Genomic DNA, 260,721 nt, shown 5'->3' on the forward strand with positions numbered 1-260,721 from the left:
GCATCTCAAATCTATGCTGTGCGTCGGCCACTGTTTGTCTCTATACACTTTGCTAGCTGTCCGCTGTGTTAGGACTCAGTTCTCTGTCCATATTCCCCTCCCGCTCTTCCTTTTTTTTTTTCCTCCCCTTTTTTCCTTTTTTCTTTTCTCCCCGCGACCGCATACGTGGGTGGCGGGCGACGACATTTACCCTCCCCACCCCCTGTCCCATTTGTGTATTTTTTGTTAATTTTTTTTTTTTTTTTCTCTTCCCTGAGCCGTTCTTCCATCTGCAGCGTCGGCTTGTTTTGGCTCAGGTGTCGAACACGTGTACAGATGGAGACCCTTTAAGAAGAGAAGCAAGAACCATGTAACCTCAGTCTTGAAAAAGGACAGGCTCTGTCCGAAACGTCGACTCCCAATAAACGAAGCGTTTCTCAATTTCGCATCTTATTTTAAACTAGCAACCAAGTACGTTTACCTTATTGTGCTATATATATATATATATATATATATATATATATATAAACGTAATTCGGTTGACACACGGTAGAAAAACAACAACTTTATTCTAACGTTTCGACCAGGGTCTGGCCTGACGAAGGCCAGACCCTGGTCGAAACGTTAAAATAAAGTTGTTGTTTTTCTACCGTGTGTCAACCGAATTACGTTTATGTTCTACCGGATCCATCCGATCTTCACCGCTTCTTATATATATATATATAAGAAGAGGGGTCTTATATATATATATGTATATATATATATATATATATATATATATATATATATATATATAGAACCGGTTCTGGCAGCCTTGACACCATAGGAGGCATAAGAGGGTTCTCACACAGCTTCCACCCTCGCCGTTCGATGGCGTTCTACGTCACACCAGCGGTAACTCAGGACGTTCCACGTCCGCCGCTTACGAACGTGGGTGGCGCTGATGAACACTCTAAAGGTTAGGTTATTTGTAAACATAAATACCCCCGAAAGCAGAAGGTTTGACAGCCGTCGCCGTAGCTCAGAGGTAGAGCACCGGACGCGTAATTCGGAGGTCGTGGGTTCGGATCCCACCGGCGGCATGTGGTTGTTTTTTCTTCTGCTTTTCTAGTCAATTAGCTTTAAGTGACAACATATTCAGTAATATTCTTACTTGATCAACACCACAAAAAAAATAAATTAATTAAAAAAAATCCCCTGTGCTCTTTGGTTTCTGTGGCTGTTGGCTTCTCTCATATATATATATATATATAGAGAGAGAGAGAGGGAGACTAAGCTAGAGTTCAAGTGACATGCACACCAAGGTATTTGTACGAATGTGCCAACTCCAACAAATGGTTATTTAAGAAATTAGCGGGGATACTACTGCAAGCTCTCGGTACGAGAAGAGATTGACGTTTGTTGGTGTTTAGTTCCATTAGTCATGCTTTACACTCGGAGGAAATAGCGTTCAGATCTGGTTGAAGGTTGGCTACGAGGTCGCTCTTTATGATTTGCCGAAAGGTCACTGAATCGTCCGCAGAAAAATTGATGGGCGTGGAAACAGAAGCAAGAATATAGTATAGTATAGTATAGTATAGTATAGTATAGTATAGTATAGTATAGTATACTATAGTATAGTATAGTATAGTATAGTATAGTATAGTATAGTATAGTATAGTATAGTATAGTATAGTATAGTATAGTATAGTATAGTATAGTATCAAGAGGAAGAAATGGGCTCGGGCAGGGCATGTAATGCGAAGGCAAGATAACCGCTGGTCCTTAAGGGTAACGGAGTGGATTCCAAGAGAATGCTAACGTAGCAGGGGACGGCAGAAAGTTAGGTGGGCGGATGAGATTAATAAGTTTGCGGGGATACAGAGGCGGCAACTGACAAAGGACAGGGTTAATTGGAGAGACATGGGAGAGGCCTTTGCCCTGCAGTGGGTGTAGTCAGGCTGATGATGATGATGATGATGATGAATGAGAGTCTAAGTTATTAGCTAACGGTTGGTAAGAAAATATTCAATCCAACCAAAATGTTTGCTGTCCATGTTAGTCAGATGTCTGTACAGCAACAGTTACGACATATTTTGTCGATCCCTTTGAAATAATCTAGGAAGAAGCATTAGAGGCACACCGTACTCCTCTGGCCTATTTGTTGTTCTCTGGAGCGGTATTTTTTTCGTGTGTCCTTGCACAAAAATAGAAAATTTGTGAGGCCAGCTTGCATTAATGATTTTTGAAGAATTTTTTCACCGCGATTCTCACTAAATTTTGAGTCAGTTCGCCTGCACTTCAGCGCTTTATCGCACTGATGAAAGAAAATGTAAACTACGAACCTCTACGAAACTACTCAATTCATAGCTAACCTGCAGGGATAAGCACTCTACAATAGTTCATGTTTGCAACAACACCGAATCAAACATACGTGATTAGCGGACTCCTCTACTCTTCTATTCTTCTAAGCCCTAAATTCTTGTGAGTGATTGACCGCCAGTCCAGAAAAAAAGGTGGTTTTGGTCGGCAAGCACAAGAACGACCGGCTTCATAATCAAGCCGGCTGTAAATGCTCAATTTCGGCACGTAAATCATGTTAATATGGCGGCTTACTATACTTGTGCTCATAACAACAATACATGCATGAAGGTTGGTTCTGCACTAAATTTTTTGAGGATGCAAAACGGCATTTCTCCAGCAAATACTGCATCGTACAATTCTGGCACAGAAGCAAAGAAAAGTGATACTGTCGTTATTTCTCGCACAACGACGCCATCTCCGGTCTTTTGTATCCGCTCTGGTGCCCATTTATTTTCCTGATATTACACCACCGTGATGCACCATCGCAAAAACCAGGCACAAAAAATCACAAGCACCCTCCATAACTAGCGTCGGTACAAAAACGAGGAGCTAAATACAGAACAAGCAAAATAGTTTTACGGTAAAAGCATCGGCATCAATCTTCGGCCGAAGTTTTATTTCATCGGATGATAGCGTGTTTCAGCAATACATAACATATGTTTCTCGTCGAATATAAAACAGTTAATCATCCCAAGATAACGCGCAATGCGTTTGTCGTTTTGTTCGCGCTGTTCCCTCCCACGATGTATCAGTACAAACTCGCCCAGTTATCCATCCTTCTTCAATGTATTTCCATTGCACAGGGCCCTTTTCAACAGCGCTCGTCTTTGTGTCCTCTTGCTTCGTTTGTCGTTTTGTTCGCGCTGTTCCCTCCCACGATGTTTTACATCGAGCTATCCCAGAAATGGCCACGTGTAGCCGCTGATGTGAGTTCCTGTTCATCGCAGATCGTCGCTAGTCATCGTCATGGCTACAAACGTCGTCTTCGTGGGCATGTTGGCTACAGTCACCTTAGCCGCTGCCTCACCGCCCAGCTTATGGCCGAGAACTCACCTGGGTCCCACCAGCGCGCTGGCGACGGCACGGACACTTGCTGACCTTAAGAGTGAGCTATCTCCCTCACACGCTGGATCTCGTACCTGGAGATCAGAACGTGTATTCGGAGTGAATACTGGAACAAGCATGACCCAGCAATTGCTCTGCAACCAAATAGGCTGAAATTTTGGCTTGGAGTTTAATTTGTAGCTCAATACTGCTGTTAACGCTAGTTACTCACCGGCGCGTAAGCTTTTGCTTTCTTAAAAACTCTTACACTTGTCTGCTTTCTGGCCTACGTAATATTTATCACCATGATACGCTCAGTACGTCTGGTGCAAAATTATTCACCTTACTTATTTCAGCGTTTATTCAATTTATTCATGTCATTAATTTTTTTTGTGCATTCTGTTTATGTTCTTTTATACATTTGCTTCGTCCATTCTTACTTATTCGCCTCTTGTCCCCGATCATTTAGCCTCATGATGGCTTCCTTTTTTTTGTATGGAAAACTTCGATTATTTCATGGCATTTTTGAGACCGCAGGAATTGTATATCTTAGACGATTTCATGTTCTTACTCTCCGAAGTCCTTTATTAGGTACTGGGAAACAAAGTGCGATACACAAAAGTTGAAAAAGTACCACACGGTAAAGACAGAGCGTCTGAGTACGACATCGAGCAGTTTCCGGCGCAAAAAACTGACCTTTTGCAGCACGTAGTCTTTGATTGTGCACACGCCCTTTCATAATTTTTCGTGAAGCGTCTAGGACTGTTGTTCCGACGAAGTCAGTAGTGCCCAATACATCTTATATTCCTGCTGGACAGAGGAGTCGAGCGATTTTCCATCTATAAATAAAGTGATTGCTTTTCAAAACCAAGGGACAAAGATGGACACCCCAAAATTCTATGGTGCGCCGCGGAAGTTCTCTCTAGTGCTGAAATTTTTTGTTTTCTCCCGCGGTAAACTATTTTATTAAAGCGCATTCTTGGTGAGTTTTCGTTATGGCAACAGCTTGGGATGGTAAACAAAACGATAACTTGGACACGAATGCGATATTTTGAAGAATAGGGTTAAATTGTGTGAGCGTAGAATGGTTCAGTCGGACTTCTTGAAGTTTTTGGGCCATTCGTGTTGTTTTTGTGAAGCAAATGGCTTCAATTATATGCGCACAAATTTTCGGATTTTTCTCAATGGCAGAACATAATGCGCGTCTGAAAGGGCAAAGAAAAAAGTCAGATTAAAGTTGCAAGTATGTGGGCGGAATGTTTAAGTGTTACCTGTGGTGCTAAAGCAAGAAACCTTAATAATATTGTGGCCTAAGCTACTGTGCACCGCTCCTACGTCGAGTCCATGCACTGCAACACGCCTCGCCTTGTGCACCTGGCCCCCTCCGCACGGTCGCAGCGGTTTTCTTGTCATACCATGACGCAGGCGGCTGCAGCAGTATATTGGCCGATGCACTGCCAAGTTCATCGAGTAAGCCAGCGCCGCCGGCGTTCCGACAAAAACTACGAGGCTGCTTAGGTCGCCATCAGACTCATTAATTTGACATTTTTGCAGCTTCTGCTGCAACTTATCTGCGTGTTTGCGACAGTTTTTTTGCAATCTTTGGCCCATCAATCACCATATTCGGACACCTAGGTTCAGTTGCAGATGACGGTGCCTGCTCTGACGGTGCCGATGTGTGTATATGTCACAGTTTTTACTGGTTTTCGATTTAGATTTCGATTCTCTAACTTGGTACTACCCGGTGGATAAGTTGTGATGACGTCACGAAGTCACGTGACATCTTTCGACCAGTCATTATTTAACTTCCACCTGCAACCATAGGCAGGTTGCCTACAATGCGGTGGTAGCTTGCCATTTGCCATGGACGACAGATTGTGATGACGTCACTATGTCATTTGCCCTCTCTCGACCAACCATTTAATTTCGTCTTAGACATCGGCGTGGTTTTGGTGTGACGACAACTCTAATGCTGGCGCAATAAAACAAACACGCCGTTCAGTTACTCGCGCAACATCTTGGGCGATGACAAAGTCTGCGCTTCAAACGGCGTCGAGGCCGACAGCGTTGGAACTAATAAACGAGCTACGAAAAGCTGACTTACGGTTAGTGAAGGCCAAGAAGCACACGGAGCAGCTAAGGCGGACAGAGCAGGAACCATCAATGAGTGCCAACAGCTCAAGTAGGAGACAAGCGCGCAGGCTGTTGTTGTTGTTGTTGTCCTCTAGATAATGGCGCATAGGCGATCAGCGATGACGAAGAAGCCTGGTATGCGTTTCGATTTCATCGTCTTCGCTACAATATCCGCTAAGAGCGCACGCTCACGAACTACGACCTACCACTCTAAAAAAGGCGAAATACGGCTATGGGCTGAGGGCAGATCTCTGCGTTGTCTAAGAATTTAGAATATCTTTGGCGAAACTCTCGTGCGACTGCACCATTCTGATACTTCTACGTTGATTCCAGTGACGAAAACTCTGCGACAACTTATTATATGAGCGGTTTTGTTTTCGCTTATACCAAGCGCTCAGCGGAAGCTCAAGAACAGGAATATATTCCGGGCGCCCACGCTTTAAAGGAAGCCAGGATCTGCAAGAAAGCCGTGCAAGGCATTCATGAGGACCGAGAACTGAAACTACAGTGAGGGGTTAAGTAAGATACGTGAACTTGATACAGCTTTTATTTTCCTCTTCTATAGTTCAAACTATATTTAAGGGTAACAGAGTGGTAAGAGAAGGCAAGCGTAGCAAGGGGCGGCAGAAAGTTAGGTGAGCGGATGAGATTAAGAACTTTGCTGGTATACGGTGGCCGCAGCTGGAAAAAGGACAGGGTTAATTGGAGAGATATGGGAGCGGCATTTGCTCTGCAGTGGTCATAGTCATGCTGATGATGGTGATGATGATATTGCTCAGCACACACCTATGTAGTGTGCGGCACAACACACACCTATGTAGTACGTGAGGTGACAGTGGTAGTAGTATATGAGCAATATCATCATCACCATCATCAGCCTGACTACGCCCACTGCAGAGCAAATGCCGCTCCCATATCTCTCCAATTAACCCTGTTTTTTTGCCAGCTGCGGCCACCGTATACCAGCAAAGTTCTTAATCTCATCCGCTCACCTAACTTTCTGCCGCCCCTTGCTACACTTGCCTTCTCTTACCACTGTCACACTCTGTAGTGTAGTTATTTGGGAAGGAACGAAGGTAAGAGCATGAAACTGCGAATTCTTATGTTTTGTAGCGAGTAGATGCTTCGTGGTGTAGGATAATTAAGTGAACATGAATAAACATGTCCCATCGGGATAATTATATGATCTCCTTACGTACGTCTCTTTTATTCAGATTTAATATCTCCCCGCCATTGCGGCGACCTCTTGCGGGCCGGCCAGAGCATTAGCGGAGTGTACAACGTGTTCCACAAGGCGGCTGGTCGTTCTGGCCAGAAAGTGTACTGCGACATGGACACCGACGGTGGAGGCTGGACGGTGAGTGCGTTAAGCATCTCATTCGCGTCATACAGCCTCTCGTACCAGTCCCCTTTCTCTAACGATAGAGGCTCAGTGAGACGGTGAGCCCGTGCCCTCCTGAAAATAGGAATCATAGTCTATGCTTTGTGCATAACGGCGATCGCCTATTCCTGTGGGGCGAATGGTAGATTGACGTCAATCGACGTTCGTTTAAGGCGCAGCTCTCAAGAGCCCCGTCCTGAGTCGAGCGCAGTGCCTCGGCCGCACCGTGTGAACGAGGAGCAGAGCGGAGGATGCAAAAGAGCGAACGCGGAGCGCAGCGAAGGATAAATGACTGCGATAGTGAAGATAGCGCGAGGAGGAAGCACAGGAGGAGTGCTCGGTGTCAGCAGGTGGCCGTCTTAGAGGTGTTTGGAAAGTAACAATGATGACAGGGCGTACCTTCGGGAATGCGGTTTTGTGCCTAACGGCAGAAGTTCAGTCGAGAGTATAAATAAATCAGAGCGCTGCTCGGAGATTACCTCTAAAAGCCAACAGCAAAACCACAAACGAGGCAGTATATCGTTCGAAGCACGGGAAGCTCAGAGTAAAATATCCTCAGGCGTTTCTACGAAGAAATCGGACGATAAAAGGTGGGCTGCTAAGTATTTAAACACTTATACACGAAGTGCGTTGACTCGTAGGGACGAAAAAGGAATAGTAAACTAGCCAGGAAGTATGCCAGGCACAGCGACAGTTAAATATAGAGCTTTAAACGTGAGGTAAAAAACGCGGAATGTAAAAATGGGATTAATTCAATGGAAAACAAGCACAGTATACAACTATATCGACACTGGAAAAAGCAGATCAAGAAGGAATCGTTCCATGATAACTCAAGAGGCAGTGCCCCAGTCTTTGAATCTAGACGAGGGTGTCGCAGAACGCGCAGCAACAAAGAGAAATTTTACCAAGAAGATGACACATGTGCAGTGTGTGGAGGATCTGTACAAACAATTGAACATCTTATGCTCGAATGTAGTGGTATCCATCCAGATGTCGATAAAGGCAATGTCACTCTCCTTCAGGCCCGAGGGTTTAGAGACAACAATAGTGAGGTGAATGAACCTGAAGTGGAAGTTAGTAAAAACCGACTAGAAGGTTAGGTGGCTCAAAGGCAGAGAGTTGACATAGCAGTAGAAATGGAGTAGTAAAAATTCATTTTTAAAATGGCGTATTTATACAGAGATTTATTGCGGGTTCATGAAATATAACGGAACAAAAAATGATTGCGTTGAGGTAAAACCGCCTCAAAGGAAATCCCCAGCCGGCATGGTCAGCCACGCGCGGGGCGGGGAGTGCCGGTTTCGCTCGCTCACGGAGCAGCTGCTGAAGCCCTCCGCCGCTGGCACTCCGTCAAAAATTACGAGGAAGTGACGTCCCACCGTTCCCGTGGCTATATCGACGTCCGCGCTATTTCGACGCAATTTCGAGCTTTTTCCCATTAACCAACTAATCACTCTACAGTCATCAAACATGGCTTCTAGGCTAATTTTTTCCTCCTCTATCTGAAGCAACCATTGGTTTTCTTCTATCATTTTTAGTTCCTGAGTTAAGTGCGTGTGACACGCTTTGTTAACGGACGGACGACAGTATGCGCCATTAAAGGCTTTCGCCTTAAAATTGAGGTAGGGTTTGAGGTAGGGAAACAGGGGTATGTGCGAAGCCTTAACCCTAGTTGAGGTTTCGCACACACCCCTGCTTTTTGTTTTTGTTTTGCTAGTTAAGTAGACCATTTCGCAACTAAAAAAAAACGTCCAGTCATGATGGCAACCACCGCCACCCTGTATCAAAGGACGCTCCTATATTCCGTCCATCTAATCCGCGACCACGACCCGCTGAGATATGGCGCCTGTTAGCGCGTACCGCCGTCATTTCGCCCGAGACGAGGCTCAGCCGCGGCGGATCGCCGTGTGCACTCACAAGCCGAAACCAAGAGCCGCCTGTGTTCGACACTGCGTATTCAGTACGTGGTCGCTTACGGCTTAAATGACGTATAAAAAAGTCGGATTGGCGCTAACAGTAAAATATTGATGGTGATCGATTATGGACCTCGAATATGACTGACCTCTGTAATATTCGTGCGAATTGTTATTGACCGCGATTTGTCTACAGTCTGCTAAACTACGGGCCGACTTTTTGTGGTGATTGTACTGTCAGACTGAACTTAAAATTAATTCAGTATTGCGTTCATTGGTGTCTACAGCCGCATACGCTTTGAGTAAAAGCAAAGATACAGGTGTCTTAAGCAGCTCTCTTTGCCGACCTTTTGTTTCGTGGCTGTCGCAGCTACTGCAGTTAAACACCCTTTAAATAAGAATCACAAAATACGGTACACTCGGTAACCACAATACAGTATAAAGATTGTGCTGCACTGTTTCTGTCACCGGCCGCATGTAGCGTCGCCTGAAGGAATATGCTTTTATGCACAAGTCATCGTAGATGTCAAAGTTGTTGGAGACGCTTGAGCACGGGATTGCCACGATTTTGTGCTCTTGAGTGATACGGTGATGCTTCTCGATGGCATGTTTCTCTTTGCTAGTGCGTCAACATTCGGGATGTCACTTTCCTCTTCTGCAAACCCGCCGGGGCACATTCGATTACCGGCAGCAGCAGGCAGAACAGCGTCCCCGTTGTATATTCTGAGCGTTAGCGGCGAGTTTCACTTGCTTTCACGCTACGACGGCCTGCACGATACGAATGATATCGCTCACGTCTGACTGCGTCTTGTAGACGCGGGGTGGTCCCGAGGGTCGAAAGAAATATCCACGGTGTCCTGCTGTAGTTTCGTGCCCTTTACAGCAATCTGTGCTTTTCAGAGACCCTGGGCAAGGGGAACAACCACCCATTTTTGTCCGTTCTCCAGCTTAGCTTAGGCAAGCTTAGCATGAAACGGCAGAATGTTAGATGTGCAGATGAGTTTAGAAAGCTTGAGGAAATAAGGTGGCCATAGCGGGCACATGACAGTATTACTTTGAGAGATATGGGAGAGAGCTTTGTCTCCAGTACAAGTTAACAGGCTGATAGATTGGTGTACCATACTTTAGTGGTATGATGTGCGACCCATCTGAGAAGGTGCACGCGTTTTGGTGAAAGCGGAGGCAGCGCTTTACTGTCGGCTTCTCATGTCCAGGTAACGAGAGAAAGAGGGAGGATAAACGGTCGGCTGCCCTGCGATGTGAAAAAAGCAGGAGGATATGCTGAAAGGAAAGATAAAAGGTTAGGTGAGGTGCACGCATGTCTAAGGGCATGCGCGCTGCCAAACCCCACTCGTTCACACCGCACGAGAACTTCAGGAATCGAAACAGTGCTTTCTATGCTTTCAATTCATCTGGTCAATCTGGCTACAGCCGACGGATGTTACACTCGGCCTGGGGGCGAGTATGAAGGCTGCCGAGTGCAGAGCTCAGAGTTTCCCCTTAGGCGCCGAGCATTCAAACACGAAATCTTCTGTTGTCTCTTCACGGCCGCATGTGTGGCAGTTGCAGGGCTGCCGGCCATGCTAATGCGGAAGCAATTGCAAATGCCACTTTTACAAACCATAATACTCTGCGCCAGTGTCTTCATCAAAGTATTTGCTCACCAAAAATTGTTTGGTCCAAGTTATATACTCCTTTGCAGGTCATTGTAAAGCGCGGCCAGTTTGGCAACAACGTGTTCTACTTCAATCGAAGCTGGGAGGAGTACGCAAGAGGTTTTGGTGACCCGGCTAAAGAGTACTGGATTGGTAAGCTGTTCCCAACTCGCGTCTTCCCAACGAAAGTTTTGGAAGTACAAAACACGTATAAAAGCAAAAGTTCGACCTCCAAGGCACTACCTGAAAAATATCACCAGCAGCTTACAGCTAAGTGCCTTCATGGCACTTTCTTCCTGGTTATTTACCTGCGGCCCTCAAGGTACACAGTGCTGACACGCAAGAAAGATCAGAAAGAAAAAGAAAGAACGTTCTCTTCGGCTTGCACATTCTCACACCTGCAATGCAAAACTGGGATCGCTGTGAGCCCCCTCCCCGTTAGGTATTTAGCATATTTACGTATGCTTTCTCCTGCCCTGTTATGCAATATCTGTAAACTGCTAATGTTCGGACTAAGTAAATTGTTTTTATTTATAATTTATATCTGTGCTGTCCCGGCTGTCCCACATAACTTATGAGTAGGTTTAAACCTATGGCTTTGCCATGCTAGCGAGTGCATGTTAACTCTGGTCCCTAGACGCTCGGTAGAGAAAAATTTCGTTTTAGAACGAGTTGGCTTCATAAAAATATTTTTTTTTCTGTATAGAAACCCCCTTTCGCCTTCATCAAATAACTCCCGGCGAGAAGAGCGTACAATTACGTCGACTTTTTCCTGTAATCCTTTAATGTATCACCACTTTATCTGCCACTTTGAGGCAAAAAGAATCTCGAAAATTTTCTTTTTTCGCTGCTCCCGTTCTCAGGTCCTATTACAGTACCGCCGATAGCCAGCTTTATACGAACACTCTAATGCGTGTCTTCCAGTGACATTAGCGCCGCTGGTCTTTGGCAGCTGGGTCTGAGACCATATTAGTGTGGAAGTAGGGCACCAACTGCCTCCAACCACCGCAAACACGCTTTATCGTGCACCATGGCCTCGAACCCAGCGCCCAGCTTTAAACGACTCCAATGTCAGTGCAGGACGCGTAATCGACCGTTCGTTTTAAGCGTGCTGCTGACGGTACTTAAAGCAGTTGTCTCTGTCCAGTGGTCCGTAGAAACAATGCCGGTTATCTACGCTTTTTTGCTCTGCCTTGGTTCTGCGGTAACCTGAATCCTCTGGCATTGACCGGGATGCAACACGCAGGAAACCGTGCGTTGCACGCGCTGACTTCGAGCGGCGAGACCATGTCTCTCCGCGTGGTACTGATGAACACGACAGAAGACAAAGCTTCGGTCGCCTACGCAAGCGTGCGGGTTGACAGCGAGGCTGATCGGTTCAAGCTGCACACTGGCACGTTTCTGGGACCTGAAGGTGAGACATAACACTACGGACACTTGGGTGTCTGTCACCTGCGCATCGTTCCGCCATGCTGCATGTTGCAGCTAACTTTATCCGACCTTTAATAACCTTTCAACCTACTACGGGGGTGCGGTAGGTGCGGTCCGCACAGGGTGCAAATCTCTGTCGGTTAGAGTTTATAACAAAGTTTAAGCGCAAAAAAAAAAAACACGAAGGACCGTGCGCCAAGACACACGCACCGCAGGCGCAAACTTCCAGCTGATTAATTCCGAAGACAATCATAGCCAACGCGACACGTAAAGACTATCGGGCGCTTGCGTCAGGGCCACCGAAAAATGAAAAGAAAATGATAGAAGAACACTGGTAAAAGTCGTATATCGCCAGGCATCACTTATAACTGTGCTTAAGTTTTCTTTTCCAAAGAAATATTGTTTGCTGACGCATTTTTTCTTGAAAAACGTTGACCTGCGCGACTTCCACAATTTCGCGAGTTAGCTGACCTTGCTTGTGGCCTTGATTAAGCATTAATCAAGGAACTGCACGCAAAGACCTTACAGTCCAAAGCAGAATTACATCCACTTTATGTTTTGATGTTTTTGCGTTATCGAAACGTTCCATTTTGGGCGCCTCTCGGATTGACCTAGATATTGCTTACCACAAGAAAGCGGGGTGTTGTAAACTAATACCCTCTGTACATTTCACGAACTTTGCTGCGCGGTCCGTGGTACTCCTTCGCTCCTGATGAAGCATCCGGCCACAAAGACGAGCTGACAGAACCCCGTTTACAGTGCCATGTCAGTGCCTGTTAAAGAACCTCCGGCGGTATAAATAATATGGAACATTCAACTACTGCGTCTTTCATAGCCTGAGTCCTTGTCATGGATCCCTCGAGAACACTCGGGCCAAAAGAAGGAACTAGGCGACAGGTGTACCTAGACAGACGTACATTTAATACACCCTACGCTACACAAACACCACCAAACAGCACTAACAAAACTAGCACAAAACATAGACTACCAATACACACGGCCCGGAAACACCCAGTCTGCTAGCGTTCGGCGTTCGTGCTCGCGGTTCACTCTAGATGAAGCGTTGCATGGGTACAGTCAGAGGCATCCAGGTAGCAGGCGTCGAGGTGGCGTCCGAAGTACTCAGCCTGGCGTCGCTGGCGACGTCCTTGCCTGCGTCGTACAAGCTCCCGGTCCGAGTGCCCGTGGAAGCGATGCTGGTGATGTTGGCGTGGAGGGCACCACCCGGACGGGTGGAAACAGCGCTGGAGGCACCCCTGGCCGTAGCAGGTGGTTGCGTCAGCCGCTGACTCATCGGAACGGGCTCAGGAACGGCAGGAAATGTACGGTCCGACGCCGTACAACTCGAGATCACCGGAGTAGTAGCCGGCGTTGCTCTCTTGCAGCCGAGGTGTTCCTGACCCGCCGGAAACTCCGTTTCTCTGTTCTTCATCCCCGTGCCACGCTATCCCTCGCGCTTTTATAGTCTTGTCGTTGGTACACGGCATAGAGTTTCTTACTACTACCTAGAGGGAAAGCTGGCGGCGCTGCACTTCAGCCAACATGGACGCTCAAAGCATCATGGGGCGGTGAGCTACTTGTTGCGGCACAGTCGTAGTTTTTCGGGAACACAGAGTGGCAGTACTAAGGCGTTTCATTCCGAAAACGTAGTTCGTGTGTGCGCAGACGACTTTCGCGCGAACGCAGTGTGCAAAAGCCATAGTAGTGAAGACGCGACGACACACGACGCCAATAAAAGGTTTTACTCTTCCGAAATGCCATTAAAAAACCTCTTAAAGTATCTAAACAACAAAATTTTTTCTTAAAACATATTTACTTTTAAAAGTGCGCCTGTTAATTACGAAATATTAGTTTTTTTAGTGTTCATCACTTGGCCAATAGGAAAGCTAGTCATGTCTTATTTTAGGCAAACTTTGCACTTAAATGCTTTTCTGCTCGTTTGTTGCAATCATTAGACAAGATATTGAATGGTAGGACGTTTGTAGCTGTCAAACAGCTTTATTTTTTTTATTAATTTTTGGCCAAAAGTTACAGTTCCGCAACAAGTAGCTCACCGCCCCATGATGCTTTGAGCGCCCATGGTGGCTGAGGTGGTCACGTGGGGTCTCCATGCAAACTCCCATAGACGGCTTGCCAGCTTTCCCTCTAGGTAATAGTAAGAAACTCTATGGTACACGGCACCCTTGTCCTTGTCGTCATCATCTTCTCCTCTCTATCAGTCATCTCTTCCCACCTCACCAAATACTTCTTCTTCATCTTCTTTATTCTTGGATTAATACACGCCATGCTTATCGTCATCCTCGTCTCCTCCAAAGTTCTCTAATTCGTACTTCTATTTCCAATTTCTTATTATATGTGACAGTCCTTTTGGGACGTTAAACTTCATAAGCCAAACCAAACCTGCTCCCTACCTGCCGCGGTGCTCAATGGTTATGGCGCTTGGCTCCTGTCCCAAAATGCGTGGGTTCGATTCCGGCCGGGGCGGTCGAATTTCGATGGAGGCGAAATTCCAGAGGCCCGTGTACTATGCGATGCCAGTGCACGTTAAAGAATCCCAGGTGGTGAAATTTCCGGAGCCCTTCACTACGGCGTCTGTCATAGCCTGAGTCGTTTTGGGACGTTAACCCCACATAAACAATAAACCTGCTCCTGATATATCTTCCTTTTAGCGCTGGCCATTTGTGCTCGCCTATTTCTTTTTCGGCATCCCTGGCGCATGCGCCTGATATTCCCCATGCGTCGCGTTTGCCACGGTTCTCTTGAAAATAAATCATTTGGATGTTAATGCCTGCCATGTTTTTATCAGTTCTTCATTCTTTGTTCGTTTCTCACTACAATTTTATGCCACTGGGGTCGCCAGGCACGTCGCCCGTGACCGATGAGATGGGTTCCCCGAATAAACAGCTTGTTTTTCAAGCAACCTATGTCCTTGTTTCGAAGTCAGCGCTACTGAAAAAAAAAAGTGTATGATGCAATAACCTCATACGCACGTTGTCATGCAAATGGCATACAATTGGATTGATATTTTAGGACAGTTGACATCTGCAAGATAATTGTGGAGTATATACATGGTGCCCAGGCTAACTTTAGCCAAGAGTTAAAAAACAAGATATTTGAGGTAGGCCAGGGAAACCACTTACATAGAACCAATCGGCTAGCAGCCGCCTTGCGCATGATTGGCAATTTTCTGTTTTGCAAATAATTCATTCGAAATTTACATCATTTTCCTAAATGAGGAAATATTGACTTTAGACAGCAGATGTGAATAGCAAAGTTGGCGGATATATCGACGGTGGTTGCAGCGCCCGCGCGAGCCAGTCTGCAAGCATGACTGTGCAACTTGCATCGTCGCGCTTGCAGACTGGCCGCATTTGTTTTTCCAGTCCCGGACTACTTGCTGACAGGTCTCGGCTTCCGCTCTGACAGGAAACAGCGTCATGGTCACATGACCTACTTTCCATTGGCTGCTTACGAACTCGCCGCCAGAGCCGGGCTCCCCCTCTGTTACCGTACCTGGAAGCTGTCATCTGCTAGCAGACGACGCAAGCCACGGCCACCACGACGCTGAAGCAACGCCGTGCGCTCGATCATGATACTGAGTCGATTTGAAGACTGTACTGTCAGCTATGCGTAGGTACATTACAGAACTCAGCTTCGGAGGTATGCTAGCCGTTACTGCTTGCGCCGAAGTTCGCACAAAGTAGCCCAACTCGTTGTGGATAGGCAGATAGACAAAAGCTTTCGCAAAAATGTTGACAACAAGCGCTATAGCTGCTCCAGTATACGAGTGGTTCACCTGCGATGCTTTCAGGTAAGCGCGCAGACATCGTGTCGCAAAACAAGCGAACAAGAACCTCTTGGCGCCACGAGCAAACGATACGCGCTCGCAGCTCCGAACGCGCGTCCGTGTGCGGTGGATTTCAAAAACATAAACAAAGATACAAGAACAAAAAGTCTTACGATCGCTCAGAGAGCAGCTACGGAGCTCATGTGAAGGTTTAACGCACGATATTATGCCCCAGGAACACGAAAAGTACGCAAAATGCACACGTAGTCGGCTGCCAGCGCGGCGCGCAGCTGTCGTCTGCTGCCTTTCCCGCAGCCCCAAGTAGCCCGCGGACTGCCATTGGCGAAAAACGAACGCGTTGCTATGGCGATGCAGACAGGTGGGCGGAGCTTTCGGGCTGCCCGAGAAAAACAAATACCGGACTCGAGTCCGCAAGTAGTCCCGGACAGTCCGGGACTGAAAAACAAATGCGCCCACTGGCTCCAGCTGGCGCCGCAACCGCCGTCGACATATCGGCCTGCCGGAGCAATGAGGTCGTTGCGCCTTGCCAGCAGTTCATTTCGTTCACTCAAGCCACGGTTGAAAGCAGCACAATCGTGGCACGCGAATGCGCTAGTCCTGTGATTTTTTTGTATTTCGCGGGCTTTCTTTGGAGCTCGGAAAAAAGATACACGTGAGGGCTTCTTTTTTGGAAATAAATGGAATTGGGGTCTCTGAAGGTGTTCTTCAACTTTGCAAGTGACATCTGCTGTCTAAAGTCAATATTTACGCATTTAGAAAAGTTATCTTAACTGCGAAGTAATTGCAAAACAAAAAATTGCCTGTGATGCGCAAGTCGATTGGTAGCTGTATGTAAGTGGTTCCCTGCCCTACCTCAAATATCTTATTTTTTAACCGTTGGCTAAAGTAAGCCTGGACAACCTGTATATGACAATCAGATTCGAGGTTATTGAACCATATACCTTTTTTCACTAAAGTGGCCTCACATTTACTCTTTCTGCCGCCGTGTAGGTGTCCTTCAGCTTGTTAAAGGCAAGAGCCAATCTCTCGGACAGCTCTCCAGAGCACCGCCGACCATGCTAAGCTGCGTTTAGATCTCTGCAAAGGTCACAGCAGCGCTCGCAAGTGCGTAGTAGCTCGCACTTCAAGGCTTTGTGATAAAATTAGCGCTTCTTAATCGAGTGCACAGCTTATTCGCGAATGACACGTTTTCTTCGTTACGATATCAAAAAAACTGCTTTTTGAAGTGATGTTTCCTTTCTAAACCCGTGTACAGAAATCAAACTCTCTTAGTAATCGGCGGTCGTCCGTCCTTACTGCCGTCATCATCATCATTAGCCTGGCTACACCAACTGCAGTGTAAAGACATCTTTCATATCTCTCCAATTAACCCTGTCCTGTGCCAGCTGCGGCCATCGTATCCCGGCAAACTTCCTGATCGATATCAGGGAGCTGCGCTCGCCACTGTCTACTTCGGAGGTGAAAAAAGGTCCTATTTGGCTTTAGACACGGCTTTAGACTGACGGCGGTCGAACACGCAGCGTACCTTTATTTATTTAGTCGGGTATAAGGAGCCATTTCAAATTTAAGGCTTGTGCCAAGGTAACATTTAGAGTGAAGCCTCTCGAGTACGCACATGGATTGCTCGGTATTATTCAGTCACCTGAGGTTGTTTAACGTGCACTGGTGTTCTACCGCATACGGGCGTCTTTAGCGTTTATCCTCCATCCAAATTGGGCCACCGCGGCATAGGAGCTTGGCATCAAATCCACCAAGCCAAATTAGTCCAGCAGGAATGTTCGGTTGGATGAAAAGCACAGAACCTACAAGAGGCGAAATAACTAACTGCTTGTCCCACGCATTCTCTGACACTGAGGAGTAGGATGATTGTGAGCGCTATTATAATAAGAGCCCAGCCCTCCTCGCATAGCGATGCACGTTTCGAAGAGTGGTTCTTGCCTATGACGAGTGTAGGTAGCGCTTACTTTGATGAGGATGTTTTTCCATGGATTTTTTTTAACATGCAGCACCTGCAGATGAAAGAGGACAGAGATTGGACACAGCTGGTCTAAACATTTAACTTTATAGTTCAGGGCCGTTGTGTCCATTTTTCTGTCGTAGCTCGTCCGCCAGAGGTGCTTGTTTCAAAAATGTTCGCAAAGCAACTCGCCTGCAACACACTTTGCTTTTTCCGGGCCGTTTCAATACTTTTTCTTTAAAGGAAGAGGGATCAGCCGGTGTCTTTGTCTTTGAGACAATCTCCATATTTTTTCTAGGCATGGCATTAAAATGCCAGAGGTGTTTCCGGCATTTTTTTTTTATTTCCCCTGCCATTTTTTCCAGGTTGGGACAGTTTAAGCCTGCATGATGGCAGGATGTTCTCTACCTTCGACAAGGACAACGACGGATATGAAGAAGGCAACTGTGCGAACGCGTATCGTGGCGGCTGGTGGTACGCAAGGTGTTACCATTCCAATCTGAATGGTCTCAATCTCAACGGCCACTATGACTACAAAATCGGTGGCATCGACTGGTTCCATCGCGGAGGCTCCTCCGGGCTCTCACACTCTTATCCGAGCTCCCTAATGCTAATACGGCCGGTGGATTAATTCTGATTTTTTGGAAATAAATAAACCTATGCAGGCATTACTTACAGCAATTGCTGCAGACCAAAAAAGAAAAGGTTGAAACCAATCCTTGTATCTTGAAAAAGAAGCAAAAATTATGTGAAGACGTCCACTTCTCTAGTGTTCGTGTTTCACCTGCTACATGCAGAATCGGGACTCTGTACTCAGATCGAAGATTCGATAATAAAAATTTACCTGTCCCTGAAAAAAACTACTACAAGACATGTCTAGCCCCTTATGGTATCTTTGGAACGAGAGCAAACTGAGCTTTTGGAATGGTAAAAAAAAAAACTAATTTTGGGAACGGCATTAGAAAAGTTCAGGTCTCTCTTACCCCTGAAGTGCAGATCTTTTCGTTATGCTCAGAAACACGCAAGACTGCACTTGCAATCAGAGTGCACCACATTCACCTAAGGTCAATTTTGTCATCCTGAAAAGCTTGATAAAAATGCTTTCGAAATCGCTTTTCTTGGCCTCTACCTTTTTCCAGTTACCTACGCTTTATTCTCTTTAGGGAGTTTCGCCCTCATCGGCAATGGGATTGTCACTACTCCGTCTACAAGAAATCGTTAAAGCTTTCTATCATGTATGACCCGCGATTCTGATCTCTCCAAAAGTTAGTATGCGCTGGCTGACTAGCAAGCTTGACAGTTTATTCCATATCTACAGCGCGATAAACAAGCAAGATGTAAAGATGCATGTAAAGACAAACACAGCGCTGCCTTTAAATGTGTCTTGTTTACATGTGTCTTTACATGTGTCTTCTCATCGTGTCCTGTTTATGCGCTGTAGATATGAAACATCGTCACCAACTCGCCCAGCAACTCACCTTGGTGACATCTTAAATGGACAAGTAACTTGTACAATAGGCGCGGCGTTTTAAATATAATTCTTCGACACTGTGGCTTTAATTGTAATCGTCAAAACTATTTAGAACTGCCATCCCTGTTCGAGCTTTTAGACTGGACAGCATGTGGGGTGCCCTGTACTGCTGTGGAAGCAATACAGCATTATCAAAAATATTGTACAGAATCGCCATTCAGAAGACATGATCCTGTAGTGTCCCTTAATAACATATGTTTAGCACAGTCTGAAAAGCCACTTTACAACTGCGTGTATGATGATTTTACCAAGATGCGCTATGGTGAGCACGTACAGTCTTGGTGACAAGTCCTAAGAACAAAGGCTTTTCGCTTCAGCCCCATAATAGAGCCATTACGGCACTATTAAAGATGGAAGAACCTTGAAATGCTAGCAGAAGGTTTCTTCTAGATGTGGGAAAGTTTCCTGCTTAACTCGTGTTTTTACTGATCCGCTACGCGGAGCGTTCTAAAGACATTCATTTCGCTGATGCTGAATGCTATGGCCTTAGGACTTTTGATCAATACTGTACGTTAACCACGCCGTCCGCGTCCCACAGGACTGATCAATGACTTCAGAAGTGATAGTACAGACAGTGAAAAATCCACGAATCCCATCGTCACGATGTAAAGCCACCAACACCAGCAAGCACTCCAAATGAGGAAGTACGGAATATCCGATATACTTCCGACGTATCTGCATTTCTACTTCCCATCAGGGGATGCTACCTCAGCTTTCAAATGGCGAGATTTAACGTAAATGATTCAGAATCTTCTCCTAGCATGCAACATCACTGTTGCCGCTTGAGGAAGGACTTTCCTTCTTCAACGTGAGACAGGTAGCCTACAACATTTCCTTAACACTAACCGAAAATTCCTCTTAGCAATGTCTCGCACTAGCACCAGTCAAGGCACATGAAGAGCAATGACGCCCAAGTACAACGCAACAAAAACAACTTGTTAATTAAATGATTAAGAGCTGGCCACCTTATCAAGCTGAGGTACCACGAATAGGGCGACAACCTCTTCCTATCAAAGGCAGGGAGATCACTTTGAATTCGGGGTTTCGTTTCCGAGTGCCAAGAAGGGAGAGGGAGTCATTAATGATTCTTCAAGATGCCTTTTCAGAAGATCATGAATCCTAACTAATGAAATATTAGTGAACGATGTTCCTCTATTATGCGCAGCGTGTTTTTTGCACTTTGCCGGTATTCGAATCGGCTATACCAAGCAGCGTAGAGACAGACATTGAGCCTCCGTGGAAGTTCACGCTGGAAGTTTGTTTTCACAATGGCAGAATAACTCTAATCTGGCTACAAGGCAGTGTCCAGCCAAAACTCCTCATGCGTTCAAATCCGTACGCATTCGCACGTAGCATGCCTATATCGACCAGTCCATGACATATAGACATAAGTAGCATTACATATCGAGACCAGTGGGCCTGAAATTAAATTTTGAAAACGGCAACTTCATGCACTCCTGATGTCCTGTTGCTAACTGAAAAAAGAGCAACTTTCAAGACATACAAGGTGTTGTTCGGATACCTATCAAATTCCCTCCAGCAACGTACTCTGACGAATCCTGAAAATAGTGCATTTAAAAAATGAAGTGAGTTCATCGCAAAACGAGAGAAAGCAAAGACGCCAGGTTGCCAAAACGATACGTGGTAGGCCACCGCACTTAAATGTAGGCCACGCAGTGCTCTGCTACCTCAGGGCCTTCAATTTGCTTTTTAATGTTCTCGGTGCCTCAGCATTTTATGCTGTATTTTACGCACATATTTTACAAGCTCGAATTCGGACGGAAACACGGAAAGTAGAAAATTGGATTGTTTTCAGCGAGAAAGTTGGGAAATGAAACTACTATTAAAAGAACGAACGCGGGATCTTTTTCGAGACCACTCTCAGGCACGTTTTACAAAATAGACAGATACTAAATAAGGGTGCGTTAACAGCCGTGGGCCTCGAAGGCTCTGTCCATAGCGAAGAATTACCAAACATGCGGGCGCCTCTTTGAGGACTCTGCCTCAGAGGTGATGCATACCTACCGGCCAGTTGATGTCTAGCCGCAAATCTTCAATACTACAGAAGACTGCAAGGTGCTCGCATATTACCAATCTGTGAGAGAGGTGACGTTGAACACATGCAAAATTACAAATTCACAACCTGTAAGATACTAAGGGGAATGGTAACACTACCACAGCAACTTTGCTGGCACACTCAACACGACGAGAAATAACATTTTTCGGAAGTGAACCGCAGGACATGTAATAACCTTACCGTAGACCTACTTACTGAAAATTATGTGAAATACAGATACCTGCCATACATCTAGAGTTAATAGATTACGAAGAAGCATTGCGCATGCCGTGGTACATCACATTTAATGTCGCAAGAAGACACAGCTGGCTATAAGAGACGCCATAGTGGATCGTTCGGATTCACTTCCAGGACCTGGACTTCCTCAGCGTTCACTGACAGCGTAAAACACACGGGTGTTTTTGTGTTTCGCAATATCCGAATGTATCCACCAAAGTTGGGATTCAATACCGCGACCTTTATGCTTGGCATCCGAATTCCATAGCCACAAGGCACCGCAGCAAGTGCAAAATCATTTGGTTTAGTTGAAACACCAGCAGCCGTGACGGTGTTGCGAAACCAGGAAACCAAGGCAGCACATGCCGATGTACTGCACATTATCTAGAGTGTGTCGCAGGTAGCCTCACCCGAGGGATAATAATGAACCAGGGGTATTAGGTGAGCGAAACCGGTTTCATGCTGTTTACATCCATTCCTCACGTTGTTTTTAAAATAAAATAAGTTACACGACCTCAACAAACAAAATTATAGCACTTGCACATTCTTAGTAAGCTAATTACAAGCAATGGATGGTTTCTCAAGCTGCTTTCGCCATCAAGAATTTCGCTGTTCATGATTTTGTATAAACCGCGATTTCACTGGCGCGTCTTTCACGGGTAGCTTGTACCTCCCGGCTGAAAACACGTGCATCCTGGCGTCTTTGAAGCGAAGCTTCTTCTTGGCGAGCCTTTAGGTAGTGTGCCGCCTTTAACGGGCACCTTGGAACGTCCCAGCGCCTTGACGGGTTGACCGCACCGCACCATCAATTTTAACCACAAGGCTTCAAAAGCGGCGACAGCCAGGAATGAACACGGCGTTAGCGTCGCAAAAACTACTTCAAACTAAAGCAACAAGGCACAAAACAACCTCACAACATCGCGCAGTGTGAGTGTGTACGCTGTCACTTTTTTTCATTTCCACGCATCTAGCTAATAGATCACATGACGAAATTTATTGTTGTGACAGAGCCTGCGTCAGGAAGAAATCATCAAGACCTATCCGCTAAGAATTGATTGAGAGCCCTCAAAACTTCTGCAAAGTTGTATAATTTTTAGACAGTTAAAAAGTACACTTCATTGTTTGCAGCGTTTTCTGCTGCAGTCATCATGTTCTTCAACGCGCCAAACATGAAGTTTACTCGGGCGTGCCACAAGGCTCCGTGCTCGGACCCCTTTTATTTCTTATTTACATCAACGACCTCCCTTCCATTGTATCATCTAACATTCTTTTGTTTGCTGACGACTGTGTTGTTTTCCGCGAAATAAAATCCCCCGACGATGCTAACCTTCTTCAGCGTGATCTCTCTAACATTTCTCTTTGGTGTAATGAATGGCTTATGGAACTTAACACTAATAAGTGCAAAATTATGCGAATATCAAGAAGTACCAACGCTCCGCCTGTGTACTACCTAAATAACGTTCCCTTAGAAGCGGCTACTTCATATAAACACCTGGGTGTTCATATTTCTGCTCACCTTAACTGGAAGCGCCATATTGAGTACATTGCTAACAAAGCTAACCGCATGTTGGGCTATGTCCGCCGTAACTTTTCCAAAACTCCGTCTTCCTTAAAATTATTGCTTTATAAAACACTAATACGTCCTAATCTGGAATACGCCGCCGCCATATGGGATCCCCATCATGATAAACTGATAACTTTGCTTCAGCTAGTTCAAAATAACGCTGCTCGTTTTATCCTGTCCAACTTTAACCGTACCGCAAGTGTAACAAGCATGAAAGCTAATCTTTCTTTGCCTCTTTTAGCATCCCGCCGGCAGACAATTCGTTTGAGCTTCTTTCATAAACTATACCATCATCCCATGCTACATGATGCCCTCATTTCCTCCCCCAGATACGTGTCAAACCGCATTGATCATCGTCACAAAGTTGGCATTGAAACGTGTAACACTGTAACTTCATTTCAGTCTTTCTTGCCTCGTACATCACGCGAATGGAATCGCCTTCCCGCAGATATCGTCGACATAAGTGATAACCAGCATTTTCGTTCTGCACTAGCTAACATTGTATAACAGGAATATAATCTTTGTTTTGTATCATGCATTGCATCTGTTCATGTATCTTCATGTTTTGTAACCACTCCCCTCTTTAATGCCTTTGGCCTTGAGGGTTCAATAAATGAAATGAAATGAATATACATTTCACCACAGAAAGCTCCTGTTTTGTGGTCCTCCACTGGAGTATTAAATGCTAAATTAGCGGACGGAGAGCTGCGCGCCGAATGCGCCTGTAGGAGCTTTTGTCTTCCACGATTATCGCACGGGCAGCTTCATGGGTCGGCTACCTCGACAAGGACGACTGTGATTTGAGAAATGCTGAAAACTCTGGGCAAAACTGCGACCCCATTCTAGACTTTGTAAAAAAAAATTGCAGCGGACACCCAAGCTCCGCCTTATAGGTATGACGCGATAGCGTCCGACGACACATCGTTCTCGACAAACCCGATGTCACGAACGCCAGCATAGCTTCTGCGCCGAACGAACAGGGAGCACGCCGCAAGCTTCGTGGTGACCGCACCTTGGACGCGCGCTTCGTTGTTCGCCGCTCACCGCATGATACCTGAGTCCCCCGCCCGGCCCCACTGCGCCCGAACGAGACGAGCCGAAGCCGCTGCCGTCGCGCTCTATGTGTCGGGCAGAGGCATACATTGCGAGGAGGAGGAGGAGAAAGTGGTTTTAGTGGACGCCGCCTGATGGCGCTACGTGCACGCCAAGCGAAGAGGAAAAGTACCTGAAAGGTACATTGCTACTCGCTTAACTGCGACTTCTGTAATTTACATGCTTATAATTACTAATATACACCACACTACATGTCTCTAAGGCACCCTTCGACGACAATGCCGTATTCACTAGACGCGCCTTTGTTCATTCCAAACCATCGAGCTGGCATGGAGCAGTATCACAAACGTGCCCGAATTTACTTTCGGCAAAGAATGGACTGGTTTCTTGCCATCCAGAAAGCCGCTGCCGAGCCTCCCGACTGGTTCTCAAGACTAGAGCCGTTGTGTATGTTGGAGGAATTTTAATCTGCAGAAGCCAGACCCGTGCTAGCTGACCACGACAGTGTCGTATGTACGTATCGTTTTGTGTGCATTTGTTGTGTTTTTGGCTTAATGTTATGTGCCAAAGCGAGGCAATAAATAAATAAAAAAGGCTGGCGCGGCGGAGTGGTTAGCGTGCTCTTCTCGCACTCCGGAAGCCCTGGTTCGATTCCCTAACTCGACCAATTTCCTACTTGGTTTTATCTATTAATGCTTCTGGGATTTTTCCCTCACCGCCAACGCCGCCGACGACGACACCGGCTTTTCTGCGACACGGGGCCCTTAACGCTATCACGTTAAAATTCCAAGCAGTCACTTGGTTCAAGTGAGGGTCTATTTACAGCTTGCACAAAGACGTGCGCATCTTCATACGCTAAATTAGGAATTGGAGCGCTTTGCTTTATCACACGTCCCCCTCCGAATTTTTTTTAAATCCTTTTGATACATGCAATGGTTTTCACCTCAGACTATTTATTTTCCTACCGCAAATTAAGTGCTCCAACCGGTAAAATACTTATTAGTGACCTCCCGCAATGCTGTAACTTTCAATGTGTGTGTGTGTGTGTGTGTGTGTGTGTGTGTGTGTGTGTGTGTGTGTGTGTGTGTGTGTGTGTGTGTGTGTGTGTGCGTGTGTGTGTGTGTCTGTGTGTGTGTGTGTGTGTGTGTGCGCGCGCGTTCGTGCGTGTGCGTATAGGTACCTCAAATAACAACTTTGACACGTTAATCTTTCAACTGCGCAATGATCCTCAAAGCGAGTGCGAGTGCTTTGCATGAGGTCATCTAAATTGAAATTGATGGTAATTTCTTCTTTGCCAAACTAATTGCAAATCAGCAAACTTTGTTTCGATTTAATGTTCTTTTCCATTCATTGTGCACACAGTATCTCTTCAGGTCAAACTTCACTGATATTTCGAACTACACGCGCACATTGCATCCTGAAGAAAAGTGAACCTAATTTTCATTCAAATGCTAACCAATAGCAGCTTTATTTTTATCTGCACGCCTTACTTTCACTAAGTAGAGCATCTGTAAATAGTTATGTGAGTTGTTTCACTAATACTTCCAACTACACACGAACATTTGCAGCTTCAAAAAAAGGCACCTAAATTTCCTTGGAATGCTAACCAATAGCAAGTTTATTTTATTCTGCAAGCCGTGCATGTGCTTTTCTAAATAGCTGTGTGAGTTGTTTCAACGTGTCGAAGGGAAATATCTGCTAGAGTTTCAGAACATAAAACTTGCAGCAATTTTCTCCTTGCTTCCGAATCATTTTTTGGGACCTCAGACTGTAGTCATTTTTCCATGGGAATCCTTATTTATGAAGGTAGCGCTCACAGTCATGAGCAACAGGCAGTTACTTTAGTAATTTCACGCTCTTTGCGCTACACTGTGTATATATGCCAATTTTGTTCGGCCCCAAACATCGTGCATATGGTGCTTCGTTTTGTGGCACACTCTGTGGGATAAGATGCCGTCTCATGAACAACACTCATCCTGCACAAGTTCAAGAAAAACAATGGGGGCACTTTGGCAGCCTAAAGTGCGGAAGGCGAAAGCCTTTGACCTGGCGCGGAATCGCTGCACCGCTTGGGAGCCGTCCTCCTCCACTAGCTGCCGCACGCCGACTGACGACGGAGCAGCGCTCGACGCCGCCGCGCCGACAACTCCACCTGTCGACGAAGATGACGTCACCTTTTGGCAGCTGCGCTCGTCGATGAGTCACCCGAGGCGCTGGATGTAACGCCGGACGGACGGACGGGAGAATGAGCCATTAAAGGCTTTCGCCTTAAAGCCCGTCCTTTTTTTCCTCCGTTCCCTATTTGCCTGCATAAATTATTTGGACACCGTGAACTATGTCCGCCTAGCACTCGGGGAATTTTATTTGACCGGCGCACCAGGGAATTTGTGCGCACCCGCACGCGCGCAGCCGACACCTTCCTGCAGACAAGGTCTTATCATAAGGCATGGATTTTCTGTATCTTTATGCGTAAAAAAGGGGTGTAGCTAAACACAATTTCATCTCTAGGCTCCATTCCTCTTTGAAGTGGGTGGATACGTTGGTAGCTGTCTGAACTACCATAAAATTCTAGTTCGTAGTGTACTGTAAATATCTTAAGTTGGTTATTCGAACATGTATACGTATTATTTGCGTCCAGGGACGTTCTTATACATCTCTGAAAATTTACAGAAGTTAACTACATGTCGAAGGCAGTGGTCGCGTACATCGCGTTAGGCCCATTTGTTTATTGGCCGCCGCGGTGGCTCAGTGGTTATGGTGATCGGCTGCTGACCCGAAAGACGCGGGTTCGATCCCGGCCGCGGCGGTTGAATTTCTTTGGAGGAGGAATTCTAGAGGCCCGTGTACTGTGCGATGTCAGTGCACGTTAAAGAACCCCAGGCGGTCGGCATTTCCGGAGCCCTCCACTACGGCGTCTCTCATAGCCTTAGTCGCTTTGGGACGTTAAACCCCTTAAACCAAACCAAACCAAAGCATTTGTTTATTTATTTGCCAATACTGTTGGCCTTGGGGCTGTTACAGTGGTGGGGCGTGACATTTGAAGAGTAATATGTTTCCTTTTGATTATACAAAAATTAAACTTCATCTTCATCTATACAATGATATTTCTTGCAGCGTAATGTTTCTCTTTTTTTACCGAAGCAGTGGTAATGGATATTCATTTTAAAAACTGTTATTTCACGAAGTAAAGAAAAAAACAGAAACAGAACAAAAACATTTCTACATTCCCGGCCTTCACCTTAGGCGAGTTGTAATCGCCAAGTGATTAGGCGTATGGTACTGGAAACAACTTTTTAGTGCGAAATGAAGATAGCTTTTTCGAAAGTTGTTAATGTACTGTACTGTCAGAGAGCTGCTGGTAAATCATTCCATTCTGATATCGTCCTCGGAAAGTAAGAATTAGCATACACATTAATGCGTGGGTTCGGGGTTTGGTAACAGTATTCGTTGCTTGCTCTGGGATGTGTAAGTTCTTTTCGGACCAAATAATGGGAACTAATAATATTGAAGGAATTTCTTGAAAGGTAAAATAAAAATTTTGTTCTGGTCATTTGGCGACGTTCGGCTAGAGGTGGCAGATTGAGAAGACACAGCATCTCTGTTACAGAATCAGTGCGCGCATATCTGGACATTATAAATCGAGCTGCTCTTCTTTGCACAATTTCAAGTTTTTTTGTTAAGCCACTTTCTATACGATCTCATATAATGCAGGCGCATTCTAATGTTGGTCGTACATAAGTTAAATAGGCAGCTAATTTGGAAGACTGTGAGGCCAGTTTCAATCTTCGTCGCATAGAACCAGAGTTTCTTTTCACCAGCTGAACAGATTTTTAGTACATGATTTTTAGTACAGGTGATGCTGGTCAGAAAGCGAGCATCTTTTCTCGCCGCAGGGGTGACGTGATCGCCGTAGCAACAATTATAAAATTGAGACATTGGGACATCCGCCTCGCATTCGGGAGGTGCTGGGTTCGATCCCCAGTGCCGCCGGGTACCCACCGGTTTCTTTAATGGGTACAAGATTTCCCCTGGCCTGGTGCTCGGCTCTTCTAGGGTGAAATGCTTGGGAAAAGGGTCTTAGACCAAACAGTTGCCTTGACGGATGAGTGATAAGTTCCCCCGCCAAGCAACCATAAGTCCGCCTCGTGCGGCATAAGCCCAATTTGTGGCCCTTTTTTTTTTCGCTTTGTCAACACGACTCTCTGCCCACAGTGACGGGATTTGAAGGCGCAGGCTCCTTTCCCAAGCAATGCAGCCCTAGGCAGCCGAGCACCAGGCCGGGCCATAGCTTGTACCCATTTTGAGAAAACCGGTGGGTACCCGGCCGGTGGCGGGAGTCGAACCCATCACCTCCCGAAGCCGAGGCGGGCGCTCTGCCACGAGGCCACGGCTGCGGTAATACAAGGGCACACAGTCGTTGCCCGTGCACAAAAAGATCTAGACTCACGCGTACTGCGTCGGTGTTTAGTGACAGCGCAATCAATAGGTGTTCCGGTTGTGGGGTTTAAAATGTGGGAGGTAAATACGTTCTCCCTGTTTAAGCGCGGCTGACACAGTTCAAAGCCGCGCGGACGCCACCCCGTGGTCGCGTACGCTACCGAGCGCACGCCGACCACGGCGGGCCTTGCTCTGCGGGATCAAAGGAACGACACACTGGCTGACACAAACAAGGCATTTATTGCTATAACAATAATAACGCCAGCTAGCAACAAAATACACTGAGAAATCGAGGATGTCCGACTCACCAGCACGGTTACGAGCGAACGTTCGCCCACGGTAGGGCAAAGGGATAAACACCGAGGCCGAGCGGGACGGGCTCGGCGGGAGCAAGTTCCGACCAAGAGGCGCCCGTCGACGAAGAGCGGAGCTGCGAGCGAAACGTCCGGTCGCTTCCCGATCCCAGGGAGAAGAGAGCCAGCTATCCCCCGCGCGCGCGCAGCAAAACGCCATCCGTGGCGCTGGTGTCGCTGCGACGCGAGCGCCCTCCCGTGTCAGTTAAAGTAACCAAACTGAGAAGAGCGCGTTTCGGGGCACAGCTGGGGTACATTGCGGGAAAGTGAACGCAGGGGACGAAGGCGTCCCCACATCCCCCCAACCTTAAATAGACCCACGCGCCTGCAAGTTACATGCTATGGAGGAGTCTCCTTGTCTTCATGCACTTGAGGCAGGTCTTGCAGCGGAGGTCACGCCGACAGTGTGCACGCAGTCTTCCGCGGTATTCCGAAGGCGGCGTGAAGGTCTCCGCTGGGACGACTCGCATGGCCCGCGGGCTACGTGTCCGAAGGCCCGCGAAAAGGACGGCCGGTTGACCACTGCAGGCCAGGATTCTGCAGTAGTCTCCAGGGTAACAGCAGCCAGAAGTGGCTGCTGTCTGGTCTCGCCACGGCTGCCCCGGATGGATGCGGCGAACAGGATACAAGCCGCTCCGTCGCAGCAGGCGGCAGCGAGACGATGTGCACACGACAGCAAGCCGGAGTGGCTCCACTGGATCTGCAAAATTTCCGAAACACACTCCGCACGCCTTTAAAGGGTCCCAGAAAGGGGTGTCTGAGGTTGGCAAAAAAATACTTGCATTACGTAGAGCATAGGCCACTCAACGTTCATGCCGCGTACAATACATCAAAAGCGAGTAGATAATTTATAGTACATTTTCAAAAACTGCTGCTCCCGAGCCTCGCGGCGACCAGCGGCGGTGAACTTCGGCCCGAATCTGTACTCATTACGTCACTTTAGTACTCTTTACGTCACCAGCGCAGGGCTATCATTGGTTCGCGGTGCCAACGTGAAATCGCACATTTAACAAACTAAAAGCTCTAGATACTTCACATTCTTACTCTTTGCGGAACCATTTCGCATTTCAACAAGGAGAGTTGTTTATATGCATGTTTACGCGGTTATTGCGTGTTGGGTGTCAGAAATTAGTACTGCACTTCCGGTTTGCAATGTTTTCGTCTGCTCGTACCGCTTGTGTCACTCCGCCGGTGCCGCCGTCGAACCGAATCGAGAATCGAGGTGCGATTTGGAGTCACCGCACTACTGATTTCTGTCGCGACCTCCGTCGCATGCGGAATCAAAATGGACCGGCCGTGCTGTGTCGTTGGTTGCAAAGCCAAGATGTTGCCCTTTGGCACTGTCTGCCGAAAGATGGAAGTGAGCGAGCTGTCCTCGTCGTCAGGATTCAGCGCCGGATTTCTGAACGGCGTGTCCTGAAAAACGTGGCCGACGCGCCGCACCGATCGTCGCTTGTGAACTGCCGCCCCACTACAAGCAGGGACACACGGAGCGGTGAGCATCGCTGCGCCGCTCTACCCAAGCTCCGCTCACAACCGGTGTCGCACTTCGCCGCCGTGCAGCAATGCCTGAGCGCTGCTTGGGATGGTGTACAAATATCACAAGGCAAGATCGCCTTGTTATCAGAAATACTGCTCGAGCAGCGACAAAGCATGCCTGCTTATGTTTCGAGCTTTCAGCAACGGCACCGCTCGCGGGCGCTCCGGGCGACGAGCTCTGCTGCTGCCTGGCTGCCGTGGTCGTTGCTAGGCCTATTGCCTCTTTGGATCGAAGCCGCAGCAGCCGGCGCTTCGGAAGTCGCATGAGCTATAATAAAAGGCTTACTCTACACATCGCTTTGCAGTCAAAAGCATCATCTCACAATAAAATAATAGTATGGTCACTTTCCGCGACTCCTTCAGCAGTCACTTTCCGCGACTCCTTCAGCAGCGCAGCGAGCGGGCGCCAGGCGAGCCGGACCCAACGTCGGGCCAGCGGCAGCTGCGAGACGGTTGTGGCAAGAAATTTGCTCGTATCACAGTGGTTACCTTTACCAGCAGCTCAGTATTGGTCAGCGATCCTCAAAAATGACACATTTTTCACATTTCTTATCCCAGTGTTTATTATATATGTCAATAACACACTTTAGCTCGTTTTTATGACGCCGGCAGACGGGATCCAAGCTTGCCGGCCGGCCGGCATGCTCGGCGTACCTCACGTTCGCACAAGAAAATACAAAACAGCCATGATACCAGACAGGATGCTTCCTAGATTCAAGCAATGACAATACGCCTGTGCAAAAGTGGATCTTTCGGCAACAACACCGCCTGCGGCAACGCCGCGCGACGAACTGCGCGCTGGTCCCAGGCTGCCCTAGTCGTCGCTAGGCCTAGCTGGTTTCGGATCGAAGCCACAGCTGACGGCGCTTCGGAAGTCGCCTACGCTATAATAAAAGGCCTACTCTTCACATCGCTTTACTGCGAACTCGTCCCATTATAAAAAGATATGTTCGCTTTCCACGACGCCTTCAGCAACGGAACTAGAAGACGGCAAGCGAACTGCACCTATAGTAGCAGCAGCAGGAAGGGCTGTGGAATGAAATTTGCTTGTATCGCAGTCATCACTTTTACCAGCAACTCGATATTGGTCAACCATAGTCAGAAATTATGCATTTTTGACATGCATCTATCCAAGGGCTTGCTATGGACGAGAACAAACAATACTAGCGCGTTTTTCAGTCGCCGGCGGCCGGCATCAAGGCTGGCAGGCTGGCCTGGCGTGGCGTGGCTCGGCCCCAAGCGCCATAAGGAGCGTGCTGTACGGCATCATGACGCTGCCGCTCTCCGCGCTCGTATTGGCTCCCACTTCCCGTCGTTGCGTTTTCCACGCGCGGCTCGTCGTTGACATCCAGCAGGTCGGACGCAGGCGACGAGCTGCGATCGGTCGTTACGACGTCGTTCACAACGGCGCGCCGCAGCGAATCGCACACACTTTTCGCACATATGTCCCCGCCTTAAGGCTGAAATCTCATTTCGGCACTCATCCGCAAAAGTCGTTCCTTCAGCTCGGGGTCCACAGTACGACAGAAGCCGCAGCGACGTTTGCGAGACACAGGTGAGCAGACAGCGGGAAAGCGATCGAGCGAGCGCGTCAACCGGAAGTAAACAAACCGATCTCGTCGATGACGTATTTGTGGGCGGAGCATGGTCCCGGTCTGTAATCTTTATTTTTTTATGGTTCGCTCCGGTGTACGAGTTGAGAGGGAAAAGGCTGGTGGTCATTTTTAATAGCCATTATCTCTGGTTCCACACAAGGTAGATCAAAAAATTTTGCGGTAGGATGATGGATCGTTCAGTGTCTATCAATACTTCGACTTCTCTTTGCCTACATGGACACCGTTTCAGGGACCCTTTAACGTAGGTGACGGGAGGGGAAACTTCGTACACAAGGGCCTGGTGGCTCAATGCTCAACTCGCTTGCAAAACGTGTCGGGCGGCTGTGCAACGCAAAGTTCGAGTGAACAAAGCCCTTTCTTGAGTTGAACGAGAATGCTCAGTTCATGCGAGGTTAAAAAAAACGGGCGGCCAGCAAAGTGCGCCCCCTCTCAACACCACGATCCGGTGGTCATGTCACTTTTGACAAGGTGCAGGCAGCTATGAATAGCCTTAGGCCTCACTACCATAGTGACGGTCGACGACCTGCAACAAAAGAAAGACCCGAAACGGGTTTCGTGCGCGCAGCCGCGAGGAGACATCAGCGTTGTGGGATGGTCCTCCCCGCTCACTGCACAAAGCAGCTTCTGAGCGATCGGCGCCCACCGTATCGGACGGTGTCGGAACGCCCGGTGCCGAGCTGCAATACCAGCGAGCTCGTAGCGGCACCCGTGGCGCCAGGCCACCCGGCTCCCGGAGCCGCGACTCCCAGAGTCGAAAAAGAGACAGCGAGAAAATATATACAGAAAACTCGGACGACTCACGCGGCTTCCGTACTCACTCGCTTCGGGCTCGGCAACTCCGCGGGCGCTAGGCCTCGCGCTCTCTCGATGCGGACCAAGTGGCTCTTGCGAAGAAACTCCAGGAAAAACTTGACAAAAAACACATGCTGAGCATGTCGAAAAGTTCAAACATGCTGCAGCGCAATACACCTCGCACTCAAGAAAGCATGCCGCAGGTCCTAGCGATCAAAATTCACACTAGGCCTACCACTTGTCAAGTACGGACAAAGAGCGTTCCTCGAACCGAACTGACAGTCGTCCAATGTTCCAAGAGCAGGCCCCACGTTGGGCTGCCAAATATGGGGTTAAAAATGGGGGAGATAAACACGTTCTCCCCGTTTAACCGCGGCTGACTCAGTTCAAAACCGCGCGAACCCCACCCCGTGGTCGCGTACGCTACCGAGCGCACGCCGACCACGGCGGGCCTTGCTCTGCGGGAACAAAGGAACGACACACTGGCTGACACAAACAAGGCATTTATTGCTATAACAACAATAACGCCAGCTAGCAACAAAATACACTGAGGAATCGAGGATGTCCGACTCACCAGCACGGTTACGAGCGAACGTTCGCCCACGGTAGGGCAAAGGGATAAACTCCGAGGCCGAGCGGGACGGGTTCGGCGGGAGCAAGTTCCGACCAAGAGGTGCCCGTCGACGAAGAGCGGAGCTGCGAGCGAAACGTCCGGTCGCTTCCCGATCCCAGGGAGAAGAGAGCCAGCTATCCCCCGCGCGCGCGCAGCAAAACGCCATCCGTGGCGCTGGTGTCGCTGAGACGCGAGCGCCCTTACCTGTTAGTTGAAAGTAACCGAACCGAGAGGAGTGCGCTCGCGGAGGAGCTAACTACAGTAGGGGGTGCAATGCGGGAAAGTGAACGCAGGGAACGAAGGCGTCCCCACACGGTTCTGATATATTTCAAAATTGAAAAGTCGCTACGTCGAAAAAGGGTTTGCAGTTTGCAATGAATATTTGTTTCTTTTTATTAATATAGGTAGTCCATAAAGTGCATATATCATGTGAACTTTGCACACAGCAGAAATGAATCCAGTTTTGTAAGCAGCTGGGCTCTTGCGACCTTCCCTGTGGCTGTCTTGGGAACTTCATTCACGAAGAAAATCCCGCCGCTGAGTTGCGCCGAAGGCTTCACTCGTTCTGCGAAGCAAAGCATTATTAAATGAACCGATGAATATAGGTAAACACTTCCAGAAAACATGTTTACTTCGGCACGAGGTGCCAACCCTAAGGAATACTATTCTAATTTAGTAAAGAAACAGTTTTATCTGTGTATTTCTCAATGCGCGCACAAATTTTTCCCTCCTGAGAGGGGGAGTACGCGCTCTAAAATTCTAATTACAGGCTGTAGCCTATTAGCTGCTCGCACTCGTGTACTTTCCAGAAAGCAAAATTACTGGGAAAGAGGCGCTTGTATGCAACAAATAAATCGTTTCGCGCTGATTAGTGAGCAGTGTTCATAAGTTCCTGCGTACGCCCGCTGGTGATACTTGGCATCAGACCCTGCAACCTAGTCAAATCCTTGCTAGGGGCACCAGCCATTCAAACACTACCGTTTGGTGATAGCTATGACTGACGACATCATTGTGAGGTAATCACAAAGAAGCTCAGACTCGTTTCTAGCGCCAAAACATATACAGCCTACATTTGCAGCTGCATTTGTGATTTATTTGTACCTGAATTAACAAGTTTCTGTGTCAGGGAAACTAACTAGCTTATATATGTCAATGCCTCCTGTATTACGAATGCCTGTCCGCTCAACTGCTTTCCAACGCCAGCCCTGCGTGGTCATCGCGTTATGCCGGCCACACGGAATGTGACGCTCTGGCATTCAGGCAGCGGAGCTGCGCTGCCTTTCCTATTGTCCCCCATGAGGCCGAGTTGTCCAGCGAGCGTTTGTCGCATGATCTATTTAACAGTGGAAACAGATCGGGCACCTCGTTCACGATATGCAGCGCTCTAGCTAAAGCTCCTCACTGCATTTCCGGGGCGCAGAGGCACGAGCGCTTACTAAAGTCTATCACGGCCCCCTTCTTCGCGACCCTGCGTGACCAGCCTCAGCTGGGTAGATAGGCACATTTGCGAACAGGGAAGATCAAGAGATTGAGGTACTAGAGGTCTTGATTCGCCATTTTTAGCTATGGCAAGCAAAGAAAATTAGCCATATTATCACTAGAGAGCGATCAGCTTAGTGTCTATTCGTTGCAAGGTACTTCTAAAGCTGATCAGTAACAGAATTTCAGCAAACGCGCACTTAAGTCCGCTGAAAGACTCGCAAATACACCATGTTAACACGACCATTCAGGTGCTAGGAAAATAGGTAGAAATTAATGAAATTCTATACACAAAGTGACGGTGCACCACACATTTCCTGAGGGCAGCTATCTCCGGCGGCATCTTCCCTTTGTGGGACCCCGGAGGCGCTTGAGCAAGAGAGTGTGTGACACATGCTATCTTCGGGTGTCGGGGGCCAAGGCGCGTTAGGGGTCCGAAGGTGGACAGCCTGGCCGTCAGCTTTATTCACACGCCGACAAGCACTGAGCTGGTCAAGCACACCCTGAAACAGTGACAGGGGCGCCGGCCGGAGGAGAAAAGACCCAAGCTGGTGGGGGGTCCTGCGGAAGACGGGAAATGCGGCAGGTGCCGGCGCTCAGTGGAGAGCGAGGGAAACGGTCGTGCCTGGAAAGAACGGTCGCCCTAACGCATGGGGAAAGAACTAAGAACGCTAGTCAGTAAGGAGACGAAGAAGGCCCGACGCGACACCGCTGGCAGTCAATCCTGCGGCGCCCGAAGCGCTCAGGCCATCGGGGAGAAGCTGAGCCTCAGTGAATGAACAAGGTCCACTCCACGGTGGAAGAAACAGACTGTGGTCGCTACTTTCAAATTATCGGGGGGCTTTAGCTGCTGGTAGAGTAACTCTAGTTCTCTAGCTGCTAGTACTGCTGGGGCTGACTGGGCGTTCCCTGCGTCGGCGCTCCCGCCGCTGCACGAGAGTAAACTCCCCATCGCCCTGGGGGTTCGTGGGCGCGCTCTCCTCGGCCGCGACCAGCTCCGCTGCAGGTTGTTCAGCGGGCGCCTCGTCCTGCTGGCTGCCCTCGGGAGCTGTGGGGCCACTGGAGGCCTCCAGCTGGGTGTCGGTGGCAGGGTCCCGGTCTTTCTCTGGTGCGATGAGAACCTGCGACGCAGCTGCGGCAGCCACTTCGCGACGGCGTGGTTGCCGCCAGACTAGGGGCACGCTCCTCGCACGTGGCTTGGCCGAGCACACCGCAGCGCGAGCACAAAGGCACGCCGCACGCCGCCCGCACGTGGTCGCGAGAACCACAGCGCTCTCATACTCTCACTGCTCGGTCAACTCGGCCACCTGCAGGAAGTTGGGCAGCGCTGACTTCATCCGCACGCGCCTGGTCCCGCTCGGCATGCCGTCGAATACAGGCACCTACTCGGCGACGATGGTGTCGACTGGTCCGTACTGCTCCAGGGCTCCTTTCAGCTCTGCCAAGTCAATGTCAACCGGAAAACCAAAACACGAACCACGGTGCTCAGCGTTCCGCACTATGCAAAACCGCTTGGCGCGGAATCACTGGGCTGCTTCGGAGCCATGCGTCTCACTCACTCGACTGCAACGAGACGTCTGGCGGAGAAGCGGCGGTGCAGCTGCCACCGCCGACGCGCGCGCGCTCGTTCTACCGCTACTGTGTGACGTCACGGTTGCTATGCACAGCTGTGCCCCCCACTGGGGCGCCGCTTGCTAAGGAGGGGAGGAGGTTGCAGCTTTAATTTCTCCTTTCCCCGCTCCCGCTCCATTGCTTTCGCAGCTTAATGTGTGTCCACTGCTGGCTACAACGGCGATGGTAACGCCGCCAAACGCAGAAACGGGGCCCTAAGAGCAGCGCTCTAAAATATTAACTGAGCTTGTTGAGAAATGCCCTCAAGGGGTGCACCACTTTACCCAAGGCCACAATTGCCGTAGGTTTTGAACACCCTTTGTGTTTCCAGAACTAGAAACATGCAACGGGCACTAACGAAAAAGTCTACGCATGCGTCACGGATAGCCGGTTTCGTCGGATTGATGTCTATACGAAGGTACTTGGACGCGATGCCGCTGAGGCATCGGGTTCCATTAGGTCCAGGTTGAAGTCGCCGGTAAACAGGATTGCAGAAGTGTGATTGAACGCGTTGAGGATGACCGTGGTGATTTCGAGGGTTAGCTTCTGTTAAGCATTGGCACTCATGCACTGCAGCCCGAACGATGCTGATTTAGAGCTTGGCTGGGCACAATACTTACGCACTTACGCACGAGATCGAGATGGCAACAACCAAGAAATTGTTCACCGGGTGTTTTACAGCACAGCTCTTAGGTGCCCGTTTCTGCGTTTCGCGGCGTCGCCGTTCTCCGTGGTAACCAGCAGAATACACCCTTTAAGCTCCGAAAACAATGGAGCGGGAGCTTGGAAAGGAGAAAGTAAAATCGCAACTTCCTCCCATTCTTAGCAACCGGCAGGCCGGTGGGGGGCGTAGTTGTGCATAGCAACCGTGACGTCACACAGTACAGGTAGAACTAGGTGGTGGCAGCTGCACCACCGCTCCTTCACCAGACGCCTCGTTGCAGTCGAATGAGTGAGACCGATTGCTCCGAAGTGGCCCAGTAATTCCGTGCGAAGCGGTTCGGGGATGATGATGATGAAAAGCCTTTATTTAATAAAAGAGGTGAGGCTTTCTTAAAGAGCCCCGCAATGGGTGGAGTCCCTATTCCGGGACCCCATTGGTCGAAGCCGCCAGCTTAGCCCTCTTGACCAAAGCCTTTTGGGCCTGAAGGTCCGAGCAGCCAAGCAGGGCCGCCTCCCATTCCTCTCTGGTAGGGTTGGGGTGGGGGGAGAGAGCTGAGTTGCGCTGGCAAGCCCAAACCATGTGGTAGGTGTCAGCCACCTCGCCACAGTGTTTGCACCTGCCAGTGAACGCGGGATCGAAGTGTTTTAATACTGCCGGGCACAGCATTGTATTAGTGAATAGTCTAAGTAGAACGCGTTCGTTTGCTTTACCCAGTCCCTTTGCAGGGGCTGGGTACACGCGGTGCCTATCCTTATAATAAGATGAAGCGGCAGTGGGTTCACCACAAGGTTTTCGCCAAGCACACCTTAATTTCCAAAGTGTAAGTGTGTTCGGTATTTTTTTTTTTGAGGAAAGGAAATGCGCAGTATCTGTCTCCCACAGATGCGAAACCTATAAGCAGGGGCTTGGACAGCAGAGGACAAAATTTGCAAACTGGTTTTTAGCGAAAGGAAATGCGCAGTATCTGTCTCATACATCTCGGTGGACACCTGAGTTGGAGGGAAGGCGCATAACTGACCTCTTGGAACAGTGGACATCTCAATCGTGTTTTAAGCTATGTGCCGGTAGTGACAGATGTGCGCCCCAACCCCACCTGAGAGGTGTTATGTTTCTACCCCCCCCCCCCTTAACTCTCTTTGTGTGTTCCCGTCACACCTGTGTCCACTCGGACCACGTGGGCCCGATCATGCAGCTACCGTGAACAATCACCAAGGTCGACAACCTCGCGACGACCATGGGAAGTGAGATGCTTGGAATGCCCCTCCGAGCCTCAGCGGATTGGTGTAGCAGGAATGTCAAAGGCCATTGTCAGCAAAACCCCAGCGAAATTCCTTGAACGGAGTGCAGCGGCGACGAAGGCAGGCGAGGCCCAGGAGCTATTGTCCGAGCAACCACCGTGAATGCGGAGGCGACCTGGCGGCGCCGTCACGCTGGCGGATAATTGAAGAATTCTGTGTCCCCGACTCGCGTTCTGGGCAATCGGCGGGGAGGCAAGTTCATTCCCCTGCTGAAAGACTTCAGGAGATTCCTTTCCCGCGGGGCTGGATGAGTCAGCAATCTCCCCCTCTCTTCGACCCAGCTGCGACAGAGTGGACAAGCTCGCACCTGCCCAGCCGTGGGCGGTAACAAGAAGGTCCCCTTCGGTCCATCCGATTGGACAGTGCTCGTCGACCATTATTCCCCAGCCAGGGATCTGGGGAAACCGAACGATATTTAACTCGGCCGTGAGTGTGGCCGAGAGAGAAGCCTGCTAGCTCCAGTCGACTACGGTTGACGAAGACGTTCCTCTTCCACTGAGAGCCATTCTCAGTCCCGCTCTATGTAAATAATCATGTAAAAATGTAAATACAGTTTTTCCTTCACTTCCCCTACTCCCCGTCTCCGGCCCACGTTTCCTTCCTCCTTCGGCATTGCGACGGTGCTCCTGGACCCGATGCCTGGTGGGACACGCTTCTAGCATCGACAATGCTGTTGTAACCGTACTTCGGACCACGTGGGCCCGATCAAGCCGCTACCGTGAACATTCATCGAGGCCTGCTGTTGTAACCGTAATTCGGACCACGTGGGCCCGATCAAGCCGCTATCGTGAACATTCATCGAGGCCTGCTGTTGTAGCCGTACTTCGGACCACGTGGCCCGATCAAACAGCTACCGTGAACAATCACCAAGGTCGACAACCCCGCGACGACCATGGGAAGTGGGATGTTTGGAATGCCCCTCCGAGCCTCAGCGGATTAGTGTAGCAAGAATGTCGAGGGCCATTGTCAGCAGAAACCCCAGCGACCACAGCGGAGATGACCACTATAGCGGCGACGAAGGCAGGCGAGGCCCAGGAGCTTTTGTCCGAGCAACCACCGTGAATGCGGAGGCGACTTGGCGGCGCCGGTCACGCTGGCGGATAATTGAAGAATTCTGTGTCCCCGACTCGCGTTCTGGGAAATCGGCGGGGAGGCAAGTTCATTCCCCTGCTGGAAGACTTCGGGAGGTTCCTTTCCCGCTGGGCGGGATGAGTCAGCAATCTCCCCCTCTCTTCGACCCAGCTGCGACAGAGTGGACAAGCTCGCACCTGCCCAGCCGTGGGCGGTAACAAGAAGGTCCCCTTCGGTCCATCCGATTGGACAGTGCTCGTCGACCATTTTTCCCCAGCCAGGGATCTGGGGAAACCGGACGATATTTAACTCGGCCGTGAGTGTGGCCGAGAGAAGCCTGCTAGCTCCAGTCGACTACGGTTGACGAAGACGTTGCCCTTCCACTGAGAGCCATTCTCAGTCCCGCTCTATGTAAATAATGTAAATATGTGAATACAGTTTTTCCTTCACTTCCCCTACTCCCCGTCTCCGGCCCACGTTTCCTTCCTCCTTCGGCATTGCGGCGGTGCTCCTGGACCCGATGCCTGGTGGGACGCGCTTCTAGCATCGACAAATATATCAGAGGAGAGAGAGAGAGAGAGAGAAAACTTTATTTACAAAGGAATTCGGGGCACGCCCCAGGGTCCCCGCACGACCCCACTGCACTCAAGTGTTTATGTTCCTGAGGTCCATAACACTGGCAGCACGGCCGGTGGCGATGGTCTGCACGGCCGGGTCCTCCGAGTGCAGCAGGGTCTCCCAGTCCTCCCAGGTCTTGAGGTTCTCTAGGTCCCGCGGGGGAGGGTCCGCCGGGCAGAGGGAAAGGATGTGGAGGGAAGAAGCGAAGGGTTTTGGGCATAGGGCGCAAGCAGGAGTGGGGAAGGAGGGATGATAGTGGGTTAGGGTAAGGGGCGAGGGGAGAGTATGTGTTTGTAATCTGCGCCAGAGTGTTGCGTGTCTGTTATCTAGGGAGGGGTGGGGCGGGGGGTAGAGCTGGCGAGAGGCTCTGTATGCCTGGGTCAGCTCACTGAATGAGTGCATGCGATCCTTCGTGAATCCCCGATCCGAGGCGACCTGAGCCCGGTTTAAAGAACCTCGGGCTAAAAGGTTGGCGGCCTCGTTTCCGGGATTCCCGGAGTGCGCAGGCACCCATATCAGCTCCACTTGGCGGGGCGGGGGTGCATCGGGCAAGTCCAGTATGCCAAAAGCAGGGACATGAACTCGGCCTCGAGCAAAATTTAGAATCGCAGTTTTAGAGTCAGTTAAAATATACCGGGCTTCCGTGCGGGTTATAGCAAGTGCAATGGCGGCTTCCTCTGCAGCCTCTGGGGACGTATCTGGAGGGAGAGGTAGTGTGAAGAGGGTGGATGAAGAGGAGTCCACCGCAGCTGCTGTCGCTTCATCACCCGTGCAGGCAGCGTCCACCCATACGGCGTCCGGCTGGGGGCCGTACGCTCGATGGAGTGCCTTCGCACGGGCTCTGCGGCGCTGCTCATGGTGGGACGGGTGCATATTCCTCGGGAGCGGCCTGATGAGAAGCTCTCGGTGAAGGGATCGTGGGATGGCGAGAAGGGTTGGGTCGTTGGCCGGTATTTTGATTCCCAGGGAGTCCAGGATATACCGACCTGTGGAAGTTTTTGTGAGCCTGATGTATTGGGCCTGTCGGTGGGCCTCCACCAGTTCCCCGATCGTGTTGTGGAGGCCCAGGCCTAGTAATCTGTCTGTGGGTGTGTTGAGGGGAAGATGAAGTGCTACCTTGAATGCCTTGCGAATCAAAGCATTTAAAGCGTTTATGTCATGTTTGGATAGTTGTAAGTATGGGGTAGTGTACAGTACACGGCTGAGGACAAAGGCATGAATGAGGCGACATAGGTCGCGCTCCTTCATGCCTCTATGATGTCCCGAAACCCTGTGGATGAGGTGCGATATCGCGCCTGCAACCTGCTTGAGTTTCTTGAGGGTAGTGGTGTTTTTGCCATCGTTCTGGATGTGCAAGCCCAATACACGGAGGGTGCCAACCTCAGGTACCGGGTAACCATTCAATTCAATGGCAATGGGGGAGCGGGGACAGCGGTGGTTCTTAGGCCGGATGAGGAGCAGTTCGGACTTCTCTGGGGAGCAAGACAGTCCGATGGTCCGTGCGTAATTTTGGGTGAGGGTGGCTGCTTCCTGTAAGGTGTTCTCTATGTCGCCGTCACTGCCGTGGGTGGTCCACAGGGTGATATCGTCGGCATAAAGAGTGTGCTTGAGGTGGGGAATAGTTGCCAATTTCTGGGCGAGGGGTATGAGGGTTATGTTAAAGAGAAAGGGGGAAAGGACGGACCCTTGAGGGGTGCCGATACTCTGAAGTGTGTAGGAGGTGGAAGACAGAGGCCCGAAGTGTATCTCAGCCGTGCGGTCAGTCAGGAATGCTTGAATGTAGGCATACGTGCGCACACCCACATTCAATGGGGATAGAGCAGTCATGATCGCCTGATACTCAATGCGATCAAAAGCTTTGGAGAGATTCAAAGCTAAGACTGCCTTGGTGTCAAAAAGCGGGTCAAAAAGGTCGTGTGTGAGTTGCAGCATGGCATCCTGTGCGGATAGATGTGGGCGGAATCCCACCATGCTATGCGGGTAGAGATTGTTGTCCGCCATGTGACTTGTGAGTCTCGCTAACACAACATGCTCGAGGAGCTTCCCGAGGCATGAGGTTAGCGAAATCGGGCGAAGGTTTTGAGTGGTGAGTGGTTTGTTGGGTTTTGGTATAAATATTACCTTCGCGTGGCGCCAGGACTGCGGGAGGTTACCCTCCCTCCAGCACTGGTTGAAGTATTTCGTAATGTGGGTGATCGATTGGTCATCCAGATTACGGAGCATGGAGTTTGTGATTTGGTCTGCACCAGGTGCGGAGTTGGCGCGGAAAGTCAGGAGGGCCGCTCTGACTTCCGTCTCCGTGATGTCGGTGTCGAGTGTTGGATTTGCTTGTCCTGTGTAGTGCGGTAGAGGTATGGGGCCGCCTGGAGATGTGTACATGGTTTGAAGTGTGTCTAGAAGGGTGTCGGGATCGTCAACGTGTTCATGTGTGAGGCGTGTCACGTGGTGCTGTGCTGCTGATTTGGTGCGTGTGGGGTCAATGAGGTGTCGGAGGAGTTGCCATGCACGTTTGCTGGACAGGTTTCCGGCGATGCCGTCACATATCTGTCCCCAGTTGGATCGACAGAGCTCCTCAGAGTGCTGTTGGATTTGTGTCTGCAGCGCGGCCAGCCGCTTTTTAAGCGTTCTGTTGTGTTTGTTGCCTTTCCAGCGTTCCAGGATGCTGTGATAAGCCTCCCAGAGGTGGGCTAGGCGTGTGTCAAGGGTCGGTGTTTCGGTTGTAGTTTCAATGTGTCGTGTGTTGTGGTGAACGTCATGCTTGAGTGATTGCACCCATGCATCGATGTCTGCGATGGGAGTGGGAGGCGGCCCTGCTCGGCTGTCACGACCTACAGCCCCGAAAGGCCGTGGTTCGACGGATGCGGATATTGTGAGGGGAAAGGGCCAACAGGGTCCTACCCTAATCACCTTTCTATAAAAATGTAATAGACGATTAATGTTTTCCACCACCACCGGCAAGGTTTGGCAATGGCAACGTTGTGCCAGAAACGCTGCCACCTGCCAGGGTGGCAGTGTGGGCGGGGACTTTAATGTAGACATAAGGTCAAACGGGACTTTCTTACAACTTATGCGGGATAACATCCCGTTCCTCTCGCTCGTAACGGCTCCCACAGCTGTGGCAACCTCGCGAAATACTTGTGCAAACTTCGTCTTTGAGAACCAGGCATTGGTGCAGAAAGTCGAGCATAAATCCATTTATTTCTCCGTCTACAAAGCTTCCTTCATGATAATCAAGAACTGTTAGTGGAGTGTTTCTTGAAGAAGGAATATGTGTGAAAAATAACAAGTCTGTAATTGTACATACTTGTCTTCCTCGAATTCCTTTCCTCAATCTATCGAAAAGCTTCAACAGCTGATGAGCTGTGCTCAAATCTCGTATTAGGAGTTAACGTAATCGTCAACTTTTTTTTTCAGCGTGTGAACTTCACTGAAGATAAATGTTGTAGTAGTTTTACCAAGCTTCCCTGTGTCACGCTAAGGTCTTGTTGAAGTTTTTTACTTCGACTGTTGGATATACTTTCATACCCAACAACCCGTGCTTCTTGGCTGAAAAACGTGGCATCTTACAATAAAGGCCAGGCTTACTCTGTGCACAATACTGCTAACACATGTCATCAGGTCATATAAAGGCAGTGCAATCTGGTTTTACCTGGTTACATACATACCTAGTTACTACATACGTAGTTATCTAGTTCCATACATTTGGTTTTTGCCTGGTTATATCTTCCCTGCTTATTAGCTACCTCCATTCTTTAGAGCATGCTCGATTTTCTCCAGGCTAAAATTCACTATGTCTGCTACCTTGCGCTTATTTATCAACTTCAATAGTTCTGCTAGTTCTATTCTTTCTATGGAGTGAGACGACCTCATGCTTTAAATTTTCCTAATCAGATCTTCAGTCTCCTGAGATAGATTGCCGGTATCCTGTCGAACCATCCTACCTCGTACTTCTGCGGCACACTCAGTAACGATAGCTGTGAGTTTATCGTTCATTGTTTCAAAATTACGTTCTTCTTCAGTAGAAGCAGAAAATCTGTTCTACAGCGAAAACCTGAATTCCTCTACTTTCCCTCTTAACGCTAACTCGTTAATAGCCTTCCGTTTCACTCGTTTTCTCCGTTCCCTCTTTCAATCTAAGGTAATACAAGACCTCACCATTCTGTGATCGCTAGAACGGACCTTTCCGAGGACCTCCACATCCTCTACGATGCCAGGGTGAGCGCACAGTATGAAGTCTATTTCATTTTTAGTCCCACCATTGGAGCTCTTCCACGTACACTTCCTGTTTGCTCATTTGCTCAGAAGATGTTCATGATCCGTAAATTATTTGTATCGGCGAACTTTGCTAATAACTCTCCCCTACTGTTCCTAGAACCTATCCCATAGTCGCCTACCGCCTGGTCTCCAGCATTCTTCTTGCCTACCTTCGCATTGAAGTTGCCCATCAGTACAGTGTACTGTGATTTTACTTTGGTCATTGTCTATTCCACATCTTCATAGAAGCATTCTAGCACCTGGTCATCATGGCTTGATGTAGGCGCGTAGGCCTGCACCACCTTCAGCTTGTACCTCTTATTAAGGCTAATTACTATAGCTGCCACCCTCACGTTAATACCAGAAAACTCCTCTATGCGGATATCTATATCCTGATTGATAATAAATCCCGCATCTAGTTCTCGTCTGTCTGCTAATCCACGATAACACAGATAACACAGACATAAGACATACTCAGTGCAATAACTGAAGTTAATTATGAAGAATCAAACTATATTTTAATAAAACTGGCAGACACAATTGTCGTATATACAGCGTGTCTAACTCTCCTACAGCGACAGCGTTAATAGCATTAAGCGTTTATCATCACGCTGCCACTTCATAGGCACGGCCTTTAAACTCAGAATACCATAATTTACTGAACGCAGTAGTTTAGTAAAAAAAATCCACGGTGTAATGAAGATCGAAAGTTTGATTTTGGGCTCTAAATACTGGCGCTTTCGTCTTTGAGAGCTGTCTATTCGCCCACTCAGGTGCCCACGCCTCGTGTACAGAACCCAGCCGACGCCGGTTTTTCCCGAGAGTTGTGTACACATGCGTGCGATGGCGCTTCCGTGTGTGTGCGTGCTGGGAGATTTCCTTCACAGAAAATTTCGTGCTGCCCACGTATCCTGTCAGAATCCGCTCAGCATTTTCTCCTGCCATTGCACATTTACGGATAGCGGCGCCCGTTCGCAGAGTTCAGATTACATCTCCAGGAATTTCTCCCCCACTCTAATATTACTAGGCCCGCAATCTCAAAAGCTTGTTCGGCCCTCGCATCGAACAGAACCCTGAGGTGGGCATCCAGGTGTGTGCACCAGCAGTGCGTCACGTGCTATGTCCCTCTAATGAAGGGTCTCGTTGGAGAGAGGTGAAGGCGACGAGGTCGCCAGCCTAGATGGCGCCCTAACTCTATTTCACAAAATAAAAGTTTTCACCACCACCACCCGATCGTTGCATTGCTACAACAAAGGGGCGGTAGAAGCCCTATGCTTCGCCTTTCCCCTCTTGGGCTTATTCCGCCTTTGTCAGACGCATGAACTGTCGTTTCAACTGAAAAACTCCGTAAGCCTTCAGCAGCGATCGCTTTGCGCATCGAGAACCGCGGACTTCTAGATTCATGTGCAATTTGAAACTAAGCCACATGAATGACCCCGAGGAGCCGCTTTTTCATTTGCAAAGGCAAGTTCCGCAAGAGGGCTGCCGAGCGTTTTAAGTATCTGCAGATTTCGAGCAGCAGAGAGGCAGCAACCGTCCTGTTACTTCCAGGGACCTCTGCTCCGGAGATGTCGAGCACGCCTTAGTATGGCTGCTTGTATCTTTTGACCCAGTGGTGTACAGGGTCAATCACACTTAGAGAAAACATGGCTCCGCGTGGCCACGTACCTGCGAAGTGCCATTGCATCTAACCCGTTCATGAATCAGTGCAGAGTGGCGCACGAGAAAAGGGACCTCGATGTGGTTCTTAGTGCTGTCATTACTCAGCTTGCGACTCGCGATGATCACGGTGGCGGCAGCAGTAGCGGCAATTTCAACAGGTCGCTTGAATCCACGGTGAACCCAGCAAAAAAAAATCAGGACTGGCTGGGAAGTAGACTGTGGAGTTCTTCCCACGCTCGGCTCGGTGCGAACGACCTTCCCTTTGGTTCCCCGCAAGAAGCGACCGACGATGGACAGACGACAGGGGAAGAAGAGATTAACAGCGTCTGAGAGGAGCCGGCTCGAATCGGAGAGAGCCAGCAGCAGTGGCGGCCCGCGGCGCCAACGCGCCTCACATGCGCGCCTCACCGCGCCTCACGCATGTTGCACCACAGTGCGAAAAAATTACGAGGAACTTTAGCGGCTGAAGTGGTGAAAGGCGAAAGCCTGAGTGCTGCGTTCTGCTACGCTATTGTTCACTTCCCATTCTGTTGGTGCATTAATTAACTGCCAATTAATGACGCTTAAGCTTCGCCTTTAGGAGTGGAACGCGACAGCGTGTTGTAGCGCTGCCAGGCGGTCCACGGAACGCCACCACCCGTTTGGCGCGATGCCTTGCCCTTTGAACGCAACGCTTTTTAAGGAAAGGTTCCTTGCTCGTCGGTAAATTGGTTTTTGAGGAAAGGAAATATATCTGTCTCGCATATCTCGGTGGACACCTAAACCTCGCCGTAACGGGAAGGGAGGAAGATGGGAGTGAACGAAGACACCGTATTCACTACACGCGCCTTTGTTCATTCCAAACCGTCGAGCTGGCATGGCGGTTAAAGAAAAAAAAAGCTGGCATGGCGGAGTGGTAGCGTCCTCGTCTCGCACTCCGGAGACCGGGGTTCGATTCCCGAGCTCGGCCAATTTCCTACTTGGTTTTATTTATTTATCTGGTCTGACTAGAAAGGTTAGTTAGGCTAATTGGTTAAGTAAGTCCCACTAACTTGGAGCATCAGTATACGATTCCTCTAATTGGTTGCATGGTTAGTAGCCAAAGTACAATTGGCCCCGTTTGAAATTCGCGCACTGTGACGTCACGACCATTTCGACCAATTGAAAAGCGTGACATTGCTGTCGACAACTTCTGCTTACAACGATGAGGCATTAAAGGCTTCCGCCTTAAAAGCTGCGTACTTGCGTTTCCTCCTCGCCAGTTCCCCCACGTGGACTCTGCAACGAGTGCCACCGCTTGCTGTGCTGTGCCGAACTGTCCCGTCGTGTTGAATTGGCCACCGCCTGGTGAAGGGGCAGAGCCTTGGGGTATTTAACCAGCGCCCTAAGTGAGAACGAATGCTCTGGGTCTTGTCGAAAAGGCTCATCCAGTCGCACGACGTTATGAACTCTTAAATTTTGACTATTTGTTCTTCTGCATTTCAGAAGGTAAATAAGTTTTTTAATAGTGCCATTAAACCCGCTTGTTTTTCGTTTCCCAAACTCCGAAGCTTCAGACTTTCCTCAGCCCAACGACTCAACACGCTACCAAACGGAGCCCGGGTTCGAGTTATCCTGTGCGCCACAACCACTGGTGGCAGCGGTGGGATGCTGCTACACGACTTATGATAGTGCCATCTGCCCCTTTGCACGGGTTTTCTACCGGCTTGGTCGCAATGGTGCTCCGCGCGTGCGCAGCCACGCGGAGCCGTGTTCCCTCTAAGTGTGCCTGACCTTGTTGTACACAACGTTTCGTTCTGCCCTACGGTAATAGACTAAATTCCAAAAAGGAATGCTGTGACCATTATGAAGGCATGGCCACTTTAACCCCGCTACAGCCGCTAAACCCCATACTGGTCAAATTTTAAGGCGAAAGCCTTTAATGTCTCATCGTTGTAAGCAGCAGTTGTGGACACAGAATGTCACGCTTTTCAGTTGGTCGAAACGGTCGTGACGTCACAGTGCGCCAATTTCAAACGGGGCCAATTGTACTTTGGCTAGTAACCATGCAACCAATTGAAGGGACCATATAGTGATGCTCCAAGTAAGTGGGACTGAGCTTAGTTAATTGCTTAATTACCCAATTAGCCTAATTCACTTGTCTAGTCAGGTCATATAAATAAATAAAACCTAGTAAGAAATTGGTCGAGCTCGCGGGAATCGAACCCCGGTCTTCGGAGTGCGAGACGAGCATGCTATCCACTCCGCCATGCCAGCTCGATGGTTTGGAATGAACAAAGGCACGTCTAGTGAATACGGTGTCTTCGCTCACTGCCATCCTCCTCCCTTCCCTTCCGGCGAGATGACAGAGATTTACTGCGCCATTTCCTTTCCTCAAAAACCGTTGAGTTGAAAAGGCAAGGCATCGCGCCGAACGGGTGGTGGCGTTCCGTGGACTCCCTGGCAGCGCTACACCACGCTGTCGCGTTCCACTCCTAAAGGCGAAGCTTAAGCTTAATTAGCAGTTAATTAGTATTCAGGCATTAATCAGTAATTAACCATTGATTAGTGATTTGTCATCACTTAGTAATTAGTACTCAATTACATGTGACGCCACCAGTGCCACAGAAGCACTGAAAGTGGTGCGGAAAACGCTTTCGCCTCTACGCACTTTAGACAGTCAAAGTGCCCCCTGAATTTTTGTTTCTGAAGTGTTACTAAAATGTTCATTTATTACTCGTGCTCTCATCGGGGGGCCGCTATGGCGGTGCTCCGTGGAGGCACAGAGACCGACCTTGAGCCGTTGCCTAGCAACCGCCGCAGCTGGCGGACGCCACGCGCTCGCCGCGCCATCTGGCATCACGTCACACCGCGCGCCTCGCCGCGGAGCCGGGACAGCCGTTTGGTATGACGTCACACCACTGGTATCGTCGTTGCGCTCACCTCCGCTCGTTCGCCAGCTGTGTCGCATGCTTGGTAACATGTCGGTGGATTGAAAAGGAGAGCTCGCGTGCGACGCAACCACAGTTGAGGCGGCAGTAGAGATGGCGACAAGTCTGCTAAACAAATGAAGGCCTGGAGTCGGCATCGGAACGAGATGAAGACGGAACGATTCGCCAGCGAAACAGAGGGACAGCGCGCCGAACGACTGGCTGCATCCCGTGAATATGCCGCAGCGAGACAGGCGCTTTTAACGTCCGATGTCTCGACCGCTAGCAGCAGCGACAGCAGCCGGAGGAGACACCTGAGTACTGCTTCAATGAAGATGGCCCGTGATGAACAATAGAATGCGACCAAGAGACATCAGATTAACAAAGGCTAACCAAGCTATGCCTTAGCTTTCGCTACATATATCCTGTCATTTTTTATGTATATTATTTGGTAGTGTTGATCAACGGAGAATATTGCTGAATATTTTATCGCATAGAGATAATTGATTAGAAAGCCAGAAGAAAAAACAACCAACTGCCGGCGGTGGGAACTGAGTCCACTGATGAACACTGTTGAACACTCTTATGTTTAGGTCACTTGTAACACATAAATACCCCTGAAAGAAGAAGATGTGACCGCCGTCGCCGTAGTTCAGTTGGTAGAGCACCGGACGCGTAATTCAGAGGTCGCGGGTTCGGTGCTTTTCGGTGCATTTTGGTCAAAATTTCTTCGTCCATAATTGCTCGGTATGCTTTCTTACTGGAATTTCAGTTCTTACTTCAAGGAGGACTACAGTAGCTGTACACCTTGGCCGCAATGCCTGCATTAGTGCTGAAATATAGACGGCCAAATCCTTTCTCATAATCTATAAAGGCTACATAGAAGAGTTGGTTACATTCTGCGCATTTGTCTATCAGCTGATTGATAACGCAAATAAGGTCTATTGTCGAGTACTCTTAACGAAAGCCTGGCTGATCATTTGGTTGTTTGAAGCCTAACATTGTCCTTACTCCAATAGCGATCACCTTCCTAAATACCGTATAGGCTACGGCAGTAAGTTGATCGGTCTTTAATTTTAAAGTCCTTGACGCTCCCTTTCTTGCGCATTAAGATGATTCTAGCGTTCTTTCAAGCTTCCAAGACCAGCTGGCTGGTGCTGGAAAGGCAACAAAGAATATGGCAGAGCCATAAAAAAAAGCAAAGCCTAGGAATACAAAGGTAGAGCTTGATACACTGTTGTTCTTCGGAGCGTTTTCTTTATTCAAAAAAGTCATAGAGGCGTACAAGTGAACCACTGAGTAAACATCATAACAACGAAAATTGCCTTGTCTTATGGCGATCGCTGTGCAAGGAACCTTGCAGGTCGTATTAGCATCAGGGCGCTCGGATAAGAGTGTGTGTAAACGCCTGGGCCTCCCTTATTAGCCCATAAGATGCAACCAAGGCGACCACTCTTGGGGCCATTTAGGTTAAGACCATTCATATTGGCACTGTAACAGTTCTTGTGCCACCAGCCGCTATGCCACACGCGCGCGCAGCTGCCGTTGACATTTCTGTCATTGTCCTGGTCGAAGGTGCTGAACATCATGCCGTCACTCATTCTTAGACTGTCCCATCCTGCAAAAAAGTGCAAGGAATAATTGAGCATATATACGTTGAAAGTGATTTTTGCTGACATCACTACTATGGCCAAGAAAAAATAATATGAGACTAACCAATGCAGCTCGAATTTTATTTACGTAAAACGAAAAACTACACAATCACGCGGCATTGATATGGTTATAGCATGCAGGGGCACGAAACACTTTGAAGAAGCCATCTGTTGGACTAGTCTTGCCCACAGAGAAAGGAAAGAAGCTCGGAGACGGCGATAGGGGCAAGTAGAAAGGCCTTTTATCGCAATATTTGTCTAAAATATCTATTATAGCAAAGTCCGGAAACCTTATTTCAGAGAGGAGTTTATAGTCAATGTCTTAGCTAAAAGCTAGCTTTTCGGATTGATTCCAGAGTAGTTATTTATCAACAATTGGCTTGGGTTTTGTACAAAGAACCGTGCAACGTTGCCAAAATTGTTTCTAAGTAACGCTACCCTCGTATTCCTAGGCATTTTTCTTTTTGGTGTGTCGCTGTCATGTTGTTTCTTGCCAATGCCAAAGAACCACGGTCCTGCGCATGCTTTATTACAGCGATATAAACCTTATTTTTTCGTATGTTTACATTTATCTCAGTTATTGTTGCTGTATTTGTCTTCACTGACATCATTGTACACAGCCTGATACTCTCACTTCTATCTCACTGTACCTCCTTTTCCATAAAGGCTTATATGTTACAGTTGTTTTAGTTGAGAACCTGGTCTACATAATCTTTATCGATTTTATGTAACAACTTTTCCGCGCCCTGCGTTAGCCTGAAACACCCAACGATGCAATCACTCCTTTTACTTCCCCTTTGCCCTTTCGTCGTCTTTCTTTTACCTCACGCTAAGTCCTCGCAAGCCTATCAACGTGCATAAGTACCTGGCGGCCGTTTCACGAGCGAAGCCACTCACGGCTTCTTCTCCCACCAATGACGTGTCCCGTTAGCCTGGCGCTTTCGAAAGCAGTGATTTTCTGTTCATGGCTAAGATCTGTTTACCTCACATGGTCGAGGTCGGTGGTTATGACCGCCGCTCAGCTCGCCCTCTTTCCAACGCCGCACAGCTTGCCTGCGGTTTTGTTCCTTGCGACCCTCTCGTTTGCATACCTCAGTCCCAACTGCGGGGATTTTTTGGCGACCGGTTGGCAGTTTCTTCCGCTCCTTCAATACTTTTTCTTCTGGTTTTTAGAACAACACCGAATTCCAGTTTATGCTGGTGTTTTTGCGATTTCCTCCTGCACTACTCGGCCGGTGGATCTCTTTTAACACGTAAAAAGTACTGGAGAAATTTTCCGAACAGGTGGCATGTGAAGCTTCGACAACAGAAGCCCGCAGAGCAGCGGAACGAAAAAGCGAGGATAAAATCAAATTGAAGCAAGTAATGGGAAAGTGTTTAATGTAAAAAGGAAAGGTAAAACCACTGCATCTAATACTGATTCGCCTAATCACACCGCATGATCGCCCGCAAGTTCTTACTGCGACGCCAGTATGAGTACCAGTCGCGGCATTAGAGTGTAACAGGAAAGGTTGAAGAGCACAGGAGTGAAGCTTCCGCGTTCAAGAAGCACCATCACCCAACCACCCACCAAAAGTAGAGGAGAGGTGCCCCTCACACACCTTATTCGTTCGGAACGCCTCCACGCACGAGGAGGACATGAGAAGAGCTCATCACCCACCCACAGGCCCCCACCAGAAGGCCTGCACCATCAAATCCCCAGAGAGGAGCCCACTACGCAAGCACCCAACTCTACTCTCCAGCCTCCTTCGCCCTGCAGGGGCCTCCATCATCTCCACAATACGGAAGCTGCCGCCTACCAGAATAACATGAGAACAGCCTACAACCCGCCCACATGCCCACCTCTATTACCCACCCGCAGCCTCCTTCCAGAAGGCTTGCATGCTTCTGCACCCTCAAAAAAGAGCACCCAATCTCTCACCCTCAGACGCCCCCACCCACCAGTGCAAAGACTACACTCCACCACCTCCGCCCTTTAGAAGCTCTACCCAGCATACACTTCCTCTCTTTAAAAGACTCCCCCCACCAAAATACACATGAGAAAAGACCCTAACCCCTCCCCCACAGACGTCTGTCCACTCGCCACGCACTTTCATTCTTGAGAAGATGGACCCAATTTTGCAACCTTCAGAAGGCTCCACCCACCAGGCCGAAAGCTTCACTCACCAGCCTGCCCCATTTAGAAGCTGCCACCAATAAGAAGGCCAGCAGAGGTGGCCGCTACCCGTCCATACACCAAGCTCACCCACTATCCGCACACCAGAAGCCCATGACACAAGTCATCTAGCCTTCAAAACAACAGCACGCCTACCCAGAAATACTCCTCCCATCTGCTGCCTCTAGAAGCCTCCTCTCATCAGAAGCCTACGCAGCAGGAGAAAAAAAACCCGCCTCCCCCCACAAGTAACCCACGAGTGGAAACTGTTTCACACTCATCTCTGCACTCCACCCAACTTTAGCCACCTGAAGACTTTCTCAAATCTCCCACACTGCAGTTCTTCACTCACTCACTCGATCACTCACTCCGACGCTCCCGAATCCACCATTAAGCACAAGCCCCCAAAGCAGCGGTACGCAAAAGCAACGATAAAATCAAATTCAAGGACGCATTGAGAAGGCGACGAATCTAAAGCGAATGGCAAAAGCACCTACAGTCACAGCTTAGCCGCCACGGTTCTTATGACTTTTTCAAGATTTTCTCTTCTCTTCTTATGATTTTTGTTCTTTTTCCGCCTCGTTTTGTTTTAGCCTTCCTTCCTTAGGTTTTAAAATTGATTGCCTTTCTGACGATATTCTTTATTTCACATTTGATTTCAAGAAGCATGCGTACATAGCATCTTTTCTTTCCTTTCAGCAGTTGAAGAGTGCCTTCATGCTGAGTCTACATGTCTCTTAAAGAGAAATAGTAATAAATCTTGTATGTTTCATTACAGTGGCTTTGTAGTGTACTGATATCAGTGAATATAACGACAAACCTTGCATTGATAAGCATGTTAATAAGCTATTTCGTGATATTTAAAAGATTCACAACGCTTCGAAACAAAACAAGAAGTGCGAATAGGAACTAAAATAGTTACAACTTACTGACACGCTGCTGAACCTTAGTTTTAAACAGCACAGTATATTTATGTAGCCACAATGCACAGTTTTTTCCATGTCAGCCTGTTTACCCCAATGATTATGAGCAGCTTTTTTTGAAGAATGAAAATAACGATGTTTGGTTTAGTTTATTGGGTATAACGTCCCAAAGCGACTTAAGCTATGAGAAACGCCGTGTTGGAGGGCTCCGGAAATTTCGACCACCTGGGGTTCTTTAACGTGCACTCACATCGCACACTACACGGGCCTCTAGAATTTCTCCTCCAAAGAAATTCAGCCGCCGCGGCCGGGATCGAACCCGCGTCTTTTGGGTCAGCAGCCGAGCACCATAACCACTGAGCCACCGCGGCGGCGGCAAAAAAACACAAATAACGATGTAAATGCTCACCGCTTCTACAATCGCTTTCGTCATTTTTTTTTAGTTTTCTTGTGTCTATCCCGCAAACCTTCACAAAATAATGGCTCCCGCTTCGTACCTTAAATAAGGAGCCCCGGATAACATGCAGTTAATTATGTAGGCTAAATATGTGGAGAACAGCGCTGTTCTTGTTTTCTCCCCCCTGTTACAAACTTCAGACCATCCACAGCTTTTAAACTGCACGTGATATGGCATATTAAGAGGAAGGAAACAGACCCCTGTAACCAGTCATTAATAAATTCAGTTTCCTATTACAGGAGTATAAGCCGCCGCAACGGCTCAATGTGGTTACCGTGCTTGGCTGTTAACCCGAAAAAAGAGGGTTCGATCTCTGCTACGGAGGTCGCATTTCAATAAAGGCAGCACTCTAGAGGCCCGTTTGCTGTGTGATGTCAGTGCATGCTAAAAGATCCCAGATGGTCGAAACTACCGGAGCGCTCCACTACTGCGTCCCTCATAACCTCAGTCTCTTTTAGGCGCTACACAACACAAAACTAGAACCTATGCCAAGAGTAAAATTTGTTAACCATTAATAATTTCCAGGCCTGGGTTTGTTAAACTTTATTGCCAAATATAAACAGGCAGGCAGCCTAAAACGTTTTTTCCTGATTCATTGTTTTTTTTTTCTTGCGACCTTTTAACGCCAGTTACCAAACCATATATATCCTAAATTATAATCCCCAGAAGTAGAAGGTCCTGCTCTAAGTTGAAGCGCTAGCTATCCAACAAATATGAATCTAAACAACTGAGGGACACTTCATATTACAACTCAATGTTAAACCCCTTAACTAATCCTTTATGCTCGATCCTTTTTATTTCATATCTAATTTTCCAAATTGTACAGCAGATAAAAAGGACATTCAAGCGTTTACTTCCCATGACAGTGCTCACCTGTTATCACCTGTGAGTTTTCAAAAGCTATCATATTCTCGCGATTAGCTACTCAGTAACGCTACAAGAACAAAGCTCACGGTTTTTCGTGTTCGCGAAAAGGCACATAAATGCATAACAACCGAAATGTCGATACGCGCTGTTTTTTCTACCTGTTGGTCCAAGGAAGCTTCCAATGTGCAACTTGAACTTCTCGTCTTCACTGTCAACTCGAATGCTGGAGTAGTCTATTGAGATGCTGTCCTCTGTCGAGTTGCTCAAGACCACGCGCAGCGTCATGGTCTCGTCACCCGAGGTGAGCGCGTGCAGGGCACGGTTCCCTGCGTATTACATTCCTGTCAGTGCTAAACAATAAATTTCCCTCAGAAGAGATCAGTACAAGCTCCTGCTGGTTTTTATGCAGTTTCAATGGATTGACGTCTGCTTCAAGCGCTGCACGCACCGAGGGCGTAGCGGTTATAACAAGGCATTGTGTGCATCGCACTGCCAAGCGAGGTCATCAGCGAGGTCATCACTTCATCTGAAAAAGTACCATTTACAGGTTATGTTTTTAGATTGCTGTACTTTATTAAATATATTTTTTCAGCATTTGCTGTTTCTTGGAATGTTTAAAAAGGTCAGTAGTTTTAGAAGATCATACTGGGAACAGCGCTAACAGCGGACGGAGCGAGAACACAACACAGGCGCTGCTCTTTGTGAAGAAGGCGTCGAGGCAGAGTTTTTCGCCGTTCTTTATCGACGTTGCTAGTCTTGTTAGGTTGAAGTCTTCACACTTTCCCCAAGGCTTCGGCCTTTGCCTTCCCCGGACGCACCTTGACCTGATGAAAGTTGCTAAGCATAAGCATATCTTTCGCCTTGTAGCTGTAGTCCTCCGAACTCAAAACCGCAAATCCACCTTCCTTATCAGACCGCAAAAGCTTTATGCCTGCAGCTTTTAGGGAAGCCGCTGTCCCCGGAATGTCAATGAACGGTCCACACGTAGAACGGAAGGGTAGAGATTCCGCACCTTCCAGAATGCATCGGTCACCTTCAGGCTTCGTACTCGCCTTTGAGGCAGTACATCGCACCAGGGCGAGCATTTCTGGCTTATCGACCTTTGGTTGGGTGCAGAATTTCGGTCCTCGCTCGAGTGCGTTCAGGACATCCAAGGGCAATGTGACGCCACCTATCTTGGTTTGGTTTGGTTTATGGGGTTTAACGTCCCAAAGCAAGTCAGGCTATGAGAGACGCCGTAGTGGAGGGCTCCAAAAATTTCGACCACCTGGGCTTCTTTAACGTCCACTGACATCGCACAGTACACGGGCCTCTAGAATTTCTCCTCCAAAGAAATTCCAGCCGCCGCGGCCGGGATCGAACCCGCGTCTTTCGGGTCAGCAGCCGAGCACCATAACCGCTGAGCCACCGCGGCGGCACGCCACCTATCTGGTGAACCTCTTGGTGGGCGGGCGGTGCTGCACGCTTTCTTGGTAGCGAAAGGAGCAACCTTTGCCAAGTAAACTCGGTAGAGCGGTCGGCGATTTGAAGTTCTTGGTGCAACCTATGGTGGCATCCTGCCGGCTGGCAGACTTCGTTGCAGGTGATGAACAGGCTTGCTTTGAAAAGCCGTACCTGTCGCCGAGCCTCCGACCGCAGAATGCGCCTGTGTTGTGTTCTCGCTCCGTCCTGTGTTAGCGCTATTCCCAAATAATCGTAAGCCAACAAGCCCAACTTTCCACTCTTCTGAGTTTGAGAAGAGTTTTTTTCGCGAGCTTTGATTTATAGAAAAAGGAAGAAAATGGACCACTTAAACAAAAAAGTTAATCGCAGGAAGAGCTTCCATTGTCTCTCTGAAGTTAACAGCTCTGAACGTAGAGCGGGGCGGAGGGTAAAGGCATAACAAACGCAGGGTTTCCGCAACATTTATTTGAAAGATGCAGAGGTTTTGTGATGCCTTCTGCAGGAAGGCGTAACAAGTGTTACAGACAGCTCAAAGCAAAGCCTGTGATGTGATAAAGAATGTCGTATAAATTCATGAAAGTCAAACTCCGTTTGACTGATTAAGTCCTTTTTTTTGTTAGCGACAGAGACAGCGTGCTAACATACTGGTCAAGCTAACATGCTGCTAACGTACATACTGCTAACATAGTGTTAATATACTGGTCAAGCTAACATACTGCTGACGTACATACTGCTAACATAGTGCTAATATATTGGTCAAGATAGCATACTGCTAACGTACCTACTGCTAACATAGTGCTAACATACTGGTCAAGCTAACATACTGCTAACGTACATACTGCTAACAGAGTGCTAACATACTGGTCAAGCTAACATACTGCTAACGTACATACTGCTAACATAGTGCTAATATACTGGTCAAGGAGGGGGCTAACGCCTCGTCAGGCTTCCAAGCGTTTAGGCTTATGCCACCCGCAGGGTCTCATCTGTATTGTTTCCTGCAAATAAAAAGCCAATTCAATTCAATTCAAAAAGCAGCCTAGGCGTTTCTGCTACCTCAATAATCTCACGGACGCATTACTCACTACGCTATCAAACACTCTGCACGGTCAAAATTGTGACGCACAAGGTTAGGAGCGTCAATCTGTGCAGCTAGCTCCGAAATTACTGTAATCGTGAACAATGTCATTTTTGTGTCTTTCACTCTTCATTGCCGACTCTTCCTGTCTGTCCTCGTGCTCTTTTTCTCGTGTCATTTGTTTAATATACACAAAGGCTCCCGCACATCCAGCGAAGCGGTTGTAGTGATTTATTGTGCACTTATATTTCTTATTCGACTGGTATGTGTAAAGATGCCAACAGAGACATTTCAACCTGTCTGGAACGGTAAGCTCCAAACTCAATTCTGCTCAGCGATGAGGTACTTCGTGTACGTACGCACGCTAGTCCCACTGCTTCCATTGTTATTTTCTTTTACCACTATCGCTACCTTTTGAACTGCTTGGCAACCGACACTACCAAGTTCTAGGTATGCCCTTAACAAGTAAGGCGGTATTCATGATGACGAAAGCTAGCTGCCATTGAGATCGCTTTTTTTGACATAGCATTGTCAGCTGTGTAATACGACATAATGTAGCTAGGATTGGCTAACTAACGAGATGGCTAACTAGTAATGAATAGTTAGCTTTTTACCTATTACTATTAGACTCCTTAATTATTCAAATGCATGTAGCCCGCCGAAAGTAATATCCGCATCGGTTTTTAGAATTAAAAAAATATATACTGTTTCCCTAGGTGCAGTGGCTCAAAAAATGCTGGCTATTTCGACGAGTTACGTGCACTGGAGAGCTTGCTTTGCCTGCAAACTTCCCGAAAGCGCATGTATTTTGACGCAGAGTACACAAAACGTTTTGGGCCACAGCGCCAAGGGTTAACGCGTTTTCGAAATTCTAAAAACTGATATGAATATTACTTACGATCGGCTACACGCCTCTGAATAATTAAGGACCTTAACAGTAATAGTTAAAAAGTTAACTATTAAATAATAGCTAAATAGCCTGACAGAAAATCTTAGCTGTAGTCTCACGTACTACACCGCCGACAATTCAGTTCCGAAAAAGCGCTCTTCTAACTCAAAAAGCCTCTTTTTAAAAACTGTGTAGACTTTGGTTGAACACCTTGTATATTTGTGCGCTTTGCCCCCCCCCCCCCCCCCCCCTCCCCCAATAAAGCCATTCTGAGTGAGCTGTGTCCCGTCTAAGTTCTTTGTTTCTGTGTGCGTTTCGCGCCTATAACAAAAGATGACCACCATGGAATTACAGAACGACGCTAGAAAGAAGAAGCATGTTTAGTAGCTTGTAAAATGTTCGAAGCAAACAGTGAGGTGACACCTGGACCGCCTCAAGATTTCACATTATAGTTCTCAGAGCTAAAGCACTTAGCACTTTGGAAATTTCTTACGCATTGCAAGGGGAACATGGGGAATCTACATGGGAAAGCTACTTACATCAATTGTACATAGTATTGAAAAAATGTATATCTCGCCGTAAACCGAAGAAGTATAGACTTCCTTGATGCTTCTCGCGCGATTTGAGGCATTACTTTAAGAAAAAACAGAAGTATCACAAACTCTACGTGAAATCATAAAGTGAATATTGGTACCAAAGACATTATTTTTGCAGACAAATTGTGAAAAAACTGATTGCACGTGATGAAGCCGAGTACCACAAACGTCTTGAACACAACATTAAAAAGTAACTAAACAGTTTTTGGGATTTTGAGCGCAAGAAAAGAAATGATAAGGATAGCGTTGCTGTGACAAAGACGCGCGATGGTATCTGTTTTAAACCTCAAGATGTGTGCCAAGCTTTTGCTAATCACTTCAGCTCTTGTTTTGTGCGCCATGACAACACAACTGCTAGTATCACTTTTGAAGACAGCACTGACTTTTTAGCTTAAGATATACCGAGCATGAGGTTCTTTCGGCGATTCAGAAACCTAAGCCAAAACTTTCAACAGGAGTTGAGGAAATTTTCGCGTGCCTGAATTTTCGCGTGCCGCATGCAAAAGCCGCAAAATGTTTCGAGACATTTTATCCCGATTTGCACGCCATCTGTCCAATAACTCGTTTACAAATCCTCTTTAACAAAACGTTTATTGACACGGACATAATTGCCTAATTGTTGTTTCCAGGCCTGGTTTTAAATGTTTTTAAGTGATCATTTTCATGTATTTTACCTAGTGTGCGCTCGTTTAGCCTACTTGGCTGTTGAAGCACATTCAAATAAACATATCTATCCATCTGCCTGCCCGCCAGCCCGCCAGCCTGCGCGCCCGACCTAGATCTAAAGCGGCGAAACAGCAGGTGAGTGCTCTACAATTAAGGCATCGCTGTTGTCCAGTAGTAAAACAACGTATGTACCTGTATTCCACAAATATTGATGGAGGCTCTTTTTGCAGAAAGTACCATTTCAAAAAGTACACCTTGAGAGGAACAACCTTAACAGTCCGCCATGACACAATAAGAGCTATAATACTAGTCAAAAACATAAGCAACCGGTTGCCGTGCAATGTGGAAATTTTTAGTCCCCTCGCGTAATTCTCAAAATCCATTTATTGAGCCTCACACTCGCATAGCTGTCACCAAGAGCGTATTTTAAGGCTTTAGCAGAGCAACAAACTGCCAACTATAGATTTCAAGAATATACGGCCCAGACATGGGTATATTGGAACAGAAAAAAGATACTGGACTAGCTCTGACCTTTTGAAGAATGCTTTCGGGGCCCATCGCCCACATTGCGTTAAAAGTTGGAATCTTCAACGAACTTGAAATGTAAGCTCATTTGTAAATCACTATTTAATGAACAAGTTAAACTTACAGCCAGTGATTACTTAACGCGATCTGAGACTGCAAGAGGCACCTTTTGCACGGACAAATTCTGAGAGCAAAATGAATGAGAGCGATTTATGAAATGTCCTTGTCACGCTGCAAAATCCCAGGTCATTAACTGCGATATTAATTTCTGTTACTGCTGTTACAATATACCCTGCTGCCAGTCATTTCTCTGCGTAGCTTACCAATCCAGTATTCTTTTTCTGGATCACCAAAGCCTCTTGCATACTCTGTCCAGTTTCGGTTGAAGTAGAACACGTTGTTTCCAAACTGTCCGCGCCTTACAATAACCTGTAAAGAAAGACGTAAATTCAATTGTAGTCGAATGCATTTCACGAAAAAAATCGGCTTTTCTCCGTCGAAGGAGTTCCTTCCATTCAATACCTTCGGCCCATTTTTATGAGCCTGCTAGCGTGACAATGCACGTAGGGTACTATCCCCGACCATTGAGGAAAGAACAACCCGCTTTCATCTGCCACTCCCTGCATTTTCACGCTAGCAGGCTCATGAGAGTCGGCTGACGTAATCGACTGGAAGGGGGTTATTTGATTAAAGCTGCGATTTGGGCGAGTTGGTAACGATTCATGGTGAAACGCCGTGGTAATACGGAAGACCGGAACGAAAGACACGTACACACGAAATGGTGTATTTATGAATAGCTAGTATCGGTTTTTCTTGTTCTTTATGTTTGGTGTTTAATGTGTTCTCTCGATTAGTAGCTCTTCGCGCAAAAATCCTGTTACAGGAACTCAAAAAAGCCATGAGAGGGATGAATATATTTTTCGTCAGCCTGTGGAGCCGGTGTGTGTGGTCTTGAGAACGTGCTGGGTGTAAGCGGCGCGGTAGAAGATTACATGAAGACCACAACATGTTTTGCGCTATTAAAATTAACTATCATTTAAAAACAATACCAGAATACAAGCAATGGTTTCCCATGATGTTTTAAAACATACTCAGATATTGGCTTCCCTTGTTTTCATCTCGCAAATACTTAATTATTGGCGCATTTTATTCCCATTCAAGCGTAAACTTCCGTGATAAAAAGGCTCACGCTGTAAAAAAAAACTTTTTTCAGGGCTACGAATAGTTTTATAGCAAACTATATTGCAACCTTGTTATTCTCTAAGTCCAGTTAGAAAATGCAAACCTGCTTAGTCAATAGTTAAAAAAAGAATTACACTTGTCTTCGTCGAAATTACCTCAAGAATTGTATTACGTGGTAACTTGAAAAACACGACATTGCAAGCATTAGACCAAGAAAACCATGACCATAAGACACGCATGTGCAGAGCAGGATGCGATCCACAGAAGAAGCAAAATGATGCGATAAAAATGTAAATAAAGCCACGCTATACGGCCATGTGATTTCAGGTGATTACTTTCAAAAGCCGGATATATGTTTCGCCGGGAGAAGAGGTATGACTGTAGGCCGCCCTCCCTGAAACGAAAACTTTTTTGGGGGATAAAGCGTATGGCCCCAATTGCTTTCGTTATTTTCGACAAAAAATCTAATAGACGTGCCGTGTAAATAGGGTATCCCACCGCCGAACCGCTCTCTCTAACTGTTGCCCACAAAAACCGGAGGTAATAATTGGAAAGACCGTAAAAAGAAGCGTATTATTACCTTTATTTTTGATTTGGTGGCATTAGAACCCTTCCGTCGGAAGAATACGTACATCCGTCCGAATCCTCGCTTGGCGGGTACAAAATTTGACACAAGAAAATTCCCCTTTACACTTACAGGGGAGGCGGGGGTATGGAAACAAGGAGAGAAGAGACTAAAAGAAGGTAAAATGCTGGGGTCGCGATGGGTGAGCGGAGAACGGTATGGCGTGGCACACGCTCACCGACAGACTGCATCACACCACCGGCTCTCACGGTCTGAACCCGGCAGAGGCTCCTCTTTCAGGGGGAACACTAACGCAAACACATAGTCTTCCACATCAATCGCATTGAACGTCTGTAATTTTTTTAAGCCGACACCATAATATGGCCCATCGGCAATGAGCCCAATGTCTTGAAAAAAAGTGGCGCCACAAAAACGTTTGACCCGCAAAGCAAAATAAAATTTCTTGAAAAAGTGTAGAGAATCGAACCCACGGCTTTCAGAATGTGAGGAGAGCCCGCAATTCATAGGAATCAAAACCACGTTGCTTCTCGGCGAATAAAGCTGAATCTAGTGTATGCGTTGCATTACGGCTGTTTGCTGGCAGCAGATGTCATTGAAAGGAAGGAAAGAATTAAATGTAAACTTTATATATAAAAGAAATAAAAATTAAAAAGCGATGCTTCGCCTTCAAAGCAATTAAGTGTTTTAAGTGGGTCACGTAATTTCTTTATTGATAATATTGCTGCTTGCAACATTCTCTTTTAAGTGAAGAATTCTGTCCTGCATAGTCGAAAGTTTATGTATTGTTGTTTCATGCGTAGTACGCCTGTAATCATCATGTAGCTTGCCTCATGCTTACTTTCATGCTGCAAAAGTGTAGTCGGTAGCATTTTTCCAGGCCTCCAACAAGGTGTCGTGTAGAGCTAACTTTGCTTACTTTCATGTTGTGCTACAGAGGCACCCGTCATTTTCCTCTCCTCAACCGCCAAAATTTTCTTCAAATTTACCGCTGTTAACCAGATGTGGACTCAAGCGTTGTTTAGGGATGTTTCGTTAAGTGTTCCACGCTGAATGAGTAATTCAGCTCAATCCACTGAGACGTGAACACAAGCGCTTGTAAGTTTGCGTGAAGTAATAAACAGAGGTGAATGCCATAGCAAGATCAAAGTCGCCCATTCTGTACGGTTACCCACGTCACAGGTACCACATTGGCTAACACGAGATTTAAGGCGGTAGAAACAGTACTTTTATCGTATTGGAAGGCGTAATGGCTTGTATGATGTTTCGCCCTTAGTCAACCTGTCTCTAAGATGCACTCTTAGGCCGTGAGTGGCGATCGCCTTCATACTGTGCGTTGTGCACAAGAAAGAAGCCTTCCACCATGTTTGCTCGAGGCAACTTGCGCATCACCACGCGGAATCGAAAGTTACTAAGCCTAGTTTCTGTGATCACAAAAAAGAGAACATCCACGGCAGCCTGCAGGCGCTGCTAAGACCATTCAACGCACTGACCGTCCAGCCTCCCCCGTCGGTTTCCATGTCGCAGTACACTTTCTGAGCGGCAGGGTTGGCTGCATTATGGTACACGTTGTAAACTCTGCTCGTAGTCTGGCCGGCTCTACGGAGATCGCCGCAGTGTCGAGGGGTTATCAAATCTGAAAAAAAGTATAACACAACATACGTTCATGAATTTTTCTATGATCCACATCGAAATTCTACATAATGAAGTTAGTTCCGAAACTTGGTTGACAAAGTCCCTCACGACAAAAAAGAAATCACTAAGTAACCCAACCTAACTGCAATTCTCGTGTTCGTGCCTTCACTTCTGAGCTGCCGGCTACTGCACAGCTCTCACAGTGTATGGTAGACGCCATTTAAAGCATACAGGGTATTTCCCCTGAGACTGCAATATTTTTAAAAATAGGCGTTTTGAATTTGAGTAATTCTTTTCCGGTCTAGCAATGTCAGCGCTTTGCTGCATCGAAATAGAGCTAAGACGTGCTAGCTAGCAGGCTGATTAACTAATAACAGATAACTTTTTAACTCTTACTAATAAGCTCGTTATTTATTAATAGGTGTGTAGCGCATCGTAATTAATATAATGATCCATTTCTAGAATTTCGAAAAGGCCATTAAAGCAAATTTTGGTTAAATCGCGTTAAAATTTATGCGCTTTCGAGAAGCTTGCAAGAAAAGAACCTCTCCAGTGTGCGTAACTCGTCGAAATTAATAGCCAAAATTTGTTGTGACACAGCGCGGGGGGTAACAGCGTTTTCGAAATTCTAAAAAGTGATATGGATAATAATTGCTAGGGTACCCTCGTCTCAATATTTGAGGAGTCTTACAGTCATAGTTAAAAGTTAACTATTCAATACTGGTTAACCAGCCTGCCATTTAAAATATCTTTGCTGTATTCTGATTTACTGCACTGCTGACGACGTCCAGCCGAAAAAAGCTCTTTTGACTCCAAAAGCCTTCTCTAAAAACCTAGAAGTTTGCAAGAGAATAACAATGCGATACCATTATATATGTCGTCGTCCCAAAACCCCGCGGATGTCCGAGACTTTAGTTCTCTGATTTGTCGAGAGAGGTCACGTTATTTTGTGAAGCAAACCCAACCTACCCACCGTGACAGGTGGCAACCTTATCAGGGCAATAAAAGAGGCTAACTGCTATTGCAGTGCGTTGTTGCTTGACTGCGCTCAGTGGCGACAAGTATGAAACGAGCTGACGCTACGTCCACTCGTCTCGTTTCGTACTTGTCGCCATTGAACGCAGTCAAGCAACTAAAGTTGGCAACTTAGCCGTCCAGATGTGAGCAATGAGGTGACCTTTGCAGGTAGCAGTTAAATTAAGTATTGGTCGAGAGGTGTACGTAACATTCTGACGTCATCAGGACCTTCGCATCTGGTTGTGGGTCACCTAATAGAGAATCTAAATAAAAAGTTTGAAAAAAGTGGTACGTGCTAGAGCACCTAGCAGTCCGTGAATGGTGATTGATGGACCGAAAATTGCAAAAAAAAATCTAACTCAAAGAGAAGTTGATGTTGCAAAGGTGCTGCGACAAAAGTGAAATGTAATGTTGTCGCAAACTGATCTTAAGCTGACTTATGCTACCCCATGGTTTTGTTGGTTTTTTGAACTTCATACGACTTCACAAAACCATCTTCCCATCTCGGCCATGAGGCTGATACAAGTTCGGCATTTTTATTCTGTGTGGGGGGGTAAAATACGCAACTTCCCTCAAAGCGCGAGCCCCATTGATGTGACCCGTTCCTTGGAACTTAGTCCGTGCTCTAAAACAAATATTCAATGAAGTCTTGGGCCATTTAAGCACTATGGTGGGCATGCATTTAAGTCCAACATTATTGGTCCGTGTGGTACCATTAATTTACCCAGTATATAAGGAAAGACTAACGTTAAGCGCTTGATGAATCTTTGAAAAATATAATGCAAGCGTGATCTCAGTGATGATTAAAGCACCAAAATTTCGCATAGAAGTGCAGCGCAGAACTGATGAACAGAAAAGAATGAAAGATTGTAGGGTACTAATGGACGACGAGAGCCAAACTAAACAGGAATGTCACTGCACTACACATCGATCTACCAATTGAGAGCTGTAAGAGAATGGACCACCTATAGAAGTACCATAAGCAAATGTATGCGTTTGAAACGGGGAGATGGGATTATTGATGTAGTATAGCAGTAATCTCTTAAGGGCTGAAGAAAGAAAGTGAATCTGTGAATGTGCCGGACAAAAGAGATAAGACGAAGGATCTTTCAATTGAATTATTTATTTTTCCAGAACAAGAAGGCGCATCCTGGAGAGGTTCATGGGCTAAGAACTGTTAGCAACAACCTAACAGGGACCCATCATCTTTCACTCCGATGTTCAGCATGAAAATAACATTCAGACACCATTATCATGGTCTGCTTGGCTCTGTCCACTGTCGAGAAAATTATTCTCGCAATCATCTCCAATTCCAGTAGTTCTGCGCCAGCTGCGGCCGCTCTATGCCCACAAACTCACCAATCTTACTCACCTACCACACTTTGCAGTCCCCTGTTGCATTTTCATTGCTTGGAATCCTCTTTACTACCTTAAGGAACCAGTGGTTTTCTTGCCTCCGTATTACACCTCCAGTCCATGTCCATTTCCTGTTCTTGATTAAAGCAACGCTACCATTTAATCGTGTTTGTTTCCTCACCTTCTCTGCTTTTTTATTCACTCCTAACGCAACGACTATCTTTTTTTCACTAACTTCAAGCGCTTTTCGGTATGAAATCAGTAGTCTTTCCGTTAACTCCAAGTTTTTCCGCAGAGGTAGAAAGTGAAATTGAAAACCATCCCATGCTTTTTTCTTTAGGCATATTAGTAAGCAGCTGTTAATGACATGAGTTTACATACAAAATACCGTCTATAGAATGCAGAATAATATTGAGTATACGTCATGTTATTCTGCGAGCTGTTTCCCTCACTTGGTCTGTATATGCGCTCACAAGGTCCTCTATTTGTATGTAATCTCTTAGTATTTCTATGGGCTCGGTGCTGACGCAAAATGTTTTTAGTGCTTCAGCGCTGATCCGATGGGCACCAACCTCGAGCGAAATCCTCCGTTGTCTGTTTGTTTGTCTGTTCAATCCCGGCCGCAGCGGTCGAATTTCGATGGAGGCGAAATTCCAGCGGCCCCTGTTCTGTGCGGCGTCAGTGCACATTAAAGAGCCCCAGGTGGTCGGGACTCTGTCCGCTCATTCCCGTCTTCTAAGCAGCGCTGATTCGAATGTAGCAAACATCATTTAAGCGTTACTTTTTTCTTCTAATGTTTGACTACGCCGTTCAGGCTTCACAACTTCGGTCCTGACTTACGCCGTCGTATTCCTCCTCAGAATTACATTATCAGACAAAGAATTACTAAGATGCAGAGGCCCAGTTTCTGTCACTCTGAACTCAGAGCGTCTGTCTTGTGCTTCTCCTTCCAGTATTTGGGGTCAAGAAAGCTGTTTATCATAAGAGAATACTTCAGGACTGGAAGAGGTTACTCACTCATGAGCTCGGCGAGCGTCTGCGTCGTCTCCAGAGCACTTGTAGTACCCAGCCGCAACGGTGGCCACGATATGTGCCTCGCGAGAGCTGCGACGATCGCTGAGGCGAGTATGCACACGAAGGCGACGCGGGACAACATGATGACCACTAATGGTGACCTACGGTAAACAAGTGGATTACACGCCAGCCTCTACCTGAGGAAGCTGCTCAAGGTACATACTGCTTTCGAGAGCTGATCTGCTTACCTTGTGATGACCCAATTTTAAAAAAAAACTCGTAGACCCGGCTATCAACCAATAAGATTCATTCATTCAGTCGGTCATTCTTGTCTCCTTAGTTATTTCATTGGCAACAATGCCAGCGACAAGTTGTGCTTAATGTGCAGGCGTCTGTGCCATCACACGACACTTAACAGTGAAGATGGACGAGAACCGGCGTATCGAGCATGGAGGAGCAAGAAACCTATATGGGGGAGGAGTCACTACAAATCACAGTACGAAGAGGGTTTAATAAAGAACGATCGCGTCTCGTAACTGCAATGATGGATGCCTTCCACTGGTCGGTGTAGTCATTCATGTTCGCGCTCATTCCCCACCACTCATACTAACGCTGTGATTGTGCCTGTAATTCTAATAGTGAACAAGCCCCGTTTGAATGCTACTGAGGAAGTATGGAGCAAGTTTATTGCTTTGGTTAGTGCGCATTCTTCTCAGCCCTACATTTATACAACGCCACGTTTCCAATAGACTAAACTCCCGGAAATGCGCACCACAAAGCCTCTCACAACAGGAGCTCCTCTATGATGCGTGTTTTTCTTCTGTTGTCGCTCTGAAGAATGTTGCATTCACGTGATTGTGAATGGAAGTCGACGTAGTGTGACTATGTATTGGTGCAGTACCCCTGTCAAGCGGGGAAGAGCGCTTATGGCGAGCGTCACTCGCTGTAAGTGGGTTCTGCCGAAGTGAAACGCCGCAAGCAGTGTCACGGGGTGCAGCCTCGCCAATAGTGAATTCGACGGACAGAATTTTGCACATCAAGAAAGTGCTCCCCTGTGTATATTACTTGTTGTAACACTGTCTTGAAAATTTATTTCTCTTAGGTCGCAGCTCTTAGCCGCCCGTTCCTGCGTTCCGCGTCGTAGTAAGTGTCGGCGTGACAAACCACTTGACAGGTGGCGTGTTACGGCGTGTGACAGGTGGCTTGGAGGCAGATAGTAGAACGGCGAAGCGCCACTTGCCATGGCGAGAGCGGAGAAATGAATAACATTGAGGTGGATGCCACAGAAAGATCCCGGAAGATGACGAGCAGCGGTCATACGCAAGAGGTCAACGCAAATCCTCGGCCCATAACCATGTTGCTGATTGTCAGAATTGTGGATAGGCTGGGAGCTCTTCTTCGCTAGTCTTGCCTTTTCTTCTTTTTCTATCATTTTGTCGTTCTTAAAATTTTTTTAACCGGTTTTATTTCCTGCACTGGGAAAAGCAATCAATTGCCAGAAGTTTGTTGAAGCGCTTGATTGAACATGACATCTGAGTAACAAATTCGATATTATCCGAAATTATTTCACATAATCAGTAAGCATGCCAAACAGTCATTCACTGCGCATGTTCAACAGACAGCCCCTCACGCGGTGGCACTAGTTTGCGCAGCTAGACACTGAGGACGCCACAAATCTGTTGCTCACGCAGTAATTTGTGCAACTGAGTAAAGAGGGTGGCAATAGTCAGTGCGCTGACGAAATCCGAGCACACAAGCTAAAGCAGTCGCCGCCACATCAGTAGCATTGATCAACCGTTAATTATTTTCAGGGCTTTTCGTTACCCTCTACTTTAAGCACTATAGATGAGTACTTGCTGGAGACAACTCGTAATATTTTCGGACAGCTGCTAGCTATCGCTGCTAGGCCTTGCAGCCCAAGCTGCTTTGACAGAAGTCACAATTTCTTTTATAGTAAGCCCTAGCGACGAGTGACTAGTTTTTTCCACAGGGTATAAGTTGTAAGTGGAGCATACCAACCCCGTAACACTGATATCCTACGCAAGAATGAACCATAATACTGCGAATGATTCAATAACTTCAGTTGCATCACAGGGTGTTATCGCCTATGTATTTTTGGGACATCCATGATCTCTGAATTCGACCATTTTAATTTGGTTAGCTTTACTAAACCATATAAAGAATCCCAAAGCGCTGAATGAATGCGCTCAATAACACGAAGCTGCATGTGGGCTTTGAAAGAGGTCGTTGTGGAGAGGTCTGGATAACTTCAGGTAGCAGCGTGCCTTCAGCTCTGTGCGGGACATGCCGCCAGCCCTTTACGTGGTTCGGAAGCAAGGGAACTTCCATCGAAGGATGCTCTGAACCTTGATTTCGTGCTCAACTGGCACCTGAGCGGGACTATTGCTCCGTAATTCAAGGCCACCGTATCGACAGCGAATATCACCAATGTGCCTGGATAAGAGTGGCTGGCGGGAAGCTGAAGCTTTCAGTGGGCGTCGGTGCAGGATCGTTGTGCGGCTCGCTATAACAACATGCGTTTGTTCGTCCAGATCAGTAACATTCAATCTCTGCATACAAAAAAAAATCGGACAACGTGTGCCTATTGCTGTTCCCACACCAAGGGAGTGCTGTTGTCGTCGTTTTCTCAGTGCTTTGATGTGGTCAGTCATTTGCTTTTGCTGTGCGCAGATGTCGTGGTTAACCCCGGTTCTACGAATACGTGGTCTCAAGAACCGGATGGTGCCAGTGGAACTTTGCAAACAAAGCTCAATGAGATGTTTTCACTGTTAGAAGGCGTCAACTCGCAAATTAAGAAGATGGAAATGGAACAGCCTCAACTGATCAGCTCTATTAATGCTATTAGGAAAAGTCAGGAGGCAATACAGACTAACATCGCAGATATTGAGAAAAGGCTGTCTGCCGTAGAAACTAAAACATTTGGTACTGATGTCGCAGATCAAGAATTGCCGAACCTTCGTGAGCATGCAACTCGAGTAATGGAAGAAAATTCAGCCTTACGTGCACAGCAGGCACAGCTGGAGGATAGGCTGTGTCGTGACAATCATATTTTACGGCTGCTTGATAGTTATACGGAGACATGGGACGAGACAGAGGAAAAGGTGCGGAATGCAGTCTGAACTTCCTTGAGTTTGGACATTACAAGCGATTCAATCGAGCGAGCTCACAGAATCGGCGTTTTTTCAGATAACAAATGTAGGCCAGTCATTGTGAAGTTCTTGTCTTTCAAGACAAAACAACAAATTTCACTCCCATGCCCAAAGTTTAAAGGCAGGAGTTTAAAGGAGGCCGCAAGCAGTGTCACGGAGTGCAGCCTTTCACGTGGTTCGGAAGCAAGGGAACTTCAATCGAAGGATGTTCTGAACCCTGACTTCGCGCTCAACTGGCACCTGAGCGGGACTATTGTTCCGTTATTCAAGACCACCGCATCGACAGCGAATATCACCAATGTGATATTCGCACATTCGTGCCTCCAAGAACCATGACGACTAATAAGCAATCACCTTGGTTTACTCAGTCAATAAAAAGACTTTCTAACAACAAAAAGCCTCTATTTCGTTCTTCAAAGCGATACAATTTAAAGAATCGACAAGAGGCGTATCTTATGGCAGCGGCGGTATACAGAACAGCCCTAAAAATTCCAAGGACTTATTACCCTTGTTACTGAGGACTAATGTAAAGCAATTTTGGAACATAGTGCACAGTAAAGATGCGACTGCTCTCCTCCGCAGATCTACGGACGGTGCAGCTCTTCCTGTGGATAAATGTGCCTCTGCATTAAATTCTCTATTTTAATTGTCTTTCTCGGTCAGTACAGTCACTACCATTTTACGCGATTATCCGACCACAGATTTCCCTTTGATAGACCCCATCATTTTTGACACAATAGGAATATTACGTATAATTGACAGGTTTAAGGTGTCCTCATCTTGTGGAATTGACATCAATTCGAAATTTTTGTTAAATACAAAGGCGTACTCGTCCATCATCCTGTCTAACCTTTTTGAGCAGTCGCTTGTTACAGGCTACGTGCCCGATGACTGAAAGGTTGGAAAAGTAATTCCTGTGCATAAGTCTGGCGATAAGAACTGTCCCAATAACTATCGTCCCATATCGCTACCCAGCATTCCATGCAAGATCATGGAACACGTCATCTTCTCTCGTCTTGCTAAATTTTTAGAAACTAATTTTTTCTTCAGTAATTTTCAGCATGGTTTTTGAAAAACATTCTCCTGTGAGACCCAGCTTTTATGTTTCACTCATGACCTCCATTGCATTGTTGACGATGGGTCGTTGGCAGACTGCATATTCCTAGACTTTTGTGAAGCTTTTGATAGTCTCACATGTATTACTTCTCTTTAAACTAAGCAGATTGAACTTAGATGCTAACGTGCTTTCATGGCTACACTCTTTTCTTACTAATCGATCTCAGTTCGTAACAGCAAATAATACTGACTCTAAGTTTTCCCCAGCTAATTCTGGTGTGCCCCGAGGTTCAGTCTTAAGACCCCTGCTTTTCCTCATATACATAAATGACTTGCCGGCTAACCTTACTTAATCAATTTGTCTCTTTGCGGATGATAGTGTTATCTATTGTAAAGTTAACAATGAATGTGACATCTCTATATTACAATTCGATATTAACAGCTTTTGTGAATGGTGTCAGCGTTCGAGTCCGAAGCTGAACATTAACAAGTGTAAACATATGCGTGTCACTCGCGTCATCACAACAGCTCTTTCGTACTACCTCAACACTGCTCCTCTTGAATCTGACTCTTCATACAACTATTTAGGTGTTCACATAACTAATAACTTGTCATGGAAATTCCATGTTCATCACGTAGTTAATTATGCTAACCAAACGCTTGGCTACCTCAGAATAAACTTTTCGCACTCTCCTAGCGCACTAAAACTTCTCATTTACAAAACTTTTGTTCACTCAAAACTGGAGTATGCAGCTTTTGTCTGGGACCCAGGCGTCGTTTCACTCATTACTGAGCTAGAAAGTGTGCAGAATCGCGCTTCTCGCTTTATTTTGTCTAACTATCATCCCACTTCTAGCGTGACTGCCATGAAATCTTCCCTGTGATTGCCTCTTCTAACGGAACGCAGCAATGTATTTCGTCTATGTTTGTTTCCTAAGATTTTTCACCATAATACATATCTCGGACAGAAACTTCTAACACAACCATCCTACACTTCATCACGCATTGATCACCGTCACAAGGTAGGACTTCTATTGTCCCGCACAAAGTACTGCCATGACTCCTTCATTCCAAGCCCTTCTAACAGTGGAATCGCCTTCCTCGTGCAATTCCCGAAATTACAGATGCGATTGCTTTTCGTACATATGTTGCTAACCTTTTTTGCTCCAATGTTTAACATACATTTGCTGTCGTTTTTCGGTGCTGTTGTTTTTTGACAACTACCGCTTGGCTGTGTTGATGCCTAATTTGACTTTGTGTTTTATATCTTGTTGAGCAGTCGTCTATATTTATTGTATAATGACCATTTAGTTTTGTGTTATCTTTTTGCTGTATTGTGTTGTATTTTCTTTTGTTTAACCCCCACTCTCCTCTGTAATGCCCTTGGGCCCTGGGGGTAAATAAATAAATTCAGAGAAGCCGGCGTTCTCCACTGTCCGTTGCGCACATCACGTCGGGGTCATTGCATTACACCTCCATGAAAATGCGCCCGTCACGAAGAGGATTCGACAGCGCCTCTGGCTCAGCTACCAAGTGACAAAGACACTAAGCTACGTGGGCAGGTTAATGGACGAACTTGTCGCTGAATTAGGGCTCACCAGCAATGTGCTCTGATAACACCATCGCTATGTTTATTGAACGCAGTCTTCGGAAGCAATCAATTTCAGAATCCAAGCGAAATATTCAAGTTGAAATTTATTCAGTATTAAGATCGCAAGCAAAATAAGTGTACGAAATTAGATTTGTATGTCGTCCCAAGGTAAACAAACCGTCAGGGGGACCTCCTAATGCAAAGTTGCCAGATTTAAACGAATAGAAAGGCTTTGGTCGCTAATTGCTGTCACGTGAAGATACACGGGTCTTAATAATAACAATGTGGTTAGTTAAAAAATATAAAATACCATTCGCACAAAGCACGGCATAGAGCTTGAGTGGAGTACAGCAGTAGCAGAGAATAAAAAAATATAACATCATGGTACTTAAAAGTTAAATAATGATCACCAAGGCTCAATATTATTTCAATACAGTTAAAAATGCAGCAGTTAGGCAATGAATTAATTTCTAGTGGTAAGGAATTCCATGCCGTATACCGGCGAATACTGCGGAGAATTTCCCGTAATTAGTACGCACTATCGGGGACAAAAGTGGTATACTCCCCGCAACGGAGCAACGGGAAGCTGCGTTGCAACGCCATCGACAGGCGGCATCTGGGATCGAGACCACCAGTGCTTCACTCTTATTATCAGCAGGCATGTTGCTTGGCTCGTTTCAATATTTCGTGCTTTAGCTCGCCAAAATGCCGCAGTTTTCCGTTGCTCCAGCTCCCGCCGCGTGGAGAATACCCCTTTTGTGCCCGATGGTACATTTGAAAGGACCACATTTATCCACTCAGGCAAACTCGTTTCATTAGTTTTGTTAAAATGATGGTTGGGAAAAACGGATGGTGTTTGATCCTCACTGGAAACGTTGGACGGAGCGGATGTGTGTCTCGCGCGCTCACTCAAGTTGTGCCAGCGCGCCTGCTTCGCATTTGATTAAAGATTAAAATCAGCTGTAATTTTTTTTACACGTGGGGAAGGCTCGCCGACACGCTTATCAAAGAAATTTGAAATTGCATGAGGTTCTATTCCCTTCCTTGTGGTCGTGTTCCAGGATCTGCGCAAACCGACAGGTGTGCAGCTCTTGTGTGTACACGCTACAGTGTAGGCTGTCAATGCAGATACTAAGCACACAGATGCGTTTAATTCTTTGCTTTCTTTGTGTTGTCGCGAGCTTGCTGCATATATAAGCCAATTCGAGGCAATAAACTTCCTCAGCGCCTGTCTTGCGTCCATTTCTTGCTTCTTCTGAGTGTGATTGCTGCAGCCCTGAGTACTCTCAACCAACTAGCCGGCGATAGCGTAATAAACATACCATAGCCAGAAAGGGTCAGAGAATCGATTTTTACTGAGAAAAAATAATTGGACAAAGCTGTCCTAAGTGGCTCATTAAAGGTGCACTGAAGAGGAATCTGAACTCGTCTTTTTGCCGCGGGAACTCGATCAACACGTTCCCAGCATTCTTAGGAACTTCAAATTAAATCCCTGTGCGGTCATTTTCCCTAATTAAATGAATTAACGTCCGGATCCCGCCTTTTTTTAATTCCCCGCATACGGCGGGAGGAGTCGACCAACGCATAGAGTGCCTTTCAGGCAGTCGCGTGGTGACTTTGCTTTCGCTTTTATTTTGTTTCTTCTAGGTTTCCGTGAACAAATAGGTCTAGTCAGAGACTACATAGCTGCAAATTAGGCCCACCGAAATAAAAATACGCGTGTAGTCTTTCCTTTCGGCGATCACTACGTATCACTCCGCCTATAGCAGAGCGGCAAATCGCCACAGGACTGGGTGAAAGGTTGGTCGACTCCTCCCATCGTTTGCGGGGAATTAAAAAAAAAATGCGGGAACCCAACTTTAATCCGATTTAAATTAAAGAAATCGGCCGCACAGGGCAATAATTCGAAGTTTCCAAGAACGCTCGGAACGTGTAGATCGAGTTCAAGCGGTAAAAATACAAGTTCAGATTCCTCTTCAGTCCACCTTTAATGTTGAGCTCAAAGAGATTCAAACGATCGTGACTGATCTGCATCTTATATTGCATAGCCTAATCACATTGGCGAAAAATTATTAATCCCAGATCATATCAAGCCCAGATTTCCACATTATGAAAACCCTAATGGGCGTAGAGGAGTTCTTGATTTTTTTTTTATCCTACATGAAGTGGTACACAATTTATTGATGCTGTCCAAAGTAATCCCCATGTCACGACACGTAAACACTGACGGGCTGCAAAAACCTACGCTATGCCTTGCAAAACAGGAGTCTAAAGTTGTGCAACGCGGCACCGAGATCAGTATGCGAGTCCAAAAGCATATATTGACTGCTATGGAAGCCCTCATGAACAAAATGTTGTCAATTCTTTCTGTACGTTCCACATCTTTCATTTACCATATAATAGGCGCATTTCGTTACACGTGGTGTTTTCGACCTCTCATTTTCGAAGGAATAACACCAAGCATGCTGATTGACAAGCCGGCACTGTCCAGTGCGATCATGAAGTTGGGTCATGCGGCGTTAAAAAGTAAACTTTTTTCGATACCGTCAGACTCACAAAATACACTGCGCTGAAGATCACACACTGACAATCACATTCACGCCCGCCGTGGTGGCTCAGTGGTTACGGCGCTTGGCTGCTGACCCGAAAGACACGGGTTCGATCCCGGCCGCGGCGGCTGAATTTCTATGGAGGCGAAATTCTAGAGGCCCGTGTACTGTGCGATGTCAGTGCACGTTAAAGAACCCCAGGTGGTCGAAATTTCCGGAGCCCTTCACTACGGCGTCTCTCATAGCCTTTGTCGCTTTGGGACGTTAAACCCCATAAACCAAACCAAACCGAAGATCACTCGAAACCATTAACTGGAGAGGAGATAATAATGAATCAGAGGTCATGGCGCTTACCCTTTTATCCGTGGTTGACCGTATTGATTTTCTGAGCGGCAGTTTTTCTACCGCCAGCTCTCCTGAACACGAAATGACATAGAGGGGCCGTTTAAATAGACCGCGCTTGGTAACCCGAGCCGCGCGGCCGGCATGGCACTGGCGCCTGCGCTACGGCACCAAAGCGGAACTTCAACGAGCACCACTCGAGTTACAGCGCTTGCCACACTCTGCCTGATATGATATCAATGCCTGTCGTAGCAAGAAACCAAACGCCGGTTGTGTATTTCAAGCACACGATGCCTCTCATCATTGCGCTTGCTTCAAACAGGAACTTTTTCCAGGTATACACTTTGAGCCAAAATATGATATCTAGTCTTACCGGCTTAGAACAGCAGCCGAGATGTGTGCAGCGGCAGGACCGTTTAGTCGTTTCACAGGCCACTGCCCGGTTTGCAGAATCGCAGGCCCTCTTCGCCGCCTGTACTATCACCTGCATGCTCGGCCTTTTTTCGCTTGATATTTACGGTTCGATCCTGCTCCCGACGCAATTCGTGGAATCCAAACCCCGCTTGCACGAAGCAGTCTAATCTAGTTCTCCGCGTCGCTTAATCGCAGGCTAAACCCTCCGTTAGTTCTGAGGCAAGGAGGGGTGCACGACTGGCTCACTGTGTCCGTGGACACTTCAATCGCGCTTTGAGGCACGGGGCTGTGGCAACCACCTAAGAGTCACACGTAACGCATTACACAGTTGCCGCTGTACCCCACAAATAGCTTCTACTAAATCAGCTGTAGAAAGCTATAACAGCTTTTGTTGTAAAAATTAAAAAGAAATTGATAGTCCCTGATAGCAGAATGCTTCGTGCACTTTTTCGCGCTTGTTTCTTAAACTGCGTTCGGTCACGCTGCACTAACTTGCAACAACTGATGCATCATAAGAAGGAACATTGGAAAAGAATATCGAAACAGAATATGGATCATAAAAGAAATATTTTTCATTTCTCTGACATAGGAGTCAATCGTAGAGCGTTAAGCTCTTCTGCACGAATGAATTCGTCACACGTTTTAAGGCTCCAATCATATCTTCAGTGGATTTTCTCAATCATTACGATAACACTGTTTAGTAATTTCCGATTAAATTTAGTTCTCAGAATTAATGTTCTATGCTGAACCCGAAAATTCCCTCAGTTAGACAAGAAATTCCCGACTTCAGGCCTTTTGGCATGCAGCAACTGGAAAACTCTGGAAGTCTTGGAAAAAGCAAGTCAAATTCCATTCATAAAATTTAATGGACCTTAGTGCATATTGCCTTTTCGTCAAATCTTATGCCTTACGTTTTCTGAAGGGCAGAAAACGTCCTGAATCGAACATCATGGTTCAGAAGTTGACCACATTGGGTTCTTGAAGCTAGTTTGGTTTGGTTTGGTTTATTGGGGTTTAACGTCCCAAAGCAACTCAGGCTATGAGGGACGCCGTAGTGAAGGGCTCCGGAAATTTCGACCACCTGGGGTTCTTTAACGTGCACTGACATCGCACAGCACACGGGCCTCTAGAATTTCGCCTTCATCGAAATTAGGCCGCCGCGGCCGGGATCGAACCCGCGTCTTTCGGGTCAGCAGCCGAGCGCCGTAACCACTGAGCCACCGCGGCGACTTGAAGCTAGTGTTTCGTGAATTACACGGTACACTCTAGCCAAATTCGTCTAAAAAACTGCGCAGAGCATGCAGACAGAGCTTCGAAATAATAAGGCAGTATTTTGATTATAGCTTGCATGACTTAACATGACAGTGGGAAAAATCACCCAAGAACTTTTTCTATAAAAATGACCCGACCTAAAAAATCAAATCTGCAAACTGCCTATATACGAGGATATACGGCGGGCTGACTGAAAGAGTGAAGTAGTGTGCGTAATCAGAAGGAACTATTGTTTCTTGCAAGACAAGCATTAACTGTTGTTGTATAATAGGTCATTACAATCTGCTGGTAACATGCAGCGTCACGGCTTGCCGCGTCCGCACAAATGCTGCTTAGACCAGCTGGTGTATACGAAGTCACAGCCGCCCTTCAATGAAAGCGAAATGCAAATACACTAGTGTGCTGTGCAATATTACGGGATCTCTTCCCTCGCTGCATCATAGACTTGCATGAAATAAAAAAAATATAATGTGCCTTTACATAATATGTTATTCCCTCGCCGCATTCTCCAAGAATGAATAAAGCAATACGCAGGACTATAAAAATAATATCACAACAATGATTATATTTACTGCAGACAAGAAAGCTGAGCGCCGCGTCATGCACAGCTAACTCATTCCGGCTTTTAGGCACATATAAAGGTTACAATTATAACGAAACTACAACCCGTAATCATAATGGTAAAAGTAAAACAGTGTCTGTTTTTAGTGATTAAATACAAACCACAGTACTTTGGAATTTGAAACTATCCTAAGTAGCTCTTTCAAATATTTGTGCAGCACAAAAGCGCCTTCAGATTCCATAACCGATTGACATCTACAGCCAGCTCACTGCTATATCATAAGCACCACCATCACCCGGATTGCGCCTACTGAAGGTTTGAAAGTATTGCATAAAGATCACTGTGGTGCCGTCTATGCACCACAGTTTATGCGTCAAGCAGTTGTGCTTGGCGGTTTGAAAGTATTTATTTTTTGGCCAAATGATGCCTTGGAAGACGCGTAAGCCATGACGACATGTAACAAATTCTTTAAAAATAAACCTACAATGCGCGCTGGACTGCAATTGCGCTAGGTAAGGAGAAACACCAAGTAGGAGCCCCACTGGCCTATTCGGCCTAGCAAAGTAAAAGGCGAAAGAGCGATGCGCTGAAATTGGGAGAGGCCGAAGATGAGAGGCAACGAACAAAAAGACAAGTGAAGATAGCCGAGTGGTACGAGGCAGTGATTATTTATATATTTATTACCATACCCAGAGCTCCATTTTCTGGCATTACACTGGGGGGGGGGGGGGGGGTTGAAAAGAAAAAGTATACAAATACCACCTCGTGCAGATGGTTACAAAATGATAACAATTATATCGAAAGAACACGGAATTATTGTACATAACTGTCGCAGCATGTAAAAAAAATGAATCATTTTCTAATATGGACACTACTTCCTCGGGCAGCTTGTTTAATTTCAAAAGTTGTTCTGGGGCAAAAAGACATTTTAAAAAGGTCAATCCGGCATCTGTACTCATTAGGTGGGTGATCTATCCGTAAAGACAAATAATCAGGGTTAACTACATTCCAAGTTCTGGAAGAACTACATTATTAAATAATTTTAAACGCAAAACTCTCCTCTGTTTTTGAAGTATGTCCCATTCCAAAGCTCTTTTAGGGCTCGTTACGCTAAAATATCGCCTTTAGTTATTAAAAGCAAAACGAACGGCCAAATTCTGAACTCTTTCTAGCTTTTGAATGTCAAGCAAGGATTTCGGGTCCCAGTCTGTGCAAGCATACTCAAGTGTGCTTCCAACATTTATTTTACGAAGCAGTTATTTTGTTTTTAAAGGGAAAAGTTTTGCGTTACTTCGCAAGAAGCCCAATACGCAGCACGCTTTGGTAATAAGAAAATCTACGTGACGGCGCCATACATAAATATTTAATTATAACATAGAAAGCTGTCTACTATTATTAATGTTATAAGTGAAATTGTGGGGAACCTTCCTTTTAGTGAAGCATATATGTACAAATTTTTGTAAATTATAATGCATTCCCCAATTCTCACACCACTGGGCCACTTTACACAAATCCAATTTTAACGCATCGCAGTCACTTTAATCTTCAATAATTATATTCAATATACAATGCAAAAGCACGCGTGCATGAAGAAATACCCGAAAAGATTTCATTCATGTAAATTATGAAGTGTAAAGGGCCAAAGACGGTTCCCTCAGGCACCCCTGATGTTACAGCAACCTCATGCGACTGCTTACCGCTGACAAAACATTGACGCCTAATGCTCAAATGTTCCTTTATACACCGAATAACGCCCTCATTTATGTTTTACGAGGATAATTTTTCTATTAATAAGGAATATGACGCAACTTCGAAGCTTTTCCCAAAATCTAGAAATGTACAGTTGAAAGAAGTTCCCTTATCCAATGCACTTGACAGGTAATGTACAAAGACGCCCGAGTAACCCCTGCAAAAGCTATGCTGGTGGGTATCTACTGAGTGTTTAGACGACAAAAATGATCTGTAATATTAGTAAAAAAACATGTGTTCTAAATTTATCCAAACCGCACTGGTCACAGATGCTGGCCTATAATTTGAAACAATATTCTCAGGTCCCGTTTTATGTATAGGCACAACATTTGCAAGCTTCCATTCTTCAGGCAAAGAGCCGCCCTGTGATGACATAGTGAAAAGAACGTGCAGCTACCTTGACAAAGAAAGAGAGCAAGAAGATAGTAGGACCGTGGATAAGCTGTCCGGCGGTACTGTTTTCTTTTAAAGGGACACTGAGGAGAAATTGAAGTTGGCTTGTATCGACAGAACACCAGCTCCTGATTACGAAAACGCCACTCATACTGACAACAATTTAAAGCTCTTGTAACGTAGAAAAGAGCAAGAACCAAAATACAGGTATCGCCGCCACAGACCAAACTCGCAGGTACAAGCGTGATGACGTCATAGGACAAAACAGTGTTACTAGAACCATTGGTGCTAGCAAAACTAAGATACGAGAAGCCACGAATCACTGAGGCGCAGCCAATGCATGCGCAAATCTCCTTGACGTCGCCAGATGCCGCCACGTACCGGCAGCTACGCGCGCGCCTGCAGCATCGAGACCAATCAGTGCCTGCTCACCGGCGGTAGGCGGGCTCCCTGTATTCCGCTAACGGTAACAAGGTACACGGTATGCTAAAGGTGTCTATTTGCGAGAACTTCGTTGACGGCTTCGACAGCAGGATCCATCGTAACGCTGGCAAAACGCCGGTGCAAACGTAAACGAAGCGACGGTAGTGACAGCCGCAATAGCCGATAGATGCCTTCAACGTGCGGCCGGCGGTAGCTTTCTTTTCGGCTGCTGCTAGGCCTCACTGATGGCAGCCAGAAATCACGGAGTCTTCGTTATGTCATGTGCACGTCGTGTTTCACGTCACTTAGTCCTGTGTCGTCATAAGAGAATCCCAAGTTTGAATCAGAGCGGCGGGAAAAACTTTTTCAACTTCGAATCCAAATTTCTTAGAAATAAATGCATCTTTCGCTGCCGGCCAAGTGGCAACAAAGCCATGAAATGCCGAACTATCGGATTTTGCTTTAAAAAAAATATTCATAGACCTCTCCTCACTGTCCCTTTAAGCTTTCTAAAAGCGACACAATTCGTAGCTGGTTAAACTGAACCTTCACCAAAGGTTCGGTACTGATAAAGTCTGGACGAAAATTGTCATCGATGAGTTGCGACTTCGAGTCGCAATGAAACTGCGTGTGTTTTACATTCGTGAGTTTTCTCGCGACGAGAACAGACACAGAAAAGTGGCGAAAACTTTGCCGATTTGATGGGGGAAAATATAGATGAAGAGAATTTCAGAAAGACCAAAACGGTATTGCGAAGTACTTTGAATTGATCAAAATTAACTAAACCCAGATGAACTTGTATTGTATTCAATTGCGCGTTTAAAATATATCCACGATTCGACTCAATAACGTTCAATGTTTTATACTTTCAACGAAACAAAAGTACAGATTAGACACGCATAGAATTCATGAATGAATCCTGGATGCCCGAGAACGCAGTTTAAAAATAAACTTCACTAAATGAGCATTAGGTGCCTCCATCATGACCATTGCCTACATGTATAGCTTCTTCCTGCCAATCGAAGAGGGCAACTAGCTATTGTTGGGCGATTAAGAGACATTCATTTTGCATGTACGCAGCACAAGACCTGCTTCTAGCAGCAGTTTTAACCTTCCATTCTACAAGTATAGCAACACATAGAGTGACAGATTAATTTAATTCATTGGGAAGGAGGTGTGAAATACATTTCGCAAAGAAATAACGCTTGCCGGAACTTTTAGTTGCACTGAGAACTTGCTTTTCTCGTACAGCCAAGTAAGGATTTGAGTTTGCTATTTTATGTGGTTCTTAGCATTTTGATTGAATTTGTTGCGTGTATTCTGTTAAAATGTTGGTTTTTGCACTTTCAATATGCAGTTTCCCGAACGCCTCCTTTTGTATTCAATCGGACACCAGATAATTTGGCTGCCTTACTTCGTTGTTTGCATTTTGTCAAAATCTTAGTTTAAATATTTGTTATGGGGTTGTCCAAATCTCTGGTTCTGTATTGGACCGGAATGATAGCCATGTAGGCTATCGGCCTAAATATGTTGTACAAATTTCCTTGAAGAGCAAACAAAGCTTCCTTTGAATGACTGAAATACATGCACCACCCACGGCTCTGTAATTCGTACTTGGTGCGCAGGTCGATGCGAGGAAGTTCCGCACAAGTGAGTCGAGAAATTAGGGAAACGTTGCACTCGAAACCGCAAGCGCAGACAACACCTGATAGCGTGTTTGCCTTACTGGCCTTCTTCTTTACCACTGCGTAACTCAAGAGCATGAAAAACTTCCTCCTTGTACAAAGTGCAACCATTGCAGGCATCATGCATATCATATGCAGCGTCAACGCTACTTTGCACTGACAGCAGGGCGCTCTGGCAGACGTCGCACCCAGGAGGGCCAAGATATGACTCTAAGGCAGAGCGTGCGCGGTAGTCTCGCAACGCAGCCTTCAAGGTCTTGTCGCTGACGTAGGGCGTGTTTCAAAGCGCGGGCTATTTAAACCGACCCTCCTCGTCACTTTCTGCTCAGAGAAGCTGGTGGTCTTGAACTTTGAAAAGACGATCGCTGTAAAGCGGAACACAGACGATTGATTCATTTATTTGTCAGCGTTAAACGGTGAGTGTCACTACTTTTGATTCATTCTTCGGTGCTTATCAGCTGCTTGCGAAAATACGCGCTCTATATAAGGTAGGCGGTTCAAAGTAAACGCAATTTGACGTCCTCTGTCTGTATTCGAGCTGCATCAGGCCTACGAAACGTTTCTAGGGAAAGACTACAATATTGATGAAAACGTAGGTTGCGCAAAAAAGGCATTTTCAAATGAGGACCAGACGGGACAAGCGCAAACTTACAACTGAAGTTTACTCCCAGAATAAGCAAGTTTACGTATTCATGTCAGCGCACGCACAGAAAGGCATTCAAAGCAGATCTGGGAAAAGAGGCATTCACGACATTTTGCCTTAGAAGAAACGCACATCACTACCATGAAGTCTGATCGGCGTGTCACTGATCCAGCCTATAGCTCTTTTCTTGATAAATTATGCTTCGAGAAGTTCTCGCGCTTTTTTCTTTGCACTCTGCAAAAATAAGTAAATAGCTTTAACACCGATAAGCATAATAGTACTGCAATACCGTGGGTTATGAACAGTACGCTGCTATTTGGGCTATTTTAGATTTTCCACCTTTGGCCCTTTTTTCTGCGCGGCCTCTGTCGCAAGGAATCGTACTTTAAATGTGGCGGTCAACTTCCGGCTCACAGAGCTCTTAAGACCCCACGGCGGATGCATGCGGAGGTATCCAGACCTTGGAGATCGTGTTATATAAGAGCCTAAAGGGATATACGTCGTGCAACCCTTGTATATGAACGCCCTCTAAACGCGTAAGTGAAGCTTTCAACTTTGATGTAACAAAGTAATAAGCAATGGCAGGCGAGGTCCACTATACACCTACAGACTGCGTCTAGAGTCGGATCACAACGCATGCCACTTGAAGCAAGATCAAACGGAAAGAGTTTTTGATGACCGCTAGTAATCCGGCATTTCGTCATCAATGAAAACTCTTCTGTAGACGCTGCCCAAAAAGTGAAAAAAAAAACTGATTTAGAGAAAGCTGGCATTGTGAATTGAAAATTGCGAGTTTTATGTTCCGAAGCGAAGCAAGGGCTATAAGCGACGGTGAAGTGGAGAGCCACGGATTAATTTAGACCGTCTGGGATTTCTTCAGAATTCACTGACATCACACAGCACAAAGGTATTTTCGCATTTTGCTTCCATCAAAATGTGGCTGATGGAGCCGCGATTCCTTCCCCGTGTCTTTGGGATCAATAGTCAAAAGCCAAAGCCACTGAGCCGTAGCAGCGGGGGTTGTAAAAATTGAGCTGTGAAAGGCTCAGCGAGACCATGGAATTGAGAAACAGTGTCCATGTGCAATCATACGGAGCCTGAATGAACGGGTAGAAAAAATAAGGTGGATAAACATTGCCCAGCCGCCAGTCTTGAATTAACAAGAAGGCATGTGTCCAAGTTTGTTTATTTACATAATGAACCTTCACCGCCATGTGTAAGAGAGGGAGGAGTGTTTACAAGCATAAAATGAAAAAGCAGCAAAAGAGGAATAGAGCGACTGATAGCAAAGCAGTTACAGATGTGTCAACTCATAAAATGTTAGCTAACGTTTTCTTGAAATGCTGGTAACTTTTCATGGTTTCAGTACGCAGTACGCGAAAAAAAGACTACAATATTCCGGGAAAATTTAAAAAATGGAGCACCGACTTTGTAGGTAAGATTTATTCCCGATCAGAGGTTATGCAAGGGAGGAATCAAAACACTATGCAAATGAGGATGATGAAATATTTGATGGAACTGAAAGGTACGAGATATCTTCCGACCTGAAGCTAGGCATTGCACATTAGGCTTTATTTCATTAAAGCCATGCTAGCGGTCCTGTTATATTTAAAAAGGTTAAAGCGGAGTGAATTATGTGGGACTATATGTAGTAAAATAATTAGGTTTTCATGATGGCTGTCTAAGATAGATGCAGTGCATTCTAGCTTTGGACGTATGCACATTTTGTACAGCAACAGCCTAACGGAGGAATAGGCTTTAGCAAAGTTAGTGTGGATGTATTCGATTAGCATTGTTAACTCTATATATATATATATATAATAATTTAGACTCAACTCATTACCAACAAACGCCAACCTCTTCTCGTATCGAGAGCTTGCAGTAGTATCGCCGCTAATTTCTCAAATCATCTTTTGTTGGAGTTAGTACATTCGCACAAATACCTTGACGTGCATGTCGCTTCAACTATGGCTTGGTATATATATATAGCACTCTGAATAAATAGCGTCGGTACAAAAACAACGAGCTAAATACAGAACAAGCAAAATAATTTATATCTATATATATATATATATATATATATATATATATATATATATATATATATATATATATATATAGCACTCTCCATAAATAGCGTCGGTACAAAAACAACGAGCTCAATACAGAACAAGCAAAATAATTTTGCGGTAAAAACATCGGCATTAAACCTCGGCCGAAGTTTTATTTTAGCAGATGATGGCGGATTTTCGCAATACCTAACATAAGTTTCTTGTCGAATATCAAACAGCTAATCAACCCAAGATTACGCGCTGTGCGTTTTATATGGAACTATCCCAGAAATGACCACGTGTAGGCCCTTATGTGAGTTCCTCTTCATCGTAGGTCGTCGCTAGTCGTCGTCATGGCTGCAAACGTCGTTTTCGTGGGCATGTTGGCTACAGTCACCATGGCCGCTGCCTCAACGCTCAGCTTGTCGCCAAGAATTCAACTGGGTCCCACCGGCGCGCTGGCGACGGCACGGACACTAGCTGACCTCAAGAGTGAGTTGTCTCTCTCGCACGCTTGACCTCCTACCCGGAGAGAAGCACGTGTAATCGGCGTGAATACTGAAACAAGCCTGACCAAGCAATTGCTCTGGAACCAAATAGGCTGAAATTTCGACTTGTCTTTTAATTTGTAGTTCAATATCTCTGTTAACACTAGTTACTCTCCGTCGCGCGCAAGCTATTGATTTCTTAAAAACTCGTACACTTGTCGGCTATCTCGCCTAATTAAAATTTGCCCCCATGATCCGCTCAGTACGTCTGGTTCAAAATTATTCGCCTGACTTATTTTAGCGGTTATTCAATTTTTGGATGTATTTAAATGAATAATTTTACTGCATTCTGTTTATTTTCTTTTATACCTTTCCCACGTCCATTCTTATTTTTTCGCCTCTTGTCCCCGATCATTTAACCTCATCATGCCTACCTCATTTTTTGTAAGGATAACTTTGATCATTTCATGGTATTTTGGAGACCACAGGAACTGTATATTTTCGACAACTTCCAGTCTTTATTCTTAGAAATCTTTTATTAAGTACTTGGAAAGAAAATGTAATACCTAAAATTAAAAAAAATGCCGCATGGTAAAGCGTCTGAGTACGGCATCGAGCTATTGCCGCTGCAATAAAACTAACATTCTGCAGCACGGCGTCTTGAATTATGCACCGCGGCTTTTCATAATTTTTCGCGAAGCGTCTAGGTCTGTTTCCACGAAGTCAGTAGTGCCGAATAGAATTGAGATTCCTGCTGGACGGAATAGTAGAGCCATCTCGAACCTAGAAAAACGGATTGCTTTTCAAAAACAAGGAAGAAAGATGGACACACCGAAATTCTATGGTGCGCCAAGGAAGTGCTGCCTGGTGCTAAAACTTTTGTATTCTCTCCAACGGTGAAATATTTTATTACAGGGCACTATAGGTGAGTTTTCATGACAACAGCTTCGGATGACAAAGAAATCAATAACTTGGGCATAAAGGTGATATTTCGAAGAATATGGTTGAATTATATGAACGTGGAAGAATGCGGTGTGAATTCTTGAAGTTTTTGAGCCATTCATGGTGTTTTTGTGAAATAGATGGTGTAGTTAGAAGTTGCGCCGAACCCGTAGACGTAAAAGAAGACGAGGACTGTAGCCACCCGGCAGATTACGAGGAGATTCCTCTGCTAGAATGTGAATTCACTACTTTTTTTTTCATTTATTTACCCTAAAGGCCCACCTGGGCATTACATAGGGGTGGTATTACATTACATAGGGGTATATTACATTACATAGCGGGTATTTTTTGTTTTGTACAAATTCTAGCTCTATGTCCCAAAATTATCAACATACTCCATTCCTTGTACATCTGTGCTTTTGTATCCCCTATTCACCCTAGTGAAACCACCGACGTGGGTATGTGCCATTGAGCCTGAGGACATCATCACCATCATCTACGAGGCAAGAAGTACGAGCTTCGAAACCAGAACATCGGTGCTGCGTTTCTGAGGCTACCAGTGCGTTAGATCCCGCCGCACACTTGGTGAAGGTCGCGGGTTTCGACCTTCTCTTTCCACCCTGACGCTCCGCAGCCGTCGGCTCCCCACCTCGATGACGGCCTACGGCAGCATCAGCTCTGGCCCAGCTTCTCCGGTCCCTTCTGTTGCTTCCTCCGGAATGGTTCGCCACCGGCACCCGCCAGTCCTCAGTGGCACTGACGATCAAGACGTCGAAGATTGGCTTTCATCTTACGAATGCGTCAGCACACACAATAAGTGGAATGACATTTTTAAACACACAACGTCCTCTTTTACCTCACGCAAGTCGCAAAACTCTGGTACACTAATCATGAAGCCGACATCACGGCTTGGGCCACCTTCAAAGCCCGCTTTGCGGGTGTCTTTGGACGCCCTGCAGTCCGCAAGCTTCGCGCCGAACATCGTTTGCGCGGCCGGACGCAGCAGTCAGGGGAAACATTCACCAGCTACATCGAGGATGTTTTAGACCTGTGCCATCGCGTCAACTCCTCGATGCTCGAAAGCGACAAGGTTAGGCATATCTTAAAAGGCCTCCGTGAATGCCCTTTACAGATGTTACTGGTAAAAGAGCCCCGCACAGTTGCTGATGTCATCACCCTGTGCCAAAGTTACGAACGAGCTTCACCAGCAACGTGTCGTCACTCGACAAACCGACGAAACGGTCGCAGCCATCTCCGATGTCACTGACGACTCTGCGTTCTTTCGCGGGCCCGCCATACTTGACTCTTACGGGGTCGCTGATAGGTTGGCGGAGGGGTGTAGCGAGGAGGACCCTGCGGCTCCATTCCTGGAGCTGCGGTGTTGATACTGTGGTCCTGCGTGGGAGCCCTACGTAGGACGGACGCGTAGGTGGGTCTCGCGTCGAGCTGGTAGGAAACGTCAGGAACTCGCTCAGCTGCCATACGCACCTCGTACCGGACGACTTCAGCTAGTGATGGAAAGGACGGCGTGTTGTAAGGCATCGGGAGTGCTTGCAGTTCTTCTCGCACGACAGAACGGACGAGGTTGCGTAGTGCATCCATATCGCCACCGCCCTGCATAGGTAGTGCGTCGGACCCAATGATGTTCACGTCGCGATTGTATTGACGAGCCCGGTGTTGCAGCGTCGTCTCCATGGTGGTAGCCTCACTGAGGAACTCCGCAACAGTGCGCGGTGGGCTGCGCACTAGTCCTGCGAAAAGTTCTTGCTTCACACCCCGCATCAGGTGGCGCAGCTTCTTGTCTTCTGGCGTCTGTGGGTCTGCGCGCTTGAAAAGGCGCGTCATGTCCTCATAAAACATGCGCACGCTCTCGTTTTGGCGCTGGTTGCGCGAGTTCAGCGCAGCTTCTGCTCGCTCCCGGCGGTCGGCGCTTGGAAAAGTGGCCTTCAAGTCACGACAGAAGGCTTCCCAGGATGGAAAGGAAGCCTCATGGTTTTCAAACCATGTCCGCGCCGACTCTTCAAGAGCAAAGTAGACGTTGTGGAGCTTACGCTCATCGTCCACCCGTTATAACGTGCCACACGCTCGAAGGCCTCAAGCCAGTCCTCGGCGTCCTCGAACACGTCTCCATGAAAAGACGGTGGTGTTCGCGGCTGATGGCAGAGGATGTTTGCCGGAAGCCTACTCTCAGATGTCATTGCCGCAGATGTTACAGGGGCCCGAGGCTGCGTCGTCCTGGTAGCGGCCGAAAGGGGTCCAAATTCCGGGGGCTCTCCACGTAGGCGGCGGCCGAGGCGCTGATGTACCGGAGTAAGCTCCGTAGTGAGAGGTAGATTATGCGCTGGAAGCGTACCCAGCACTTCCACCAGATTTGTAACGTAACGTTACAAAGAAGTCTCCTGCGCCGAGGAACACCGGCAGCCAGTCAGGTCAGCACGAGACGGAGCAGAGTCACTTCGTCTTTCTCCAATGGCCCGTTGCGGTCTTCCTCATCTTCTAAGGAAGGCATGTGTCAATATTAAGGACTTCGTCCGGGAAGAAGTTTCTCGACAGTTATCACTGCTGCCCAGCACTCAGGAATCTACCTCGCAGCTGCCGCCCGGAGTTCGCCATGTTATTCGCGAACAAGTTGCCGACGCGCCGCTCACAGCTCCTCTCACCTATTCCAAAGCTCTCTCGTCCCCACGAACATAGTTTCCTGCTCCCCTCTCTTATGCCGAAGCCGTGGCACGGCCACCACCACCGCACGTTTTTCTTCCTACGCCGCACCCCCGCGTTCATTTCACTCCCAGCGCCGTGTATCACCTCCTGCGAACCCTTGGCGCACCTCTGACAACCGGCCCATTTGCTTCCCATGTGGCCTCCCAGGCCACGTTGCACGTCTGTATCGCCATCGCACGCCTCCGGACGTATCCGACCAGAGCCCGGCAGCCTATGTCCAGCCACCGTCCCCTCCCCGTGCACTGCTTCAGCACTCGTCGCATTTTGACCGCCCGTACTCGCCTGCGCACCCCTCGCCCTTTCCGCGTCGTCGCTCGCCCTCGCCGATGCGACACCGACCTACCTCTCCACCGCCGGAAAACCACTAGCCGCTGTTCCGCAGGCAAGAACTGCGTTTTCGTCGATCTCCGAAAGTCATCTTCGTCCCTGGACGTGGATGCAGTCTCTCCTCTTCTCCACTCCTCCCCCACTGGGTTTCGCCGGCGCGCTTCGCCGCCGGCAGCTGCTCCGCATCACGTGGCTTACCACGGCGCTGCCACGCTGAAGGCTCGAAATGCTAGCGTAATGTAGGCGCGCGGCCCGCACACCAGCTGTGTGCTCTGACGTCAGTCCGCGCATGCGCACAACTGACGAGGCGTGCGGCGTCTGCTCCGCCATCGGCGCCGCGGTGGGGCGCGCGGCGTACACAGAAGTTAAAGACACTGGAACTCTGAAAGTACCGCAACCACGGGCGGCGCGCAGGCAACATTGGGGTGTTGTTGCCAGAGGTGGTCCAGCGCGGCGAGCGCGTCGTCTGCTAGGCGAAGAAAGTCTCCCTTGCGGCCGCCTTGTTTATCGGTTTTGCGCAAAAATTAATCAATGAAAGTGTTCATGATTGAGAGCTTCGATGAGGTGAAGGTTTACAAAAATCTTGAAAGCGTTGCACGACAGCTGCGCAGCCCCTCGTATTCTTGAGCCCACGGGTGTGTGCTGACAACGCAAGAAGCGGGCTTGTCTTGTCGCTTCCGTGAGAGGTTCGCAAATGCATGTTTTCGGGATCCGGAAAACTTTAAAGCCAGCAGGCTGCGTACATACCAGCGGGATATAACAAAACGTTTAGTAAATCGGTTCACTTGGAAGTTTGCTATGTATGAAACGTTCGCTTACATTTTCCTGCCGCCTGTTCTTCCCTCTGTGTGGTCAGTCGCCGGTCAGAGGCTTGTGTGTGGTGGTGGTGGTGGTGTGACACTTTTTATTAACAGCCTTTATGTTAGGCGTTCAATAGGTCCTGGGCCAAGGTGACGAGGGCGCGTTGCAGGTTCAGGCCCCAGGAGGCAAGCCAGGTGGGCCACGGTGGGGGTGGCGGGAAAGGATAGGCGGGGGACTGGAAGGCTACGTAGCATTGTGTAAGGCAGTGTTCTATGTCTGGATATGTGTGTGGACAGTTTGGGCACTGAGGTGTGGAAGTGTGCCGGTACAGATAAAGTTTGGCTGGTGTACGTAAGAGATTAAACTGTATTCGGCGTAGAATGCGAGCTTCACGGATCGATAAGGATGGGTGTGGTGGTGGTAATTCAGCTAAGTCTAATTTTTGCCGGGTGTAGCATTCGTCGACAGTGTGTCTGTAACCGCCTGCTCCGTTGGTGGGCTCGTCCATGGGATCCCCGGCGCCCGGTGTACAGATTCGCAGGCCAGCTGGTGAGCCAGCTCAGGAGGTAGTTGGGCGACCCCAAGGTCGACGAGGGGGCCAACGCTCTAACTGTGCAGACAGATAGCCAGATAGCATGCGGACGCGCTGTTGCTGTATTTCGATGGAGGCAAAATACAAAAACTCCCGTGCGTAGTGCGATGTAAGAACGCGTTAAATAACTCCAGGTGGCATAAATTCCCCCACTGCGCTCCACTTCGGCACACCTCATAGCTAACGTGTCACTTCGGGACGTTAAACTCCGCAGTTTATCATTTTTGATTTAAGCCTCATTAGCCAATATCGATGACCAGCAGGGAAAAAAAATCTCGTAAAGCAACGTCTCCGAAGACATTTATAGCTGTCGCACTCACACAAACGCAGACACACGACGCACAGAGACACGCACACACACGCACACAGACAGAGACACACGCATACACAGACGCACGCACGCACACCGACGCGCGCGCACGCAGCACACATGCGCGCACACAGAGACAGGCGAGCGCACAGACACACACACGCGCGCACAGAGACACGCACATGCACGCAGACATACGCTCAGATAGAGGCACAGACACACGCGCGCACACGCGTGCAGACAGACACACACGCACACAGACGCGATACTGAACGTGCTACTTCGTAAAACACGCCGTCCAACCACCTCAGAAGCACTGCGCCCCGTCGGCTCCTAGAGCGAGTGGACCATCTATGGAGGCGTCTAATCACGTGATCGCAACTGTCCAATAGGCGGCGCGGCGGCGAAGAGAAAACAGCTGCGGTACTTTCAGAGTTCCAGTGACTTTAACACCAGTTGTGGACTCTGACGTCGCTCCACGCATGCGCACAGCTGGCGGAGTGGTGGTGCCAAGGCTCAGCGCGCAGCCACGCTGACCTCGAGAAGCGGCTGGCGTAGTGTAGCTGTCGCTACAAATCTACGAGGCCGCTTATGTCATCGTCAGACTCATTAATTTCACATTTTCGCAGCTTCTGTCGCAACTTGTCTGCGTGTTTGCAACAGTTTTTTTTTGCAATTTTTGGCCCATCAATCACCATATTTGGCCAGCTAGGTGCAGTTGAAGGTACCCGCTCTGCTTTGATGGTGCCGACGTTTCTATATATCACAATTTCTTCTGATTTTTTATTTCAATTCTCTATCTGCGTTGCTACATCCCGGCAGGTAAGTTGTGATGACGTCATGAAGTCAGGTGACATCTCTAGACCAATCATTATTCGATTTCCACCTGCCACGGTGGGCACGTTGCTCAAATTGCGGTTATAGCTTGCCACTTGCCATGAATGGCAGATTGTGATGACGTCACTGCGTCACTTGAATTCTCTCCACCAACCAGCTAATTTCGCCTTAGACATCGGCGGGGTTAAGGTGTGACGACAACTCTAATGCTAGCGCAATAAAGCATAAAAACGCCGTTCAGTTACTCGCGCAACATCTTGGCGCTATGACGACGTCTGCTCTTCGAACGGAGTCGACGCCTACAGTGCTGGAACTAAGGAACGATCTAAGAAAAGCTAAGGCACTGCAAATATTAATCTGTATGAAGAGAGGAGCACACCGATTAGCTCAGGCGGACAGGGCAGGAACCATCAATGAGTGCCAACAGCTCAAACAAGAGACATGTGCGCAGGCGATCAGTGATGACGTAGAAGCGTGGCAGGCGTATTGCTTTTATCGTTTTCAATGCAATATGCGCTAGGAGCGCACGCTCACGAACTAGGAGCTAATGCTCTAGAAGATGGAGATTACGGCTATGGGCTGACGGCAGATGTCTGCGTTGTCTAAGAATTTGGAATATCTTTGGCGAAACTCTCATGCGCCTGCGCAACTCTGTCGCTTCTACGCCGATCCCCTTGACGAAAACTCTGAAACAACGTATTATAACAGCGATTTTTTTCTCTCCCACGCTTTAAAGGAAGCCAGGCTCTGCAAGAAAACTGAGCAAGGCATTCATAAGGACCGATGAACTATAACTACAGGGAGGGTTTAAGTAAGATACGTGAACTTGATACAGCTTTCATTTCCCTTTTCAGTAGTTCAGGCTATATTTAATGGTAATGCAGTGGATTCCAAGAGAAGGCAAGCATAGCAGAGGGCGGCAGAAAGTTAGGTGAGCGGATGATATTAAGAAGCTTGTGCGGATACGGTGGCCAAAGCTGGCAAAGGACAGGGTTAAATGGAAAGATATGGGAGAGGCACTAGCTCTGCAGTGGGTGTAGTCAGGCTGATGATGGTGATGACGATTTTTCAGCGTTGCTCATACTACTACCACTGGCACCTCACGTACACAGACGTGTGTTGCGCCGAACCCTATTGTGTAGTTATTTGGGAAGAAACGCTGGAAAGGGTTTGAAACTTGGAATTCGTATGTTATGTCGTGACTAGACGCTTCGTTATGTAGGATACAGTCAAACCCGTTTATAACGAATAGCATGATTCAACGCGAATAGTTCGTTATATGAAGTATTTCGTTATAACCGAACCCGCTTTTAACGAACCTTTAACAAACCTCAGTACCAAATTCGTTATACACGAGTTCGTAAGCCGGATTGCGAAGACGACAGCCGTCAGCGTTTGGGTGCTCCTGCGCATTTCCTCTGATGGCCGACTTGTTTTTCAAGATGGTGCTTAACGTGCTCCTCGGAATCTTGAAGTGCGCGGCAACGTCAGCCTTTAATCATCTCAAGTTTGTAGGAAAGCGGCACGGCACGCCGCTGCTTCGTCGTCATCATGCAGGATGTAGCGGCGGAATGTGTCGGCAGCAAAGTAGGGACGTCCGGAAGCGAGCAGCACGACTTGCAAACGCGAGCAAAGAAAGCTGAGAAGACGCGGGAAAGCGTCGCGGGGCCGCGCATGCGCAGTGGAGGGAGCCCTAAGCTACTGCAGAAAGAGCCTCCCGGGCCGATTGCCCTGCATTTCACGAAAGCGCGGCGCGGGGGCAGGCAGCGGGGCGTCGCGACATGGAACCGGCGCAGTACCGCGTTGGCGGTCCTTTGACGACCGATTGCACGCGATAGCGGCGATCGCGGCGATTGCGGCACCGATTGCGGCACCGATTGCGGCCCGGAAATGGCTGCCTAGAGATACTGGATGCGGGCACAAAGGCGCGTTGGCGGGCGTTTGGTGAGCGATCGCGCGCGCTGAGAGTTCGCTGTATCCAATGTGTAATTCGTTATAAAAAATACATTTCATATGGATAACGATATCACAACTTCGAGTGTTCGTTATAAGGAATAATTCGCTCTATCTGAGTTCGTTATATTCGGGTTTGACTGTACTTCAGTGAACATGAATAAGCAGGTCCAAGCAGGATAAATAGATCATCGTCTTATGTACGTCTCTTTTATTCAGATTTAATTTTCCCCCGCCATTGCGGCGACCTCCTGAGAGCCGGCCAGAACATTACCGGAGTGTACAACGTGTTCCACAAGGCGGCTGGAAGTTCTGGCCAGAAAGTGTACTGCGACATGGACACCGACGGCGGAGGCTGGACGGTGAGTGCGTTAAGCATCTCATTCGCGTCATACAGCCTCTCGTACCAGTCCCCTTTCTCTAACGACAGAGGCTCAGTGAGACGTTGCGCTCGTGGCCCCCTGAAAACACGAATCAGCGTCTATGCTTTGTGCACAACTATGATCGCCTATTCCTGTCGGGCGAATGGTAGACTGACGTCAGTCGAAGTACGTTTAAAGCGCAGCTCTAAAGAACGCCGTCCTGAGTCGAGCGCAGTCTGACGGCCGCACCGTGTGAACGTGGAGCAGAGCGGAGGATGCAAAAGAGCGAACGCGGAGCGCAGCGAAGGATAAATGACTGTGATAGTGAAGATAGCGCGAGGATGAAGCAGAGGGGAAGTGCTCGGTGTCAGTAGGTGGCAGTCTTAGAGGTGTTTGGAAAGTGAAAACGATGGCAGGGCGTACCTTCGGGAATGCGGTTTTGTGCCTAACGGCAGAAGTTCAGTCGAGAGTAGAAATAAATCAGAGCGCTGCACGGAGATTACCTCTAAACGCTAACGGCAAAACCACAAACGAGGCAGTACATTGTTCGAAGCACGGAAATCACGGGAAGAGCCGCCTGCGCTCGACACTGCGTATTCCGTACATGGTCGCCTCCGGTTTAAATAACGTATAAAAAAGTCGAAATGGCACAAACACTATGATGTTGGTGGTGATCGTCTCGAATATGTGTGGCCTCTGTAATATTCGTGCGAATTCTTATTGACCATGATTTTGCCTACAGTCTCTTAAACTACGGGCTGACTTTTTATGGTCATCGTACTGCCAGACTGAACCTAAAAATTAATTCAGTAATGCGTTCATTACTGTCTACAGCGGCATTCGATTTGACTCAGATCAAAGCAAGGATACAGGTGGCTTAAGCAGATCATTTTGCCGACCTCTAGTTCCGTGGTTGTCGAAGCTACTGCAATTAAACACAGCCTGAATAAGAATCACAAATGAAGTCTAGGGTTCGACGGAATCCCGTCTGGCGAGGAAAATTCATACTGATTTGTCGAAGAAAACATACACTCGCCAAGGTTCAAAGAAAATAAAAAGAATTGACGTTTCGGCGCCCGTACGGGTGCCTTGATCACAAAGAAGCGAAGGACGGGTAGGTGAGCTATATATGGGCGGTTTTTCGAAGGGTGCGCAGGTATATCTCTGGGAGATTACCACGGTTCCGGTTAATCGTGTTTGGCGCGGATTGAATGCACAATGATTCTATGAGAAGTCGTTTTGGTAATGAATTTTCTTTCCAATTACACGTGCGGCGTCCCAGTCGATGGTATGGCCAGTTTCCTGATGATGTTGGGATAAAGCGTTTGAGTTAGATTTTCCTTTGGCGACGTCATTTTGGTGCTGTTTGAGCCTGGTCTTGAATTTTCCGGTTTCTCCGATATAGGAAGCGTCACAATCACGGCAGGGGATCTTGTAGACCACACCTGCAAAGATGTTTGCACGAAGGAACATGGGCCACATGAACGTCATAATCTGAAAAGATGCGACCAAGGTTCTCACTCACGCCGTGGGCATACGGAATCGGCATCCGCGTCTTTGCGCATGCCTCACTCCGTATAGTCGGAGCAGAGGTGCGTCGTTCCTGTGATCGTAGTATTTGGGCTGGATAACCGTTCCGTATCAAGTTTTGCCGGACCTGTTTTACTTCTGCGGCTCTGTGCTTAGGACTTGAGCATATCCTAAGTGCGCGGTAGAACAGAGACGCAGCGACTGAGCGCTTGTGCCTGATGGGATCAGATGACCGAAAGTTTAGGTACCTTCCGGTGTGAGTGGGCTTACGATAGACGGTGGTTTCCAGAGAATGGAGTGAGCGTTCCACGAAGACATCGAGGAAAGCGATGTGGTCATCCACCTCCTTCTCTAGGGTGAACTGAATGTTTTGCTGGAACGTGTTGAGGTCCGCTAGAAACCTGTGTACGTCTGGCTGGCTGATGACACACAAGCAGTCATCGACATAGCGTACAAAAAACTGCGGTGGGGGGTCGAATGAGGCAAGTGCTACGGATTCTATTGATTATAAGGGAAGGTTAGCAATTACTACAGAAACTGAGGCACCCATGGCTGTTCCGAAAGTCTTTCTGTAGAAGCTCTTGTTGAAGGTGAAGTAAGTATTGGAGAGGCAGAGTTTTAGGAGTCGGCAGAGGTCGTCGGCTTCAATCGGGGTTCGTTCAGGCAAAGTCGCGTCTTCGTTCATGGCTTTCTTGCAACACTCCACCACAAAATCGACAGGCACAGATGTGAACAGAGGCTTCACAGCGAAAGAAGCCATTACTTGGGTGTCGTCAATGGGCACATTCTTCAGCTTCTCGACGAAGTCGCTTCCATCCCGGACGTGCGTAGCGGTTTTTCCCGCTAAAGGGGCCAGCACCCGATGAAGGTAGCCAGAGAGCTTGTTCAATGGGGACCATGTAAAGTCCACAATTGGACGGAGCGGTGCGCCCTCCTTGTGCACTTTTGGCACGCCATAGATGGCAGCAGCGGCGCCATTGTGACACAGAAGCCGAAATGTCAATTCTTTTTATTTTCTTTGAACCTTGGCGAGTGTATGTTTTCTTCGACAAATCAAGAATCACAAAATACGCTATACTCGGTGACCACAATACAGTATAAAAATTTTACTGTATTGTTTCTGTCACCGGCCGCATGTAACGGCAGCTGAAGGAATATCCTTCTATGCACAAGTCATCGTATACATATCAGAGCTGTTGGAGACGCTTGAGCACGGGATTGCCACGATTTTGTGCTCTTGCGGGCTACAGTGATGGATATCGACGGCATTTTCTTCATTGCTGGTGCGTCAACATTCCGGATATCAATTTCGTCTTCTGCAAACCCGCGGGAAACATTCGATTACAGGCCGCAGCCGGCAGAACAGCGTCCCCGTCGTATATTCTGAGCTTTAGCAACGAGTTTCACTTGCCTTCACGCTACGACAACCTGCGCGATACGAATGATATCGCTCACCTCTGAGTGTTTCTTGTAGACGCGGTCGTCCGGAGCGTGGAAAGAAATATCCACGATGTCCAGCCATGGTTTCGTGCCCTTTACAGCAATCTGTGCTTTTGACAGACCCTCGGCAAGGGGAAGAACCACACGTTTTCTCCCGTTCTCCGGCTTAGCTTAGGCAAGCTTAGCACGGAACGGCAGAATGTTAGGTGCCCAGATGAGTTTAGAAAGCTTGGGTACATGACAGTGTACATTGAGAGGTGTGGGGGAAATATTTGTTCTCCAGTACAAGTGAATAGGCTGATAGGTTGGTATACCATATTTTAGTGGCACGATGTGCGGCCCTACTGAGAAGGTGGACGCGTTTTGGGTAAAACGAAGACAGCGCCTTAAAGGTCAACTGAAACGGTTTTAGAATTTGATGAATTTAAGGCTGCCAAATGTGCGAAAGGAGCTGGTAAAGCCTGCGAAATCGTTTTGCTCTAGCATTCGAAACGGTGGCGTAATCGCCGAATAAAGGCATCGTCGGCGTTGAGCTTCCCTGAAGTGCACAGCGACGGGCAGAGGCCCCGATAATGACGTCACGTATGACGACACTACGTTTCCAGCGAAGAAACGGTTATTCCGTGGAAGAAAACTGACGCCACCGAAGGTGAAGCGCACGATGCACTGTTTGGCGCCCCATGACGTCCCACAGTGGCATGCAGGCGTAAGCTGCGAACATGTGAAATTTCGGCAACAATGACGTCACTGACGAGTTTCCTCGCACTCCTCCAACGTAGTGAGGAGAAGCCTAAACATCGTCGCAGTTTAAATCGACGATTATGTCACCTATTTAAATGCTAGTGCAAAAATACTTTGCATGCTTTATCTAGAAGCTTGATAGATTCGAATTATTGAATAACCTCGAATGCTCAAAAAACCGTTTCAGCTTCCCTTTAATGTCGGCTTCTCCTTTACAAGTAACGAAAGAAAGAGGGAGGATAAACGGTCGGCTGCCCTGCGATATGAAAAATGCAGGAGGATGTGCTACAAGGAAAGAGAAAAGGTTATGTGATGTGCGCGCATGTCTAAGGGCATGCGCGCTGCCAAACCCCACTCGTTTGCGCCGCACGAGAACTTCAGGAATCAAAACAGTGCTTTCTATGCTTTCAGTTCTGCTGGTCGCTCTGGCTACAGCCAACGGATGTTGCACTCTGTCTGGGGGCGAGTATGAAGGCTGTCTATAGTGCACAGCTCACATATTCTCCTTAGGCGCCGAGCATTCAGACACGAGATCTTCTGTTGTCTCTTCACAACCACATGTGTCGTCGCAGCTGCAGGGCTGCCGGCCATGCTAATGCGGAAGCAATTGCAAATGCCACTTTTACAAAACATACTACTGTGCGCCAGTGTGTTCACAAAGGTATTTGCTCACCAAAAATTGTTTGGTCCAGGTTATATCTTCCTTTGCAGGCCATTGTAAAGCGCGGCCAGTTTGGCAACAACGTGTTCTACTTCAACCGAAGCTGGGAAGAGTACGCAAGTGGTTTTGGTGACCCGGCTAAAGAGTACTGGATTGGTAAGATACTCCCAACTCGCGTCTTTCCAACGAATGATTTGTAAGTACGAAACCACTATAAAAGCAGCAATGCGACCTTCAAGTCACTACCCGGAAAACATCACCAGCGGCTCACAGTCAACATAAGTGCCCTCATGGCGCTTTCTTCTTGGTTATTTAACTGCAGCCCTCAAGGTACGCAGTGCTGACACGCAAGAAAGATCAGAAAGAAAAAGAAAGAACTTTCTCTTCGGCTGGCACTTTCTCAAACCTGCAATGCAAAACTGGGATCGCTGTGAGCCCCCGTTTCTTGGGTATTTAGCATAATTACGGATGCTTTCTCACGCCCTGTTAAACATAATCTGTTAAGGGGACAGGGTAAGCCCCATCTTTCCCATGTATTTTGGGGCATATTGTGGTACACTTTTCTCACCAACTAATAAATATAGCAGCAAGATATATATGTCATTTTGTTCAGCATTTCACCTTCTAGCCGCTGTACCAAAAGTATTTTAGTATACGAGAAATTACATTATTAGTCATTTTTTTACTTTCTACACCCTAATTTTGAACAAATTTTGTTAATATTTTTATTTTAAAACAAACAATATTATTTGCACGCTGATAATTTTGGTACAGTAAATTTCCACATATATGTACTGCATACACAGAAAAAATCAGCTTGATATCTTTTGTCATTTAGAAAATAATGGTACCGACGTAACAAAAAATCTTGTTTTGAGAAAACTGTGTTTAAAGTAAACAAACCCTCAATCCCAAGATTCCGACTTAGCAAACTCATTTTGACCAATTTATTCAGTAGGCACCAGCTGCATAGTTATCATCTAGGTCAGCTTGGTGCTTCTTTTCCTGCCGTTTAGCTTCTCGTGCCTGTTTTGTCACTTGCTGCGTAGCTCGATCAGCAAAGTGAACTCGACGCCGATCGACTTGCTTCAGCCAGCGGACAGTCTTGCTGCCCGGACATAGTCCACATGCCTCAAGAACTTTAGTTCTTGCGATGGCGCCATCATTGAAGGTCAGAACAGCATCTAATGTAGCAATCTTCATTGTCTGTAGCCCCGCAAAGACATTTTCTGAGCACACTCCCATACGAAGTTGTTGAAGGACTCGTTTGGGTTCTGGATGGTTTCCAGAGAACTTGAATGGTAGCCAAAGAGCTTGGATTGTTTCCAGAGAGCTTTCTCTTGCAGCTAAATTCTGTAACATTTCGAGTTTTTTTTTTTGTTTTTAGTAAAAACGGAAAGCACACCTCGGTAGTCAAGGGGTGTGTCGCTGACCGCTTTGCTTTCAGATAGCTTTTTCGGGTTGATATAAATTGCCCAGGATGAAGTGTGATACATCAAACGATGCAGAGAAGAATGTAATTTCATATTTTGCAAAAAACTAAAAATTGATATTTTTCAGATTTTTCAGAGAACTGGTAATGTTCGGACTAAGTAAATTGTTTTTAAGCATGAAATGCTTTTAGCTCCCGTTGTCGGCAGTGTGGTGACGTCACACCGAGACCGAGAGCCATCATCCGGGCACTGAAATCCAGTCATCCGGGCTCTGAAACGAGAACATCCGGGCACCGTACGAGACAACGAGATTTAACGAGACTCTCTAAGCCCTCCTACGCGACCGGCTTGCAAGCAACGGTTGGTCTCCAAACGAGACAAAAAATAACTGCTGCCAGTGCCTTCTCAATGTTTATCAAGATATCAGTGGAGCTGTGGGTTTGATAATGCACGGAATTATAATTTCCGATTTCTAATAACGCGTGCAAAAAGCACATAAATGCCACGTTACACTTCGTTGTCATACGTGATCTCTTAGGGGCTTCGCGCATCGAAGCAAAGCCGCGCAGGCGCACAGGGGCCCGGGGGAGAAGCGCTGCGTTCAAAGGGCAAGGCATCGCGCCGAACGGGTGGTGGCGCTCCTCCATTCCTTTACGTAGAGTTACTGTATATGCTACCAAAGGTAGCATATACTACCTTTGGTAGCATATACAGTAACTCTACCTTTACGGTGCGGTTCGGGTGTCCACCGAGATGGCAGAGAATTACTGCGCCATTTCCTTTCCTCAAAAAACCTTGCGTTCAAATGGCAAGGCATCGCGCTGAACGGGTGGTGGCGTTCCTCCCTTCCTGTACGGTGCGGTTCGGGTGTCCACCGAGATGACATTAGGCCCGTAAACATTTCATGCTTACTCTACTCTCGTTTACGGGAGAGGCAGAGATTTTTATTTATAATTTATATCTGTGCTGTCCCGGCTGTCCCACGTAATTTATGCGTAGGTTTAAAACTATGGCTTTGCCATGCTAGCGAGTGAAAATTAACTTTGGTCCCTAGACGCTCGGTAGAGAAAAATTTCGTTTTAAAACGGGTTGCTTCCATAAAAATGTTTTTTTTTTTCTGTTTAAAAACCCCCTTTCGCCTTCATCAAATAACTCCCCGCGAGAAAAGCGTACAATATCGCCGGCTTTTTCCTGTAATCCCTTAATGTATCGCCACTTTATCTGCCACTTTGATGCAAAAAGAAGAAACGAATATTTTCTTTTTTCGCTACTCCAGTACTCCGGTCATATAACAGTACCGCCGATAGCCCGCTTTATACGAACACTCAAGTGCGTGCCTTCCAGTGACATTAGCGCCGCTGGCCGTCGGCAGTTCGGTCTGAGTCCATATTAGGGTGAATGTAGGGCACCAACTGCCTCTAACCGCCGCAAACACGCTGTATCGTGCACCATGGCCTCGGACCCAGAGCCCAGCTATCAGCGTCTCCAATGTCAGTGCAGAACGCGTACTCGACCGTTCGTTTTAAGCGTGCTGCTGACGGTACCTAAAGCAGTTGTCTCTGTCCAGTGGTTCGTAGAAACAAGCCGGTTATCTATACGCTTTTTTGCTCTGCCTTGGTTCTGCGGTAACCTGAATCCTCTTGCATTGACCGGGATGCAACACGCAGGAAACCGTGCGTTGCACGCGCTGACTTCGAGCGGCGAGACCATGTCTCTCCGCGTGGTACTGATGAACACGACAGAAGACAAAGCTTCGGTCGCCTACGCAAGCGTGCGGGTTGACAGCGAGGCTGATCAGTTCAAGCTCCACACTGGCACGTTTCTGGGACCTGAAGGTGAGACATAACGCTATGGACACTTAGGTGTCTCTCACCTGCGCATCGTTCCGCCGTGCTGCATGTTGCACCTAACTTTATCCGAGCTTTAATAACCTTTCAACCTCAACCATGACAAACTTTTAAACATGTTGTGACCGTTATGTGTTCTAAGCGAGAGTATCTGTAAACTTTGTTCAAGTGCATACCGAATAATAAGAAAATATTCTCTACAGCTCTTCCGTTGCTGCCGAATTTTCATGTGTTAAATTAGAGAGTAACCCCAAAAACAGCTCACTGATTACTTTTTTTATTTTCATATGTGCTAGAAAGAACGCATTTACATTTCCTTCAGTGAAAAAAAATTTCTGGAATAAGAAAAAAGTATTACGAGACCGTGCGCACTCGCGCCGCGACCGCAGCGCTCTCAAACATGGAATTTGTGAACGAAGCAATGCTAGAAGACGCCGCGATGGCGACAGAGCGAAAACATTAATTATTTATTGTTTATGATGATTAACGTCCCAAAGCGACTCCGACATTGACGGACGCCGTATTGAAGGGTTGCGAATAATTTTGATTGCATGAGGCTTTTTAACGTGCACTGCTATAGTGTAATATTTCATCGAAATGGGACCGCCCTGAACACGACCAAACACGCGTCTTCCGAGTCACCAGCCGAGCTCCATAAAGCCACGACGGCGGCCGAAAACGATGAAGTGAGCTCTGGCGGTCAAAATTAAAGTCACGGCTTGGTCTTGGACGCATTGAGTGCGGAAATCAAAGGGGGAGCTGGTTCGCGGTAGCGAGAGGCAGGCTGAACAACTAAGCAGGTTTCCTAGTCACAGGACGATGTTTCACGTCTTCCGTTTCAAACCTGGTGTTCATGAGTTTCGTTTCATTTCTTGGCTTCTTAAATTGATGATTTTATTTACGGCCTGACTAAAAATGCGCTCGACCGAAGACTAGGATTCTGTTTAGTGTTTCATGCTGCATATCGCGACCGTCTTGCCGCCGGTATCCACTTATTCTTCCCCAGACATCGCTTTCGCGGGGATTCTGAAATGGTGCCGTATCATTCACCGAAATTTTCGTGCGTCCGGCGAGAATGGAAAAGCTCGGACACATGCTCCTGCCTGCTTTACCAGTCGCACTGTCAGGGAGCCCTTACTAGTAATTATGTCTCAGTCTAACATTGTCATTGATTGCATTATTATGGAACAGAAACCACGAACATGAGTTGATGCAAAAAAAAAGCGTTCAACCGCTCGAAAAAAGAAAAAAAAAGTTTTTTTTGTGAAAGTACTACATTCATATTTTTCGCTTAAACATTTCTGTACGAAGACACCTCGCACTAGGTTTTGAAAGTTTGCATAAGGCGAGATTGTATGGAGTCAGTATGGAGCCCATGAATTCGGCACGGATGTTACGGAAAGCACGTATGGAAGCATACGGACTCTATATGACGTCATTCCTATTGCATGGAAGCTATATGCAAATTTATAGAAAGTTTATGGACTGCATTAAAAAAACCTAAGGATGTCATCCCCTTTTTTCGCATGATGTGGACTCCATATTGCCGCAATTCATTGCATGCGACTATCATGGAACATTTCAGTAGGAAAACCATTGTTTCCCTTACTTCTTGCAAGTGACCGTTTATGTCGCAATTCTAGACGCGCCCTCACTTGCACCTTTCATGCGCTAGCATTATAGCACCCAATATCGCAATAGGTGTCCGGCGTTGGCATGTGAAGCCAGTGTTGGCAGAAGTCAGAGTGAAGAGAGAGACATCTTCGTTTCTACTTTACTGGGAGAGCAGGAAGGAAGTGAAGTGGAAGAGAGAAGAGGATCAGAGGGAGGGGGGGGGGGGTGAGGCATCGTGCGGCGAGAGGAACACTGAGGTAGCCAGAATCGAGGGCTGGTAGAGAGGGGGCACCGCGCACGACAGGGCGATTGCTGCGTTGGACCTGGAGAATGGAGCAGAGCTATGGCGTGACACACAGTGGGCAGTTTACTCTATCACGCCACCTGCTCTCACGGTCTGATCCCCTCAACGGCAGCAAGCGTTCCTCTGGTAGGAACACTAACGCTAACGCATAGTCTGGCGCATGAATCATATCCACCAACCTTCCTGAACGTTGTTAAGCCCCGTTTTATGGTTTACTTAATCGTTTATGGAGGTTTAACGTCGCAAACATACTCAGGCCATGAGGGACGCCGTAGTGAAGGGCTCCGGAAATTTCGCCCGCTTGGGTTTCGACCTCTGGCATCGCACAGTACACAGGCCTCTAGGATTTCGCCTCTATTGAAATTCTCCCGCCGCACTCTGGGTCAAACCCACGTCTTTCTGGTCAGCAGCCGAGCACCATGACCACTCAGCCACCGCAGCGGCTGTACTTTACGGGATGATTTATCCAAGCTTTGTATAAAGTCAACAGCCCAACTTCTGGGAAATGCCACCTCAGTTTACTTCTTGTTATGCACATTCAACACCGTCGGCGACAGACTGTCAGCAAGCCACACTGAGCAAATCATGCTCCGTTTGTCATGACGCAGATCGCCAGTATTATTAGGCGAAATAATGAGCAATTATATCGAACCTGCGTTGACGCTGTGTGGAAAGAGTATAAGCAAGTAGTTCTCATCTCCGCACAATCGATAAAGTCCCTAAACAAGCAAAACACTGAAAGACGATTACGATAGTGGGTAGTGCGAAATTTGAGCGCAACTCTTCACGTGCCATCTGCAACCGCTGGCAGGTGGCCTATTACTCTGCACCTGCTAGCCATCCACCTTCCGGTTGTCCTTTCTTCCGCTGTCACCGTGGCAGGTGGCGGTCCACTCTGCTACTACCTACCAATACTCCACCAGACACATGACGTAACACGCCGCATGTCAAGTGGCGTGCAACGCCGATGACGACTATGTAGCGGAATGCAGGAACGTGCGCCTAAAAGCAGCGCTCGAAAAAAGGCCACATGGCAGTGGCGTCACTACGGGGGTGCGGCAGGTGCGGTCCGTACAGGGTGCAAATCTCTATCGGTTAGGATTTAGAATAAAGTTTAAGCGCAAAAAAAAAAACACGAAGGGCCGTGTGCCAAGACACACGCACCATAGGCGCAAACTTCCGACTGCTTTATTCCCAAGACAATCATAGCCAACGTGACACGTGAGGACTATCGGGCGCTGGCGCGCCACGGCCACTGAACAATGAAAAGGAAATGCAAAAGAACACTAGTAAAAGTCGAATATCGCCAGGCATTGCTGCTAACTATGCTTAAGTTTTCTCTGGCAAAGCAATACTGTTTGCTGACGCATTTTTCTTGAAAAACGTTGACCTGCGCGGCTTTCATAATTTCGCGTGTTAGCTGACCTTTGCTTGTGGCCTCGATCAAGCATTTATCAAGAAACTGCACGCAAAGACCTTACAGTGCAAAGCACAATTACATCCACTTCATGTTTTGATCATGATTTTGCGAGTTCGAAACGCTCCATTTAGACACCTCTCGGATTGACCTAGATATTGCTTACCACAAGAAAGCGGGATGTTCTAAACTAATGCCCTCTGTATCATTCACGAACTTCGCTGCGCGGTCCATGGTACTCCGTAGCTCCTGATGAAGCATACCGCCACAAAGGCGAAATGACACAGTCCCATTTAGCGTGCCAGGTAAGCGCATGTTAAAGAACTCCGGGAGGCATAAATTATACGAAACCTTCAACTACTGCGTCTCTCATAGCCTTAGTCCTTTTGGGACGTTAAACTTCGTAAACCAAACCAAACCTGCTCCCTACTCGCCGCGGTGCTCAGTGGTTATGGCGCTTGGCTCCTATCTCAAAAGACGTCGTTCGATTCCGGCCGCGGCGGCCGAATTTCGATGGAGGCGAAATTCCAGAGGCCCGTGTACTGTGCGATGCCAGTGAGAATTAACAATCCCAGGTGGTCTAAATTTCCGGATCCCTTCACTACGGTGTCTGTCACAGCCTGATCGTTTTGGGACGTTAACCCCGCATAAACAATAAACTTGCTCCTGATATACCTTCCTTTTAGCGTTGGCCTTTTGTGCTCGTCTTTTTCCTTTTCGGCATCCCTGCCGCATGCGCCTTATATTACTTACGCGTCGCGTTTTCCACGGATATTTTGGAAAGAGATCATTTGGATGTTAGTGCATGCGGTGTTTTTTATCAGTTCTTCATACTATGTTTTTTTTTCACTTCAGCTTTAGGACATTGGTGTCGCCAGGTATGTCGCCGGCGACCGATGAGAGGGGCTCCCCGAGTAAACAGCTTGTTTTTCAAGGAACCTACGTCCTTGCTTCCAAGCCTGCCCTAGTAAAAAAGCTGTATAATGAAACAACCTCATACGCGCGTTTTAATACATATGGCATGCAATTCGATTGATATTGTATGGAATTTGACATCTGCATGCTAATTGTGGTACTTATGTATGACAATCTTATTCGAGGTTATTGAATCATACAACTCATACAGCTTATTTCACGAAGGTGGCGCCACATTCACTCTTTCTCCCGCAGTGTAGGCAAGAGCCAGTTTCTCGGACCGATCTTCGGAGCACCGCCGACTATGCTCAGCTTCGTTCAGATCTCCGCAAAGATCACAGCGGCGCTTGCAAGCGCGTAGTAGCTCGCACTTCAAGGCTTCGTGATAGAATTATTTAGCTCATCTGCAACGGGTGCACTGTTTATTCGCGAATTACATGTTTTTTTCCTTTCCGATATCAAAGAAACTTCATTTTGAAGTGATGTTTGCTTTCCAAACCCATGTACAGAAATCAAACTCGCTTAGTGTTCGGCGGTCCTCGGTCATTGGTGCCGTCATCATGATCATTAGCCTGGTTACGCCAACTGCAGGGCAACGACCTCTCTCATATCTCACCAACTAACCCTGTCCTGTGCCAGCTGCGACCATCGTATCCCGGCAAACTTCCTAATCGATATCAGGGAGCTGCGCTCGTCACTGTCTACTTCAGAGGTGAAAACAGTTCCTATTTGACTTTAGACACGGCGCGGATGGCTGAAGGTGGCCGAACACGCAGCGTATTTTTATTTCTTTAGTCGAGTTTTAAGAGTCCTTTTAAATTTAAGTATTGTGTCAAGGTAACATTTAGAGTGAAGCATCCCGACTACGCACGTGGATTGCTCGAGTTTATTCCGTCCCGTGTGGCTGCTTAAAGTGCACTGGCGCCCTTCCGCACACGGGCGTCTTTAGTTTTATCCTCCATTCAAATGGAGCCACTGTGGCTATGTTTGCGCTCCATAACCTAGCGCTTAGGAGCTTTGCACCAAAGCCACTAAGCCAAGTTAGTCCAACAAGAATGTTCGGTTCGATGAAAAGCAGACTATCTACCATAGGCGAAAGAACCAACTGCTTGTCGCACGCATTCTGCGACACTGAAGAGTAGGATTCTAGCGAGCGCTACTTTAATAAGAGCACAGCCTTGCTCGCTCGGTGATAGACGTTTCCAAGAGTGGTTCTAGCCTATAACGTGTGTATGGAAGCGCTTACTTTGATGAGGATATTTTTCCAGAGATTTTTTTTTTAACATACAGCACTTGCAGTGCAAGGAATGCAGAGTATGGACACAGCTGAGCTGAACAATCAACTTTATAGTTCAGGGCAGTTGTGTACATTTTTCTGTCGTCGCTCGTCCGCCAGAGATGCTTGTTTCAAAAATGTTCGCAAAGCAACTCGCCGAGCAACACACTTTGCTTTTTCCAGGTCGTTACAATACTTTTCTATTTAAGGAAAGAGGGATCAGCCGGTGTCTTTGTCTTTGAGACAATCTCCATATTTTTTCGAGGCATGGCATCAAAATGCGAGAGGTGTTTCCGGCATTATATTTATTTCTCCTGCCATTTTTTCCAGGTTGGGACAGTTTCAGCCAGCATGATGGCAGGATGTTCTCTACCTTCGACAAGGACAACGACGAAGATAAAGGCAACTGTGCGAACGCGTATCGTGGCGGCTGGTGGTACGCAAGTTGTTACCGTTCTAATCTGAATGGTCTCAATCTCAACGGCCACTATGACTACAGGATCGGTGGCATCGACTGGTTGCATCGCGGAGGCTCCTCCGGGCTCTCACACTCTTATCCGAGCTCCCTAATGCTAATACGGCCGGTGGATTAATTCTGATTTTTGGAAATAAATAAACCTATGCAGGCATTACTTACACCAATTGCTGCAGATCAAAAAAGAAAAGGTTGAAACCAATCCTTGTATCTTGAAAAAGAAGCAAAAATTATGTGAAGACGTCCACTTCTCTAGTGTTCGTGTTTCACCTGCTACATGCAGAATCGGGACTCTGTACTCAGATCGAAGATCGATAATCAAAATTTACCTGTCCCTGAAAAAAACTACTACAAGACATGTCTAGCCCCTGATGGTATTTTAGGAACCAGAGCAAACTGAGCTTTTGGAATGATAAAAAAAAACACATTTTGGGAACGGCATTAGAAAAGCTCAGGTCTCTCTTACCCCTGAAGTGCAGATCTTTTAGTTATGCTCAGAAACACGTGCGCTAGACTGCACTTGCAATCAGAATGCACCACATTCACCTAAGGTCAATTTTGTCATCCTGAAAAGCTTGATAAAAATGCTTTCGAAATCGCTTTTCTTGGCCTCTACCTTTTTCCAGTTACCTACGGTTTATTCTCTTTAGTGAGTTTCGCCCTCATCGGCAATGCGATTGTCACTACTCCGTCTACAAGAAATCGTTAAAGCTTTCTATCATGTATGACCCGCGACTCTGTTCTCTCAAAAATTTAGTATGCGCTGGCTGACTAGCAAGCTTGACAGCTTATTCCATATCTACAGCGCGATAAACAAGCAAGATGTAAAGATGCATGTAAAGACAAACACAGCGCTGCCTTTAAATGTGTATTGTCATGTGTCTTGTTGACATGTGTCTTTACATGTGTCTTCTCATCGTGTCCCGTTTATCGCGCTGTAGATATGAAACATCGTCACCAACTCGCCCAGCAACTTACCTTGGTGACAGCTTAAATGGAGAAGTAAGTTGTACAATAGGCGCGGCGTTTTAAATATAATTCTTCGACACTGTGGCTTTAATTGTAATCGTCAAAACTATTTAGCACTGCCATTCCTGCCGAGCTTTTAGACTGGACAGCATGTGAGGTGGCCTGTACTGCTGTGGAAGCAATACAGCATTATCAAAAATATTGGACCGAATCGCCATTCAGAAGACATGATCCTGTAGTGTCCCTTAATAATACATGTTTACCACAGTCTGAAAAGCCACTTTTCAACTGCGTGTATGATAATTTTACCAGGATTCGCTATGGTGAGCCCGTACAGTCTTGGTAACAAGTCCTAAGGCCAAAGGCTTTTCGCCTCAGCCCCATAGTAGAGCCATTACGACACTACTAAAGATGGAAGAACCTTGAAATGCTAGCAGAGGGTTTCTTCTAGATGTGGAAAAGCTTCCTTCTTGACTCGTGTTTTGACTGATCCGCTACGCGGAGCGTTCTAGAGACATTCATTTCGCTGACGCTGAATGCTATGGCCTTAGGACTTTTGATCAATACTGTACGTTAACCACGCCGTCCGCGTCCTACAGGACTGATCAATGCCTTCGGAAGTGATAGTACAGTCAGTGAAAAATCCACGAATCCCATCGTCAGGATGGAAAGCCACCAGCACCAGCAAGCACTCCAAATGAGGAATTACGGAATATCCGATATACTTCCGACGTATCTGCATTTCTACTTCCCATCAGGGGATGCTACCTCAGCTTTCAAATGGCGAGATTTAACGTAAATGATTCAGAATCTTCTCCTAGCATGCAACATCACTGTTGCCGCTTGAGGAAGGACTTTCCTTCTTCAATGTGAGACAGGTAGCCTACAACATTTCCTTAACACTAACCGAAAATTCCTCTTAGCAATGTCTCGCACTAGCACCAGTCAAGGCACATGGAGAACAATGACGCCCAAGTACAACGCAACAAAAACACCTTGTTAATTAAATGATTAAGAGCTGGCCACCTTATCAAGCTGAGGTACCACGAATAGGGCGACAACCTCTTCCTATAAAGGCAGGGAGATCATTTTGACTTCGGGGTTTTGTTTCCGAGTGCCAAGAAGGGAGAGGGAGTCATTAATGATTCTTCAAGATGCCTTTTCAGAAGATCATGAATCCTAACTAATGAAATATTAGTGAACGAAGTTGCTCTATTATGCGCAGCGTGTTTTTTGCACTTTGCCGGTATTCGAATCGCCTATGGCAAGCAGCGTAGAGACAGACAATGAGCCTCCGTGGAAGTTCACGCTGGAAGTTTGTTTTCACAATGGCAGATTAACTCTAATTTGGCTACAAGGCAGTGTCCAGACAAAACTCCTCATGCGTGCAAATCCGTACGCATTCGCAAGTAGCATGCCTATATCGACCAGTCCATGACATATAGACAAAAGTAGCATTACACATCGAGACCAGTGGGCCTGAAATTAAATTTTGAAAACGGCAACTTCATGCACTCCTGATGTCCTGTTGCTAACTAAAAAAAAGAGAAACTTTCAAGACATACAAGGTGTTGTTCGGATACCTATCAAATTCCCTCCAGCAACGTACTCTGACGAATCCTGGAAATAGTGCATTTAAAAAATGAAATCAGTTCATCGCAAAACGAGACAAAGCAAAGACGCCAGGTTGCCAAAACGATACGTGGTAGGCCACCGCACTTAAATGTAGGCCACGCAGTGCTCTGCTAACTCAGGGCTTTCAATTTGCTTTTTAATGTTCTCGGTGCCTCAGCATTTTATGCTGTATTTTACGCACATATTTTACAAGCTCGCATTCGCACGGAAACACGGAAAGTAGAAAATTGGATTGTTTTCAGAGAGAAAGTTGGGAAATGAAACTACTATTAAGAGAACGAACGCTGGATCTTTTTGGAGACCACTCTCAGGCGCGTTTTACAAAATAGACAGATACTAAATAAGGGTGCGTTAACAGCCGTGGGCCTCGAAGGCTCTGTCCATAGCGAAGAATTAGCAAACGTGCGGGCGCCTCCTTGAGGACTCTGCCTCAGAGGTGATGTATACCTCTCGGCCAGTTGATGTCTAGCCGCAAATCTTCAATACTACAGAAGACTGCAAGGTGCTCGCATATTACCAATCTGTGAGAGAGGTGATGTTGAACACATGCAAAATTACAAATTCACAACCTGTAAGATACTAAGGTGAATGGTAACACTACCACAGCAACTTTGCTGGCACACTCAACACGACGAGAAATCACATTTTTCGGAAGTGAACCGCAGGACATGTAATAACCTTACCGTAGACCTACTTACTGAAAATTATGTGAAATACAGATACTTGCCATACATCTATAGTTAATAGATTACGAAGAAGCATTGCGCATGCCGTGGTACATGACATTTAATGTCGCAAGAAGACACAGCTGGCTATAAGAGACGCCATAGTGGATCGTTCGGATTCACTTCCAGGACCTGGACTTCCTCAGCGTTCACTGACAGCGTAAAACACACGGGTGTTTTTGTGTTTCGCAATATCCGAATGTATCCACCAAAAGATTCAATACCGCGACCTTCAGGCTCGGCATCCGAATTCCATAGCCACAAGGCACCGCCGCAGGTGCAAAATCGTTTGGTTTAGTTGAAACACCAGCAGCCGTGACGATGTTGCGAAACCAGGAAACCAAGGCAGCACATGCCGATGTACTGCACATTATCTAGAGTGTGTCGCAAGTAACCTCACCCGAGGGATAATAATGAACCAGGGGTATTAGGTGAGCGAAACCGGTTTCATGCTGTTTACATCCATTCCTCACGTTGTTTTTAAAATAAAATAAGTTACACGACCTCAACAAACAAAATTATAGCACTTGCACATTCTTAGTAAGCTAATTACAAGCAATGGATGGTTTCTCAAGCTGCTTTCGCCATCAAGAATTTCGCTGTTCATGATTTTGTATAAACCGCGATTTCACTGGCGCGTCTTTCACGGGTAGCTTGTACCTCCCGGCTGAAAACACGTGCATCCTGGCGTCTTTGAAGCGAAGCTTCTTCTTGGCGAGCCTTTAGGTAGTGTGCCGCCTTTAACGGGCACCTTGGAACGTCCCAGCGCCTTGACGGGTTGACCGCACCGCACCATCAATTTTAACCACAAGGCTTCAAAAGCAGCGACAGCCAGGAATGAACACGCCGTTAGCGTCGCAAAAACTACTTCAAACTAAAGCAACAAGGCACAAAACAACCTCACAACATCGCGCAGTGTGTACGCTGTCACTTTTTTCATTTCCACGCATCTAGCTGATAGATCACATGACGAAATTTATTGTTGTGACAGAGCCTGCGTCAGGAAGAAATCATCCAGACCTATCCGCTAAGAACTGATTGAGAGCCCTCAAAACTTCTGCTAAGTTGTATAATTTTTAGACAGTTCAAAAGTACGCTTCATTGTTTGCAGCGTTTTCTGCTGCAGTCATCATGTTCTTCAACGCGCCAAACATGAAGTTTACTCGGGCGTGCCACAAGGCTCCGTGCTCGGACCCCTTTTATTTCTTATTTACATCAACGACCTCCCTTCCATTGTATCATCTAACATTCTTTTGTTTGCTGACGACTGTGTTGTTTTCCGCGAAATAAAATTCCCCGACGATGCTAACCTTCTTCAGCGTGATATCTCTAACATTTCTCTTTGGTGTAATAAATGGCTTATGGAACTTAACACTAATAAGTGCAAAATTATGCGAATATCAAGAAGTGCCAACGCTCCGCCTGTGTACTACCTAAATAACGTTCCCTTAGAAGCGGTTACTTCATATAAATACCTGGGTGTTCATATTTCTGCTCACCTTAACTGGAAGCGCCATATTGAGTACATTGCTAACAAAGCTAACCGCATGTTGGGCTATGTCCGCCGTAACTTTTCCAAAACTCCGTCTTCCTTAAAATTATTGCTTTATAAAACACTAATACGTCCTAATGTGGAATACGCCGCCGCCATATGGGATCCCCATCATGATAAACTGATAACTTTGCTTGAGCTAGTTCAAAATAACGCTGCTCGTTTTATCCTGTCCTACTTTAACCGTACCGCAAGTGTAACAAGCATGAAAGCTAATCTTTCTTTGCCTCTTTTAGCATCCGGCCGGCAGACAATTCGTTTGAGCCTCTTTCATAAACTATACCATCATCCCATGCTACATGATGCCCTCATTTCCTCCCCCAGATACGTGTCAAACCGCATTGATCATCGTCACAAAGTTGGCATTGAAACGTGTAACACTGTAACTTCATTTCAGTCTTTCTTGCCTCGTACGTCACGCGAATGGAATCGCCTTCCCGCAGATATCGTCGACATAAGTGATAACCAGCATTTTCGTTCTGCACTAGCTAACATTGTATAACAGGAATATAATCTGTGTTTTGTATCATGCATTGCATCTGTTTATGTATCTTCATGTTTTGTAACCACTCCCCTCTTTAATGCCTGTGGCCTTGAGGGTTCAATAAATGAAATGAAATGAAATGAATATACATTTCACCACAGAAAGCTCCTGTTTTGCGGTCCTCCACTGGAGTATTAAATGCTAAATTAGCGGACGGAGAGCTGCGCGCCGAATGCGCCTGTAGGAGCTTTTGTCTTCCACGATTATCGCACAGGCAACTTCATGGGTCGGGTACCTCGACAAGGACGACTGAGATTTGAGAAATGCTGAAAACTCTGGGCAAAACTGCGACCCCATTCTGGACTTTGTAAAAAAAAATTGGAAGGGACACTCAAGCTCCGCCTTACGGGTATGACGCGATAGAGTCCGTCGACACATCGTTCTCGACAAACCCGATGGCACGAACGCCAGCATAGCTTCTGCGCCGAACGAACAGGGAGCAAGCCGCAAGCTTCGTGGTGACCGCACCTTGGACGTGCGCTTCGTTGTTCGCCGCTCACCGCATGATTCCTGAGTCCTCGCCCGGCCCCACTGTGCCCGAACGAGACGAGCCGAAGGCGCTGCCGTCGCGCTCTATCTGTCGGGCAGTGGCATACATTGCGAGGAGGAGGAGGAGGAGGAGGAGGAGGAGAGAGTGGTTTTAGTGGACGCCGCCTGATGGCGCTACATGCGCGCCAAGCGAAGAGGAAGAGTAGCTGAAAGGTACATTGCTACTCGCTTAACTGCGACTTCTGTAATTTGCATGCTTATAATTACTAATATACACCACAGTAAATGTCTCTGAGGCACCCTTCGAAGACAATGCCGTATTCACTAGACGCGCCTTTGTTCATTCCAAACCATCGAGCTGGCGTGGAGCAGTATCACAAACGTGCCCGAATTTACTTTCGGCAATGAATGGACTGGTTTCTTTGCATCCAGAAAGCCGCTGCCGAGCCTCCCGACTGGTTCTCAAGACTAGAGCCGTTGTGTATGTTCGAGGAAAAGCCAGACCCGTGCTAGCTGACCACGACAGTGTCGTATGTACGTATCGTTTTGTGTGCATTTGTTGTGTTTTTTGGCTTAATGTTATGTGCCAAAGCCAGGCAATAAATAAATAAAGAAAGGCTGGCGCGGCGGAGTGGTTAGCGTGCTCGTCTCGCACTCCGGAAGCCCTGGTTCGATTCCCTAACTCGACCAATTTCCTACTTGGTTTTATCTATTAATGCTTCTAGGATTTTTCCCTCACGGCGAACGCCGCCGACGACGACACCGGCTTTTCTGCGACACGGGGCCCTTAACGCTATCACATTAAAATTCCAAGCAGTCACTTGGTTCAAGTGAGGGTCTATTTCCAGCTTGCACAAAGACGTGCGCATCTTCATACGCTAAATTAAGAATTGGAGCGCTTTGCTTCATCACACGTCCCCCTCCGATTTTTTTTAAATCCTTTTGATACATGCAATGGTTTTCACCTCAGACTATTCATTTTCCTACCGCAAATTAAGTGCTCCAACCGGTAAAATACTTATTAGTGACCTCCCGCAATGCTGTAACTTTCAATGTGTGTGTTGTGTGTGTGTGTGTGTGTGTGTGTGTGTGTGTGTGTGTGTGTGTGTGTGTGTGTGTGTGTGTGTGTGTGTGTGTGTGTGTGTGTGTGTGTGTGTGTGTGTGTGTGTGTGTGTGTGTGTGTGTGTGTGTGCGTGCGTGTGTGTGTGTGTGCGTGCGTGCGTGCGTGTGCGTATAGGTACCTCAAATAACAACTTTGACGCGTTAATCTTTCAACTGTGCAATGATCCTCAAAGCGAGTGCGAGTGCTTTGCATGAGGTCATCTAAATCGGAATTGATGGTAATTTCTTCTTTGCCACACTAATTGCAAATCAGCAAACTTTGTTTCAATTTAATGTTCTTTTCCATTCATTGTGCACACAGTGTCTCTTCAGGTCAAACTTCACTGATATTTCGAACTACACGCGCACATTGCATCCTGAAGAAAAGTGAACATAATTTTCATTCAAATGCTAACGAATAGTAGCTTTATTTTTATCTGCACGCCCTACTTTCACTAAGTAGAGCTTCTTTAAATAGTTATGTGAGTTTTTTCACTAATACCTCTAACTACACACGAAAAAAAAGGCACCTAATTTTCCTTGGAATGCTAACCAATAGCAGGTTCATTTTATTCTGCAAGCCGTGCATTCGCTATGTAGTGCTTTTGTATATAGCTGTGTGAGTTGTTTCAACGTGTCGAAGAGAAATATCTGCTAGAGTTGCAGAACATAAAACTTGCAGCAATTTTCTCCTTGCTTCCGAATCATTTTTTGGGACCTCAGATTGTAGTCATTTTGCCATGAGTATCCTTGTTTATGAAGGTACCGGTCACAGTCATGACCAACAGGCAGTTACTTTACTAATTTCAGGCTCACGGCGCTACATTGTGTATATATGCCAATTTTGTTCAGCCCCAAACATCGTGCATATGGTGTTTCGTTTTGTGGCACACTCTGTGGGATAAGATGTCTCATGAACAACACTCATCCTGCACAAATTCAAGAAAAACTATGGGGGCACTTTGGCAGCCTAAAGAGCGAAAGGCGAAACCCTTTGACCTGGCGCGGAATCGCTGCACCGCTTGGGAGCCATCCTTCTCCACTAGCTGCCGCGCGCCGACTGACGACGGAGCAGCGCTCGACGCCGCCGCGCCGACAACTCCACCTGTCGACGAAGATGACGTCACTTTTTGGCAGCTGCGCTCGTCGATGAGTCACCCCAGGCGCTGGATGTAGCGCCGGACGGACGGACGGGAAAATAAGCCATTAAAGGCTTTCGCCTTAAAGCCCGTCCTTTTTTTCCTCCGTTCCCTATTTGCCTGAATAAATTCTTTGGATACCGTGAACTATGTCCGCCTAGCACTCGGGGAATTTCATTTCACCGGCGCACCAGGGAATTTGTGCGCACCCGCACGCGCGCAGCCGCCACCTTCCTGCAGACAAGGTCTTATCATAAGGCATGGATTTTTTGTATTTTTATGCGTAAAAAAGTGCTGTCGTTAAACACAATTTCATCTCTAGGCTGCATTCCTCTTTGAAGTGGGTGGATACGTTGGTAGCTGTCTAAACTACCATAAAATTCTAGTTCGTAGTGTACTGTAAGTATCAAAAGTTGGTTATTCGAACATGTATACGTATTATTTGCGTCCAGGGATGTTCTTATACATCTCTGAAAATTTACAGAAATTAACTACATGTCGAAGGAAGTGGTCGCGTACATCGCCTTAGGCCCATTTTATTATTTATTTGCCCGTACTGTTGGCCTTGGGGCTGTTACAGTGGTGGGGCGTGACATTTGAAGAGTAATATGTTTCCTTTTAATTATACAAAAATTAAACTTCATCTTCATCTATACAATGATATTTCTTGCAGCGTAATGTTTCTCTTTTTCTACAGAAGCAGTGGTAATGAATATTCACTTGAAAAACTGTTATTTCACAAAGAAAAGAAAAAAAACAAAAACATTTCTACATTCCCGGCCTTCACCTTAGGCGAGTTGTAATCGCCAAGTGATTAGGCGTATGATACTGGAAAAAAACTTTTTAGTGCGAAATGGAGATAGCTTTTTCGAAAGTTGTTAATGTACTGTACTGTCAGAGAGCTGCTGGTAAATCATTCCATTCTGATATCGTCCTCGGAAAGTAAGAATTAGCATACACATTAATGCGTGGGTTCGGGGTTTGGTAACAGTATTCATTGCTTGTTCTCGGATGTGTAAGTTCTTTTCGGACCAAGTTATGGGAACTAATAATATTGAAGGAATTTCTTGAGAGCTGAAATAAATATTTTATTCTGGTCATTCGGCGACGTTCGGCTAGAGGTGGCAGATTGAGAAGACACAGCATCTCTGTTACGGAATCAGTGCGCGCATATCTGGACATTATAAATCGAGCTGCTCTTCTTTGCACAATTTCATGTTTTTTTATTAAGCCACTTTCTACAGGATCTCATATAATGCAGGCGTATTCTAATGTTGGTCGCACATAGGTTAAATAGGCAGCTAATCTGGAAGACCGTGAGGCCAGTTTCAATCTTCGTCGCATAGAACCAGAGTTTCTTTTCACCGGCTGAACAGATTTTTAGTACATGATTTTTAGTACAGGTGATGCTGGTCAGAAAGCGAGCATCTTTTCTCGCCGCAGGGGTGACGTGATCGCCGTAGCAACAACTATAAAATTGAGACATTGGGGTGCAATGCAAGGGCACACAGTCGTTGCCCGTGTACAAAAAGGTCTAGCCTCGCGCGTTCTGCGTCGGTGTTTAGTGACAGCGCAATCAATAGGTGTTCCGGTTCTGATATATTTCAAAAGTGAAAAGTCGCTACGTCGAAAAAATCGAAAAAGGGTTTGCAGTTTGCAATGAATATTTGTTTCTCTTTATTAATATAGGTAGTCCATAAAGTGCATATATCATGTGAACTTTGCACACAGCAGAAATGAATCCAGTTTTCTAAGCAGCTGGGCTCTTGCGACCTTCCCTGTGGCAGTCTTGGGAACTTCATTCACGAAGAAAATCCCGCCGCTGAGTTGCGCTGAAGGCTTCACTCGTTCTGCGAAGCAAAGCATTATTAAATGAACCGATGAATATAGGTAAAAACTTCCAGAAAACATGTTTACTTCGGCACGAGGTGCCAACCCTATGGAATACGATTCTAATTTAGTAAAGAAACAGTTTTATCTGTGTATTTCTCAATGCGCGCACAAATTTTTCCCTCCTGAGAGGGGGAGTACGCGCTCTAAAATTCTAATTACAGGCTGTAGCCTATTAGCTGCTCGCACTCGTATACTTTCCGGAAAGCAAAATTACTGGGAAAAAGGCGCTTGTATGCAACAAATAAATCGTTTCGCGCCGGTTAGTGAGCAGTGTTCATAAGTTCCTGTGTACACCCGCTGGTGATACTTGGCATCAGACCCTGCAACCTAGTCAAATCCTTGCTAGGGGCATCAGCCATTCAAACACTACCGTTTGGCGATAGCTATGACTGACGACATCATTGTGAGGTAATCACAAAGAAGCTCAGACTCGTTTCTAGCGCCAAAACATATACAGCCTACATTTGCAGCTGCATTTGTGATTTATTCGTACCTGAATTAACAAGTTTCTGTGTCAGGGAAACTAACTAGCTTATATATGTCAATGCCTCCTGTATTACGAATGCCTGTCCGCTCAACTGCTTTCCAACGCCAGCCCTGCGTGGTCATCGCGTTATGCCGGCCACACGGAATGTGACGCTCTGGCATTCAGGCAGCGGAGCTGCGCTGCCTTTCCTATTGTCCCCCATGAGGCCGAGCTGTCCAGCGAGCGTTTGTCGCATGATCTATTTAACAGTGGAAAGAGATCGGGCACCTCGTTCACGATATGCAGCGCTCTAGCTAAAGCTCCTCACTGCATTTCCGGGGTGCAGAGGCACGAGCGCTTACTAAAAGTCTATCACGGCCCCCTTCTTCGCGACCCTGCATGACCAGCCTCAGCTGGGTAGATAGGCACACTTGGGAACAGGGAAGATCAAGAGATTGAGGTACTAGAGGTCTTGATTCGTCATTTTTAGCTATGGCAAGCAAAGAAAATTAGCCATATTATCACTAGAGAGCGATCAGCTTAGTGTCTATTCGTTGCAAGGTACTTCTAAAGCTGATCAGTAACAGAATTTCAGCAACCGCGCACTTAAGTCCGCTGAAAGACTCGCAAATACACCATGTTAACACGACCAATCAGGTGCTAGGAAAATAGGTAGAAAATAATGAAATTCTATACACAAAGTGACGGTGCACCACGCATTTCCGGAGGGCAGCTATCTCCGGCGGCATCTTCCCTTTGTGGGACCCCGGAGGCGCTTGAGCAAGAGAGTGTGTGACACATGCTATCTTCGGGTGTCGGGGGCCAAGGCGCATTAGGGGTCCGAAGGTGGACAGCCTGGCCGTCAGCTTTATTCACACGCCGACAAGCACTGAGCTGGTCAAGCACACCCTGAAAGAGTGACAGGGGCGCCGGCGGGAGGAGAAAAGACCCAAGCTGGTGGGGGGTCCTGCGGAATACGGGAAATGCGGCAGGCGCCGGCGCTCAGTGGAGAGCGAGGGAAACGCTCCTTCCTGGAAAGAACGGTCGCCCTAACGCATGGGGAAAGAACTAAGAACGCTAGTCAGTAAGGAGACGAAGAAGGCCCGACGCGACACCGCTGGCAGTCAATCCTGCGGCGCCCGAAGCGCTCAGGCCATCGGGGAGAAGCTGAGCCTCAGTGAATGAACAAGGTCCACTCCACGGTGGAAGAAACAGACTGTGGTCGCTACTTTCAAATTATCGAGGGGCTTTAGCTGCTGGTAGAGTAACTCTAGCTCTCTAGCTGCTAGTACTGCTGGGGCTAACTGGGCGTTCCCTGCGTCGGCGCTCCCGCCGCTGCACGAGAGTAAACTCCCCATCGCCCTGGGGGTTCGTGGGCGCGCTCTCCTCGGCCGCGACCAGCTCCGCTGCAGGTTGTTCAGCGGGCGCCTCGTCCTGCTGGCTGCCCTCGGGAGCTGTGGGGCCACTGAAGGCTTCGAGCTGGGTGTCGGTGGCAGGGTCCCGGTCTTTCTCTGGCGCGATGAGAACCTGCGACGCAGCTGCGGCAGCCACTTCGCGACGGCGTGGTCGCCGCCAGACTAGGGGCACGCTCCTCGCACGTGGCTTGGCCGAGCACACCGCAGCGCGAGCACAAAGGCACGCCGCACGCCGCACGCCGCCCGCACGTGGTCGCGAGAATCACAGCGCTCTCATACTCTCACTGCTCGGTCAACTCGGCCACCTGCAGGAAGTTGGGCAGCGCTGACTTCATCCGCACGCGCCTGGACCCGCTCGGCATGCCGTCGAATACAGGCACCTACTCGGCGACGATGGTGTCGACTGGTCCGTACTGCTCCAGGGCTCCTTTCAGCTCTGCCAAGTCAATGTCAACCGGAAAACCAAAAATACGAACCACGGTGCTCAGCGTTCCGCACTATGCAAAGCCGCTTGGCGCGGAATCACTGGGCTGCTTCGGAGCCATGCGTCTCACTCACTCGGCTGCAACGAGACGTCTGGCGGTGAAGCGGCGGTGCAGCTGCCACCGCCGACGCGCGCGCGCTCGTTCTACCGCTACTGTGTGACATCACGGTTGCTATGCACAGCTGTGCCCCCCACTGGGGCGCCGCTTGCTCAGGAGGGGAGGAGGTTGCAGTTTTAATTTCTCCTTTCCACGCTCCCGCTCCATTGCTTTCGCAGCTTAATGGGTGTCCACTGCTGGCTACAACGGCGATGGCAACGCCGCCAAACGCAGAAACGGGCCCCTAAGAGCAGCGCTCTAAAATATTAACTGAGCTTGTTGAGAAATGCCCTCAAGGGGTGCACCACTTAACCCAAGGCCACAATTGCCGTAGGTTTTGAACACCCTTTGTGTTTCCGGAACTAGAAACATGCAACGGGCACTAACGAAAAAGTCTACGCATGCGTCACGGATAGCTGGTTTCGTCGGGTTGATGTCTATACGAAGGTACTTGGACGCGATGCCGCTGAGGCATCGGGTTCCATTAGGTCCAGGTTGAAGTCGCCGGTAAACAGGATTGCAGAAGTGTGATTGAACGCGTTGAGGATGACCGTGGTGATTTCGAGGGTTAGCTTCTGTTAAGCATTGGCACTCATGCACTGCAGCCCGAACGATGCTGATTTAGAGCTTGGCTGGGCACAATACTTACGCACTTACGCACGAGATCGAGATGGCAACAACCAAGAAATTGTTCACCGGTTGTTTTACAGCACAGCTCTTAGGTGCCCGTTTCTGCGTTTCTCGGCGTCGCCGTTCTCCGTGGTAACAAGCAGAATACACCCTTTAAGCTCCGAAAACAATGGAGCGGGAGCTTGGAAAGGAGAAAGTAAAATCGCAACTTCCTCCCATTCTTAGCAACCGGCACGCCGGTGGGGGGCGTAGTTGTGCATAGCAACCGTGACGTCACACAGTACAGGTAGAACTAGGTGGTGGCAGCTGCACCACCGCTCCTTCACCAGACGCCTCGTTGCAGTCGTGTGAGACCGATTGCTCCGAAGTGGCCCAGTAATTCCGTGCGAAGCGGTTCGGGGATGATGATGATTAAAAGCCTTTATTTAATAAAAGAGGTGAGTCTTTCTTAAAGAGCCCCGCAATGGGTGGAGTCCCTATTCCGGGACCCCATTGGTCGAAGCCGCCAGCTCAGCCCTCTTGACCAAAGCCTTTTGGGCCGGAAGGTCCGAGCAGCCAAGCAGGGCCGCCTCCCATTCCTCTCTGGTAGGGTTGGGGTGGGGGGAGAGAGCTGAGTTGCGCTGGCAAGCCCAAAACATGTGGTAGGTGTCAGCCACCTCGCCACAGTGTTTGCACCTGCCAGTGAACGCGGGATCGAAGTGTTTTAATACTGCCGGGCACAGCATTGTATTAGTGAATAGTCTAAGTAGAACGCGTTCGTTTGCTTTCCCCAGTCCCTTTGCAGGGGCTGGGTACACGCGGTGCCTATCCTTATAATAAGATGAAGCGGCAGTGGGTTGACCACAAGGTTTTCTCCAAGCACACCTTAATTTCCAAAGTGTAAGGGTGTTCGGTATTTTTTTTTTTTTGAGGAAAGGAAATGCGCAGTATCTGTCTCCCACAGCTGCGAAACCTATAGAGCAGGGGCTTGGACAGCAGAGGACAAAATTTGCAAACTGGTTTTTAGCGAAAGGAAATGCGCAGTATCTGTCTCATTCATCTCGGTGGACACCTGAGTTGGAGGGAAGGCGCATAACTGACCTCTTGGAACAGTGGACATCTCAATCGTGTTTTAAGCTATGTGGCGGTAGTGACAGATGTGCGCCCCAACCCCACCTGAGAGGACTGGGAGGCGGCCCTGCTCGGCTGTCACGACCTAAAGACCCGAAAGGCCGTGGTTCGACGGATGCGGATATTGTGAGGGGAAAGGGCCAACAGGGTCCTACCCTAATCACCTTTCTATAAAAATGTAATAGACGATTAATGTTTTTCACCACCACCGGCAAGGTTTGGCAATGGCAACGTTGTGCCAGAAACGCTGCCACCTGCCAGGGTGGCAGTGTGGGCGGGGACTTTAATGTAGACATAAGGTCAAACGGGACTTTCTTACAGCTTATGCGGGAGAACATCCCGTTCCACTCGATCGTAACGGCTCCCACAGCTGTGGCAACCTCGCGGAATACTTGTGCAAACTTCGTCTTTGAGAACCAGGCATTGGTGCAGCAAGTCGAGCATAAATCCATTTATTTCTCCGTCTACAAAGCTTCCTTCATGATAATCAAGAACTGTTAGTGGAGTGTTTCAACAGGCGACATGGCATGCGTGAAGAAGACACACTAAAACTAGTCAGAAGCCTAGTAGTTAGTCGAATCACGTACAGCCTACCCTACCAGTTCCTCAACAAAAATGAAACACAACAAGCGGATGCCCTGCTACGCAAAGCGTATAAGACAGCGCTCCGACTACCACGCAACACGTCTACAGAAAAACTCATGGCCCTGGGATTACACAACACCTTTGAGGAGCTACGAGAGGCGCAGCTTGAGTCGCAAAAACTCAGGCTGTTGCAAACAACGACAGGAAGAGCGCTCCTGCAGAGGCTCGGATACCGCGAGCAGATGCGAGAAATGTCGAGGACGGCAACGATCCCCGACGAGCTTCGCAAGACCCTCAAGGTAGCGCCAATACCAAAAAAACATGGATCCCAACCTCCATCGAGGCAGAAGAGAAGCGAGGGCCGAATTCATCGAGAAAACATACGCTCCTCAAGCCACGACCGTGTATACAGACGCGTCTTGGAGAGGAGGAGATACCAAAATCGCTGTAGGGGCGGTGGTCGATTCGTCTTTACGCGAAATGACCAGCGCGTCTCTCCGAGGCTGCACAGCTGCAGAGTCCGAGGAAGTAGCCGTTGCTCTTGCGGTGGCGGAGGGCTATAGAACCGGGCGGTCACTAACAATACTTACGGACTCTCAAACAGCCTGCCGAAATTACATGAATGGCAGGATAGGTCGTCACGCGCTCCGTATACTCCTCGCAGCGAGTGACAGAATTAAAAACCGGGAAGAACAAAACGACAAGATCCGACACAAAATTGTGTGGGTACCGGGGCACACGGGGGTGGCAGGGAACCGAGAGGCCGACAGGATAGCTCGAGTATACATTACTTTCCGAGCTTCCGACGAGACCGCGGAACTCGCGCCAGCACCCAGGGAATACTCGGCCATACTACAAAACTATAGAGGCAGAAGAATGCGATATCCCCCACCGCACAAATCTCTCAGCAGAGAGGAAGCTGTCACTTGGAGACAATTACAAACAGGCTCTTTCCCAAACCTACATATACTAAACAAAATTCACCCTACGATATACACGAACAAATGTCCCTGGTGCGACGAAAAACCTACACTATACCACATCACATGGGCCTGCCAAAACATAGACGTGGTCCCCAAAATACAAAACCCGAGTGCGGAGCAGTGGGAGACTCTGCTGTCCAGCAACCGCTGCGAAGACCAACAAGGTCTGGTACAGCGAGCTCAACGGGCGGCAGTGGCCAGCGGAGCCCTGGACTGAGGGCAACCGACCACTGATTAGAGGCGGACGACTTCGACAGAGAAGGCTCCTGGGGGTAGAACCAAGACGTCTCTGAAGATGCCCCCAAACCGCAGGAAGAACCATTAGTGTAAATAAAGTTTTCCCTTCCTTCCTTCTTGAAGAAGGAATATGTGTGAAAAATAACAAGTCTGTAATTGTACATACTTGTCTTCCTCGAATTCCTTTCCTCAATCTGTCGAAAAGCTTGAACAGCTGATGAGCTGTGCTCAAATCTCGTATTAGGAGTTAACGTAATCGTCAACTTTTTTTTTCAGCGTGTGAACTTCACTGAAGATAAATGTTGTAGTAGTTTTACCAAGCTTCCCTCTGTCACGCTAAGGTGTTGTTGAAATTTTTTACTTCGACTGTTGGATATACTTTCATACCCAACAACCCGTGCTTCTTGGCTGAAAAACGTGGCATCTTACAATAAGGGCGAGGCTTACTCTGTGCACAATACTGCTAACACATGTCATCAGGTCATATAAAGGCAGTGCAATCTGGTTTTACCTGGTTACATACATACCTAGTTACTACATACGTAGTTATCTAGTTACATACATTTGGTTTTTGCCTGGTTATATCTTCCCTGCTTATTAGCTACCTCCATTCTTTAGAGCATGCTCGATTTTCTCCGTGCTAAAATTCACTATGTCTGCTACCTTGCGCTTATTTATCAACTTCAATAGTTCTGCTAGTTCTATTCTTTCTATGGAGTGAGACGACCTCATGCTTTAAATTTTCCTAATCAGATCTTCAGTCTCCTGAGATAGATTGCCGGTATCCTGTCGAACCATCCTACCTCGTACTTCTGCGGCACACTCCGTAACGATAGCTGTGAGTTTATCGTTCATTGTTTCAAAATTACGTTCTTCTTCAGTAGAAGCAGAAAATCTGTTCTACAGCGAAAACCGGAATTTCTCTACTTTCCCTCTTAACGCTAACTCGTTAATAGCCTTCCGTTTCACTCATTTTCTCCGTTCCCTCTTTCAATCTAAGGTAATACAAGACCTGATCATTCTGTGATCGCTAGAACGGACCTTTCCCAGGACCTCCACATCCTCTACGATGCCAGGGTGAGCGCACAGTATGAAGTATATTTCATTTTTAGTCCCACCATTGGGGCTCTTCCACGTACACTTCCTGTTTGCTCATTTGCTCAGAAAGTGTTCATGATCCGTAAATTATTTGTATCGGCGAACTTTGCTAATAAATCTCCCCTGCTACTCCTATAACCGATCCCATAGTCGCCTACCGCCTGGTCTCCAGCCTTCTTCTTGCCTACCTTCGCATTGAAGTTGCCCATCAGTACAGTGTACTGTGATTTTACTTTGGTCATTGTCTATTCCAAATCTTCATAGAAGCATTCAAGCACCTGGTCATCATGGCTTGATGTAGGCGCGTAGGCCTGCACCACCTTCAGCTTGTACCTCTTATTAAGCCTAATTACTATAGCTGCCTCCCTCACGTTAATACCAGAAAACTCCTCTATGCGGCTATCTATATCCTGATTGATAAGAAATCCCGCATCTAGTTCTCGTCCGTCTGCTAATCCACGATAACACAGATAACACAGACATAAGACATACTCAGTGCAATAACTGAAGTAGAATCAAACCATATTTTAATAAAACTGGCAGACACAATTTTCGTATATACAGCGTGTCTAACTCTCCTAGTGACAGCGTTAATAGCATTAAGCGTTTATCATCGCGCTGCCACTTCATAGGCACGGACTTTAAACTCAGAATACCATAATTTACTGAACGCAGTAGTTTAGTAAAAAAAAATTCCGCGGTGTAATGAAGATTGAAAGTTTGATTTTGGGCTCTAAATACGGGCGCTTTCGTCTTTGAGAGCTGTCTATTCGCCCACTCAGGCGCCCACGCCTCGTGTACAGAACCCAGCCGCCGCCGGTTTTTCCCGAGAGTTGTGTGTACGTGCGCGTGATGGCACATTTGTGTGTGTGTGCGTGCTGGGAGAATTCCTTCACAAAAATTTTGTGCTGCCCACGTATCCTGTCAGAATCCGCTCAGGATTTTCTCCTGCCATTGCACATTTACGGATAGCAGAGCCCGTTCGCAGAGTTCAGAATACATCTCCAGGAATTTCTCCCCCACTCTAATATTATTAGGCCCGCAATCTCAAAAGCTTGTTCGGCCCCCGCATCAAGCAGAACCCTGAGGTGGGCATCCAGGTGTGTGCGCCCGCATTGCGTCACCTTCTATGTCCCTCTAATGAAGGGTCTCGTTGGAGAGAGGTGAAGGCGACGAGGTCGCCAGCCTAGATGGCGCCCTAACTCTATTTCACAAAATAAAAGTTTTCACCACCACCACCCGATCATTGCATTGCTACAACAAAGGGGCGGCAGAAGCCCCATGCTTCGCCTTTCCCCTCTTGGGCTTATTCTGCCTTTGTCAGACGCATGAACTGTCGTTTCAACTGAAAAACTCCGTAAGCCTTCAACAGCGATCGCTTTGCGCATCGAGAACCGCAGACTTCTAGATTCATGTCCGGTTTGGAACTAAGCCACATGAATGACCCTGAGGAGCCGCTTTTTCATTTGCGAAGGAAAGCTTCGCAAGAGGGCTGCCGAGCGTTTTGAGTATCTGCATATTTTGAGCAGCAGAGAGGCAGCAACCGTCCAGTTACTTCCAGGGACCTCCGCTCCGGAGAAGTCGTGCACGCCTTAGTATGGCTGCTTGTATCTTTTGACCCAGTAGCGTACAGGGTCAATCACACTCAGAGAAAACATGGCTCCGTGTGGCCACGTACCTGCGAAGTGCCATTGCATCTAACCCGTTCATGAATCAATGCAGAGTGGCGCACGAGAAAAGGGACCTCGATGTGGTTCTTAGTGCTTTCATTACTCAGCTTGCGACTCGCGATGACCACGGTGGCGGCAGCAGTAGCGGCAATTTCAACAGGTCGCTTGAATCTACGGTGAATCCAACAAAAAAAGGATGACTGGCTGGGAAGTAGACTGTGGAGTTCTTCCCACGCTGGGCTCGGTGCGAACGACCTTCCCTTTGGGTCCCCGCAAGAAGCGACCGACGATGGACAGACGACAGGGGAAGAAGGGATTAACAGCGTCTGAGAGGAGCCGGCTCGAATCGGAGAGAGCCAGCAGCAGTGGCGGCCCGCGGCGCCAGCGCGCCTCACCTGCGCGCCTCACCGCGCCTCACGCATGTTGCACCACAGTGCGAAAAAGTTGCGGACTTGTGTTCCCTCCTCGCCAGTTCCCCCACATGGACTCTGCAACGAGTGCCTCCGCTTGCTGTGCTGTGCCGAACTCTCCCGTCGTGTTGAATTGGCCACCGCCTGCTGAAGGGGCAGAGCCTTAGGGTATTTAACCAGCGCCCTATGTGAGAACGGATGCTCTGGGTCTTGTCGAAAAGGCTCATCCAGTCGCTCGACGTTACGAACTCTTAAATTTTGACTGTTTGCATTTCAGGTGATAAATAAGTTTCTTAATAGTGCCATTAAACCCGCTTGTTTTTCGTTTCCCAAACTCCGAAGCTTCAGACTTTCCTAAGCCCGACGACTCAACACGCTACCAAACGGAGACCGGGTTCGAGTTATCCTGTGCGCCACAACCACTGGTGGCAGCGTTGGGGTGCTGGTACACGACTTATGGTAGTGCCGTCTGCCCCTTTGCACGGGTTTTCCACCGGCAGCACGAAACGTTGTACAGAACGTTTCGTTCTGCCCTACGGTAATAGTCTAAATTCCGAAAAGGAATGCTGTGACCATTATGAAGGCATGGCCACTTTTACCCCGCTACAGCCGCTAAACCCCATAATACTGGTCAAATTTTGTTTCTGAAGTGTTACCAAAATGTTCATTTATTACTCGTGCTCTCATCGGGGGGCCGCTATGGCGGTGATCCGAGGAGGAACAGAGACCGACCTTGAGCCGTTGCCTAGCAACCACCGCAGCTGGCGGACGCCGCGCGCTCGCCGCGCCATCTGGTACGACGTCACACCGCGCACGTCGCCGCGGAGCCGCGACAGCCGTTTGGTATGACGTCGCATCACTGGCCTCGTCGTTCGTTGAGCTCACCTCCGCTCGTTCGCCAGATGTGTCGAATGCTTGGTAACATGTCGCAGGATTGAAAAGGAGAGCTCGCGTGCGACGCAACCACAGTTGAGGCGGCAGTACGGACGGCGACAAGTCTGCTAAACAAATGAAGGCCTGGAATCGGCATCGGAACGAGATGAAGAGGGTACGAATCGCCCACGAAACAGAGGAACAGCGCGCCGAACGACTGGCTGCATGCCGTGAATATGCCGCAGCGAGACAGGCACTTTTAACGTCCGATGTATCGACCGCTAGCAGCAGCGACAGCAGCCGGAGGAGACACCTGAGTACTGCTTTACTGAAGATGACCCGTGATGAACAATAGAATGCGACCAAGAGACTTCAGATTAACAAAGGCTAACCAAGCTGTGCCTTAGCTTTCGCTACATATATCCTGTCATTTTTTATGTATATTATTTTGTAGTGTTGATCAACGGAGAATATTGCTGAATATTTTATCGCATAGAGATAACTGATTAGAAAGCCAGAAGAAAAAACAACCAACTGCCGGCGGTGGGAACTGAGCCCACTGATGAACACTGTTGAACACTCTTATGTTTAGGTCACTTGTAAAACATAAATACCCCTGAAAGCAGAAGATCTGACCGCCGTCGCCGTAGTTTAGTTGGTAGAGCACCGGACGCGTAATTCAGAGGTCGCGGGTTCGGTGCTTTTCGGTGCATTTTGGTCAAAATTTCTTCGTCCATAATTGCTCGGTATGCTTTCTTACTGGAATTTCAGTTCTTACTTCAAGGAGGACTACAGTACCTGTACACCTTGGCCTAGTTATCTTCCAGCGTTTTTACGCAAGGCTTTTATACAATGATTCCGCAATGCCTGTATTAGTGCTGAAATATAGACTGGGCCAAATCCTTTCTCATAATCTATAAAGGCTACATAGAAGAGTTGGTTACATTCTGCGCATTTGTCTATCAGATGATTGATTACGCAAATAAGGTCTATTGTCGAGTACTCTTAACGAAAGCCTGACTTATCATTTGGTTGTTTGAAGCCTAACGTGGTCCTTACTCCAATAGCGATCACCTTCCTAAATACCTTATAGGCTACGGCAGTAAGTTGATCGGTCTTTAATTTTAAATTCCTTGACGCTTCCTTTCTTGCGCATTAAGATGATGCTAGCGTTTCTTCAAGCTTCCAAGACCAGCTGGCTGGCGTTTGAAAAGCAACGAAGAATATGGCAGAGCCATAAAAAAAAGCAAAGCCTAGGAATACAAAGGTAGAGCTTGATACACTGTTGTTCTTCGGAGCGTTTTCTTTATTCAAAAAAGTCATAGAGGCGTACAAGTGAACCACTGAGTAAACATCATAACAACGAAAATTGCCTGGTCTTATGACGATCACTGTGCAAGGGAGCTTGCAGGTCGTATTAGCATCAGGGCGCTCGGATAAGAGTGTGTGTAAACGCCTGGGCCTCCCTTATTAGCCCATAAGATGCAACCAAGGCGACCACTCTTGCGGCCATTTAGGTTAAGACCATTCATATTGGCACTGTAACAGTTCTTGTGCCACCAGCCGCTATGCCACACGCGCGCGCAGCTGCCGTTGACATTTCTGTCATTGTCCTGGTCGAAGGTGCTGAACATCATGCCGTCACTCATTCTTAGACTGTCCCATCCTGCAAAAAAGTGCAAGGAATATTTGAGCATATATACGTTGAAAGTGATTTTTGCTGACATCACTACTATGGCCAAGAAAAAATAATATGAGACTAACCAATGCAGCTCGAATTTTATTTACGTAAAACGAAAAACTACACAATCACGCGGCATTGATATGGTTATAGCATGCAGGGGCACGAAACACTTTGAAGAAGCCATCTGTTGGACTAGTCTTGCCCACAGAGAAAGGAAAGAAGCTCGGAGACGGCGAGAGTGGCAAGTAGAAAGGCCTTTTATCGCAATATTTGTCTAAAATATCTATTATAGCAAAGTCCGGAAACCTTATTTCAGAGAGGAGTTTATAGTCAATGTCTTAGCTAAAAGCTAGCTTTTCGGATTGATTCCAGAGTAGTTATTTATCAACAATTGGCTTGGGTTTTGTACAAAGAACCGTGCAACGTTGCCAAAATTGTTTCTAAGTAACGCTACCCTCGTATTCCTAGGCATTTTTCTTTTTGGTGTGTCGCTGTCATGTTGTTTCTTGCCAATGCCAAAGAACCACGGTCCTGCGCATGCTTTATTACAGCGATATAAACCTTATTTTTTCGTATTTTTACATTTATCTCAGTTATTGTTGCTGTATTTGTCTTCACTGACATCATTGTACACAGCCTGATACTCTCACTTCTATCTCACTGTACCTCCTTTTCCATAAAGGCTTATATGTTACAGTTGTTTTAGTTGAGAACCTGGTCTACATAATCTTTATCGATTTTATGTAACAACATTTCCGCGCCCTGCGTTAGCCTGAAACACCCAACGATGCAATCACTCCTTTTACTTCCCCTTTGCCCTTTCGTCGTCTTTCTTTTACCTCACGCTAAGTCCTCGCAAGCCTATCTACGTGCATAAGTACCTGGCGGCCGTTTCACGAGCGAAGCCACTCACGGCTTCTTCTCCCACCAATGACGTGTCCCGTTAGCCTGGCGCTTTCGAAAGCAGTGATTTTCTGTTCATGGCTAAGATCTGTTTACCTCACATGGTCGAGGTCGGTGGTTATGACCGCCGCTCAGCTCGCCCTCTTTCCAACGCCGCACAGCTTGCCTGCGGTTTTGTTCCTTGCGACCCTCTCGTTTGCATACCTCAGTCCCAACTGCGGGGATTCTTTGGCGACCGGTTGGAAGTTTCTTCCGCTCCTTCAATACTTTTTCTTCTTGTTTTTAGAACAACACCGAATTCCAGTTTATGCTGGTGTTTTTGCGATTTCCTCCTGCACTACTCAGCCGGTGGATCTCTTTTAACACGTAAAAAGTACTGGAGCAATTTTCCCAACAGGTGGCATGTGAAGCTTCGGCAACAGAAGCCCGCAGAGCAGCGGAACGAAAAAGCGATGATAAAATCAAATTCAAGCAAGTAATGGCAAATGGTTAATGTAAAAAGGAAACGTAAAACCACTGCATCTAATACTGATTCGCCTAATCACACCGCATGATCGCCCGCAAGTTCTTACTGCGACGCCAGTATGAGTGCCAAATCGCGGCATTGGAGTGTAACCGGAAAGGTTGAAGAGCACAGGAGTGAAGCTTCCGCGTTCAAGAAGCACCATCACCCAACCACCCACCAAAAGTAGAGGAGAGGTGCCCCTCACACACCTTATTCGTTCGGAACGCCTCCACGCACGAGCAGGACATGAGAAGAGCTCATCACCCACCCACAGGCCCCCACCAGAAGGCCTGCACCCATCAAATCCCCAGAGAGGAGCCCACTACGCAAGCACCCAACTCTACTCTCCAGCCTCCTTCGCCCTGCAGGGGCCTCCATCATCTCCACAATACGGAAGCTGCCGCCTACCAGAATAACATGAGAACAGCCTACAACCCGCCCACATGCCCACCTCTATTACCCACCCGCAGCCTCCTTCCAGAAGGCTTGCATGCTTCTGCACCCTCAAAAAAGAGCACCCAATCTCTCACCCTCAAACCCCCCACCCACCAGTGCAAAGACTCCACTCCACCACCTCTGCCCTCCAGAAGCTCTACCCAGCATACACTTCCTCTCTTTAAAAGACTCCCCCCACCAAAATACACATGAGAAAAGATCCTAACCCCTCCCCCACAGACGTCTGTCCACTCGCCACGCACTTTCATTCTTGAGAAGATGGACCCAATTTTGCAACCTTCAGAAGTCTCCACCCACCAGGCCGAAAGCTTCACTCACCAGCCTGCCCCATTTAGAACCTGCCACCAATAAGAAGCCCAGCAGAGGTGCCCGCTACCCGTCCATACACCAAGTTCACCCACTATCCGCACACCAGAAGCCCATGACACAAGTCATCTAGCCTTCAAAACAACAACAGCACGCCTACCCAGAAATACTCCTCCCATCTGCTGCCTCTAGAAGCCTCCTCTCATCAGAAGCCTACGCAGCAGGAGAAAAAAAAACCGCCTCCCCCCACAAGTAACCCACGAGTGGAAACTGTTTCAAACTCATCTCTGCACTCCACCCAACTTTAGCCACCTGAAGACTTTCTCAAATCTCCCACACTGCAGTTCTTCACTCACTCACTCGATCACTCACTCCGACGCTCCCGAATCCACCATTAAGCACAAGCCCCCAAAGCAGCGGTACGCAAAAGCAACGATAAAATCAAATTCAAGGACGCATTGAGAAGGCGACGAATCTAAAGCGAATGGCAAAAGCACCTACAGTCACAGCTTAGCCGCCACGGTTCTTATGAGTTTTTCAAGATTTTCTCTTCTCTTCTTATGATTTTTGTTCTTTTTCCGCCTCGTTTTGTTTTAGCCTTCCTTCCTTGGTTTTTAAAATTGATTGTCTTTCTGACGATATTCTTTATTTCACATTTGATTTCAAGAAGCATGCGTACATAGCACCTTTTCTTTCCTTTCAGCAGTTGAAGAGTGCCTTCATGCTCAGTCTACATGTCTCTTAAAGAGAAATAGTAATAAATCTTGTATGTTTCATTACAGTGGCTTTGTAGTGTACTGATATCAGTGAATATAACGACAAACCTTGCCTTGATAAGCATGTTAATAAGCTATTTTGTGATACTTAAAAGATTCACAACGCTTCGAAACAAAAAAAGAAGTGCGAATAGTAACTAAAATAGTTACAACTTACTGACACGCTGCTGAACCTTAGTTTTAAACAGCACAGTATATTTATGTAGCCACAATGCACAGTTTTTTCCATGTCAGCCTGTTTACCCCAATGATTATGAGCAGCTTTTTTTGAAGAATGAAAATAACGATGTTTGGTTTAGTTTATTGGGTATAACGTCCCAAAGCGACTAAAGCTATGAGAGACGACGTGTTGGAGGGCTCCGCAAATTTCGACCACCTGGGGTTCTTTAACGTGCACTGACATCGCACACTACACGGGCCTCTAGAATTTCTCCTCCAAAGAAATTCAGCCGCCGCGGCCGGGATCGAACCCGCGTCTTTTGGGTCAGCAGCCGAGCACCATAACCACTGAGCCACCGCGGCGGCGGCAAAAAAACACAAATAACGATGTAAATGCTCACCGCTTCTACAATCGCTTTCGTCATTTTTTTTAGTTTTCGTGTGTCTATCCCGCAAACGTTCACAAAATAATGGCTCCCGCTTCGTACCTGAAATAAGGAGCCCCGGATAACATGCAGTTAATTATGTAGGCTAAATATGTGGAGAACAGCGCTGTTCTTGTTTTCTCCCCCCTGTTACAAACTTCAGACCATCCACAGCTTTTAAACTGCACGTGATATGGCATATTAAGAGGAAGGAAACAGACCCCTATAGCCAGTCATTAATAAATTCAGTTTCCTATTACAGGAGTATAAGCCGCCGCAACGGCTCAATGTGGTTACCGTGCTTGGCTGTTGACCCGAAAAAAGAGGTTTCGATCTCTGCTACGGAGGTCGCATTTCAATAAAGGCAGCACTCTAGAGGCCCGTTTGCTGTGTGATGTCAGTGCATGCTAAAAGATCCCAGATGGTCGAAACTACCGGAGCGCTCCACTACTGCGTCCCTCATAACCTCAGTCTCTTTTAGGCGCTACACAACACAAAACTAGAACCTATGCCAAGAGTAAAATTTGTTAACCATTAACAATTTCCAGGCCAGAGTTTGTTAAACTTTATTGCCAAATATAAACAGGCAGACAGCCTAAAACGTTTTTTCCTGATTCATTGTTTTCTTTTCTTGCGACCTTTTAACGCCAGTTACCAAACCATATATATCCTAAATTATAATCCCCAGAAGTAGAAGGTCCTGCTCTAAGTTGAAGCGCTAGTTATCCAACAAATTTGAATCTAAACAACTGAGGGACACTTCATATTACAACTCAATGTTAAACCCCTTAACTAATCCTTTATGCTCGATCCTTTTTATTTCATATCTAATTTTCCAAATTGTACAGCAGATAAAACGGACATTCAAGCGTTTACTTCCCATGACAGTGCTCACCTGTTATCACCTGTGAGTTTTCAAAAGCTATCATATTCTCGCGATTAGCTACTCAGTAACGCTACAAGAACAAAGCTCACGGTTTTTCGTGTTCGCGAAAAGGCACATAAATGCATAACAACCGAAATGTCGATACGCGCTGTTTTTTCTACCTGTTGGTCCAAGGAAGCTTCCAATGTGCAACTTGAACTTCTCGTCTTCACTGTCAACTCGAATGCTGGAGTAGTCTATTGAGATGCTGTCCTCTGTCGAGTTGCTCAAGACCACGCGCAGCGTCATGGTCTCGTCACCCGAGGTGAGCGCGTGCAGGGCACGGTTCCCTGCGTATTACATTCCTGTCAGTGCTAAACAATAAATTTCCCTCAGAAGAGATCAGTACAAGCTCCTGCTGGTTTTTATGCAGTTTCAATGGATTGACGTCTGCTTCAAGCGCTGCACGCACCGAGGGCGTAGCGGTTATAACAAGGCATTGTGTGCATCGCACTGCCAAGCGAGGTCATCAGCGAGGTCATCACTTCATCTGAAAAAGTACCATTTACAGGTTATGTTTTTAGATTGCTGTACTTTTTTAAATATATTTTTTCAGCATTTGCTGTTTCTTGGAATGTTTAAAAAGGTCAGTAGTTTTAGAAGATCATACTGGGAACAGCGCTAACAGCGGACGAAACGAGAACACAACACAGGCGCTGCTCTTTGTGAAGAAGGCGTCGAGGCAGAGTTTTTCGCCGTTCTTTATCGACGTTGCTACTCTTGTTAGGTTGAAGTCTTCACACTTTCCCAAAGGCTTCGGCCTTTGCCTTCCCCGGACGCACCTTGACCTGATGAAAGTTGCTAAGCATAAGCATATCTTTCGCCTTGTAGCTGTAGTCCTCCGAACTCAAAACCGCAAATCCACCTTCCTTATCAGACCGCAAAAGCTTTATGCCTGCAGCTTTTTGGGAAGCCGCTGTCCCCGGAATGTCAATGAACGGTCCACACGTAGAACGGAAGGGTAGAGATTCCGCACCTTCCAGAATGCATCGGTCACCTTCAGGCTTCGTACTCGCCTTTGAGGCAGTACATCGCACCAGGGCGAGCATTTCTGGCTTATCGACCTTTGGTTGGGTGCAGAATTTCGGTCCTCGCTCGAGTGCGTTCAGGACATCCAAGGGCAATGTGACGCCACCTATCTTGGTTTGGTTTGGTTTATGGGGTTTAACGTCCCAAAGCAAGTCAGGCTATGAGAGACGCCGTAGTGGAGGGCTCCAAAAATTTCGACCACCTGGGCTTCTTTAACGTGCACTGACGTCGCACAGGACACGGGCCTCTAGAATTTCTCCTCCAAAGGAATTCCAGCCGCCGCGGCCGGGATCGAACCCGCGTCTTTCGGGTCAGCAGCCGAGCACCATAACCGCTGAGCCACCGCGGCGGCACGCCACCTATCTGGTGAACCTCTTGGTGGGCGGGCGGTGCTGCACGCTTTCTTGGTAGCGAAAGGAGCAACCTTTGCCAAGTAAACTCGGTAGAGCGGTCGGCGATTTGAAGTTCTTGGTGCAACCTATGGTGGCATCCTGCCGGCTGGCAGACTTCGTTGCAGGTGATGAACAGGCTTGCTTTGAAAAGCCGTACCTGTCGCCGAGCCTCCGACCGCAGAATGCGCCTGTGTTGTGTTCTCGCTCCGTCCTGTGTTAGCGCTATTCCCAAATAATCGTAAGCCAACAAGCCCAACTTTCCACTCTTCTGAGTTTGAGAAGAGTTTTTTTCGCGAGCTTTGATTTATAGAAAAAGGAAGAAAATGGACCACTTAAACAAAAAAGTTAATCGCAGGAAGAGCTCCATTGTCTCTCTGAAGTTAACAGCTCTGAACGTAGACCGGGGCGGAGGGTAAAGGCATAACAAACGCAGGGTTTCCGCAACATTTATTTGAAAGATGCAGAGGTTTTGTGATGCCTTCTGCAGGAAGGCGTAACAAGTGTTACAGACAGCTCAAAGCAAAGCGTGTGATGTGATAAAGAATGTCGTATAAATTCATGAAAGTCAAACTCCGTTTAACTGATTAAGTCCTTTTTTTGTTAGCGACAGAGACAGCGTGCTAACATACTGGTCAAGCTAACATGCTGCTAACGTACATACTGCTAACATAGTGTTAATATACTGGTCAAGCTAACATACTGCTGACGTACATACTGCTAACATAGTGCTAATATATTGGTCAAGATAACATACTGCTAACGTACCTACTGCTAACATAGTGCTAACATACTGGTCAAGCTAACATACTGCTAACGTACATACTGCTAACAGAGTGCTAACATACTGGTCAAGCTAACATACTGCTAACGTACATACTGCTAACATAGTGCTAATATACTGGTCAAGGAGGGGGCTAACGCCTCGTCAGGCTTCCAAGCGTTTAGGCTTATGCCACCCGCAGGGTCTCATCTGTATTGTTTCCTGCAAATAAAAAGCCAATTCAATTCAATTCAAAAAGCAGCCTAGGCGTTTCTGCTACCTCAATAATCTCACGGACGCATTACTCACTACGCTATCAAACACTCTGCACGGTCAAAATTGTGACGCACAAGGTTAGGAGCGTCAATCTGTGCGGCTAGCTCCGAAATTACTGTAATCGTGAACAATGTCATTTTTGTGTCTTTCACTCTTCATTGCCGACTCTTCCTGTCTGTCCTCGTGCTCTTTTTCTCGTGTCATTTGTTTAATATACACAAAGGCTCCCGCACATCCAGCGAAGCGGTTGTAGTGATTTATTGTGCACTTATATTTCTTATTCGACTGGTATGTGTAAAGATGCCAACAGAGACATTTCAACCTGTCTGGAACGGTAAGCTCCAAACTCAATTCTGCTCAGCGATGAGGTACTTCGTGTACGTACGCACGCTAGTCCCACTGCTTCCATTGTTATTTTCTTTTACCACTATCGCTACCTTTTGAACTGCTTGGCAACCGACACTACCAAGTTCTAGGTATGCCCTTAACAAGTAAGGCGGTATTCATGATGACGAAAGCTAGCTGCCATTGAGATCGCTTTTTTTGACATAGCATTGTCAGCTGTGTAATACGACATAATGTAGCTAGGATTGGCTAACTAACGAGATGGTTAACTAGTAATGAATAGTTAGCTTTTTACCTATTACTATTAGACTCCTTAATTATTCAAATGCATGTAGCCCGCCGAAAGTAATATCCGCATCGGTTTTTAGAATTAAAAAAATATATACTGTTTTCCTAGGTGCAGTGGCTCAAAAAATGCTGGCTATTTCGACGAGTTACGTGCACTGGAGAGCTTGCTTTGCCTGCAAACTTCCCGAAAGCGCATGTATTTTGACGCAGAGTACACAAAACGTTTTGGGCCACAGCGCCAAGGGTTAACGCGTTTTCGAAATTCTAAAAACTGATATGAATATTACTTACGATCGGCTACACGCCTCTGAATAATTAAGGACCTCAACAGTAATAGTTAAAAGTTAACTATTAAATAATACCTAAATAGCCTGACAGAAAATCTTAGCTGTAGTCTCACGTACTACACCGCCGACAATTCAGTTCCGAAAAAGCGCTCTTCTAACTCAAAAAGCCTCTTTTTAAAAACTGTGTAGACTTTGGTTGAACACCTTGTATATTTGTGCGCTTTGCCCCCCCCCCCCCCCCCCCCCCCCCCCCCCCTCCCCCAATAAAGCCATTCTGAGTGAGCTGTGTCCCGTCTAAGTTCTTTGTTTCTGTGTGCGTTTCGCGCCTATAACAAAAGATGACCACCATGGAATTACAGAACGACGCTAGAAAGAAGAAGCATGTTTAGTAGCTTGTAAAATGTTCGAAGCAAACAATGAGGTGACACCTGGACCGCCTCAAGATTTCACATTATAGTTCTCAGAGCTAAAGCATTTAGCAGTTTGGAAATTTCTTACGCATTGCAAGGGGAACATGGGGAATCTACATGGGAAAGCTACTTACATCAATTGTACATAGTATAATGAAAAAATGTATATCTCGCCGTAAACCGAAGAAGTATAGACTTCCTTGCTGCTTCTCGCGCGATTTGAGGCATTACTTTAAGAAAAAACAGAAGCATCACAAACTCTACGTAAAATCATAAAGTGAATATTGGTACCAAAGATATTATTTTTGCAGAAAAATTGTGAAAAAACTGATCGCACGTGATGAAGCCGAGTACCACAAACGTCTTGAACACAACATTAAAAAGTAACTAAACAGTTTTTGGGATTTTGAGCGCAAGAAAAGAAATGATAAGGTTAGCGTTGCTGTGACAAAGACGCGCGATGGTATCTGTTTTAAACCTCAAGATGTGTGCCAAGCTTTTGCTAATCACTTCAGCTCTTGTTTTGTGCGCCATGATAACACAACTGCTAGTATCACTTTTGCAGACAGCACTGACTTTTTAGCTTAAGATATTCCGAGCATGAGGTTCTTTCGGCTATTCAGAAACCTAAGCCAAAACTTTCAACAGGAGTTGAGCAAATTTTCGCGTGCCTGAATTTTCGCGTGCCGCATGCAAAAGCCGCAAAATGTTTCGAGACATTTTATCCCGATTTGCACGCCATCTGTCCAATAACTCGTTTACAAATCCTCTATAACAAAACGTTTATTGACACGGACATAATTGCCTAATTGCTGTTTCCAGGCCTGGTTTTAAATGTTTTTAAGTGATCATTTTCATGTATTTTACCTAGTGTGCGCTCGTTTAGCCTACTTGGCTGTTGAAGCACATTCAAATAAACATATTTATCCATCTGCCTGCCCGCCAGCCCGCCAGCCTGCGCGCCCGACCTAGATCTAAAGCGGCGAAACAGCAGGTGAGTGCTCTACAATTAAGGCATCGCTGTTGTCCAGTAGCAAAACAACGTATGTACCTGTATTCCACAAATATTGATGGAGGCTCTTTTTGCAGAAAGTACCATTTCAAAAAGTACAACTTGAGAGGAACAAGCTTAACAGTCCGCCATGACACAATAAGAGCTATAATACTAGTCAAAAACATAAGCAACCGGTTGCCCTGCAATGTGGAAATTTTTAGTCCCCTCGCGTAATTCTCAAAATCCATTTATTGAGCCTCACACTCGCATAGCTGTCACCAAGAGCGTATTTTAAGGCTTTAGCAGAGCAACAAACTGCCAACTATAGATTTCAAGAATATACGGCCCAGACATGGGTATATTGGAACAGAAAAAAGATACTGGACTAGCTCTGACCTTTTGAAGAATGCTTTCGGGGCCCATCGCCCACATTGCGTTAAAAGTTGGAATCTTCAACGAACTTGAAATGTAAGCTCATTTGTAAATCACTATTTAATGAACAAGTTAAACTTACAGCCAGTGATTACTTAACGCGATCTGAGACTGCAAGAGGCACCTTTTGCACGGACAAATTCTGAGAGCAAAATGAATGAGAGCGATTTATGAAATCTCTTGATCACGCTGCCAAATCCCAGGTCATTAGCTCCGATATTGATTTCTGTTACTGCTGTTACAATATACCCTGCTGCCAGTCATTTTTCTGCGTAGCTTACCAATCCAGTATTCTTTTTCTGGATCACCAAAGCCTCTTGCATACTCTGTCCAGTTTCGGTTGAAGTAGAACACGTTGTTGCCAAACTGTCCGCGCCTTACAATAACCTGTAAAGAAAGACGTAAATTCAATTGTAGTCGAATGCATTTCACGAAAAAAATCGGCTTTTCTCCGTCGAAGGAGTTCCTTCCATTCAATATCTTCGGCCCATTTTTATGAGCCTGCTAGCGTGACAATGCACGTAGGGTACTATCCCCGACCATTGAGGAAAGAACAACCCGCTTTCATCTGCCACTCCCTGCATTTTCACGCTAGCAGGCTCATGAGAGTCGGCTGACGTAATCGACTGGAAGGGGGTTATTTGATTAAAGCTGCGATTTGGGCGAGTTGGTAACGATTCATGGTGAAACGCCGTGGTAATACGGAAGACCGGAACGAAAGACACGTACACACGAAATGGTGTATTTATGAATAGCTAGTATCGGTTTTTCTTGTTCTTTATGTTTGGTGTTTAATGTGTTCTCTCGATTAGTAGCTCTTCGCGCAAAAATCCTGTTACAGGAACTCAAAAAGGCCAGGAGAGGGATGAATATATTTTTCGTCAGCCTGTGGAGCCGGTGTGTGTGGTCTTGAGAACGTGCTGGGTGTAAGCGGCGCGGTAGAAGATTACATGAAGACTACAACATGTTTTGCGCTATTAAAATTAACTATCATTTAAAAACAATACCAGAATACAAGCAATGGTTTCCCATGATGTTTTAAAACATACTCAGATATTGGCTTCCCTTGTTTTCATCTCGCAAATACTTAATTATTGGCGCATTTTATTCCCATTCAAGCGTAAACTTCCGTGATAAAAAGGCTCACGCTGTAAAAAAAAACTTTTTTCAGGGCTACGAATAGTTTTATAGCAAACTATATTGCAACCTTGTTATTCTCTAAGTCCAGTTAGGAAATGCAAACCTGCTTAGTCAATAGTTAAAAAAAGAATTACACTTGTCTTCGTCGAAATTACCTCAAGAATTGTATTACGTGGTAACTTGAAAAACATGACATTGCAAGCATTATACCCAGAAAACCATGACCATAAGACACGCATGTGCACAGCAGGATGCGATCCACAGAAGAAGCAAAATGATGCGATAAAAATGTAAATAAAGCCACGGTATACGGCCATATGATTTCAGGTGATTACTTTCAAAAGCCGGATATATGTTTCGCCGGGAGACGAGGTATGACTGTCGGCCACCCTCCCTGAAACGAAAACTTTTTTGGGGGATAAAGCGTATGGCCCCAATTGCTTTCGTTATTTTCGACAAAAAATCTAATAGACGTGCCGTGTAAATAGGGTATCCCACCGCCGAACCGCTCTCTCTAACTGTTGCCCACAAAAACCGGAGGTAATATTTGGAAAGACCGTAAAAAGAAGCGTATTATTACCTTTATTTTTGATTTGGTGGCATTAGAACCCTTCCGTCGGAAGAATACGTACATCCGTCTGAAACCTCGCTTGGCGGGTACAAAATTTGACACAAGAAAATTCCCCTTTACACTTACAGGGGAGGCGGGGGTATGGAAACAAGGATAGGAGAGACTAAAAGAAGGTGGAAGGCTGGGGTCGCGATGGGTGAGCGGAGAAGGGTACGGCGTGGCATACGCTCACCGACAGACTGCATCACACCACCGGCTCTCACGGTCTGAACCCGGCAGCGGCTTCTCTTTCCGTGGAACACTAACGCAAACACATACCCTTCCACATCAATCGCACTGAACGTCTGCAATTTTTTTGAAGCCGACACCATAATATGGCCCATCGGCAACGAGCCCGATGTCCTGAGAAAAAGTGTCGCCACAAAAACGTTTGACCAGCAAAGCAAAATAAAATTTCTTGAAAAAGTGTAGGGAATCGAACCCACGGCTTTCAGAATATGAGGAGAGCCCGCAATTCATTGGAATCAAAACCACGTCGCTCCTCGGCGAATAAAGCTGAGTCTAGTGTGTGGGTTGCCTTACGGCTGTTTGCTGGCAGCAGATGTCGTTGGAAGGCAGGAAAGAATTAAATATAAACTTTATATATAAAAGAAATAAAAATTAAAAAGCGATGCTTTGCCTTCAAAGCAAATAAGTGTTTTAAGTGGGTCACGTAATTTCTTTATTGATAATATTGCTGCTTGCAACATTCTCTTTTAAGTGAAGAATTCTGTCCTGCATAGTCGAAAGTTTATGTATTGTTGTTTCATGCGTAGTACGCCTGTAATCATCATGTAGCTTGCCTCATGTTTACTTTCATGCTGCAAAACTGTAGTCGGTAGCATTTTTCCAGGCCTCCAACAAGGTGTCGTGTAGAGCTAACTTTGCTTACTTTCATGTTGTGCTACAGAGGCACCCGTCATTTTCCTCTCCTCAACCGCCAAAATTTTCGTCAAATTTACCGCTGTTAACCAGATGTGGACTCAAGCGTTGTTTAGGGCTGTTTCGTTAAGTGTTCCACGCTGAATGAGTAATTCAGCTCAATCCACTGAGACATTGCAGTTGTAAACGTGAACACAAGGGCTTGTTTGTGTGGAGCAATAACAGAGGCGAATGCCATAACGCTATCAAAGTAACCCATTGTGTACAGTTACCCACGTCACAAGAACCACACCGGCTAACACAGATATAAGATGGTAGATATAGTACTTTTATCGTGTTGGAAGGCGTAATCGCTTGTATGCTGTTTCACCCTTAGTCGACCTGTACCCATGATGCACTCTTAGGCCATGAGTGGCGGTCGTCTTTATACTGTGCGTTGTGCACAAGGAAGAAGCCATCCACTATGTTTGCTCGAGGCAACTTGCGCATCGCCACGCGCAATGGAAAGTTACTAAGCCTTGTTTCTGTGATCACAAAAAGGAGACTTCCACGACAGCCTACAGGCGCGGCTAAGACCATTCAACGCACTGACCGTCCAGCCTCCCCCGTCGGTTTCCATGTCGCAGTACACTTTCTGACCGGCAGGGTTGGCTACATTATGGTACACGTTGTAAACTCTGCTCGTAGTCTGGCCGGCTCTACGGAGATCGCCGCAGTGTCGAGGGGTTATTAAATCTGAAAAAAAGTAAAACACAACATACGTTCATGAATTTTTCTATGATCCACATCGAAATTCTACATAATGAAGCTAGTTCCGAAACTTGGTTGACAAAGTCCCTCACGACAAAAAAAGAAATCACTATGTAACCCACCCTAAGTGCAATTCTCGTGTTCGTGCCTTCACTTCTGTGCTGCCGGCTACTGCACAGCTCTCACAGTGTATGTTAGACGCCATTGGAAGCATACAGGGATTTCACCTGAGATGCACAATTTTTAAAAGTAGACTTTTTGAATTTGAGTGATGTCTTTTCCGGCATAGCATTGTCAGCGCTTTGCTGCATCGAAATAGAGCTTGAATTATTTATTTTTCCAAAATAAAAAGGTGCATCCTGGAGAAGTTCATGGGCTAAGAACTGTTAGCAACAACTTAACAGGGGCCCATCATCTTTCACTCCGATGTTCAGCATGAAAATAACATTCAGACACCATTATCATGGTCTGCTTGGCTGTGTCCACTGTCGAGAAAATTATTCTCGCAATCATCTCCAATTGCAGCAGTTCTGCGCCAGCTGCGGCCGCTCTATGCCCACAAACTCACCAATCTTACTCGCCTACCACATTTTGCAGTCCCCTGTTGCATTTTTATTGCTTGGTATCCTCTTTACTACCTTAAGGAACCAGTGGTTTTCTTGCCTCCGTATTACACCTCCTGTCCATGTCCATTTCCTGTTCTTGATTAAAGCAACGCTACCATTTAATCGTGTTTGTTTTCTCACCTTCTCTGCTTTTTTATTAACTCCTAACGCAACGACCATCTTTTTTTCAGTGACTTCAAGCGCTTTTCGGTATGAAATCAGTAGTCTTTCCGTTAACTCCAAGTTTTTCCACATGAGTAGAAAGTGAAATTGAAAACCATCCCATGCATTTTGCTTTAGGCATATTAGTAAGCAGCTGTTAATGACATGAGTTTACATACAAAATACCGTCTATAGAATGCAGAATAATAATGAGTATACGTCATGTTATTCTGCGAGCTGTTTCCCTCACTTGGTCTGGATATGCGCTCACAAGATCCTCTATATGTATGTAATCTCTTAGTATTTCCATGGGCTCGGTGCTGACGCAAAATGTTTTTAGTGCTTCTGCGCTGATCCGATGGGCACCAACCTCGAGCAAAATCCTCCGTTGTCTGTTGCCTTGTATGTTAAATCCCGGCCGCAGCGGTCGAATTTCGATGGAGGCGAAATTCCAGCGGCCCTTGTTCTGTGCGGCGTCAGTGCATATTAAAGAACCCCAGGTGGTCGGGACTCTGTCCGCTCATTCCCGTCTTCTAAGCAGCGCTGATTCGAATGTAGCAAACATCATTTAAGCGTTACTTTTTTCTTCTAATGTTTGACTACGCCGTTCAAGCTTCACAACATCGGTCCTCACTTACGCCGTCGTATTCCTCCTCAGAATTACATTTTCAGACAAAGAGATACTAAGATGCAGAGGCCTAGTTTCTGTCACTCTGAACTCAGAGCGTCTGGCTTGTGCTTCTCCTTCCAGTATTTGGGGTTAAGAAAGCGGTTTATCATAAGAGAATACTTCAGGACTGGTAGAGTTTACTCACTCATGAGCTCGGCGAGTGTCTGCGTCGTCTCCAGAGCACTTGTAGCACCCAGCCGCAACGGTGGCCACGATATGTGCCTCGCGAGAGCTGCGACGATGGCTGAGGCGAGTATGCACACGAAGGCGACGCGGGACAACATGATGGCCACTAACGGTGACCTACGGTAAACAAGTGGATTATACGCCAGCCTCTACCTGAGGAAGCTGCTCAAGGTACATACTGCTTTCGAGAGCTGATCTGCTTACCTTGTGACGACCCAATTTTAAAAAAAATCTCGTAGACCCGGCTATCAACCAATGAGATTCATTCATTCAGTCGGTCATTCCTGTCTCGTTAGTTCTTCCATTGGCACCAATGCCAGCGACAAGTTGTGCTTAATGTGCAGGCGTCTGCGCCAACACACGACACTTAACGATGATGATGGACGACAACCGGCGTATCGAGCATGGAGGAGCAAGAAACCTATAAGGGAGAGGTGGCGCTACAAACCACAGTACGAAGAGGGTTAATGAAGAACGATCGCGTCTCGTAACTGCAATGATGGATGCCTTCCACTGGTCGGTGTACTCATTCATGTTCGCGCTCATTCCCCATCACTCATACTAACGCTGCAATTGTGCCTGTAATTCTAATAGTGAACAAGCCCCACATTCTTGTCAGCCCTACATTTATACAACGCCACGTTTCTAATAGATTAAACTCCTGGAAATGCGCACCACAAAGCCTATCACAACAGGAGCTCCTCTATGATGCGTGTTTTTCTTCTCTTGTCTCTCTGAAGAATGTTGCATCCACGTGATTGTGAATGGAAGTCGACGTAGTGTGACTAGGTATTGGTGCAGTACCCCTGCGAAGCGGGGAAGTGCACTTTCGGGGAGCGTCACTCGCTATAAGTGGGTTCTGCCGAAGTGAAACGCCCCAAGCAGTGTCACGGGGTGCAGACTCGCCAGCAGTGACTTCGACGGACAGAATTTTCCACATCAAGAAAGTGCCCACTTGTGTATATTACTTGTCGTAACACTGTCTTGAAAATTTATTTCTCTTAGGTCGCAGCTCTCAGGCGCCCCTTCCTGCGTTCCGCGTCGTAGTAAGTGTCGGCGTGACAAGCCACTTGACAGGTTGCGTGTTACGGCGTGTGACAGGTGTGGCGTGGAGGCAGATAGTAGAACGGCGAAGCGCCACTTGCCATGGCGAGAGCGGAGGAATGGATAACATTCAGGTGGATGCCACAGGAAGATCCCGGAGGATGACGAGCAGCGGTCATACGCAAGAGGTCAACGCAAATCCTCGGCCCATAACCATGTTGCTGATTATCAGAATTGTGGATAGGCTGGGAGCTCTTCTTCGCTAGTCTTGCCTTTTCTTCTTTTTCTTTTGTTTTGTCGTTCTTAAAAAAACATTTAAACCTATTTTATTTCCTGCACTGGGAGAAGCAATCAATTTCCATAAGTTTGATGAAGCGCATGATTGAACATGACATCTGAGTAACAAATTCGATATTATCCGAAATTATTTCAAAGAATCAGTAAGCATGCCAAACAGTCATTCACCGCGCATGTTAAACAGCCAGCCCCTCGCGCTGTGGCACTAGTTTGCGCAGCTAGACACTGAGGACGCCACAAATCTCTTGCGCACGCAGTAATTTGTGCAACTGAGTAAAGATGGTGGCAAGAGTCAGTGCGCTCACGAAATCCGAGCACACAAGCTAAAGCAGTCGATGCCACATCAGTAGCATTGATCAACCGTAAATTATTTTCAAAGCTTTTCGTTACCCTCTACTTTAAGCACTATAGATAGTACTTGCTGGAGACAACTAGTAATATTTTAGGACAGCTGCTAGCTATCGCTGCTAGGCCTTGCAGTCCAAGCTGCTTTGACAGAAGTCATAATTTTTTGTATAGTAAGCCCTGGCGACGAGTGCCTGATTTTTTCCACAGGGTATAGGTTGTAAGTGGAGCATACCAACCCGGTAACACTGATATCCCACGCAAGCTGAACTATAATACTATGAATGATTCAATAACTTCAGTTGCATCACAGGGTGTTATCGCCTATGTATTTTTGGGACATCCATGATCTGTGAATTCAACCGTTTTAATTTGGTTAGCTTTACTAAACCATATAAAGAATCCGAAAGCGCTGAATGAATGCGCTCAATAACACGAAGCTGCATGTGGGCTTTGAGAGGTCGTTATGGAGAGGTCTGGATAAATTCAGGTAGCAGCGTGCCTTCAGCTCTTTGCGGGACCTTCCGCCAACCTTTTACGGGTTTCGGAAGCAAGGGAACTTCCATCGAAGGATGCTCTGAACCCTGACTTCGCGCTCAACTGGCACCTGAGCGGGACTATTGCTCCGTCATTCAAGGCCACCGCATCGACAGCGAATATCACCAATGAGCCTGGATAAGAGTGGCTGGCGGGAAGCTGAAACTTTCAGTGGGCGTCGGTGCAGGATCGTTGTGCGGCTAGCTATAACAACATGAGTTTGTTCCTCCATATCAGTAACGTTCAATCTCTGCATACAAAAAAATCGAACAACGTGTTCCTATTGCTGTTCTCACGCCCGGGAGTGCTGTTGTCGTCGTTTTCTCAGTGCTTTGATGTGGTCAGTCATTTGCTTTTTCTCTGCGGAGATGTCGTGGTTAACCCCGGTTCTACGAATACGTGGTCTCAAGAACCGGATGGTGCCAGTGGAGCTTTGCAAACGAAGCTCAATTAGACGTTTTCACTGTTAGAAGGCGTCAACTCGCAAACTAAGAAGATGGAAACGGAACAGTCTCAACCTGTAAGCTCTATTAATGATATTAGGAAAAGTAAGGAGGCAATACAGACTAACATCGCAGATATTGAGAAAAGGCTGTGTGCCACAGAAACTAAAATATTTGGTACTGATGTCGCAGATCAAGAATTGCCGAACCTTCGTGAGCATGCAACTCGAGTAATGGAAGAGAATTTAGCCCTACGTGCACAGCAGGCACAGCTGGAGGATAGGCTGCATCGTGACAATCATATTTTATGGCTTCCTTGATAATTCTACGGAGACATGGGACGAGACAGAGGAAAAGGTGCGGAATGCACTCTCAACTTCCTTGAGTTTGGACATTACAAGCGATTCAATCGAGCGCGCTCACAGAGTAGGCGTTTTTTCTGATAACAAATGTAGGCCAGTCATTGTGAAGTTATTGTCTTTCAAGACAAAACAAGAAATTTTACTCACATGCCCAAAGTTTAAAGGCAGGAGTTTAAAGGAGGCCGCAAGCAGCGTCATGGAGTGCAGCCTTTTACGTGGTTCGGAAGCAAGGGAACTTCCATCGAAGGATGCTCTGAACCCTGACTTCGCGCTCAACTGGCACCTGAGCGGGACAATTGCTCCGTCATTCAAGGCCACCGCATCGACAAGGAATATCACCAATGTGATATTCGCGACAGCGAATATCACATTCGTGCCTCCAAGAATCATGACGACTAATAAGCAGTCACCTTGGTTTACTCAGTCGATAAAAAGACTTGCTAACAACAAAAAGCCTCTATTTCGTTCTTTTAAGCGATACAATTTACAGCATCGACGAGAGGCGTATATATCTTATGGCAGCGGCAGTATACCGAACAGCCCTAAAAATTCCAAGGACTTCTTATTACCCTCATTACTGAGGACTAATGTAAAGCAATTTTGGAACATAGTGCACAGTAAAGATGCGTCTGCTCTCCTCCGCAGATCTACGGACGGTGCAGCTCTTTTTGGGGATAAATGTGCCTCTGCATAAAATTCTCTATCTTAATTGTCTTTCTCGGTCACTACAATCACTACCATTTTACGTGATTATCCGACCACAGATTTCCCTTTGATAGACCCCCTCATTTTTGACACAATAGGAATATTACGCATAATTGACAGGCTTAAGGTGTCCTGATCTTGTGGAATTGACATCAATTCGAAATTTTTGTTAAATACAAAGGCGTACTCGTCCATCATCCTGTCTAAACATTTTGAGCAGTCGCTTGTTACAGGCTACGTGCCCGATGACTGAAAGGTTGGAAAAGTAATTCCTCTGCATAAGTCTGGCGATAAGCACTGTCCCAATAACTATCGTCCCATATCGCTCACCAGCATTCCATGCAAGATCATGGAACACGTCATCTTCTCTCATCTTGCTAAATTTTTAGAAACTAATTTTTTCTTTAGTAATTTCCAGCATGGTTTTTGAAAAACATTCTCCTGTGAGACCCAGCTTTTATGTTTTACTCATGACCTCCATTCCATTGTTGACGATGGGTCGTTGGCAGACTGCATACTCCTAGACTTTTGTAAAGCTTTTGATAAAGTCTCACATGTATTACTTCTCTTTAAACTAAGCAGATTGAACTTAGATGTTAACGTGCTTTCATGGCTGCACTCTTTTCTTACTAATCGATCTCAGTTCGTAACAGCAAATAATACTGACTCTAAGTTTTCCCCAGCTAATTCTGGTGTGCCCCGAGGTTGAGTCTTAAGACCCCTGCTTTTCCTCATATACATAAATGACTGGCCGGCTAACCTTACTTCATCAATTTCTCTTTGCGGATGATAGTGTTATCTATTGTAAAGTTAACAATGAATGTGACATCTCTATATTAGAATCCGATATTAACAGCTTTTGTGAATGGTGTCAGCGTTCGAGTCCGAAGTGTAAACATATGCGTGTCACTCGTGTCAGCACAACAGCTCCTTCGTACTACATCAACACTGCTCCTCTTGAATCTGTCTCTTCATACAAATATTTAGGTGTTCACATAACTAATAACTTGTCATGGAAATTTCATGTTCATCACGTAGTTAATTATGCTAACCAAACGCTTGGCTACCTCAGAATAAACTTTTCGCACTCTCCTAGCGCACTAAAACTTCTCATTTACAAAACTTTGGTTCACTCAAAACTGGAGTATGCAGCTTTTGTCTAGGACCCAGGCGTCGTTTCACTCATTACTGAGCTAGAAAGTGTGCAGAATCGCGCTTCTCGCTTTATTTTGTCTAACTATCATCGCACTTCTAGCGTGACTGCCATGAAATCTTCCCTGTGATTGACTCTTCTAACGGAACGCAGAAATGTATTTCGGCTATGTTTGTTTCCTAAGATTTTTCACCATAATACATATCTCGGACAGAAACTTCTAACACAACCATCCTGCACTTCATCACGCATTGATCACCGTCACAAGGTAGGACTTCTATTGTCCCGCACCAAATACTGCCATGACTCCTTCATTCCAAGCCCTTCTAACAGTTGGAATCGCCTTCCTCGTGCAATTCCTGAAATTACAGATGCGATTGCTTTTCGTACATATGTTGCTAACCTTTTTTGCTCCAATGTTTAACATACATTTGCTGTCGTTTTTCGGTGCTGTTGTTTTTTGACAACTACCGCTTGGCTGTGTTGATGACTAATTTGACTTTGTATTTAATATCTTGTTGAGCAGTCGTCTATATTTATTGTATAATGACCATTTAGTTTTGTGTTATCTTTTTGCTGTATTGTGTTGTATTTTCTTTTGTTTAACCCCCATTCCCCTCTGTAATGTCCTTGGGCCCTGAGGGTAAATAAATAAATTCCGAGAAGCCGGCGTTCTCCACTGTCCGCTGCGCATATCACGTCGGGGTCATTGCATTACACCTTCATGAAAATGCGCCCGTCACGAAGACGATTCGACAGCGCCTCTGGCTCAGCTGCCAAGCGACAAAGACACTAAGCTACGTGGGCAGGTTAATCGACGAACTTGTCGCTGAATTTGGGTTCACCAGCAATGTGCTCTGATAACACCATCCCTATGTTCATCGAACGCAGTCTTCGGAAGCAATCAATCTCAGAATCCAAGCCAAATATTCAATTTGAAATTTATTCACTATTAAGATTGCAAGCAAAATAAGTGTACGAAATTAGATTTTTATGTCGTCCCAAGGTTAAACAAACCGTCAGGGGGACCTCCTAATGCAAAGCTGCGAGATTTAAACGAATAGAAAGGCTTTGGTCGCTAATTGCTGTCACATGAAGATACACCGGTCTTAATAATAACAGTGTGGTTAGTTAAGAAATATAAAATACCATCCGCACAAAGCACGGCATAGAGCTTGAGTGGAGTATAGCAGTAGCAGAGAATAACAAAATATAACATCATGGTACTTAAAAGTTATATAATCACCAAGGCTCAATATTATTTCAATACAGTTAAAAATGCAGCAGTTAGGCAATGACTTAATTTCTAGTGGTAGGAATTCCATGTATATCGGTGAATACTGCGGAGAATTTCCCGTAATTAGTACGCACTATCAGGGACAAAAGTGGTATACACCACGCAACGGAGCAACGGGAAGCCGCTTTGCTACGCCATCGACAGGCGGTATCTGGGATCGAGACCACCAGTGCTTCACTCTTATTATCAGCAGGCATGTTGCTTGGCTCGTTTCAATATTTCGTGCTTTAGCTCGCCAAAATGCCGCAGTTTTCCGTTGCTCCGGCTCCCGCCGCGTGGAGAATACCACTTTTGTGCCCGATGGTACATTTGAAAGGACCACATTTATACACTCAGGAAAACTAGTTTCATTAGTTTTGTTAAAATGATGGTTGGGAAAGGCGGATGGTGTTTGATCCTCACTGGAAACCTTGGACGGAGCGGATGTGTGTCTCGCGCGCTCACTCAAGTTGTGCCAGCGCGCCTGCTTCGCATTTGATTAAAGATTCAAATCAGCTGTAATTTTTTTTTACACGTGGGGAAGGCTCGCTGACACGCTTATCAAAGAAATTTGAAATTGCATGAGGTTCTATTCCCTTCCTTGTGGTCGTGTTCCAGGATCTGCGCAAACCGACAGATGTGTAGCTCTTGTGTGTACACGCTGCAGTGTAGGCTGTGGATGTGGATGCTAAGCACACAGATGCGTTTAATTCTTTGCTTTCTTTGTGTTGTCGCGAGCTTGCTGCATATATAAGCCAATTCGTGGCAATAAACTTCCCCAGCGCCTGTCTTGCGTCCATTTCTTGCTTCTTCTGAGTGTGACTGCTGTAGTACCGAGTACTCCTAACGAACTAGCCAGCGATAGCGTAAAAAACGTGCCATAGCCAGAAAGGGTCAGAGAATCGATTTTTACTGAGAAAAAAATAATTGGACAAAGCTGTCCTAAGTGACTCATTAAAGGTGCACTGAAGGGGAATCTGAACTCGTCTTTTTGCCGCGGGAACTCGATCAACACGTTCCCAGCATTCTTAGGAACTTCAAATTAATTCCCTGTGCGGTCATTTTCCCTAATTAAATGAATTAACGTCCGGATCCCGCCTTTTTTTAATTCCCCGCATACGGCGGGAGGAGTCGACCAACGCATAGAGTGCCTTTCAGGCAGTCGCGTGGTGACTTTGCTTTCGCTTTTATTTTGTTTGTTCTAGGTTTCCGAGAATAAATAGGTCTAGTCAGAGACTACATAGCTGCAAATTAGGCCCACGGAAATAAAAATACGCGTGGAGTCTTTCCTTTCGCCAATCACTGCGTATCATTCCGCCTATAGCAGAGCGGCAAATCGCCACAGGACTGGGTGAAAGGTTGGTCGACTCCTCCCACCGTTTGCGGGGAATTACAAAATATGCTGGAACCCAACTTTAATCCGATTTAAATTAAAGACATCGGCCGCACAGGGCAATAATTCGAAGTTTCCAAGAACGCTCGGAACGTGTAGATCGAGTTCAAGCGGTAAAATACAAGTTCAGATTCCTCTTCAGTCCACCTTTAATGTTGAGCTCAAAGAGATTCAAACGATCGTGACTGATCTGCATGTTATATTGCATAGCGTAATCACATTGGCGAAAAATTATTAATTCCAGATCATATCAAACCCAGATTTCCACATTATGAAAACCCTAATGGGCGTAGAGAACTTCTTAATTTTTTTATCCTACATGAAGTGGTACACAATTCCGTCCAAAGTAATCCCCATGTCACGACACATAAACACGGATGGGCCACAAAAACCTACGCAATGCCTTGCAAAACAGGAGTCTAAAGTTGTCCAACGCGGCACCGAAATCAGTATGCGAGTCCAAAAGCATATATTGACTGCTATGGAAGCACTCATGAACAAAATGTTGTCAATTCTTTCTGTGCGTTCCACATCTTTCATTTACCATACAATAGGCGCATTTCGTTACACGTGGTGTTTTCGACCTCTCAGTTTCGAAGGAATGACACCAAGCATGCTGATTGACAAGCCGGCACTGACAAGTGCGATCATGAAGTTGGGTCATGCGGCGTTAAAAAGTAAACTTTTTTCGCTACCGTCAGACGCACAAAATACACTGCGCTGAAGATCACACACTGACAATCACATTCACGCCCGCCGTGGTGGCTCAGTGGTTACGGTGCTTGGCTGCTGACCCGAAAGACGCGGGTTCGATCCCGGCCGCGGCGGCTGAATTTCTATGGAGGCGAAATTCTAGAGGCCCGTGTACTGTGCGATGTCAGTGCACGTTAAAGAACCCCAGGTGGTCGAAATTTCCGGAGCCCTCCACTACGGCGTCTCTCATAGCCTTTGTCGCTTTGGGACGTTAAACCCCATAAACCAAACCAAACCGAAGATCACTCGAAACCATTAACTGGAGAGGAGATAATAAGGAATCAGAGGTCATGGCGCTTACCCTTTTATCCGTGGTTGACCGTATTGATTTTCTGAGCGGCAGTTTTTCTACCGCCAGCTCTCCTGAACACGAAATGACATAGAGGGGCCGTTTAAATAGACCGCGCTTGGTAACACGAGCCGCGCGGCCGGCATGGTACTGGAGCCTGCGCTACGGCACCAAAGCGGAACTTCAACGAGCACCACTCGAGTTACAGCGCTTGCCCCTCTCTGCCTGATATGATATCAATGCCTGTCGTAGCAAGAAACCAAACGCCGGTTGTGTATTTCAAACACACGATGCCTCTCGTCATTGCGCTTGCTTCAAACAGGAACTTTTTCCAGGTATACACTTAGAGCTAAAATATGATATCTAATCTTACCGGCTTAGAGCAGCAGCCGAGATGTCTGGAGCGGCAGGACCGTTTAGTCGTTTCACAGACCACTGCCCGGTTTGCAGCCTCGCAGGCCCTCTTCGCCGCCTGTACTATCACCTGCATGCTCGGCCTTTTTTCGCTTGATATCTTCGGTTCGATCCTGCTCCCGACGCAGTTCATGGAATCCAAACCCCACTTGCACGAAGCAGTCTAATCTAGTTCTCCGTGTCGCTTAATCGCAGGCTAAACCCTCCGTTAGTTCTGAGGCAAGGAGGGGTGCATGACTGGCTTACTGTGTCCGTGGACACTTCAAACGCGCTTTGAGGCACGGTGCTGTGGCAACCACCTAAGCGTCACACGTAACGCATTACACAGTTGCCGTTGTACCCCATAAATAGCTTCTACTAAATCAGCTGTAGAAAGCTATAACAGCTTTTGTTGTAAAATTTAAAAAAAAATTGATAGTCCCTGATAGCAGACTGCTTCGTGCACTTTTTCGCGCTTGTTTTTTAAACTCCGTTCGATCGCGCTGCACTAACTTGCAACAACTTATGCATCATAAGAAGGAACATTGGAAGAGAATATCGAAACAGAATATGGATCATAAAAGAAATATTTTTCATTTCTCTGACATAGGTGTCAATCGTAGAGCGTTAAGCTCTTCTGCACGAAAGAATTCGTCACACGTTTTAAGGCTCCAATCATATTTTCAGTGGATTTTTTCAATCATTACGATAACACTGTTTAGTAATTTCCGATTAAATTTAGTTCTCAGAAGTAATGTTCTATGCTGAACCCGAAAATTCCCTCAGTTAGACAAGAAATTCCAGACTTCAGGCCTTTTGGCATCCAGGAACTGGAAAACTCTGGAAGTCTTGGAAAAAGCAAGTCAAATTCCATTCATCAAATTTAATGGACCTTAGTGCATATTGTCTTTTCGTCAAATCTTATGCCTTACGTTTCCTGAAGGGCAGAAAACGTCCTGAATCGAACGTCATGGTTCACAAGTTGATCACATGCATCTTCATTGGGTTCTTGAAGCTAGTGTTTCGTGAATTACACGGTATACTCTGGCCAAATTCGTCTAAAAAAGTGCGCAGAGCATGCACACAGAGGTTCGAAATAATAAGGCAGTATTTTGATTATAGCTTCCTGCGCATGGCTTAACATGGCAGTGGGAAAAACTACCAAAGAACTTTTTCTATAAAAATGACCCGCCATAAAAAATCAAATCTGCAAAATGCCTATGTACGATAATAAACGGCGGCCTGAATGAAACAGTGAAGTTGTGCGTGTAATCAGAACAAAGTACTGTTTCTTACAAGACAAGCATTAACTGCAGTTGTAGAATAGGCCATTACAATATGCTGGTAACACGCAGCATCACGCCCTGCCGCATCCGAGCAAATGCTGATCAGACCAGCTGGTGTATACGAGGTCACAGCCGCCCTTCAACTACAGCGAAATGCTAATACACTGATGTGCTGTGCAAAATTACGCAATCTCTACCCTCGCTGCATGATAGATTCGCCCAGCATGAAAAATAAAATGTGCCTTTAATTAAAATATTACTCCCTCGCCCCCATCTCCCAGAATGAATAAAGCAATACGCAGGACTATAAAAATAATATCACAACAATGATTATAATTACTGCGAACAAGAAGGCTGAGCGCCGTATCATGCACAGCTAACTCATTCCGGCTTTTAGGCACATATAAAGGTTACAATTATAACGACTCTACAACCCGTAATCATAGTTGCCAAAAGTAAAACAGTGTCTGTTTTTACTGATTAAATACGAACCACAGTACTTTGGCCTTTGAAACTACCCTAAGTCGCTCTTTCAAATCTTTGTGCAGCACAAAAGCACCTTCTGATTCCACAACCGATTGACATCGACAGCCAGCTCACTCCTATATCATAAGCACCACCATCAGCCGTAATGCGTCTATTGAAGGTTTGAAAGTAATGCAAAAAGATCACTGTGGTGCCGTCTATACACCACACTCTACGCTCCAAGAAGTCGTGCTTGGCGGTTTGAAAAGATTTATTTTTTGGCCAAATGACGCCTTGGAAGACGCGTAAGCGATGACGACATGTAACAATCTCTTGAAAATTAAATCTACAATGCGCGCTGGACTGCAACTACTCTAGGTAAGGAGAAACACCAAGTAGGAGCCCCACCGGCCTATTCGGCCTAGCAATGTAAAAGGCGAAAGAGCGATGCGCTGAAATTGGGAGAGGCCGAAGATGAGAGGCAACGAAGAAAAATACAAGTGGAGATAGCCGAGTGGCAAGAGGCAGTGATGATATATATGTTTATCATCATACCCAGAGCTCCATTGTATGGCATTACAGTAAGGGGGGGGGGGGGGGGGGGTGAAAAGAAAAAGTATACAGATACCACCTCGTGCAGGTCGTTACAAGAAAAATAACACTGGTATAAAAAGAACACGAAATTATTTTACGTAACCGTCGCAGCATGAAAAAAATTGAATCATTTGCTAATACGGACACTACTTCCTCGGACAGCTTGTTTCATTTCAAAAGTTGTTGTCAATCCGGCATCTGTCCTCATTAGGTGGGTGATCTATCCTTAAAGACACATAATCAGTGTTTACTATATATATTGGTCTTTCTACTCCATGTTTTGTAAGAACTGTATTATTAAATAATTTTAAACGCAGACCTCTCCTCCGTTTTTGAAGTGTGTCCCATTCCGAAGGCTCTTTTAGCACTCGTTACACTAAAATATCGCCCGTAGTTATTAAAAGCAACACGAACGGTAAAATTCTGAACACTATCTAGATTTTGAATGTCAAGCAAGGATTTCGGGGCACAGTCTGTGCAATCATACTCAAGTTTGCTTCCAACATTTGTATTACGAAGCAGTTATTTTGTTTATAAAAGGGAAAGTTTTGCGTTACGTCGCAAGAAGCCCAAAACGCAGCACGCTTTGGCAGTAAGAAAATCCACGTGACGGCGCCATACATTATTATTTGATTCCAACATTGAAAGCTGTCTACAACTAATAATGCTATAAGTGAAATTGTGGGGAACTTTCTCTTCAGAGAAACACATATGTACAGATTTTTGTGAATTAACATGCATTCCCCAATTCTCACACGACTGGGCCACTTTACACACATCCTGTTGTAATGCATCGCAGTCACATTAATCATTAATAATTATATTCAATATACAATCATCAGCAAAAATACGCGTGTATGAAGAAGTAGCCGAAAAAATGTTTGGTTTGGTTTGGTTTATGGGGTTTAACGTCCCAAAGCGACTAAGGCTATGAGAGACGCCGTAGTGGAGGGCTCCGGAAATTTCGACCACCTGGGGTTCTTTAACGTGCACTGACATCGCACAGTACACGGGCCTCTAGAATTTCTCCTCCAAAGAAATTCTAGCCGCCGCGGCCGGGATCGAACCCGCGTCTTTCGGGACAGCAGCCGAGCACTATAACCGCTGAGCCACCGCGGCGGCCAGGGAAAAAATGTCATTCATATAAATTATGAAGTGTGAAGGGCCCAAGACGGATCCCTCAGGCACCCCTGATGTTACAGCAACCTCATGCGACTGCTTTCCGCTGACAACACATTGACGACTAATGCTCAAATGTTCCTTTATCCACCGAATAATGCCCTCATTTATGTTGTATGAAGATAATTTTTGTATTAATAAGGAATGTGGCGCAACGTCAAATGCCTTCCCAAAATCTAGAAGTTTACAGTCGACAGAAGTTCCCTTATCCAATGCACTTGACAGGACATGTACAAAGACACCTGAGTAACCACTGCAAAAGCTCTGCTGGTGGGTATTGCTAAGTGTGTATACAAAAATTATCTATAATATTAGTAAAAAAACATGTGTTCAAAATCTATCCAAGTCACACTGGTCACAGTTGCTGGTCTACAATTTGAAACAATAAATATTCCCAGGTCCCGTTTTATGTATAGGTACAACATTTGCAAGCTTCCATTCTTCAGGCAAAGAGCCGCCCTGTAATGACTTAGTGAAAAGAATTTGCAGCTACCTTGACACAGAAAGAGCGCAAGAAGGTAGGACCGCAGATAAACTGCCCAGTCTGGTTGCACTGTTTTCTTTTAAGCTTTCTACGAGCGACACAATTCCTAGCTGGTCAAATTGAACGTTCACCAAAGGTTCGGTAGTGATAATATCTGGACGAAAATTGTCATCAATGAGTCGCGACTTCGACTCCCATTGAAACTGCGGGTGTTTACATTCGTGAGATTTCTCGCGAGGAGGAGAGACACAGAAAAGTGGAGAAAACTTTGCCGACCAGATTGGGGAAATGTTAGAAGAAGAAAATTTCAGAAAGACCAAAACGGTATTTCATAAAACTTTTAGTTGATCAAATTGAACTATACCCAGATGGATTTGTATTGTATTCAAGTGCGCGTTTAAAATATATCCATGATTCGAGTGAACAACCTTCAATGTTTTATACTTTCAACGAAACAAAAGTACAGATTAGACATGCATAGAATTCATGAATGAATTCTGGATGCGCGAGAACGCAGTTTAAAAATAAACTTCACTAAATGAGCATAAGGTGCCTCCATCACGACCATTGCCTACATGTATAGCTTCTTCCTGCCAATCGAAGAGGGCAACTAGCTATTGTTGGGCGATTAAGAGACATTCATTTTGCATGTACGAAACACAAGACCTGCTTCTAACAGAAGTTTTTACTTTCCATTCTACAAGTATAGCAACACATGCAGTGAGAGGTTAGTTTAATTCATTGGGAAGGAGGTGTGAAACACATTTCGCAAAGAAATAACGCTTGCCAGAACTTTTAAGTGCACTGTGAACTTGCTTTTCTCGTACGGCCAAGTAAGAATATGAGTTCGCTTTTTTATGTGGTTCTTAGCATTGTGATTGAATTTCTTGCGTGTATTTTGTTAAAATGTTGGTTTTTGCACTTTCAATATGCAGTTTCCCGAATGCCTTCTTTTGTATTCAATCGGACACCGGATAATTTGGCTGCCTCACTTCGTTGTTTGCATTTTGTCAAAATCTTAGTTTAAATATTTGTTATGGGGTTGTCCAAATCTCTGGTTCTGTATTGGACCGGAATGATAGCCATGTAGGCTATCGGCCTAAATATGTTGCACAATTTTCCTTGAAGAGCAAACAAAGCTTCCTTTGAATGACTGAAATACATGCACCACACACGGCTCTGTAATTCGTACTTGGTGCGCAGGTCGATGCGAGGAAGTTCCGCACAAGTGAGTCGAGAAATGAGGGAAACGTTGCACTCGAAACCGCAAGCGCAGACAACACGTGATAGCGTGTTTGCCTTACTGGCCTTCTTCTTTACCACTGCGTAACTCGCATGAAAAACTTCCTCCTTGTACAGAGTGCAACCATTGCAGGCATCATGCATATCATATGCAGCGTCAACGCTACTTTGCACTGACAGCAGGGCGCTCTGGCAGACGTCGCACCCAGGAGGGCGAAGATATGATTCTAAGGCAGAGCGTGCGCGGTAGTCTCGCAACGCAGCCTTCAAGGTCTTGTCGCTGACGTAGGGCGTGTTTCAAAGCGCGGGCTATTTAAACCGACCCTCCTCGTCACTTTCTGCTCAGAGAAGCTGGTGGTCTTGAACTTTGAAAAGACGATCGCTGTAAAGCGGAACACAGACGATTGATTCATTTATTTGTCAGCGTTAAACGGTGAGTGTCACTACTTTTGATTCATTCTTCGGTGCTTATCAGCTGCTTGCGAAAATACGCGCTCTATATAAGGTAGCCGGTTCAAAGTTAACGCAATTTGACGTCCTCTGTCTGTATTCGAGCTGCATCAGGCCTACGAAACGTTTCTAGGGAAAGACTACAATATTGATGAAAACGTAGGTTGCGCAAAAAAGGCATTTTCAAATGAGGAGCAGACGGGACAAGCGCAAACTTACAACTAAAGTTTACTCCCAGAATAAGCAAGTTTACGTATTCATGTCAGCGCACGCACAGAAAGGCATTCAAAGCAGATCTGGGAAAAGAGGCATTCACGACATTTTGCCTTAGAAGAAACGCACATCACTACCATGAAGTCTGATCGGCGTGTCACTGATCCAGCCTATAGCTCTTTTCTTGATAAATTATGCTTCGAGAAGTTCTCGTGCTTTTTTCTTTGCACTCTGCAAAAATAAGTAAATAGCTTTAATACCGATAAGCATAATAGTACTGCAAAACCGTGGGTTATGAACAGTACGCTGCTATTTGGGCTATTTTAGATTTTCCACCTTTGGCCCTTTTTTCTGCGCGGCCTCTGTGGCAAGGAATCGTACTTTAAATGTGGCGGTCAACTTCCGGCTCACAGAGCTTTTATGACCCCACGGCGGATGCATGGGGAGGTATCCAGACCTTGGAGATCGTGTTATATAAGAGCCTAAAGGGATATACGTCGTGCAACCCTTGTATATGAACGCCCTCTAAACGCGTAAGTGAAGCTTTCAACTTTGATGTAACAAAGTAATAAGCAATGGCAGGCGAGGTCCACTATACACCTACAGACTGCGTCTAGAATCGGATCACAACGCATGCCACTGGAAGCAAGATCAAACGGAAAGAGTTTTTGATGACCGCTAGTAATCCGGCATTTCGTCATCAATGAAAACTCTTCTGTAGACGCTGCCCAAAAAGTGAAAAAAAAACTGATTTATAGAAAGCTGGCATTGTGAATTGAAAATTGCGAGTTTTATGTTCCGAAGCGAGGCAAGGGCTATAAGCGACGGTGAAGTGGAGAGCCACGGATTAATTTAGACCGTCTGGGATTTCTTCATAATTCACTGACATCACACAGCACAAAGGTATTTTCGCATTTTGCTTACATCAAAATGTGGCTGATGGAGCCGCGATTCCTGCCCCGTGTCTTTGGGATCAATAGTCGAAAGCCAAAGCCACTGAGCCGTAGCAGCGGGGGTTGTAAAAATTGAGCTGTGAAAGGCTCAGCGAGACCATGGAATTGAGAAACAGTGTCCATCTGCAATCATACGGAGCCTGAATGAACAGGTAGAAAAAATAAGGTGGATAAATATTGCCCAGCCGCCAGTCTTGAATTAACAAGAAGGCATGTATCCAAGTTTGTTTATTTACATAATGAACCTTCACCGCCATGTGTAAGAGAGGGAGGAGTGTTTACAAGCATAAAATGAAAAAGCAGCAAAAGAGGAATAGAGCGACTGATAGCAAAGCAGTTACAGATGTGTCAACTCATAAAATGTTAGCTAACGTTTTCTTGAAATGCTGGTAACTTTTCATGGTTTCAGTACGCAGTACGCGAAAAAAAAGACTACAATATTCCAGGAAAATTTAAAAAATGGAACACCGAATTTGTAGGTAAGATTTATTCCCGATCAGAGGTTATGCAAGGGAGGAATCAAAACACTATGCAAATGAGGATGATGAAATATTTGATGGAACTGAAAGGTACGAGATATCTTCCGACCTGAAGCTAGGCATTGCACATTAGGCTTTATTTCATTAAAGCCATGCTAGCGGTCCTGTTATATTTAAAAAGGATAAAGCGGAGTGAATTATGTGGGACTATATGTAGTAAATTAATTAGGTTTTCATGATGGCTGTCTAAGATAGATGCAGTGTATTCTAGCTTTGGACGTATGCACATTTTGTACAGCAACAGCCTAAGGGAGGAAGAGGGTTTAGCAAAGTTAGTGTGGATGTATTCGATTAGCATTGTTAACTATATATATATATATATATATATATATATATATATATATATATATATATATATATATATATATATATATATATATATACATATATATATATATATATATATAATTTAGACTCAACTCATTACCAACAAACGCCAATCTCTTCTCGTATCGAGAGCTTGCAGTAGTATCGCCGCTAATTTCTCAAATCATCTTTTGTTGCAGTTAGTACATTCGCACAAATACCTTGACGTGCATGTCGCTTCAACTCTGGCTTGGTATATATATATAGCACTCTGAATAAATAGCGTCGGTACGAAAACAACGAGCTAAATACAGAACAAGCGAAATAATTTATATATATATATATATATATATATATATATATATATATATAGCACTCTCCATAAATAGCGTCGGTACAAAAACAACGAGCTCAATACAGAACAAGCAAAATAATTTTGCGGTAAAAACATCGGCATTAAACCTCGGCCGAAGTTTTATTTTAGCAGATGATGGCGGATTTTCGCAATACCTAACATAAGTTTCTTGTCGAATATCAAACAGCTAATCAACCCAAGATTACGCGCTGTGCGTTTTATATGGAACTATCCCAGAAATGACCACGTGTAGGCACTTATGTGAGTTCCTCTTCATCGTAGGTCGTCGCTAGTCGTCGTCATGGCTGCAAACGTCGTTTTCGTGGGCATGTTGGCTACAGTCACCATGGCCGCTGCCTCAACGCTCAGCTTGTCGCCAAGAATTCAACTGGGTCCCACCAGCGCGCTGGCGACGGCACGGACACTAGCTGACCTCAAGAGTGAGTTGTCTCTCTCGCACGCTAGACCTCCTACCCGGAGAGAAGCACGTGTAATCGGCGTGAATACTGAAACAAGCATGACCAAGCAATATCTCTGGAACCAAATAGGCTGAAATTTCGACTTGTCTTTTAATTTGTAGTTCAATATCTCTGTTAACGCTAGTTACTCTCCGTCGCGCGCAAGCTATTGATTTCTTAAAAACTCGTACACTTGTCGGCTATCTCGCCTACTTAAAATTTGCCCCCATGATCCGCTCAGTACGTCTGGTTCAAAATTATTCGCCTGACTTATTTTAGCGGTTATTCAATTTTTGATGTATTTAAATGAATAATTTTACTGCATTCTGTTTATTTTCTTTTATACCTTTCCCACGTCCTTTCTTATTTTTTCGCCTCTTGTCCCCGATCATTTAACCTCATCATGCCTACCTCATTTTTTGTAAGGATAGCTTTGATCATTTCATGGTATTTTGGAGACCACAGGAACTGTATATTTTAGACAACTTCCTGTCCTTATTCTTAGAAATCTTTTATCAAGTACTTGGAAAGAAAATGTAATACCCAAAATGAAAAAAAATGCCGCATGGTAAAGGCGGGGCGTCTGAGTACGGCATCTATAGCTATTGCCGCTGCAATAAAACTAACATTCTGCAGCACGGCGTCTTGACTTATGCACCGCGGCTTTTCATAATTTTTCGCGAAGCGTCTAGGTCTGTTTCCGCGAAGTCAGTAGTGCCGGATAGATTTGAGATTCCTGCTGGACGGAATAGGAGAGCCATCTCGAACCCAGAAAAACGGATTGCTTTTCAAAAACAAGGAACAAAGATGGACACACCGAAATTCTATGGTGCGCCCAAGAAAGTGCTGCCTGGTGCTAAAAGTTTTGTATCCTCTCCAACGGTGAAATATTTTGTTACAGGGCACTATAGGTGAGTTTTCATGACAACAGCTTCGGATGACAAAGAAATCATTAACTTGGGCATGAAGGTGATATTTAGAAGAATATGGTTGAATTATATGAGCGTGGAAGAATGCGGTGTGAATTCTTGAAGTTTTTGAGCCATTCATGGTGTTTTTGTGAAATAGATGGTGTAGTTAAGAAGTTGCGCCGAACCCGTAGACGTAAAAGAAGACGAGGACTGTAGCCACCCGGCAGATTACGAGGAGATTCCTCTGCTAGAATGTGAATTCACTACTTTTCCTTTTGCGTATTTTTTGTGTTGTACAAATTCTAGCTCTACGTCCCAAAATTATCAACATACTCCATTCCTTGTACATGTGTGCGTTTGTATCCCCTATGCACCCTAGCCAAACCACCGACGTGGGTATGTGCCATTGAGCCTGAGGACATCATCATCATCAACATCATCTACGAGGCAAGAAGTACGAGCTTCGAAACCAGAACATCGGTGCTGCGTTTCTGAGGCTACCAGTGCGTTAGATCCCGCCGCACACTTGGTGAAGGTCGCGGGTTTCGACCTTCTCTGTCCACCCTGGTGCTCCACAGTCGTCGGCTCCCCACCTCGTTGACTGCCTCCGGCAGCACCAGCTCTGGCCCCGCTTCTCCGGTCCCTTCTGTTGCTTCCTCCGGAATGGTTCGCCACCGGCACCCGCCAGTCTTCAGTGGCACTGACGATCAAGACGTCGAAGATTGGCTTTCATCTTACCAACGCGTCAGCACACACAATAAGTGTAATGACATTTTTAAACACACAACGTCCTCTTTTACCTCACGCAAGTCGCAAAACTCTGGTACACTAATCATGAAGCCGACATCACGGCTTGGGCCACCTTCAAAGCCCGCTTTGCGGGTGTCTTTGGACGCCCTGCAGTCCGCAAGCTCGCGCCGAACATCGTTTAAGCGGCCGGACGCAGCAGTCAGGGGAAACATTCACCAGCTACATCGACGAGGTTTTAGACCTGTGCCATCGCGTCAACTCCTCGATGCTTGAAAGCGACAAGGTTAGGCATATCTTAAAAGGCCTCCATGAATGCCCTTTACAGATTTTACTGGTAAAAGAGCCCCGCACAGTTGCTGATGTCATCACCCTGTGCCAAAGTTACGAACGAGCTTCGCCGGCAACGTGTCGTCACTCCACAACCCGACGAAACGGCCGCAGCCATCTCCGATGTCACTGACGATTCTGCGTTCCTTCAACATATTAAGGACTCCGTCCGGGAAGAGGTTTCTCGGCAGTTATCACTGCTGCCCAGCACTCAGGAGTCTACCTCGCAGCTGCCGTCTGGGGTTCGCCATGTTATTCGCGAACAAGTTGCTGAAGCGCTTCCCCCTGCCTGCCGTCCAATTTCCTACGACGCCCCGCTCACGGCTCCTCTCACCTATGCCGAAGCTCTCTCGTCCCCACGAACATAGTTTCTTGCCCCCTCTCTTATGCCGAAGCCGTGGCACGGCCACCACCACCGCACGTTTTTCTTCCTACGCCGCACCCCCGCATTCATTTCACTCCCAGCGCCATGTATCACCTCCTGCGAACCCTTGGCGCACCTCTGACAACCGGCCCATTTGCTTCCCATGTGTCCTCCAAAGCCACGTTGCACGTCTGTATCGCCATCGCACGTCTCCGTACGTCGCCGACCAGAGCCCGGCAGCCTATGCCCAGCCACCGTCCCCTCCCCGTGCACCGCTTCAGCACTCGTCGCATTTTGACCGCCCGTAATCGCCTGCGAACCCCCCGCCCTTTCCGCGTCGTCGCTCGCCCTCGCCGATGCGACACCGACCTACCTCTCCACCGCTGGAAAACCACTAGCCGCAGTTCCGCAGGCAAGAACTGCGTTTTAGGCGACCTCCGAAAGTCATCTTCGTCACTGGACGTGGATGCAGTCTCTCGTCTTCTCCACTCCTCCCCCACTCGGTTTCGCCGGCGCGCTTCGCCGCCGGCAGCTGCTCCGCATCACGTGACTTACCACGGCGCTGCCACGCTCAAGGCTCGAAATGCTAGCGTAATGTAGGCGCGCGGCCCGCACATCAGCTGTGTGCTCTGACGTCACTCCGCGCATGCGCACAACTGACGAGGCGTGCGGCGTCTGCTCCGCCATCGGCGCCGCGGCGTGGCGCGCGGCGTACACACCAGTTGTGGACTCTGACGTCGCTCTACGCATGCGCACAGCTGGCGGAGTGGTGATGCCAAGGCTCAGCGCGCAGCCACGCTGACCTCGCGAAGCGGCTGGCGTAGTGTAGCTGTCGCTACAAATCTACGAGGCCGCTTATGTCATCGTCAGACTCATTAATTTCACATTTTCGCAGCTTCTGTCGCAACTTGTGTGCGTGTTTGCAACAGTTTTTTTTGCAATTTTTGGCCCGTCAACTACCATATTTGGACAGCTAGGTGCAGTTGAAGGTATCCGCTCTGCTCTGATGGTGCCGACGTTTCTATATATTACAATTTCTTCTGATTTTCGATTTCAATTCTCTATCTGGGTCGCTACAACCCGGCAGGTAAGTTCTGATGACGTCACGAAGTCAGGTGACATCTCTAGACCAATCATTATTCGATTTCCACCTGCCACGGTGTGCAAGTTGCTCAAATTGCGGTGGTAGCTTGCCACTTGCCATGAATGGCAGATTGTGATGACGTCACTGCGTCACTTGATTTCTCTCCACCAACCAGATAATTTCGCCTTAGGCATCGGCGGGGTTAAGGTGTGACGACAACTCTAATGCTAGCGCAATAAAGTATAAAAACGCCGTTCAGTTACTCGCGCAACATCTTCGCGCGATGACGACGTCTGCTCTTCGAACGGAGTCGACGCCGACAGTGCTGGAACTAAGGAACGATCTAAGAAAAGCTAAGGCACTGCAAATATTAATCTGTATGAAGAGAGCAGCACACGGAGCAACTAAGGCGGACAGGGCAAGAACCATCAATGAGTGCCAACAACTCAAACAAGAGACAAGTGCGCAGGCGATCAGTGATGACGAAGAAGCGTGGCAGGCGTATTGCTTTCATCGTTTTCGATACAATATGCGATAGGAGCGCACGCTCACGAAATAGGAGCTAACGCTCTACAAGATGGGGATTACGGCTATGGGCTGACGGCAGACGTCTGCGTTGTCTAAGAATTTGGAATATATTTGGCGAAACTCTCGTGCGCTTGCGCAATTCTGACACTTCTACGCTGATCCCGTTGACGAAAACTCTGAAACAACGTATTATATAAGAGCGATATTTTTCTCTCCCACGCTTTGAAGGAAGCCAGGCTCTGCAAGAAAACTGAGCAAGGCATTCATAAGGACCGAAGAACTATAACTACAGTGAGGGTTTATGTAAGATACGTGAACTTGATGCAGCTTTCATTTCCCTTTTCAGTAGTTCAGGCTATATTTAATGGTAATGCAGTGGATTCCAAGAGAAGGCAAGCGTAGCAGAGGGCGGCAGAAAGTTAGGTGAGCGGATGATATTAAGAAGCTTGTGGGGATACGGTGGCCAAAGCTGGCAAAGGACAGGGTTAAATGGAAAGATATGGGAGAGGCACTTGCTCTTGTTGTGACCGTACTTCTGACCACGTGGGCCCGATCAAGCAGCTACCGTGAACAATCGACTAGGCCGACAACCTCGCGACGGCGGTGGTGAAGTGGGTGCTTGGAATGCCCCCCTGCGAGCCTCAGCGGATTAGTGTAGCAGAGAAGGCAAGGGCCATTGTCAGCAGCAGGAATGTCAGCAGCCAATGTCAGCAGCAACCCCAGCGGAAGCGGAGTGCAGGTGACTGACAGCGGCGACGAAGGCAGGCGATGCCCAGGAGCTATTGTCCGAGCAACCACCGTGGATGCGGAGGCGACGTGGCGGCGCCGGTCACGCTGGCGGTTAATTGAAGACTTCTGTGTCCCCGACTCGCGCTCTGGACAATCGGCGGGGAAGCAAGTTCATTCACCTGCTGGAAGACTTCGGGAGATTCCTTTCCAGCCGGGCTGGATGAGTGAGCATCTCCCCTTTCCCATCGACCCAGCTGCGAGAGGGGGGAACAGCCCGCACCTGCCGTGCCGTGGGTGGTAACGCGAACATCCCCTTCGGTCCATCCGATTGAACAGTGCTCGTCGAACATAATTCCATAGCCAGGCATCTGGGGAATCCGAACGATATTTAACTCGGCCGAGAGTGTGGCCGAGAGAAGCCTGCTAGCTCCAGTCGACAACGGTTGACGAAGACGTTCCCCTTCCACTGAGAGCCATTCTCAGTCCCGCTCTATGTAAATAAACTTTTTCGTTACATTTCCTCTCTAAACCCAGTCTCCCATACTCCTCGTCCAATCACCGGTCCCCGGCCATGCTACCCGGGTCGCAACAACTGGTTGGCAGCGGTGGAATCGTCTGCGTGGTGTCCGTGCTCCGGTTTTGGTGAGTGTACTGCCTTCTCCCCTTGAGTATTGCCAGGCTTAACGTTCGTGCTGCTCTTCCTGGTAGTGTAAGTTGGTTGCAGCAGCCTGTTCGGATTTGAGCCTTGCGCTGCACCAACATCCTAGAGAGACTTGCGATTACAATATTACCGAGCATTTAAGGGCGGTCATGGATTGGCGAAAGCTGCATAAGATGGACCTGATCTCCTTATCTGGGGATGACCTGATCTCCTTATCTGGGGAATTAGGGATTCATTGTGGGATAACTATAAAGAAATTGCAGGTTGTCAATGCGATAGAGGCCCTCGGTTTTGAGGATGAGGAGATAGTGGAGCACTGGGAGGAACTGGAATTGGAGGAACAAAAGCGAAAAGAAGAGTTGGAGAAACAGAAAAGAAAAGAGGAATTGGATTTAGCGGAACGAAAGAGGAAAGATGAGGTGGAGCGAGAAATGAAGCAACTAGAGGCGAAGCTGGCTGAAGTTCAGGCAGAAGCAGCAAAGGCGGAGCGAGAAACGCGAAAGCTTCTGATATGGCGAAGGGCCCGAGATCGGTTGAGGACTTTTCGAAGAGGCGAGAGCTTCAGAACTTTCCTCGCGAATTTTGAACAGATATGTACGGAAGAGGAGCTAGATCAGGGCGAATGGTCAATGATGTTGCTGGCTATCCTCCCTTGTGAGGTCAGCGCCGTTTTAGCGCGACTGTCCGATGAGGATGCCCACAACTATGACAAAGCGAAAAGTGCCCTCTTCCGATACTTCAGAATTCGTGTAGAGACCGAGTCTAAAGGCCGAAGTGATGGCAGCGAGCAGCGCTCCCATCAGTGCGTCAGCGACCAGCCAACGAGCCCCGCTTGGTCAGCTACGCACAAAATAGTTGCTCAGAAGAGCAGTGACAGGGCAGGTTCAAGCCCGGAGAGAACTGCCAGTTCAGCAGAAACTGCGGCAGAATCTGTTGACTTAAAGGCAGAGGTACCGCGCCAGATAGGCTGCAGGGATGTTTTATGTCAACGAAATGACAAAACCAGAGAAGGTCCTCCGCCGGTGCAGTTAGCAAACAGTGGCAGTCAGGAAGTGGAGGCGATAATCTGCGGCACAGAGCGTGGCTGCCTTGGGTCACCTGACAGCGGCGCTGAAGCGCCAAGCCACAGCACAGCGTTAGCGGAAAAGTGCGTTGCCAAACAGATCGCCATTGCAACCCAGACAGGTGTAGGCGCGGCGCCGAAATGTATCCCCCCAGAAAGCAGTCGCGCACTAAAAGCGACAGGTGAAAGATCGATCGTAAGCGAGGAATGCGCATCAGCGCTGCACCATAACAAAGGCACTGGCGATGATTTGTTTGAACACGCTGGCAACCAAGAATTGTGTCACAGGGCAATATCGAACCTTCAGAGCCATGCCGATTTGAAAGGGAAGGACGAGGCAAAGGACGAGGCACAGGGTCAGATAGACTGCGAAAAATATCACCAAAATGCAGCTGGTTCGACTCTCGAGAAAGGTTCTTTAAAGATAGAAAACGACAGAGTCGCAGCGGCTCGCGACAGAACGCCAGACAAGAAAGCACCGAGCTCAGACAAAATCGCTGAGGCGTGCGAATTTTCAGAGAGGTCGTTACCTAGCACTGACAGTAGGGCTCAGGTGGTTTCCCTACGCGAGGAAAATTCCGCACGCGACGAGCCTCCGGGAATAGCTGTGTTGGCTTTTGACGCTGCGGCGAGGGCCTGCACCTTAACACGTGACGGCACCGCAATACCAGAAAGCAGTCATGCGGTGAAAGCGACGGCTGAAAGATCGATTGTAAGCCAGGAATGCGCATCAGCGCTGCATCAAAACAAAGGCCATCTCAGGGATGAGGGAACGGCAGCCGCACGCGACCGAACACCCGACAAAGAGCAGCTCAGCGTAAGCAATATCGCAGCGGCTAGGTGCATACCGCAGGAGAGCGAACCATCGTGTTCAGCGGATATCACGAGAGCGAGCGGTTGTTCAGATGAGCCGTTGCCTGACACTCTGAGCAAAGCTCAAGTGGCTTTGCTGCGCGAGAAAAATGGCGGAAACGATGAGCCTTTGAGAATTGATGGCTCAACTAAGGCGAGAGCCGGCAGCTTAGCATTTGTTTGCAACACGAGAAATTTTGACCGAAAAAGAAAGTCGACCGGCGAAATTTCCGGAAAACGGCTACGCGTGAAGGCATGTAACGCGGGTGGCGTGCTGGGGAGAAGGGTGCAAGGCCGCCGCACAAAAGAGCGCCACAGAAGACCCGCAAGTCGGAGGGGGCCGCAGCATGCAGGGCGTAAGCCACTTGCTCCATTGTTGGACCCCACCAAGGTTTGCCAGGAGACATGTGACACCTGCTCCTGGATGAAGAAAGAAGCGCGCGGCCGCCAGACAAAAGGACGCCGTAGAGCGCGCGCGGGTCAGACAGAGACGAGACATGCAGGGAACCGGGAGAGGGGGAAGCGCCTCTCTCGTGTAAAACTTTTTCAGCGCTGCCCGGGCTTTGCATACCAGTCGCAAAGAGACGGAACTAATCAGCCCCGCAGCTGTTTGGAAACCGTAGCTGGTAGAACGGCAGCCCGACCACGCCGAGCGCGGCTGAAGTAAGGGTATTTCAGGAATACATGCGTCTTGTATTTGCTGTTTGTTTTTTATTCATGTACGGTAGAAAAACGCAAACGAAGTGCTGAGCTTTTATGCCTGTGCGGGATTTTGTACTTCATGTTTTCTGGCCGTAATGATGTAGCTTAAAGATGCTTCTTGATTCTCTGCGTAAAAGAGTTTCTTTTTTTGGTATGACACCATTGGAGGTTTTGGAATGGATAGTTGCAGTGTGTGGATTTTGTGTGTTATGTATAGATTAGCGCTTGAGATTACGTGAGCAGTAGTGGAGCTCTATTATCTCCTCGTCTGATCTATCGGAGCCGTTGGTCTGTGAATCGCAACGGCAGCTGTAATTTCTCCAGAACAAAACCTGATTCAAAATTGAAACATGCGGTGGCATTAAATCACCCGCATAGGTCACGTTCATCGCCCGCAGCTCACCCAACTAGACCGCCTGAGGGGGGGAGCCAAAAAGGGGAGTAAATTGAGCAGCACAGCTTGAGGCCTTGTTCTTTGTTTTGCCTGGCACGACTCTGGAGAAGGGTGGTGTTCTTGCCTTGCCGGGGTGGGGGCATTGTTCGGATTTGACCACTAATGCTCGACCTGAGACCCTTGGCCTGCAGACACCGACCCTTGGATCACCCAGGAAACAGAGGACCTGCCTGGCTGATGCGGCCTCTTCAGAGGACAGCGAGGAGCTGTAGCCCCTTTCGAGGCCTCTACCTGGCGGCGGACGAGCTGTTGTGACCGTACTTCTGACCACGTGGGCCCGATCAAGCAGCTACCGTGAACAATCGACGAGGCCGACAACCTCGCGACGGCGGTGGTGAAGTGGGTGCTTGGAATGCCCCCTCCGAGCCTCAGCGGATTAGTGTAGCAGAGAAGGCAAGGGTCATTGTCAGCAGCAGGAATGTCAGCTGCCATTGTCAGCAGCAGGAATGTCAGCAGCCAATGTCAGCAGCAACCCCAGCGGAAGCGGAGTGCAGGTGACTGACAGCGGCGACGAACGCAGGCGATGCCCAGGAGCTATTGTCCGAGCAACCACCGTGGATGCGGAGGCGACGTGGCGGCGCCGGTCACGCTGGCGGTTAATTGAAGACTTCTGTGTCCCCGACTCGCGTTCTGAACAATCGGCGGGGAAGCAAGTTCATTCACCTGCTGGAAGACTTCGGGAGATTCCTTTCCAGCCGGGCTGGATGAGTGAGCATCTCCCCTTTCCCATCGACCCAGCTGCGAGAGAGGGGAACAGCCCGCACCTGCCGTACCGTGGGTGGTAACACGAACATCCCCTTCGGTCCATCCGATTGGACAGTGCTCGTGGAACATTATTCCCCAGCCCGGGATCTGGGGAATCCGAACGATATTTAACTCGGCCGAGAGTGTGGCCGAGAGAAGCCTGCTAGCTCCAGTCGACTACGGTTGACGAAGACGTTCCCCTTCCACTGAGAGCCATTCTCAGTCCCGCTCTATGCAAATAATGTAAATAAGTGTATAAACTTTTTCGTTACATTTCCTCTCTAAACCCAGTCTCCCATACTCCTCGTCCAATCACCGGTCCCCGGCCATGCTACCCGGGTCGCAACACTCTGCAGTGGGTGTAGTCAGGCTGATGATGGTGAGGACGATATTTCAGCGTTGCTCATATACTACTACCACTGGCACCTCACGTACACAGACGTGTGTTGCGCCGCACCCTATTGTGTAGTTGTTTGGGAAGAAACGCTGGAAAGGGTTTGAAACTTGGAATTCGTATGTTATGTCGTGACTAGACGCTTCGTTGTGTAGAATACTTCAGTGAACATGAATAAGCAGGTCCAAGCGGGATAAATAGATGATCGTCTTATGTACGTCTCTTTTATTCAGATTTAATTTTCCCCCGCCATTGCGGCGACCTCCTGAGAGCCGGCCAGAACATTACCGGAGTGTACAACGTGTTCCACAAGGCGGCTAGTCGTTCTGGCCAGAAAGTGTACTGCGACATGGACACCGACGGCGGAGGCTGGACGGTGAGTGCGTTAAGCATCTCATTCGCGTCATACAGCCTCTCGTACCAGTTCCCTATCTCGAACAACAGAGGCTCAGTGAGACGTTGAGCTCGTGGCCCCCTGAAAACTCGAATCAGCGTCTGTGCTTTGTGCACAACGACGATCGCCTATTCCTGTGGGGCGAATGGTAGGCTGACGTCAGTCGAAGTACGTTTAAAGCGCAGCTCTAAAGAACGCCGTCCTCAGTCGAGCGCAGTGCCTCGGCCTCACCGTGTGAACGAGGAGCAGAGCGAAGGATGAAAACGATGAGCAGAGCGGAGCGCACCGTAGGATAAAGGACTGCGATAGTGAAGATAGCGCGAGGATGAAGCAAAGGAGGAGTGCTCGGTGTCAGTAGGTGGCAGCCTTAGAGGGGTTTGGAAAGTAACAACGATGGCAGGGCGTACCTTCGGGAATGCGGTTTTGTGCCTAACGGCAGAAGTTCAGTCTAGAGTGGAAATAAATCAGAGCGCTGCTCGGAGCTTACCTCTAAACGCTAACGGCAAAACCACAAACGGGGCAGTACATCGTTCGAAGCACGGAAATCACGGGAAAAGCTGCCTGCGCTAGACACTGCGTATTCCGTACGTGGTCGCCTCTGGTTTATATATCGTATAAAAAAGTCGGCATGGCGCTAACAGTAACATATTTGTGGTATTCGTATATATAGAACTCGAATATGTCTTACCTCTGTAATATTCGTGCGAATTCTTATTGACCATGATTTTGTCTACAGTCTCGTAAACTACGGGCTGACTTTTTATGGTCATCGTACTGCCAGACTGAACCTAAAAATTAAGTCAGTAATGCGTTCATTACTGTCTACAGCGGCATTCGATTTGACTCAAATCAAAGCAAGGATACAGGTGTCTTAAGCAGATCATTTTGCCGACCTCTAGTTCCGTGGTTGTCGAAGCTACTGCAATTAAACACAGCCTGAATAAGAATCACAAATGAAGTTTAGGGTTCGACGGAATCCCGTCTCGCGAGGAAAATTCATACTGATTTGTCGAAGAAAACATACACTCGCCAAGGTTCAAAGAAAAATAAGAATGAATTGACGTTTCGGCGCCCGTACGGGTGCCTTTGATCACAAAGAAGCAAAGGGCGGGCAGGTGAGCTATATCTAATAATAATAATAATCTTTATTCAGCATAATCTGAACATACAAAGAAACGGAAGCGCCGAAGCCACAGGTGGGCTTGTGCGGCGGCAACCGGCAGCCGCGGCAATCTTCGCGCTACATCAGAGCTCCATCAGAGGCAAAAGAAAATTAAAAGACGTAAACATGAAGAACACAAAAATTTTGGCACGGAAAGAATGAAAAAGCACTGATAAGATTTTAGTACATGTTAAAGATTCTCTAACGCTTGAACAGCAACACGCAGTTTTTTGCGGGTGGTTAAAGAAAATAAATCATCCGGTAATTCGTTGAAGATAGCTGGCACGTAATATTTTCTAGTTGCTTTGCCGTAGTGAGTGCGCACTCTCGGTTTATGATAGCGAGGAACATGTCTCAACGGTACCGGTTTCGTATTTATGTGTCTGTATGCGCTATTCCAAAAATATTTCAGTACTACAATTTGTTTAAAAAGATTGTCAAAAGAAGGCAAACCGGCTGCGGTAAAGACACTGTTGGGAAGATATTCCTGCGGCAAGTAGAGAACGCTTGTAGCAATGTTTTTCAAAATCCTATTAACACGACATTTCCATGTGAAAGAGCAGTTAAAAAAACAACACATACCGTATATCAAGACACATATGGGCGGTTTTTCGAAACGTGCGCAGGTATATCTGTGGGAGGTTACCACGGTTCCGGTTAATCGTGTTTGGCGTGGATTGAATGCACAATGATTCTATGAGAAGGCGTTTTGGTAATGATTTTTTCTTTCCAATTACACGTGCTGCGTCCCAGTCGATGGTATGGCCAGTTTCCTGATGATGTTGCGCTAAAGCGTTTGAGTTAGATTTTCCTTTGGCGCCGTCATTTTGGTGCTGTTTGAGCCTTGTCTTGAATTTTCCTGTTTCTTCGATACAGGAAGCGTCACAATCACGACAGGAGATCTTGTAGACCACACCTGGAAAGATGTCGAGGTCAAGAGGGTCCTTGATTCGCAAAACTTGTTGCCGAAGTTTGCACGAAGGAACGTGGGCCACATGAACGTCATAATCTGAAAAGATGCGAGCAAGGTTCTCACTCACGCCGTGGGCATACGGAATCGGCACCCGCTTCTTTGCGCATGCCTCAGTCCGTATAGTCGGAGCAGAGGCGCGTCGTTCCTGTGATCGTAGTATTTGGGCTGGATAACCGTTCCGTATCAGGTCTTGCCTGACCTGTTTCACTTCTGCTGTTCTGTGCTTAGGACTTGAGCATATCCTAAGTGCGCGGTTGAACAGAGACGCAGCGACTGAGCGCTTGTGCCCGATGGTCTGAGATGACTGAAAGTTTAGGTACCTTGCGGTGTGAGTGGGCTTAGGATAGACGGTGGCTTGCAGAGAATGCAGTGAGCGTTCCACGAAGACATCGAGGAGAGCGATGTGGCCATCCACCTCCTCCTCTAGGGCGAGCTGAATGTTTTGCTGGAACGTGTTGAGGTCCGCTAGAAACCTGTGTACGTCTGGCTGGCTGATGACACACAAGCAGTCATCGACATCGCGTACAAAAAACTGCGGTGGGGGGGTCGAATGAGGCAACTGCTACGGATTCTATTGATTATAAGGGAAGGTTAGCACATTCTACAGAAACTGAGGCACCCATGGCTGTTCCGAAAGTCTTTCTGTAGAAGCTCTTGTTGAAGGTGAAGTAAGTATTGGAGAGGCAGAGTTTTAGGAGTCGGCAGAGGTCGTCGGCTTCAATCGGGGTTCCTTCAGGCAAAGTCGCGTCTTCGTTCATGGCTTCCTTGCAACACTCCACCGCAAAATCGACAGGCACAGATGTGAACAGAGACTCCACATCGAAAGAAGCCATTACTTGGGTGTCGTCAATGGGCACATTCTTCAGCTTCTCGACGAAGTCGCTTGCATCCCGGACGTGCGTAGCGGTTTTTCCCGCTAAAGGGGCCAGCACCCGATGAAGGTAGCCAGAGAGCTTGTTCAACGGGGACCATGTAAAGTTCACAATTGGACGGAGCGGTGTGCCCTCCTTGTGCACTTTTGGCACGCCATAGATGGCAGAAGCGGAGCCATTGTGACACAGAAGCCGAAACGTCAATTCTTTTTATTTTCTTTGAACCATGGCGAGTGTATGTTTTCTTCGACAAATCAAGAATCACAAAATACGCTATACTCGGTGACCACAATACAGTATAAAGATTTTACTGTATTGTTTCTGTCACCGGCCGCATGTAGCGGCAGCTGAAGGAATATCCTTCTATGCGCAAGTCATCGTATACATATCAGAGCTGTTGGAGACGCTTGAGCACGGGATTGCCACGATTTTGTGCTCTTGCGGGACACAGTGATGGATCTCAACGGCATTTTCCTCATTGCTGGTGCGTCAACATTCCGGATATCAATTTCGTCTTCTGCAAACCCGCGAAGGAACATTCGATTACAGGCCGCAGCCGGCAGAACAGCGTCCCCGTCGTATATTCTGAGCTTTAGCAACGAGTTTCACTTGCCTTCACGCTACGACAACCTGCACGATACGAATGAGATCGCTCACGTCTCATTGCTTCTTGTAGACGCGGTCATCCGGAATGTGGAAAGAAATATCCACGGTGTCCTGCCGTGGTTTCGTGCCCTTTACAGCAACCTGTGCTTTTGACTGACCCTCGGCAAGCAGAAGAACCACACATTTTCTCCCGTTCTCCAGCTTAGCTTAGGCAAGCTTAGCACGGAACGGCAGAATGTTAGGTGCCCAGATGAGATTAGAAAGTTTGGGTACATGACAGTGTACTTTGAGAGATGTGGGGCAAATATTTGTTCTCTAGTACCGGTTAATAGGCTGATAGGTTGGCATACCATATTTTAGTGGCACGATGTGCGGCCCTTCTGAGATGGTGGACGCGTTTAGGGGAAAATGAAGACAGCGCCTTATTGTCGGCTTCTCCTGTACAAGAAACGAAAGAAAGAGGGAGGATAAACGGTCGGCTGCCCTGCGGTGTGAAAAATGCAGGAGGATGTGCTAAAAGGAAAGATAAAATGCAATGTGAGGTACGCTCATCTAAGGGCATGCGCGCTGCCAAACCCCGCTCCAGGAATCGAAACAGTTCTTTCTCTGCTTTCAGTTCTGCTGGTCGCTCTGGCTACAGCCGACGGATGTTGCACTCTGTCTGGGGACGAATATGACGGCTGTCTAGCGCAGTGCTCAGAATTTCTCCTTAGGCGCAGAGCATTCAGACACGAGATCTTCACAGCCATATGTGTCGCAGTTGCAGGGCTGCCGGCCATGCTAATGCGGAAGCAACTGCAAACGCAACTTTTACAAACCATACTACTGTGCGCCAGTGTCTTCACAAAAGTATTTGCCCACCAAGAATTGCTTGGTCCAGGTTAAATCTTCCTTTTCAGGCCATTGTGAAGCGCGGCCAGTTTGGCAACAACGTGTTCTACTTCAACCGAAGCTGGGAGGAGTACGCAAGTGGTTTTGGTGACCCGGCTAAAGAGTACTGGATTGGTAAGCTACTCCCAACTCGCGTCTTTCCAACGAATGATTTGTAAGTACGAAACCACTATAAAAGCAGCAATTCGACCTTCAAGTCACTACCCGGAAAACATCACCAGCGGCTCACAGTCAACATAAGTGCCCTCATGGCGCTTTCTTCCTGGTTATTTAACTGCAGCCTTCAAGGTACACAGTGCTGACACGCAAGAAAGATCAGAAAGAAAAAGAAAGAACTTTCTCTTCGGCTAGCACTTCCTCACACCTGCAATGCAAAACTGGGATGCTTTCACACGCCCTGTTAAGCAGTATCTGTTAACTGCTAATGTTCTGAATAAGTAAATTGTTTTTATTTATAATTTATATCTGTGCTGTCCCGGCTGTCCCACATAACTTATGCGTAGGTTTAAAACTATGGCTTTGGCATGCTAGCGAGTGCAAGTTAACTGTGGTCCCTAGATGCTCGGTAGAGAAAAATTTCGTTTTAAAACGGGTTGCCTCCATAAAAATGTTTCTTTTTTCTGTTTAAAAACCCCCTTTCGCGTTCATCAAATAACTCCCCGCAAGAAAAGCGTACAATATCGCCGGCTTTTTTCTGTAATCCTTTAATGTATCGCCACTTTATCTGCCACTTTGAGGCAAAAAGAAGAAGCGAATATTTTCTTTTTTCGCTACTCCAGTACTCCGGTAATATAACAGTACCGCCGATAGCCCGCTTTATACGAACACTCAAGTGCGTGCCTTCCAGTGACATTAGCGCCGCTGGCCGTCGGCAGCTCGGTCTGAGTCCATATTAAGGTGAAAATGGGGCACCAACTGCCTCTAACCGCCGCAAACACGCTGTATCATACACCATGGCCTCGGACCCAGCGCCCAGCTATCAGCGTCTCCAATGTCAGTGCAGAACGCGTACTAGACCGTTCGTTTTAAGCGTGCTGCTGACGGTACCTAAAGCAGTTGTCTCTGTCCAGTGGTCCGTAGAAACAATGCCGGTTATCTACGCTTTTTTGCTCTGCTTTGGTTATGCGGTAACCTGAATCCTCTTGCATTGACCGGGATGCAACACGCAGGAAACCGTGCGTTGCACGCGCTGACTTCGAGCGGCGAGACCATGTCTCTCCGCGTGGTACTGATGAACACGACAGAAGACAAAGCTTCGGTCACCTACGCAAGCGTGCGGGTTGACAGCGAGGCTGATCAGTTCAAGCTCCACACTGGCACGTTTCTGGGACCTGAAGGTGAGACATAACGCTATGGACACTTAGGTGTCTTTCACCTGCGCATCGTTCCGCCGTGCTGCATGTTGCACCTAACTTTATCCGAGCTTTAATAACCTTTCAACCTCAACCATGAAAAACTTTTAAACATGTTGTGACCGTTATGTGTTCTAAGCGAGAGTATCTGTAAACTTTGTTCAAGTGCATACCGAATAATAAGAAAATATTCTCTACAGCTCTTCCGTTGCTGCCGAATTTAATATGTGTTAAATTATAAAGCAACCCCAAAAACCGCTCACTGATTACTTTTTTTATTTTCATATGTGCTAGAAAGAACGCATTTACATTTCCTTCAGACAAAAAAAAAATTTATGGAATAAGAAAAAAGTATTACGAGACCGTGCGCACTCGCGCCGCGACCGCAGCGCTCTCAAACATGGAATTTGTGAACGAAGCAATGTTAGAAGACGCCGCGATGGCGACAGAGCGAAAACATTAATTATTTATTGTTTATGATGATTAACGTCCCAAAGCGACTCCGACATTGACGGACGCCGTAGTGAAGGGTTGCGAATAATTTTGATTGCATGAGGCTTTTTAACGTGCACTGCTATAGTGTAATATTTCATCGAAATGGGACCGCCCTGGACACGACCAAGCACGCGTCTTCCGAGTCACCAGCCGAGCTCCATAAAGCCACGACGGCGGCCGAGAACGATGAAGTGAGCTCTGGCGGTCAAAATTAAAGTCACGGCTTGGTCTTGGACGCATTGAGTGCGGAGATCAAAGGGGGAGCTGGTTCCCGGTTGCGATGGGCGAGCTGAACAACTAAGCAGGTTTCCTAGTCACAGGACGATGTTTCGCGTCTTCCGTTTCAAATCTGGTGTTCTTGAGTTTCGTTTCATTCCTTGACTTCTTAAATTGATGATTTTATTTACGGCCTGACGATAAATGCGCCCGACCGAAGACTAGGATTCTGTTTAGTGTTTCATGCTGCATATCGTGACCGTCTTGCCGCCGGTATCCATTTATTCTTCCCCAGCCATCGCTTTCGCGGGGATTCTGAAATGGTGCCCTATCATTCACCGAAAATTTCATGAGTCCGGCGAATGGAAAAGCTCGGACACATGCTCCAGCTTTACCAGTCCCACTGTCAGTGAGCCCTTACTAGTAATGATGTCTCAGTCTAACATTGTCATTGATTGTATTATTATAGAACATAAACCACGAACATGAGTTGATGCAAAAAAGCGTTCAACCGCTCGAAAAAAGAAAAAAAAGTTTTTTTTTTGCGAAATACTACATTCTTATTTTTCCTTTAAACATTTCTGTACGAAGACACCTCGCACTAGGTTTTGAAAGTTTCCATAAGGCGAGATTGTATGGAGTCAGTATGGAGCCCATAAATTCGGCACGGACGTTACGGAAAGCACGTATGGAAGCATACGGACTCTATATGACGTCATTCCTATTGCATGGAAGCTATATGCAAATTTATAGAAAGTTTATGGACCGCATTAAAAAAACCTAAGGATGTCATCCCATTTTTTCGCATGATGTGGACTCCATATTGCCGCAATTCATTACATGCGACTGTCATGGAACATTTCGGTAGGAAAACCATTGTTTCCCTTACTTCTTGCAAGTGACCGTTTATGTCGCAATTCTAGACGCGCCCTCACTTGCACCTTTCATGCGTTAGCATTATAGCACCTATTATCGCAATAGGTGTCCGGCGTTGGCATGTGAAGTCAGTGTTGGCAGAAGTCAGAGTGAAGAGAGAGAAATCTTCGTTTCTGCTTTACTGGGAGAGCAGGAAGGAAGCGAAGTGGAAGAGAGAAGAGGATCAGAGAGGGGGGGGGGGGGGGAGGCATCGTGTGGCGAGAGGAACACTGAGGTTGCCAGAATCGAGGGTTGGTAGAGAGGGGGCAAAGCGCACAACAGGGCGATTGCTGCATTGGACCTGGAGAATGGAGCAGAGCTATGGCGTGTCACACAGTGGGCAGTTTACTCCATCACGCCACTCCTCAACGGCAGCAAGCGCTCCTCCGTGAGCAACACTAACGCTAACGCATAGTCTGGCGCATGAATCATATCCACCAACCTTCCTGAACGTTGTTAAGCCCCGTTTTATGGTTTACTTAATCGTTTATGGAGGTTTAACGTCGCAAAGATACTCAGGCCATGAGGGACGCCGTAGTGAAGGGCTCCGGAAATTTCGCCCGCTTGGGTTTCGACCTCTGACATCGCACAGTACACAGGCCTCTAGGATTTCGCCTCTATTGAAATTCTCCCGCCGCACTCTGGGCCAAACCCACGTCTTTCGGGTCAGCAGCCGAGCACCATGACCCCTCAGCCACCGCAGCGGCTGTATTTTACGGGATGATTTATCCAAGCTTTGTATAAAGTCAACAGCCCAACTTCTGAGAAATGCCACCTCAGTTTACTTCTCGTTATGCACATTCAACACCGTCGGCGACAGACTGTCAGCAAGCCACACTGAGCAAATCATGCTCCGTTTGTCATGACGAGGCTCGCCAGTATTATTAGGCGAAATAATGAGTAATTATATTGAACGTGCGTTTACGTTGTGTCGCAAGAGTATAAGCAAGTAGTTCTCATCTCCGCACAATCGATAAAGTCCCGAAACAAGCAAAACACTGAAAGACGATTACGATAGTCGGTAGTGCGAAATTTGAGCGCAACTCTTCACGTGCCATCTGCAACCGCTGGTAGGTGGCCTATTACTCTGGTCCTGCTAGCCATCCACCTTCCGGTTGTCCATTCTTCCGCTGTCACCGTGGCAGGTGGCGGTCCACTCTGCTGCTACCTACCAATACTCCACCAGTCACATGACGTAACACGCCGCATGTCAGGTGGCGTGCAACGCCTACGACGCCGATGACGACTTTGAAGCGGAATGCAGGAACGGGCGCAGCGCTCGAAAAAAGGCCACGTGACAGTGGCGTCACTGCGGGGGTGTGGTCCGTACAGGGTGCAAATCTTTGTCGGTTAGGATTTAGAACAAAGTTTAAGCGCAAAAAAAAAACACGAAGGGCCGTGTGCCAAGACACACGCACCATAGGCGCAAACTTCCGACTTATTTATTCCTGAGACAATCATAGCCAACGTGACACGTGAGGACTATCGGGCGCCGGCGCGCTACGGCCACTGAAAAATGAAAAGGAAATGCAAAAGAATACTAGTAAAAGTCGTATATCGCCAGGCATTGCTGCTAACTATGCTTAAGTTTTCTCTGACAAAGCAAGACTGTTTGCTGACGCATTTTTCTTGAAAAACGTTGACCTGCGCGGCTTCCATAATTTCGCGAGTTGGCTGACCTTTGCTTGTGACCTCGATCAAGCATTTATCAAGAAACTGCACGCAAAGACCTTACAGTGCAAAGTACAATTGCATCCACTTCATGTTTTGATCATGTTTTTGCGAGTTCGAAACGCTCCATTTAGACACCTCTCAGATTGACCTAGATATTGCTTACCACAAAAAAGCGGGATGTTCTAAACTAATGCCCTCTAAATCATTCACGAACTTCGCTGCGAGGTCCGTGGTACTCCGTAGCTCCTGATGAATCATCCCGCCACAAAGGCGAAATGACACAGTCCCATTTAGTGTGCCAGGTAAGCGCATGTTAAACAACTCCGGGAGGCATAAATTATACGAAACCTTCAACTACTGCGTCTCTCATAGCCTGAGTCCTTTTTGGACGTTAAACTTCGTAAACCAAACCAAACCTGGCCCCTACCCGCCGCGGTGCTCAGTGGTTATGGCGCTTGGCTCCTGTCTCAAAAGACGTCGTTCGATTACGGCCGCGGCGGCCGAATTTCGATGGATGCGAAATTCCAGAGGCCCGTGTACTGTGCGATGCCATTGAGCGTTAACAATCCCAGGTGGTCTAAATTTCGAGATCCCTTCACTACGGTGTCTGTCACAGCCTGAGTCGTTTTGGGACGTTAACCCCGCATAAACAATAAACTTGCTCCTGATATACCTTCCTTTCAGCGTTGGCCTTTTGTGCTCGTCTATTTCCTTTTCTGCATTCCTGCCGCATGCGCCTTATATTACTTACGCGTCGCGTTTTCCACGGCTGTTTTGGAAAGAGATCATTTGGTTGTTAGTGCATGCGGTGTTTTTTATCAGTTCTTCATACTATGTTTTTTTTTTCACTTCAGTTTTAGGACATTGGTGTCACCAGGTACGTCGCCGGCGACCGATGAGAAGGGTTCCCCGAGTAAACAGCTTGTTTTTCAAGGAACCAACGTCCTTTGCTTCCAAGCCTGCCCTAGTAAAAAAGCTGCATAATGAAATAATCTAATACGCGCGTTTTCATACATATGGCATGCAATTCGATTGATATTGTACGGCATTTGACATCTGCATGTTAATTGTGGAACTTATGTATGACAATCTTATTCGAGGTTATTGAATCATACAACTCATACAGCTTATTTCACGAAGGTGGCGCCACATTCACTCTTTCTCCCGCAGTGTAGGCGTCCTTGAGCTTGTTAAAGGCAAGAGCCAGTTTCTCGGGCCGATCTTCAGAGCACCACCGACTATGCTCAGCTTCGTTCAGATCTCTACAAAGATCACAGCGGCGCTCGCAAGCGCGTAGTAGCTCGCACTTCAAGGCTTCGTGATAGAATTATTTAGCTCATCTGCAACGAGTGCACTGTTTATTCGCGAATGGCACGTTTTTTCCTTTCCGATATCAAAGAAACTTCATTTTGAAGTGGTGTTTGCTTTCCAAGCCCGTGTACAGAAATCAAACTCGCTTAGTGTTCGGCGGTTCTCGGTCATTCGTGCCCTCATCATGATCATCAGCCTGGCTACGCCAACTGCAGGGCAACGACCTCTCTCATATCTCTCTAACTAACCCTGTCCTGTGCCGGCTGCGACCATCGTATCCCGGCAAACTTCCTAATCGATATCTGGGAGCTGCGCTCGTCACTGTCTACTTCAGAGGTGAAAAGAGTTCACATTCGACTTTAGACACGGCGGTGATGACTGACGGCGGCCGAACACGCAGCGTATTTTTATTTCTTTCGTCGAGTTCGAAGAGTAGTTTCAAATTTAAGTCTTGTGTCAAGGTAACATTTAGAGTGGAGCATCCCGAGTACGCACGTGGATTGCTCGAGTTTATTCCGTCCCGTGTGGCTGTTTAATGTGCACTGGCGCCCTTCCGCACACGGGCGTCTTTAGCTTTATCCTCCATTCAAATGACGCCACTGTGGCTATGTTTGCGCTCCATAACCTAGCGCTCAGGAGCTTTGCACCAAAGCCACAAAGCCAAGTTTGTCCAACAGGAGTGCTCGGTTCGATGAAAAGCAGACAATCTACCATATGCGAAAGAAACAACTGCTTGTCGCGCGCATTCTCTGACATTGAAGAGTACGATGCTTACGAGCGCTGCTGTAATAAGAGCACAGCCCTGCTCGCACGGCCATACACATTTCCAGGAGTGGTTCTTACCTATAACGAGTGTGGGTAGCGCTTACTTTGATGACGATGTTTTTAGAAGGATTTTTTTTTTTTACATGCAGCACCTGCAGACGAAGGAAGACAGAGAATGGACACAGCAGAGCTAAACAATCAACTTTATTGTTCAGGGCAGCTGTGTCCATTCTCTGTCATCCCTCGTCCGACAGAGATGCTTGTTTCAAAAATGTTCAGAAAGCAACCCGCCTAGCAAGACCCTCCTTTTTCTAGGTACTAACAATACTTTTCCATTTAAGGAAAGAGGGATCAGCCGGTGTAGTTCTGTTTGAGACAACCTCCATATTTTTTCGAGGCATGGCATTAAAATCCCAGAGGTGTTTCCGGCATTATTTTATATCCCCTGACATTTTTTCCAGGTTGGGACAGTTTAAGCAGGCATGATGGCAGGATGTTCACTACCTTCGACAAGGACAACGACGGAAATGAAGGCAACTGTGCGGTCCAGAATCGTGGCGGCTGGTGGTACAAAAGTTGTTACCGTTCTAATCTGAATGGTCTCAATCTCAACGGCCACTATGACTAAGAAGTCGGTGGCATCGACTGGGGAGATCGCGGAGGCTCGCACGGGTACTCACACTCTTATCCGAGTGCCCTAATGCTAATGCGACCGGTGGATTTATTCTGATTTTTGGAATTAAATTAACCGCATGCAGTCGTTAATGACAGCGATTGCTAGAGGCCAAGAAAAAGGTTAAAACCTATCCTTGTATCTCGAAGAAGAAGCAAAAATTATGTGAAAACGTCCACTCCTCTAGTGTTGCTGTCTCACCTGCTACATGCAGAATCGGGGCTCTCTAATCAGATCAAGGATTCGATAATTAAAATTTACCTCTCTCTGAACTGAAAAAACTTGTGTAATCCTTCTTAGTGTTTTAGGAACCAGGGCAAACGGAGCTTCTGGAATGGTAAAAAAACTAATTTTGGGAACGGCATTAGAATAGTTCAGGTCTCTCTTGCCCCTGAAGGGCAGATCTTTTCGTTATGCTCAGAAACACACGGCGTTGCACTTCCAATCAGAATGCACCACATTCGCCTAAGGACATTTTGTCATCCTGAATAGCTTTATTAAATTGGTTTCGAAATCACTCTTCTTGGCCCCCACCCTTTTCCCGTTACCCCTGCTTTATTCTCTTCAGTGAGTTTCACCCTCATCGGCCCTCATCGCTAATAGATCCCATCACGAAATTTATTGTTGTGGTAAAGCCTGCGTTAGGCAGAAATCATCCAGACGTATCCGCTATGAATTGCTGGAGGGCCTTCAAAACTTATGCAAAGTTCTATATTTTTCAGACAGTTAAAAGGTGGACTGGATTATTTGTTTGCAGCGCAAAACGCTGCATCATCAGTCATCATGTTCTTGAACGGCGCCAAACAAACACATTCCACCACAGAAAGCTCCTGTTTTGTCGTCCTCCACCCGTGTACTAAATGCTAATTTAGCAGACGGTGAGCTGCACGCCGAATGCGCATGTAGGAGCGGTTGTCTTGCACGATTATCGCAAGGGCAGATACATGGGTCGGCTGCCTCGACAAGGACGACTGAGATTTGAGAAATGCTTATAATTCTGCGCAAAAAGGCTATCCTATTCTCGCTTTTGTAAAAAAAAATTGAGGGGACACTGGAGCTCCGCCTTGAGGGTATGACACGACAGCGTTCGTCGGCACATCGTACTCGGCAGTCCCGATGCGACGAACGCCAGCATAGCTACCGCGCCGAACGAACGGGCAGCAAGCAGCAAGCTTCTTGGTGAACGCGCCATGGACGTGCGCTGCGTTGTTCGCCGCTCACCACGTTATTCCTGCGTCCTCGCACGGTCCCCCTCCGCCCGAACGAGGCGAGCGGAAGGCGCTGCCTTAGCGCGCTCTCTGTGCGGGCAGTGGCGTACATTGCGAAGAGGAGGGAGTGGTTTTAGTGGGCGCCGCCTGATGGCGCTACGTGCGCGCCAAGCGAAGAGGAAAAGTAACTGAATTGTACTTTGCTACTCGCTTAACTGCGAAATCTAATTTGCATGCTCATAATTACTAATATACACCACAGCACATGTTCCTAAGGCACCCTTCGAAGACAACACCGTACTCACTAGACGCGTCTTTGTTCATTCCAAACCATCGAGCTGGCCTGGCGGAGTATCAAGGACCTGCCCGAATTTACTTTCTTGAAACAATGGAATGGTTTTTTCCCATCCAGAAAGCCGCTTCGGAGCCTCCCGACTGCCTCTCAAGTCTAGAGCCACTGTGTATGTTACAGGAATTTTAATCTGACGAAGCCAGACTCGTGATGACTGACCACGACAGTGTCGTATGTACTATCAGCGTCAATTGAAACGCGAACAAGCCAATTGAAACGCGAACACCACAACTCGCAGATATTATACTAGAGAGGCAAAATACATGAGCAGTTGATTTTCCCATCGAAGCCCGAAAGACCGCTCTTATGCAATGTGCCTCTAACATGCTTGATTTTTTCTGCGCGCATTTGAGGTGTTTTGTTCGCATTTCATTTGACGCTGATAGTACGTATCGCTTTGTGTGCATTTGTTGTGTTTTTTGGGTTAATGTTATGCGCCAAAGCCAGGCAATAAATAAATAAAAAAGGCTGGCGCGGTGGAGTGGTTAGCGTGCTCGTCTCGCACTCCGGAAGCCCTGGTTCGATTCCCCAACTCAACCAATTTCCTACTTGGTTTTATCTATTAATGCTTCTGGGATTTCTCCCTCACCGCCAACGCCGCCGACGACGACACCTGCTTTTCTGCGACACGGGGCGCTTAGCGCTATCACGTTAAAATTCCAAGCAGTCACTTGGTTCAAGTGAGGGTCTATTTCCAGCTTGCACAAAGACGTGCGCATCTTCATGCGCTAAATTAAGAATTGGAGAGCTTTGCTTTATCACACGTCCCCCTCCGAATTTTTTCTAAATCCTCTTGATACGAGGGGATACCCAAAAGAAACCGGACTAATTTTTTGAATCGGCACAGCTTCTGTGGTACCGCGTTTTGTCGCTAGGAGCGCATAGAACGAACATTTCTGAGTCAGTAAGCCGAGTGCCGTCGCTGAAGGAGGTCAGAATAGTTTAGGCAGAGTTTTAGAGTGATGACTGTTTTGTGTGAGTGTCGTTTTTGCAATGGCTGATGTTCGTGAACAGCATGCGCCGGTGAAATTTTGATTTTTTCTCGGAAACAGTTGAACGGAAACTCTTGAAATATTCAGAAAGACGTTCAAGGACGATGCTATGGGGACAACTCAAGTGTTCCTGAATTAAATCCTGAATCAAAACAACAGTCATGCCAATGGAAAACTTCAAATTCATCTCGCCTCAAGAAAGCTCGTCAGGTGAAACCAAACCTCGAAACAATGCTGATTTGTTTTTTCGAAGTGAGAGGAGTCGTCCATTCAGAATTTGCTCCGCAGTCAGACAGTTAACCAGGCTTTCTGCTTGGATGTTTTGAAAAGATTGGGCAAGAGTGTTCGGTGGAAGCGGCCTGATTTGTGGCAGACGGGTGACTGGTTTTTCCACCATGGCAATGCCCCTGCTCACACAGCCCTGTCTCTACGACAAATTCGGACCAAAAATGGCATGTCCTCTGTTCCTCAACCCTCATACTCACCCGACCTTGCCACGTGCTACTTTCTTTGTTTCGTAAAATGAAAAGACAGGTAAATGGAAAGCGTTTCGCTGATGTTGCTGAGGTGAAGAAAAAAACGACGGAGGGACTGTCAAGCATCACAAAAGATGAATTTAAAAAATGTTTTGAAAAATGGAATGAAAGATTCGACAAACGTATTATTGTAAGTGGAGAGTATTTTGAAGGATAATAAAGGTCTGTACTGAAAATGTGAACAAATAAGTTCAAACGAAAATAAGTCCGGTTTCTTTTGGGTACCCCCTCGTACATGCAATGGTTTTCACCTCAGACTATTTATTTTCCAACCGCAAATTAAGTGCTCCAACTGGTAAAATACTTATTAGTGACCTCCCGCAATGCTGTAACTTTCAATGTGTGTGTGTGTGTGCGTGCGCGCGCATGTGTGTGTGTGTGTGTGTGTGTGTGTGTGTGCGTGCGCGCGCACGTGCGTGCGTGCGTGCGTGCGTGCGCGCGCGTGTGCGTATGGGTACCTCCAATAAAAACTTTGACACGTTAATCTTTCAACTGTGCAAGGATCCTAAAAGCGAATGCTTTGCATGAGGTCATCTAAATTGGAATTGATGGTAATTTCTTCTTTGCCACACTAATTGCAAATCAGCAAACTTTGTTTCGATTTAATGTTCATTTCCATTCATTGTGCACACAGTATCTGTTCAGGTCAAACTTCACTGATATTTCGAACTACACGCGCACATTGCATCCTGAAGAAAAGTGAACCTAATTTTCATTCAAATGCTAACCAATAGCAGCTTTATTTTTATCTGCACGCCTTACTTTCACTAAGTAGAGCTTCTGTAAATAGTTATGTGAGTTGTTTCACTAATACTTCCAACTACACACGAACATTTGCATCGTCAAAAAAAAGGCACCTAATTTTCCTTGGAATGCTAACCAATAGCAGGTTTATTTTATTCTGCAAGCCGTGCATGTGCTTTTGTAAATAGCTGTGTGAGTTGTTTCAACGTGTCGAATGGAAATATCTGCTAGAGTTGCAGAACATAAAACTTGCAGCAATTTTCTCCTTGCTTCCGAATCATTTTTTGGGACCTCAGATTGTAGTCATTTTTCCATGGGTATCCTTATTTATGAAGGTACCGCTCACAGTCATGAGCGGCAGTTACTTTACTAATTTCACGCTCTTCGCGCTACACTGTGTATATATGCCAATTCTGTTCAGACCCAAACATCCTGCATATGGTGTTTCGTTTTGTGGCACACTCTGTGGGATAAGATGCCGTCTCATGAACAACACTCATCCTGCACAAGTTCAAGAAAAACTATGGGGGCACTTTGGCAGCCTAAACTGCGGAAGGCGAAAGCCTTTGACCTGGCGTGGAATCGCTGCACCGCTTGGGAGCCATCCTCCTCCACTAGCTGCCGCACGCCGACTGAAAACGGAGCAGCGCTCGACGCCGCCGCGCCGATAGCTCCACCTGTCGACGAAGATGACGTCACCTTTTGGCAGCTGCGCTCGTCGATGAGTCACCCGAGGCGCTGGATGTAACGCCGGACGGACGGAGGGACGGGAGAATGAGCCATTAAAGGCTTTCGCCTTAAAGCCCGTCCTTTTATGCGAAGCATACTAGCTCTTCCTTGCTGCGCCGCGCGTGGCCGCGTAGCTACTACTTGACCTACATCGGCGCACCACGTGATATGACGTCACAACAGCTGTGAAAGCTGGGGCTCAACTCGTGCGCTCGCTTGCGGACGCGCAGCTTCCACCGGCGGCCTAACTCCCGCTCCTTCCGCTAGGGGCGCTGACGTCACAAAAGCTGTGAAAGCTGGGGCTCAACTCGTGCGCTCGCTGGCGGACGCGCAGCCTCCGCCGGCGGTATGCTTCGCATCCTAGGCTTAACCATAAGCTAAGCCAGGCCATTTTTTTTCCTCCGTTCCCTATTTGCCTGAATAAATTCTTTGGATACCGCGAACTGTGTCCGCCTAGCACTCGGGGAATTTCATTTGACCGGCGCACCGGGGAATTTGTGCGCACCAGCACGCGCGCAGCCGACACCTTCCTGCAGACAAGGTTTTATCATAAGGCATGGATTTTTTGTATTTTTGTGCGTAAAAAAGTGGTGTCGCTAAACACAATTTCATCTCCAGGCTCCATTCCTCCTTGAAGTGGGTGGATACGTTGGTAGCTGTCTAAACTACCATAAAATTCTAGTTCGTAGTGTACTGTAAATATCAAAAGTTGGTTATTCGAACATGTATACGTATTGTTTGCGTCCAGGGATGTTCTTATACATCTCTGAAAATTTACAGAAATTAACTACATGTCGAAGGCAGCGGTCGCGTACATCGCGTTAGGCCCATTTGTTTATTGGCCGACGCGGTGGCTCAGTGGTTATGGTGATCGGCTGCTGACCCGGAAGACGCGGGTTCGATCACGGCCGCGGCGGTTGAATTTCTTTGGAGGAGAAATTCTAGAGGTCCGTGTACTGTGCGATGTCAGTGCACGTTAAAGAACCCCAGGTGGTCGAAATTTCCGGAGCCCTCCACTACGGCGTCTGTCATAGCCTTAGTCGCTTTGGGACGTTAAACCCCTTAAACCAAACCAAACCAAACCATTTGTTTATTTATTTGCCAATACTGTTGGCCTTGGGGCTGTTACAGTTGTGGGGCGTGACATTTGAAGAGTAATATGTTTCCTTTTGATTATACAAAAATTAAACTTCATCTTCATCTATACAATGATATTTCTTGCAGCGTAATGTTTCTCTTTTTTTACAGAAGCAGTGGTAATGGATATTCACTTGAAAAACTGTTATTTCACGAAGTAAAGAAAAAAACAGAAACAGAACAAAAACACTTCTACATTCCCGGCCTTCACCTTAGGCGAGTTGTAATCGCCAAGTGATTAGGCGTATGATACTGGAAAAAAACTTTTTAGTGCGAAATGAAGATAGCGTTTTCGAAAGTTGTTAATGTTAATTGTCAGAGAGCTCCTGGTAAATCATTCCATTCTGATATCGTCCTCGGAAAGTAAGAATTAGCATGCACATTAAAGCGTGGGTTCGGGGTTTGGTAACAGTATTCGTTGCTTGCTCTCGGATGTGTAAGTTCTTTTCGGACCAAATAATGGGAACTAATAATATTGAAGGAATTTCTTGAGAGGTGAAATAAAAATGTTATTCTGGTCATTCGGCGACGTTCGGCTAGAGGTGGCAGATTGAGAAGACACAGCATCTCTGTTACAGAATCAGTGCGCGCATATCTGGACATTATAAATCGGGCTGCTCTTCTTTGCACAGTTTCAAGTTTTTTTGTTAAGCCACTTTCTACAGGATCTCATATAATGCAGGCGCATTCTAATGTTGGTCGTACATAAGTTAAATACATACGATTTCAGCAGCGCGAACACGGTTAGGAAAAAACAGACAGAAAGGGGGACAGGACAGAGCGCTGAACTATCAACTTTATTTCAAGTTTATTTCAAGTTTATTTCTAGGGAAGGTTTTGTTAGCACTCCTTCAATCTCCCTGTCCGAAAAAGAAGTCGCCTTTCTTTCTGGTTTTATTTGATTTCACCCGGTTTTAGAGGCATCTTTTACATGGTTTCTGACGTTCTAGCCGTGTTAGTTGTTGGCGCTCATCCTTAGTTAACTTTTTTAGCAGTTGTTTTTTCGCCATTTCAACTAACAACCTCCGCTTCCTCGACTTTGTTATCCCATCGTGTTGTAGCAATGTCATTCCTGTGTTTTTAGCCTTTTTGCTGGTGTTTTCTTTAGACCTTCATGCACCCTCAGCCCTGTTGTTCCATGCTTTTTACATGTCTGTCACCGGTTTTTAGCCTTTTCTTTGTTAGCACTCATGCTCTTTTTATCCTTGATAACCCGGGAAAAAGTGATAATATACTCGTTCGCGCTCTGATTGTGTTGTGCTTAGATAGATCCCCAGGTGGGCGTTTCTGTGGCGTGTGTATTGAAGAGCGGGGTCTTGGTCTTTCTTGAAATAAAGTTGATAGTTCAGCGCTCTGTCCTGTCCCCCTTTCTGTCTGTTTTTTCCTAACCGTGTTCGCGCTGCTGAAATCGTATGGATTCCCACCAACTAGCCCGCCAGATTGTGTTATAAGTTAAATAGGCAGCTAATTTGGAAGACTGTGAGGCCACTTTCAATCTTCGTCGCATAGAACCAGAGTTTCTTTTCACCGGCTGAACAGATTTTTAGTACATGATTTTTAGTACAGGTGATGCTGGTCAGAAAGCGAGCATCTTTTCTCGCCGCAGGGGTGACGTGATCGCCGTAGCAACAACTATAAAATTGAGACATTGGGGTGCAATACAAGGGCACACAGTCGTTGCCCGTGTACAAAAAGATCTAGCCCCACGCGTTCTGCGTGGGTGTTTAGTGACAGCGCAATCAATAGGTGTTCCGGTTCTGCTATATTTCAAAAGTGAAAAGTCGCTACGTCGAAAAAGAGTTTGCAGTTTGCAATGAATATTTGTTTCTCTTTATTAATATAGGTAGTCCTTAAAGTGCATATATCATATGAACTTTGCACACAGCAGAAATGAATCCAATTTTGTAAGCAGCTGTGCTCTTGCGACCTTCCCTGTGGCAGTTTTGGGGACTTCATTCACGAAGAAAATCCCACCGCTGAGTTGCGCTGAAGGCTTCACTCGTTCTGCGAAGCAAAACATTATTAAATGAACCGATGAATATAGGTAAAAACTTCCAGAAAACATGTTTACTTCGGCACACGTACGGTACCAACCCTAAGGAATACGATCGTAATTTAATAAAGAAACAGTTTTATCTGTGTATTTCTCAATGCGCGCACAAATTTTTCCCTCCTGAGAGGGGGAGTACGCGCTCTAAGATTCTAATTTCAGGCTGTAGCCTATTAGGTGCTCGCACTCGTATACTTTCCGGAAAGCAAAATTACTGGGAAAGAGGTGCTTGTATGCAACAAATAAACCGTTTCGCGCTGGTTAGTGAGCAGTGTTCATAAGTTCCTGTGTACACCCACTGGTGATACTTGGCATCAGACCCTGTAACCTAGCCAAATCCTTGCTAGGGGCACCAGCCATTCAAACACTACCGTTTGGTTATAGCTATGACTGACGACATCATTGTGAGGTAATCACAAAGAAGCTCAGACTCGTTTCTAGCGCCAAAACATATACAGCCTACATTTGCAGCTGCATTTGTGATTTAGTTGTACCTGAATTAACAAGTTTCTGTGTCAGGGAAACTAACTAGCTTATATATGTCAATGCCTCCTGTATTACGAATGCCTGTCCGCTCATCTGCTTTCCAACGCCAGCCCTGCGTGGTCATCGCGTTATGCCGGCCACACGGAATGTGACGCTCTGGCATTCAGGCAGCGGAGCTGCGCTGCCTTTCCTATTGTCCCCCATGAGGCCGAGCTGTCCAGCGAGCGTTTATCGCCTGATCTATTTAACAGTGGAAACAGATCAGGCACCTCGCTCACAATATGCAGCGCTCTAGCTAAAGCTCCTCACTGCATTTCCGGGGTGCAGAGGCACGAGCGCTTACTAAAGTCTATCACGGCCCCCTTCTTCGCGACCCTGCGTGACCAGCCTCAGCTGGGTAGATAGGCACACTTGGAAACAGGGAAGATCCAGAGATAGAGGTACTAGAGGTCTTGATTCGCCATTTTTAGCTATGGCAAGCAAAGAAAATTAGCGATATTATCACTAGAGAGCGATCAGCTTAGTGTCTATTCGTTGCAAGGTACTTCTAAAGCTGATCAGTAACAGAATTTCAGCAACCGCGCACTGAAGTACGCTGAAAGACTCGGAAATACACCATGTTAACACGACCAATCAGGTGCTAGAAAAATAGGTAGAAAATAATGAAATTCTATACACAAAGTGGCAGTGCACCACGCATTTCCGGAGGGCAGCTATCTCCGGCGGCATCTTCCCTTTGTGGGACCCCGGAGGCGCTTGAGCAAGAGACTGTAAGGCACCAGCTATCTTCGGGTGTCGGGGGCCAAGGCGCATTAGGGGTCCGAAGGTGGACAGCCTGGCCGTCAGCTTTATTCACACGCCGACAAGCATTGAGCTGGTCAAGCCCTCCCTGAAACAGTGACAGGGGTGCCGGCCGGAGGAGAAAAGACCCAAGCTAGTGGGAAGTCCAGGGGAAGGCGGGAAATGCGGCAGGCGCTCAGTGGAGAGCGAGGGAAACGCTCCTGCCTGGAAAGAAGGGTCGCCCAAACAGATGGCGAAAAAAAACCACGAAAGCTTGTCAGTAAGGGGACGAATAAGGTCCGAGACGACACCGCTGGCAGTCGATCCTCCGGCGCCCGAAGCGCTCAAGCCATCGGTGAGAAGCTGAGCCTTCGAACAAGTTCAACTCTGTGGTCCCTTCGTTCCTTCTGACGAAGAATCAGCGCCAATGCAGCGTCATGCAAGCTTGGGCACACCAGCCTCTGCATCATGTACTAGCTAATATGCAATTCTTAAATATATCCGTTCTGTTGCTACTGAGTCTAGCGATGTCTCTTTGCCTCGCCTTCCCGTGTGGACTCGCGCAGTATGTGAGGTCGTCACAACAGTCTTCACTAATTACGAGAAAGAAGTTGACTCAGTTGAAGCCTCATTAGCCATGAAGGCATTGCAGAACTATGATTTGGAAGAACTATACGAAAAACACTGAGAGAGATCTATAGGAGCTGCACAGTGACCATTTTTTTTAATATCAGTATGGAAGGCCGTTAGACAGGGAGACATTGTCGCTCCATTGAGCACCTCTAGGCACAGCAGGTATTCAGAGAACTAGATTGTAAGAGTTGAGCATAAAAGTTAATATAAAAATACATCAATAATCTTCGACTTCCTAATGACTCGCCTCGCTGAGTAACTCAGGGGTCGAACTGCTGATCATTATCGAGCACCTATACGACAAAGCAAAAAGGTGGGCCTGAAAATTAATATGAAGAAATATTAATTGACAGTGAAGCACTGGAAATGGTTAGGTAGTACATATACTTAGGGGAGATACTAACCGCTGAATAAGAATGAACAGCTGAAATCAATAATGGAGTGAAGTGCATGGCAGCGACTCTTAAGTTATGAATAGCAGCTTACCAGTGTTCCTCAAGAATAAAGGATAAAACATTTGTATCTTGTCAGCATTCAAGTATTGGTCAGAAGCGTGGAGGCTAACAAAAAGGCTTCAAGTTAAGTTGACGATAGCGAGGCAAGCTGGGGAAAAGAAAATGATATGCGTAACGTAAAGAGACCAGAAGAAAGCAGAATAGGTGTGGCTAAAACACGGCTTCGTGATGTCCTTGTTGAAAGTAGGGCAAAGAAATGGGCTTTGGCTCGGCATTCAATGTGCGAAAAGAAAGTGTTCGCTGGCCCGTTAGGGAAATGGAATTGGATTCCGAGAGGATGGAGGCGTAGCAGGGGACGGCATGAAATCAGCTGAGCAGATGAGATTACGAAGTTTTCACAGATAATGGGGCCTCCAGAGATGGCCAAAAGCCCTCATTTTAGCCTTTCCTTGCCTACCATTCCTATGAAAGCATTCCTATGTAATATTCCCTGGCCTTCCTTCATCATCAACTTGTCGACCCTTAATCAGTCTTCATTGTTCACACTGGAGGTAAATCCGGCCTCGACGTTGTCGGCGTTGTGATCGAAAAGCCATGAAGATGGCTCGGGCAGGTGGTGCCCAGACAGCAACCTAGGAGGCAGCGGGGCCAGCTAGGACACGTGACCATGCGGCGCCCTCACAACCTGCCCACCGGATTGTGAACAAACTGCCCACCGTGGCAGGTGGCAGTTAAATTAATTATTGGTCGCTAGGGAAGAGCAACCTGGGCCGCACAAGGCCCACCGATGGGAGCACCTGCCATGGCAGTGGAGTTTCGCATTGCTTAGCCGCTTGATCACCACGCCAGGAGAGGTATGAGGACTCCCAGTGATGTGTGAATGTAAAGTAGAGAATGACCTTCTGCATATACGGCAAACAAAGCATCACGCTATCGCGTCATATACTTAAGGCCTAGCTTAGGCGCCTCCTCCAGTTTTGTGCTTATTACAGATACGTGCAGATGTTACTAAGTCGCACAAGACAGAAATTGTATTTCACTACTCCCACTTTCCTGTTTCTAGCAGCGTGCATCTTGCTTAGGACTTCGAAATTATCAGAAGCCAGAAACTGTCCAAGAAGTAGTAGAGGGACTATGGTCATGTTGGCGATCCCTGGTACGAGCCGGGTCATTCTGGTACTTCTGGCAGTGCCTAAAATGACCTGTGCCGGTAGAGCTGGACCCGTGAACAGCGCAGAAAAGCCTCTCAACACCCTAAGTAGCAAGCCCGAGGGGTGCGCCGGGAGGATGTAGCTCACGAAATTCTCACAGCTGTGGTAGAATACACACTGCCATAATTAATGGGGCCGACCTGCCTTTCACTGCACGCTTCGTAAGTTTGGGAGGAACGTAGCGAATTAAATCCCCTCAATAAACTAGTCTATTGAGTTCGAACTACACCGCCACACTTGCGGAAGAAGGGCGATTCGGAGGGCAAACCGGCGTCAGGGGTCAGGAGGCAAGAGGCATGCATGGGCAAACTGGATACTAAAAAACTCTACTCCGAATCAAGTTACAAGGAAAACACTATCACACACAACGCTTAACAGTAACAACGTGATTTCCAAATTGCAAAAGGCGAGGCAGTGAAGCGTACACAACTGAGAAAAACAGTTATACATAGATAAGTCAAAACAGGAGGTAAGGCGAAATTAACACGTTTAGTTTCGTTACATGAGTAATACCGCTGATATGACCGAAAAGGATGATGCATAAACGAAACTAAACAAAAGTACAAAGCGAGATACAGAGACCCAACTACACAGGCAAAGAAAAAAATCGGAAGTGCGGAGGAATTATCCAGTCATCCACTCACTCGACCCTTCTTTAAATCTAGGGTATCTTCCAGTCTTCCAAGCCATATGGAAATTGCTTATCATCATCTCCGTCTCAACGCCACATTTACAAAAGTTTCGGTACCGTTTAGGACATGGAAACAGTCCGTATTGCGACAACTGCGGCGCAATGGTGTATTAAACGTAAAACGCATCCTGTTTCAATGTCCAGTGTTCGCCGACAAGCATGCGTGCTATTAACATTGTACGGAACCACTCACTAACTGCCTCTAACAGTAGATATTTTGTTAAGTCCCTACGAGCACTTACTTTTCATAGTGACTTCAATTTTCTGCAACCCTCCTTCCTCTTTCGTTTTTATTCCCTCACCCCTTTCCCTCTGTGCAGCGTAGCAAACCGATCATTCTTCCAGTTAACATCCCTGCCTTTCGTCTTCATCCTCCTCCTCCTTGTTAAGTGCCTTAGCTTGCTTTGCGCGGCAGAGAGGCGCAATCACCTTTTTATTTGCCTATTTAGATGATGTTGACACAGTCCGAAAACTCTAATATCTCTGCAAATCTTATGTTATGCACTCTACATTCAGTTAACTTTGCCATCTTCTCTGCAAGACTTTGCAATGCAACAAATAATATTTCGTAACATAAGTCTAAAAAATGCGTAAATTAAAAATAGGGTTTCTGAGATAAAGAGAAGCTTTTTGCGGCATAGTAATATCAGTGTTGGCGGACGTCAAAAAATAGGCGAATCATGTTAACTATTAAATTTTTAAATTCAATTCTGACAGTTAACTTTCTAACTACTGCCGACAGGCGTAAGCTTGTAATTAGTGATTCTAGCCGGCCCTTAGTAAAAACCATATCAGCTTCTAGAATTCCGAAAGCGCGATTACTCTCGCCGCTGTGGTTCAACTATTTCGGACCATTTTTGGCACCGTTCGAAGACCGCGCGGCATCGGCAGGGCTAAAAGCAACGTCAATCAATTCGCGTCCCTTTGTCACGTGGCATGCACTGTCCCGTACACGCTGGAACACCGTGATAATGCGCGTCTGCTGGCGCTGGGCCGATGAAAAGTGATAAGGTGCTTCTACGGCATCAGCGGCGAGCATATGCTTATCTGATTCATGGCGATAGTGATTACCTAGGAACGCCGACAGCACATGAAACGTGGCATAAAGCGGCGCAAAGTGTTCGAAAATAAAATAACAATGAAAAGAAGAAAGCTTAGGAACTGTCTGGAGTGGTCACCTTGTAAGCAGACTGTCTTCGCGTCAGTTGAGCGCTGACATGGCCGCAACTGTTAGAGACCACTTTTCGACCAGTGAAATGGTTGACATTGTTACCGTGTACGTGCGAGCGCAGAAGAATGCCACTTTAGCGGCACGGTTGTACGAATGTGCGCATCCTGGTTTTCATGTGCTTTCTCTCGGCGCTTTCAAAAGAGTCTTCAGTCGTTTCGCGAGAAGAGGGTCGGTACAGCCTCAACGTCAAAGAAGTGGCTCAGTTTTGAGCGAAGAGTTTGAAACTGGCGCCTTGGCCTATGTGAACGTGAACCCACAGGCAAGCTTGAGAGAAATCGGCGATGCACTGGGATACAGTTCTCTTCTGTTCGGAGAGTTCTCAAGAAGCACAACATGCATCCGTGCAAGGTATGCCTGCACCAATCACTGGGAGGGTCTGATTTTCAGCGCTAGATCGACTTCTGTAGCTGGTGCCTAATCAAATGCGAGGAGAGCCCTGAATTCTAAGACAAAGTGATGTGGACCGATGAAGCGCACTTCAGAGATTCCATGGTAAATCTGCACAACGCCCGTTATTGATCGGCCGCCAGCCCACGTTGGGTACGAGGACAAAGACATCAGGTTTGGTGGTCCGCAAGTATATGGTGCGGGATATTTCAAGGACGCATTGTAGGCCCCTAGTTTATCCCGCAAATACCTGTAGCTTCCCTTTACCTCAAAACACCTATTTTTAAAAATTACTAATCATCTTTCCTGAAATACCTGGTGACAGGCTTGCGAAGAACTCTCTGAGCGAAAAGAAGCCTTTGCGAGAAGTGATTACGCTGTGGAATAAGAGGAGGATCAGAATACAATCGGTACTAAAATAGAATCACTATAAGAATAAATTGACGAGTGAAAGACGACACACTCAGAATTAGATTCGAACCAGAAGTGGAATATATTAACGAATTGAAGACGAATGCTATCGTATTTTCTCCGTCTTAGTCCAGCTAATCGCACCTAATTTTTTTTCCAGCCGCCTTCAATTGTAATCCCTCTTCTCTGTCTCTTTTTCACACTTCATCTACCTCGTCCTCGTCGCTTGTGGTTTCCCGACAACGGATATGCGCTGGTATGGGATAGAATCATAAAACTGCAATCGCCACTATTTTGCAAAGAGGTTGCGAAGCTTTTCCTCGGTGATGGGAGTGAGTACATTCGGCCCAACTGACGAGGCTGGTCTGTTGCAGCTGGCTTCCTGTCGAGGAAAAATGTGTCATCTCCATGTTTCCCTGACTTTCGCTGTGTTTTCGATTTTTTCGTTCAGAGAGTTTTCGTTTTTTGTTTGTACGCAGCTCGGAGTGAACGTAGCGTGCAGATCGTGTAGCGTGCTTTTAAGCTTCAGTTCTTTTTTTGTTCTTCTACTTTGGTCGTCATCGCCGCATGATCCGGAATAAGCAGCACGCTGAGAATGGGAAACTTGAAGGCCAGGGCAGGGACGAAGTTGCACACACACCCACACCCTTAACCTACGATTCTTGCGCTCCCTCACCCTCTCCTCACCACCTCTGCCCTCACTCACCCTCGCCCTCACATAATCTTCCAGCGCCAACCCTCACTTCACCGACTGAAGACCCCATGAGGTGAGGGGGAGGACGCCCTCATGAAGGGTTACCCTCGTAAGGTGTGCCCTTGTCCGGTGGCTGCAGCTGGCGCAGTACAGGGTTAATTGAATTGCTGTGGGAGAGACCTTTTTCTTGCAATGTACAGACTTGGTCGAAAGTCTTCAGGCCACAGGCCTTTTGCTTCAGCCGCATGATGGAGCCATCACGGCACCATTAAAGACCAAAGGGCCTAAATATACTATAACAAGGCTTGTTCTCGCAGTAGAGAAGCTTGCTGCTTGACATGTGCTACACACTGCTCCCTTACACGGAGCATACAAGGGACATTCATCGTAGTAGAAGTGAACTCTCTTGCCTGAAGACTTTTGACGATGATGATGAACCATGAGGCGACGGATATGCGCTCTATACCCTTTCCTTGTTTGCATACCACAATGCTTTGGTGCTGCCAGGAAGCTGGACTGATGTTTATAAATGTTCTGTTCTTTACGATGCCAGCGCATGCCTTATCACTTTGTTTCATACGCGACAAGCGACAAGTCCGCACTGGAACGATCGGGAGCCAGCTTCCATGCTTTGCGACGTTGCTGGCGGTAGTTAGTTCACGTTATCTGGAAAGTTCCGCCACCTTTATATCCAAAGGACAACTTAATTATTATCCAAAGAAAGAAAAGTTTGAAATTACTAGATTTTTATGAACAACTTGCCAAAATTTTAGAACAAAACGCGCACCTTCTCGAATGCTTATTATGAAATTTTTGCTGCATCGCGCAAGCTCTGACTCAAAACTGCTTTCAAGGTGCAAATTATATTTCTTTCTACAGGCTCGCCTATGGCCTTTACGCTGAGCTCTCTGGCCCTACAAATTTTGGCTATTTCGATTAGTTATGTGCACTGAAGAGGTTGCTTTGCCAGCAAACTTGTCGACAGCGCATGTATTTTAGCACGATAAAGCCAGAATTTCTTGGGCCACAGCGCCGAGGGTAACGGCGTTTTCGAAATTCTAAAAACTCATATGTATATTAATTACAGTGGGCTACACGCCTCTTAGTAATTAAGGAGCCTAACATTAGCAGATAAAAACTTAAGCAGATAAAAAAGTTTACAAGCCTGCTAGTAAGCACGTCTCAACTCCACTCTGATGTACAACACCACTGACAATGCTATGCCGAAAAAGCGGTCTTCTACCTCCAAAAGCTTACTTTTTTTAATTGTGTAAAGTCCTAGGTTAAACAGTCTCTATACACTCTCAACAGAAATGAGTAAAAAAAACGGAGTAAGCTGTCCTCTAGAGGACTATGTTTTATGAAAGAGAGAGCGCTAAAGAAAGCTTATTTCCTTTTTACTCCCATAGAGTCGTAATCATGTTTACAGTAGCCCCTCATAAAATGACCGTCTAGCCCACATGGCTGTTATGTCGAGGATGTAGAGTTTAGCCGAGAGCGGCGGCCATTGTTATCAAGACCGTTGTGAGCTGCACGCGCTACTATCTTCGCTGGTTACCGTTTCTTTTTTTTTTTTTTCAAAGGCGCAGTGCCGCCCAGAGCGTAAAAGAGTTTTTTCGTGTCCCCTTGCCCAAGAACCGTCACTGCTACGTCTCAGCATCTTTAGATGGCAGTTTCCAGCATGTCCCTTTCCCTATTTTTTTGTGTATTTTTCATGCTTATTCAACAAATGAGAAATAGCAAATACGTTTCTGTTGCTCCCGTGGAGTGAGTATTTCCGACTCCAACAGGCGTTAAGCACTTGTTGCGCTTTCGTGAGTTCCTACTTTTTGGAATATTGACAGTTTTTGTCGTGAAGCGCTTATGCCTACTGACGATAAAACTGATTGACAGGAAACTGCATCCATATAGCTTGAAAAGGGTGATATCTAAGCGAAAACCTCAAAGACTTTTATTTATTTGGCGTACAAACACACCAAAGTTTTTACAGTTCTTCTAACTTGTCCTAGCACATTAAATTATCTTAACTACATTCTCACTGGCCACAACGGTCGATACAAGTCAAGAAAAAAGCGTCCTTTCCCCGTCAAAGGACCCGGTTCCAAGCGATGGCGTCGGCTGATTTCCATGAGCCTGCTAGCATGATGACGGAGAGAGTCGTAATTGAAAGGGGGTGTAGGCTCCTCACTTCATTGTCCGGGAAGTCCCATCTCTGCAATGTTACGCTTGCAGGTTCATGACAATCGGCCGGCGTCATTAGCTTGAAGGGGGTCCTTTGACGAGAAAAAGTCGCTTTGTCATTTAGTTTTATCCGCCTACAGCACCGCATTATTGTGCACAAAAAGGAAACAAAACGTGCTTGGCCACCACACGACAGCTGTTGCATTCCTGCTCATATGAGCTATTATGGACAGCGGTGTTCTAGGTGGTGACTAGCCCTTCACCGATTATCCCACAGACTCACCGGCAACGTATCGCTTCAGTTCCAGAGCGAAGCATGGGTCCGGGCAACGCCCCTTCGCCGCGACCACCAGAGCAGTCAGAGCTTGCTCCTCGGTGCAGGACTCCTGCTGGGTGCTAGCGTCATAGTGATACCTGGGAACGCCGAACACTGCTGCGTCCAAGACGTCCGTGTGCGAAATCAGAATTTCCTCAAGTTCGCATGGGGAGACCATGCATTCCCCACAACGAATCAACGTTTCGATCCGGTCCCGCAGGAATAGACAGCCATCTTCATTGTAAAAGCCAAAGTCTCCTGTAAAAAAGTGTTGTAGTGAGATGAGGCCTGAAAATGCTCGAGACGCTGTACTGAACGAGTTGGCTTAAATTTAAACAACGAGGATGCTGGCGACAGCCGGTAAGAAATGACAAGTTAAAACAAGTCCACGAAAAGAGAAAGGGGGAAAAAAGAGGGCCGGAGGAGGAAAGAAACAGCCTAAAGAGAGCTATACCACCACTGACAAACCACAGTGAAGGGTACTGCAACAAAATCATCTGTAAGCAACAGACAAGATCAAGTCATCGCTCACCAGTGCGGAGCCAGCCGTCGTCCGTGAATGCTCCAGGAGCTTCCTCCAGCTTGTGTGTGTAATCTAGCATCATGAGCGTATCTGAATGCACGAGAACTTCGCCGAGCTCCATAGGTCCTAGCACATTGCCAGTTTCAGTGCTGATTACCTGAATAAACGTGAAAGAAGATGGTCCGATTGTCTCCCTTGCTGCAACTGCATCCAATCTGCAGATTCATCACTAATATACTCGCTTCGTATTTATTTATTTATTCATACGTACTGTTAATCCCCCTTGGCATTATAAAAGGTGTGGTTTTCACATATGAGATTGTATACATGAATACACACTTCTGTATCCAAATAAACCTTAGTGAAATATACTGTCGGTGAAGAAACAAGTGGAATTACAGAAAAAAAAACTATTAGCGTGAAGAGTACAAAGTGACCGTCTAATGGTCAAACTTTTGTGCAAGTACTGTCAGTGTCCTCGACCACTATGCAAACACCATTTATGTGCCAGCAATTAAAACGAAAGATTCCAATTGAAGCATGCAGTAGGGCCACCAACGCTAGCCTTCAATAATTCGCATGACCTTTACTGAAATAATGGCCCGAAGCTTTTGCCAACTCCCGGGTTTTTTCTTTGTCATCAGTTCGGTACCGACGAATGCAATTTTAAGACAAAAGCCTGTTAATCAGACCTTGCAACCAAATTGAGAGGCATATTCAGAGCGCTCTGCGCCACAAGGTGGTGCATTTATTCGGCTCATTCCAAGGTAAACTGTCATGCAAAAAGGGATAAAAGAAAGCAAAGTGAGCAAGGGCAAGGAAGCAAGCCTGGGTCTGTTAGGCGACGTTTCGGCAAGACTTGTCTTCGTTTCGGCAAGTGCGGATATCATAGACCGTGATTATATATACAGGACCTTCATGCAAGGCAGGAGGAACCGGTGGTTCTCCAACCATCATTTCCCGCTTTTTGTTTTTGAATGTTTACTAATGCCGGCAACAAATGCGACGTCAAGGCTGATAGCCAGCAAGCAATACTTGCGATGGGCACCAGTGTCAAAGAGAGGGGTGACCAAAATAAAAGGGGCACAAATATGACGCGAGAAAAAAAAAATCATTCATGGTGCGACTTTTGGGGTTGGGTTTTTTCTGCACCATTTTTGTACATTCGTTGTTTTGATAGCGCCTGCTTCTCAAACAAAACCCAAAGACAAGCATTCGTTGCCAACTATCGGTTCCTATATTGCAAGCGGCCGCTACCATTTCTAACTGACGATGGGGGGATTTGTATAGGAAGGAAGAGATTGAGGCCGGGAACCACGCACTACCGGCTCTGCCTGAAGGAGGGAGGCGATGCTCAGAGGCCTTCTTCTTTGGAGGGGGAATGAAGAACTTTTTTTATTATTCACGCTATACGGGATGTGAAGTCAGAAAATTCAGAGGAAAGAGTAAAGCACGGACACCCTTTTCAGAAGAGCGTCCAGGAGTGTTCCTGCTGCTTCTGCAACCGCATGAAGGAAGAAGAGCGAAATGCGCGGCGCTGTCGACTAGCAGCAACTGAGCCTCATCCCTGCCAAATGCACTCAGAAGGAAGTTGGAAGGGACAAATGCGAAAGGAAAGATGAAAGAGGAGACTGGCGTCACAACAACCAGGTGCACCGAAGCTTTTACGACGGCTGCATCAGCAACAATACCCATATGCCCCTCTCGCTTCCAAGTTCCTCCACCAGATGTAGGCTTTAAAAGCAGTGAACTTCTCTAGTGTACCTAGAAGTCCCTAGATGGAGTCCTGGCTTGGTCTAAGGAGAGGGTCAAAAATTTTCATTCGCATGCACAGTCAGTCAGAAAGAGCGAAAAATTGCATTCATGCACACAATCACGCCATCGCCTCCCTCTGGTGGCCCTACCCTAGTGAGGCAGCGAGCTTGGAGATGAGGAGAGTTGCTTCGCGTCCTTGGCGCGTGTCCATTCCCACGCTGATGACCCCTGCTGAGCACCTGTCCAGCAGGCTGTCTCCACGTGATTCATACATGGGCATTAATAGGCCTCTGGTTCCACTCCGCCGTCTCATGCACACCCCGTCATAACGGGTGGGACATTAAATGGCAAGAAGAGTTGCTACAAAATATGATCCTAGTTTCCAATGCTCTTCACTGATAGCTGTGTGAAATCCTTAAGCTCGGTTTAACTCATTACAGCTAATTTGCAATTACATATATGAAGGCCTTGGGACGTCAGTTTCTTTAGTACGCAGTGAGGCCCTCTAGGGCCCAGGATCCCATTCTCCCAGGATCGGGAAAATTTTTGGGCTAGTATTCAGACGAAGTGGAAGTCCAACTGTACCTTTATTTTCACGTTAGGCATAGGAAAGCCCACAGAATTGTGAGGAGAAATAACATCCGGCTGTGCCGCAGCGATCGGGCCACACGTCTCAGTCATGCCGTACACGTTCCTGAACTCGACCAGTGCGGGGCAGATGGAAAGAATATCAGTTGCCAGGGTTGGTGGTGGGGTTTCACCCCCGCATAGAACAGCCTTTACTGAAGGCAGTGTGGACTCCGTCGTCACTAGCCCACGCACAACTTCACTCAAGAGCGGCAGACCGGAAATTAGGCGGGTTACCTGGAAAAAGTCAAAACACAATGTGAAAGAGACACCAGAGATATATCATACTTTTCATGCCCAACGCCTCGAGAGCTAGGCAGCCTTTATTCAAGCGAATGAACTTCGAAACCACTGAATAAAGACTGCCATGGCCGTTTTTAGTCAGATTCGCAGAGCGTCACATGCACGACCGTTGTAACCAGCCTAAGTGTCTTTACACCGAGTTCTCAATGGGAGCGCTGACATTATTATTTCTTTACAGAACACCCTGCAGTGACGCAGCATTACAGCAGGACAGTCGGTACAACATAAAAATAAGCAAAGTGGAAGTACAAAGCTAAGAGCAGGCCACTAGAAATAAAATATAAGTTAAAGAAAGGCAAAGGGGTAATGCACAAAACCGATGAAATGAACAAGGAACAAAAAAACATAAGAAAACAGCGGTTTCACTTTCGCTCCACTACGGCACCTCTTCCTTTCTTTTCTCAATCCCTCCTCGATCCCTTCTTTACGGCGCGGTTCAGGTGTCCACGGGGATGTGAGACTGACGCCATTTTCTTTGCTCAAAAACCAATTTTCTATTTTTTTTCGTTTTGATTTCATGCTATCACACAAATGCAGCTTGAGGGGGCACAGGAGCAGCATGGTTTTGTTGCGAAAGCTACATTGGCCACCAACTTGCGATTTCGCTGTGGCGGTGCTCCGAGGAGGCACAGAGACCGACCTTGAGCCGTTGCATAGCTACCGCCGCAGCTGGCGGACGCCGCGCTCTCGCCGCGCCATCTGGCATGACGTCACACCGCGCGCCTCTCGCCGCGAAGCCTCCGCCGTTTGGTATGACGTCACACCGCTTGCCTCTTCGTTGCGCTTGCTCTCGCTACGTTTATCCTGGCACAGCCGAGCTAAGTCAATGCCGATTTAATCGTTCCGTGTCATACCTGCATCCAATATCTTCTCTCACTGCCTAAATGTAGCACCGGTGTTGCTCCCAGAAGCGCCAGTGGGTGTTATCATGATGCTGGGAGCAAAAGAAACGGTTCTTATGGGTGAAGAAAGCCACACGAAATTTCATCACGACCTGACGTCACTGGCATACGCACAGAAGGGATAGGTGTAAGCGTGACTACTGCTTATCGTAGAACTCGATCAAGGAGATGTATATGCTCGTCTCGTTCTCTTCCTTATTCTAGTCGTAGTTGCGCGCCATTCTCTACCATCCTGCACCAACTCGCTCTACAATGTTACAATCTATTAGTCTGTGCTGCACAAATTTTATCCCTCCAGCGACCAACAACCTATAATAAAAGCACCTGCAGCCTTACGCATGGAAAATATAATGCGAAACGGTTTATTAGTGCGAACGGTGAATTTAAGGCACGACGTAAGAGCTCATCATGTTCACGGCACAATTCTAAACCCTTGTACAGTCGTGAGCAAAAGTGGAGAGATCGGCGCTTCGGCGGCGGGAGCAGTTGCGGGGCCGCCCCACGGCGCTGCTATCTCGCCGCGCTCGCTCGCTGCGAGAGTGCCTCGAGTGACGACAAACTTCCCCCTCGCTCTCGCGCGGGTGTTTATCACGACTGATAAATTCCTAGTGCAGATTTCGGCTACTCTGCTGGTGAACGGTCGCGTCGACGAGGAGTGTGAAAAGAAAAGTGTAGTTCCCGAAGGGAAAGTAGCGGCAGCTGCTCCCACTCTCGGCGCGCTTCGGCGGTAACGCCGTCGGTGGCTTGCCTGCCTAATCAGCCGGCGGCTGGCACTTTTCAAGAAAAAAAAAATGCTCGGGAACTACACACTTTTCTTTTCACACTCCTCGTCGACGCGACCGTTCACCAGCAGAGTAGCCGAAATCCGCACTAGGAATTTATCAGTCGTGATAAACACCCGCGCGAGAGCGAGGGGGAAGTTTGTCGTCACTCGAGGCACTCTCGCAGCGAGCGAGCGCGGCGAGATAGCAGCGCCGTGGGGCGGCCCCGCAACTGCTCCCGCCGCCGAAGCGCCGATCTCTCCGCTTTTGCTCACGACTGTACATTGAAATCATGGCGCAAAGTACGAGCGCAGTTCTATGCCGCGCATTAGAACTTTGAAGAGTTTGAAGAGTCACTTTCAAGAGTCACTTTGGTGAGGAAAGAGTACAAATGTGAGAGTTGTGCTTTGGTGAGGGAGGGTTTCTTAACGCATACTGAAGGCATTCTTTCTGTCACTGACACTGATATGGTTCTTCAGATGACAACAGTGTGTCAAGAGGTTTTCCGCACTTTGATGCACACAGTGATTACACCACTACAATGCCGCGCAATCTACAAAAGAATGGTACCGAATCTGATCAGGAGGACCAGGTGTGAGCAGTGGAGGACCAGGTGTGAGCAGTGTGAGCAGTACCGACAGCGTCACAAGTAATTTGTACAGCTTTAACTGAGAATCATTAATGAAATTTGTTTCCACCCCCGCGCTCGTCAGTGAGTCAGAGAGTTCAACATTGAAGTCCAGAAAAGGCTTTTACTTTTTAACGTTATAGCATTAAAGGCCTCGTTCCAAAAAAATTCGCCGTCGGCGCTCTCACTGTCGGGCTTGCGAGCGAAAAATCACGAGCATGACTCTGGCAGGTGGGGCCAAGAGAGCAACTAGGAGGCAGGTGGGCCGCCTAGGTCATGTCAACTTGTTGCGTCATCACAACCTGCCCACCGGATAGTGATAAAACTGCCGACAGTGGTAGGTTGCTGTAAAATTAATGATTGGTCGCTCAAGAAGATCAACCTGGGTCGCACAGGACCGACGCCAGGGAGCGCCTGTCATCATAGGGTAGTGGCGCATCGCTTGACAGCTGCACGGCTGCGCCAGGGGTATAAGGACTCCCAGGGATCTATGAATGTAGAGAACGACATATATGGGTATTAACTCGCTACGCTATCGCGTCATATCCTTAAGGTGGAGCTTAACTGTCCCCTGCATTTTTTTTATATTCACCTCAAGAAGCACCAGGGATCTAAAAGGTCGCCCAAGCTCTTTGAAGCATATTCAAATCTTTTTTTTTCGCATCAAGCACAAAAACTGAACTGATTCCAACATCACGACACACGTTGACTTCGAGATAACACACGCAGACTTCCAGTATTTATCACCTACGCATAATTCGTTCTCGTCCATCATTTTTACCCACTCCGCGTGGGTGTTCGCATCACATTTTTCCCCAACACACGTGAAAGTGGACTATGGAGGAAAATGGTTATGACAATACGTTCCACACCCTCCCGTGCGCCACAGGTGACTGACTATACGTGGGGTGCAACAGTTAAGTCAGCAAGAACGAAGTGTCCTTTTGAAGGTATGAAACGAGTGACATAACTCAATGGCCATTAACTATTCTACAGCTCATGAGACGACGTGAAAGGATCATACCAATATCGCACGAAAGGGTGCACCGAAGAAGAAGCAGACATGCACGTCAGTTCACAAATTAAACTGTGACAGTTTGTTGACCGCTTGTTGTGACCTTCGGGGCACATTTGGCAATCAAACGCTTCCCATTGTAAGGGAAAAGCGTCCTCGCCATTCGCTAGTAATCTCCAATCAGCAACCCAGGCACAGAAGCTCCACATAGCTCTAGGAAAGTGCTCAGGCAAACTGCAAAGTTTAGGGCGTCTTTTCAGAAGCTTTGCCGAATTGTCAGAAGGGCGCTGCAGGTCGTACCTTCTGCTCCTCAATGCAGGCAGTCATGGCGGGGACGTCGGGAAAGTGGTTGTCAATGACGGCCGTGGCTCCACAGTGTATCGTCAGGAAGCATTTTGTGAACCCGAAGAAATGGCACATCGGGGCGCACGCATAAACAATGTCATCGGATTTCACGAAGTTCACCAACCTGCACAGAACGTTTCACTATAGCACCCCGCCAAATCACGTGTTCAAAGTGCATTACAAATCCGATGCATCAAAGTGGTGGAAAGGCATATCGAAGTTTGGTGGATAAGGGTTAGTCACCACGTACCAACACCCGGCGTCCCGACGTCTACATTCCTGATTTTGCAGTTCCGAGCAAAGAGCTAAGGGGGGAGGTAAGCACGAGAAAGATTGGTCGGCATTGCGAGCGAAGCGATCAGTTGATTGATCGTACTAACGATTTCAAAAATTGCGGAGAAATTAATGTCGAAAGAAGCAGGTGCGCAGGCAAAAGGAACTCTACAGCATTACAAAAAAAATAGGCATAAAAGGGAGGCCTCCTTCAAGAACCTCCGGGCTGCTATACGGAGATGGTGGAAACCGAGGACGAAAACGGGGTGGCATAGAGGGGAATGTGTACAAATTAGAGCTTAAAACATATAACACCACTTGACTGCAGAGCCTGATAACTGCTCTGCGTTGAGACCCGGGGTATCAGGATGGATGGGTACAGCGCAGTAGTCACTTAGGGGCCCGCACCTCACGCAAGCCTCGCACGCATTTCACCTTACGGGGTCAAAGCTCTATCTCATGCAGTCGCCAATGTGAGAGGCAAAGGCCGTGGCACTGTGTGCATCTGACGAACGTGTTTAGCACGGTTTCAATGTAAAACTACTGGTCTAACGCTATTCGACGTGAAGTGATCAGCTTATGTATGTCAGCGTCATGGGCTGCCTCCTTACATAATAGTTCTCGTCGCTGTCATTTGCGCAAGCTCAACAAACAGAAAAAGGATGGTTACAGAAATCGGCTAATAGTTCAGGAGCAGCCCGTTTTCGCGTAAACATTAAGCTTATTTCAAAAACATACAGCAGAAGGGTTTGCTTTTCGGACATGTTGGGTGGCTCGGTAAGCATCGTCAACGTTAAAAATCTCTTGCAGGTGGCAGACACTGTCGTCTTCACCCATCCAAACTTTAAAAGAACTTCTGCGGATGCAGACCAAAGCATAAAATATTGTTTAGAATGAGATCCCTTTGGCGCTTCAATTTTCAGAAAGCTGTACATCTTTACTATTAACAACTCCCATTACTCTAAAAAAAACGTCAGTTGTCGAAACCTCCAAATTGCAGTAAAAGCTGTCGTAACATGTTGGTTTGACAAACTCAGGCTTCGAACGGGGTGATGAAGGCGCGAGCACTTTATCATATATTTCAGTGAAATGTTTAAAAAAACTCGCAGGCCTGCCGGTCTCCTGCATGGCTAAGTTGTAACCGCGATGACTGGACAGTGTCCTGCACAGTCAGCCCCATAGCAGTGCCTATGCGCACTCTACATACCGCACTCTCCACGCCATAACGAGTCAATGTGGGCTATATGCGCGCCTGCATTGGATGACCAGCCCGCTCTGATAGAATTTTATGAACGCGTGTTGCTTTGGTCATAATACACTACGGCCATGCGGATGACGCTGCAGGAATGTGAACAGAAGGATGGTGAATACAAGGGGGGTACTGCGCACAAAAAGACAAGGACAAGAAGGTAACACAACAAGCGCAGTTGCGCTTGTTGTGTTATCTTCTTGTCCTTGTCTTTTTGTGCGCAGTACCCCCCTTGTATTCACCATGATTGACCGACTAGCCCAACAACGTACGCTTTTAAACAGAAGGATATAAACTCAGAAATTTCGCGCACAGCAAACTTCTTTGCCGTCTTCTTTTTTCCGTCGCCGGAAATGCCTGTAAAATTTTTCAGCGCTTGCTTGTTTAAAAACCTCTTAAAAAATGTTTCAGCGCTGTCATCGAATTTTTGTCCCCAAACAGAAACCTATCGCGCCCTCCTTTGGTCCAATGGCATCCAGCTCGATTGGGGAGTTCGCGGAGTCTAAAACTTGGGGCATGGTGGTGAGGTGATGCGGCTAACCTTTCTGCTTGTTTACCGCAAGCGAAAGGCGAACGTGTGGGATGTTTCATTTGTTTACAAGTACCATGTTAACAAAACGAAAACTATTGGCGCTCCTTCTACATATCAGAGAGAATAGTTATTCACGTAGAAGCTTCCGAAACAAATGTAGCTTCCGCCTAAAGATTCTCGTAGAGTACAAGAGAACAGGTTCTCTTTTGTACTCCACCCCTTTCTCATAGTGTGCTATGCTCGCCCACATGCGTGGCAACCGCTTCCGGCCTAGTTTCCCGACGCTGCATGTCTCTTAGTAGAGACGACTGTTCTAGAACACGACCCCGTTACGCGCGAACTGCACAAGTGGGTGCGGACATTTAGAAGTATAGTCTTCGGCACGCATCATAATCGCAGCAGCGGAAATTTTATTAACAAACTTTAGCTACCAGAATAGCTAACAACTAAGATTAGCCAGCAAAGTGTAAATCTACTAGAAGGAGAACCAGCGTGCAACAGAGCTCACATGATTTGATTGTTTATGTGCATCAAATGCATATTGCTGTTACGTTTTAACTTTCCCGTGGCAGGCCTCCCGTGTGCTCTCACTTTTGTCCTTCCGACTACTGCGCTGCCAGGGTGGGCACCTGTGTACTGGTCTGTGGACCTTAGGAACATACACTTGAGTGCAGTGGGATCTTGCGGAGACCCTGGGGCGTGCCCCGAATTCCTCTTATAATAAAAGTTTTTCTCTCTCTCTGTCGGTGAAAATCTGTCTAACATTACTCCGCACCTGTGATTATTGTGGGCGCTACAGCCAGTGCGCGGACGCTCCATGCCTTGAAGTGGGCCTACTCTCCTTATGCAGCTGATGCTGTAATACGACTGCACTGCCTTCAGTGGGAGCCCGCCACACGAACGCATGACCTAACTCGTCTGCGCGACAGGTGAGCAGCCTTCTATCTACAAGCGTAGATTACAGCCTCCCCCCCCCCCCCCACCAAGGATATAGAAGCCTGAATGGAAGAACACCGCAAAGAGAACGTACCGGCGGCGTGAACGAATACAGCATTGCATTTCATGCTGTTCCGCAATCCAAGTCCAGCATAGATTTACTCGTGGGTTTTTACTTAGATTTCCAGTTCTATAATTTATTGTGAATAATAAACATTAAAATTATAGCAGTCTCAAAATTAGACGTTCGTCAGCGGATTGTATACATTGTTGAAGATGAGGAACCTGAAAATTCTCAACACAACACTTAAAGGAAAAGCACACCTTGCGGCAACACTGGAAGCAATAGCACACACGTTTGCGCAGCACTTACTTCTGAGCTACGGCCTGCATTATGACAGACCGCGTGGATAGTTCGACGGTCTTGAGATTGCCTGTAGTTCCGCTGCTGCAACTGACAAGCATGACATCGTCGTTGCAGACATCAGCTGGGGAAACAAATTCTAGCTCAGACATTGACTGAAAGCGCTGGATATCCGTGCATCCTGAAACAGCTCCCAGAGAGAACCAGTCCTGGAAGTAAAAAGATTTAAAAGGTAGTGACTTTTCTCTGAAGGCCGTACTGTGTGTTTTAATTATGCGGTTCTGGCGCACTATTGCCAAACCTTGTACAAGCAGAATAGTGCGTAAGGCATTGAGGCTGAGGTAACAATATCGCGAGAAATATAGGCGCCAAATACGGAATTCTTGTCGCGACATGTGTCGGAAAATATGCGTGATAGTTAGACATGTATTTATTTTCTAAACAAAAGAAGCTTTTAGAGAAAGAGGCTTTACCTCATCGACCCATTTCTGTTTTTCTTCATTCTTTGCAATCACTTGTGAGGACGTCTTTTCGGCTGGGGATGCCGCAACTTGAACGAACTGGTACTCACGCTTGAAAGCATGATTTCTATTAACATGTGTTCTTACAAGCTGGGCCGGTAACGTTGCCAACCAACAGTGTTTCGACTTTTGACTACTGGCCTTGTTTTCTTCCTCACCTGTATATTGTACATATAAGCTTAATCGGCAGAATTGTTTTTTTAGTCTCTTATAACCTGAACTTCTGCTGAGCACGTTATGCTGTCGGCACGCTCGAGGAAAGCACAGAGAGTAAAGCCTACAGCTTGGAGTTTTAGTACCAGCTGTCTAGATTTTTTTTTCGCTGGTCCCTTCATTGGTAGCCGCTTCCCTTTCTCTCTTTTGTATATCCTACATGTCTTCTCTCACGGCTCTGATGAAGAGAACGGAATGCCGGTTGGCGCGCTGACAGGGCCATGGCTTCGCCGTAACGTCTTCTGAGTTCATCACAATACCTAGGATATATGCAAAGTGCCGTTTCTGTAACTGCTTGAAGTGAGCCATCTGTCAGGCGAAAATGGCGACCTGGGAGAGTTCGTACCAGCTCAACATAAAAGGAAACCAACGTGTGCAATGGAACATACGCAAAAATAGACCTGGTTCAGCACAGTATTTGTCTATTTTTTCCCTGTCCCGTTTGTGCGCGCTTTACTTCCTTTTGGGATAAGCCCTGTGTCACAGATATTTCTTTCGGTGACCTCGCTGCTTGCTGAAGTTGCAAACACGACCCCCACCTTGATGTGGAAACTCTGGTAACTTCTAAGAAGCGTAGAGACGCTCACTGGATCCGTTAGAATATGTGTGACTCCAGCGCTCCGCATGTATTCAGCTGCGAAGAAAACAGAAAATGATCAGAAGCAAGGTAAGATGCACTAGCTATTTGACAACACCTGAAAATCATTATGTGTTCGTATAAAATAAAAGCAAAGCTTGGCTTCCGCCGAGTACCGTGGCCACAAAAGTTTACTGTGGGGATCACGAAACGGGTTTATCCACGGTCGAACAAGCAAGCGAGTCGGCATGCCGTGCTCGTGATTCGAATACGTCGTGGATGCGTGCGGGAGTGCCGCGCATGACACTGCACGGCTCCGGCGAGATGCTATAAGCATCGTGACTCTACTTAAAAACGACTGGCACTGCTGCATAAGGAGTTCACACTCGTGAAATGGCTTAGCACTAGCGAGACCAGTAGTGCCGACACTGTCACAATGTGCCCACATGCTTCCATATATCGTCTGGCAGACCATGCAGCTCCAACATTGCAGCTTATTAACTCACAAATGTATGAAAAGCAGTTTGAGCTGCGCAAGCTGCAGGTTCGAAATCGGAGTAATTGCGAAAAATTCCACACACAAATTCCCTGATACATAATAACGCACACACGAGACCTGCAATGATTAGACACGAGCTCAGAATATCTGTCACAAGCAGTGGTAGAAACGTAATCAAAACAGAATAAGGCTCCCACAGCTAATCTCTCGGGACAAGCATGCATGTGTGAACACTTCCGAAAGGCACAGAAGCGTGGCGTAGAATGCACAAAACACTACAAGCTCGAGAGAAAGTATTTTCACTGCATTCATGCCGCACTCACTTTTTGGATATATTAGTGCTGCTATAGATGCCGCTTAACGAGAGTCTTTCCCATCTGAACCTCAGCCGCTGCGGTCATAAAGAGTCCGAAGTCCCATATGCGTCTGACTGTCCCATGTGTGGTCCCGTGTGTTGTCATAGGACTCTTCGTACCTAGCAATGGATGCAGGTTTACTTTTATACGTCGCTAAACTTTGTACTACTATACATGTTGCTCAGACAACGCTGCCTAAGGGATAATCTGCCGCTGGACACATAAGGACTAGAAGGTGTAATGCGAATCCAGACTGTTTCATTTTTGGTCACGTGCCCATACTGCTCCTGGCAATGGGCGCACTGTTACTGAACTACGTAGGTTAGCTTTCTGCGACTGCAGATGCCGCTGAAAGGGACAGTGCTGCATAGCTGTTACTAACCAGTGGAGACATGAGGAACGAGGAAGTTCCATTCGCCTATAAAGTCCTCTGCCATTAGAAGTAGCTGCGCTTATAGTGCTCTACGTCAGTTATCGTTGTGCGACTATAGATGCGGCTCAACGACAATGCTGTCCAGGTAAACTTCCCTCTCTAGAGACATAAAGATTGAGAATTTCTTTACTATTCTTTTCTTCTTTGGTCATAGTCCCCGAAGCCTGGGAATGAATGCGCCCATACTTCTCTACGTTGGATAAATTGGTGCGACTACAAATGCCACTCAGTGATAATACTTGCCACGTGAACCTCAGTCACTGGAGACATGAGGACACTGAACTGTCCTGCGCCTCCAGGCTGTTCCATATGTTGTCGTATGACTGCCGTGTGCCTGAGAGTGGATGCACTTGTAGCTCAATTTAGTGCGACTGCAGATGCCGCTCAAACACAATGCAGCATAGGGGGTACCAGCCTATGGGAACGTAGGGATTGTGGATAGAATCTCACTAAGCGCAGCTATAACAGCAGCCTTGTTCGCATCCCGCGATTTGATTTGACCCGAAATGACAAGGAATTAAGAAAAGAGACAAGGCAAGGTGAGCACACATGTTGGCAATATAGCACACAAAGACTACAACAGGCTATAAGACTTGGATCTTTGGGCAGCGTAAACATGCAAATAGTAGATGAACAGAGCATACAAGTTATCAGCAGAAATGGTGTTTAAGCTCGTTTCATGGTTAGCAGCAGCTTGAGATAGGTTCAAGGCTTGCGAGTGGGGCTCCGCATTGAATAGTTAGGATTTCATGAGTTCGTGATGCGTTGAATGGAAGCTAACTATTTTTGGGCAGAAGAGTTAAAAAGTCTGAGACAAAAATAGAACCTACATTTTCTATATTGCAGTGATGGTCTACAGTTCCACGGCGAGCACTCGGCTTGCTGACATACACAGTGGTGATTAGCTTGAGTACAGTTCCTCTAATCTGACAGGACAAGTGCAGCATTATCAGTGCCGGTTAGTTTTTCACCAGATAACAACCTGTTGGACAGCGATCATTCCTCAACAGTGTGAGAAGTTGTCGCCATAGATTTGACAGTAATAACTGCAGCCCGAGGAAATCTGACGAGGAGTTTCAGAGAATCAGTCAGCATATCAAGCATTGAAGCAGGTTTCTTGCCACACGCTGCAAGCATTCACATATTTCTGCGCTCAGGGGATTCTAATAATGCCACCGTGAGGTTACAGGAGGCATATGAAAAGCAACCAGCGCAAGGTACCCAATCTCTTCTGAGAAAAACTATCATGACGCACTTTTCATAATTATAAAGGGGGGGGGGGGGGGGGGGAACCGCCCGTACCCGACCAAAGGAACCACTACAACAAAATTCGCCTTGCTACATACGAGAACTATGCACAGTTAGCCAAGAAGAAATTTCACGTTTCGGAATAACCCACGACTGCCCCCGTCACATCATTCGTATCTTTGAAAAAATAAAGCCGCATACCGTGGTCGACCTGTTCAAACATGACATGCGGCATTATTGCTTCAAAGGACTGTAACTTGTGCTTCGGGGTCTCTTTTGCAGGCTTAGGTGTGTGTCGGGACCACAGATTACTGCTTATATAGTGTCCTGGCTAAAACACTGTACGTTCATAAGGATCGTGTTTCAGGTTCACTTGTGCGTCCGTGATGTAGACAACTAAACGAGGGATGGCGTTCATATTTACTTAACGACTCCTAGTGTAGTTTACGTATGGAGTGGTGAACGCACATGGACCGCATGAATCGCATGCTATTAGCTGCGTTGCCTCCCTCTCATCTTGCATTCGTGTCGAGACGTCTGATTCATTTGGCTTCTCCGAGTAATGCTACAATTTAAGTGCAACCTGCACTTTCAGTCTTTTAGTCTCTTCAGGTGGTCTGTCCAAATAGAAACAGATGGCCCTGTGGGGAAGTGATTATCCGCGTCTTTTGAGAAGCTAAGCCTGCCTGTTTGCAAACAACCTGCCCCTCCTTATCCACCTCAAAGGTATCGTATAGGATCTGCAGAAGTCAAATTTTGTGGTTGAATGCATGTGCCAAAGCAGTTTTGGTTTCTATATCTGAGACAATAGTACAGCTGTGAATCTAATGGAGATACCAGTGAAAGATGACCTCTCTAAAACCCCCCTCAAGTTGTACAAACATGCTTCCAAGTTGGCACGAACAAATGAAGGCTTGAGACGTGTTGTATAGAGCAAGTGATCCCGCCACAATAAGCCGTTAGGCCATTAACTTAGGAACGCCAATTAAAGTATGGGTTTCAGTGGTATTTATAAGATGAGCTCGCCTCTAGAAGCAATCAATACTTCACGTGTACCAGCCATGAGGGCACGGCACTCGCCTGTGGGACAGCATGGCTAAACGCCTTCTGCTGGTTTTGCAGGTCGTGTCGTGGTTTTCGGATGCGACAACGAACACTTCACATGGGCTACCACTGAACCTGCCGGATCATCTAGAAAGCAGCGTGACACAAGATGCAACTGCCTGCGTACTACCCGTGCACGCATTCCCGCTTGCTCATCTGGAAAACGTGACGGTGGAACTACGTTTTGCCGAGAAGAAACACCACCGGACAATTACGTCATCTACAGCGGATCTACAAAAGCGGCAGTCCTGCGCGGGCCTCTTCAGAGGGCACGGCACTCGCCTGTGGGACAGCATGGCTAAACGCCTTCTGCTGGTTTTGCAGGTCGTGTCGTGGTTTTCGGATGCGACAACGAACACTTCACATGGGCTACCACTGAACCTGCCGGATCATCTAGAAAGCAGCGTGACACAAGATGCAACTGCCTGCGTACTACCCGTGCACGCATTCCCGCTTGCTCATCTGGAAAACGTGACGGTGGAACTACGTTTTGCCGAGAAGAAACACCACCGGACAATTACGTCATCTACAGCGGATCTACAAAAGCGGCAGTCCTGCGCGGGCCTCTTCAGAGGGCACGGCACTCGCCTGTGGGACAGCATGGCTAAACGCCTTCTGCTGGTTTTGCAGGTCGTGTCGTGGTTTTCGGATGCGACAACGAACACTTCACATGGGCTACCACTGAACCTGCCGGATCATCTAGAAAGCAGCGTGACACAAGATGCAACTGCCTGCGTACTACCCGTGCACGCATTCCCGCTTGCTCATCTGGAAAACGTGACGGTGGAACTACGTTTTGCCGAGAAGAAACACCACCGGACAATTACGTCATCTACAGCGGATCTACAAAAGCGGCAGTCCTGCGCGGGCCTCTTCAGAGGGCACGGCACTCGCCTGTGGGACAGCATGGCTAAACGCCTTCTGCTGGTTTTGCAGGTTAGTTCCTGGCATAATGTTCATTCTAACAGAAATGACAATAGATTTGTAGTAGTCCTGCCGTGCCCTCGCAGGTGTCGCGCAATTTTGAGTGATTGCTGGACAGTGTTGTTGTTGCTGTTGACGTCGGGTGATATTGAGGAGAATCCGGGGCCTACAACAGAGGAATACTTGCAGATGATTGTAAAGAATCAGGCAGACACGGATCGCAAATTGAAAGCTATTCAAGACGAAATCGGTGAGCTGAATGCAAGGACGGAAGGGTTATCGGACTTTCTAGCGGCATTCAAGGAAATGAGCACAAGAATTGATAACCTTGAGTCTATCATCAAAGAGCAAGCTAAAAAGTTAGTGGAATTTGAAAGCCGCGGCCGGCGTAACAATCTTTTAGTTTTTGGGCTCCCTGAACAAGCCACTGAGTCAGAGTTAGATCTGAGAAAAGCGGTTGTAGACAATATTTTCCACAAGGATCTTGGTGTTCAGATTACTTCAGTCGAAAGAATTCATCGCCTAGGAAGAAAGAAAACAGGAGCTACTAGACCAGTAATTATGAAATTCTATGATTCCAGGGAAAAAGACAGCGTTCTTAAAAACTGCCACAAACTTAAAGGCACGTCAGTTAGCGTCAGCAATGACTACGCAAAAGATATTGTACAAGTTCGGAGGAATTTGTGGCAGTCTGCTGCTGTCGAACGATCTAACGGACAAAAGGTATCGCTGGTTCACGATAAACTGAAGATAGATGACCGTCTGTACTCTTGGGATGACAGTCGAAACGAGCGTTTGCTCTGCCGGACCCAACGTAAGGGTGCTCGAAACACCCACAACGGATCGGAGACAGCAGATGACAGCCATAATGGGTCACCTTCCAGAAGTGAAAGTAATTCATAGCTCAGGATAGTTCTGTTGAATGCTCGCAGCATTCTTAACAAGGTCACAGAATTGGAATTTTTATTGCTCTCAGAGAACCCGCATGTCGTTTGCATAACGGAAACATGGCTCAACAGTGATGTTTCTTCTGATTGCATTGTTCCTCCTGGCTACACAATGCTCAGATGGGATCGAGATTCCCGTGGGGGTGGTGTGGCCATTATTGTGAAGTCATCGCTCTCAGTTTCCACGATTACGAGCGAAATGCCGGAGTCAGTGTGGTGTAAAATTATGTTTTCTGGTGCTGCGTACGTCATAGGAGCAATTTACAGGCCACCGAATACTTCACCCGATTTTCTCGATAAGTTAAATGAGTTTCTTTTCAGTCATGTAACTAGGAGCACCCGCCTAATAATGACTGGCGATTTCAACTTGCCACATATTGATTGGGGATTGACTACGCCTGGGCATACAGAAATTTCTAGCGCGGAAAAATTGCTGGATATTGCTTTCTTTTACAATTTGAGACAAGTAGTTGGGCAACCTACACGGATATCGCCTCAGTCACAGTCATTACTAGACTTGGTGTTCCTCTCAAATAATGTAGGAGATATTGAAACAAATGTCACCGATGGAATATCTGATCACAAAATTATTTTCGTGAAAGTGCTTACTTCTGTAAACGTTCCTGCGGAACCTATGGTTCGAGTAGAAATCAAAGAGTACGGGAAGGCCGATGATACATCCATCCTGGATTACCTGGAAACTTGTTTTGATGAATTTGAAAGTGCCTCTGAAAATGCATCAGTTGAATGGTTATGGCAGCGTCTTAAAGTTATCATCAGTACTTGTGTCGACCGGTACGTTCCAACTAGAGTTAAGAAAACAAAGCAGCGTAACTTATGGGTCACCAGGGATATCATTCACGCGAAACGGAAGTTGAAAAGATTGCGTAGAAAGAAAGCCGACTTCAACGACATACAGGTTTTACGTCAAAAAATAAAAATGTTGCTATCGGCTGCAAAAGAAAGATTTTTCAATCACACTCTTAGTGGTTTTCTGCGAAATTCTCCAGAGAAATTTTGGCGCTATCTTGATAAAAGAAAGGAAAGAGTAAAGCAGGTGACAGTGGGAGCCGAACTTATTGCAGATAAAACGAATATGGCCGACCACTTCAATAAATATTTCCAATCTGTATTCGCAAGAAACACGAGCCAAAGCGACGCACACAACGAAGCACATTCTCGTGAAACGTCTATCGATGCTATCAGCTTTACTCAAAGCGGCGTGTTTCAGCAGCTGATAGAATTGGACGAAAAAAAAGCTATCGGCCCGGATGGAATACCTACATGCTTCTTGAAACGGTATGCTGAATGGATGTCCTTCTACTTGGTAATTATATTCCGAAAATCACTCGTAACTCATTATCTGCCACAAGACTGGCGCACTGCCATTGTTATACCCGTATTTAAAAGTGGCAATCGCACACTTATGAACAACTATCGGCCTGTGTCACTTACTTCAATCTGCTGTAAGGTAATGGAACATGTTATTGCGAAACATATTATCATTTTTTTGGAAACAAATGGACTACTTTCTGAATGTCAGCATGGCTTCCGTCGAGGGTTTTCAACGGTGACACAGTTAATTGAGACAATACATGACCTTTCTAAAGCTATAGATGACCGGGGACAGATTGATGTTATTTGTGTAGATTTTGAAAAAGCCTTTGATAAGGTTCCTCATGACAAATTACTCCTGAAAGTGCGAAGGGCTGGCATTAATGGAGACATCCTTAGATGGATAGAAGCGTACTTGGCGAAACGCAAACAGGCGGTACGTGTTGACAATTGCGAGTCTGGCTTTTTGGATGTGTATTCTGGTGTACCACAGGGTTCTGTGCTGGGGCCATTGCTATTTCTAGTTTATATCAATGACGTAGTATGTGCAGTTGGAAATTCTGTTAAACTGAAACTATTTGCGGATGATTGCCTCATTTATGCACCTGTCACATGTGAAGGAGATCAGATTAACATTAACCAAAACCTGCAGGCTTTTGCTCTTTGGTGTGAGAAATGGGAAATGAAAATCAACTTCAATAAGACCACATTTACCCATATAACTAACAAACGAAATATAATTTCTTTTCAGTACAGTATTGCAGGTCACGATTTGGTTAATGTCAGTACATTCAAGTATCTGGGGGTGTCAATTTCTCACAACCTAAGTTGGCACAATCATGTCGAAAATGTTTGTGCGGTGGCACATAGAAAACTGTGTTTTCTAAGAGGAAAGTTGGGGAGAGCAACGAAAGATGTCAAACTTTTAGCATACAAATCTCTCATCCGGCCTTCCCTAGAATATGCGTCTGTAGTATGGTCTCCTCGGCAGAAGATTCTTTCAACGGAAATAGAAAAGATTCAAAGACGTGCAGCGAGATTTATTTGTTCAAAATACAGGAAAACAGATTCGGTAACGGAGATGTTAAACTCATGTAGTCTAGAAACATTAGAAAAAAGACGTAAAAGGCAGAGATTAAAAATACTTTACCAAATCATTCACGGAGAAATTAACATCAATAAAGAAAAATATCTGCAGCCTCCAGGTAGACTAAGCTCCCGCCTTAACCACCACAAAGCAATTCGGCCATACTTGACACGAACTAACGTCTTTCGCTGCTCATTCTTTCCGGATGCTATTGAGCACTGGAATAAACTGCCCGCTCACGTTGCTGAGTCTACAGGTGTAGCGGCATTCTTGAATGCACTTGGGGATTCCGTCTAGGCATGGGATTCTTGTAGATGGGCGCGTAACTGATTATCCAATATTGCTTTTTGTATAGCAGGTGGTTCTACAGTGGTGTGAACTGTATTGTGTTTCAATGCTCTCTTGTATTGTATGCTCAAAGAAGCTTGTTCATTCATGGTTATATGTGCATTTCTTTGTCTCTTCACTTTCCCTCCCTGTAATGACCCTCAAATGAGGGTTGACAGTATTCATAAATAAAAATAAAATAAAAAAAAATTTTAACGGCATAGCGTTAAGGCTCATAGGACAGCCAAGCTAGGTGGGCCACCTAAGTCACGTGATATGGCGTCATCACAACCTGCCCACCGGATTGTGCGCAAGCTGACCACCATGGCGGGTGGTATACTCCGTTTCACACATAGCAGGCAACGCTGCGGAGGCTGCTGAAGTAGTGCGTCCGCGAAACCATATTACTCCGCCACGTATCATTCGTTCTTCTCGAAACTCCGGTCATTGTTTAGACGAATACAAAGAACAGTATAAAATATGTGGTAGCATTGAAAAATGATGGTCCAAGTTGTGAGGCGCTAAGTGTTCCGGTTCTCTGACCGTAATTTTCACGGAGTGTGAACTACTCTTTGGGCGCGAATTTAGTAGAAGCGATTCCCCCTACCAATCGCGTATCACACCGCCACGTGTACTTTTTGCTTCTAGAAATCTCGACGAGTCGCCGCAAGAAAATGTTGCAAGAGGTAAGTCGAAGTCCGGGAGGTGCCAGTCACGGCGCTTAAGACTTGTCGCTACGAAATATGTTTGTGTTCGCTTTGGTTGTATAGCGAACTACATTTTGCATGCGGACTTAGCCTGCACGAACAGGCGCGCTAGCTTTGGCAGCGTTGCCTGCTATGTATGAAACGGAGTATAGTTAAAGTAATGATTTGTCATCATCAGAGCCATTTGGGTTGCACAAGACCAACCGGTGGCAGCACCTGCCATCGCAGGGCAGTGGCGCATCGCTCAACCGTTGCACCACTTCGCCAGGAGCGGTCTGAGGACTCTCAGCGATCTATGAATGCAAAGTAGAAAATGACGAATTCCATGCATATGGCCATTAATCGACTAACGCCATCGCCCCGTACACTCAAGACGTAGCTTAAGTGCCCCCTCCCATTTTTCTCATCATCGGCGCACAAAAATGTATATAGGCCACCAATCATTATCTTAGCCCACTCGCACTTACCGTCAAATTCGGGGCTGCTCCCAGTGACAATGGCGGCGCCGGTGCATGCAACGGCGCACATGGCAATGAAGCCGTCGATGCTGTTTTGGAAGCCGATGTACACCCGGTCTCCGCGGCTGAGGCCCAATCGCTGAAGGCCCGCCGCGCAGCGCCTAAGGTTTTCCATGAACTCGGCGTACGAAACCTGCCTCTCATCCTCGATCTGCACTGATGTGGAGGTTTTGGTGTGGAGGCGTTCTTATAGGTAAGAAAGGGGAATGCTCGCCAAGCGAGGGCCTGTTTGCTAAAGTATTTGAGCTGAGTCCATATACCGCACTCATTGTAGGTGAACAGCGCAACAAATGCGGAACAAAAACAAGGCAAGCGCTGTCTTGTCCTTGTCCCTTCTTTGTTGCGCTGTTCACTCACCATGAATGCTTACCAACTCGCCCAAATCTCAGCTTTACTGTTCATATACTGTCGCACCTCCTTCGTCAATGTGGCAACATAAGAAGAGATGAGGGTGGTGAGATATTGTAAGGAGTTCCTCGTTTCCCCAATCGTTCATCGCACAGTTGGATAACGAAGGCCTCGGTTCTCGCAGTATCGACACCAGAGGTAGCATACAAGAGTTCTCAAACGGCTGCCGTCCTCCCATTTCGATAGCGTCGTTCTTTGCACTTCCAGTTTTAATGCCAAATTTCAATTAGCCACGTACCAAATAATAACTGGAGATTTCCCGCAGACTATCAATAAAAGTAGGATTAGTTCTTAAAATTTTTAAAACACGATTACGCCCGGTAAAGTGCTGCAACATATTCTGGCCATACGTGCGCTATTAGACAACCTCGCGGATGTATGACACGCCTAGGAGCACCCAGGAGCACACGTAACTCGGAGGTTCACATCTCACGCGAACTTCTTTGCCCTCCTTCAGCCCCTGCTGGCTATTCCAGCCGGGACATATAAGGTAACGTGACGAGTATACTACCGAGTGGCCTTTGTGGGTTTTTGTGCCTACGTAAGCTTTACATTCGCGCATTTTTCGAATTCCGTGCCGTATGGCGAGAAATTGTTGCGTCACAACGCCTAGAGTAATCATGTTAAGCAAATTTTAAAACATTATATTGCTATAACTTGCGGCAGGCTACAATTTTTAATTATAATTGGGCGCTTAACTTCGACACTTAGAAAGTGAACTGTAAAAATATTGTTAGCAAGTTTAGTAGTTAACATGATTACACACAAATCTATCAGTAGGCAATGTAACCAGGACGCAGATGAGAGAAGCAGTAAAGCACCGCAATGGGACATCTCATGACTAACGAAAGAGGAAGTAAAGAAACCTTTAGTAGCAATGCACAGGGGTAAAGGAGATGTTGAGGTTGAGGTAACAGCAGATCTATTGAAGGACAGAGGGGAATTGTACAACAAAAACTAGCCACTCTGTATACACAATTACTTACGACCTCGAGCGTACTAGAAGCTTGGAACAACGCTAATTTATTATTCTCTGTAAGATATGGCACCTATGCTTCATTGTTTCGTGATGCTAGAAGTAAATTGAAGTAAGCCCCAGCAAAAGGTTCATCGCAGGCGCATGAGAGGGTGCAGCAATGTGTATTCGAATTCAGATTCACAGTTGTTAAAGACGTCTTACAAATTTCTTCGAGTAGTTTGGAACATCTCTAATGTTCGTTCAATGCTGAAGGCTCGTCCAATGATATATGAATATTGCCGCCCTATACGTTCTGCAAGGTCTACCCCTCGACAACGGACCCTCCAATTTTCCTCTACTTACCCTTTGCTTGTGTCATCTGCAGCCGTCTTAACCCCGCAAGCGTCCAAATCACATTCGCACCCTCTATCCTTCTCTTGGAACCCGCACCGCTCCCATTCGAAACACGAGGAGAGCTCTCTCCTAGATCCCTCCTCTATTCGCGATACATCGAGGGAAATAGTTTCGGTATTGTATGTGATTTACTTCTATCGCCGGAGCATATATGAGACAGGAAATTGCACGTACGAGGTTTACTGCTGTCAGCGCCGAAACAAAGCATCACTGCCCAACTTCAGCAAATGATACTGAATTCATTGGAGTGAATTTTCTGAGGACACGCGGGGTCTCGACAATTTATTTATTTATTTATTTAGTAAGGAACCCACAGCGCCGTGGCATTACAGTGGGGGGGGGGGGGGTGCAATGTACAACAAAGAAGCACACATGACACCTCCGCTCGCAGGCAGAGTTACAAGCATAAAACTTTCACCATGTACATCTCACTTCAAAAGAACACATCACAATCGCATCACATCATTAAAGAACGAAAGAACGCATCATTTGATGTCACACTCACAACATCGCTCGGTAGTCTGTTCCATTCTCTAATGGTTTTCGGAAAGAAAGACATTTTAAACAATTCAGTTTTTGCCGCGAATTCGCGGACTTTAAAAACATGGTCAACACGGTTGGATCTATAAAAAGGCTCCTGCACATACCTTTCGCGTTCAACCCGAACAGTTGAATAACAAACAGCATGAAACAGCTTCAGACGCAACTTCTTTCGGCGCGTGTCAAGCAATTCCCAGTTGAGTGCATCCTTCGTACGCGATGCACTGTAACGAGCCCCGCGTGTGCCAGACACGAAACGAGAGGCAATGCTCTGCACCCTCTCCAACTTATCTTTATCTCTAGCAGTAGGCGGGTCCCAGACAGTGCACGCGTAGTCCAGAACCGACCTGACATAAGTCTTGAATAAAATGTCACGACATGACAGTGGAAAAGTGCTTGCATTTCGGCGAAGAAATCCCAAGTTTCTGCATGCTTTAGCAGAGATATAATCGACGTGACGGCGCCAGCTCAAATCAGCCATGTCTGAACCAATGTCTGAACTCCCGCTAAAAGTACGCAAGCTTACCAATGCAGTCTTGTTCTCGTGCGTCTCGATGCTTTCTAGAATGAAGTCAAACACCGTCCCCGACCGGAAGGACGGTGCGGGGAACGGATAGTGTATGATGCCGTCTTCAACTCTGGCTTTCATCTGACAGCCCATGCATAAAAAAGAGATATATAACAGGGCGGCAATTTTTCGCACAGAAATCAAATCCACACGATGAACGCTTCTAGCCGCAGTTATCGATATTAATGGTTTATGTTTTACGGAGGTTTAACGCCCCAAAGGGACTCAGGCTATGCTGGACGCCGCAGTGAAGGACTCCGGAAATTTCGAACACCTGGGGTTCTTTAACGTGCACTGACAACGCCCAGTGCATGAGCCTCTATAATTTGGCCTCCATCAAAATTCGACCGCCGAGGCCGGGACCGACCCAGCGTCTTTTGAGACAGCAGCCGAGCGCCATAACCACTGAGTCCCCGCGGCGGCTCGTTATTCATATTAAGGAACCGCACAGTGTGTCCACCTATACTGACACCAATTCACAGCGCCAGAATACTTGTGTATGAGTATGAATACTTGTGTAACTAACTAGATTAAAGCCCAACACGCGGTGCCTTTAAAGACTAGAAGCGACTAAGATGCAACCAAAAAATCAGGAGCACGAAAATGCGGTCCGCCATCCACCAAAAAGGCATAAAGGTATATTTATACCGTACGAGCGGGCTTGCCATGCGGTATGAAGTTAACGGAAGGCAAATTTTGATCTGCTTCCTCCGTGAATCTACTTATCTTCTTGCTTGTACTCTTAGATATGCTGAATTAAAGTCACTGGTAGTGATTAGAAATTACCTTTTAAAACTGTTTTGGCCCTGGGTAATCATGGTAGTGCCTCCGTATATAGAGAGAGGTAACATAGTTAGATTTTTTCCCTGAATATGGATTGCCTTCAGAGCCTTTTCCCAAACATTTCAACCCAGAATTGCAGAGAAGCATTCGGGACGAAACAAAACCGGTGGGTACTCCGCGTCACTGGCGAACAAACGCAGTACCTCCCGAATGCGAGGCGGATGTTCTGGCCACAAGGCTACCGCTTCAGCACTCCTATGACCCAGATATCCACCGAGTTCTTCAAATGAATACTAGCCATGGCCCGGCCTGCTCGACTATCTTGGGTGCACGCGCTGAAAGAGCAGCCTGTGCCTTCCGATTCCGCCACTGTGAGTTACCTTCGTGCTAACCTCGTCCAACATGGATGTTTCAGTGATTGGCTCAATGTCTGCTTCTCAAAATATCCTATTAAGCCACCGGTTATGTATGATAGTCAGAGGAAACTCGTGAAAAAAAAACGTTCATGCTACTGTGCAGGCATAGCGACTCAGCAGCCAAAAATCTCGTTCCACGTGCATAAGAATACTGTATATGTTACAACCGGGAGCATGTTGTTCGCAGCCCACAGCTCTACAAATGTGGAGCACTCGGCCACAACCTAACAAAATCAAGTAAACCCAAGTAAAACACAGGGTAAAGGGAAGTTAGCAGGCAGCATGACGGTTTTGTGGGGCAGGGTCACTTCCGTGGTGTATACCCTCCAGTTTCAGTGGCGGCAGTAGCTGTTTAGCGAACTAAAGAACTAGTAAAAGAAATAAATCCGGCTCGCCAGCCCAGCTCGTCATGATCAGGTCACTCTCTGTTTTGTTACAAGCTAATTAGCATGCAAGCCCCCGCCGATGGTATGTCTGCCCAACCGAGAACCGGTGCGCTAGAAAACAATTGCTTTTGAGGAAAGGAAACGCGCAGTAGTAGTCTCACTTCTCGGTGGACACGTCAACAGCGCCGCGAGAAAGGGGTGGGGCGCTCCTTGCAGCACATGTGTCAGCGCGTCTTTAATGTAGTGTAAATGCGTCTACATTATCAGATGGTACAATCGCTCATACTTTCAGTCCTTTGCGTTCCAATCTCTCGAAAGTAGCTCTCTGACGTGCGAATGAGGTTCCCGAGGCACTCTTCAGCTCAAGGCTCGACCAAGAGTACGTTCAACAGAAACACACCATGTGTGCCTCTTCGAGCCTTAGTACGTATTTCACTCCCTTCCAAAGGATACCGAGCTCCGACTGATATACATCCAGGCAGCTCCGCCGTCACGACCAACATGGACGCCTCCGGAGCGAGAATTTCCTTGCACGGATAATTCCCCGACGACTGCTATAAGCCCGACTTCGCACTGCTGAAGAGCCTCGCATGCCACAGACACGACACCGCCTCGAATGCTCAAATGTGATGTTGTGCTTACCGCGTTCTCAAGAAAGTGCATGCAAGAAAGCACCAAAAAGGACGCGGAAAGATTCGCGTGTTACTTCGTTCCTTACTGGCAATAAAACCAGAGAAATGTAAACAGGTATTTATTCCTGGTTACTAATAGAGAAAACACTCGGACCGCAGTTTTCAGCCGTTGTGGCATTCTGTACTGTTTGTTTCTCTTTGATTCTCTCTTATCGCTCGGTCTTGAGCAAAAGTATAGGAAGTACCCGGAACGCGAACAAACCACCACCAGTTTAAGAGGGAACAGGGCGAGTAAAATTGCTAATTTGGCAAAACAGTTTTATTTCGCAACTTAATTGCTTTCGTAAGCCTGGGGTCTGTATCTTTCACCTAACTAAAATTGAAGCAAAATACGATGTGCAAATTTCAGAAATCGCGTTTTTATAATGTCTGCTCTTCGAGAATTGCGAGCGAATCGCGCTTTTGATCATCGCGGCGCATCGCAGACTCTGCATAATTAATGTTACTGAGCGTCGCCCTTCTAGCGTCACCATGAAAAGGAGAGACCAGAGCTTCTTCGTATTGCCCTGCCACAGTTGTCTGATCAAAAGCAAAAACCAAGCAGCCAAACAAGGGAATAAACTTCAATGTTCATTTTACTACCTTTCCCGTTTTTGCGAATGCAATCCTTCATCCTTCGGCATTTGTATAACGAATGACAGAAGAATAAGTGAGCTTTTTAGCATGAAGCTTTAAGCGCTGTAAGTTCATTAAAGTCTCAATTTTTTTTGCACTCGTTGAATAATCTTTTGAATTTTTTTTATAAGACACGTTTTCACGAATGCATACATGCAGGTGTGTAACTTTTATTTCCATGAGTGCTGGGCACTTGAAGAAACAATTGTTTTTTTTTTGCATGAACCGGGCTTTGTGAGTACACTGTAATAAAAAAATTCATGCATATTTCCAATTATTTATTGCCCCTGGAAGGACATTATAAGGATGTCAATTGTAGGTAGTCAACAACCACCAAAGCTTGCTAAAAATGCAATTCAATTCTGAAATCTGCATAAAATGTTCCTTATATCCACCAAATTTGGTTCCACTTCGTCCATAAATAACGACAAAAGTTTTTCCTTGTCCGGTCTTTGCGTGATCTGCACATTAGCTGTTCTCACAGAACCTGTCATGAGCCTCGGAATATACATCAACGTTCGATAAAAAAAAAAACAGGTTTTGTCCGGCCTCTCGTTGCTGAAATAAACTGCCCGCATTTACGTTAAAGGGAGACTGAAGCAGTTTTTTTGAAAATCTGGCTGGCAGCGGCGTCCTATAGTTTTTCATGCTGTATGCTCGAATATCGCATCCAAATAAGGCAAAAACAAGCGCGAATTGCCTTTTTTAGCAGAAATATGCGGCCTGTGCCGCGTGGCACGCCGCGCGGCGCGCCGCCGCCCGTGATTGGTCAAGAGAGGTCGTGACGTCACTTTGAGGACTGGAGAAGCTGCCGATGCGGATCCGGCGCTGCGCTGAGTGCAGATCGCAGCTTTCCTTGACGTTGTAAAAGCGAATATGGCGACTATTTATTTACTGACCTCCAAAGAAAAGGATATGCAATGAAGAAGGCAGAGCGCCAGCACCAACGACGACGAAGCGATTTGTGCGTCCTCCGATTCCGGCGGCCGCGCGCGTGGAGAGCTCGAGCTCGCTCTTGGTTCTGTTCTGGTGCCGCCGCTACTCGAACAGCCTGCGCCATCGTTTCGCTGCCAGTCCTTCGAACTTGCCAATAAACCCCTCTTCATTTGGTGGAGGTGCTGGGTATGGGGCGTAGAGTGCGCGCCAGAGAGGAGCGAAAGCTGCCGGGCCACCTCATGACGCACGAAGTCTTTGATGTGATCCAAAAGGTCACTATTGACGGCCAGGCCGGAGATGGACTCAGCAGGTGCGGGCGGGCGACGAGCGTTAAGTCGCTGCTTGCGCAACTCATCGAAGCTCTGGCACAGGTTGTACACGGAGGCGACGGTTGTGGGACTTTTGGCCACCAGCATATGGAAAGCGTCGGACTCTGCAACGCTCCCGCTACGTTTGAGAGAATGATGGACAATATCTTGCGTGGACTTAAGTGGAATATTTGCCTATGCTACCTAGACGATGTTGTCGTTTTTTCGCCCGATTTTCCGACTCATCTCACGCGGTTGCACAAGGTACTGACCTGTCTCACCGGCGCCGGTCTCCAACTGAACCTAAAGAAATGCCGATTTGGCGCCCGCCAGCTGACCATACTCGGCCACGTTGTCTCCAAGGATGGCGTCCTGCCCGATCCAGAGAAGCTACGTGCTGTCACGCACTTTCCCAAGCCGACTTCTGTTAAAGAGCTGCGAAGCTTCGTGGGCCTGTGCTCGTATTTCCGCCGTTTTGTGCGCAACTTCGCCTCTATCATTGCGCCGCTTACAAAGCTTTTGAATGGTCCCACCAAGCTATCTGCTTGGAACTCAACCTGCGACGATGCTTTCAATACGCTCCGTCGTCTTCTGACTTCACCACCGATCCTTCGCCATTACGACCCCAGCGCGCCTACTGAGCTCCACACCGACGCCAGCGGCATCGGCCTCGGGGCAGTCCTTGCGCAGCGTAAACCGGGCTTTTCAGAATACGTTGTTGCTTACGCCAGCCGTGAACTCACCAAAGTGGAAGCCAATTACACTGTTACAGAAAAGGAGTGCCTCGCCATAGTGTGGTCGTTAACAAAATTTCGTCCCTACTTATACGGCCGCCCCCTGGACGTTGTTACTGATCACCATGCCCTCTGCTGGTTGACTACACTGAAAGACCCTTCTGGACGCCTCGGCCGCTGGACCCTTCGTCTGCAGGAATATGACATTAACGTTGTGTATCGGTCGGGCCGCAAACATTCCGACGCTGACGCCTTGTCGCGCTCACCTTTGCCATTTCCTGCGTCCGCTTCATCCCTATCCGACTCGACGCTGGCCGCTCTCACCGCCACGGACCTCCCTTTCGAACAACGACGAGACCCATGGATTTCTTCGCTCCTCGACCTCCTCAGCGCACCGTCTACGGCATCGTTCCCTCGGTCACTTCGTCGTCAAGCTTGCCATTTCACCATTCGAGACTCTCTACTGTATCGCCGCAACTATCGCCCGGATGGTCGCAAATGGCTCTTGGTCATCCCTCGCCACCTTCGCTCTGATGTTTGTATGCATCACCATGCCGACCCACAATGTGCACATGCTGGATTGCTGAAAACCTACGAGCGTCTGCGTCAGCGATACTACTGGCGCGGAATGTACACTTTTGTCCGCCGCTATATACGCTCGTGCACTGCCTGTCAGCAGCGGAAATCACCTCCTCGTCTTTCCGCCGGCCCGTTACAGCCATTGCCTTGCCCAGCTCGTCCCTTCGATCGCGTGGGCATCGACCTGTATGGTCCGCTCCCGTGCACGCCTGCCGGGAATCGCTGGATTATCGTAGCTGTGGACCACCTCACAAGATACGCGGAGACGGCCGCCCTGCCCTCGGCTACTGCTCGCGACGTCGCATCCTTTTTCCTTCATCACTTCGTCCTACGCCACGGGGCCCCTCGGGAACTACTCAGCGATCGCGGCCGCGTTTTCTTATCCGAAGTCGTTCACGAGGTTCTGGATGCGTGCCACACCGTTCATCGCACGACCACCGCCTATCATCCCCAAACGAACGGCCTCACTGAAAGATTCAACCGGACTCTTGGTGACATGCTCGCCATGTATATTTCCTCTGACGCCACTAATTGGGATCAAGTCCTACCATTCGTAACTTATGCATACAATACTGCTTCCCAGGACACCACCGGATTTTCCCCTTACTTTCTTTTATACGGCCGTGAACCTTCCTGTCTTCTGGATACTATCCTTCCTTACAACCCCGCCAGTTCTGAATGCACCTTTTTCTCCGACGCTGCCCGTCATGCCGAGCAGTGCCGCCAGCTGGCTCGCTCGTTGACATCCGCCACTGAAAGCCTCCGCAAATATGAGACTGACCAAGGCAAGCCCACCCATGACTTTCCAACTGACTCGCTCGTCTGGCTGTCTGTGCCGGCTGCACCCAAGTTTGCGGCTAAGTACCTCGGTCCCTACCGTGTCGTGCAGCGCACTTCACCTGTGAACTACACAGTCGAACCGGTCACGCCTTCCTCGGACCACCGCCGTCGCGGCCGCGAAATTGTTCACGTGAGCCGGCTAAAACCATACTACAACCCCATCGTCACCTGCTCGCCCTGCGTCGCCAGGATGGCTCCCTGTTTTCGCCGGGGCAGTTGCAATGAAGAAGGCAGAGCGCCAGCACCAGCGACGACGAAGCGATTTGTGCGTCCTCCGATTCCGGCGGCCGCGCGCGTGGAGAGCTCGAGCTCGCTCTTGGTTCTGTTCTGGTGCCGCCGCTACTCGAACAGCCTGCGCCATCGTTTCGCTGCCAGTCCTTCGAACTTGCCAATAAACCCCTCTTCAGATACTACAGTTTGTTCATTCCACGGAGGGCGCCACCAGCGCCACCGTGATCGGCTGTGCGCACACCGAGCTCCAGCAAAATCACGTCTACGTCCAGGTTCCTGACCTCGGATCGCCACCAACCGGTCTACAGGAGCGCTACTTCATCGCCTGTACGCCTGGTAATCAAAATTCCAAGCGTTCTGCGCCGTTTTTTGGCACATCAGCATCTGGCTGGCCGCCCACGCCGGGCGCGCTAAGCCAAGCCTACATCTGCACCGCCGGGGCAACGCCTCCCGCGCTCGCCAGCATGCTCGCAGCCGGAACGGCGGGGAGCTCGCCTAGCCAGTCAGCAGCCCAGGCGCTGAATCACAAGCACTGTGCTCCCGCGGCGCCCCGGCAAGCCACCGCAGCCACGATCGTCATGAAATTTGCGAACCACCTCAACCTCGGCAACACTTTATTCCCTGTGCTCTGTCGGTCCGTCATGGATTCCGCCCGCCTAACCAAGACTGAACGTGACAATACCTACATCAAACTCCGCACCTCGCAAAACATCCTGGCCATCGATACCCACCGCCCAGCCGCTGCTGACAAGCTGCTCCAACTCAAGCAAGTTTCACTGAACAACTCACAGTACGAAGTCACCTCGTACGTAGCTAACGACCCCCTTAACGCCCGTGGTGTTATACACGGCATCACCATGGACTTTACCGAAGACGACTTTGCCGCTAACCTTCGTGTTGACGGCACCCGACTCCTAAGCGCCCGCCGTCTCGGACGTACCAACACACTTCTGCTCACCGTCGAAGGGCCCCGTCTACCACGCTACGCCGTCTTCTACAGCGGAGTGTACCGCGTCTACCCGCAAAAGCCGCACAGCAAACAATGCACGCATTGTCACGCCATTGGACACCGTGCCGACGTCTGTCCTAACAAGCCTAGCCTTGTTCGGTGCTCGATTTGCAGCCAACCGTTTCCTCCTGACCAAGACCCAACGACTACCCCACACGAATGTGAACCACACTGCTGGAACTGCAAGGGCGACCACACACCGTCTCATCCTGAATGCCCCGCAAGGAAAGACGCCGACGCTGCAGTCCTAAAGTGGCACCGCGCCCAACGACGCCATCGCGCCCGCGCCGCCCCTCCACCCCCTAAAGCCGACGCGACCAACTGGCCGCCCCTGCCTACCTCGAACCGCTACGAGGCCCTTCAGCTCTCCTGCAGCAGCAGCAGCAACAGCCCGGGGCACGAGACCGCGCAAAGAAGTCAATCTCGAACCAAGCCCTCTGCCAAGCGGCCACCGTCCACCACTTCTGGTGCGGCAACCAGCACCTCCACCTCCTCTACTAAACCGCAAGCTTCCGTGATGCAGTCACAGACTCCACCAAGTCACCAGGTGAGCGGTCCATCTCCCACATCCATCGCACGCCCTCCCCCGTCCTTCCAAAACCGGTTTTACTCACGTCCCTCCACACCTACTCCACTTTCACCCCTCCCTACCGACAACGCTATTGCTCTCATACAGCAATCCCTTGCTCCCGTCCTATTGGCCTTACAACAACTGACGACTCGCGTCGAGCAACTAGAGCACCATCTCCTCTCCCTCGCGTCCTCTGCCCCACCCTCTCCCGACGCAGACTCCAATGCTCCCCCTCGAAAGCGCGCAAGCGCCCCTCTAGTGCCTAACCTCGACACAATGGAGGAAGACCGACATGATGAGTGATATCATGCGACACACATCCCCACCCCAAAACCCTCTAATTATTTGGCAGTGGAACTGCCGCGGTTTTCGTCGCAAGAAAAATGCCCTCTTGCAACACATGCGGATTACTGGCGTTAACCCAGACGTCATCGCACTGCAGGAAACGCACGGTGCCTTTTCTCTGCCAGGTTACGACCATTTTACTCAGCCAAGTATAGTCATGAAGAGAAAAGGACATCAAACGCCCCCTCCTCCGCCGATTTTGACGGTTACATACATACGGCGCACGATACCCACCATTCAGGAAGATACATCCCACCTCAACTCCGGGACGAAAGAGCGTGTCCTGACACACTCCACCTATCAGGGTCACCGTATCACGATTTTAAACTGCTACTGGACTCCCTCCGACTCCAAAACCAGCATCCCACCTTTGCATACGGCCCTTCCTGCCTCTAATGTCCCTACTACTTTCGTCCTTCTTGGTGACTTCAACTGCCCACACCCTGCATGGGGATACGACCGTACTTCAGCCTCCGGACGAAAACTCGACCGCTTCGCTAGTATTCATCACCTCACCCTCCTGAATGACACGTTCATGCCTACACGTCTAGGATGTGGAGCACAATCCGACACAAACCCCGACCTCGCATGGATTCGCAGCGATCTCCGCGCTTCTTGGAGTAATACGGGTGACACGATGGGGAGTGATCACTGTATTCTTCAGATAACGCTCACGTCCCAGCGACCCTCCAGACCACCCGGAACACATCTACCTCCCACTATGCTCGTAGACTGTCCAAAGGCTCGGCCGGCCCTCGACTCCTTATCAGTCTCACTCGAGGACCCCGAAAAATGGTGTAGCGCCATTATGGAGACCGTCTCCCAACACACCAAACATATCCACCGATCTCCCGACTATCCATACATTGACACACACCTACTTGGGCTATGGAAACAACGTCGCCGGGCCATAAAAGCTTGGCGCAACTGTAGATCTAGCCACGCATTGAAAAGAAAAGTTGCTGAACTAACGCAAGCAGCCCAAGAATACACTGACCAACTAGCCACGAACAACTGGCTTCAGCTCTGTGATGACATGGTCGAGAGACTCCACACTCCAAAAGTCTGGCACATTATGCGCACCCTACTTGGACAGGGTAAACCTCGTAACACACTTCAAAAGCTACAGTTGGCCCTCTCCGTCTCACAAGAAGAGCTGGTTGAGCAAATCCGAAATCAATTTTACCCATCCTCTACTTCTCCTGCCAGCTCCCCGTCATACCCTTACACCGAAGAAGAAGCAGACGAACAAGGAATGAATTCCGACTTTACATTCGCCGAACTTCAGGCTGCTGTACGCTCCCTTAAGCGAAACACAGCACCCGGCCCAGATAAAATTACCTATGGTATACTCCGTAATCTCCCCGATTCAAAACTAGACGAACTTATTCAGATCATTAATACTGTTTGGCGCTCCGGGAAAATTCCCGCTGCATGGAAAGAGGCACACGTAATTATGATTCCAAAACCAGGAAAATCCTCTGCGCTCATCACTAACCTCCGACCTATATCCATGACTTCTTGCCTAGGGAAGCTGATGGAGAAGATGGCCCTTACCCGCCTCGAATGGCACCTGCATACCAATCGCTGTCTTGCTCCCACTATGGTCGGATTCCGCGCCCACGTATGCACACAAGACATTGGACGGCAAATCTATGAGGATTTGTACGCCTTCCCAAGCAGCGCACAGCTTCGAGTTTTGACCGGCGTGGATATCAAAAAGGCTTTTGATAATGTCGCCCACTCCGCAATTCTCACCAACCTGGCAGACACTCGCCCTGGGGTCCGCATGTTCAACTACATCAAAGACTTTCTTACAGACAGGACCCTCCGAATCATTGGCCCCGACGGCACACCTTCCGCCCCCTTTCCCCTCACCGCAGGTACACCACAGGGATCCATTCTTTCACCTATGCTTTTCAACTTGGCAATGAAAGAACTGCCCCGAAAACTCGCTGAAATTCCTGGCCTACGCCACGCTATATATGCGGATGATATCTCTCTCTGGTCTACCACAGGAAACGCCGGGGAACTAGAATCCACTTTGCAGCAAGGCCTCGACGTCGTTCAGGAGCATGCACGCCGCATAGGTATGAGTTGCTCCGCCGAAAAGTCGGAATACATCGTGGTTTCTAACGCTCCTCAAAAAACCGCTTCTTCCTACCGCGAACTCATTCAACTCTCTCTCGCGCAAACCCCTATTCCCCGACGGAGCCACATCAAGATCCTTGGCTTCACTTTTCAACAAGATGGCAAGTGCAACGTGTGGCTTAGCCAACTCCTGCAACAACTGAACCAAATTCGCCACATGCTGTCCCGCATATCTCGTCAAAAGCATGGACTCAGAGAACACGAACTCCGTCGAGTTATAGAAGCACTCGTTTACTCGAGGGTCATGTACGCCTACCCCTATCAACGCCTCACATCCTCTCAAGTAAGCAAACTGGAAGCCTCTCTGCGTCGCTTCACTCGATTAGCCATGGGAGTTCCCATCTACGCCGCAAATGCTCTGATCGCAGACGCCGCCATTTTCAACTCCCTCGAAGAACGCGCAGCAGCACACCACCGAGCCCAGATACACCGTCTCTCTACCTCCGAGCAAGGCAGAGACCTCCTCAGCCTTTTCGGACACACCATTTCCCAACTACCCCCGCTTCAACCATCTGCTCCCCCGTGGAAAAGCCTCCCGCGTCTTACTGTAAAACCGATTCCACGCCACATGTCTCCAACGATAAATCCCGGGCGGCGTGAAGCACTGGCGAACCATTTACCCGTACTGGGCCACGACACTTACTATACCGATGCCCATATCCTCGAGCACCAAGTAGTTACTGCAGTAGTCGGCCCTCGAAGCACCTCCACACATCTCCACACAGGAGTTCCCTCCTCAACCGACGCAGAAACTCTGGCCGTAGCAGAGGCGATTACGCTTCACGACCACCTGTCCTCCACCATCACCATACGTGCAGACTCTCAGGCTGCCATACGCTCATTCGAATCTCAAAAACTCCCTCCCCATATCCTAGACACTTTGCTGCAATACCTAACAGCCCACCCTACGCTCCATGTCCGCCTTGAATGGATTCCTGGTCATCAAGGTATACCAGAGAATGAGCTTGCTCATGCTCTGGCCCGTGAAAAAATACCACCGGGCCCTCCGACTGCCTGGCCAGCCCATTATAATCCCAAGGCAGACCGCGCTACACACCGACATGACCGCCGCGAACACCTTCGCAATTTGCGGCACATGCGACGAACCCTTCCGTCACCCTCCCATTTCCTTTGCCGTGCTGACGCCACTCTAATTCGACAGGCACAGACTAACTACCTTCCCTGCGAACTGTATTCCCACTATATCCTTCATAAACCGGGCAAACCCGCCTGTCTCGTGTGCGGAGAGCATCCCTCCAACATTCATACATATTGGTTATGCCCCCGCGCAACTAACTCTCCCACCATACCTTCCTCGCATACCTTGCCTCCCCCCTTTCACCTCACGTGGGCCCGATGGACCGCTCCACCAACCTCTCCGCAGCCCACCCTCTGGCCGCTCCTCGCCGCCCACATCCGACGCATCCAAGGGACACGTGGCCCTACTCTGCCACCGCCGATAAATAGCGCCCAACAAACGGGCAACTAAGAAGGCTCGGACTTGAGCTGAAAAATAAAAGTTATCTCTCTCTCTCTCTTCATTCCACGTATCACCTGAAAGCAACAAAGACACGAGCAAAAAATTCTACGCCTAGCACAAGCATACGCTAGCGTGAAAGACACGTACGCAGATCATGCGTAAAAGGTTCCAGCACCACCTCGGCTGGTATTCTCGGAAAGGAAGGGGTGCGAACAGTACTCAAGTCAATTACCACCACCGGACGCCTCCTGGCTCGCCCGAAAGAGCGTCATCCTAAAGCAAAGGCCCAAAGCGCTGTGTACAAAACATCCTATTCTCACTACCCGGCGTAGGTTGGGGCATGAAAGTATTTCAAGGAAACGATGAAGCAGCACAAAGCTGATGTCAAAATTAGCGAAGCGCAGGGGCCAAGCACTGCGAGGCATGTGACCACAGGATATTGAAGGAATCATTGTGCGCTGGAAACCAAGCTAAATGCGCGCACAAGGCTGCTGCTTCACTCGTGGCGCGTTCAGCAGGTGCCAGAAAATATTAATCGCTGCCTCGGAAACGTTCGCCCTTCCTACATTTGCAGTTTAGGTTCAGTGAAGCAGTGGCCAACTATATGTGTGTTTAAAAGCCAAGCTAGCTGCAACTCGTTCGCTGCCACAACTTGAAAAAGAAACCGACTAAGGTTGCCAGACATGATGTTTTTTTGCAAAAACTTGGTTGGCATTCATTTCTCTGTTAAATTTGCATCCGAAATCAGAACGTCGAACGCTTTCATTTTAATCGCTTAGATACGATTAAACGAGATGCCGCATATGAAGAGCTTCAAGGCTTGCTTGCTTTGTTTTATTGTGTTTTGCTTTGCTTGCTTGCTTGCTTGGTCACGTTGAACCGAGTATAAAATCACTAAACGAGCCTTGCTGAGCACGCCTCAGGTGGTCTGGCCACACCTATAAGCTGAGAAGAGCAACACGTGCTTGCGCCTCTATTAGGTTTTTGCAGGGGCATGTTTCTAGTGAGCATGTTTCTGCTTTTAGAAGAGGCGCTTCTTCGAAATGGTGACACGCCTCTCATGTGCGAGGAAATGAAAGTACTGCGTCATGGTTCAGCTGCGACCGAAATCTCCAGAGATCACATTAGGGACAAGCTTTGCATGTAGCCGGTCTCACGAAAGTGCTTCGAGCAGAGTACGCTTGCTTTGGTCGGCTTGAATTCTTCGTCAAAGCAGCGAGCGCTTGCGCTGCGAGCGTATGATCTTGCGGAAAACAGTGGAAGACGACACAATCGCGGGCGTAGTTGTTCGTGGACACGAAAACAGAGTAGTACCTCGTGTTGAATCTGATTCTCAAGGTCGGCTGACATGCTTTGTACATCACAACGCACGCAGTACTAGGAACAACGCATGCAGCACGAGAAACAACGCGCGCTGAAAGCTCTCTCTGGTGCGCCGAAGTATCCCCGGCTCCTCAACGTGACGTCACGTTGGCCGACATGGACGAGGTTTCTCTCTCCGCTGTTCTCCTCTCCTGTGGTCGCGCGCGGCGCGGGAGATTTAAACATCGCGTTTTTAATTGGTGATTGCGTCACTGTTTTGGCCAAAATCGAAAAAATAATTTCACAGACGTGATCAGCAATGACACTACTTCAAAACCCTAAAAAATTCTGATTCGAAAACCGCCTCAGTCTCCCTTTAAGGATACGTAGGTACAGGTGTGCATTTTTTTTTTGTTGCTGACTTCACATCTCTTGGCACAGATGATTTCTGTCAGGCGATTCGTTTTGTCATGCAGGTTGCGGAGCAGCTGTTGTAGGACTTCATCAACCAGGCGGTAAAAAAGCAACAGTGCCGGCACTTTTTCAGCGCAGCCAGCCTCCCCCCTTGCACACACACACGCACACACGCACGCAGGCACTCACGCACAGCACGGATTTTTCGCCCAAAGAGGACTATACTGCTAAGGAAAGAAAAAAATACAGAAAAGAATACCCCATACCAGGCTGCAGGCCAACAAAGTAGCAGCTGCTGCGTCGTTTACGTAGTATATACGCTTTCGCTTTACCTAGTGCTGTCATTTTCGGGATACTGCACGGAGGAGCCACTCGAGGAGACCCCCATAGCTTCATGACTGGCTATGGAATAGTAGCGCTCCCGTTGCGCACAAAAAAAAAACGCAGCACATTTTGCACTATGTCCATGCTCGAGGGGCTGGCTAGTTTCTGACTACGCGCACTGAATGCGTTAAATGCGTTATTTGGGGTGCTTGCGTGATGCATGAGTGCTATTTCAAATCCTTTCTGTCATGACCTTTCCAGCAATTTCGAAACAAATATTTGAAAATTGAAAATTTGTAAAATACTTTTACGGAAATACGGATACTTTTACGGAAACATTCTTTTGATATGTAGCAAAGTCTTTCCTTTAAAACGTTTTTATCCATTGCATTGAACAGTTAAGACCCCCGTAGAAAACTATTGGGGAACGGTTTTCACGTTCGCGAAAACCTTAGTAGAAAAAAAATTCAAGACTGCGGATATCTTGATTGTCATAGTAAAATACTGCATTATATGAAAAAATATCCTTCCCGCTAAAAGAATGCTTTTGCCCAGATATGTTTGGTATGTTTACGCATTCAAGATAAAATTGTGTGTCGCGGCTGCACTTTGCAGGACGGAGCGACAAACGGAGGCAAAGAAGCCGGTTACGGGAGAAGCTTTTTATGTAATGGAGGCTTATATTCTGGTTCATAATGCTGGCTTATATTCAACTGCATGGGGATTTCAAGTTGCTCGCTTCGCCTGTAACTGTACCGGGAAAAATTTCTCGGTACAAAGTTCTCATAAAGCTTTCAGATCTACAATCACATAGCCTCCTATGTGCGTTCAGTCATCGCTTTCCGAGGCAATTCAGAAGACTGTCCCGGACGTAACCACAACAAAATTCATCGCGCTCTTCCCACTCGCGTTCTTTAATCAGCGAGTAAGCAATTATTATACACGAAGCGCCGAGATTATTTTTACAACTATACCTCAGCGCTCCAGCTCCCGATATCGTGGTGTTGTCGTCGTCGGTATAAGCGTCCGGGAGACGAGGAGGGCACGGGAGAAAGAGCACATGGAGAAATGGAGCAAGTGGCAAGAGAGGGAGCGAAATTGGCGCTGCCTTTTCGTCGGCGCCTGCGAGCGCGACACTACGTTCTCCGCTGCCGACAAAGGCATCGCTGGTGGTGAAGAAGCATTACGATGTGCTCAAGACCGCGAAAGAAGCAGGCGAGCCAGTCAAAACCCTGCACTTCGTGCAGCTCAGAATGCGAAGCCATTTGGTATCGGTGTCAGAAACAGCAGCGCTTAGAGCAGAAAGGCAGTAATGAAGATGCAACGAGAAAACCCTGCAGCCGACATGGCGGGTGAGAGTCAGTGTAACGCTTTGTGGCGGACAAATCGAAGCCATGAGGCGTCGGAGGCAATTCCGCAAAATCCGAAGGGACCACAAAGGCTTCTCACAAGAAATTCTTGGACCACCGGTTTGACCAAAGTTGATCGGTGCGTGATCGTCTGCGGTTCCGTAACAACCTCAAGACACTGCCATCACTTAGTCCCTCCATGTTGAGAGAAGCGTTTTTGACTGCCGACCTCAATGCTTCGCAGTTCTCCACCAACTGTCAGTAAATTTCGCCTTGCGTTGCCATAACTACGCAGTCTTCTCTATTATTTTTCTTCCCTCCCCACCCTGACACATTTAACCTTGAGGAGTCGCCCGCTAAGCGCCTTGAAAGTCGGCACGGTTTCGATCTTTTTATGCTTGAAGGCATCCAGCCCCGACCAGAACTTGTTCCAACCGTGAGAGCAGCCCCAGTGGTTTATACATTCTAAGGCATCGCTTCTACAAGTTCGTTCTCGCACACTGGTGCATTTGGTTCAAGAGACGTTTCTATAAAAGTGTATTGGTCGGCTCGTTACTCAATCTCTTTCATATCCTTGGTGCTTTCAGCTTTCGACGTTATAGTCTCGAATATGACATTACAGCAAATGGATCCTTGCAGCGAGTGAGTCAAGAGGGAATCCTTAGGACACCCTTATGCACAAACTGAGTAAACTCCCTAATGTCCAGCGAAAACCTTTCACATCTTGCAGTGTTGCTGCCCAGAATCTGCATTTCGATAATCCCTTTTGCCAATGTTCAGAGCTTCAAAGTTTGCTCAAACATTTGAAAGAGGCCTCGCCATGGTTGATTTCATAAAAACATATCCAGCACTGAAGCGTGCGGAGCACAAGGCAATAGGAAGTATATCTGAACATTCGTTCGAAAAATATTGTGACGGACTAGAAGACGACGAAGCGGGCAGTGGCATGGGTAGGAGCGCTCGTGCTAGGCTCGCGGACATTAAATCATATCATCGCCATCGGTCATGCAGTCCTTTCTTCATCGCTTGCCGTCACGTAACATTTGGTGTAAGGTGCGGGGTACCTTCTTCATCCCGGTCCCGGAGCTTAGGAGCCTGCTGTACACCACGGCCTTCTGTGGAGAGCTCACGGCTTCGCGCCTCCCGGTGCTTCCCCAGCCTGCCAGGTATGCCCCGACGCCGCCGCTCTTCACCGCCCCGCCCAAGCCCCGACAAGAAGACACGACGACACAACGACCGCCGCAACTGCCCAGTGACCCCACTCACCGTCCACATGAGAACCTAGAAGACCCAACGACCTACGACCCCACTGAACCGAGGCCGCCGCCACTGACCAGAGAACCCATTGACCACCGACACTCACACGAGAAACAAGTACCCCAGCCCCGCCGTTGGGTGTGTCCACGGGCCTCGACGTTGACTTCCAGAAACCGGTGGCTCCTCAGTCTTCGTGGACCTGGCTTCACCCGCTCATCATCGCTTTCATCGTGACGGCAAGCCTTTCATCTTCTCTTCTCTGTTCATAAGTTCTGCCACGCCCATCGTCACGTCCTGCTTGTCATCGTCTGTGGCATTCTTCTAGTTCGCGCGATCGGGACGATCGCTTCGTGGCCCCGAGTCATGTGACGGACTAGAAGACGACGAAGCGGGCAGTGGCATGGGTAGGAGCGCTCGTGCTAGGCTCGCAGACATTAAATCATATCATCGCCATCGGTCATGCAGTCCTTTCTTCATCGCTTGCCGTCACGTAACAATATTCTTCCGCTGTCAAACTGTAGAAAATGCGGTATCTAGAGATAAATTTTAAACACATTATTGTCTTGGCGAATCATAGCGGATCATACCAACAAGCCCAAAAAGCCACGCTTTTGAACTACATTTTTGTCTGTAGTGCTGTTTTGATATTTCCGATAATTCCGAACAAAAACTTCTTTTTCTGTTTTGTTTCATTTCGGCATTTCAATTTTTCGTAAATAGACGTCCCTCTAGTGGCAAGTGCTTACGTATATACGCAACTTTGCTGACGCTATCTACAAACACACCCATACGATTACTTGAACCTTAACGTGTGGCCTACAGTAAAATTTTTGCCAGCAGAACGGAAGCAGTTACAGGTCTTCCATGAGCGATATGTTTCTGTGTACATCAAAATGTACCAATTCAGTTGTTATTTCGCATTTCTTTGCGAATATTTTTTTTTTTATTTTGAAACGTATCGTCCCAAAGTCATGCATTGCAGTGTGCATTCGGTGCGGGAATATTACGGGAAAAGTACGGATGTGTTTTATGGAGTGACTTTATTGATTACCGTATAATTTAATGCGAGGGAGAAAAAAACTACTATGGAAACCCAGAATAAAACCAGCGCATACACATCCGGGCAACTTTCGCAAATGCGAATTGAACTAATTCATATTTAGCCAAATTCCCCCTTAAAAGCTGGGTTGTAAATGTGAAGATATGAGCTTTGCGCTGCTTCTGTGTTATGAAGTGATTCGACGAGCACTAATAAAAGTAATAGCAGCAATTAACGACCCAGGTGCTACACAGGCCTTATTGGGCCAAAAACTGAGTGGTTGGACTGTACTTACCACAAAGATGATCAGAAAACAAAAAAAAAAGGTGATCAGCGCGACGATCCTATTCACTCGGTGCGACCCGGTTGGAGTGTGAAAATACCTCTCAGAAAGCTGAGCTGTAGCTTGCACTACACAGAAGTCAAAGCCCTCCTCTAGCTCCGCAAGCGATCTGCTTTTAGCAAGCGGTACAGGCAGCAGTGAAATAGCCACAGTTCTCGGAAGCGGAGAGGCCGTTGTACGAGCAGTGGCGGTCTTGTCGCTTGAGGGCGCTTGATTCGATGGTGCAGAGGGTGAGAGTGAACGCCGCCAAAATGACAAATGTCATTGGTCGGTCTGAAACTATGCGCCCAATTCACGCCAGAGCGGCTGTATCCGCCCCAGCGCGACTGAATCCAGACCGAACAGTGGAACATAAATATGTACTGACAGGAAGCCCGACGAGACATTTAACCCACAGACGGTTCCCGCAGGTGGGTCGGCACCTGCGCACACTGTGTTTTCACAGTGCTAATACTTTGAACTCCACAGGAGGCTAACATTTTTCTCCTAGTGCGTCTATAGTGCACTTGGTGCTTTTAAAAGCAGCATGCGCGGGGATGAACAGCCGCGGTAGCTTTCTACGATCCATTTTTGAGCTCTACGTTTCCACAAAAACAAAAGTTTTCCAAACACACATTTTCCTAATTACTTGGTTTACTGAAGCATTAGCTGAAAATTTGTCATGCACACTTTACTTTTTGGTGAATGCTTGTTATTTCTTTCTCATTGAATCGCCTGCATAATATGGTTCTTCAACCAGTTAGAATAGCGACATCTCTGATGGGTAAAAGTGGCATTATTTTCGCAGTCGACGCACACCACATTTCACTCACCGGCTGGGCGCCGCACAGACGGAACCATGCACCTGTTCTAGAAGTCCAAACTTATCTCGTAACTTTAGGTTCAAGTCAGTGCCAGTGCAAGTTGTGCTTGGCAGAAACGATTAATAGCCCAACTCACCCCATCGTTTTTACTGTTCCATACTTCTTAGTTCCATTGTGCGGAAGAGCCTCATTATGACAGATATGACGTTGGGCATGTTACAGAAACACATGATACAGTAGTCCTTAGTGCTGGTGCACCAGAACTGAAGGGGACACGTAATCACTGCCTTATGGGTACGACGGACACTGTTTGATGCTCATATACGTCGAAATGCTATGCGATGCTAGTTGCCGCTACCGATTGGGCTTGCGAGACCGAGATTGCTCTTCCCGAGCAGACAGTCGCCAGAAAGACAGTAGCGAAATAGGTAAAAGGAGTGAGACAGTGCACGCGCACAAAAATACAAAGAGTCAGCGCCACCGTCAAACTGGCTAGCAAAGTGGTCTGCAGGCAGGCTCTTATTTCTAGCGTGATTGCGCGCTCACACATGTTCCGGCCTTAGAGATTATTTCTAACTCACGTCGCAGTCTGTGACATATGACGGCTCAGATAATTGCTGGGGAATGCCGAAACACTTGTGTTCGCTCTTTCATGCAATGCTCTCTAGGCTGACGCAAGATGCCTAAGGAGTGACAGCAGATTTCTCTGAATAATACCGTGCTAACGCATCTGCTCGATTGACAGCGGTGGCGAGGAAGAGAAGGATAAAATGCGGGAGTTGCCAGAGTGCGCTCTCCGTTTTCAAGGTGACAGAAAAAGACCTTGTTGCCGAGCGCATTGCCACAGGTCTCATTAACAAAACAATAAATTGTACAGCAATGTTACGCTCATCATGTATTGAGAGTAGGAGCAAACACTAAGTGTTTATGAGAGTTAGGGTTAGTCACTCTATTCAATCAAGTTCTTTAACCTCCTAATTTCGTTTGAGCCTTTGACGCTGACAACTGCATTTATCTGTCCTTGGTACCATCACTGTACCAGCTAGAATGTCAGTTGACTCCATTAACTATGCTTGTTTTTTAAAATTGTATAAACTCTTGTGTTGCCTCTCTGTCAATAATTAGGATTGTAGACTCGTCAAGCTGCCCAAGGGCAGCTTTTTTCTACGATTCTTCCATCTGTAGTGTTAGATGGGAAATACACTTTGATTTGATTTGATTTGATTTGATTTGATTTGAACTATCGCATTCCTTGCCCTTGTCTTACTTGAGCACGAATGAAAGAAACTCTGAATACATTGCACTTAGAGATTTTAGTTCTATATCTTTGCTTCAAGCCAGGAAGAGATGGCATCTAGGTCTTTACTATATGATATTGAAGAACTTAGGGCACGTGACAACAGTCAAGCACATGGAAGAAGACACATGCCGGCAACTCAGAGCTGATATATTCCCTGAAGAAGATCTCAAAAGGCTGCAAATCCTGCCTCATAAGAAAAAATAAAAATAGAAGCATAGCACAACAAATAGCAGGCGGATGCGTGCTGTACTTCAAATCAAATCAAATCGTCTTTATTTCTCTCTCAAGGAGAAAAGGGGGTGACGGGTAAAAGCCGCATGACTGCGGCTTGAAAAAGCCCGGCCCCCTCTATGTACAGTCGGGGGCAAAAGTCTCCGGACCACGTGTTCCTCTAACGAAGTCGATAGCTTCGCTATTAGTCGGCGGCTGGAGACCACACTTGTGGAGGTAAAAGTTAAAATTATGTTATTTCATCTCCATAAGTGTGGTCTCCAGCCGCTGTTTGATAGTAGAGCTATAAACTTAGTTTGAGGAGCACGTGGTCCGGAGACTTTTGTCCCCGACTGTACAGTTCGGCAGTATTGCTCGTGCACATACAGAATTAAATTTCACACTTCCTCTCAGACCTAAAATTTTGCACCCTACAGAACATAATCACTCCAAATGAAAGCACATGCAGTTTTAAATACATTCGAAACACACATTCTAGAACACATCAGGTTTTAAACATAAAAATTTCAAACACACTCAGATTAAAAACACGTTCAGTTCAATAATTTTCAATTTTTTTAAATTCTGGAAAAGACGTTACCTTTAGTGGTAGCAGAAATTAACATTTTACAGCAAAAAAGCACCAGTAAAAAATAAAAGGCACCAAGAAAAACACAAAACGCAATCATACAAGAGAATCATGTGATGTTGGGTGCAAGGAAATGTGCATGTAGCGCTCGTAATGACAATTTTTCCGGGAAGGTATCGATGAGCGCAAGGCTATTTAGAAGAATAGCAGCATGATACGAAATGGACTGGCGACCGTACTCTGTACGACAGTGAGGCACCACCCATGCGTCACTATGACGTGTATTGTAAATGTAAGTGCGGGGGCGAAGGTTTAACAAATTCAGGATGCTGTGATTGCACGCCGATACGGATGAGCGATATGTACAAGATAGACGGTAAGGATAAATGCATTCCGTGGGAAGAAGCTTATAGCGCAAGAAGTAATCGGAAGTGTGTGCATGACAAGGGACATTAGCAATAGCACGCAAGGCACGTTTCTGGCAGATTTTAAGTTTCTGTATGTTTTCTTTCGTTGTAGTTGACCAGACTAAATGGCAGTAGTTAAGTGTCGACAAAAATAGTGCGTTATAAATTAAGCGTTTAACTGTTGTTGGCAAGAAGTTGCGGTGTCTGTTTAGTATCCCGCAAACCTTATTAAGTTTGTTGCAAAGCCCATCAACATGCTTGTTCCAAGTTAGAGTTTCCGATAATGTTACGCCAAGAGTCTTAATTTCATTAATAATGCTTACCTCTTCGCAGTCTAAAAGAATTTTGCCCTTGATGTTTACCTTTGTGTTCTTAGTACGGAAAAGAATAGCTTGAGTTTTTTTTGTATTCAACCGCAGGTAATTTGTTTGCGACCAGTCTCTAACTAATGATAAAGCGTGATTTGCCGAGCAGACTAGATCATCAGTATTTGCCCCTCTGAAAAACATAGCAGTATCATCCGCGTACCCAACCCATGTAGCTGTGTTTAGAAGAGAAAAAATATCGTTAATATAAACAACAAATAGCAGAGGTACGCCGGAAGTGATGGTTCTTATGTCGGAATTATGATTGTTATTGCTGACATACTGACACCTGTTTTGAAGGTATGAGGAAAGGAGACGATTTGCACTACCGCGTATTCCGTAATGCTGCAGCTTAGATAATAAGGTTACATGATGTACGCAGTCAAATGCTTTCGTGAAATCAATATACAGTCCTAGTACAAGTTCTTTGTGTTCAAAAGCGTCAATAATGAATTCTTTTTCTGTTAATAGTGCCAATTCTGTGGATTTGCCTTTCAGGAAGCCATACTGGTGCGGCGAGATAAGTGAGAATTTGTTTAAAAAGTTGTAAAGGCGTGTGTGCATTATTTTCTCCAAGCCTTTTGAAAATATGGGTAGTATGGAGATGGGACGATAGTTATTTATGGCATTTTTATCACCCCCTTTATGTAGAGCTACCACTTTTGCAATCTGCATGTTCTTGGGAAAACTGCTGTACTCCAGAGCTAAGTTGTATATATTATTCAGGACAGGTGCGATCAGGTCTAGGATATATTTCACTGGGGCAATCTGCATGTCGTTCCCATCATGTGATTTAGAATTTTTCATTGTCTGGAATGCAGCAATGATTTCAGTCTCAGTTGTGGGGAAAAACACCATACTGTTACTAACTGCACTTGGTCCAGGAAGTGGGACAGAGCTTATTGCTGGTTTACTGTTTGAGGTGCCAACACTAATAAAATGGTCATTAAGCATATCAGATAGCTGTTTGTCAGCCACAATGTTATTACCCACACTCAAACTGGTTAGTACAGCTGGGCTTTTACTTCGAAGAAGACTGTTTAACCGCTTCCATAATAAATCAGGGTTTTTAATTGCATCACTGAACTGCGCCATTAAGTACTGATCTTTAGCCTTCTTAAGCTTAGCATTTAGACGATTCCTGAACGACTTAAATGCTTTAAAATCTGACGCATCTTTTGATTTTATGAATTTCCAGTATAGTGCGTTTTTAAATTTAATTTGAGCTAGTAGGTAGCTTGTAATCCATGGCTTTCGAGAGTTTTTGGCACTCGAGCGTGTCGTGTAAGGAAAATGCTTTTTGTATATGTCTGTAATATCTGACAGGAAAGCGTCATACATGGAATCAACATCAGTGTTTTTAAGAACAAGAGCCCAGTTGTGGGCCTGAATATCAGCACGAAAACTGTTTAAAGAAGCATTAGTGATCTTTTGAAAAAACCATGTAGATGAGTTTTCTATCTGTGGTGCTGTTCTATCTTGAATAAATGCGAAAATAGGCAAGTGATCACTAATGTCCCACACAAGGGTGCCAGAAGTTGAAGGCTTGTCGATATTGGTAACAAAGATGTCAATTAGAGTTTGCGAAGATGATGTTATACGTGTAGGCTCATTGATGAGGTTGACGAAACCATATGCATCGAAAACTGATAACAGACCAGTTCGATAGCTGGAAGAGCCAGTCAGGTCAATGTTAACGTCCCCACTAAGAAATAAGAAATACTTGTTTAAAGATATGAAGTCAAAAAGCTGCTCAAGAAATCGCAAAGTAAATAAACTTGTTCTGCCGACCAGTTTCTTCTACAGAGCTGCTTCCAGGATTGCAGCCTTAACCGCGTGCAAAGAAGGTGGCTAAAGAACTTACTGCCATACTTTTTGTGACCGTTTGAGTAGTTTTCCATCACAGAAACATCATATGCGCTAGTAATAATACAATCTAAAGCACCATCACCGAAAAAATTTAACAGATGAAAAAATTTAATGACAGAATCAATTCTATATATGCGACAAAAAAAGCACTTCTGAAGCGAAGCTTATTGGGCCCCTCAACGGTCACTGCTGCTGATGCAAAATTGTAGCCGTCAGCGCATACATAATATGAGCGTACATAAATTTAAAGCACGTAGTCGAGTTCAAGACATCAGGACATGCTGTTTCACCATTTGTACCCCTATCTTTCTGTATAACATGCGGTAGTGTAGCATCCGCATTAGCGGAATCAAAAAATTTGTATTCTGTAATTTATTCCAGAATGCAACTCCAAGGCTATCTCCTTGGAGAGGAGATAGCCAGCGCCACGGTTCAAAGCCGAAACAGCATAGCGGACGCTGAAGAAGTCGCAATCGCGTTTGCCAGCAAACACGCTCACTCCACCGAGCAAATGACTACTATAATGAGCGACTCGCAACAAGCTTGCAAGGCATAACTGAATGGGGAACTCTGCCAAGCGGCCGCTCACATCATGAGGAATCGCACTCCCGGTACACATACCCGTCACAGTATTCTGTCGATCCTTGCCCACTAAGGCAGAGGCGGCTGACAGGACAGCTCGAGGCCATACATTCCGAACCCCGTCACCATTCTCGTCTGAACCTTCGTCTCCACTGACATACGGTGAAATTATAGACTACCACCGCCTCAGTCACAGGAAATACGCAGCCCCTCACAAACACCTCACTCGTCAGGTAACCACTATATGGCGTAACATTCAAGCCCGTACGCTACCAAACTTAGCCCGATATAACAAGATTTGGCCCGCGCAATACCCTACAAAGGCATGCCCGTCCTGTGGATAGATTTCAGACATCCTCCACATGGTGTGGAACTGCCCCGAGCAAAGAAAAGCGTTACACTTTACAAGAAATCAGCCACGAGCAGTGGGAGGCGAAGCTGGCACACACATAGCTCCCCTTTCACTGCCAGCTGATCGGTCAGGCACGGAGGGCAGTATTCGCCAATGGTTTCCCGGACCTGGGTGAACCAACAAAGTAATTACTCTGTATTAATAAAGTTTATTCTGTCTCTCTGGCAGCCTGGCACATGGCTCTCAATTTTTAAGAGGAAATAAATAGCTGCAAAGCGGGCTTACATTTCTCTGCGTCGCACGAGAGGGCGTGTTTCGCCTCTGTAGGCTCTCCTTTTATGCCAGAAAAAGTTGCCGAGGCGTATAAAAAGACCTCTTGAGGCAGAGAGTACTGTAGATAGGGCTTTCTTTCAAAAATATTTATTTATATCTTTCTGCTGGCGGAACGTTTTTTTCGTTCAGCACACGGCTATCATTCTTTACTACATCTCGAGTAGCTCCTGTTTATGAGGAATCAATTCCAGAGTGCCCCTTTTTTTATTCATTTAAAGTAGTTGCTACACTGCTGCATTTTATACAGGATGATTGGGTACAGAAGGTGAAAGAGAATATGCTGATGTGTTGGCCTGGACTGAGTGCTTTAAATTTATATCTGCCCATAATATGTATGCGCTGACGGCTTGAATTTTTCGCCAGCCGCCGTGACCGTTGAGGGGCCCGCGGAGCTTGGCTTCAAAAGCGGTTTTTTTCCCCATTTTTAGAATGGCTTCTGCTACCGAATTTTTTCTTCTGTTAACTTTTTGCGGTGATGGTGTCATACATCGTATTACTACTAGCGCGTACGATGTTTCTATGGTAACAAACAACTCATACTGGCACACAAAGTATCACAGTAAGTTCTTTAGCCTCTTCTTGGCACGTGGTTACGGCTGCAATCCTGGAAGCAGCCCCCTATGAGAAAGTGGGCTCAGAACAAATTTATTTCCTTTATTTAGTATTACTGCATGCCGGTGTATGCGGTCTTCCATATGCTTGACTGTTTCCACGTGCCCCAGGTTTGTCAATATCATGGAGTAAGGACTTTGATGCCATCTCTTACTGGCGTAAGGCAAGAATATATCACGTGTTGCTCAAATAAACGCACGTCTTAGAATGCTTCTCCCAGCTAAACGGGCGCATTGTTCGAGCTCAAATTTCGCACAGAATTGGTATTTGGTCGGCAGAATTTTTTCAGGCTACATTTTTTTGGGTTACTTGCCTGAATCGATCTAAAAGAGTCGCATGTTGACATCGTCTGCGGCGACGGCGAAAGGAATCAAACTGTTTCGGCGCCACCTCGTTTGTTGGCCGTGAAGATTTAGCAAAGGAGGGGGATCGGTAGGTTTGAAGACGCTCTTCCAACTGGTTTTTTAATGGCCACAGAAAACTTAGTTTGGCCAAACTAAGTTTTCAGCAAACCAAGCTTTCTGTTGCCACTAAAAAACGAGTTGAAAGAGCGTCTTCAAACTTCCCGAACCCCACCCCCTTATGATGAATCTTCACGGTCAAGAAACGAGATGGTGCCATCGGTGCGGTCGCTGACAGAACGGCTTGATTTTCTTCGCCGTTGCCGCAGACGATGCAAAAATGCGACTTTTTTTGATCGGTTCAGGCACGCAACCCAAACAAATGTAGCATGAAACAATTCTGCCGACCAAATGCCACTTCTGTGCGAAATGTGAGCTCGAACAATGAACACGTTTAGGTGGGAGAAGGATTCTGCGGCGTGCGTTTGTTTGCGCAACACGCGATAAAACTGAAAATCCCTAAGTTCGTGTATTCGCAGTTCCGCTCATTCGAGCTGAAGTAAGACAAGGGCAAGGCATGCGATTGTTAATGGAGGCAACTAGCATTCTTGTTGATACAGTGATGGTACCAAGGTCAGATAAATGCAGTTGCCAGCGTCCAAGACTTAAGCGAAATTATGAGGCTAAAAAATTTGATTGAATAAAGTCACACTCCGGCACAAGATATCCTAAATTGAAGATGGTTACAATATGTCTGTGTCTCGCAGTGGTTACGATCATCGAAGATGGCTGCAATGACGGTATTTCAGACTGCAACTGTAGTGGGCTGGTGGTGGTGGTGAAACAATTTATTAGGAAGGGACTAGAAGGTATGTTTCGATCTGCAAGTAAGGGACCGATCCTTACAAGCACTAGGTGGAGATCCGTAGTTTGGAACCCCAGTGGCGGTGGCCACCGCCTGGGCGCGCCTTACTAAGGCTTGTTGGGCATGTAAGTCGCGGAAGCCGAGCAGGGTCGCCTCCCAGTCCTCCCGGGTTGGGTTGGGGATGGGGGGAATAGCGGGGTTGGAGGGGCAGGCCAACAGCATGTGACATATAGTCTCAGGCCACAGCCCTCTCTCTCATGAACACTTAGTGTTTGCTCCTACTCTTAATACAAGATAAGCGTAACATTATTGTAAAATTTACTGTTTTGTTAATGAGACCTGTGCCAGTGCGTTTGGCAACAGGGCCTTTTTCCCTCACCCCTGAAAACGGACAGCGCACTCTGCCAACATCCGTCGTTTCTGCTCCTCCTACTCGCCGCCGCTGTCCTTCCAGTAGATGCGTTAACACGGTATTATTTCGACATAAATCTGCTGTCACTCATTTAGGCCTTTTGCCTTAACCTGGAAAGTATTACATTAACGACCGAACAGAAGTGTTTCAGTAAGCCCAAGCAATTATCTGAGCTATCATATGTCATGAACTGCGACGTGAGTTAGAAAGAATGTGTAAAGCCGTCTATCTATAGGCACGCAATCATCTATAGGCGCGCAATCACATCAGAGTTAATACCCTGCCACCACCCCACCTTGCTAGCCAGCTTGACAGCGACACTGACTCACTAGCACTAAGACTCACCCCATTTATCGAATTCAAACGAAACGCAGGAAGGCGGCCGTGTGCTGAGCGATGTCAGTGCACGTTAAGGATCTCCTGGTGGCCGAAATTAATCTAGAGCCCTCCACTACAGCACCTCTTTCTTCTTTTATTTTCTCACTCTCTCCTTTATCTCTTCCCTTACGGCGTGGCCCAGGTGTCCACCCAGAAATATGAGACAGCTACTGCGCCAATTTACCAATCTGTTTGGAGACGTGGGCGCATCGCTTAACCGCTGCACCACTGTTCCAGTAGTGGTACGAGGACTACCAGCGATCCTTGAATGTATGTAGATAATGACCACTTCCGCATAAAGCATTAAGCCATTAACACTACGCATCGTATCTTAAAGGCGGAGCTTAGTGTCCCCTCAGATTTTAGTGCACTGGCACTAATGCCTGATTTATAATGTCCACCGTCACCTCTGTTATTAGGAGGTTCTTCCGCACAATGAAGCCAAGAAGTGAGGAGGAGGAGGTAAAAGAGGAAGCCAGAGAGATTAACCGAAAGAATAGCCGGTTTGCTACCCTACGCGGGGGGAAAGGATTGAGGGGATAAAAAAAAAGAAAGAGAAAGGAGAGTAACAGAAAATTGAACTCACTCTAAAACGTCAGTGTTCGTTGAAGTCACAGACTGTCGTGCAGGCCAGAAGTTCTCAAGAAGCGGAGCAGTGCCTTGGAGGCCTTCTCCGCCGACGACCGACGCGGCCAGTGGCCGAGAATCTTCATTTCCGTCAGTGGGCGCGGATCTAGGCGCTCCAGCGCACGGCTGAGAGACTGCCTTTCGGTGGTGTAGGCAGGGCAGTCACAAAGAATGTGGGTTATAGTCTCGTCATGCCCGCAGGTGGCACATGCAGGGCTATCAGCCATACCAATTAAGAATGAGTAATGGTTGGTGAAAGCTACACCAAGCCAGAGGCTACACAGCAAAGTTTCTTCTCGTCCTGGTAGGCCTGATGGTAGCCGGAGTTTCAGATCTGGGTCCAAGTATTTTAAACGGGAATTGCAAAATTGTCCGGAATTCCACGCGGCAAGTGTGATTTCCCGCGCAAGTGCGCGAAGCCTGCTCGCTGCGTCTGATCTCCAAATGGGGATCGACACAAAATCGCCGTCGTCGTGAGCACTCCGTGCGACCTCATTCGCGCGGTGATTGCCTGCTATGCCGCTGTGCCCCGGTAGCCATTGGTAGATAATGTCATGTCCTTTGTTGATGGCAGAGTGATGTAGTAGTCGAATTTCTGCGACCAGTTGTTAATGGGCTCCACGGCGAAGAGCAGCTTGTAAGCCTTGGAGGGCAGCTTTAGAATCGGTGAAAATAGACCACCGCTGAGGGCGCTGCTGACTGATGAATTCAATGGAGACACGAAGAGCGGTGAGTTCTGCACCCGTCGAAGAAGTGGGGTGACCTGTCCTCACTCTAATTTCTGTAGTACTTGCGGGTATGACCACGGAGCCAGAAGAAGTGATAGGGTTCACTGAGCCGTCGGTGTAAACGTGCACCCGGTTTGCATGGTGCTCATGAAAATATTCAAGAGTGTCTTGTTTTAGTTCTGTCGGCGGTAAGTCGATCTTCTTCCTGATACCAGGTATCGAAAGAAGCACACGGGGATTGTGCAGGCTCCAAAGTGGCGAGCACGGTCTAGAGGAGGCTGTAAACTGGGACTGCGGAATGGCGCGATGTGCGTCAATGATGTCTTTAAACGATGTGCGCCGCCTGTTAATAGGAAGACTGGCAAGATAGTGGAAGGGAACCCGGGAGATGTGTCGGAAATGGGACCTCAGTGCGCCAACTTCTAAGTATTTAGAGATTGGATGCTCCTGGGCGATGAGTACAGATGCGGCCGTAGAGGCACATTTCGGCAATCCTAGGCAAGTCGGGAGAGCTTGAGTTTGAGCGCTTTGCAGACTTCGCATGTTTGTTTTTCGAATGTTTCCAAGTGCAGGGAGGCTGTAGCGAAGAACTCCCATGAATAAGGCGTTGTAGAGCTGCATCATCGACCGCACCGACGCTCCCCACGACTTTCCCCCAAGAAAGGCGAGAACGTGAGAAATCGCTGTCAGTCTCTTTTTTATGTATGAGATATGAGGGGTCCATGATAGATTTCGGCCGATGATTACTCCTAGAAACCGATGGCTCTTTACGTAGGGTATTGCTGTGCCGTTTATGCATACGGTATAAGGAGACATGTTTTTTCGTGTAAAGGCAACCAGCGAGCACTTTTCGGTTGAAATCTGTAGGCCTTGCTGGTGAAGGTAGGCCGCAAGAATACTTGACGCCTTTTGAAGTCTCAATCGAACTTCTGGGCGCGTGACTCCGGATGCCAAGATACAGATGTCATCAGCATAGATTCAGAGTTGCGCCGACTGTGGTAGTATATCGACAAGCCCGACAAGTGTAAGGTTGAACAGCGTTGGGCTCAACACTCCACCCTGCGGGACTCCACGGGAAGTGAAATGAGAAGGTGTTGGGCCTTCCTCTGTCTGCACAGAGAGATCTGTTGGATAAATAACTGCGTATCCAGCAGAATAGGCGACCACCAAGCTCGGCAGTTTCCAGAGCGTCTAAAATAGCCTAATGAGTTACATTGTCGTATGCGCCTTATACATCCAGGAACAATGCCACGGCCAAGCGCTTCAAATGTTTTTGGCGCTGGACGGATGACACTAGGTCGCCCACGTTGTCGATTGAGGAGCGTCCACGTCGAAACCCGGACATTATATCCAGATATATGCGGTAGAGCTCCAGGTACCACTCAATACGTGCAAGTACCATCCTTTCCAGTACTTTGCCAACACAACTAGCCAGCGCAATTGGACGGTATGATGTCAGGTCAAGAGGCGATTTCCCTGGTTTCAGGAGCGGAACTAGACGACTGGACTTCCACTCTTCTGGAACTGTGCCCTCATTCCATGATTCGTTGTAATACTCCAAAAGGACACGCCTAGCTTCTTGTCCAAGGTTTGCAAGTGCAGTGTATGGCACACCGTCGGGTCCCGGCGACGATGATCGTCTGCAACAAGCCAGCGCGGCGTCAAGTTCCTCCACGGAGAAGGGAAGGTCCATCCATGAATCCCGAGAAGCAGGAACATCGCTGCAATGCAGCGTCGAGGTCGAGGTAGCTGAGAATTTCTGCGCTAGGATAGCAGGACCATCTTCCCCAAGAAGTATGCCACAACAAAAAAGCTTGGGGGTGAGTCGGCCCAATACTAAACCGTTTCCGTTGATTACAACTTCCACTGACATCGACCCCACCCTAATGTCGCGAGAGAAGTTTGGGCTTCTCGAACAGGTGCATGCTTCCGTCTCTGCGGCGACCGGCCGGTGAAATGTGGTATGCGTCGACTGCGAAAGTAGTGCCACTTTCCTCCATCAGAGATGTCGCTGTGCTGTCTGGCTGCTGAGGCAATTCAGCTCAGCATGTGTCTTTTAAAAACGCGAAATTGGCTTGCAGCACAAGTAAAAAACAAACGTTGCCCTCGTGTGGATTCCGAAGTATTAGCACCGTCAAAACACAATGTGCGCAGGTGCCAGCCCACCTGTTGGAACCGTCTGTGCGTTAAATGTCTCGTCGGGCTTCCTGTCAGTACATATTTATGTTCCCCTGTTCGGTGTGAATTCGGTCACGCTGGGGCGGATGCAGCCGCTCCGGCGTGGATTGGGCACCCAGCTTCAAACCGACCAATGAACTTTATCATTTTTGCGACTTTCACTCTCACTCTCGACACCATCGAATCAAGCGCCCTCGGGCGACAAGGCCGCCACTGCACGTCCAACGGTCACTCCACTCCCGAGAACTGTGGCTATTTCACTGCTGCCTGTACCGCTTGCTGCAGCAGATCGCTTACGGAGCTAGAAAAGGCCTTTGACTTCTGTGCAGCGCAAGCCGCAGCTAAGCTTTCGCCGAGATAATTTCACACTCCAACCGGATCACACCAAGTGTATAGGATCGTCGCGCTGATCTTCACATTTTTTGTGTTTTGATCATCCTTGTCGTAAGTGATGTGTTTGGCGCATTAGGGCCTGAGTAGCAGCTGGGTTGTTAATTGCTTTTGTTACTTTTATTACTAGTCGTCGAATAACTTCATAACACAGAGGCAGCCCAAAGCTCACTTTACATTTAAAACCGAGCTTTTAAGGCAAAATTTCGCTAAATGAGAATCAGTTCAATTCACATTTGGGAAGGTTGACCAGATGTGTATGTGCTGGTTTTATTCTGGGTTTCCATAGTAGGGTTTTTCTCCCTCGTATTAAATTATATGATAATGAATAAGGTCCCTACATAAAACACTTCCGTACTTTTGCCGTAATATTCCCGCACCGGATGCACACTGCATACATACCCTTGGGACGATACGTTTAAAAATAAAAAAAAATATTCGCCAAGAAATGAGAAATAACAACTGAATAGGTACATTATGATGACGTACTCAGAAGCATATTGTCATGGAAGACCTGTAACTGCTTCCGTTGTGCCGGCAAAAATTTTACTGTAGGCCACAGTTTCTCAGTTTCAAGTAATCGCATGGGTGTATTTGTAGATAGCGTCAGCAGAGTTGCGTACATGCGTAAGCACTTGCCACTATCGTGACGTCCATTTCCGAAAAAAATGAAATGCCGCAATGAAACAAAATGGAAAAACAAGTTTTTGTTCGGAATTATCGGAAACATCAAAACAGCACTACATACAATAATGTGTTTAAAATTTATCTCTAGGTACCGCAGTGCCCACAGTTTGATAGCGGAAGAATATTTTTCGAACAAATGTTCAGCTGTAATCTCTGTTGCCTTGTGCTCCGCGTGCGTCAGTGCTGGATATGTTTTTATGAACTCCGACATGGCGAGGCTTCATTCAAATGTTTGAGCAAGCTTTGAAGCTCTGAAAATTGGCAAAAGGAATTATTGAAGTGCAGATTCTGGGCAGCAACACTGCAAGGTGTGAAAGGTTTTCGCTGGGCATTAGGCAGTTTACTCAGTTTGTGCGTAAGGGTGTCCTAAGGATTCCCTCTTGTCTAACTCGCTGCAGGGGTCCATTTGCTGTAGATGTCCTATTCGAGAGTACAACGTCGAAAGCTGAGAGCACCAAGGATATGAAAGAAACTGAGTAACAAGCCGACCAATACACTTTTATAGAAACGACTCTTGAACCAAATGCACCAGTGTGCCAGAATAAGCTTGTGGAAGCGCTGCCATAAAAGGTATAAACCAATGGGGCTGCCCGCTTGGTTGGAACAAGTTCTGGTCCTGGCTGGATGCCTTCAAGCATAAAAAGATTGAAACTGTTCTGACTTTCAAGGCGCTTGCTAAGTAGGCGACTCCTGAAGGTTAAACGTGTCAGAGTGAAGAGGGAAGGAAAATAATAGAAAAAGACTCCGTAGCTGGGCAACGCAAGGCAAAATATACGGACAGTTGGTGGATATGTACAAAGTAGTGAGGTCGGCAGTCAGAAACCCTTCTTTCTTCGGGGAGGGACCAAGTGACGGTAATGCGTTGAGGCTGCTACGGAACCGTAGACGATCACGCACCGATAAACTTTAACCTGATGGGTGGCCCCAGAGTTTCTTGTGAGAAGCCTTTGTGGTTCCTTCGGCTTTGATGAATTGCCTCCGAGTCCTCGTGGCTTCGGCTTGCTCGCCACACGGCGCTACATTGAAAATGAAGCCGCTATACATCAACTTCGCCGGGGGTTATTGCTGCATATTCGTTGCTGCATTTCTACGGTAAGCGTTGCGGTTTCTGGCACCGATACTAATGGCTTCGCATTTCTGAGGTACACGAATTGCGGGTTTTTGTCTGGCTCGCCGGCTTCTAGCCCGGTCCTGAGCACGTCGTGACGCTTGTTCACCACCAGGGACGCTTTCGTGGGCCGCTTACAATATAGACAAAAAGTCGCGTTTGCACGCACCGACAAAAGGGCAGCTCTACCCCCGCAATACTTTGATTTAAGCTAGTTGGTTGCAGCATGACATGTTTACGCAAAGAGCGTACTGGCGCTAAAAGGCGGGGACAACACACACAAGACAGGACTGGCGCCAACTTCCAACTAAGTTTATTCACGGAAAAAAAAACCACTTAATAACAACACGAGCAGTCAAAAAGATAAAAGCAAAACAGAAAAAGCAACAGATCGAAGGGGTGATTTAACAAAGGCACACGTGCCAAAAGCACCAATGCAATAAGTACAACGCTGACAAAGACCCAGTAAGAAAACTGTACTCTTCATCTGACAGCGACAAAGATGGCTTGCTTATGCAGATATGCCCCCTCTGTTTGATGTAATATGCTTCTATTATTTCACGCACTTATCTTTGTTAACACTTTGCAATGAATTTAATGTTTTCAAAGCCAGGGCGGCATTTGCAGCTTTTGCAGTGAGTGGCTATGTGGCTGCCATAACCGTGTTTTACAGCAATCTTGTACTGCCTCACTCTTTCATTGAAGCACGGTTCTGTCTGGCCGTTGTATTCCTTACCACAGCTTAGAGGCACAACGTACACAACATCAGCCATGCATTCAGTGGCGCGAATTTGGTGTTTCTTTTTGCACTGCCTAACCGTTCTTATTGTTCAGGGTGCAAACGCGCGAAAGGTTGCAGGGAGCAGAAAGCACCACATTGATCTGGTACCTGCTGGCCACTTTCTTCAGGTTGTGCGAAAGTCGACGAATATAAGGAATCACCACCGCCGGTTGTTTTTCAATATCCTTTTTTTATTTAACCTGTTCACCCTTCATTGTCCGCTTGCGCTACTTGACCACGTCCTCACTAATACTAGTGATGAGGTTTTTGGGTACCCGGCTTGGCGAATGCGTTCAGTTTGCGCATCAGAGCTCTGTGCCATCTCATGCTCACAAGATTTTTGCACAGGACTACAAGAGGCTGGCAGCGCATACAACGGAATTTCTATGGCAGAGTATTAGAGCAAGCTTCCCTAAGGAGAAGCAGGTGCGACAGTCTTCGGCAGATGGGAAGGTGCTTGGTGATGTGGTTCTCAATCCCCGTGTGAAATCAACACTGGAGAAATACCCTAAGTTCAGCTTTGAGCCTCGGATGAAGAAACCTGAGCTCCTTGCCCTGACCAAGAAGGTCGCAAAAAGAGCCGGAGACAAGGATGAAGAACGAGCAGCTTCGGATGCCTTGGGTTGCCTGATGCACCATGTGAGTCGCAGTCGGCCTTCTTATCCTCCCTTTAAGAAAATCAAGGACTACCTGAGGAAAAAATCCTTGAGATACTTCAAAGCGACAAGGAAGGTGGCTTTATTGTCCTTTCCGAGAAGCTATTGCAAGAGAAAGCAGCTGAAGCTCTGCGGAAGCACTTCGTCGCAGTGAAGTTCAAACCCGCCAAGGTTAAGAACACCGCAGTAAAGCTATTAACTGACACGAATTGGGATCCGCTCAAGAAAATGGTGAAGGATGCTGACAGAGAATTCCTGGATGTTTTCTTTACGGGCAAGTCTCACAAGCCTGAGTGCCCAGTACGTACGATTATTTCAGAGAAAGGGTCCTGGCAGCTGTGCGTAGGCTGTTTTCTTAGCGACATTTAAAGTCCCTACCACTAGACGACCCCTTTCTCATCCGCAGCTCTAATGCGGTAGTTCAAGAACATTGAAATGGGTTGCCTGGAGCACAGTCGGCTTTTTCGATTGATGTTCCTGACTTGTATTATTCCATACCGCATACCGAAATGTTAATTTCTATCAAAGAGACGATCGCATGTATAGGCGAACTGTCATTTCAGGACGAAACAGGTATTAGCTGTGATTATTTCTTAACACTTTCAGAATTTTCCCTTTCATCGACTGCAGTTTTTGTCAACCATCAGTTTTATATTCAGCGTGATGGCGTTTGTATTGGGTCATCCCTTGAACCTATATTGAGTGATATTTATCGTGTGTTGACCAACGTGTTAGTGACAGGCTTTTATTGACCTCTAACGTTGTTAGGGTATTCATATATGTTGATGACTACTAACTTGTGGCAACCGATCACGTAGGTTCCAAACCAAGCGCCGCCCTTGAAGACATTGTCAGCATTTTCATCAGCTAATCAAAGGGCCTTTTTTCCACGCATGAAGTTCCCCACAACCATAGCCTGCAGTTTCTTGATTTGGGACTTGTATTTAAGCAGGACACCTATGTTTGTTGGTCCTACAACCCGAGGTCGTGCAATGAGCTTCTGCCTTTTAATAGTGCACATTCCAAGGTAATCAAGCGGGGAATCGTTGCGACATGCCTTAATACAACATTAGAAAAATCTTGTGAGCATGAGATGGCACAGAGCTCTGATGCGCAAACTGAACGCATTCACCAAGTCGGGTACCCAAAACACCTCATCACTAGTATTGGTGAGGACCTGG

The 260,721-nt window shown here is 47.1% G+C and overlaps 5 protein-coding genes across 5 annotated transcripts; 2 read left to right on the plus strand and 3 right to left on the minus strand.

Moving 5' to 3' along the window:
• The first annotated feature begins 3,277 nt into the window (after positions 1-3,277).
• Positions 3,278-183,697, plus strand: LOC149363038 (techylectin-5A-like). Its single transcript, XM_089568424.1, has 5 exons — positions 3,278-3,427; positions 6,714-6,856; positions 176,350-176,455; positions 177,511-177,678; positions 183,531-183,697. The coding sequence occupies exons 1-5, from the start codon at positions 3,289-3,291 to the stop codon at positions 183,695-183,697; spliced, it is 723 nt and encodes a 240-aa protein (XP_089424550.1). The 5' UTR covers positions 3,278-3,288.
• Positions 50,302-67,177, minus strand: LOC149363039 (ryncolin-1-like). Its single transcript, XM_089569867.1, has 5 exons — positions 67,022-67,177; positions 63,490-63,632; positions 60,555-60,660; positions 55,193-55,360; positions 50,302-50,598 (listed from the first exon to the last, which is right to left on the minus strand). The coding sequence occupies exons 1-5, from the start codon at positions 67,158-67,160 to the stop codon at positions 50,312-50,314; spliced, it is 843 nt and encodes a 280-aa protein (XP_089425993.1). The 5' UTR covers positions 67,161-67,177; the 3' UTR covers positions 50,302-50,311.
• LOC149363040 (techylectin-5A-like) lies at positions 85,272-108,331 on the plus strand. The gene is made up of 6 exons (XM_089567491.1): positions 85,272-85,410; positions 86,790-86,858; positions 94,109-94,251; positions 98,674-98,779; positions 101,724-101,891; positions 107,760-108,331. The coding sequence occupies exons 1-6, from the start codon at positions 85,272-85,274 to the stop codon at positions 108,020-108,022; spliced, it is 888 nt and encodes a 295-aa protein (XP_089423617.1). The 3' UTR covers positions 108,023-108,331.
• LOC149363041 (ryncolin-1-like) lies at positions 129,398-144,583 on the minus strand. The gene is made up of 5 exons (XM_089567492.1): positions 144,326-144,583; positions 142,586-142,728; positions 139,643-139,748; positions 134,271-134,438; positions 129,398-129,675 (listed from the first exon to the last, which is right to left on the minus strand). Exons 1-5 carry the CDS (start codon positions 144,462-144,464, stop codon positions 129,398-129,400), a joined length of 834 nt encoding a protein of 277 aa, XP_089423618.1. The 5' UTR covers positions 144,465-144,583.
• Positions 183,698-190,982: 7,285 nt separating the features above from the next.
• Positions 190,983-224,944, minus strand: LOC149363042 (uncharacterized). Its single transcript, XM_089568425.1, has 9 exons — positions 224,822-224,944; positions 221,925-222,126; positions 212,453-212,547; positions 211,189-211,388; positions 207,781-207,949; positions 203,830-204,108; positions 201,499-201,646; positions 200,934-201,224; positions 190,983-191,444 (listed from the first exon to the last, which is right to left on the minus strand). The coding sequence occupies exons 1-9, from the start codon at positions 224,942-224,944 to the stop codon at positions 191,305-191,307; spliced, it is 1,647 nt and encodes a 548-aa protein (XP_089424551.1). The 3' UTR covers positions 190,983-191,304.
• Between the last annotated feature and the right edge of the window lie 35,777 nt (positions 224,945-260,721).

Source organism: Amblyomma mixtum, chromosome 2, assembly GCF_055824585.1.
Source record: "Amblyomma mixtum isolate Tamu chromosome 2, ASM5582458v1, whole genome shotgun sequence".
NCBI classification, from domain to species: Eukaryota; Metazoa; Arthropoda; class Arachnida; order Ixodida; family Ixodidae; genus Amblyomma; species Amblyomma mixtum.

Excerpts from the sequence above, each read along its gene's own strand:
- LOC149363041 (XM_089567492.1), bottom strand. The coding sequence starts at position 144,464 with ATGTTGTCCCGCGTCGCCTTCGTGTGCATACTCGCCTCAGCCATCGTC. Across the intron at positions 142,729-144,325 it reads GACACTCGCCGAGCTCATGA|ATTTAATAACCCCTCGACAC; the intron begins GTGAGTAAACTC and ends ACTTTTTTTCAG. Across the intron at positions 129,676-134,270 it reads AAGCTTCCTTGGACCAACAG|GATGGGACAGTCTAAGAATG; the intron begins GTAGAAAAAACA and ends ACTTTTTTGCAG.
- LOC149363038 (XM_089568424.1), top strand. The coding sequence starts at position 3,289 with ATGGCTACAAACGTCGTCTTCGTGGGCATGTTGGCTACAGTCACCTTA. Across the intron at positions 6,857-176,349 it reads CCGACGGTGGAGGCTGGACG|GCCATTGTGAAGCGCGGCCA; the intron begins GTGAGTGCGTTA and ends CTTCCTTTTCAG. Across the intron at positions 177,679-183,530 it reads CACGTTTCTGGGACCTGAAG|GTTGGGACAGTTTAAGCAGG; the intron begins GTGAGACATAAC and ends CATTTTTTCCAG.
- LOC149363040 (XM_089567491.1), top strand. The coding sequence starts at position 85,272 with ATGGCTGCAAACGTCGTTTTCGTGGGCATGTTGGCTACAGTCACCATG. Across the intron at positions 85,411-86,789 it reads GACACTAGCTGACCTCAAGA|TGAAACCACCGACGTGGGTA; the intron begins GTGAGTTGTCTC and ends TATTCACCCTAG. Across the intron at positions 98,780-101,723 it reads GGCTAAAGAGTACTGGATTG|GAAACCGTGCGTTGCACGCG; the intron begins GTAAGATACTCC and ends TGCAACACGCAG.
- LOC149363039 (XM_089569867.1), bottom strand. The coding sequence starts at position 67,160 with ATGTTGTCCCGCGTCGCCTTCGTGTGCATACTCGCCTCAGCGATCGTC. Across the intron at positions 63,633-67,021 it reads GACGCTCGCCGAGCTCATGA|ATTTGATAACCCCTCGACAC; the intron begins GTGAGTAACCTC and ends ACTTTTTTTCAG. Across the intron at positions 55,361-60,554 it reads AGAAAAAGAATACTGGATTG|GGAACCGTGCCCTGCACGCG; the intron begins GTAAGCTACGCA and ends TGTAATACGCAG.
- LOC149363042 (XM_089568425.1), bottom strand. The coding sequence starts at position 224,944 with ATGAAAGCCAGAGTTGAAGACGGCATCATACACTATCCGTTCCCCGCA. Across the intron at positions 212,548-221,924 it reads GAGCAGCCCCGAATTTGACG|CTGAATACATGCGGAGCGCT; the intron begins GTAAGTGCGAGT and ends TTTTCTTCGCAG. Across the intron at positions 201,225-201,498 it reads CGACGGCTGGCTCCGCACTG|GAGACTTTGGCTTTTACAAT; the intron begins GTGAGCGATGAC and ends ACTTTTTTACAG.